This window comes from Tinamus guttatus, unplaced genomic scaffold (genome assembly GCF_059628265.1).
Source record: "Tinamus guttatus ecotype Peru unplaced genomic scaffold, ASM5962826v1 Tinamus_guttatus_pri_ptg000509l, whole genome shotgun sequence".
NCBI classification, from domain to species: Eukaryota; Metazoa; Chordata; class Aves; order Tinamiformes; family Tinamidae; genus Tinamus; species Tinamus guttatus.
In genome coordinates, this window is record NW_028289043.1 from 552317 (window position 1) to 840674 (window position 288358).

A 288358-nucleotide genomic window follows, 5' to 3' on the forward strand; every position below is an offset into this window, starting at 1 on the left:
CGCGGAATTTCTGTAGAAGACAAGACTTTACTACCAGCCCTCTATGGCTTGTTAGCTGCTGCAAAAGAATACAAGTGCCCTTTAACCGTTTTTGAGGCTCTTACCTGCCAAGCTATCCGATAAAAGCTGACTTCTGTGCCTCAGGATACTCGGTGTGGTTCACAGATGGGTCCAGTTTTTACAGAAAAGATGGGCAGTCCTGGAATAAGCGTGCGTCAATCAGCATGAGCTATAAAAGGAGCAGCGCGCTCCGCTTACGCGTTAAGAGGAACCCAAAGGAAGTGATGTGGATTTGTAGTCATTTCAGACCGCATAGGCCAGCTTTTAACTATTTGGCTGCCAGTTTGGAATAAAGGTGACCTGCAAGGATTGGATGGAAGTCCAATCACAGTAGGAGGAAATCCTAAACACAGATAAAAATGTTGGGGCAGGTAGGGGGGAAGCGGAAGGAAGAAAAAAAAGTGTAAAAACACTGTCATGTAAAAACACACCAGAAGAAAATACTGAAGCAACAGCCTACTGGAACAGCAAAGCAGATGCCCTGCCAAGGCTGTGGTAGATTGAGCAGACTTAAAATTTGAAATAAAGCTCCCATTTTGAAAACAAAATGAGCAAAATAGTACAAAACAATGCATCAAAGACCTAGTTACTTTATAACATTGAAATGAGAAAAATAGAGAGGTGATTATTAAAGAAGATAAGTGGTTGAAGCCTAGGGAAGGGCCCTGAAAGAGTAGCATGGCCAGATAACAAAGACACTCGCACATTTGCAGATGGATGGCACTGTACCCACTCCATGCAATTTCATTTCAGTATGTGCATCAACAAAACATCTACGAGTTGCTTGAATACAAAAGGCAGTATTAGAAAGTGGCTAGCTGGCCTAACATGAAGATAGATAAGTGCATAACCGCTTAATTTGGGCTACAGTAAGTGTCCCCATTATGCAAAAAAGTACCATTAAAACATTAGAGAACTCAAGGAATAGTCTAGCACGTAGACTACACAAGACCATTACAACCATACAAAGGGGGATTAAGTATTGTTTGCTAGTACAAAATCCATTTACAAAACAGATTAATGAAGCTTCATTAAAGAAAGCTACAGCAAAAATCTACCATAGAATGGGTGTTTAACATGGAAGTTTTCAAATGCAATTAAATATATATATATATTTGAATCAAGGGACACATTTTGTAGAACAAATCATGATAGAGTTATGCAGAGGTCAACAAATTAAGCAACAGCTCTGCATCGCTGTGAATACTCAAAATTCAAGGCAGGTTGAATGGACCAATTGGAATATAAAGAGAACAAAAGATTTCTTCACCCATTTATTGTAGGAAAAATATTTGCAATATCTTAATGTATAGCATGTACACAGCATATATCTTGTACCACATGCTCTAGGTGACCCTGCGTGTGCAGGAGGGTTGGACTAGATGATCTCCAAAGGTTCCTTCCAACCTTAATGATTCTATGATTACATAAAATAGTGAAAAACTACAAAAAAAGTTTGGGATATCACATTAAAATGACAGGTAAAGAGTCACAAGGCTGCTCAGCAGCTCAAAGGGTGGGGGGCGGAGGGGGCAGGGAGGGAGACACCACAGCCTGATGCCTCCTCTCCGGAATGGATACAGATCCTAAGGAAACACTTGGAAGGGATTAGCGTTGCTATAGCAACTCACCTGGGAAGGGCTGTTCCGTGCATGGGTAAACACGCAGGGACAAACAGCTCCTCTGCAGAATGGCAAGCAGGGCATATTTTCCATGCAGGGATTACAGCCTAGGCTGTAAATGGGATGGACCTGCTCTTAACTATAAACAAAGCAGGACCACAGGCATATCAAGTAAAACTCTAAAATGGAAAATGCCTACGTAGTTCCAATTTCCATGAAAATTATGGAAAAGTAAATAAGGTAATGAAAGGGTAAGACGAATGTTATAGATGCTATTCTATTAAAAAATAGCAAGTAAAATGAGAAGTGAGATGTCATCAGAATCATCCTCAGAAAGGCTATTAAAAGATGCAGCATTAACTGATTGCTAGGCTTTGAGCGTAGCTTTTAGGCTTTTATTAACATGATTACACTAGGTTCAACATTGTTAATATCTGCATATGTTACAAGGAGTCAGCGCTTTTGCTGACAACAGCCCCTGTATCTAGCAGCAGTGAAAGCCTCTTTTGCATGCAATAGCATGAAAGTATAAGATAGAAGCCTCCACTCCAAAACCATGGGAGACAGCCATAAAGGATCCATGGTGGCTGTGTTCCATGAGACCAAGTACAATTTTAAGACATTACAGGTGTCATTGATTTTAAGGGAGGTTATGAGTAGATTCAGCAGGATATGAAATTAACTTGGATACTGTCAACTTACTACATGTGCACATCGGAACATATTGTAGCCAGCAGTAAAAAAAAAAGATAGAACTTTATTCACCCAAGCTTTAAAAATGTCATACGGGAATTAAAATATGCATAGAAGACCCCAAAACACCTTGTTTTGTAGAGAAAATTGGCTCTGGGTATTAACATTAACATTGTTTGGTGAGTTAACTTTTCATCATGTAAACTGCTACTAGCACTCTGAGCAGTAGTGACCAGCACACAGGTGCATCAGCAATACAGCTGAGTGTGTGTGTGTGCCCTGCAGCTGCTGGAAGGAGCCCTCCCAGCAGCCGCAGAAACAGGAGCCGCCTTCGTGGGGAGCAGTTGCTGGTTCTAGGACCTCTGATACCAGGATCTGAGACATGGTGTTTCTCTACACCTACTGTGGCAGCGATTGCCAGAAAAACTGAGCTCCCTGTTTAAACAGTTTCATGTGCAATTAAGTCAGTGTAAACACAATGTTCACACATCATGCAAACTACAGTTCAACCAGAATTCTAATTCCTAGAAAAGCATCGATCTGGAACTAATTTAGGATTATTATATTAAGGAATGACAGTAAATATAATAAGCAGCTAAAGGATTAATAAATAGGTACCAAGCAGGGAAATGTCATATTACCTTAGAGAATCAATAGCTTCTAAGGTCAGGAAAGGATGCAGAAATTCTGATTGTGCCTCACAGTGCCATAATATTTTTTCTACCTGTGCTTTTCAATCATCTAAAATCACATGTAATGTTACAAACATTAATCTTATCTGTGTATTTGCCTTTTAGTTACAGCTTGTGACATGTACTGACACAGGTGACAAAAGATTTGGGAGCTGTTCAACTGCAAGAGACCTACATGCACTTTGCAAGGAAACACAAAGCAAGTCTGGAGAATGATTCCCACTTCCAAGGGGAATCACCGCCAAGTCAAAAGCCTTCTGCAAGCAGGTTATATTTAATATTTTCTTGTTTTGAATCCTAACATAAGTATACTAAAACAGCAAAACTAGAAATAGTATCAAAGCATTCATAGGTACATAAACAATATGGAACTTCAAGCAGACCAAGACTTGTAGATGTCATCCTATATCCCATTTGTTCAGCTGTAGCACATGTAGTAAAGTGTAGAAAATAAGGACAACAAATGCAGACTAAGCAGCAAAGATACCTGGCAAAACTGGAACAAGTTCTAATATTTAAATAAGTTATGTTGGTAGCAGGTAAGATCCTCCTCTATTTTGATGGGAGAGGGGTGAAGAGCATGAAAACCAACACAGATGAGCAAGCAGGTGTGAGAAAAATAAATAAATAGAAACAAAACACACACAACTCATCATTCACTTCAGTTCCATCCTTCTTGAAGAGGTCTCAAGTCTGATCCTATCAGCCATGCTTACTAAGACCTTCAAGGACCACAGCTATTAACACAACCTTCACATATTTTGTGACAAGAGATATACTGCTCCTAGATGAATAAGACTAGGTATTGAGGTTTGAATTGGACACCTGTAAAGAAAAAATATTTTATGTTATTATTTACTACTTGACCATGTGGCAATTTAAATATTTAAGAATAATACACTAACTAGATAAATTCAGTTATGCAAAAAGAATAAGCAAAAGAATCAAACACACTGACTTATTTCCGAGTGGACAAAAATAAGTTTTTATGTGTAGCATAGGTCTTCCAGTCATGACCCTTAAATGTTTAAATATTACTTTCCTACTCATTTTAGGAAAGCAACCTGAAACTTTAAAGATTTTAAAGCTTGCAAATTGAACATTGTGTAACCCTACCCTAAATCACATTTGCTCTGTATTTCAATGGCCAAAAGAAAGACTATTTTTTCCTTAGCCAACTCCACTGTGCAGACATCATTCTGCAGAGTGCAGCTCTTATTCTTTCTGTTCATGACTGTCACCAAAATAAGACCTTAAAGGAGTATGGTACTCACAGGATGGAAAGAAATCACCCAGATGCTTTTTTGAAGGACTGCCCATAGCTGGTCAGCACCCAGCCTGTTCCAGTGCAGGGTGTTACTCCATGCCTGGTCCAAGTCCCCTATGGTCAGTGATCATGAGGCTTCACTTAACATGATTTTGTCTCAGTCTGGCAGTTTGTAGGAGAACCCACATCACTCTTAACATCACTCTTGTTTGGACCTTCTCTGGTCCTTATTTATAAGCTTTCAAACCACTTTTCCCCTGCCCCAGGGGAAAGCTTCATGCAATCAAATTGTTTGCAGAGATCTCCTCACCCTTAGCCCTTTCCCCCCTCATAGGCTCATACCCATCCATCACAACACTCTTGTCATACAAGCTGTTCCACCTTCTTTCTGTGCTCTCCATGAGCATCCATCTCCATCTCACAGTTCTACAGCTTGGGCAGAGACTTTGGAGTGTCCCTGTTTCTTCCTGTGTGCAATCATGGTGGATACTTAGGATTCCAGTGTTTTCTAGGGAGCATCTGGGAACTTTCTCCATCTGTCAGCTTCCACTAAACTAACCAGGTTCTTTGGCAAAACAATACCCTCACAACATGGTACATGATAAAAAACAAAACAAACCTCTTCATTTGATTATGCTTGTAATTTGATTGATTATACAAGTACACTAATTTAAGATATTTTGATGTTACCAGTCTCTGTACACTCCAGGCCCTCAGCTGCCAGGAAGAGATATGTGGATTAAGGCCAGCTCAGATTGGTCACATTCTTCAAACTGAGGTATTTTTTTAATTATTATGTTTGAACATGCAAAGGCTAGACTGAGCCAAGCCTACACATCCAAGTTCATCTGTTAGCTGCAGCATTAGTGCCTGTGCACTCCCAGAAACTTGTTATGACAAAGTACCCACTCGAGGGTGCAGATATGTCGACATGAGTGATTTATCCAACTGCACAGAAAGGGCTCTCCAGATCTCTAGTGCTCCCGTGCATTCTGATATTCAGGAGAACAGCGCATCTCCTTTCCTCACCACCTTTCACACAGCGATCGGCTGTGGAGCGGTCACACTATCACGCCACAGGACATTTCCTCTCGGCCTCATTTTTCACTTCTCCTTGGGCTTTGACTAGCACTGAATCCAGCTGCATCCACACTTCTCTGGCAAGGAGCTTGGGGTCTGTTAGGAACATCATGACTCAACAGGAGGGTCTCCCTGGTGCTTTCTGCTGTCTCTGCCTGCCATACAGTAAACGCCCAGGGGAGCCTGGCCAGGGAACCTTGTTAAATCACTGTCCATTTACAACTGAGCTTGCTGAGTCACTGCATGACCTCAATAAAACATACTGCTGCTGCTGCTTTCTCACTCCTCGCTCACCCACTCTCCTTAAAACCTCAGTACCAAAATCATCAATGTTAATTTTATCAAGCTGATAGTCAAAGTTGACAGACAGGGAGCAACTTAACATGAGACTTACCACAGTAAGTTTTCTGATGAATTTACTGAGCTTTCTTTCTCTAAGGAAGCTGATTATAGTCAAGGTTTTTTTTTGTTTGTTTGTTCTTTTGAATTTGTTTGAAGTTTTCTGAGACCTCTTTGCAGTTCCTACTTTGATAAGGAGGAAGCATGGCATTTGAAAGCAAGCAGTGACCTTTGAGCAACCTCATTTGCTTGAGAAACAGAACTTAGCAGTGTTGAAGTCTAACCTCTCAAAGATTTTGGATGAAAACAGGCTTATGTATTTAAAGTGTGAAAGACTTCTGAAAATGGAGTAAAGGGGAAGTGGTTTTGATATATATAGAAATTTTTTTTTGTAGTCTGTTGGTAGATATCCGGTAAGTCAGCTTTCTTGTAAGTTCAGTAACATCAAACCTTGCAATTCCTTCCTCTGCAGAGAGAAGGAGTCTTAGGTTTCAGCCTCAGCCTAAGTTCCAAAAGATTTAAGACAAGAGACTTGTCTAATAGAATCTACACAGACAATAACTTCAGCAAAGACTCTGGGAAGCAGAGAGAAACCTGAGGGCCAGCTCTTCATTTCCAGAGAGAAAAAACAAATCAAAGCAACAAATCTAGTATTTATCATTTCCTTCAATTGTAGAAAAGTGAATGAGTAAAGACCAGTAACAATCCTACTCCTGCTTTCAAAGCAAGAGAAAGCATCTCCTCCTCCAGTTTCCCACCTTGCCCCTACTCCCTATATGCTATTTCTGAAGCAGGGAGGGAAGACAGGCAAGAAACTGCTATGAACTACCTCAGTTAATTTAAATTATAGGGTGTTTGTGGAGAAAACCTACCCAAGGAAAATAGTATTGCCTTAGGGAAAAGAAGAATAGCCTACCTACCATTTTAAGTAGACCTGAACAAAAGTTAGCCCAAACTAATCAGAGTACGTATTGAGTGGGGTGAGAAGACAGGAAGTCAGATCAAGTTTATGAAGATCCTTTTGTGATTAAACTGGAAACTTTCAAATCTCAGAACAAGAACCCATGCTGTGACCTTTCATTCTTACTTCATGCAAATAAAGTTATTTTCTTAAGCAGAAAGGGAGTTCAGCAGAGAAGCATATTAATTCGTACAGCTTCACATCTCTAGGCAACCACCCTCCAGGAGCCCTCCTTTGCACCCCAGATGAGGTGTCTTGCTTGGACACCTTTCCTTGGAAGGATTGGGTCATCCAGATTTCCCTGCACCAGCTGCAGCCCATCTTGTTCATCCCACACAACTGAGCACATAAACAAAGCTGCTTCCAGAGCTCTTCTGGGCAGACTCAGACATTTTTGTTTACTGCAGTGACAAATGCCCATGCTTTGAACCCAAGGTCCATTCTTATTTCATTTACATGCAAAAATTTACACAGATGTAAGTGGCAGCCTTTAATGGTTCCCCAAAGCCACAGGCACCTCAGCACCACAGCGCCATACCCAGCAGCTTAAGAATCATAGAATCATTATGGTTGGAATGACCTTAAAGGCCACCAAGTCCAACCATAAGCCCTTCAACACCAAGCCTGCTAACCCTAAGCACCTCATCTACACATTTCTTGAACAGTGTCAGGGACAGTGACTCCACCACTTCCCTGGGCAGCCTGTTCCAGCACTTCACCACTCTCCATGTAGAAGTTTCAAGCCACAGGCTGGCAGGACCACAGCGGGGAGCCGCGGAAGCCCCGCACGCTAGGAAAGGCAGACCACAAGGCGGAGAAGCAGAGACAGCAGCGAGGCCCCCCTTAGCGAGCTCCCTGGGGGACGCTGCCCCCACAGAGAGGCGAGGGAAGGAGGGTCTCCGCGGAGGCGCAGGGACCCCCGCGCCGCTCGCACCTCACCTCCCGCGGCGCTGCCCCTTCCTCGGCGCCCGGCTCGGTCCAGCCCTCCCTCCACCGCAGCCGCCGGCACCGCACCCAGCGCCTCCCGTCACCGTTAGCGGCGCGCGCCGCTTTGAAGCGGCCCCGCTCGCCGGCGCCGCGCCCGCCCGCGCGCCCATTGGCTGCCCCGCGCGCTGCGGCGCCGCGAGCGGCGAGGAGCGGAGCCGCCGCCGCCGCCAGGCCCGCCCGCCGCGGGGACCCCGGCGCTGCTCCGCGCCCGCGGGGCGCTCGTGCGCGCGAGGGAGGCGGCGAACAAAGGGCCGGCGCCAGCGCTGCGGCTCCAGCTGCGCCCGCCCGACATGGCGTCCCTCGGCCTGGGGGGGCTCGGCGCCGCGGCCCGCAGGAGGAGCGTCCCGGCGCGCAACGCCGCCGTGGAGCGGCGGAACTTGATCACGGTCTGCAGGTGAACGGCGGCCCCCGCGGCCCAAGCGCGCAGCCCCCGGCCTGGTGCGGCCCCCGCGGCCGCGGCGGGGCCCGGGCGGCGAGCGGAGCGGAGCGGCGGGGCCGGCGGCTCCCGGTGTGGCGCCCAGCGGGGTCGGGGGCGAGCGGCGGGGCGGGCTGCGAGCTCCCGCACCCATGCGATGGCCTGAGATGTGTATATATACATTTATATGTCATCTTCATGCGACTCATCAGCGTGTGTGTCTTTTTTTTTTCATTATTATTTTCGTTTTTGTTGCCGTTGTTAAATTACCGCACGCCCGTTTTTACATGTTGCCCTTTTAGCATCAGCTCTCCTGGACTTAGAGTGAAACTGAAAGCGGCCGAGGAAGTGGCCGGTCCCTCCCCAAACGCCGCGGCGGGCGCGGGAGCAGCGCGGGGGCGGAGGGTCCGTCCGCTGGGGGTGTTTTTGTCTCCAAAACCTGGATCAGGAGATCTGCGGTGCAGACCACGTCCAGGAAATTGTTATTTTTGTGTGTGTGTGTGCGTGTGACAGTGATGCTGAGCTTATATAAGCTCATTTCTGTGCTTCTGCATGTAACCCTCTCCACTGCTGTCACTGTCACATCCCATGCGGCGTTCGCACAGATGCAGGACTGACCTATGACGTCATACCAAACTTTTAATGCGAGAGCGGCGGTTCCGCGGCTTCCCCGCAGCGCCGGGGGCTGCGGAATGAACGAACCCGAATGTTATCTGGGCAGTCCCCTATCAACTCTGATGTCGTTGTAATTTGTACCCGTTTTTATAACGGACCAAGGCCATTAGGTTATAGTTACATAGGTTAGGTAATAGTGTATCGCACTGTTTTTAAAAACAGTTCAGGAACCCATCTTCTTCTCTTGCTTTTATTGTGCGCTCTTTAATGGGTTTTACAAACTGAGTATCTCATCTCATGCTGGAAGGAATCTGTTTCAGTAGCCCTTGAAGTGCTAGTGTCCAGGTTCTCCCTTCCCGGGGTAGTTACTATGTTTATGTCTGTTGCTGCCTGGGGAAGGGCGATGCAACAGCAACAAAGAAAAAGAGAGAAATATGTATTTTTTCAAAATTAGTGAAGCAGAATAAATAGAAGAAAAAAGTGTTCCCTTTCATCAGTTCTGCTTTGCTGTTGCCACACTGAGATGCTGGTATTGCCAATCTGCAGTCTTAGGAAAACAAGGGTTTTATCAAGTAAATCCACAATTGCACCTGACTAAAACCAGCTCTTTTTAAGCGATTGTCCTGCATTCAGCAGTGCTTGCTGGTTCATTCTGCATCATTTACCAGGAAATATTTTGGACACTATGCTGTTAAATTTTATTTTACAGTCTGCATATTTCATATGCTTTTCCTAGCAGTTAAAATGCTGTTGTAAAATAGGTGAAGTTGCTTAGGAATTTGAATAAATTCAGTCAAAAGTATGTGAGAAAGACTACTACAGGAACAACTCAAGTAGATCGTGCTATAATTATTTTCAATAAAATAGAGTTTTCAGTAAAAACAAAATGGTTTACATACATTTATTTATGTTGCTTATTCTCATAAAAATGTTTAGAATGCCTTTCTGTAGTTATTGCATATTTTCTGTTATTGAAAAATTGTCGTTAGGAAATATCCAGGTAAGTATGAAAACTACTAAAGTAATAGTCTGTTTTGATCAAATTCTGTGACAATAAGAAATAAACCTTTAAAACAACAAAACAAAAACCTCCACTGAACTGACTCAGTTAAATTTGGCTGATTCCATTTGCTACCTAGTGGAGGTGAGAGATTACAAGGAAGACATTCTTCTGAATTACCATCTGGTAACAGTCTCTGATAATTTAATGAACTAATTTTCCAAAAGCTTCAATTTAGCAGCTTTATTCCATAGTTAAACTAGGATTTCGATTTTCAGTCACTTCCTTCAGTAGTGCTTTCTAACTTCTTGTGCCGATGTGGATACTTCCTTATACACGGAAGGAACAGTTTGTTTTATTAAAAATATTGGGTGGAAAAGTCGGTATGGAAGGTAATGAGTGATAACTTCCATTAACTAATTGTGTGTGGAAACAGCTGCTTGTGTTTGTGGAACTGCACAGCAGTGATTTAAATAGCAATAATTTTTAAGCGGATTTTTTGAATAATATTAACTAAAATACATTTTCTAAGCTATTCTCCTCTCCCCTTCCTTTAATTTTAAGCTTTGATGCCTTTCATTTGCCAATAGTGCTGGAATTTTGAGGGTTTTTTTCCTTTAATATGCATAGATAAGGATCCAAAGGGAGGATCTTAGATTAAGATTGAACTGAAATTTTCTTCTTCTCAAATTGCAAACTAATCTTTTCAAATTTATTTGGAAAGATGCTTCCAGTTATTTGAAAACTGAGAGGAGCCAAATATAATAGCACTGGAAAGTAACAAATGCAGATAGCAGTTGTATTTTCTGCCCAGTCCCTGCTTCATTAGAAGCTTGTTGCTGTTTAATAGGTCTTAAAGAAAGCAGTATGTGTTTGGAATGAAGCCTCTAGCTTGCAGGTCCACCTTGAGTTTGTCTTCGAGTTAAGAACCCACCCTAAAAACCTTGCTGTAAATCCTTCTAATTCAAGAATATTTTCCTCCCACTTGAGTAAGAGTTCAGAAACTCTTACTAAAGCCAGAGAATTGCTGCTGTTTCTACAGCTGTTTTTTTGGCATGAACAAGACCATGTTCGTGACAGGGAAGAAGATGTAAGGAGCCAAAAACATCAAAGGTCCCAGAGGCTTTTCAGAAGCACCATCGTTTGGATCTCTTTTTGCTCTAGCTGCAGTTACTTTTTACTGCTGCAGTGAGACACAGGAACTGGTTGGATAAAAGTTGGTTGGATAAAAAATTCGAGGTGTCTGAGCTGGGGCTTAATTATTCCAGTACTGCTACAGTCTACTGAAAAGTTCCTTCTAGAAGACCCGAAGTTTGTTTAAAGCCTCTTTTGTGCCTCAAGCAATGCTGCAGTAAGTAGCCTGGGGCAGAGGAATATGAAGTGGGAACAACAAATGGGGGAAAAAAATTAAAGCAATCTGTCCTGAACCTCTAATGCAGCATCACAGCTACCTGGGCTTTGCTTCTTATTCCCCTTGTGTGGAGGGTCTTTAGGCTCCATGGTTCCTTTTTGCCTTTTACTCTGTATTTTTTAAGTCTCCCAGAAAACATTTCCAGCCAGTCATATTTTGACTGATAGAGTTGTTATCATCCTGTTGTATGGAAATAAAGTGTATTTGCCCTGTTTGTCATTTGTTCTCCTAGAGGCCAATTTTAGTCAAACTTGACAGAAGTGAAAGCTCATAACTATAAAGGTTTAGACATGTAGAGCACATGGGGGGAGTATAAAAAGAGCATCATTAAAGATAACAGGATGTTAGGCTGTCCTTTCCAATCGGTATTTAAAAGTTGTAGAAACTCAGCTCTTCAAAAACTGTATGCACTATTTTTTTTTCTAATGAGTTGCTGAATGTTTTAAAAAAAAAATGTTACTTACCTATTATTTTAGATGAGTATGTGAATTGCCCACAAGTTCCTTTTCTGAATATATCTCCATTTGTGAACGTGCATACCATACAGTCTTAACGAGTGAGCTTATAAATAGGACACCGAATAAAGGAAAAAACAGACATAGCTACATATTAGGCAGTGATTTGTTTTGCAATTTATAATAGTGTGACGATCGGGTCTCTGGAGTGTTAAGGTGTTGTTACTATATATATATAGTGCAGTCACGCTACGTTGCTGCTCGCTGTGTTACTTGTGTCTGTGCCCATAACCGCACAGTGCTGCACCTCCTGCTTTGCCTTCCTGTGTGGTAGGGCAGAAGCCGTCTTGCTACAGCAAATACTGACCTGGTTGTTTTTTTAGGTCATCTCGCAGATGTGGTGTAGCTTGGAGGAAGCCACTTGTTATTGCCGTTAGGGCGGTTGTGGCGGTGCTGGGGGCAGGTTAGGGTTAAGTGCAGGGCACGCTCGTCTCGCGCTTGGAGATGGTAAAAATTGTGGAGGAGTCACGACGTGACAAGCAGCTTTCCCCCCATTTCTTCCCAATCCCTGCCCTTCCAGGAACTAGCAATAAGAGCAGCTGGCAGGAAAGGCAGGATGGAGAATCTTTTTCAGAAGTTTACTTGATACAACATAATTGAAAAAGAAAAATATATACCAGTTCAGTGAGAGCATAGTTTAGGATGGTTTCATTCAGTAAATGAGCACGAGGAGGCTGAGCTGACTCCACTAGAGATGCAGTAGTGTTCCTGAAAGCTACTTCTACAGTGCAGAGCAGACTGCAGGTTTGAAGAGTCTTATTCCTGCCTGTGTCTGTCGAGGACGTCGCTGCTTCAGCTGTGCCGCAGCACTGTCATGCTGGGAACTGTCTTTATTATGGGTATATCTGCACTTAAGAGTCACTGCATGCCTGCTCCTCTCAAGTGCTATCAATCTAGACCAACTCACAGTGGGTCTCTTAAGCAGTGGTAGTGGCACATGTGGTGCTGGCGACAGACTGGGATGAGCAGGCAGGGCAGAAGGAGCCGATTGATCCTGTTGAAGCTCCCATGTTGTGAAATTATGATCTCGGGCTCCCATTCGACTGCATTGATACAAACAAGGGTTGTTGCACAAAGCTCAATGAATACCTCAAAAAGGGTTGCTTTAGAATTTGAGAGCATGTGAAACTTGCCTTCAAACTGGAAAGGCAGAAAGGATAATTAAAATTGATTGTGCTAAAATGGAAAAGGGAAGAGAAAAATCTGCATTTGTCATGTTTCTTGGGATTTAAATTACATTTTCTCAGGATAAAGATGGAAAAGTGCAAATGTAACTAGACATAGCTAAGTCTGAGTAATTGGTAACAGATTATCTGCTTTTGAGACAGTGGTTTGATTCAGCCTTTCCAATTTCAAAAGTTAAGTCACTCAAATTAATAACTTTTTTTTTTCCTGGCTTAACAGTGAAGTAATATGATGCTGGAAAGGGATTAAACCCATTTACAGGAAAATCAGCCTGTGCAAGTTGATGTGCAGAGTTAATAGTGGATAAAAAATTACAATTTTATAGTGTGCTGGGGTTATTCTTGCATTAGGATATAATTACAGTGTTCCTGTGATAGGTTAAATTTCATCTTTCTGATTCTTGGGCATGGATTTTGGGCATAGAAGGAATTTTGAGGAAAAGGTCAGGATTATGAAAAGAAATGGCCATGTAGTACCTTTGAGTGTTTTTTTTTTCCAACTTTATCAAGCCAGTTTAGAGGAGGGGAGAAGAAGAAATGGCTCTGTTACTCAGAAAGCAGGAGGACTTCGAGTTTTTGTTCTTAAAATGCCTAAAACTAGTGGTATTGATTGTATTTGCAGACTGTTTCTTAATGTGGTATGAGTTACCTTGTTCAGAATGACTGGGCAGTCATAAAGGCAGTTTTGTAGGTTTTTTGTTTGTTTTGCACCAAATACTGTCTTGATAGATAGCTATGTTCAATGACTATATAGGGCGATAAGTTAATGATGGTCTTGCTCTTTTGTTCTAGGTTTTCAGTGAAGACTCTGATCGACCGTTCCTGCTTTGAGACTATCGATGATTCCTCCCCTGAATTTAATAATTTTGCAGCCATTCTGGAACAGATTCTGAGCCATCGACTGAAAGGTATATTAAAAGAGCTTGTGACGAGTGATGTTTTTACCATGAGAATTTACATTTATGGAACTAGTATACGGCTGCGGAAACTGTGAAAGGAAGTGTTGGTTTTCTCTGCTTCATTTTATCCCTTTGCTGTCACATTCATGGTTGTTGTCTCAGTTGCTGTGGAGAAGTCAAGGAAAGTGTTTTCATCGGACATGTTTTGGCTGTTCCTGCTGGTGCCGTTCTAGGCTGCTCATGTAGCTGGTGGGTGTTGCTGTGGTCCTGGCCTCCCCCTGTCCTCCTGCCTTAGGCAGGTCTGTGCTAACAGTCTGGGTCTGCAAAGCTGCCGTAGTGGTTTTCACATTAGCACAAGATAGAGCTAGCGCATCCCTGGCGTTGCTCTCATTTCTTCCCTCACTTCCCTGCTTTTGTTGCCTTCTTTCCCAGCGGTTTGTGCTCCGGCCCTCATGGCAGAGCTGGGTTTTGCTGTTGGAATGTACTGGGTCTGGATTAAATTGCTTTTAAGAAAGGTCAGTTGATTCTTCTCTTGTACCAGAGTCAGATGTTGTTCTAATTCAAGGAAATGTCTGTTTGATTTCATGATGGTTCTGAAGGAAGCTGCTCTGCTGAAGGAACAGCGAGTGCCTTAGCAGGAACAGGCACTAGCCAGCTTCTTCTTGTTCCTCCATTCCCTATACTGTTTCTGAAATTATTTGGGGCTTATGAAGGACATCATACTCATCTAAATATAGATACATAATATGACAATCCACTCCTTTTTGTACTTTTGCTTTTCAGTTTTCGGAACTGAGCGTGTGAAGAACGTTGTGTGTAGGCTGACATTTGAGTAGCACAATTACTACCTGCTGCCATGCTGTCACAGGAGGAAAAAAATGCACACAGTGGGTAGGAACATGGTGTTTGTCACATTGTGACAAAGATTATTGGAGTGATTATGGGTACTTAGCAACTTTACACTGCTGAGAAGTTGATCTCTTCCCCTCTCTTCTTCCCCAGCTTTAGTGATGCTTGAGCAAAAGTCATTATGAACTTTGTTTATTTTTTTTGCCCAATGCGCTTTTGTTTCACAGCTTGTTAGAGAGGATGTCAACTTTGACCTTCACCTTCCTTTTGGTTATGAAAGGACTTTGTAGGGTATGTTTTTCCTCATTTTTTCCCCTTTTATCTTTAGATGTTTAAACAAAATGCTCTATTTATCTTGGGCCAGGATTTTTATTTTTAGTATTTTTTTCATTTTAGTCTGGTCTGTGAAGTTAATCATTTTAGGAGGCAAGTGCTCCTTAATTTTCATGCAGACGCCTGTACTGGTAGTCTAGCAAATTGATATGAGACAAATAGAATTTGCAAATAAAAATTATTTAAAATAAGATATTGTTGTCTCAGTCTCCCCTTTGTAATTACCAGTATGATTTTCTAACTTTGTGGAGTTAAATAAAAAAGATGAAAAAGTCAGAAACTTGTGCATTGTGTCGCAAATGGGAAATTTTTGGTAATAAGCTAGATTTCTGCAAGTGATTATTTTATTCTTTAAAAACCTTGAAATAGAAATGGAGATAATAACTGTCCTGTGACAATTCAAATTTTAAGAGGATATGTATTATGCAGCACAGGAGTTGAAAGAAATTGCATCTTATTGATGGAAATGACTAATACGCTTCAAATGCCTCCTTTTTGTGTGGGAGAGAGTGCGCTAAAAGCAGATTAGTGATTGCAATGGATGATGTGAAATATTTTAATGCAGGCAGAACACGCATGATATTTTTGTCTGTGATAACAACTTTGATACAGTGGAAACTTTTATGCTATCATAGTCCTGCGGCAGTAAAATGTTACACAGATTGTCCAGGCTTGAGAGTTGGAGCATGTAGACTTTAACCTTAAGGTGATGGCAAATAACAGTTCTTAAAATCTCTAACTTCCACCAAAAGTATAGGGAAAGAGGAAGGAGGATTAAATATGTGATTCAATTCACATTCTAAAGGATTAAGATTACTTCTATCTGAAAACTCTTACAGGCAATTATTTCATACTAAAGATTTTTTTTTGAGGAAGGAAAAACAGCCTTGATGGAACATTAATGACTGTAGCTGCTTGCTGCTTTTGTGCTCTAGCATCTAGACAAAACACAAAATGGGAAGAATAGTCATTTTATAGGGAAAAAGATGGTTAACTGTGGGGATTCATTTTTTTTGTGCATTTATGAAACAGTTACATTTAAAAGTTGTGAAATCATAGTGCCACGAGCCTCATCCTCTTGGCTATTCTGTTAAAAATGCCAGCTTTAGCAGCTGTATTCAGACTGAGTTTTAGTAGACAGCTGACCTGATGTTGTCCACTCTCAGTAGCATATGTGTCATGAAACACCTTTCTTAGGGTTTGTTTTTTTTAAAAAAATATTTAAGAATCGTTGAAGAATAGAAATACTGGGAAGTACTTTTGAAAGTCACCTAGTCTATTCTGAAATGAAGGGTCTTTCAAATTGCTCAAGGGCTTTCCAGTTGTGTGTTGAAAATCTCCATTATTTTTCTTAACCTCACTGCTGTGTTCAGGAAATGTCTAGGTGAGGCACTTTGGGACATGGTTTAGCGGGCTTGGTGTTCAAGGGTTTTTGGTTAGACTCGATGACTCGAAGGTCTTTCCCATAATGATTCTATGATTCTATTTACTCGTGGCTAAAAGGGCAGTCAGGAATAGGCCACAGGAATAGGCTCAGAGCCTGTTTTGAAGAGGGTTTGGGGGTTGGTTTGAGGGTTTTGCGGGGTTTGCAAGCCCTTGGCTGTCACTGTAGGAAGTGGAGAGAATTGTCCCTGTGCTGTGCAAGGTATGTGCAGCAAACCTGCTGCTGCCCAGAAGCTCTGGCTCTTTCGGGGAATACAGAACAGATGAAGTATCCTGTGGAAGATACTTCATGATGAGGGTGGGTGGCCCTTCCTGCCCTTAAAATAAGCTGTTTGGCAGGCCTACTGACAAAACCTGACACTGCTGGACTAGGCAATTAAGGAATTTTGAAGAGGTAGGAGAAAAGAAGAGGAATACTCATTTATTTCTGCTTGGCAATAAAAGTTTGCATGGCTTTATAATGAAGGGATCAAATGGTAGCATTTTTTTGCTATTGTTGTTGGTTTTTTTAGGAGATTGGTAGATATTTTAGATAATTTTAGGAGAATCACTTATCGCAGGTAGTTTTTGGAATTTGTTCCTGTCTTACCGTTTGTGTACTGTGGGGATTAAGCCCTATCTTGTAGCTGTCTTGCTATCTGCTTGTTTGGCTGTTGGCTACAGATTTTCGGGTACATTACCCATAAGAGTGTGCATGTTTGTTTATTTTAATCTTTTGACCAGCTGAGTAAATTTAGCTGGGGCATCAAAAAAAATGTTCAGCGACATGATTTGGGATTTGATCACAGATGTATCTTAGCTGATTTAAAATCTGAAGCCACATCAAATTGATGCATGTGTTGTCTTTACTGCATTGTAACCTCGTATGATTTTCTACCCAGAAATTTAATTTATGTATTGTGGTCTTTCACTTTAAGTCAGTTCCAATTAACTAGCAATGAGTGACATTAATAACTACTGTAGATTATTATGGCCACCATCTCAAAACTTTTTTTAAACTATTGTCATGTGTATGTATTAGACTATTTTTTTAAAAAATATATAATTATATCTTTATTTATTATTATAATATACAATATATCTTATTATTTTATTTTATAATAATATTTTATAATTTATAATATTTTTATTATTATCTTATTATATAACTTTTCACGTCATGCTTACTGAGTGTGTTCTTGTCATTTGTACATTTAATTGCATTTGCCACCATAATGACATTTAAAGACTATGCTCTACTGTGCTGTTTTGATGCTTAAATGACTTTGTGTGCCTTTTTTTCCTGTAACTGTATTTTAGAGGTACTGTATATGTGTCAAAAGCTTCTCCTAGAGTTGTCTGTGCCCATCTCTGTCCATCTGTTATTCCTAATTTGCTAGTGACTCACACATTTTTTTTTCCTTTTGAGTTTCGAAAATTCACTGTTAGTAATAAACTTATAGAGCGGTCAGTGCCGCTTGAATTGGAAGATAAATGTAATGTCCTTATTGGACAAATGGATAAATGTAATGTGCCTATTGGAAGACAAATGTCCTCTTATGCTCGTTCTTCAAAATGTTCTCATTTTGTGGGTCAATAATGCAATGGCACTAATGGTAGCGGCCATACTAGGGACATCACTGGTAAATAAGTTCTGTTCAGTCCTTGCAGTATCATCTCCATAGTAAGATGAATTACCAAGTTAGACAGTGTCTGCAGTGCACATCTTATCCCTGCTTGTGCATTTCCATTTTATTTATTTATTTAAGAAAAAAAATCATATTGTTGCCTACTCTTTCACAGACTATTAATAACACTTAACATTAATGAAAAACCCTTGAGCACTAGTGATGTTTTAAAAAGGATAAGCAGTGGTTACAGAATAAAAATGGATATGAATTATATCTGCAGAAGAGAGACTGCATTTGTAGATACAGGTCATAGGAGGGGAAAAAGTGTTGCATTAAGGAAACACGATGCAGCCTGTAATGCTGCTCATCCCGAGGCAAATCTGCTGGATAACAGAGTGGAGATGATGGAGGTGGTGTGGGGATGGGAGAGGGCAAGATGTGAGAGCTGAAGACACAGCCCTCATGGAAGAGGCCAGGCTGAAGCATATCCTTGGAGCCCTTTTTGGTTTTGATTGTCATAGTGCTATGACAAATGTCCTTCTAAGCAGAATAGCTTTTGTTAACTAGATTTAGTATTTCTAGATCTGTATTGACTCTATTATATTTTTTTTTCTGAAAAGAAGTATTAGGGCTCTTGTGTAATTTGTGGTTAGGTTCTTTCTCCTGTATGAGGAAAAATCTTAAACCAATTTAAAACTGCCTTGGAAGACTGGGTTTATGAGCTATTGTATTTTTTAATGACTCATTCTACAGACCCAAAATAAAGAGTAGATACTATAGGAAATTCTCAAAGACTTATCATCCTATTATGTTATTAACAAATTATATTAAAACTTATTTTTTGCAGAATGGACTATGTTTGCTGTGCACAAAATTATGGTACTGGAAAGTTTGCAAGACACCTGCCTGTACCCTAGAGCAGCCTGGCAGTTACTGCTTTGCAGCTACAGAGCTTTGCTTCCTAGATAGGAGACTGGCCTGTGGAAGAGCAGGGATCAGGCTGTTCTAGTGTCTTATTTGAGCAGAATTTCTTGGTAGTGAAAAAAGATCTGAAAAATAGTGTTGCAGGTGTCAATATCTAGCTGCCAGTTCAGAGCAGAATTTGGCTGATAAGAATAGGTACAACAGTATTGAAAAATGGAGTGAAATGCAAAATTTGCTAATATTGTTTCTATTTACTTTTTGTGCTACAAAGTTGCATTCATTAGAACAGTATTTGATAGTAAATTTGCAGCTTCCATATTTACCTAAGAATTTTGATGGACTGAAAAAAGCAATTATGCCATTTCTCTTGGAACAACTGTAAGCTTTTGTATCTTCTGGTGATATGTAAAAACTTGATTGCAAAGACCATGTGCTCCTTGTTGCTTGCATCTTCCAGGAAACTCTCTCTTTCCTTCAGATCACTGGCCGTGTAAGTCATATACTGAAAGTTAAGTTTTAAATTAATTGAGACCCCCTTAAAATCTAGCTATAATTTTAGCTTTTTCATTTCTTGCGACATCCTGTGGGCTACGTACATTGAGCTCATTAATTAAAGGCCAAGCAGATTTTCAAACACTGAAGGTGCTTCAAGTTGTAGGAAATATATAGCTTAATGTCTTATGTAACCATTTTTAAAGTACACGCTCCTCTATTCTCTAATGGTCTTTTTCATATATTGGATAGTTAAGGAAGTTTTTGTTTCAGATAGGGTTGGCTGCTCGAGTGTGGGCAAGGTTTAAAGCTGTAAGGAGGAAACAGTGGGATGTAGAGGTCCCTGGTGCGTGGCAGGAGCCTGCTGTGAGCTCCGAGTGAAGCCAACTCGTGCTGAGGTCTGGAGGCACCGTGCCCTGCTGGGGAGCTCCTGCGGGATTGAAGCCTGAAGTTATATCCAAGCATGTTGTAATCAGGGCCCATGGCTTCTTTGACCGACGTAAGCCAGCCAAGTTCTCTGCAGTGTTATATATTTCTGATACAAAGGTATTCGTATTTTTAAATTAAACGCGATGCTTTTCAGATGCTTGTTGGTAAACGGAATTACTTTGCCACTTACTACTGGCTTCAGAAAACTACGGAGTGAGGCTACATTTAATTTTGCGGGTGTAATCTGGGGTAGAAATATTTCTGATATAATTAAGAATATGAAAACATCGGTAGCTTTTTTGTATCGTTAAAATACTGGTGAATACTTGTTGCTGGCCGTGATCTTTCATGTTTCAAAAAAACTGGGATTTGTAAGAGCAGTTACTTTATGGAAATAGACTTCTTTCTCTTTTTGGTCCTCAAAGCTAAAAAAGTATCTACAGTAATGCTGGAAGTCTGTTTCTTTGGGATATTGCGTATCATATATTAATGTCTTCATGTTTTCGTACAAGTCTTCCATGAAACTTTGAATATGCTGAGTAAATTTGTGTGGGAAAGCAAATGTGGGTCAGGAAGTGAAGTAACAAGTACCCTGGGCTACCCTGAATTTCCTAGGTCCATAGGGGTAGATCTTCAGCTGTGACACTGTGCTGGCTATCCTGGGAGCTAAGGTACATCATATGAGACAAAGATATTCTTGATACCTTATTCTGGTGTTTTACACTCGGCATCAGTCTAATATATTCCTCCTAGAAATCTGAGCTTTCTAGTGGCAAGAGAATATAAGTCTTTCTGATAAGCTAGTACAACTTGAGAAGCAAAAGTCAAGGCTTCAGATAATTTATAAGTAAGATGTCATTTTCCAGAGAAAAGAGTTTTTGCCTGTACATTATAATGGCAATAACCAGAGAGCAAAATTCCTTGTTTTCGAGGAGTGTGGGGTCACTGTGATGTGCTGGGCAGTCTGGAAAACACTGCTGAGGCGCTGCCTTTGCAGGAGCTACTTCCACCTTTAGGGAGGCAAAACTGCAGCGCTTCCAGGCTGGAAAAATCCCCAAGGTCTTTGGTTAGAAGTCCAGGAAATATGTTGAAATTACTTGATGTGATTTGGTCAACTTCTCAATGTGTATTTTAGATCGAGTAAATTGTGGCTGAAAAAGATGTTAGATCAAACATCAATTTCTCCTTTAGGAAAAGGCCATTGTGTAAAGTTTCAAATCTGCTCTTAACATAAAGATGCCACTACCCCCTGCATAATAAATTGGCCTTTAGAGAAATTATAAAGGACAAAATTATCTGTACATGGGATACATGATGCTACCTAAAGCAAATAATAGTAATGAGTCTTCATCATTGTTTTGAATCACAGCAATGTGTATAGCAGTGTGACTTAAAAGCCCCATGAAGAACTCTGAGCACTTATAGCATATTAATGAGGGGAAAAAAAAAAACATTTCCACAAAAACCCAAACTTCTGTTTTTGTATTGGTTTCAAATCAAGATGAGCTGAGCAATGCAAATCTCTTCTACCTAAACAGGCAGATTCAGTAGGAATTTGTAGGCCTGCTATCGAGAGCCCTATCTCTGCAGACAGCATGAAGGAGGCATGGGGCAGCGTTTTGTTTATACTTATTTCTAACAAGCAGGGAGGGGGGTTCATGAATCTTCACGTATCTTGTGTTTTGATTTAAGGTCAGATCACCTGGTTCGGCTATGAAAGTCCTCGTAGCTTCTGGGACTACATTCGAGTAGCTTGCCGAAAAGTCTCTCACAATTGCATCTGCAGTATTGAGAACATGGAGAATGTCAGCTCTTCTAGAGCTAAGGTAGGGAAGAAAAAGGTCAAACTGATTTTGCAGTGCTCTTTCGTCTGCGTAAAATGTAGCTGACATTTCTGTTCCCAGGGGAAAAAAAAAAAAAAAGTGTATTTCTAATCTTACCCCACAAAATTTTTCATAGTTTTGAAATAATTATTTTCTCATCTGCAGCCGTAATGTCTGTGAAAACTTTGAGACAGTAGAGAGCTCCATGGACAAAAGCTATTGACTATTTTTTCCTATTCATGATATTATGTGCTATTCCTAACGCTCTGTTTACTGGAGTATTGGACTGATATTTAAGTCATACAGCTTTCCATCTTGGTTGTGTTCAGATAATTTGGAGAACTTCTTCATTGAATAGTCTCTGCAGAGATTCATGTCTGAGAATCTGATAAATGTATTGTTTATCTTTAAAATAAATCCAATATATTTAAGAGTTCTCAGGTTTTCCCAGCTATGAGTATTTAAATTTAGTAAATAGTAAGATGTAAAATTATTTTGTATGTTATTCGTATAAATAATTTAAAGTTTCCTTTTCCTCTGTGGAAGTTTCCATATGAAATAATAAAGAAATATGCTAGTTCTTGCAATGAGTATGGAGAGCGATGTCCAGTTTTCTTAAAAGGGGGTGTGTGTGCATATTTGGGCTGTCATGCCCGGGAGGGCTGAAGGCAGGTTCACATAAATGCAGTTCTGCCTGAGGTGCTCACAGGATCTATGCAGGCTTTAGGGACAAGCACAAGCTTCAGGGCTTCACTGTTTCACTTACATTCTCAACAACTGCAGTCTAAAGGCAGCTGTGTAGGTAAACATGCTTTTAACATCCATGCAGTTTATACAGAAGGTTTTGCTGTGTCACCACAGCAAGCAAAGTGATATTTGCTGTTTTTGTTTTAGCTATGATTTTCTTATTATAAATTTAATATGATCAAAATCTATATAAACTAGAATTATGACTACAGTGTTAATACAGATGCTTTTGGTGATATGTTTATATTGACACTCAGCTAGATGTCAATAAGCACCAAAAATATTAAATGGAAGATGACTTGTTGCCTCAGTAGTTTTATACAAGTTATAAGAAATGTTTCTGGCGTTCTCAAAATGAGTCATGATTATGGCAGACATTTGAAACATCTCATACGTTTAAATTATGGAGTGCACAGGAGTGCACTAGACCTGTCAGGTATATATTCTTAAAGGTTATTTTTAAAATATATCTTATTATTATTTTTATTATATTATTTTTAAATATTTAAATATATCTCTGTTTTTAAAAGTTATTAATGTTATTTGTAGGGCTTGTTTGAATAAAATTTTGGTTTTGGACTATAAGTGTTAAGCCTCTTGGATTTGCTTCCCTTTCTGTATATGATGCATACCTTCTATCATGACACCCCCACTGAGAAAAATTTAAGGCTGTGGCATATTTAGGCAAAATGCATGGCTGAGTTATAAATAGTCTTTTAATTATTTTTATTGATAAATGAATGGATGCAGTGAATTAATTTTTAACCTAAATCACCTTTAGGTGGGTTGCAGGTGCTTTTACAGGATTTGCCAATTCTAATACCATTGTCTTTGGAATGAAAAGTTTTCTGTCCTGATAAGCAAGCACTTGTGTACTTGAGATTCTTAAAAGGCTGGAGAGTATAATTAAAACAAAAACCTTGCTTTGTGTTTCTCCAAGTTTTGGAATGTAATTTAATAATAAAATGTATTTTTAAGAAAACCATAATCTATTTATATAATGAAGTACATCTCAGTAGTAATTTCTGCTTAGTAGTTATTTGGTAAATGATTTATCTCATCCAGATAGATCAATTTTATTCAATGTCAGATACAAAGTTAAGAGTGTCACATTCTATAATTTTTTAAAATATTTCATGTCTGCTTTTTCTTTCAGGGTAGAGCCTGGATCAGAGTAGCACTTATGGAAAAGCATTTATCTGAATACATTTCTACAGCTCTGAGAGACTTCAAAACAACCAGGTCTCTATGACTTGTATTTATGCAAAATTTTAGCAAATGCTGCTTGAGTAGGGTACTTAGGTTTGAGATTTTCACATTAATTTTTCACTTGAATTATGCAAGACTAGTATAACTTGTAAGAGATGTAAACTAGTAAAAGATATCTGGGGTTAATATTAATCCATCAGATGTTAACACAGGTAAGTGTAATCCTTTTTGATTTTTCAAAAAATATGGATTTTTATCTGGAATTCGTAAAAGGTTAAAAGAGAGCATAATTTTTCTAAAGAAGGAACTAATTTTGAACGTGTAGCCTTATATGGATAGAAGATATAATGTGCGTTTCAAAATGAAGTATTGTTGGTAAAAAGCCCTAGACACTCAGTAAAAAATAATTTTTAGAGTTATAGGAACTTTTCCTGAAGCAGAAAGTAAGAGAATTCCATGAAGCCTGAGACATGCAGAACAGAATTTGTGATCAGGCATGGCTAAGTTTCTGAATCATAATCTGTAAGATGTACAGCATGTTTTTTGTTGTTCCCTCTGATGTTTGCAACTGTTATGAACATGAATATTCATTGTGATAGAAAATATCCTTGCAGTTTTGAACTGATTCTAGAGAATATGTTTGTTTATTATATGATGCTTTAACATAGAACAAAGGTATCTTATAGATCTGTGATGAAGTCATCTAAAACAAGATTGAGGCTGTACTTGTTATGTACCTTACATTGAACTGCAAAAGATTTGCATGTCCTAAGTGGAATAGTTAAACAATAAGTATTTTCTCTGTAATGACTTCCGTTCATTTGAGGTATTATTTCTATTTGTAATACTATTTGTCCACAGATCTCAATGTATTTTGCCAATATTAAGATGGCTTTGAGACAGAACTAGGTAAACTTCCCATTTTATTTAAGTTACCAGGCTTGTCTTTTAATTTTATCCAGATTTGCTTGTACTTAAAATAAACAAGAAGCTTGTAAAGCAAAGAAGCTATTTCTGGTAAAGGTTTTTTCAAGTTGCTTCAAACAGAAGAGTTACTTGGGTTTTTGAGGGGGAGATGAGGAGAAAGAGGAGGGTCACAAGCAATTTAGTTCTTCTACCTGTTTGGTAGTTTAGATTGTTTGCTAGTGGATAACAGTGGTGTTTTCTATTAGCAGTTTCAAATTCATTTATTTGAACATGTTAATATTTCAAATATTTGAATGTTCTTTCAGTGCTACAGCTTTAAACTTTCTTGTATTCCAAACATAATAGGTGCAATCTTGGTAGTGTGGATTATGAATCTACTAGCAGCAATAGACACACTGTTTTTTCCACAAGGGGTTTCAAATACCTAATAACTGATCTGATTTTTCATGATGCTTTGCTCTATCACTTTAAATTATATGTTGTGCTGCATGTATATTTAATAATTATGTATATATATATAACAAATGTGTGTATATATGTGATATTTACGATCCATTTACTGTAGTGTCAGCATTTTTAGACCTGGCTTTTTTGGCTTAAGTGCCTGATCTTAAGTCCAGTCCTTTAATGAAGCAGTACTATTATTGATGCTGGATTTGCATATTACCAGAACACTTAGTGGGGGGTTGAATTAAAGGTAAGCTTATAATTATTTTTCTGTCAAACTGATCAGCACAAGCTTTAATGTGTTAATGCAGCCCTGTGATGCCAGCTGCATAGCGCTCGGAGAAGGTCTGTGAGTTTTCCAAGGGAGCTGCTAGTTTGGCTGCATTGCTGTAGGTCAGCTAACTAACTAGAACACTTGGACCAGCACTTACATTTCAGCATTTTGAGTATATTTTACCTTTATTGTTTGTGATCATTTCCATTTACAAGCTACGCTGAACATAGTGCAGACTGGTACCTGGCGGGGATTTTATAACTGTCAGTGGAAAGTTATGTAATCTGCTTGTTCAGGGTGCGTCGTTTCCAGGTCACAAACCTTAAAGTCCATCTCGCTCACTCCTTGGTCTCTGATACTGGCGAGTGTAGCTTCCCAGTACCTGAAGTCAAGGGTAGAAAGCTGAGTCAGTATTTCCTAGTTTCAGTGCCAGGGCTCTTTAATCTCTCTCTTCCCAGATCAGGCCCTGAGGAAGTCTGCTCGGTCTCTTGTTTTTACTGTGAATGCCCAAGGGCTTGGACATCTTCCTTCCATGCAGGAAATGGATGTCTGTTATGCAACTGCAAAAGTAGGGCTTCTGACAGCGCGCCTCATAGTGGAGTCCAAACAGTCTCTGGAGCTGTGCCCCTGCATGTGTCTGCTCTGGATGCCTGCCCAGCTGCCAGCTCAGCCGCTCACTGAGGCACCTCAGGGCCTTTCAGTAGTTTGATGTAGTTCTTCAAATGGATGGGCTTTTGGTGGGAGAGCCTTTCTGCCATTGTTTGGCAGAAACAATTGCTTGTCACCAGGAAGGTGGCAACTGCTTGAACTAATGCAGCAACTGTATAGGTGGCCTTTACATCTCACTTTCTGTAAGTGACTTCTGCCTGGCTGTGGTGCTGACTGGGCCCCTACTTCCCTCTTCTCTGCTGTGATACACGGACCTGCTGAGGTGTCTTTCTGCTTCTGCCTTTCTTACCCTTGTTTATAAATTCATATCCCCACCAGGCATAGGATCCTGTGGTGGAAATATGCTTCCTTATGTGAGGCTTTGGGAACCTGTTCTGGTTCTAGATTTTCATTATTTTCTTGGGACACCCATGATCCAAGTGCCAACTTCTCTGCATTTGCCCACCTCCATTCTCACTTTTTCTCAAAACAAGCAAACTGCACCCAAAAAAAGGAGAGCTTTGGATCTCTCACAGATAATCCTTGTTTTATTAACAATGTCCTGATTTAATCCATGACCTGGCTCCTGTAGCAGGGAGAGTAAAGTCTTCAGGAATGCCAGTCTTTCAATATTTTTGACGTCCTGTAGTTTTGTCTGTGAGCATAAATTTACTTTTACTGAAGTCTATTAATTGATGCATTTTAGTGACAGTGATGTGGCTGCTGCAATTCGTCTGATTCTTGGGTGAGCTCTAAGCTGTTCCAATACCTCTACATAGGGCCTGCAGCAAGGTCTGGGTACAGCTGGTGTCCAAATGACACAGTTAGAAAAGAGGGCTAAGCCATCTGCATCAATCATCTCTGAATGGGATGCACAAGAAAGGACTTAAGAAAGGCCTGTAGAGAGAGGGAATTCCAAGCTGCGTGGTGTAATACATGATACACAGGCACACATGCAAAGTTACTCCTCTTTTTTCAGGGGTTATTTCTTTTATTCTGAATGAATTTGTTCTGTATAATGAATTTGTATCAGTTCACTTACATTATGGTGTCCTAAACAATTTTTTTTCCTTTAACTCTGATTATATCTGCACTTAATGTTGTTCCTATCAATAGTTTGATTAGAATCAATTAAACAGAAAAAGAAAATGGCAGTATTGATCATTACATTCCTACATAAGGATTTTGAGATCAGTGTGCTAAGTTTTAAAGTGTTGACCAATGGATCTTTTATAAATAAAAGAATGTGTTAAAAGATACTCATTTAGTTTAATTTAAAATCCTGAGATAACTAGAGGTAAGGAAATACTAGCATTTTAGGCTGCTTTTCAGCCTGCAGTATGCTACAAGTACAAGCTGGAAAACAGCTAATTTGTAATAAGACAAATTTGTGAAAGATACTTTGAAAAAAGTAATCAGTGAAAATCAGAGTGAAAGTTGAATCTGAAAAGAGTCTCCAGTAAAACTGAGATTTTTTTTATTATCATCGTATAACTATTCTTTGAATTTACACAGTGCAAATTCATCCTTTCAGCAGTGAATATAAGATATCTTCATTTTTTTGTTTGCATTTTTTCATCTTTTTCTACTATTTCTCAGAGCTAATATTATGATTTGTTTTTGCTTTTTCTGATGGTTTATTCTGTGTTTTGTGGTATGTAGTTTATACATTTGCTGCATCTGAAATGAAACAAATTCCCTCAGGGTACAACATGGGCCATTTTTATGTGACTTGGATTTCGCAGTTTTCTGTTAACTATGGAAAAAAACCTTACTGCTTAGCTTGCTTAACAACATTTTGTCCTAAGTTTGCATTTTTTTTGTTTGTTTGCTTGAAGGAGATTTTATGAAGACGGAGCAATTGTTCTTGGTGAAGAAGCAAATATGCTTGCTGGTATGCTGTTGGGACTCAACGCAATTGATTTCAGGTATTGAATTTGCCTGCTTCCTAACAAAATGCTCAAGCAGAGGCATTATGGAAACCGCTACTAGCTTGTCTTGATAGTTTGAGAGACAAAACTGATGTATCTTGGGAGGGGAGTCACTAATCTTGAGTAGCTCTTAGAAGTTGCATGGTAATTTACATATCTGAATGATTATATTGTTTTCAAGGCTTTGATACACGGGAGAAAGACTATCAAAAGCTTTATCACAGAAAATATTTACTGAAACTTACAGACATTTGAATCTTTTAAAATTATTTTCAAATTTTAAGGAAAACTGTGTTGTGCACTGGTACTCAACAGCAGCATTATAATTTAATATGTAGAAGGTGTAGGTATCTTTTAACTTCAACAGTCCTAGATTTTTAAAAGAATTAACTAAAATATGTTTAATTCATGTTATAATAACTGCAATTGCAAAGCATTGTCAGATTAATTCACCTTTGAAATCTCCAGCTAGACTTCTGTGTGTTTTGCTACACAATTAATGCTTACCTCTTTAAGGTAATGAAAATGCAGGTGTATTTGAGATAATAATAAATCTGGGTTATGAGTCTGAAAAGCAAGTTGTAAAGATTAGAGTGCAGATTAAGAGGTCTAACCTGCCTGGTTCACAGCTGTGTTAATATGCTTGGATTGGTCCACTGAGCCTGATGGTGTTAAAAAAAAAAAAAAAAAAAAAAAAAAAACTGGATAGCTTCTTTTTGAGAGCATTTAGCTATTAGATTGACTTATCTGCATCCTTAATATATGTCCTGGAGGAGCAGAAGTGATGAGAGCTAAGCTTGATTGCAAAAACTTCAAATCTTGTCAGATTTTATTAATCGAAGCTTTACACCATGTGAAATTAAACTGCTTGCAGATTAGCACTATACCTAGAAGAAGTATAACTATACATGAAGAAGCAGCCTAACGAGACTGGGTATGCAGTCTGGAAATCCTACCATACACACCAACTGTGTGAGTCTCCTCTGAGCCTCAGTCATGCATTCTTTCTGTAAAAGAGCTTAGTTAGTGGTTCTAATCCTCCTGTTGTGCTCGTGCTTGCTCTTTCTTTATCCTATGATTTCTATTATAAGCGTATTTATAGGCATCTCTTAACTCTTAATAGTATTCAGAGTAATAGCTGGTCCTTCTTGGAAATGTTTTAAGTTTTTCTCAGTGGAACCCTTAAGAGCCTAGAAAATTTCTTGGTAAAATAGCAGCATAACCCTACAGGAGCATTTTAATTATGCCACATGTAATTTATTGCATTGTGGTTTGAATGCTGGAGAAGATGTAGTCTTTCATTGCACTCTGTGTTTGCGATGCTATCTTCAGTTCTAACATTTTTTCCTAAATGCTGATTGGTTTATCTGTGTGGAACCGTAAATGCGATTTCTAGGGGAAATCTCCTGCCCTAAAAGCAGGAGATGAAAGAATAAAAGCAAAATAAAAGCAAAGAATAAAATCTCTCTTTTTATTATTTCTCCCTTCACAGTAATGTTAAATATTTATCTACTGAAAGATCTACTGAAAGTAATTGTGTGTTTTTTTTCTTGAAAAATAGCCTTAAGCTGTTTTTCTCAGATACCACTTAAGTAACTGCAAAAATGACACCTCTCAGTTAAGTTTGTGAGCTATGTCTTATCAGATTTTTTTTTTCAGGTGCTAGATAGAGAAAGAGCGAGAAATTTGAGCTATGTAGAAGCCTAATTAATTTTGTCACTTCTGTGATAGTTAGGCATGATTAATCTTTTATATTCCATGCAAAAAGAACACAGTCTAGATGACAGCTGTATAAAGCTACAGCCATTTAAGAGCGTTCTGTAAATGTTATTTCCTAAAATGTTTAGCATCTTCCTGCAGCCCAACACCAGAAAGTATCTGAAAAGAGAAAGAGTCTGAAGTACTTTTGAGACCTGGGGAAATGGTTACATAAGCACTCTGCAAGCACTTTATTCTAAGTCATCTTAGTACTCCCTAAGATTTCCCAGCTCATCCACTGTTCTACTCTTTCCTTGTTTCTCTTGCTTGAGCTAACTTTCTTCTCTTACTCTCTTGCAGTCCATCTGTGCTTTCAGAGTAAAAGCAAATACTTAAAAATCAGGTTTTATATCAATTATCCCAGTTTAACCCCTGATTATGTGGGATTTCTGTTTGTTGGGATTTTTTCATCCTCAAATGTGAGCAGTGACTTTCATTTAATATTAAACAGTCTAGCTCAGCTGGGTAGGATTTGATTGTTAAATATTGAAGTCATTTCTTAATTTTTATTAATAAGAAAAATCAAATTCATATTGGTAAAATTGCCTTCATTTTCTTGATATAATCTTAGTATTGTTTCTCTGTTTTATCAGTTTTTGTTTGAAGGGTGAAGGATTGGATGGCAACTTTCCAGCTGTCATAGATTATACACCCTATCTGAAATTCACCCAGAGGTACTTTATATCTTTAAACTGTTTCTTTTATTTCAGTTTCCAGATTGGCTTTATACTGAGTCTCTAACTATTCACTTGACATCCAAAATGATATTATCTATTTTGAAATACAAATCAATATATTTAGCTACCTTTTGCTGTTTCACAATAACAGAGTTATCGCATAACTCATCAAAGTGTAAACTTAATGCTAACTTTTGTTAGAATCTGCAGTTCAACAGCAGATAAATTTTTGGTTTCCTGTGAATTTTGTGCATGCCCTTGTACGTGACAGATGAGCACAATGAGCAGTTAGCACGTAATAGATAATCATAGCAATTCTCTATGTAATCTAACCTTTCAGCTGCATTTTACTTCTGGGGTTGGCCACGTGACTGATAATAGAAAGGATGACCATCCTCTAGATTTAGCAGTTCAGTTTCTTCAAAAACCATGGATGTTAATGGGATACATTCTGTTGCCAGGCTTGTGACATCAGGGAAAGCATTTGGTGTTAGGAGAAGTCTTGAAGATGTACAGCTGAACATGAAACATGCTCTTAGCAGGGATTAGCTTATGAAAAATTGCCCGATTCAGTAAAGTAGCACCGCATCACTTCAGAACTCTTTACATTATGTCAGTAATGGAATTTGCAGAAGAAAGAAGTGGAACCCAAAATTGCAATGAAAATTTCTCTCTCCGTTGCACTGCGATATTGAACACAAATTTCAGAGGATCAGCATCTTAGTCCTTAGCTACTAATGGTAGCTACTAAAAAGTAGCTAAAAAATAGAATCATTGGCTCGTTCTTTAAAATGAATTGGATTTCTTAGGCTTAAATCATTGAGCTGCTCTCAGACCTTGTAAATGAAGGCTGATGTGTTGAGTGCATGGAAGAAAAAAAAACCCCACTTCCAACATATACATCTGGAATAGAAAATTTCTATGGTTCTTCTCTAATGAATTATTTGGTAAAGTGTAAATACTTCTAGGAGAATCATGCAGTAGCAGGCATCTAACTATTTAAAAACTAGTGAATGATGTTAAGCACAGGTGTAAAGGCAGATTTTGAATGGGTCTTTCAGAGTGTGTGAACTTTGTGGAATTGGTTCGGAAAGTTATGGAGATACTTTAATAGTAAATCCGCATGCTATCCAGGGACATATCTGTGAAACACTAGGTACATGGTCTTTGCTAGAACCATGCCACAATTTCTCATGAAAATTCCTTCATGATTTAATATAACATCCGCTTCTTATTGTTCTGCCTTTTTAGAAACAAATACAATTTATTTTCAGGCATTAATGTTTGTCTTGAATTTGCAAAGGAAAGATTTAGTCACCACTTCCTTAGGTAGCTAACTGTAGTGCATTGACCCTTCATAGTCCACAAAGTTATCCCCAGAATAGAGTTGTCTGTTCGTCTACCCTTTAGACCACAGATAAAAACACATCTTTTTTCACTGTTAGGTGGCTATACAATTAAATGCTGGAAATATAAGTTGTATTAGGCAGTTTATTCTAAACAACATTCCAGTTCTTACTGTTTTACAGAGTTTTTGATATCTTGTATGTTAATTTCAAGGGTAATTTTACATCTTTGAACTCTACAGTTTTCCGTTTGGCTTATAAACATGATCTTTCAGTTCCGACAGCATCAGCAGTGATGAAGAAGAGCTAAGGACGCTGGGCAGTAGTGGCAGTGAAGGCAGCACGCCAGAGAACATTGGTCCTCCTTTCATCATGGATGAAAACAGTTGGTTCAACAAATGCAAAAGGGTAGAACAGAAGTATCGGCTTGCGTTGGAACAGAAGGTAAAAGACCAGTTTTGTGTGGCAGTGATAGAGCCAAACTAAGCCTTGTGCTTCAGATACAACTGTGACTGACTGAGGCATTAGGATTTTATAGGTGAACTATAATAAATATAGGATTTTCTTCATGTCCTTTTAAAGATGATATAAAGATTTGCTAGAAACTTAGCCAAATGGTGATGTATCCATTTAAGTAGAGGTTGAAAAGTAATAATACAAATGTCAAATTCCATAGTGTCGTGTAGTTCTCGTTCCTTCCCATCTCAAGGGATGGATCTCTGAAGGTGTTTAGTGTGAAGCGCACAGAGATTTCTTCTTTGTTAGAGGCTCCCTATAGAAGCTGCATGTAGGTGACTCCCAATGAAAAGCTTGAATGAAAAAGAATTTTTAGACAAAAATAATCAGAGAAAATCTGCCTAGGAAACCAAAGCAAAACTATCTTCTTAGTTTAATAATGAGATGAGTCTTCTGAATCATAGTTCTGACAGTACTTGCTACCTTCTTAGTTTTCTTCCTTTAGAATTCCCACTCCAGAATTGCAAACAGCAAAATGGCATTTTCTTCTATCAGATGGAAGATATTCTATTGTCTAATTTTCATTTAGAACCTGCCTGTCATGTTTTTCTTTAATTCACTTCAGCTATGACTGTTCTATCATAACTTAAATAAAAGACTGTTAAAGGCTAAAAATGGACTAAGAGGTAGAGCTCCTTTCCTGACTTTCCTTTGCTTTTCAGGCCCCTTTTCATAGCAATAAATGATGTACAATTGTTATGAAATTGTAAACAGTTGAGTTGCATTCAGTGCAGTAGGTACCAATTCATCAGAGGGAGAACATTTTATTTCAAACACAAGAGACTTTCTGACATTGTGTGTTGGAAAATGAGATTTTTGTGCCCGCCTCCCCCCCAAAAAAGAATACTTTTAGAGACCAATAGTCTGATATATCCTTCTTTTCCCCAATTGTCATTCACTTTGCGCACACACAAACAAATTTCTTTTATGCCTCCAAAATAAGCCATTAATACTACAGGTGAATGATGTTTGCCAGGGTTATGATATGTCAAGTGACTGGATTTCAGGTGAGATCCAATGTATCCGTGTCTTCTGCCAGTTGTTTGAATGGTGGAATAGAATCTGGTGTTATTGTAGTAAGTATTAAGTCTGGCACTGCTCCTATTGGATCAATAGTGCTATACAGGTTCAGACATGGATCCATCAAGAATCCATCTATCCTAGAGCCCACTGATCTTGTATCTTTGCCAAAAACAGTTTTCCAGGTAAGAATAAAAATAGAGCAAATGTTCATGTAATATTTTTCCTCCAATACTCTCCTGGCCACCCCATATCAGCTCAGGAACTTCCTGAGGCTGATAGGGCTTGTCAGTTTAGTAAACTGCAATGAATTTCTCTTCCAAAAACTTGTTAAGTATCCCTTGAGCCCATGTAAATTTTTAGCATCCAAATGATTTTTTTTGGCCAAGTGTGTTTTGCATATTTACCATCTGTTGTGTGAAGAACCACCTCTTTTTTTTCTTTCTTCTGAAGCTGCCTTCTGTTGGCTTCCTTTCATTCGCCTACTTCTTGTATTAAAAAAAAAAAAAAAAAAAGATGAACAGTCAGTTCCTTCCTGCACCCTCCATGTCACCCAGGAAACATGAGCAGATTCTTTTCTAAGTTGCCATTTCCACGTTGTGTCTTGGCCAGATTAATGAATCATAGTTTACTCGCTGGTTATGTGGAAGTTATTTCCTTATTTTCTTATTTTGGAATGGTATAAGCTGTTCCTTTTTGATGTGGTAAACTCCTAAACTATATGATCCTGTGATTTTTTTTATTAGTGTTTATAGTGGAACTTCATCTACTTTCTCTAGTGGCATACATCTCCCATGTCACTATAGACGGGTGTTTTTGTAATATTCTGTTACTGATGTTACACATCTATTTTTTTGGTAATGTGTTTATTTGACAGTTCTGAGAAACAGGAAATTTACATCTGCTGTAACGTGTCACTTAGTTCTTTCAAAGCACTCCTTGGAGCTCTAAGCAGTGTGTTAACAGTCAAGATCTTAGTAATGCTTGCCTGGACTAAACTAGGTATACCGAGAAGCTCTCAAAACCCTTGCAACTTTTACTGAGGCCAAAATCAGTTCTTATCAGACATAAATATATCCAGTGGGAACAGAACTATATGTTAGCATAAAAACAAAGAATTATTGTGGGATTCATCTAGTGCAACCCCCTTGCTCAAACCAAGTTAAACTAGAAGAGGTTGCTCTGGACCGTGTCCAGCTGAGTTCTGAGTATCTCCAGGGATGGGACCCCACACCCCCGCTGGCTGCTTGTTCTGGTGCTTGACCACCCTCACAGTAAAGAGGTTTCTCTTAGAACAGAACTTCCAGTATCCCAATTTTCCCTATTTTTGCTCATTGTCTCTTGTCTTTTTACTGGATACCACTGAGAAGGGTCTGTCTCCTTCTTTGCGCACTTCTGATAGGTATTTATGCAGTTTCATAAGGTCTCCCTGAGCCTTCTCTTCTCTAGGCTGAATAGTCATAGCTCACAGCCCTTCCTCATATGACAGATGCACTGGTCAGTTAGTCATCTTTGTGGCAAGGAGTTATGTTACTAGCCTTTCCCTGACCAACAACTGTGCAATTTGGCTGCTTATTCAGCAGGATTGTGTCTGCTTTGTGGCTCTATGTAAGCTACTTGTTTGTTTATTTATTAATATCATGATTAACAAATGTTGGCACCTTTATATACTTTAAAAAGTGTTAAACATTTTTGAGAGCTTCAATGACTGTTCAAAATTATGCAGAATATACACTTTTGTATCTATCTAAGAAAGGATACAAATAGGAAGATCCTAGCATCTGACATGCTGGGACTCTGCTGAAAGAAAACAAAGAAATAGCTTCTCCATACTGGAACTAGATGTTTAATCTGAGAAATACACCACATACCGTCACAGCTGCTATTAAATGCTCACGTTGTGCACTTTTGTAAATGACAAAAGACTTTGCCGTGTGATAAGGGCTGCCCCGTATCTTTTATTACATCATCTGGAGAAAAAGATTGCACAAGTGCACATGCACATTCCAGTTGTACGTGTCAGATAAAGAAGGAAACCTTCAGCAGTTCTCCTACTTGATGCTTGACTGCATGTGAACCTTCATTTCAATAAATTCTTTATCATTTTAATTTGGTACTGCAGCTCCCTTTTCAGAGGAGTTTTCAAGAAACTGTTTTTAGGTCATAATACTAGATTTCTTTCACTAACAGCATAGATTCATTCGTCTCTTACCCTTCTTAAGCAATATCTAATATCCAGGATGTGATACAAAAGTAAAAGAGTTCTTTTTCTTGTGCTAGTGACTGTTTTTTGTTGTTTGTTTTTGAAGACTGAGCCTTTCTGACTTAGAAAGCCTTTAACAATGGATTTCATGCTGGTGCCCCTCCTATCTCAATGTTTCACTCATTAATCCGTTTCTCCTCTGGAATATGGATGACCAAGTAATAAGAACATGATGTTCTCAGTGCTTGTTACAAAACACAGTACTCTTCTTAAACCAATTTACAAGTTCATTTAGAAAAAAATAAACTGCATGCATTTTAAACTAGAAAACATGAACATATTTAATGAAACCTTTTTTCTGGCAGTGCTTCTTAAAGCTTTTTGACATTTTTATTTCTAGGGTTACCTTGAAGAATTGGTACGACTTCGAGAAAATCAGCTATCTGAATCCGTCTCACAGAATAAACTGTTATTACAAAGAATTGAAGATATGGATCTAGCTCATAAAATGGAGAAGGAACAACTGGAATATATCATTGTGGAACTGCAGGACCAGTTGTAAGTTAGTGTAATGGAGAAATTTTGTTAGAACGGTATTATTTAACTTATTTAACTATATAATATGAAGAACTTCTAGTTCTGTGGATATGGGTCAAACTTGTTTAAGAAGTTCATTATTTCTGCCTTTTTTTTTCTGTTCTGACAAGTTTTATATTCAAAAAAGCTGTCCTGAAAGCTGCACTATTGTAAGTCAGAATAACTGTAAGAATTTTTTTTGCAGATCCGAAATAACTTACAGGAAACTTACTTAAATTTTTAAGTTATTTTGGATCTGCAAAAAAAAATCTTACAGTTATTCTGTAACAGTTATTCTGTAAGATTTTTTCTAAATAAATATCTGTAAATTTTTTTTTTCAAATATTCTTCAAATATTATTACTTCCAACTTTAAGGCTACCCTTTAAAAGGAGAAAAAAACACATTTCTGGAAGCAACTTGATTTTTGAACACTCTTCAAAATGTTAGGGAAGCAAAGAACTAGGAGGGGACAAAGAAAATACTTATTCCTTTGTAAAACTTCTGTTTTATTTGTATGGGGTTCAGACGCTTCATCTGGCAGTCCTAAAAATATTGATGCTGATGAAACGGTTTACTGTTTGCCTTTTCTTCAGTGTAAGCAAGGGCCTAAACCACAGGAAGAGGTTTAATTCTTTCAACAGTGTATGTGGCTTCTAAGATGATAAATATTTGAGTATTTTTCCATCTAGAAGTGGTTCATCCCCTCTGACCTCCTGGAGGGTTTGGGAGATGCTGCTCTTTTGCAGATGGACTCCCTGGTTTTGTTTAGAAACCCAGATAGTGAACGGTTTACTGTGCAGTGATTAATTGCCATGGGTCTGCTATAATGTATCTGCAGGAACTGTGTGTTTCATTCAGTTCACAGCAAACACAAGGTAGATTATTTTACCTTAGACCTGGGGTGATGTGTCTGAGCCCAGAAGTAAAACTGAAGTCATCTGTGACCTTTGAAATAATCCAGAATGAGAAGAATATGAGGATGGCTTAAGGATACTTAGGTTCTCAGTGCCTAGTGAGTGTTTCAGAGAGACACCTCCCAGAAGAGTTTATTTCTGTGCAGTAAAAAGTAACTTTGGCTGGTAAACAAAGTGTTTTCTCCCTCTCTGTCTTCTGTTAGAGCCTTTTATTGCTAGTGCTTGGAAGGAAATGTTTTATCCTTGTATGAAAATGCCCAGAAATGCAGCATTTGTGTTTTATTTATGCCAATTGCAGGGTCAAATGAAAAACAAAACAAACAAACAAACAAACCCATACTTTTTTCCCGAGTCTTAGTGGATTTATTTGTTTGTTTTTCTGGTACGTTTTTGGCAGGGGAGAGGATTGCTTGTAAACTCTTGAGAGATACCTTTTCTAGAGGACTCATCTGAACTAACTGATAACTGAGCTACTAACTTGTATGGCTTTAGCCAGCCTGGTTATTTTGGAAGGAGTTATGACCTTACTTATACCTACTTTGGAAAAGTTGGAAAATTTGAACATTTGGGCTCTATATTAATTTTCAGTCAAGCTATATGCTCGATCAGCCTGTTTTTAAGATCTCAATCTCTGTCTGTCAGTTTTGTTTGCTGCCTCATTTATGTAATGGCTTAAATTTTGGAGCAATTTCTGTGGCCTTGAAAGTGTGTTGTTGTATAGCTGCTTGTGAGAAGTCTTACGTGACCACAGTCAGGAATGGGACTACAGTTCAGATTTGGAGATAGAAATATAATTTTGCAGTAGTGCTTTGAACATAGCGTGCATGTTAATGAACTCTTCCTAAATGGAGTCGGAGCCTCTGCTTTCTTTTCTGCCAAGAGATGGGAAGGAAAATTCCTAGCAGATTTCTGACCATGAACCCAGTCGCAATTAACATCTTTTAATCATTCTTTCAGACCTATTCTTTTTCTGTTTTTTGTGGTTGTTGTTGCTCGTTTGTGATTTTTCTGACAAAGGGTGAAGCGCTGGTTTGGCAGACTATGATGTACCACTAATGAGTCTGGAATGAGTCATAAGTTTTGGCCAACTGCTTTTTATGATCCAGGCATTTTAGAGCAGTGTTTATGGCATTGTGTGTCTCAGTGTTACGCTCCCTTACCATCAGTGCTGTATTAAAGTCATGAATGTATGCTGCAATCCTTTTTTTGATTTTTTTTTTGCTAACAGCTAAGAACAAGTTTGGGATTGTAATTCTGCTGATTGTAGTATCAGTGTCGAGGCATGTTTGTAAAACACTTTGAGATCTGATTTGGGGTCATTTACTGTGTAATGGAAAATACTATAAATAAACATTCTCTATTTTCTTTTTAATGATATTATTCTATTCTATTCCACTTGTCACTGCTAAGATAGCAGGTCTCTTGCTTCAAATTTCTATTGGTATGTACTTGATGTTTCCAAAATGGTCTTTCTCACGCACCCCAGACAAAAATGTTTTACATATACTCACAGTGGATATGGGCAGAAGCTGGATCTATTTTTAAGCCGGCCTCCAGAGAAACCCCAGAGAAATAGAGATCTGGCTTTCTTGGCAGTATAGGTTGTTATTGTTGCTGAGCTTGTAATCAAAAAACACCTGTGGAATCAACGAGGCCTTCAATTTATATATCAGATTATTAACAGAGCAACTTTTCAGTATTCACATTTAAAAAGATGGCCTGATGTAAGGTGTGGGATAAATATGGATATGGGAGACAGAAACAGCTTAGTCAGAAATCATTTTTATCTTCCAGCTGCAGTGAAAAACTTAAGGCACAACGATGCTCAGTAATAATAACTTTTGCCTCATAAACCTGAACCTGTGTTCAAGCCTGAACACAAGTTTAAATGTAGTTAGAAGCCATATTATAGATCTCTCATATTCCAGTACCTGGAATAGAGTGAAACTGAAAATTTCTCAAATTAGTTATTTGCAAAAAGTGAAGTTTTTTTGTGTGTGTCTTAACTGAATTGGATTTCTTAATAATATGCCCAGCCATCTGGGGCCTGGATGTCTCACTTTGCTGGCAGACGGCTGGTGGCAAATCGGGTTAGCAAAGTGCAGCCGCACTTGGCCGCTTGATTATCAGCCTGATAGGTCTGAACAAAACGCAGCCCATCGAGGCCAGCCTGCCCTGCTGCCACATCTGCAGCATCTGCAGATGGAGCGGTGGCCGAGGGCTGAGTGTGTCGGTACGCGGAGAGGGCGAGGAGGCCTCTCCTGGCCCTCATGTGCTTTCTTCAGAAATGTCTGCTGTCACGCTTGCATGGAGGGGACTTAATAATTTTGTGCTCCGCTTCCTTCCCAAGTTTTTAAAGCAAAGGACAAAAGTGGTTTGGAAGATATTTGCAGTGTTACACATAAACAGTTATGGGAATGTTTATAGCCGTGGTTTGGGAGCCAGGAGGTCTTATGGAAGTGCCTGTGACCCATTTTGCCTCTTAAAGGCTGAGTTAATCCTGGAGTCTGTACTGCTACTTAATGGCCCAGTAAACAGCATGTTGTTAGCCTGAGGTGATTGATTACACTAATTTAAAAAAGAAAAAAAAAGAAAAACACCACCAAGTCTGGTTGTGCATGGGACTTTCTGCAGTTGAGCACTAGAGAACAGTGCTTTTGGCTCTGCTATTCTTGCTCCATTTCTTCCCCTGCTAAGCTCCTATACAGAGATACTGGCTGTCCCTTGATGACGAGGTAGCTCAGTCAGTGCAATGACCACGCAGTGTCTCAAGCAGCTTGCCCACAAGAGCCTTACATTACAGCTCTTTATCATGGTTTAAACAGGCTTATTAGGTAGAGTGATTCTGGATCTGTCTTTTACCTTACACCCTGTGATCTATCGCAAACTTTATCTGTTCATCTGCCACCTTAAAGTTTCAAGTAGAGCTTCTGTAGCTGGAAGTGATATTTGCATGTTAAAAATCAATGTGTGATTACAAGAGAGATTCCATCAAACTCCTGGGTAATGACTCATCACCTGGAGAGTGACTCATTGATGTTATAAAAGCATAATCCTTTAGCAAAAAAGATTTTTTAATAAAATGCTGATGAAGAGCAAAGCATCGTATGCACAGGTGAAAACCTCAAGGTAAAATGCTTAAAATTTTTGTTTTATTCTGCTTCTACTATGTTTTTTTTTGATGAAATGATGAGAATGAATTGCATAATATTTGCCAGTGTGTATTTTCCTAAAGGTATTTTTCTAGTTGTCAGTGCCAGGTATATGTCTCCTTGTCCAAACTGGCATGTTTTTATTTATTTATTTATTTATTTATAGTTTAGCAAATGCATCAAAATGTATTTCTCAGTTTCTTCTTCTTATGGTACTTTTTTATAGCTCTCGGGTGTTTATCTGCCCCTACCATTTCCTCCTATGTCACTGGCTTGTTTGGGTGTTTGTGTATGGGCCTGTGGAAAGGAGGAAGCCTAAGAAAACGCTTCTGCTTTTGGGATTCTGCCTCTGCTTATGGCACAAATAAGATTCAAATTAAACTGTAGGGGCGCTCATGTTTTATATGGAATTAAACTTGTATGTATAATTCAGAATTTGTTTTAGGTTTTAGCAAATCTTAAGGTTAGCTTTATTTAACTTGCCTGATTGTTACTGCAAAAACGGCCTGTCCTTTCAAGGCCCAAATAGTCTTAATCTTCTGCTCTACCTGGCAGTGAGACGCTCTGCAGTTCCTCTCTGGCTAATATAAATGTCCTTGTAAACACGGTAACGGACAGATTAGTCACAACCCTGAGAGGCCGTTTGCATCTGCCAGACTCCTTGTTTCTGCGAATGGTCAAGCTCATTTCCACAGCCTCCCACCTCTGCTTCCCTTTTTCCCAGGCGTTGCTTCTCGGAGTAGCGTTCTCATACCGATTTTGCTTTGTTTGCACTGCATCAGGCTCAAGCTGATGAATCCTGCCTTCTGGAAAAGCACGTCAGCTCCCTCGGCAGCACCTTCACTCAGGCAGGCCACACGCTGGGGTGCCTTTGCACGCGTTTTAGCCTGGGCAAAATGAGCTCCTTTTTGGTAGAAATACACAATGTCCTATCCAATCTATTTTGGAGTACTTAGAGAAAGATTTTCTATGCTGTTCCCTGCAAAGATGATTCCTTTCCAAGGACGGATCGTGCCCCATTGGGTTGAGAACTTGCTTATCTGGGTGCTCTGTGTGCAAGTCGTAGTGCCCGTGGAGTGCGGGGCCAAAGGCTCTGCCTGAGGGCGCATGGGGCAGGCACCAGCCTGTGGAGGGCACAGAGGATAGAGGCGGCAGCTCTGCCGTCACACCGAGAGCAGGGGATGTCCTCGGGGATGGCAGCAGAGGGATCTGAGCACCGGATTTGAGATTAAATCTGTGAATCCGCTTGTGAATAAAACTTGAAGTGCGAGTTGCTTGGTTCTGTAATCCTCCCTCAAGAACTAAATCTGGAGATATAAGGAAGTCGAATCACTTCTTTAGCTCCGTTACCTTCTTTTCAGATAGTCCTCTACTTAGACACTTCTAAGAAATTGAGTCCCTCAACTGCTTAAGTAAATCCAATTTGTCGTAACTGCTTTATTTTCTCACTGAAAAGAACTGGGAGATTAGAATTTAGCATTTGATCTTCTGGGTGAATTTCCTAGAGTGTCAGAACTCAGCATGCTAATCCTCCTTCCTCCCCGAGCCGCACGGGTCCTTGCTGCGGAATGGGAATGCGCATTAGCCACGCGTTCCTCTGCGGTGCCCTCTGCCTCTCCCAAGCCAGCGGCCTCCGTGTTGAATCCGCAGCACTGCGCTGCCGTCTGTTTGCTGCTCCCCTTTCTCAATGCATATATATACTTTTTTTATTTTTTTTTTTAAGCTTATTATGGTTGAGAGTGTAACTGTTTTGTTTGTGTGGAAGGTTGGTTTTCTTTGTGGGGAATTTTTGTTTGCTTTTTAAGGTTCTTGCCTTATTGAATGTCTGTTCTGTTTACAAAGGTGCGGTCAGGCGGCAGAAGGAAATTTCTGCTTTTAGCTGGGTGGAGACCTGTGAAAACATGCTGGTTTCCTTTTTGCTTGAGAATATAACTAGGAAAAGTTCATTTGGGGGGATAGTACATGGGCAAATGGACTCGTGGAGGTCAGAGTGAAGCGTCCAGGGAGAGACACACCAAAGTAATGTGCAGAATAAAACAAAATCCTAGCAAATCCTCAGACAAGGCAGAGAAAAGCCTATTCCTAGGACACAGAGGGATCAGGCGGAGTTACTGCCATGCAGGACACCAAAACTTTCTGGTTTTGACTGCAGGATGACTAAAGAAAAGGACTTACTCTGCAAGATACAATATTTTTAAGCTAACATACTTTATATTTCACTTGCCACTTTTTAAAAGTGCTTTTAAAATAATTTACGTTACAGAATTTAAGGTTTATTATAATGTTAAAGTCTTTTGAAATTATTGGTTTCTCACTTCACGGACAAAATATGTAGGTATATCTGCATCAAAATGCAGGCTGACTCCAAAGTGTTACCTAGCAAAACCACTCTTTTGTAAGGAATCATCTTCACAAAAAGTTGGAAAAGGTCTGTCTTATCTGTGTAGTGAATTGGAGAATCAGAGGGACTCTCCTTTGAATGTTTTTCATATTTATTACCATGGTAATGTTACTGTGCCCCCTCCCCTGAGTCTCCGGCGTGGAATACTGTGTGTAGAGTGACATGCTTTCCCTTTCCTCTCCTAGTTGTATTTTTATGGAAAAGTATTGTATAACAGTAGCACAGCAAGAAAGCTTTAAGTTACTTGGGTATTAGCACTAATCTACAGAATTTTATTCATCCTAGCATTGCAGGTTTGGGAGTGGAGCTGCAGTAAAGCCTTTTCAAAATGGTTATGAAAAGTATTGAACCTTTGTAGGCCTCAAGGCAGTTCAGTTGCTAATGATAAAGGCAATCACACACACACAAATAAGCTCTTGTTTTCTTAATTATGGAAGGTATTTGTAAATTAACATACAACATGGTTTTCATTCTTTGAGACTCAATGCTAAGATTGTACTTTGTTTCTTGCCTTTCAATGTTTTGTTAAAATAAAGCACGATTTAAATAGTTTCCTAAAAAAGGCTTTCAAAAGGTACAAAAAAAGAAAGTTTGAAGTTATACTTTAAAAAAAAAGTGTAGTTCTTAGGATGATTTCTTGAGTAAGAGCCTTTTATTAGCTGCTTTCCTATGTGGCTAGTAAGAGGTTGGCTGAGGTATTGAATCTGGTGCTTTTCCTGTTGTTGAGATTTTATTCTGCAGTCACTTCATTAAATTTTGGTTATTCTATTATCCAAATGTTAATCCAAAAGTCACTCAGCACAGCTCAAAAACTTTTATCTGTTACCTTTTTTTCCTCTTTGCTTCCTTTCTCCCCTGCCTCCCTACATACTTTTGACTGGTTCTAGGTAGGAGAGAGTGGAAGAAATTATGCCAGAAGTCTGAATTTCTCATTTCTATGCTTCTTTTCTCTTTCTCTTCCTTTTGCCCTTTCCTCTCAGATCAGATTTTCTTTCGTCCTGTATTTCCCTTGGACTCTAGAGGCATCATGACAGAGCTTCAGAGTTCAGTAGTTGACTGAATTCTCGTTCAGATATTCAGATACCAGCCAGAACTTACATTACTACTTATGGGTTGCAAAGTTCTTACTGCACTTACTAAAAAATATATATATATACACCCATCTTCTATCTCCCTTTTTTTTTTTTTTTTTTCCCCCATCTCCTCACTTTTTTTCTTGTCCCAGTGCTTGCGTACTGCTTTTGACAGTCATCTTATGTGGAAGATCTATCTCTAAGTTTTTAATGTTGGGTAAAACTGCCGAAACTGTTGCTGTCTTAACATTGATTGGAAATTTAGAGAAGCAGTTGTTCTGCCAACCCAAAGTTTACCCAACTTCTGGCTCTGATGGATCTAAAAGATGTATGTTTAAATAGCATTTTTTTTTCAACAAGACTATTATTTTTGGTGAATTTTTCCTGATCTCTTCCAGCAGAAGATCTTGATGCCTCCCCATCCCCCCCATAAGTGTCCTTCTAGAAGGAATTCAGCTGTGACTAGAAAGTTCTTCTTGACACGAATCTTATTTTTCACTGAATGACAAGCTTTGTTGAACAAGATGTTTGTTAAAGGCAAGCTTGCTAATCGGTCAAAAAAACTGCTAGAAGTACTGTTTTCCAACTAGAAAGGAAATGATGGTTGAAGAATAGAATTAAAAGCTCTCCTTTATGATTTTTAATAATTAGTGGTTGCTAGTTTAATTTAGGTATCTTTCTTGCTTTCATTTAAGACTTAATTCTGGGAAGATTAGCTGTGTTGTACCTGTAATCTCTTCTAGACGAATTTCACTTGATCATTTGGTTGAAAACATGAAGAGCTATCCACCATGCACTGCTCTAACATGTTCATAAGCACGCTCAAAGTTCATGTACTAATGTAGTGTGTCTTGATCTATTCTGGATGTCTATATTAAATCAAATTTTCCATTGTAATTGGACTAGAAACCGAGAGTCAAGCTGCAGGTATCTCTGCCAAAATAAGATACTGTAAGATACTCCAAAGATCAACGAGGGTCCAAGACTGTATCAAAGTGATGATAGGAATTTTGTGACTGGAGGATTGTATTTTGGGATATCTAGGAGATGAGAAAGGAAGACTAAAAAGATTGCTGAAGAAGCATCAAAGGGATCTGTTCTGGGGCCCAGCTAGCGTGGTTGCTGTTGCACATGAAGATCTTCTGGCCAGTCAGACACAGTAAGAAAATGTGCTGTGCTAGCACATGCCTGCCTTTTCTCACTGCAGCAGTTGCCGTTAGAAAGTCTGCTGGAAAATAACTACTCTGGCAACAAATTTGGGGAATACATGTCTGTGCACAGGGCACCTGAAAAGTCATATTTTGCAACATCAAAATCCTCTGGTAAGTAACTCATTTTCATACCTGCTGATCTAATTTCTCAAAGTCCAACAATGTACCAGTCCAGACGTTACACTGTGTCGCCACAGTACCAACAGGTTGAGAGTTCCCTTTTATTTTAGAGTTGCTCTTACAGATTTTAGTTATATTCATGTATGCTATCAATATGAGTTTGCGTTCCATATTTCCTGTCCTAGATAAAGGTTTTAAAGCTTGTTCTTTCTTATTCAAATGTTTTTATTTTTTTTTAAGCTTTTATTTTCGCTTTTACTTTTCACTACTCAGGTAGTTCTTGAACTGGAGCACTCATCTGATATAATTCCCTTTCTTAGGGAATTAATGTTTGGTTTATTTCCTGTCTTCATCTGCTGGTAGGAGGGCAAATTGCCAACTGGACTGGCATTTTCTGGATTTGGAGAAATTAAACCTGCAGGTAAGAAATTATTGGTTTTTTATAGGTAATGGGAAGTAATACTTGGAAAGAGAGCTTTTGTTAAGTAGACAAAAAAATCTGGCTAAATGAGTCTTTGAGAGAAAGCTTACAGTGTCATGAATCTGTGTTTGATCCAGGGAAAGTCAGAATTGTTATCTAGCCGAAAGAAGACCTGGACATCCTAGGTGGTTACTGAGATGAGGCTTTTCTGTTTTAACTTGGTCCAAACTTGAGATTAGTATTTCTTTGGGCCCTCAGAGGTAGTGAAGTTGCAGTATATTAAATGCCCAAAGATTTTATATCATTTTCACTCTGCATGCAGGAACAACGTGTGCAAGTTATTTCTTGTCCTGGTCCCCTATTATAAGTGAGTCAGTTGAGTCACACCACAATTTTATGATTCAGAGGTTTGAGAAGCAGCTGACATGGAATTCCTCATCCTTTGCAGAGGCTGCTGAGCTGCCCATAGAAGTGCCAGCCGAAGCAGAACTGTATGTGGCGTCACATTATCGATTATTATATATGTATTTTTAAGTAAGCATTAAACTTTGGCCATTCGGCTGTGAGTTACTCTCACATGCTTGCACAAAAGTGATAGAAAGGACAGGGTGACGGTGGAGGCAGCGTGGAAATGAGCAGTGATTTGTTGGTTGCATTTTATTGCTGCGTGTTTACCATATACAGTGATACTCTGCGTGTGCTTCATACAGATCCATAAAATCATAAAACAAAAATCTCCAATAAGAAAGGCAAACAACAGTATTAAGAAAGAGCCAGTGAACACTAGTGGAGAAGAGTATTTATCAGAATATTTTACAAATCTCACTTTTCCCTACCTAAGTACACAGTTTAAGGCCTGAAAGTCAGAAGTTGGCAGTGACATCTCTGTGGTTAGTTGTATAAAACTGATGTTAATACTGTGCTGTTCCTTTGACTCCTTGGATCCATTTAAAGACCTGCAGGGAGCATATATATATCTCTGCTTGAAGCAAGTACTTATAAGTAAGTTGGGAGTAAGTTAGTGATTAACTAATGAATCATCAGTGTTCCTTGCAACAGGCAAGAATTCATTAGCAGCACTTTTTAAACGAATCCTTTCTTTGTTTTCTACAAGGAACTTGTTTTAATTTTGTTTCTTGTTAAGAACATGAATATAACTGTATAGTTATATGAGGCCAAACATTTGTTTGTATTTAATGATATATTCTAGTATTAAGAATATTGTTCTCATCTCTCTCTCTTATTTTTTACCCCTAGCAAGCTACTAGTTGCAGTAGTATTTTGAATTTGTATGTAGGTAGCCTTTCTTTTGGTAGATTTTTATTATTTATTTATTTATTTATTTTTTGGAAGGGGCTAAAAAATGTGATAAAACTTAAACCTCATAACGTCAAGAAAATGAGAGCAAAATCTCACACTGTGTGCTTCATACCTTTAAAACACTAAAAAGTCTGAAATCTTAGCTCTTGTGTATGTTGGACTCTTCTTGCAAGTGTGTTCTTTGGGATATCCATGCCCTGCAAAAGTAGAAAGGATATTTGATTACTTGAAAAATAATTTGTTAGATCCTGTCTCCAGTGTCGCTGATTCCTCTCTTTAAACAAGCCCCAGCGAATGTTCTGCTAGGTTTCCCACACACCCTGTTCTCAAGGTTGTAAGTAGGTCAGCAGTTACTTCCAAAAGAACTAAAAATTGTCTTTCTCTCTGCCATCTTTTTCAGTATTTATTGATACGTACTTTTAATAATATTTTTCAGAACTTTTAATGTGAAATTCTTTAGAAAAGGATCAGAAGTTACTTTAGAAAAATATTCATTGGTAATGAAGATTGCTCAGGGCAAAAATGTTGAGAGCAAGGAAAAAGTAATTATTTTCTTCCTGCAGGTCAAAACAGAACTTCTAAAGAGTTCTAAAGCAGTGATGAGGCAAAGATTTAAGCAATCCTCAGTACAAAAGGGGGATTCAGTCTACTGAAGTCTTATTCAAGTATGGCTTTGTAGGGAGAAGAACATTCTCCACTTAAATCATTTGAAATCATTCATTCTTCTCCTAAAAATGCTTTTTCTGTCTCTAGAAACACCTCTTTTGGAGAAGGTGTGTTTGATCTGTTTCCTACATGAACATAGTTAACTGAATGCTACTTTTGCTGATCAGTCTAATGGCTGGGAGTTGATAATCTTTTGATCAATATCAAAAGATTTACACAGGGTAAATTAGATATCTGTAGGCTTTGCCTTTAAATTTGTGGGTCTTTAAAAAAACTTCCAGAGGAGGTAGGGGTGTTGTACAGCAAGTTCAGAACTTGCTTTATTGTCTTGTTTTTGTGGTTACTTTTGACACCTGTTCTGCAAGTGGTCCATAGAGTGCCAGGGCCTTCTGAGCACTAGTTGATGTGTCTCTTCTAGACAGTCTTCTAGGCAGGTGATAGTATTTGTGAGGTTATTTTATATTCTGTGATATTTGAATTAGTTTTTGTCAGTATGGGATGCTGAACTACGGTCCTAAGTGAACTCCATTTGTTGCAAAACTGAGCTTTTCTATTTTTTGCCAACATGACTGTAAAAGCGTTGGAAAGGACTTTAGGTAGAAATGATACCAGCTAGTGTAGATGGGGAAGAAAAGTTTGCAGCTTTCAGACAACCTAGAATTCTTCAAGCCTAGAATGGGTGAGTATAGTATACCAAACATAGTTTATTCCTTCTGCTCTCTTAATAAATTGTTACGCATTTATACGTATTCTAACTGCTCTCCACAAAGCTGTCTGTGCTCCTCAGTCTCACCAGGTTGGCCCAGGATGCCCTATTCGGTCATACCGTGTCCAGGGCCTTTTGTTCCAAAAAACCTTTTGTGACCCTCATGAATATTCACTGTCCTCTCGATATACCAGCCACCTTTCTGTGATAATTACATATTAATGGCATTGTTCTCATTTTTAATTTCCCTTTCAAGATTGTTATTTCCAGCCTGAAGTAAAGGGATTAGCAGCCAGCCCCTGCTTTTACTCCTATGTTGTATATTGTCTACAAACCTTGTCTTGCATCTCGCTAAAATCGTTGTTGCTACAAAACCACTATCAATAGGAAGCTATTTTATTGAAATCTATTTAAAAATGGAGCTGCTTGCTTGCGATTTTCAGTATTATTCATGCGATGTTTATAGATTTTGTTCCATGTAAGTTATGCTTTAAGAATCCCTTTGCATAATATTCTTTATAAAATCTTGGCTTATGAGTCGTGTTTACTGGACCTGCAGTCATTCAGGTCATTCTGGTTCTCATGGCTCTTGCCAAAGTCTGCTTATACATAGGCAGATGCTTGTACATCTCTCTTGATACTGTAGAAAACTGCAGGAGAATAAACAGATGAATATTTATAGGACTGAAAGAATAGGTAGGATGACCAGCAACCTGCTGGGAATATCTTGTCTACCTTCTTAATGCATACAATGCTATTTTGTACATGCTGAATACTGTGTTTATACTTATTTTAAATATTCAGTTATTTTTACATATTTTTAATAATCCAAAGGAAAAGCATACCAGAGAAAAGTTGATGGTTTACCTGCATAAAATTTGGGAAAATTTATCATCTTGAGATGAGTTTTGAAAATAGTTTTTTCACAGAGGTGCTTCACTACCATTTCTTGCGAAATTGTTGTGTATCTGTGTTCTTTCTCTTTCTGTGTATCTGTCTCTTTCTAACCCACTGAGAGTTACTTGCTGAACTTGCTGTTGTCCTCCCGTGTCCTGTGGGAGATTTTGACTCTCTGGGAGATATTGTGTGCCCCCACTTGAGCTTCTTGTCTGAACTGGGTGAATGTCACTAGAAACAAAATTGCATGGTAAAAAACAGATAGGCTGGCAGTGTTATTTGTGAGTTCATGGGAGGGTATGTGTACCATCATTAGTTTTTAAATTTTCTGTGCATTTTGGCGTATCAGATAACCGTGTGGCATTTGGCTTGACGGTAACAGCTATTGCCTCACACCACATGTTCTAACGTGGTATAAAGCAGCGTTTCAGTATCACCCCAAGCTTTCTTGGCGTTGAGGATTTACAGATGTTGTTGTTGTTTCTGAAGTTATGCTGTAGTGGTGTACCTTGCACGTTGCCTGTATTGCTGGAAAAAGTCTTTGGGCCAAGGAAAATCTTACCTTGGAACCTGAAGACCCAGGAACCTCCCCTACTTCTGCATGACTTTTTTGCAGTTAATTTCCGATACTGGTAACTGCCTCATTTCCAGAACTTTAACATTCATGCAGAAATCATTTGGCTTTGGGGGAATGATGAAGACTTACTTAAGCATCTAAGCTACTCAGTTAATACATTTGCAGTAACTTAGGAGATTAAATTGCTAGAAACTGTAAAGCTATAAGAAAATGGAAGAGCTACAAGTCATATTTTAGTAGGAAGCCTATCATGGAGTTAACAGATGTGTTAGTCGCTTCCTCGAAAACTCAAAAATCTTATGGAATGGATTAAATTGTAAAAAATCGGAAGGGAAAAAGCATCTGTTCCCATGCAAGGTATTTTCTTGTTAATAAGTATCGTGCAGGCAGAAAGCGTCTTTAAAATGCTTTTAAATTGGTTCTGTGGAAAGGATGTTATTTCAACTCTCTGTTGCTAAATATGCTTTTCTTTTATAAGCTGCTTCCCACAGAAAAAGTTCGAGTTTTGTGAAACTGTAAGAATTGCTTTATGAAATTGCAATTGGTCAGTCACTCAAAGTAGAAGAGGAACTTGGGCAGAACTGTTTGCTGTTCTTAATGTAACGTGTATTTAATGGAGTGATATTTAGTGTTTTTCATTTTCGCAGGACTGTGCTGAAGAATAATGATTTGAGATCAAGACAAGAACTAACTACTCACCTCACCAATCAGTGGCCTTCCCCAGGAGCTCTGGATGTCAATGCTGTTGCCTTGGACACTCTACTCTACAGAAAGCACAATCAGCAATGGGATGAGTAAGTTGAATGTTTGCTTTGCTCTTTTAAAGGAACAGAAAAACTCAAAGTTTTATGTTTCCCTTAGCAAACTCCTAAATGTATCCTATTCGAATTACTCATTAACATGGACAAGATCAATTAGCAGAAGATTTCAGTTTTTCTTACTGTGAGATTTTCCTTTTTTTGGGATTAATCAAAAATTTGTTCACTGGAAAAAAAAACAGTGCTTTAGGAAACACAGAAGAAGTAGAAAAGTGTATAAGAGAGTAAAGATTTACTGTGGAATTGAAAATAAACTTGTAAAGTTTCTTTTTTTCTTTTTTCCTAGTTGAATTTTTAAATGCATTATTGTTAAAAATTATAACTTGTTTTACAGGAAAAGTTTTCAAAGCTTGGACCAACTCTCAGCAGATGTTAGTCTTTCTCAAACGTCCCTGGATCCAGGTCACTCGCAAGACGGAAGGCAGGATGGGCTAAACTTGTTAAATGAAGGTACAGTGCCTGTCTGGTGGCTTCAGTTTATTTCATTCTTCATAGCTCTGATGTCCAGTCTCTGTGTGATGAATCTTCAGCATGAACAAGGAGGAGAACTGAGTACTTTTGCCATTGTTATGCAAATGGTTTCTTCAAGGAGTCGGTTTAAAGAAGGTTGCATATATTAAGAGTCCCAGAAAGGAAAATAATTACAGGACTTTGCACTGTTTTTAAGGCTGTTATTTAAATATGTTGCATATCTTCCTTCTCCATTGCAGAACCAGAGGCAATTTCAAGTAGGGTCTTCCATCCCCTCTCTGCTATAACTAGCATGAATATTAGAGCCCTTTAATTTCCTACTTGTTTGGGTTATTCCAGAAGTGATCTCAGTTCTGTTTCCTTCAGGAAAGCCTTCAGGAAAGGCACGGGATCGGCAGCTGCTCGTCACATTCTTATATTATGCATTCCTATATCTACAGAGATGCAGGTTAATGCTGCTGCCATTAAAACCAGGAGAGGAAGCTGATACAGACCATGCCAGTACATAATTACAATACACTACTGCCTTCAGAGTCTGCTTGTGTATCAGAGTTTTACAGCTCCACCTTGTGGACTATGATGAAAAGCAGAGAAATGCTGCAAGACTTGCTGCATTTTTGACTATGGAAACAAAATAAATATATATATATTTTTAATCTCATCATACATTAACTTTGAATATTTTCTGCAGTATGGAGCCTTACTAGTTCATGACTCTAAAATTTCATGCTTTTAAAATGTGAAGGATGGGAAATTTAAAACATCTTTTTAGTGAAAAAGGTTAAAATCTATTTCAGTTTAGCTTAGAAAAAGTGAAATAGAAATGGCATGCTTATTATAAAGAGAATTCTGCAGCAGATCTACTTTCAACTGTTTTTTGCAGTTCTGATGTTTTATCTTCTGTGAACTAAGATGTGGCAAAAATTCTGATAGTATTTTAGGTTTTGATTTCAGGACTCTAAAAGCAGCAGGATATGATCTCACTCCTCATTTAGTGAGGTCCATCACCTAAGCTTTAATGTGTAAGTCACAGTATTGTAACACAAGTTCCTCTTTTTCACTTCCTGATATGGCAGTTTTAATTAAAAGATTAAAAATAGTGCTGAGGGAGGGACCTGATCTAATTCATGAGTGAGATTTTAGTTGGACCGTTGCTGAATTTAGAGCCTGTGCCTGAGGTGCCTGAGGTACTACTCTTAGTGTCTTCCACGGCTTCTGAAAGATAATTTTTTTATGTGAATAAAGATTTTTCTGACAGTTAAGAGTTGAAAAGGGCTCGTATAGTTTATGTTTTAGGAAAACTGTTCAGTCATTGAGACAAATAATGGCAGAGGTGAGACCCAAAATGTACTGAAAACTGCTAGTAAGGACTATAAATGATGCAAGAGAACTACATGTCACTTAGATTTTCCTAGAGGGTTGTTGTTTTCCTTAAATCCTTCTCAAAGAGTAAAGTTTTTCTGTCAGGAACATGAGATGCAGTTTTAAGAAACACCATTTCATAGTTTTGGGGTTTTTTTTTTTTTTTTTTTTAACTCTGGTAGACGGGCTTCCCAGCCCTGTCATCCTTAAGTCACTTTTAAAATCCAGTTCTAGTTGACTGTGGGTGGTTCTCTCACCATTTCTGTCCTGCAGGGGATCCTGGAGCTGCGGTGACACGGGGACGGTTTTGTAGGCCGCCTTGTGCAACACGTCGGGTACTGGCTGGGCTGGCACCAGGGGAGCGAGCGGGCAGTACAAGAAGGGAGGCCACGCGCTAAGGGAGAAATTGCCTGGGTAGTTTTATACCTAGAGGTGTATTTCGTGTTAAATTTCAGGTGTTTTTGAAGGACGGGTTAGGTATTTGCACTGCTACTCTTGCCCTGCGAGTCTCTTTCAGTAGTGGAATTTTAACACACTTCAGATTAAGAAAGAAGGACAGGGGAGAAAAAATAGGCAGGTACCTTGTTAAGGAAGTAAATCTGCATTCCTGTTAATTTGACTTCTTTCTCAGGGAGTGAAAATGGGGGACCTCTGAGGGTGTGATGCCTCTCGCATTTACAGTGCGTTGAGCTAAAAGAAGCCCTTGATTTGGTAGGTCTTGTTGGCCGCGTGGTCGGTAGAGCCTCTGCAGGACAGGGCCCACCACCCAGGCGGGAGCCGGGCCCGCAGGCTCTGTCCCATCCAGGCAGGAACGGTGAGGAATTAATGATCCCTCTTCTGCAGCTGTGTGTGTGAAGTTTGTGCGTGCTACAGTGGAAACATGTATTTCGTAACAGGGGACATGACCCTGTATTCTCCCTTGCTTCAATTTTCTGCGGTCACGTAAGCTCGTGTTGAGTAGCAATGATTAGCTTAACCCGTGTTTTCTCACCAGGGAAGGAAGACACTCCGTCACTGCTTGGGCTCTGTGGTTCCCTCACTTCCGTAGCGAGCTACAAATCTCTCACAAGTCTGAAATCAAGTGAATATCTTGCAAGTCCCACAACAGAGATGACAAGTCCGGGCCTAACACCATCTTGAGCAGATACACACAACACCGGGGAGCTTTTGTGTTGTATGCGTTTGGTTTACGTCCTGTAATATGACCTGCAACGAGGACTGCTCATTCTAAGTCAAAAAAAAATATGCTGCTTTTTTTTGGGGTTTTTTTGCACTTACCTGTTTAATTCACAGAAATGCCAGTTTTCATTCAAACTTCCCTTTCCAGAGGACTTTTTCAAAATTTCTATCTAGTCTTAAATTATTTAAAACTCAGTCATCTACCAGACATACTTATAATTTGATGCTACAACTGTTTTTTTTTTTTTTTTAATGAAACAGTTGGAAGTCAGTCCCCTACTTAACTGCCATGAGCTTTCTTCTTCCTTTTAATAGCTAACAGGCTGGCCTTGTGCCAGCCACGGTGCTTCTTTGCAGTGCTTTAAATATCTGTCAGCTCTTGCAGAACAGACAGGGACTCCTTAACTTCAGTCTTTGTAAGCAAATAAATATTTTACTTGGAAATACAGCTTTTTGTCTGCGTATGTTACATAGGACCTCATATTGCGTATTTAATCTATCAGTCGATCTCCTGAAGTTGACTGAACATTAAATTTGCATTCCAATTATCACCACCATCGTAGCAATTAAGAGCTGTATGAGTGGCAGTGAAAGATCACCCTGCAGCATGTCTTGATAATTAATTCTTGCAGTTGCATGAGAATAACACATGCAAGTTGATCATCTCAATCAGGCAAACTTAGCAATTGGTAAGTGTGGAAGCAGCTCACTAAATGCTTTTGAGTGACCTGAGTTAGCAATAGTATAAAATTATATGAGAAATGTCCTGATTTATTGGCACTGTGTTGCCTTGCTGGAAACATGGAGACTGAGTTTACTGGGAATATCCCAAGGAGCATGACAGAAGAGGAAGCAATGAAAATGCAAAGATGATATTCTCATGTGAAAGAGTTTTCTCATTCCTGCAGTAGTGCAATAGGTGTTTTTCTTAATTAGGTAATATGCTACAACTTATTTAAATCAGTTTTCTCAAATGGTTTGTCATTGGTTTAAATTACTGATACGAATTACCTGAGACATTTTTTTAAATAAAACAAACTTTGCAGATTACCCAACAGTTTCAAAGTTTGCAAATTAATTTTTTAATTGCAAACTATATTCTTAATTCTTTGTAAGATATAATGAAGCCTTTATCTATGAATTTTGCTAATCTAGGTAATGCATATCAGTACGATTGGTAACTTTTTAAGCAAAACTTAAGTGCATGTATGTTGTATTTATAAGTGCTAGGGAAAATGCTTTTTTGTGCCAAAGAAGTTTCATAAATTGTTTACATGAGTAGCTGCAATACTATGAGATTTTTAATTCTTGCTTACTTTTAGATGTTTACAACATGTCACTACACTGTGTACAGTTTTAGTTGATTTGCCTCTTGTTATGGTACCCTTGGCGCTACTACTATAGTCTCGTCACTTGCAGGAGGTCAAAAGAAAGAGAATCCTGTCTCACCTTGGCTAAAAGCCACGGGAATGGGCAACCTCCGGGAGCACGGGGCTCCGTGTCTCTTGAAGGAGGGCCCTGCTGGATGTAGGAGGCTCGAGAGGCTTCTCCTCGACTCTGCAGTCCAGAGTGCCAGAAGTTACTGCACCCAGGGCAGCGTAAACAACTGTTGCAGCCTTTTGATGCGGTATTTTAAAGCAGCACAGCAAAATCCAGACCAGACCAGACCTCGTCGTTCAAGCCCTCATGGACCCACCTAAACGAATTAGTTTGTGCAATAAATTCTGACCATGAAATCGTCTCATACACCGTCAGAATGTCTATTACTTCCTGTAGCGGCCTTTTTTAGGTTATTGCATCAAGTAGGTGTTCTCTCATGGCAGTTCAGTAGTGTTGTTACATCCTCATTTGTAAACTAGAGAGGCGTTTTTACTACAGAACCAGGGAGGGAGTGAGGATGCCACAGTTATCATTCCACATGAAGGGGCAGTGATTTAGTCCCTCTTGTTTGCCGTTCACCTCTTCTCCCACTGCATCCATGTCTGGGAGGGGGGTATAATCATGATTTTCAGTCATGTTAGCTGATGGCTCTTTTCTTGGAGCTACTGCTGTGAAATTTATGTGTCATTTAACTTAAGTCTTTTACGTAGTCTGATACCACAATGAGTTTGTGTCATTTGTGCATGAGAAATCGGTTGTGTGTCTTTCTCAGTTCTAAACATTATTAATTAAAAAAAAGGGAAAAAATGTCAAAATTGTATGTTTTGCTGCCTTGATGTCCCATAAATGTTGCATGTAAATTAAACATTTTGTATCATCAGTATTTACTGGTTTCTGTTTTAGTCAGACAGTATAAAGTTCAGACCACTTGACAAATTACACTGTTGGTGAGATGACTCTATTTCATTCAGCATGGTCCCACATTTCTTTCTGTTATACTAGGGATTCATAAAATAAGGCCTAAAATTATTCTGTAAATCATAATAGAAGATCAATTTCAATCCTCCAAGAGTGCATCTTTTGCCCATAAATACGCTGTAAACATCATTCTTCCTGCCTTCACAAATGGAGTTTTCAGAACACGCTAGGTTTTCAGGAAGGCAAACGCACACTGGGGTTCCTTGGTCATAGCAGAACAGGATGGGGTCCAGTTCTTGGGTATGACACAGCAAAAATCTGTGTCTTAATGCCCTGGTTATTGAGTTGTCGTGTGAGTCTTTTGGTTGCTTTAGTACCAACTAACCCCCTCATTAAAATAAGTGAAAAAATTCAATCACTTCATTGAACATGCGTGAAAGAAAGGCTGCAGTGACAGTAGTTCAGGCTTTCATTAAGAGCAGGCTTTCATTCACTCAAAAACCAAAGGCCAAGAGAGGTGCTGAACAGTTTGTGCCATGTGTGTGCAACGCACAGGCTCCAAAGCCAAGCGCAGGGTTGAGTCCAGCCCCCTGCTCCAGCAGGGACACCCAGAGCATGGGACACAGGGTGGCGTCCAGGCAGGTTTGAAGATCTCCAGAGGAGACTCCATGACCTCTCTGGGCAGCCTGTTCCAGGGCTCTGTCAGCCTCACAGTAAAGAGGTTTTTCCTCAAACTCAGGCTGATCTTCACGTGCTTCAGTTTGTGGCTGTTGCCTCTTGTCCTATTGCTGGCTACCACTGAAAAACTGCCATGGAAACACGTGTGTCTGTTTACACCAGCAGAAGTGGCCTTCGGAACCAAGGGCTTTCATCCATCCTGCAGATAGGGACCCCCGCCCCAGCCAGCTCCACAGGCTGCTCCTGCTGTGGGGACATGGAGGTCCCTGCGGGAGCAGGAACCTTTGTTGGGGCTGGGAATGATTCCAGAGGCGCTTCTCTTGGCACGTGTGCAGCTTGCGAGTGCTCCCAGAGGCTCCAATCCCCCAGGGACTGTCCCTGCAGCTTCCCAGGGCTCTCATGGGCACTAAATACTCTTTTTCCCCAGTTTTGGTTAAAACTGTTTTCTTTCTCTTGCAAAGAAACCTAAAAAGAATCTAAAGACTAGTTTAGAACACACATTTGCCCAAAATACAGAGCTGCAAATAAACATATGGAGAACAAAGCATTTATTAAGCAAGAATACAGAAGAATTTATTGAATTCATTTTGTATCATTCTCCTTGTAAAAGAAAGAAAATTAATTCACACAGTGGAAGCCTAAAATATTTCCTAAACATTGTTTTAAATATCCAACAAAAATCTTCAGTCAGACTGAAAACACATTATTGCCATTTTGATAAGTTCTGCAAGGAAGAAAAACACTCCCATTCCTAAATGGGAGAGAATATTCTTTCTTTATGGATTTCCCAATGAAAATTCCAATTACTCCCATTCATACATACGTCTTATTTTTTGCTTCAGAAATGCTAGTCATTCTTAAGTACTGCAGAACTTATCCTCACTTTGACAGAAGGTAACTTAAGGACACAAAATTCTTTCCCTGCAGCACACAAAACCCCAAACTTCCGTAGAATTTTTTTTTTTTTTTTGGCTGTATGTATGATAAGTCTCGGTGGAGTCTGGAAGGAAGACAGATAAAACTTTATATATTCACAGTTTTTGTGAACACCTGCAAAGGCAACAGCTGAACGCTTTCAGCAGAAGGGTGAGAACAGATACATGGAGAGACGCAAACCCAGAACTACCCTTCTACTTCCAGCTGTACAACACTCCCCCACCACTTCATCCATTTTGAATTGACAACCTCAGTTGTGAGGAAAATTTTTCAAAGTTAACTGTGAAAGCTTTTTATGTGCCTCAGGGTCTTGGATTTAATGTGTATACAAGACTGGAAATTAGTTAAAAATATAACCGCAACACTTGGAAGACTGAGCTGTCTGCAACTGCACGTGTAGCAGATGCATTTCTAAAGCTTTCTCTGGCAAGTTTCCTAGAAATATCCAGAGTTAATCTCTGTTCCAAGTGATAAAACTGGAAATTCGTTTCTTGCTAAATGTCACCTTCCTTTTTAAACTGCTGGTGTTCCAGTTCAAACAGAATTAGCATTATATGACACACAAACCGAGAGACCAAAGTTAGTTACCTCAAGTTTATTCCAAGTTAATTCAGTATTACTGTATTGGTGAGTTACAGTGTATTTCTATTTTAATTCATCAAAATATAAATCATGTTAGGGTACTTGATGGCTATTTAGTAGTGTGCTATTTCCTTCTACCCTCAGTGTCCATGGATACAGTGTATTATGTTTATGCAAGGACAAACACTGTTTAATAGGACACATGTTTCTAGGTGCATGATTAAGCATTCATGGAAGACTTGTTCTTATCTGTGCTTACAGCTTTTGAACAGAAGTTCACAAAAAAAACCCCAAACCTTATTTACCTATATCTGAAACAAGTTGCTCAGTGTAAGCATTACAACACAGAAACACTCCTACTCTGTACAAAGCTCCTTTCTAGCTAACGGGCACACGTGCTCTCCCCGGAACAGCGGCAGGGGTTACTCTGCTCTGCTTCTGTCCATTTTTTGCCTTCCAACCAGCACTGAAGAACGATCAGAGCATTGGTTTTCCCTCTCTCTGCTCACAGATGAAGTCACAACATTCTGAACGATGGTTTCAGGGTTATGTGCATTTTCTTAAACTTAACCCAAAAGCCTTTAATTTATATTCTGTGAAAGAGTTGTGAAATGAAATCATAGTTAGTTACCAAATGTAGTGGCTGCAGTTCCCTGGGCATTTAACCCAGCTTGCATCGTCCACTTTGAGTGCACACAACCAGAGGGAGGCGAATTAAGGGTGCTGGTTCTTTTTCTCATTTAAGTGACCAAAGAAAGTCTTTCCATATTCATAGGTGCTGATCATTATGGCACAAGCAAGAGCAACTTTAATGAGTCGTGGAACAATACCTGTCCAAAGAGGCAAAGAAGAGCCACGCGCACCATCATGTTTCCAGAGTGCAGCACCACCGTGTCGCTTGGGGTGGGAGGCTGATTCACCACAGGGAATCACCGGAGCACCGGGATCGTAGCTGTTGTTGGCGGTCTTGAAATGAGCACCGTCACCGCAGGCAGCTGCTCCGAGCCTGAGGCCGCGGCGCCCCCGCGCGCCCCACGCTGCGTCTCTGCGGCACCCAGCAGTGTTCGAGGCCACGGCGCCCCCGCGCGCCCCACGCTGCGTCTCTGCGGCACCCGGCAGCGTCCCAGGCCACGGCGCCCCCGCGTGCCCCACGTTGCGTCTCTGCAGCACCCGGCAGCGTCCCAGGCCGCGGCGCCACCGCGCGCCCCACGTTGCGTCTCTGCGGCACCCGGCAGCATCCCAGGCCGCGGCGCCCCCGCGCGCCCCACGCTGCGTCTCTGCGGCACCCGGCAGCGTCGGAGGCCGCGGCGCCCCCGCCCGCCTCATGCGGCGTCCCTGAGGCACCCGGCAGCGCCCCGCGCGTGGCCGCGCTGAGGCGGCGCTAGGGTGGCCACCGCAGCCCCCTCTAAGAGGCTGCTCAAACCAGCTGTCCTGGCAACGCAGAGACTTGTGACCTTCCAGCTTGGAAGGGCCTGAGGTGCAAGAAACCCCAGAACCTGACATGGGGGAAGGCAGCAAGGCAGGGGCCCGAGTACCACGTGGGGCTGGACCCTCCAGTGCAGGCAGAGACACAGCCCTCCAAGCAGAAGGTTAATAGACTAAGGGGACCGATTCCCCCGCGGTTGTCTCCCAAGACCTGCTGGCCCTTCATTAAACCTTAACGCAGGTGTTGAGGGTGTCCCATCACCACCAGCAGACCCTGTAAGCTGAGTGCAGGTATTGCAGCTCACTCTCAGGAGGCAACGGGGGGCAGGTCCACTTCTGTAGCCATGGGCATCTAGCTCCATATGAAATGCAGAGAATCTCTGTGGAGCTAGCACAAATGCCATGAGCTATGGAAAACTTGTGTCCTTATGCAAGAGTAGCAGGAGGCCAGGCTGAACTGCCCGGGCCATCTCAAATGGCAACTCCCACCCATCTGTGGGCACCTGAGCTGAGCTAGTGAGCAATCATGAGAAGGTCTCTACACTTCACTAGTCACTTGTCCAGACCTAGTGGTCGGCATCATAATCGGAGAACTACCTTCCACCCAAAACATTTAATACTTTGTAATACTTTGTGTGTGTGGTCTTGCGTTCTTCTGACATCAGCGTTCTGAAGCCCTGTTCCAACCCCATTCCCCGCTATGATAGCGCTGCAGGAGCAATTTGATCTCTTCCTTCAGAGAACACAAACAAAAGTCTTGCACATCTTTGGCCAGCTGTGCAGCCATTCACAGCGATCCTACGCAGTGCTGTCAGTGCTCCTACGTATTGGTTTTGCTTTTGGGATGACTCTCACAGTTGTTTGTAGAAATGCCAGTTCTGCTAGGCTTATTTTTATTGGATCACATTGTAACTTTCTCTTTACACTGCTAGAGTCCCACATGGCAACACACATGCATTGGAAAGGACTTCTGTGCATGGCAGCAACACAGTATCACTCTAGCTACCACACAGAGCAGGGAAATGGCAGCCTGGGCCATCAGGGACAGTTCCTAAAGAGAGGATGGCAGGGAACCTCCTTCCTGACAGCCTGGCAGAAGGGCCCTGGCACCTCTGAACAGTGGGAGGTAAAAGGCCTAGGGGATTTAAGACAGTTTAGGGTGGCTGAGATGAGTATCCTGAGGTGGCACAGAGGAAATGAGGAACATCCCATTCATCTTACACAGCTGTAACCTAGTAACTTGTAAAAGATTATCCAAATTCTCTCCATATGCATGCATGGCTGTTGCTGTATGTATATACTGACTGGACTGTAACTGAGTGTTCACATGTGGAAATACAATTATTTAATTTGTGTGTATTAATTTCTACAATCTCTTGATGATGGTTAAGCATATTCTGAGTTAAAAAAGATACATTGAAAGATTTACCAGCAAATAATCCAGCAACTCCATTTTCAGCAACAGTTCTCCTCAGAACTGCCCACACTGACGTACTATTCCTCTGTGGAACTCAACACAGCACAACACAACATTGAATTAAGCAAAACACACAATGATGTCACTGACAAATGTGTTATCATTAAGTTTAATTCATCATACATTAATTTTACCCATACTATTTATACAGGATGTTAAATTCATTCAGCATACAAATCACAATCTTCAACTCAAAACAGCATGGCATGGAAAAATAAAAACAAAACATAGTAACACTTGGAGTAGGATAAATGGAGAGAGATGATATCCTTTACTAGCCCTAACTGATGTAGTTGAAAAAGAAAAAAAACAGACTAGCAGGTGAGCAGAGCAGATCCCTCTCCATTTCACATTACAGCTGCGGACCCAGCCCCACGTGGAGGTAATTCATTAGCAAACTCCCTGCTGCAGCACCAAGCAGCAGCCTGCATTGCAGACACAAACACCCTTTTAAACAGGGCACCTTTTTTGTGCTGTCTCACTCAGCACATGGATCGATCTGTAACACTCGAGTAACTCCAAAACTTTTTTTTCTAGATGAAAATTAAATCAGTTTCATAGAATATATTCAGCTGGAACATCCTATAGCATCTGGAGGCTGCTAAAGATATATTGCAGCCACAAAAAGACAGTAGCCATAGTCAGTGTCCAACTGAAACATCAACCAAATTAGTAAAGGATTAAGCTAACACAAATTGTAAATAATCACACTTAACTTTTTTAAAAAATAACTTTTAAAAGTAATTAAATATTTTTAAAGATATTAAATAATAACTTTTAAAATAATTATTAACATAACTAATATTATATATCAGTAAATATATGAGGTACCTGTGACTCAAAGTAGTATGCAATAAAATTCTTAAATTTATTAGCATAAGGAAAAAAATACACTAATAATTAAAAATAAAAAGCTTTTTTGACTTTTGACTTTTTGGCAAGAGTAACGTAAATGTCTTTCAACAATTACTCGAGAAAGAAATAATCTGCTTCAGCAAATGAAACCTCTGTCAAAATATGAGCTGCAAGTTTTCAAAAAAATCTTTCTGAACTAGGCCTTGAAAGTAGTTTCTAGGCACATGGATTCTTGTTTAGATACTTAATCTTTTTACTATGCTATAACCTTAAAGCCATGATCAAACATTTATTGAAGTTAATATAAGTCTCTTACTGCTCCAGGTCCTAAGTAATATAAAAACTCTTTTTTACATGCAACTTGCATGTGCTTTGCTGAACACAAAATTAAAAAAAAAAAAAAAACTTACTTTCTTTTTCATGCTTTTAAGCTGTTGAGGTAGTCACAACTTCTTAGTCTATCTTACTTACATGACCTCAAAAGCCATTTATTTGAAATCACTCAAAAAGGATGTAAAAAAAAAAAAAAAAGACACAACCTGAGCACAGTGCTTTTCCTCTCCAACCTAAAATTTAGCAGACATAAAATATCATTACGAAATAAAATGCTTGTAAGAGCTGAACTGCAGGTATGTTTGTTTTCTAGAAGTACACAAGAGTGGAGGTACAAATATTTTATCACGTTATTTTCACCAAATCTGAAGTATTTTCCAATAAAATACTGTCCACATGAATATTTTCACATAGAAGAGAGCTTAAGACAACTGCTTAACAATCTAATTCCTGACAACTTACTTTTTAAGGTCTCTCTCTCCCAAAGTTCAGTCTGCCTATGTGTTTTCACTACATCAAATGGTAGAGTTATGACAGCTGCAATCTATTAGGAGAAAAATATGTATTTAATGTTACAGCCATTGAATTTGAATTTAAAAATTTAAAGTGTATGCAAGTTAAAACTAGATTTGATATTTCAAACACCTGATATTATTAAAACCTTGCATTTCAGAATATTGTAGATTGCTCAGGTACGTCTAGTTGGCTTGAACACCAGGACATCAGTGTTTAAAATAGATGCATCCAAAACCACACACGATTTGTGAGAGAATCATGTAAAACCGTACTAACTTCAAATAGCTTAGCATTGATATTATTGAGAGTAGTATGAGAAACAAAATACATACTTACAGAGCCAGATGCTGCTCCTGAAGTAAAAGCAACAAAGAATTTTGATTCATGTGCACCAACTTTCTTGCACATCATCTTCTTGAAACGTTCATAATTATACCAATATATTGCTGGGGTTATTTAAAAACAAACAAACAAAAAACCCCAACTTGCATCAAGCCTCACAATTTTATGTTAATATAGAAATTCCCATAATTGCTAAAAGGCAGTGGGCACGTGCTAATCTCTACCTTCTCTTCTCACCTCTCCACCTCTCTACCTCTGATGAGCAGGGCACAGACAAGTACCAGAGGAGTTTGGAGAATGAATTAAAGTCAGTGGGGAGGTTCCGGGCTGAGGGAGGGCAGGAGCCATGGACACTGGAATCTTAAGATGTGCAGAGAAAAGCACAAAGAAAAAACACACGTATCACCTTAGTGCTCCTTAGTGCTCTTTGTGCACTCCTTTGCAGTGCTCTGATCTTCTGCTGCAAAAAGCTGAGGGGAAGGAAGATCGTGAGCTCCTGCCATATTGCTACAGACTAAATCAGCAAGACAACAAGAGTTTCTTCATGAAATCGGACAACAAGAATTAGAAAGAGAATTTTAGCTTTCCCTTCATTCCCACTAAAATTCTCTTTCTAATCCTTAGTGCTTTCAAGGGAAGCAGAACAGCCTAAGAAAAAATTTGGGGCAACGCAAATTTGTGGGATAGGCAGGAGAGCACAAGTGACACCACTTGCTGCCGTGAAGTTCAAGCTTTATTTTATTAATAAAAAATGCAGTTTTTTATTATTAAAAAGTTATTTTTATTAATAAAATAAGTTAAAGCAATGTTAAGTTAAAGTTAAAGCAATTACTTCTATCTACAGCATGGAAGAAGATCCTAGCAGATAAGAACACTTTTCTTTTTGTCTTGAATTGTTCGCAAAAGACTTTATTATACCTTAGGCACTGAGTGGAGTAGCAGCTTCCCAGTGTGTAGGTGGAATACATTCCTAACCTCAAAACAGATTTTTTCAATCTGATCTGGGCTGCTTTGGGAGGCCTAAGAGAACCTTTAGAAGTTTCTGATTATCTTCATGGTTACCAATCAGGCCAATCCCCATTTGCAAGTTTTATATCTACTCTTTCAGACACGATTCCTCCTGGATATAATTCCAGTTCTGCAAGATAAAACTAAGTGGGTGCAGAACCGCAGGATTCCCAAGCAAAGATGTTTTGGATGCAGAAGACTGTGGTAAGAGAACAGAAGAGTGAAAAGGTCCTGTGCATGGGAACCAGACTCCACTGCCATTAGTGAAATGCTCTTTGGAAAGGAACCAGGGTCTTAAGACAACTGAGTGAAATACTTCAAATACTTCAAAGATTCTCTGACTCCAAAAATGGGTCTGAAGCATTCTTCTGGGCAATAGTGTTACTGTTTCCACGTAAAGGCGAGAAAGCGCTTTGGGTTCACCAGTCCTTGGAAGATTCCCAAGTGCTCTGGGAACACGTGCCACACTGTGTCTCAGATACTATTAAAAAGCTTTTCACAGCCGCTGGCTCCCACCAGTGGCAGCAAGTGGCAACACTGTCCCTGAGCAATCTCTTCCAGTTACCTCTGTAGCTCAAGGGAGAGCAGAGGTTACATAAAAGGGCACAGTGCCATCTCCTCTGTCCCCGTTATCTCCTCTCTCCTTGGCTGCTCTGGACCAGGCTACTTTTCTTCTTCTGGACTTCCAGCTTTGGAGTTGCTGTAGCAAGTGGTGCACTAGACTCTTCTTCTTTGAGGTACTTCCATGACCTGATTGATCTCGCTAACAAAATTGCTGAACACGCCACTGCGTCCCCCTTGTACTCTATGTTTTGAAGCTAAAGCATTAGAACACTTAGATGCCTGTCCTCCCTCTGTAAGGAAAGAACTGCTCTGCCTTTTAGGCTGAAACATTTCCACTGGAAAAGTAGTCTGTGAAAACAGTTACTGCTAAGGATCGGAAGAAGTAGTGTAAACAAAGGGAATGTAACAGTGACCCACAGCTGGTGAACACAAACAAAACTAAAATAACTTCACATTCTTAAAGACTTACAAATACTAAAAGGGGAACAGCGGGTAAATCTCAATCTTTCTTAAAGCCAACCATTAAAGTTGCATAAAAATACACCTACAAGAGTTTATGAATAAACAAATGTTCATGCCTAACACAAGCCTGCATGTGCAACAAACCCCACCTGAGAAGGGCACATCTCTGAGAACAGTAGAGCTCCCGCCTCTCCACAGCGACAGCAGCCGTCCGTGGCCACCTCGCTGCGCACGCGCAGGTAGAGCTGCTCGTAGGACAACTGGCGGGACTGCACTCGTGTCCTGAGGAGCTCCAGGGGGCTCACGAGAGTCACGGAGCCAACTGAAAACCAGACAAATGCCTGTTTCTAGCTTTGTCTTTTTAAAAAATCAGTATTTACTAGTAACATTTCCTGAACATTTAAATGAGACACATGTCTCACCTTGCTTTATATATGTGGCTCCTTTCAAGTCTGCCATAATATTTTCTTAAAAGAATCATCAATAAAAGCTTCTTTTCCAGATAAGAATACCTTACATATTCACAGCACCTACACTTTCTGGGCACTTTACTTATTTACCTATTTCGGTATTAGCTTGATATATCCCCAGCACTGTTAAGAATCCTCATTTTCAGATATATAATAAGCTGAAAACTTCAAATATTCCTTTAAGATTAACTTTCGATAATGATTATTTTTAAGTGTAAGTTGAAGAAAATGTGCTAAGTTGTTTGACAGATAAAATCACAGGTAGAGATTAAGCTTTTATTGCTTTCTAAACATCTTGGCCAATTCTTTTTTTAAAATACTAGCAATATCCAGCAGGTATTCTGCATCTAATAAAAGAATTCTCTTGCATCTTGGTGGTAAGATCAATGAGTCACAGCATTCACTAACAAGCTCACATCATGTAATATTTAACAGATTTTAATGACTTCAGCAGACCTACAAAGTTTTCTCCTGTTGCTGGCATAAGGTTTATTTTAAATGTAAACTGAAGATCTGGAGCAGCCTAATGATTAATTAGACACATGACCAGAGAATAACAGTTCTTTTTCTAGTAGTTTTCCAAACTCTCTCATAGCAGCCATAGGTAAAACACAGACCTAGATTCCCACAGTCTTCTAAGAAAGCCCCAAGACCTGATTTCTTTTACAGAAATCATTAGGGAAAAAGATTTTTAAATGAAAAAAAAAAAGGACAAATTCAGTCCCATTGATATCATAGAGGAGCAAAGCAAGTCAATTTTCATCTTCCTCATAACTGCTTGCATAGCTTCCATTATAGAAAATTATATTTATAATTTTCCTTCACCCCAGAACAGACATTAGTAGAATTCTCTCCTTAGCAGAGCTTCTAGAACTATAAAGTTTTGGACAGATTGCAGACACTTCAAAACTGACTATGTTCTCCATGTCTGCTTTAAAATGTGCATCATTATATTCTCATATAGATGCACAGTATCTGAAAACAAATTTTGGACCAAATTCTCACAAGTGTCACCTCAAATTCATCTGTAATGAAAGTGCAACAGCAAAAATGCATCATGTCATTTCAGGTTAAAGAGTTATGTTACCCAAGAAATGTCAGGTAACTACAGCATTGCTCCCAGTGCTGTATAATATTGTCACACATTTAAAGTCACAGCAAATTTAATTTAAAAAAGGCAATAAAACAGAATAAAAGTATTTCTTTAGTTTTTCCTCTTTAAAGAGATAACAACTTACATCTACTTATGGAGCCTGCAAGAACTGGAACGCGGTCATCATCTTCTCCTAGGCCAGATTTCAGAGCTTCACTCAGTTGGTCATAGCATGTAAAATAAATTACTGTGGTAGGAAGTGCCATTATTCTACAATATAAAAGAGGGAATCTTTATACAAGGAGAACAGGATCCTAATTGAAATATATCATCTTGTATTGATATTTTGCTTAATTGAAAAAGTTACGCCTTCAGTTATGTATTGGTGGATGAAGAAAATCATTTACCCAATGACTTTGATTCACTGACTTTAGTTCTCAGTTTCAAATTCACAAGCGTCCTCCTTTTTTTTTGTTTTTTTTTTTTCATTTCATTACAAGAAAATTTAAGTAAAATGATGTCAGGGTGATCTAAGCCAAAACGTATTTAATGTCAGCTTTAGAATTTCTGTAAAGCAATGGAATTAAAATAACTGAATATGAAGCAGGCGAACACAAAACTTAACTAGTATTCTTTCTCATGTTCAAAACATATTCTTACACTATGTCTTATTCAATATGATTCCCACTTTTAAAAGACTGCGGGGTGTACGAATCTAAGCTTTTTCCATTCTTCAGAATAGTATTGGCCACAATAGCAACAGTTGGAGTAATGCAGCACATCTTACTACAAGACGACAATTATATTTGTTTTATGTAGGCATTCTGTGCCAGTGTAACATGCAATATTATCACCAAAAAACCTCGAAGACTCTAAGGCATGGAACACCAACAAGCCATAGTTTAGATCTTTCAAAAACTGTGCCTCTCCAGTCAAGAAGCTGGTTCTTTTCCAAAGGAATACCGTGTTGAAACAAAACGAAACAAAACGACCAACCAAACCAAGAAACAGAAACACCTCTCTATATTGGCTGAAATACAGACCTCTTACTTCATCTAGATCCTAAAGCTTTATATTTTGAAATACCCACATGCTGCAGGATAGCAAGTTTGAGCTTTACCATGCCTTGCTTCTCTGTGTCTGTATGAGCACTGTAGGCAAATCAAAAGTGTACCAGTACTTGTCCACTTGTACCTCGAACAGGAGGGCTCCAACCCAACATTTAGTGACTTACACAATCTGGATGTTGCTTTGATAATCTACATGTTAGATCTGACCACTTTCTTGGACGGTTCCACAGAATAGAATTTAATTATTGAGGTTTTAATTACTATCCTTACTAGCTGCTATGAATATCAAGATAAAACAGATGGGGTTGGCCTGAAGAAGAAAAGACTGAGAAGAGATATGATAACAGTGCTATATTATGTAAAAAGCTCTTGTAAAGACAAAAGGAATGATCCATTTTCCACAAGCAAATTGGATAGGATAAAACAATTCCTTGAAATTCCTTAAAATAAATGAGATTCTAGTTAGATACTATTTTTTTTTTTAAGTAGGGATAATGAGGTTCAAGACAGGAGCATCTGTGCAGATAGCTGGGTTGCTCATTGCAAAACATGAAGAACAAGCTAGGATTGCAAGTGTCTATCAACAAATGTTTAACAATCGTATCAGGCCTTATGATACAACGATGCTACCAAGTGGATGACTCTAACTTTGAAGGTTAGAATGGAAAGTCTCACGTCCCTGCTTAAAAATTGTGGACATGCCAAAGAGCTTATAAGGAGAAAACTGAAGATCTGGCTGAAATTACATTGTCTCTAGAGGTTTGTAATCAAGCCAAATACATCATTTGTAACTTGAGCATATACCGGTTTTTAAAAATCACTTCAAAATAAGCATGCACATTGGTCTTAATAGTGAAGTATCCTTCATAACCATCATCTGTAAGCAGTTAAAACAAAACCAAAAAAAAAAAATCAACTTACAGTGTTGGGGCAAGTCCACTCCACAGTGATTTAATTCCTTCTATTTGAATGATTTTCACAAAAGCATCCTACAAATATAACCAAGGAAAGAACAGTAATCAGCTACAAAACTTTCCTAGTCAGTAGTAATATTTCAGCACACGGAAAACAAAATTAATGTATTAAAAAGTATGTTTTAAAAATATATCACTCTGAGATTTCAATGCTGTATTGCTTATACTAGCATAAGCAGTTTAATCATACAAATAATTCCACTGAGATAAACAGAAATATTCATGTGTTTGAAATCAAGAATTTTCTTCCATTTTTAGAGGACAAAGCCAATAAGTTTTCATCCGCAACTGATGGCATTGTGAATAAGCTGTTTTCAGAACCAGCACAGCACAGTAGCAATTTGTGGAAGCTTTCCCAAAGCAATTCACTAAAATATATTTTAATAACTACTACAAGCTCTAGGTACAAAACAGCAATTCACTCTCCATCACTCTAAAACCTGCTTTCAGTGACAATTTGAGTACAATATAACAACATGTGTGCAGTGTATATGGTTTGGCTGGTTTTATTTTGTGCACCTGTACGTTTGGAGTTTTATAACTATTATCATAACCGTCTCATATATTTCCCAGACCATTGGCAGCAGAGAAGCAGTGATCCTTGAAGGTCATTCAGTAACATCTTACAGAATTAGTGAGCTGGTACCTTGTGTGGAAGGCAGTGCAGCTGCTCTCTACATTGTCCTAAGAAAAGAATTGGTATTTTCATATGGGGAGAGTATCATTAGTCACCTAACTCACACCGTATAACAATATGAATACTCTCTCAATGACAACGGTTTCTACCAGAAGTTAAAATAAAATAAATGTATAGTATGCCATTCTAATGTGTTTTCAATGCACATTTTTAAATAAATGTAAAATGTTCTTACCAATGTCCCTTTGAAATGCCCAGGTTTTTTATACCAGGCTTTGCTGTCCCCATTCTCACAAATACATATATGATCCATAAGGCCATTGGAATATACAAAACACTTTCCTAATAAGACGACATATAAGAATATGGTTAATGCTTGTAAGATTTCTTATTCAGCAGCATTTCAGGACTGCACATAGTAGACATGCATTTATCTTTGGCTGGATAAACAAGGACTGAACGATCTTGGAAAGTGACTAACAAAAACTAGGTAAAAAGAAGGAGGAGACAAATACACTCCTTAAGAGTGCCAGACTAAATGCAACTGCATTCACATACCACTGTCTGCTGAAGACTGAAAAACAACACAGAACCTTGGTATCACTTGAAAACTTTACTTTTACTTTTAAATCTTTTATTAAGTATTTTCAGCATCTGCATCTTTACAGCTTTACATCTTAGGCTGGACTATATTTCTAGTGGATTACCCATTCTACTTGTTTTTGATTTTCTCTACACTATATATTTTGAATATATTTTGACAAAATATATTGCTGCCACTATAAATATATGCTTTGAGCCTCATGTTATGTTTTCAGACTTCTGAAGGTTTAGAGTTTACTAAAGAACCAAGGTAGACAGCAAAGTGTTTTTCCAGGTTTATGGCAAGGGTGACTCCAAATAACCATCTCCATGTAAAACACGGAATTTCTACACTATCTTTATTCTTTCTACATCCATCTTTCCTTATAAACTTTTATATATTAATTACAACTGATTAGTGGCAATTATTGTTGTATTTTTGAGGGCACAGTATGTTCATTTTTTTTAGAACTCAAGCCATAAGTGACAGGTAAGACTTACTACTCTTTTCAGAGTTCTTTGGATTGCAGAGGAGATGGAGTGGTAGAGTATGCCAGCCATGAGTCCTCTGATATATCATTTAGCTATTTAACAATACCTTTTTAAAATTTGTTTACTCAACTGAGCATTAATTGTACATTCTCATAATTAAAATACTAGGGAAGATAGATAGAAAATTGCCTGTGTAGAATGGCACATATTTATGAGATTTCTTTCCTTTGTCTCTTCAATAGTACCTTCTTTCTTTTTTCTTTTTTTTTTTTTTTTTAGCAATTTGAATGTGTTTTGCTGGTTTACTTCTCCTACTCCTTCACTTGCCATGCAGAAACAAACACAACTATAGGCAAATAAACTAAATACAGCTCAGCATCAGCTATATGTAACAGGAAAGAGCAAAAGGGGTCCTCAATTACCCTACACATTTATTTACCTTTGGAGAATGGATTGCTTTGGGCTTGCAATCAAATTTTGATGACATCAAGAGGAGCAACTAAAACAAAATGAAGAAGTGACTTAGAAATACACTGTACGCCCTTAAAACATAGAAGTGTACAGATGCCTTAACATGAACTTGTACAAATGAAGTTTAGCCACTTAGCTCACATTTGTTTGTCTAAATGTAGGAATCTAAATATGGCTCTTGCAGCTCAACTTAGTTGCTTAAACTTGGGCATCTAGTAGAATTTTAGATACTTGTATATTCTGCTTGGTCTCCCACCTCTCACTTCAAAAAGGAACTGCTCTTTCATAGCTGTGTCGTATTTGCCAGACTCTGATAAGGTCTTTGATATGTAGGGCACCAAATCTGCAATAGAATCTTATGTAAGAGTAGTTGAATTCCATCTGGGGAACTGCAAAAGCTGTTCTAGCTTTTCTAGATCACCAGTGCCTCAAAAATTGCACAGTGTTAAAAGTCAGAACCAATAGTTGGCTTAATCCAGAAAAGCTCCCAAAATACGAAGTATAAGCTAATGAGCTCAAAGACCCCGAGGGATGTGAAGTGTTGAAGTGCTGTTCTTAGCTACACAGGGGGAAGCAAGTTTTGAGCTACATGACTGAATAAGAGGTAGGAGCTGAATTCCATTAAACTGCCTAGAAGTTAGAAAACTATATTCATATATATATATAGACAGACAACTTGCTAGTTCAAACTGAAGAGCAATCACCTTTCAAAGATTTACTCTATGTCTCTAAGCTTAATAGTTCGCCTTACCAAAAAAAGATGCAATTATAGCTCCAAAACAAGATGCTATTGCTTGCTGAATGGCAGTTATTTTATCTACATTTCTATCACCCATTTCAGCCATAACTTTATCCTCAGAGAAGGAAAACCTGTTAAGGAACAAAAAAATATATTACAAAACTATTTTCAAAACTTACAGGCATGGAACATTTTTTTTGATTAATATATATAAATAGTCATTTTCTAGTTGCCTTCCTAGTATTTTTTTTTTCAAATTACAGTATTTCCTTTTAAAATAATCTAAATTTTATAAATAGAATAAATCTCTTCCATTATTCTTAATGGATTATGATGTTTAGATTTTTGTAAATTTAATACGTATCACTTCTTGCTGCAACAAAGCATTTAGGAGCATGCAAATTTGCTGTACAGCAATAAATGTGGAGTTTGTGGGCCATAAACTGCAGCATGGCAGAATAATTTATCTAGCTCTCCTCTACTTCTATCATTCCTGTGAGAAAAGCAAGAAAAATTAAGTTTTTTTTTTCCCTATGCAGATCACTGAACAGCACAGATTAGTTTCTTTTCTGTAGTTTCCCTTGGAGATCATTACTGAACTAGGGCAACAGCTTAAATCTCTGATGCTAACACTGTTTTCTGCAGCCTTTTGAGCTGTGAACTAGCCCAGACAGGCTGCATGCTGTAACCAGAACGTGAAGAAAGCACAACATTTTCCTTGAAATCGGCACTTTGCCCTCTCCCATTATGACTTTATGTTCCAAAAGGACAGAAAACACTTCAAGGTTGGGGGTAAGGCCTCAAAGGTTACCTGAGAAAGAAAAGGTTGACTGGGATAAGGTTAAAAACAAAACAATTGGGATATATATATAGATCAATAGATATACACATACGTATGTATTAGCTGAAAGACCATCATGCAAGTGGATTTGGCCTTTTATGCTATCACTGTCACCGGCACTTGGTAGGAGGATTACAACACGAAGCCCTAGAGGTTGTATAAACACAGCTGAGTCAGTAACCTCTGACCCCGTTAAGGTATGTTACTTCAAACCAAACCCTGACGAAGCGGCAATCGCCGCTCAGGCTCCGGCGGGCTCAGACGACGTTTCGCTTTCGCACACGCCCCACAGCAGTTCTCGCTGGCCGCCGCTCGGAGGGCTCTTTTTACAGCCGGCGGCAGATGCCCCCCGGCGCCGCCCTGCCCAGGCCGCGACCTCCCCGCGGCGCCCCGGGCTGCCCCTCCTGCCGGGGCTCGCACGCTGCTCCCGCCCGCCGGCCGGCGGAGCCCGCGGTAAGGGCGCCCCGACACTGCCGCGGGGGCGATGGCGCCCGCCGGCCCCTGAGGCGACTCGCGGCGCGCTGAGCGGGCGGTGGCGCAGCCCGGCCCCGCCTCGCGCGCTAACGGCCGCCGGCCTCCAGCGGCGCCGCCCGGCCCGCCTTCCCTTCCCTTCCCGGCCCGGCCCGTGCTCGTCTGGCCCGCCGCGCCGCCTCGCAGGGCCGCGCCGCCCGGGAAGCCGCGCGCGGGGCCGCGCTGACGCCCGGCGCCCACCCTCGCTGGGGCTCGGCCCGCGGCGGCGCCGCTCCCCGGCCCGGCGAGGTGAGGCGGCCCGCGGCCGCGCTGGTGGAGCGGGGGGGCGCGGGAGGACGCGACCCGCGGGAAGGTGAAAGGTGGCGGCGGCGGGAAGCAGCGCGCCTGGGCGGGGGACGCGGGGCGGCCGCGGGGCCCCGGGTGGGTCACGTCTCGCGGGGCGGCCGCGGGGCCCGGGCCTCGCAGCCCGCGTTGCGCTGCCTTTGTCCGTGCCGGGGAGCACCGCGAGCAGGGCTGGCTCCCGCCTCGGCGCCTGGCGGCTTGCTTTTTGCTGTTTCCTTTTTGAAATTTTTCTTTTCTCTTAACGCCTGCGTGGTTCTGAGGATTCAGCATGGGCGCCTGTAGGGGAAAGGGCAGCGCTGAGCCAGGCCCCTGGCCGCCTCCTGGGAGCTCTTGACGTAGGCGCCGAGCGGCAGCGCTGCTGAAATCCCCCAGGCCGCGGGCTGCTCGGTCGGGGCCAGCCGCGCGCTGGGCCGGGGCATCGCATGGCTTCAGTACCAAGCAGTTGGCTTCGCGAGCCACTGCTGCCTTGTTGCAGGGCCGCCAACTGGCGCCAAGCTTCTGATCGTGCCTGAGATGCTTGATAAGCCTTTTCCAGGGTTAAGTGCAGTATCTGGAGTGTTAATCTTTGAGCTGTGCTGGCTGTGGTGTGTGCCTGTTGGGTGTAAGAGCACCCTGGGTTCTTGCCTTGCTACGGCACTTCACGTTCACACGTCTGTTTACCTCCTGCCCAGCACTGCATCCTTCTTCAGCTTTCAATGCGTTGTGCTATCCCAGGCCGCTGCATTTTCCTGTTTCCATGGTTATTTTTTTTGGTATCCCAGATTCTGCTAAACCTACGTCAATTCCTGCTTTGTTTCTGTCTATTCTTAACTATTGCTAACAGAACCCTGCAGTATCAGTGGTGGTTCTCCCTCCTTCAGCTCAGAGAGTTTCAGTTAGGGAGGGAATGCATAACAAAAGCCTTTTTTTAATCTCTAGAAGAACCGTTTCGTGCAGCAGCTGTGGTTGTCTGAGGAAGCAGCTCAAAACAGAGTAGCAACTAGTAGTAGGTTGTCAGTCAGCAGAAGAAAAGACAACATAAAACCGACATCCTGTCAGTCTTGGATGGTCCTGGCTACCTCAGTCGTTTCCATGTGGATTCCTACACTTCCTGTGAAAGTGTAATTCCAGGGGAAGTATAATTACTCTAATAATACTATTTAGTTCCCAGCTCTAGTCAGCTGCAGCGCTTTCATGAATTGCACATCATGCCTGTGCATTTGGAACCCCGCAACATGTCCTTCTTCCATGCACTTGTCCAGTTTCCCTTTGTGACTGCAGCATTCTTTGGCAATGTGCTGCAGGGTTGCCTGCTGCACAAGAACCAATTCCTCTTGTTCATTTTGTACTCGTCGTGTATTGGAAAAAGTTGTTTAGGCACTCTGTTTTCTTCTTGATTTTATATGTTTTTATTGTATTTCCTCTAAACTGTTAGACTGTCAAGTCTGAATCTTCAAAGTAGTTCCTCACATAATTCGTTTTAAACATTTGATTGTAACTATTATTGTTACTCTTTTGACTCCTTTTTGCCTTTACATTTTTTTTTCTGTTTTGATTCCTAATCAATATTGAGCTGATGTTCTCACAGAACTGTGTACTATGCTCCTGAGACTTTCCTGGGGAAATGAGGCTTACTTTTCATCTGGACCAAAATTTTTCTTTAATTAGTCTGATCTAGCTCTGTGTGAGGAAAGGTCACCAGCACAGCTGCATTCCTAGATGTTGTTTCTTAGTGCTAGAGCAAAATTCTCTAGAGGAAAAAGAGCTGTTGTAACTAGATTGATGTTCAGCTTCCTGAAATTAAGCATAGTCTTACTGCCTCTCAGGTGGGGTGCTCAGATAACAAAAGGGAGAATCTTGGTTTTACAGGTTTGTTTTGTTTTCTTTTTTTTTTCTGTTTTTCTTTTGTAGTTTCAGTTACTTTTCAGCTGCTTTTGTTTCGGTGTATCTATGTAAATCCTTTCTCTTTCAGATGAGTAGTAGAGTGTGATGAGTTGTGTTTCTCTAAAAGGGTGCTCTGGTGGTCATCAGTGACTAGAAGCTGGTATCTACATAGTGGTTCAAAGATAGCAGAGATTTGCGAAGCTGGCTGAGAAGAGTGAGGACACTATATATCAGGGATATATATGCTGTTTTAAGATGGAATATGCAAGCACTGGCAGTGTTTTTATTTTCTTAATTATTTTTTTTTTAGGAAAGCAATTTTTTTAAATACCTAGAGTTCAAGTGGGCAATTAGTTACACACATGTCTGTTTTCAAGAATTTTGATAGCCTATTTGAATTCCATGGCAATGGATATGGAAAAATAGTGTGGAAAGAATGTTTGCTGCGTAGGGGCTCAAGCCATTTGTGTAGCCCTTGGTCTTAAATATTTTAAATGGTTGTCTTCTAAAAATTAAGAGATAAGCAAAGCTATGATGACGTTAACAGTTTATTTTAAAAGTTGTATACTATGTAGAAGCTTGCTTTTTCCTTTCCAGTATTTTAAACTTTTTGTTTGTTTTCAGAAGAAAAATTAAACACAGGAATACCTACTGTACAAGCATTTAAATTTCCCTTTCTTTGGCAGCAAGTGGAATGCAAGCAAAAGCGGAAAAGTTAAAATCTTCTCTGAAGACAGTGAAAAAGGATATAATAAAACCAGAGAAACTTAAATATAAGCCACTTACTGGGAAGGTGTTTTACCTTGATATTCCGTCAAATGTGATCTCTGAAAAATTAGAGAAGGACCTTAAAGATCTAGGAGGGGTAAGTTAATAAACAGACATTTACGAAACTAGAGGAAAATTTGTCCATGTGGGATGACTTTCCCTTGTTTTTCTTACTGCATTTTGAAGTTATGTATACTATATATGTGCTAAATTTTTTGGTAGTGATAAATCCATGTGAATGATGGATTTATCAATAAATTATTTCATTTATTATATTGATAAAAGACACTACGCTATTTGTAATAAAGGGGGTTGAAGCTTGGTTTTAGTTGATTATTAATTTGTTTGTTAGAATTTTATCTAGGTTTAATAAGTTTAGTTGTTTGAGTTGAAATTTTCTGCAACTTCTGACTATTTTGACAGTTTTCTTTGCATGTTAGAAAATGTTACAACTACGGTTTTTCGGCTGAGCCTAAAAATGGTGTTCGAGTAATGTTTTGCATATGTTTCTAGAAAGTCTTAAAATAGATATAAAATTTCTCAATGAGCCCTAATGCTTATAAGCTTGGTACAGGTTATTCAATAAGATTATTTCTTGAGTTAAGCGCTTTTATGGTGTTTTGCTTTATTTTGCCTGAATGCCTGAAGCACGTGGTGTGGTGGCAGGTTTATAAAGGCTGAGCTGGGGTAGCTATCACTTGGTGAAAGAGGGAGGATGTATCTGTCCATCTTTGTGTTCAGAGCAGACAGTGGAGAAGGAATTGGAGAAAGAGCTTGTGGGATTGCTGGGCCCAAATGATTTTCGAGAGAAACATTTTGTAGGGTAGGTGGAAAACTGATGTCTGAAACATGAACTACAGTATGGGGGACAGGGTATCAGCTAAAGAAGGGCAGAGTTGGGGAATAGTTAAGAACAGGAGTAAAAGCGTGGGTGCTGAGGTGTGGAATAGGAACAATGGCTTAAAGAAAGGACAGTGATGTGTGCCTGTAAACAGTATAAAGAGCAGGGTCAGCCTGGGACTTTAAACTGAGGGGTTTGTATAGCAAACTCCACTGAGAATCTGCCCTTTAACCTTAGGACTTTCGGGCATTTGCTGTAAGCAAACTGCTGAAAGCCACATTCTTAAGATACTTTTTTCTATTTCTCTCATCCTTTATATATGGAAAAGTCACTTTCATCCAAGCCCAGCACAGGGTATCATATTAACAGAAAAGATGGGCAATTGTTTTGTCTGCTTCAACACTGAATTGTTTGAATTTATATGAAGGAATCTCAACTGTACAGTTGTCAAAAAATGCCTTTAATCAGAGCAGCTAAAGGGAGCTGCTTAACCTGCTAACCCCTCTGAAATTATTTTGGCAGAGTGTTTTTTTGTTTTTTGATCCTGGAGGAGCAGGTATGAAACTAACACTTGTGAAGCAAGGTACTATATGAATTTTCAGTAGAGACAAAATATTACTAAACGATTCAAATTAGATACAGCTCTTTAAACTTAGCATTAGTCTTACACATTATCTAGTCTGACATAATATAATATTAAGAAATAGAAAATAGAAATTTTGACAGGTAAAATGTAATTGTTACTTAATTCTAATTGTCATCTTAGATTAGAGAAATATCTTGATTATTCAACATTTTTATACTTATTTCCTGCAAATCATTTTTTTCTGTTTAGTATATGCAAAGCAGAGAGTTAACTGATTTATTGACCAGAAATAAAGCTTTTTTTTTTCTCCTTTTTATTTAGAAAGTGGAAGGCTTTCTTAGCAAAGACATTAGCTATCTCGTTTCTACTAAAAAGGAGGCAAAATTTGCACCAACCCTTGGTCAGATTTCTCCAGCCCCTAGCCCAGAATCTGCCCAAAATGGAGGTAACAGTTCACCTCATCCCAGCAGCCGAAGAGATCGACATGATGGCAATTCATTTAAGACAGCAGATGCAGTAAGTTGCTTATGAATCGAGTACAACCTGTGAGATAATCTCTTCTAGTTTTTCTCGTAAATTTTTTTTCTTAAAGATGTCTGTTGTGTTAATACATTTTTGTATCTCTTAAATCTTTTAAATTTTAAACTCAAACTAATTAAGCAGAGCAAAAATAATTAAAAACATTTGCTGCAAATAAAGCAACCATACTAAAATCTGGTGTGTGTGTGTGTATATATATATATCTGATGATATGATATTCTATAATTTAATAATCTATATAATTCTATGATATATATATAGAATTATAGAATGCTTAAGGTTGGAAGGGGTCTAGAGGTCATCTAGTCCAACCCCCCTGCACACGCAGGGTCACCTAGAGCACGTGGCACAGGACTGCGTCCAGGCGGGTTTTGAAGATCTCCAGAGAAGGAGACTCCACAACCTCTCTGGGCAGCCTGTTCCAGCGCTCTGTCATATATGTAATGTTAGAATTATGATTGAACATTGATCCTATTATGTTTGACAACTGGATCAGTATGGGCAGTCTTGTGAGGGCGCCTGATGCCCCCAGTCTCCTTAGGAATACAGCCTATACAGAAACTATAGATGCCTAAATTTGCATAGGCTTGCTTGAAATTTGTTGCATGGACAAGTCATACGAGTATTGAGAATACAGGTAGAAACTAAAGCTGTACAGTACATGGCACTTACTTAAGACTATGGCCGTGAGCCAGCTGGAGTGCTGGTCTTTTGTACTGTAAAACAGATGGGAATCACCTTGTCTTGCAAACAACAAAAATAGTACCAAATAGGCATGTGTATAGTCATTATAGGTGTGTGTATGGTCATTATTAACAAATAGTGTTCAGAACAAGCTGCACTTTAGAAGACAGTGGCTAAGAGTGAGGTTATGGTCACCTTCATGACTGTTGGCCTAATTTGGCATAGATTCCAGTTGCTGGAAGCTCAGTTTTTGGCCAAAGCGAATGCCAAAAAATAAGTACTTTTGTGGTCAGACTCAATCAACTGCAACCTTTTAGGGAAGATACAAACTAGTGAAAAACAACAGTACAATCAGGAAAAAAAGGAGACTACTATAGTTAAAATAGGTATGTCAGCTGAAATTTAACCTGCCTTAGCTTTTGCCTTCTGAAATGGATTTTAACTTAACTGCAAATGTGATAGTGTTTCTGTTTTAATGTAGGTACGAATGAGCAGAGGAAAATCTTTAGTTGAAAAAGCAATCAAAGAGCAGGTAAGATGACTAACCTGCAGATTTGTGCTGAAAAAAAACAATGAGTTTGTGTTGCTCTTCTCAAAAACAAGCAGTGAGAAGAAGAATCAGGGTCCAACACAGTTCTCATGGAACGTGCAAGCAGAAGTTGGGATTCTTCTCAGCAGTCAGGTCACGTTTGTGGGGTACTGCCTGAAGAACTGGAAGTGTCTGTAGAGTCTTACGACCAGAATTATATAACTTAGCCAGGTTTTTACTATGTTTAGCATTTATAAGAGGTCCTAGTGAAATTAAAGTAAATGGATCAATTCAATATCTTCAAATTCTTAGTTACTATAGGTTTAGACAATAGGTTTTTTACAGTTTTGGCTATGTGAAAGGTAAGTATAATCTCCTTTTGATCATGAAATGCTGTGAAATAGAGATGGAAAAAACAGCTGAGGAAAGTGACAATTTTTTTTTTTTTTTGGGGGGGGGAGTCTGTTCTTTGATTTCGGGTGTCCTATTATTTGATTTTATATTACACTTTGTCATGTATTATTTAAAAGTATTAATGAAGTTTACTGTTTGCAGGAATTAATTCCCTCTGGTAGCATATTATCCAATGCTTTGAGTTGGGGAGTGAAGATACTTCATATTGATGGTAAATATTTTTGTTGATAAATTCTAATTTGAACTTTTAGCATTGATTTAACTATTATTTTGTTGCATGCACGTTAAAAAAAAAAAAAAAAAAACCAACCAACCAAAAAAAACAAATCGCTTATACTTAGCTGAGTTAATTTTTGTATTTAATTCTCCCATTTTTTGCAAGATATTAAGAATTACATTGAACAAAAGAAAAAGGAGCTCTACCTAGTCAAAAAAGCGAGCAGTTCTAAGGATGTGGTAAGTGAATCTTTGTAAGATTTTCTTCATTAAAAGACAAATGGCAAACAGACAAATGGTGATTGATATGAATTTAGTAAACTCTTGCTTGCTTTGTTTTTCATTGATTAAGAGATTTTTATGGATTGATTTTAAAATATCACTGAAAAATAGAAGCGAAGTATTAAGTAAAATGCAAAATATTATTCACAGTGGTTTTATTCTTTCCCTTTTTTAACAGGGAAAACGATGTGCTGTGCAAAAGTCAAGAAGTGAGTATTTCGGTGTGTGCAGAGGTTTCATATTGAATATTTAAAAATAAAGTATGGTTCTCATCTGGTGAAGCGTGTTGATATATTCCAGTTTGTAGGCTTTAGAAAAGCTTTTGGGAAAACTTCCTCGGAATCAGGAGTCTGTTAAAACAAGCATGATGCGTTTTAAAATAATGTCAGCTCATCTATTCAGGTATTGAAGTAACTTCCTAAATGAAGAAAAGTATTTTTCTTTTAATTTACTTTTTTCCTCCCTGAATCAGGTAAACTGAAAAACCCATTTGTGAAGGTGGAAGATAGAAGTCGGTAAGTGTTCTTTATACATTTGTAATGCAGTTTGTAAAGTGAATCACTGAGAAACACCTTGTATACCTTGAGGAAGTAGCCTTCAGATGTCTTTTTGGTTTTGCTGACTTTAGATGTTATGCATAGCAGGATTCCTCTAGTAAGATGCAAAATTGTGTCACATGCTCTGTGGTAGGTATCTGTGTTTAGCCACTGAATGAGATCAAAGAGGTAGTAGTTTAGTTGGGAATATTTATTACAGCAGTAGAGAATAAATTATAGCTTCTGGTTGTAAGGTCGGGCAGACTTGTGTCCTGCCAAGAGCCAGGTGAATTTAAAGGAAACTTGAAATAATTGAGCCTTGATATTTCACCTATTTTTTTTTTCTTGGATTCCAATCCTGCAGCCTAAAAGGTTAATAAAACTCTGTGTATTAACATAAAATCTTGTCCTCCAGTTCAGTAGCATTCATCTCCTTGATAAAGTGTTTAGGTAGGTGTAAGGAAAATGGGTTTGCTGTACTTAAAATCAATTTCAAGAAATGACTTTATTTTCTTGATCAATTTTTTTCTTAAAAATAAAAAGCCATTAATCTAACTTTATTTTTTCGCAGTGCTGCTCTAGTTACTTCTCTGGAATGTGGATTGTATTGTTTGTTACTCAGTTCTGCACAGGCATGAAAGCCATACACTTGCAGACTGTGTAAGACAGCTGTTGAAACTCAAGGCAAATTTTCTGCTTTGAGGAAAGTCTCAGGTTGAGAAGGAAGGAATGATTTAAAATGCTAAGCAGATAAATATCCCAGAAGATTATGTATATTATGTGTAAAAGACAAACACTTTTTGAGCTACTTTTTTTTTTTTTAATTTTCCAGTGGTTCTAACACAACTCTTTTGTCTAATACAGCCACTACCGACCATTTTACCTGCAGTTACCCAATTTCCCAATTCTGAACTACTGTGTTCCAAAACCATATAGTCCATTTGAAGCAGATAAGAAGCATCCCTGTGGTCAAAAACAAGCTCAGGCTAAGCAAAGGTATCTTGAAAATTCATTATTGAGTTGTGGATAGAGGAGAAAGAGGTGAAGAGTCCGTTTTCCAAAATAATTGCTTCTCCTCTTATCTTTTATGATACCTAACACCATATGCATGTCTTGGTTGTTGTATTCTCTATAGCTGTTGGTGTTTGTCTGTCTTTCTGTACCTTCTTTATTCTGTCTTTAGTCTCTCTTTTGGGCAAAGAGATACATACAGATATTTGGTCTTCTTCTATTATCCTCGGTCAGCATAAGATATCTTACTCCTTTGTGCCACTGATTTCTTCTTTGTCCTCATCTTGGATGCCATCCAGTAAGTATTTTACAAGTAAATCTGATGGATCTTCATTTAACACTTTTATAGTCAGCATAAACTAGACAGTTAATATTTTTAAATATTAAAGTTGTGATGCAACTTCAGTTGTGATACAGAATCATTGCTGCTAAGGGGGGCACCTGCTTTACGTGGGAGAATTATGTGTATAAAAATCAGGTTCAGTAATATAGCTTGAATTCTTGAGACATGGAAAGTAGATACTACCTATAGCAATGGAACTGTGGTTGGCCTTGTAACAAAGGTTCAGATGGCATGTTTTGGCTTTCAGGCTGTGTTTGAGCACTGTAGATGCAGTTACAATTTTTGGTGAATTAGTTTATGATTTGACCCTACTTAAAAGTTTCTATTCTCTGGTGATTTGAATAATGCTTTCCTGAACTCCTTCCACATAAGATACGTGAAGCATTGATGACTATTTCATTAACTTCAAAATTGATATTACAGTGTTCATGTGAAAGACTAAACTTATTTAGTGAGAAGAAAATTAGCTTTTCACAGCACTTTCTGTATCTGATAAGTTTATCTGCTCTTCTGTCCTCTGTAGTTTCTGATACAAAGTACTTCATTTTCTAATGCAAGTGTTTTTGTCTAACACAGCCACACTGACCATTTTATCTGCAGTTACTTGGTCTTCCAGTGTGATGTGTGTTCTCTTTAGGAAAATAAATGTATGATATAGATGCAATACTTGCTGTCTTCATAAAATAATTGCTGGATTCTTCATGGTCCGTACAGCCTTCAGTGTTGTTCTGTTGTTGGAAGTGTCAGTTGGTGTTGCCGTGATTCCCTCTCCATTTGGCAGTGAATGTAGCAAGCAGAACAAGTGTAGCACAGTGGTAACCTGGGCAGCAGTGAAGGGATTTGTGGTGGTGCCTTTTTCACTGTGAAGAAAGGGGTTAGAAAGGGCCCCTTATTGTGTTGAGTATCTTAAAGAGACAATGTTCTACTCTGTATGAACTAAGGAATATGATATGCAAGTTAAACTTCAGAAACTAAGTTGCTGTGAATATTTCTTACTTAGTTTTTCAATTTGGCACCTTCCACAGAGGGCTTCAGTGGGATATTATTTCATGTATGAAATAGGTGAGCGTGAGCAGAGGGCCATCAGTTGTGGGAGGGATTACTGGGAATGCTCATTTGTTTTGTCTTCTCTGGGAAAGAGAAGCTTGTTTAAGTTGTCAAATTTATTTGCTTCTGCATAAAACAAGGCCTACCAACATTATGTATTCTTCTGATAGTAAATTCTGACCCTTCTATTGTGTCATCACAAACTTTCCTAATTCTTTGTAATCTTTTATAGTTTTAAAGAGAGAAAATGAAAAAGCCCTTGTTAATAGAGGTAAAAACACAGTCAGAGCCTCTTCTGTGAAATAAACAAAATGTTGGAATGGCTGTTGTTGAATTAGACTCGTTTGTTGAAAGCTGGTTTAGAAGGTAGCCCAAATGTATCACGCCAGGCAGTACCTTACGCTGCTTTGTGCAAGGTGGTGGTTTGTCAGGACAGGGTTTGATATCCAGACCCTGCAGTTGCATCTGTGCTGGAACAGGGCAGGTCGGGAGGATGGTGCTGATTTGTGACTAGGCAGGGAGGTGGCACTGTTCCTCCTGGCTAAAAGGAATGGAGGGATGGATGCTTGTGGTTTACTACTAGCATATCCTCCTGTGGAAGTATAATAGCAAATTACAGCAAACAGTAGCAAACAAAAAAAATTGAAGGCAATGGAAGTGATACTGAAATCATTGTGTGCTTTTATGTGAGAGAAGAGCTTGTTTCCCCATGTTTCCACTTAAACCTGTAGCAAGAAAAATGGGCAGAAAAGGTATTTAGTTGGAGTGTTGAAGTTACATTCAGCCAACAAATATGGCTGTTCTATTTAGGAATGAGAAGTCCAAATTAGACCAAATTGGTCCAATTAGACCAAAGGCTTTTGCTGCATGTTGTCTGGAGATGAAGACTGATGGCAGATGAGATGTTAGGATTCTCTTTCTCTTCTCTTCCTTTTACCAGTTTTCTTCTCTTATCTGCTGTTCATTGAGATTTCAATACTGTCTTTGATTTGTCAATTTCGCCTAGACAAGTTTTACTCTTTCATATAGTTTCACAGGGTCTTCCTATCTTGTTTTGGTAAATCTGTTTGTTTTATTTTCAGTTTAATCATTATGTTGTATTTTCTTTCCTGTGTTTTCCTAAGCATTGATTAATGTAATATAAATATTTTGAGCAGTTTTTTTTTTCTTTGGAATTTACTGAATCAGAATGAACAAATAACATGAGAAGCAAGTTCAGGGTAGAGCTCCACATTTAAGACTAATATATATCTTGTCTGTTAACAGAAACAAAACAAATAGTGAAAAGGACTGTGGAACTCCTGTTCAGCTCCCTCAGAAGGATAAAAAAAAGAGAGGATATTGTGAATGTTGTGGGAAGAAATATGAAGATCTGCAAAGTGTATGTAAAATATCAAGTATATGTTTTCAAACAGTCTTAAATTTTTGAGTATATAAGTCTTAAATTTATAAGGTATTTTTTATTGTAAAAGATATTTCAAGTATAGCTTCTAAAAAGTTACAAGCTTTTTGTTTTGTTTTTTCTCTTTCCTGAAGTAATTACCAATTGCTGACTTTAGATAGTGCAGCTCAAAGTGCATTTTGTGTGTTGGAGACCTGTCAATAATAAATAACCAACACTTCGCTCACTGCCCCGTATCATTGCGTTGATTTGTGTGCTCACATGTGTAGTACCAGCTCTGCTCCACGGCTCTTTTGTCTTTCCAGCATCTTGAAAGTGAGCAGCATCGCAGCTTCGCGCAGAGCACACAGTATCACGTGGTAGATGAGATCATCTCCAAGTTTGCTTATGAGTTTGTTCAATACAAAGATGATGCAAAAGTAATTGAAAGGTAAGTTACATCCTCTAACTTTTAAAGCAGAATGAATTAAGACGTGGAACACTTAGATCCTGTAGTTCAACTCTGAATCTGGTGCAGAACAAGTTCATATTTTTAAATATATTTCTGAAATTTCCACTGCAACAGTTACTTGAGGAATCTGTTCTCTAAAACAGAAATTTTGGTGGAAAAAAGTCATTATGCATCATAGGAAAATAAGGCTGGAACGAGTAGTTGTCTGTTCTTCAGCTTTATAAAAGAAAATCAACTAAATAGGTTAAATCATAGCCTCCCTCATCAATCCGATCTCCTTATTAGTGGGAAAACTTTTCCTAGTGTAATTCGCATCTTCCTCTCAAAAGCTGCTGGTTTCTCTTCTGCCTGTGCTGGTTAAGGAAAGCAGTTTCTTTCCGTGAAGCTTATTATTATTATTATTATTTTTTTCTCCCTCCCCCGTAGTTGCATTCTTGAAAATGACATTTTCCGCTTCCTTTGCGGTCTGTGAAAATGATGTGTATTTATTTCTATAATAATATATGGAATATTTAATCTATAAAAAAATGGGAAAAATGTATAATAATTTCTATAATGATTTGTTTTTGTTGTGTTTATTATTAATTTACTATGTAACCGAAAATGCAAAGTTTTATAAAGGCATCTGCACAGCTCTGTTCTCACTGATTTTTTTTTTTCTTTTTTAAAGAGGCAAATAGATAAAATATAGTAAGCTCTCAAATCAGTTGTTCTCTTCCCTCTCCAGTTTCTTTGTGCATACACATATGCACGTGTTTATTCTGTCTTCATCCTCTAAAGTTTGAATGGGAGAAGGAGAGGACTTGTATCCTGAAATATTTAGGTGAAAATGAATAAATTCTAAAGGATAGTGCTGCTTAAAGGTGTCTTAAAGGTGTCTTTAATTAAGCCCAGCTTTCTTGGTTAGTTGCAACAGTGACTAAATTCAAGATTGCTTGGCTTTACTGATAAATGATTCAGGAGATAAATGAAGGCCAGCAATGCCTAATGCAGGCAAGCATTTCTTCCTTTGTGTGATATGAAAGGGCTCAGAGTGGTTAGGCTTGAAATACTATTTCAGGAAAATATAATGCTTATTTTTTTTCAATGTATTGGATTATTTGTAAGAATATATAGTCATTTTATAATACCATTATAGTCCTTAAATTTGTTCTTAATACTGTTGTGAACTGAAGTTTATTTAGCTGCTGGACTGCTTGCTTGGGGCATTTTTAAAAGTAATTCCATGAGAATTTAAAATTATTTCCATGAGCAATCAATCGGGAAACATCAAATTCAAAAACAAGGCACACGCTTCCTAGAGAAACAGATGGGGAGGGGAGTGTGCATGTGCTTTGTTGCTTTTTTTAGTTTTTTGTGTGTGTGCACTGCGTGGTTAAAGTGATGTTGTTACCCTAGTTTAATTCAACAATTAGCCTGTTAATCATTGTAATTTTTTTTTTTTAAGGACAAAATGTAGTTCAGGATATTTTTCTCCTATTATTGGAAAAGTAGCTAAACCAGATGAGCTGAAAGAACGACTCAAAAGACAGTGCTTTTCATTGAAAAGTAACTCATGGAAGGATAGTACGATGCAGGTGCTCAAGGTGGATCATTGGCCTACTGAAGTACACTCAAATTCCATGCCAGTGCCTCCCCCTCCTTCTGGATATGCCTCTTCAGTTCTTCACTGTCATCTATCCCAACTTTCAGAAGCAAAAGGTAAATTCAGGAATAATGTTGAAAACAGTAAAACTGATTCAAACGTAAAAGAAACTATTCTGTCATCAAGCTTCATACAGCTACTGCCTCAGAAGGATGACAAAGCAAACATCAAGAACTTGTCTCAAGCTTCTGAGCCATTCAGTAAAGAAATCTTTGAACCAGAGGTACCTAGAAAGGATTTGCAGAGCTTACAGGAAGGTGTGTGTTCATTACATTCTCATACTCAAGGTACAGATTTTACTAAAAAAGACAAAACCTTACCACAGCCCAAACGAAAATTAAATAATGCAGTACTTCAGCCAGCAAAGTGTCTGAAGAAAATGGATGCAAATCCTGTTTTGATCAAAAAACATCATGATTTGTATGACGATCATCAACAGCTAGAGCACAATGTTGTTCTGGATATGAATGCCTCTGGTACCGCTGCAAGCAAGGAGCTGAATGGATGGGCTGCCAGCACAGCACCCAGTTCACCATCTGGGAAGCTGCACAGAAAAGTAAAGCTTTGCTTAGGAAAACATAAAAGAGAAAAATGGAAACAGAACGTAGAGTTGTCTGCTAAGAACGCTGATGGATTATCTGTGTCCGAAGAAAAGAAAAGTGCTTGTAGCTCACCGGTGCAGGCTTTACTGGAATTATTTCAAACAAGTGAGGTAAACTCAGATTTTGGAGGGTTTTCAAGTTTCACTGAGAACAGAGATTTGACGAGCATAAAGGATATCTGGGAAGGGCCGAGCACAAATGTTGCGTGGTCGCTATTTTCCTCTTCATCCTCTTCCCCATTTATTGGGTTTTAATGGTGCCTTATTTAATACAATGACTTTCAAATAAATTTGTAGATTGAAGACTTTATTCATGGAAGCTTTAATTCCTGTGTTTTATGTACAGATGGTTTTGGTTTTTTTTATCTTTATACATTTGCAAATACATCTATATGTGTAAAATATGAAAAATAAAATAATCAAGATTTTTTTCTTTAAAAGTATTACTTCATCAGAGGAAGAAAAAGACTCTTACCTCAGGTAGGGGGTTAAATACGTTCCTAGGCAAGATCAGTAAGTGATATGTAGCTGCTTTCTAGTATAATAGTTTTCTAAAGTCACTGAATGTGCACACTTGTCTACTCCATTATAAATGAATGTACCTGGTATGATGAATAAGGTGCTACTTTCTAAAGGGCCCCTCACTGGTGGCTTGTGGAAGTTTGGTTGTTGCCATTCCTCTTCCTTCTGCTGCTGTCTTGTTAGAGGATGCAAAGCAGAACGCTTTGCTTTGCTAATACTTCATCTGGTGAAGCTGTCTCAGGGATTCTACATTATTACAGAAAACTAGGATTAGGAAAGCACACTGTGTGTGTGGTTTTTTTTTTTTTTTTTTTTTTTTTTTGCTGTTCACAAAAAGCCAAGAACAAAAACACAACAGGTTTCTGATTTGATTAAGTTCTTGATTTGATTTTTCTTTCAGAATTGTCAGCCTTCCTCCCTAGTTTACGTGGCGGCAGAGTGAAAGTACGTACGGGAGAATTGGGAAGACGCTTTCTGTTCTCTGAGTCTCTGCTAGAGTTGATCCCCACTGGGCTTTCAGTATCTGCACATCAGTGCAGAGCATGAATACTGAAATACAGTTACCTACAAAGCTTTATTAGTAACAGAAGTGCCTTAACATCGTGTGTGGGGTCTAAACCAGCAGAAATTACTCTTGTTACATTTTGCATAAATTGTTGATATTTTCATTCCTACTCACATTAATAACAAATGTTCTGTCACTGTCCTTATGTACTGCTGTTTGTCTTCAGGTAGAGCATATCTGCTGACAGAGAGGTAGGTGAAGCTTCTTGGCATGCAGAGAGGAGGGAGCAAGATGATGCGGTTGCTTTCTTCAGACAGCATATGAACTGGAATCTTCCTGATTCGCCTGTATGCGAGTTGAGGGCACTGCCATCACCTGAAAGGAGGTGGTTGTCCTCATTCCCCTGTTAATGTAGTCACCTGTAGGGACTGGTAAGAACTAGTTTTGATCACTTGAACTTATGGTCAGTTCTGGCTGCGTTTGTAGTTGCTTCTCAACTGCGATTCACAAGAAAATTAAAATGTTGAGCAAAGTCAACACATTAAAAATGATTGATCTGGAGTGTGTGTGTGTCTCCATACTTATTTTGCTTGTAGTATTATAGGGGTGGCTTTTTAAAGTAGAACTCTGAATTGTTGAAAATAATTACTTTGTTCTTCAATTCCATTTTTTTTTCCACAGTAGTCGTAAAATGTGGGTCTTTCTCTAACACACACTGCAACGCTCTGATCATAAACTCTCCCGTCCCACTCTTACTAGTCTAATTTGATGGCCTCCACCTGGCCGGGATATATATTCCTAGTTTTATATATATAATTACATTAATATAGAATGCTCAGGTGAAAACAAGTCACTGTTAGTAAATCTACTTGTCACATCTCCAATCATTTTTACTGTGTTTTGCATGTTATATGATTAGATACAACACCGTATGGGCACTATATACAAAGGCAACTTAAACATCAATTAGAATCTGGCTTTGGAATCTTATGGGGGAAAAATTCAGAGGTTTATATTATAGTGATGTGAAGAATAGTCATCGTAACCCAGAACAAGATACAAACGTCAGTTTTACTGGTTGCCAAAAGCCCTGCTAGTTGTGATGCCAGTTTTAGGTGATCATACTCATATTAAACCTCCTATTAACTACATGCCATGTAAAGGAGGCTTTTATCAGATAGCCCTACAATTATGTTAACTTTATCTCTAAGGCAGTTCTGTTCATTGTGTTGTGCTTAATTTTCATGCATTTATGCAGGTTTGATTTTTTTTTTTCAAAAAAGTTTTAAATGAATTACTCTGTTATTTGGAAAAAAAATAACTAAATATGGACAAGTAGTTACTAGAATAATTGTCTGTCTCTGGTTTCATCTAAAGGCTGCAGAGAAATGAATGTTACAAAATGGGTCAGGAATCCTGAGACAAGTCAAACATTCACAAAGCTCATAGTTCACTGGACTAAAGTTTTAGCACTAGAGTTCACTTATTACATCTGTGTGATAATTAATACATAACAGCTTGAACTGTCTTTGTAGGTCTGCAGCTTCCAGCAGAAAAAAATGATTCTATGAATTTGAGGATCTTGTTTAGATAATTGGAACACTATGTTTAGAAACAGTTGTTATTAATTGTGACTTCCTTTTTGTGGTGACAGGTGAAATTTAGAGCTATATTCCTACGTGTAGAGTGTGAAAAACAATTTTAATGAAGCATCTAAATCTTACTGTTAAAAAAATGTAACTTTACTGTTTGTGTCAGCCATTACTTCACTTTAAAGTCTAGTTTAAAAAACAAACAAACAAAACCACCTCCCTCTACTTCTACATTTTAAAACTGCTCTTAATTATGTGATTATCCTGCGGTCCAAACACTGTTGCTATTTATTTTTATATATAGGTGAGGAAAGCATATTTGTGGGGGTATGAATTTTTATTTATTTATTAGCATAACCTTATGGTATTGAAACCAGGCGTATGTTTGAACACAGAGGTACCATTGCTGAAAACCTGGCCAGAGAGTAGACTGGTTTGGTAATTTAATGTAAGGATGAGTTTTTACTGGCTGTTCACACCTACTTTGTGCTTCAGGTACTACTACAGGAGAGAGCAAAATCATTCAGTAAAGTCTTTTAAAATGGAGACTGAAGCTACATAATACAAAAATAGGAATGATAACCACATTTAAAAGAAATACAAGTGCTGAAAGCTGATGTTAGTGTACCATGGGAAGTAATGTCTTTGGTGCATCTTCTCTAGTATTCTAGTTTCTCATTTTGCTGTTGATGTCCAACCACCACAGACTGTTTCCTTGTTTTGACCCACCGTGTGTGTTTATCTGAGGTAGAAGCATTGTTTCTCTTGAGTTAAGTCTGCAGTGTGGGTGAGAGGACAGAGTTCCCCAGGCTCTGTGTTTGTATTTATACAGAGAGTGTGTATACACACATGGATATCCATATGGATGCTCCTATGGATATAGGATAATAGTGGAGATTCATGACTCAAGCCACACAACCATAAGGAAGATCTGAAATAACTTCCCAATGCTTCATACGCACAGGTCAGCCTGAAGATAACCGTATGTTTGAAAATAATTTAGCAACATCCTGCAAGGATCCAAGATTCCTAGGTTTTACAGGTTGTGTGTGTATACATTTACACCAGATGTGGAGTGTCCTGGCTGCCAACTCTTTTGGCAAAGGATCTTACTGCTCTTGGCTGTGGCAGGAATCCCAAACTGTCCTACTTCATCTTCAGGAAGGCAAAGAGCATTTAAAATCAGCTGAGCTTTAGATAAAGAAGTGATTTTCAAGCACCGTGTGCCAGAGTGTGCCAGAACATGTCCACACCTTTATAACTGGAATAAAATACTTGTCAGGAAGATGTATGGTGCCATTTGTAGCCTACAACACTGGGTTTACAGCTAAATGGAAATGAAAGGCAGGACTGGCAGGCTCTGCTCTGGAAGTGAGACAGCAGCTTGGCTGAGAGCCCTTCACCAGGTAAGCAGAGGTAAGATCCTCTTCCTTCTGTTCTTAGGCCATGCTCCGAGACCTTTGGCTAGAGCAGTAGAACTTGCAAAACTTCTTGGCCATGCTTGGAGGACTTTTTTTTTTTTTTTTTTTTTAACAAGTAAGGGACTATCCGGCCACGCCAGCTTTGTTACTCTGCTGCTGCAGACAAAGGAAGCAAGAGCTGGGCAGCTGCAGAGCAGGCGCTGGGCTCCAAGCTAGGCCTGGCAAAGGTGGTGAGGGCAGGTGCTTGTTCTCCCTGCCGGGGCCCAGGGTGGTTGGCGGACGGTGCATCAGGCTGGTGGTACAAGAAACAGCACAGCCCTGCTGAGAACAAATTGAGCAGCGTAGTTTCTCTGCAACAAACTGCATCATCTGAGTAGCACTGAGCATGGTAATACTTGTTCTGGCCTTCAGAGGTCACCAACGGGCAGGAGGTGACGAAATTTATGTTCTACTTCAACCCTGTAAGAAAGTAGTCTTCAATTACCCATTCTTGCTAGCACTTGTGTTGCTACCTGGACTACATAACTTGAAGGCAATATGGTTCCTTAGGTATATTTGTGGGTGAATAAAGTTCCTTCCTTAATCTGAAGAGCCTCTGCTCTGAAGGACTGTTGATATTCACAAATCTCCAGTGGTTGTCCAGAACAGGAAAAATGGGGGAAAAAAATTGGTAGTTCTCCTCTGATATAGGAGGAACATGGATACTGGATTAAAATAATAACCTCTATGCTCCCCAGTTGGAGAATCTCCATGAGTCCACGGGTCCTCTGGGCTGTTGATGTGCACCCAAGGCTGATAAAGGAGGCCTAAGGGGCTTTTTGATCACCTTGCCAGCACAGTGGCACCAGGATCATAATATCTTGGCCTTAAATGGGGTTCTATCTCAAAGTAATCTTGATCTACAGATGCTTTGAATCTGAGAATTTTAAGACATATGGTTGGATCACATTAAGAAATATGTAGAATTTTTGAAATCATAAAATATAAAACTAGAAACAAAATTTACCAAGCTTTTATGTGATTCTTGGGTGAGCAAATAGTTTTGATATTTACTTGCAGCTAGAGTCCCCTTTAAATACAATAGAAAAATAAGAAAGGTAAGAAAATAAGAAAGGTAAGAAAGGTAAGAAAATCTGACAAATTATTTGTTTTCAAATACCGTTGCCTAAATTTAGCTCTGACTTTTATATTCTTCTAATATAGTCTAATATTCTTCTAATTGCAACTCTTCAAGACAAATGAGAAGAAATTCTAGCAGCCAGTTTATCCAGAGCAGTTGTATGGTTTGTATCTGTAGAATATATATTTGAGCAGACTACAAATTTAATGGCAAAATGTATTTCTTTATATAACTAGTTCCCTGGACCATATAAGGAGATTGTTTTGCTATCAAATATATGTAAATACCACAGGTAACACCAACTAATGGCAATATCACCACTGATACCTGTAGCAAAGTGAAGTCAAGTCTGAACAGGTTTTACTAACCAGTTTAACATCTCCAAAGATGCCACAGGATAGATACCCTTTTTTTTTTTTAATTGTTTGTTCCATAAATGTTATGGTTGGGTACTGATACTCGCAATGTATTTGCATGAGAGAACACAGTTACACAAAATGAGCATTCCAGATGCAGGACCATAAAAAGATATGGGAGGCAAAGCAGTTAGGTGGGTGGATTCTAATGTCACTTCAGATAAGGCAGCCTTAGATTCTCATGGCTTTCAAATTTGTGCCAATCTTTTAAATGTTGGAGTCAGGGGAGTCCCCGTTCAAGACTGAGTGTCTCTGGTGTCCAGTGAGTACAAGTGGACAGCTGGGTTACAAAGAGCAGTCTGTCTCTGACCCTCAGAGCAGTTCTGCAACGCGGAACTCCAGCAGTAAGAGCCTGAAGGTTAGTCCAGGGAAGGCAGTTGCCAAATGATGGTCATCGTTGCCGAGGCTCGAGCCACCAAGCCGACTAGACTTTGAACAAGGGTCTCCCCCGTGCTGGGTCCAGGCGCTGCCCCAGCGCGTGCCGTGGGAGCTCATCCCGCAGGGACAAGCTCTGCGGGCGGGAGCTGGGAGCTCAGCAGGGGCACGGCCTGCTGCTCAGAGAGATTCCTCAATCTTACCTGCACTCCTGTTCCTTGAGCCAAGGAGCTATTTAGCTGCTCTCTGAGGATTACTTTAACTACTACCTTTCTTGACCTGACTCTAGGCGGTACCTCAGAAGATCTAAGCAGAAAAATCCTAAGTGAATGTATGTTTGGTGTGTTGTAATACATACACAAGAGTGTTTTTTTTTTTTAAAAAAAAACATTTTTTTACTGGCAGCTTGCCTTCCAGCCACTTGAATAAATGCTCTTTTGGGAAAAATATGTAAATGGAGGCTTTTTTATTTTTTGTGCGTGTGCGATAAAGAAAATTTATACCACTAGAATTTTAGAGAAATTACCAGTGCTAAATCATATTTGCAGTTCACCTAGCCTAATCTCCTGCTTCCAGCAGTGGCCAGCAGCAGTTCTGCACTAATCGTGTCACAAGAAGTGCAGAGAGTCCTCTGCAAATAACTAGATATGGGATATTTCTCCCCTCCCCTACTTTGTAACCTTAGAATGAAAAACTGGGTTTAAAGCGCATGACTTCTATCTAAAATGGGCCGTTCTTTTAGTCTATAAGAATGTCTTATCCATCTTACAATCTTTCAAAATTTTGGCATCACGAACAAAGTCCAAGTAAACGCTTCAGGATCTATCACTTGCTATATGAAAGCGTGTTTGTTACCTGCTTTGAATTTGCTGCTTTTTAGTTTAATTGACTGTCCTCTTATTCATGCTGCAAGAAGAGAAGGCACCAGCTTACTATCTTTCCATAATACCTATCTTTCCATAATACCTCTATAAACTCGTATTTTTCCCTGTTGGTCATCTTTCTGAACAATCCTGGTCTTTCTGGTTTCTATCACTTTTCTTCACCCAACCTTGCCATATTCCCTTTGAGAATGGCCAATGTAGTCTTCCCAATCGGGCTGTGCCATCAATTTAACTTCAAAATTGAGTCGTTTTGTTCTATAGTTACATATAGAACAAATTGCATTCACTTCCTCTTTTGAGGTAATATCCATTTTCTGAATGAATAACCACTGAACAAAAAGGTTTTATTGTGTTATTCAACAACAAGAGCTGCCACATTTCCCTGTTGCAGATGACCAGTTACACTCAGTAATGCATTTGAGTGTAGAGTTGTACATGTCCCTGCTAATGGCACCAAATTTTAAATATCAAATACTAGATAGCGTGTAACTCTACCGTGTACTGTACTGCATATTTATATGTCTACTGCATTGCTGCTGTAATATGACCCTTGAAAAAAAGATTGAAACTTGATTTTATTTCTCTCCACTACTCCACTTTCTTTGCATACCCTGCCCTTGGTCCTTTTGGTACCTTGCTGCAGTCTGTAACCTAATTAGGGGCTGTGCTCGAGCATTTCCTGGCTAATTTTGGTAGTATTAAGTCCTGCCTGTAGTGTATGACTGGAGCTGTGGAAGCAGGATCTGGCAAAACTTGCTAGCTGCTTTCTCCTCAAAGATGATCTATTGTGTCCCTATGTATTAGTGTGCCTTCAAAACACCCATTTTTCTGCACTGTCTTTATGATGAAGATCTGCAGCTTGTCATACCATGATTTTTGCCTGCTGCCTCTGAGGTGTGTTATTTATATTATGAAAATAAACTTTCCTTCATTTATGTTCTAATTGCTTCCCTAATGCAGGGCAAGGAGAGCTAAAACTCAGTTCAGGAGAGCAGCCATGACCTTGGCTGCTGGGTGCTCGCCCGGTCCAGGCAAGAAGCCCCTCTCCAAGGAAGGAAACCCGTGGGCTGAAACGCTCGTAAGAGCAGAAACGGAGGGGGCAGGTGTCTCAAAGACGGTGAGCCCTTAGTGTTGGTTTGCATAATGGTTTTAGGTAGAGATGAAGGTTTTTTTGTTGTTCTTTTTCTGTTTCCTAGCGTACAAGGAGCAGCAGTTCTCGCTACACTGCTCTTTGTGATTCCCCTTCTTTCTTTAAGCACTTCTGGCTCCCATAAAACCTCCCCGTGCCCAGGTTGACGACACCCTCTCCCGCAGCGGCCGGGCAGGGAATGCCGGTGCCCCGGTGCTGCTCTGGCATCGCTCCTCCTCCCCTGCCTCACCGTAGCAACCGCGCGGCGCTTCACCAGCTCCCGGCTCTGGAAGCACCATGGAGCAGCAGCCCGAGCCCGCGTTCAGTGTCGGTCCCTTTCCCGTGCGGCGCCCCGCTGCGGGATGGCCGAGGGACGCAGGGGCCGGAGGAGCAGGGACGGCGGGGAGACAAGGGAGGCTCCCGCGGACGCGGCTCCATCCCGGGCAGAGCCGCGGCGCGGGCGCCGGCGCTGAGCGGAGGGCGAGCGCGGGGCTCCTCGCACGGCAGCAGGGCCGGGGGCAGCCCGGGCTGCCCCATCCCCGCTCCGCACTACATTTCCCAGCGCAGCGCCGGGGCTGGGGGCGCTGCGGGGGCCTGGCCGCCCCTGCGGGCGCGGGGCGGAGCCTCCCGCCGCCGCCGCACCGCGGCACCCCCTTCCCTTCCCTTCTCATCCCTTCCCTTCCCTTCCTTTCCCTTCCCGCCCCGCGCAGCCCCGGCGGCGCCGGGCCGGCCCCATGCGGCACTGAGGCGGCGGCGGGAGGCAGCGCTGCGCGGCTCGGCTCGGCTGCGCGGGGCAGCGCCATGCGGGCTGCCGCCTGCCCGCGCTGCCCGCGCTGCCTGCGCTGCCTCCTCTGCGTGCTCTGCCTGCTCGGCGCCCTGGCGGCGCCCCCAGGTGAGGCGGCGGCGGCGGGGCCGGGGCCGCCGGGGCGCAGCCGCTCACGGTGCCTCTTCCCCCGCGCAGGGCCGGCGGCGGCGGCGGCTGCGGCGCGGCGGAGCGAGAGCCGCTTCGCGGAGCGACAGAGCATCAGGCCCGTGCGGCTCGTGTCCGGCGAGGGCGGCGGCGCGCGGCGGGGCCCGCCGCTGAGCACGCGCGTGCGGAGCGCCGCGCCGCGCACACAGGTAGGCGGCGGCGCCGGCTCCCCCGGGCACCCGCGGGCCCGTGCGCCCTCCGCCCGCGGCCGGGCGGGGGTCCCTCCCCGCGCGTCGCCGGCGCTGCAGAGCGCGGTGCCCGTGAGGCGCCGCCCGGCGCAGCCTGTGCGCGGCCGCGGAGCGCGGGTCCCCGCGCGGCGCCGGGCAGGAGCGGCCCCGGCCGCCCTGTCCCCGGACGGGCTTTCGCAAATGGAAACGGGAAGGGAGGTGTTTGAAATACAGCGTCAGCTTCAACGCTGCGATTTTATATAATTTTTAATTCCCAAACTAGCGCAGGCTTTCAGGTGTCTGTTATATTCTGTCATCTCTATACTTATTAACACATAACTGTCTGAGTTGATATTGAAGCACACTAATTGTAGCCTCGGTCACTAATCATCACGTTTAACACGACGTGTAAAGGGACAGCAAATGTTACATCTAGAGGGGAAAAAATGTCGAGTGTGTATAGTTAAAAACACAGAGCCAGGAGAACGGCGCACTTGAGATAGCAGCTGAAATCCAAGATGAGTTGCAGGCCTCCTCCTCAAAAAAATTGACTGCTGCAGTCAATTTAGGAAACCAAATAAATGAAGAATTGTCTCCAGCTTCTTTTATGTAATCCTTAGAACATAAGCACTGACAGTATGTGTTCTTTTTGTAATACAGACTGTCTTCATAGCACATTAATTATCTATAGATAGAACTTATTCTTCTCCCATGCAAAAAAAATATGTGAAGACTATATTTATGGTAAAATAAAATGGAGTGTTTTTTCACTCTAGTGAAAAATGTCTGCTGTGTTATGAAAACAGAGCAACTCGACAACCCAATAAACCTCTTAGCATTCCAGGATCATGTGAACACCCAGAGAGATTCACCAATTTATATGTTACATGAGATGTCTGCGGCAAAGCAGCCGTGGTTGCTTTTGGACCTAGTATCAGGGTGCAGAGCCTGGTTTTACAGGTTAAGTCCTGAATTAAAGGGCTTTGTTTTTCTGAATATCTCAAACTTTTTCTTGACCAAATCTGATGCTCTTAATTTCTCAATTCAACCATGTTTATTTGAGTCATTCAGTATTAACATTAACCCAACCAGTTGGTTAAAAAGTGTTAAGTGCATTTATTTCACAATAGTTTCTACACTAAACTGAGCTAAAATACCTAAAGTTGTAGTTGCAGGCAGAGCTTTTCTTCTTGATGAGGAAGTTTCCCTCGGCTACTTAAATATTCACAGCTTCTTCTGTGGTATGTGATGGGTATTACCGCACTGAAGGATGCAGTAATTGGCAGTGATTTGAAGGGAGAAAATTGCCGAGCAAAAGCAGGCCAAAATGCGTGGAGCAGCACAGGTTTCCTGTGTTCCTTGCAGAGGGCATGGACATATTCTAATTGCGGGATGCTGCATTTCTCACCCAGAGTCAGCTTGGCAGCTGTGGGCAGCAGCATGGCTGTGTTTGCTTAAACAAGCCTTTGGGAAGGTGCATTTGGGAAGGTGTTTTTATTTGCTGTAATAATGTTAATTACTGCAGTTGAGTAATTTCATACTCTGAGGGTTAAAGCCTAGTCATTTAAAAACCCTTATCTCTGCCCAAATACCAGTCAAGGCTACCGACTTCAGTTTTATGTTGCTTTTGGGTGGTTGGTAAAAGCTGCATTAAGTTACAGTGTGTTGGATACTGCTTGCATGCGAAGAGTTAACAGCTTGACAGCAGTGACATGTACAGGGTAGAAGAATAAAAGCACACTTGCAATCCATTCAGCCTTCCTGTGTATAACAGTGTCTTATGATTAAATATACATTGACTGTCTCCATGCCTTCCTTTATTCATTGCTAGTGTCAAAGTTGCATGTCAAAGTTAAAAAAAATATTCCTAAACAGAGATTTTAAACCAGAAGGTATTGACCTTGTGCATTAGTTTAGGAAGGATGCTTTCTGGAGGGGGTTAAAACATCAGAGCATGATGACTGAAGGACAAGCAGCCACATCTAGAAAAGGAAAGATGCACAAATGTGATGATACAGTTGGAGGACTTCACACTGAGGAGGTAGCTATTGAATTAATGCAAAACGATGTAACTGTGTTTTGAATTGGATAAAAATAAAAAGGAGATGGAGGGAGATAAGGTGAAATGGAGAGAAGGAAGTTGCAGTAAATCAGATCAGTTCCCTTAAGCTCCCAAGGGAAGGCTTTAGAAAAAAGACAGAAGTTGTACAAGAGGGGATGCCAACCTGAGCCTGGAATTGCATGAGGGAAAACTGGATGGTAGTTCAGAGGAAAGTTCAGGCAGCGTTTGCAGATTGGGAGCTTCAGAACAGGCTTGTGGTGGAACTGAGCCTGGGAAATGTAGTAAGAGAAAAGTGGGAGGAAGAGAGGGGGAAATGATGGCAAAAGTGACTGGTAAGCGATGGCATTTGGCAGATTTCTAAACACTTGTTTTTTTCCCTCAGCATTTTTTATTTTTTTCTTCTGCTGCAATCTCATTTTTGTTTTTGTTTTGTTTTTGTAACAAAAACCTCATTGGCCTCATTGTAATTAATGAGTAATGAGGGGTTTCTAGAACATGCATGCTTTACTGCTAAATGGTCTTGTGTCCTCATCCTAGAAACCTAGAATGCAATTGCTTAAGTAACAAAATTGACATGGTCACAGTCACCACTGTCTAACATTGCTGGATTTCAGAGCCCCGCACAAGGCAAACGTTGTAGGCTGTGTCATTAATGTTCTGATGTACAGAAGACTTCAAAACCTTCATGTAGTTTTGGATTCTGCTTTTAATTCTGCCAAAGACCGTAGTCACTACTAAAATCTATGACATTCCTGTATTTCAAATTCTCATTTCCTCAAAGTGGGTCTGTTAGCAACTGCAGTCTTTAATCAAGATTAGGTATATCTGAGGATGCTAATACTAATATTAGCATTAATGTACCCCTGCATCATAATAATGAACATTCGATTAGTTGTTGCATAAATCTATTAAAAGATGAATATCCTCTACAGGTGGTAGGGGACAGGTTCACTGGAGGTAGCCCTAGGTTTTTGTGTTTAAAATGCAGTTCTCTCTGTGGATAGTGCAAGGAACCTCTTTACTACATCCCTTGAGCCTTCTTTTCATGTTTTAAGAAGTGCAAGGCAAAACACGATACTTTCCATAGGTCAGTACTGTGCAGGCAGGTTTCCACTAAAGTATGTGGCCAGCAGGTCAAGGGAGGGGATCCTGCCCCTCTACTCAGCTCTGGTGCAGCCGTACCTGGAGTACTGGGTGCAGTTCTGGGCTTCCCAGCACAAGAGGGATGTGGAGCTTCTAGAGAGGGTCCAGTGTAGAGCAACAAAGGTGATTAAGGGACTGGAGCATCTATCTTATGAGGAAAGACTAAGTGAGCTGGGCCTGTTTAGCCTGGAGAGGAGAAGAGAAGATTGAGAGGGGATCTGATTAACATGTACAAATACTTGAGGGGAGAATGTAAAGAAGATGGGGCCAAGCTCTTCTTGGTGTTGACCAATGACAGGACAAGGGGTAGTAAATTAAAACACAGGAAGTTCCATCTCCATATGAGGAAGAACTTCTTTACTGTGATGGTTACAGAGCCCTGGAACAGGCTGCCCAGAGAGGTTGTGGAGTCTCCTTCTCTGGAGATCTTCAAAACCCGCTTGGATGCCACCCTGTGCCCTGTGCTCTAGGTGTCCCTGCTGGAGCAGGAGGGTTGGACTAGATGATTTCTAGAGGTCCCTCTGTGATTCTGTAATATTCCTCCCATTGCTTGTGTTTGCTCTCCTACTTGTCAAGGAGACCAGGGTGAGGCACTGAGTCTGTCTGTACTTTGACTGTATCTTGAATTGGAGGACTCTTTTTCTTAACAATCTCCTGTGGATCAGATGTTGTGGTTGCCAAGATGAGATTCATTTTGCAGCTGGAGATTAGAGTGCCAGGCCTCTGCCTGCCTCCTCCCAACCCTAACGTTATCTTGCTAGCAATCTGGCTCCTGGCTAGGGACCACAGCTGCAGGATTTTGACAGTGCCAACATGCCGGGTCCTGCAAGATCTCTGTAAGTGCCTTGCGACTTGCCTTGCATGGATAAAGTCTGCTTGTGCTTAAATGGTTAACTGTATTTGTGGCTGGTTTCTGTGCTCTTTGCCTGGCCTTTCTTTCACAGGTGGGATGTAGTCTTGGCCCCCAGTGAAGAAGAATCACAGAATGCTTGAAGTTGGAAGGGACCTCTAGAGGTCATCTAGTCCAACCCCCCTGCACACGCAGGGTCACCTAGAGCATGTGGCACAGGACTGCGTCCAAGCGGGTTTTGAAGAAAGAATGAAAAAGATTTTTTTAAATGTTACTTAGACCAGGACATTCCAAGTTTATTTCCACACTCCTGGCTGGGTGAGAGATGAGCCAAAGGAGAAAGTGTCTGCTCTGCACCAGCTGAGAAAAGTTCTAGTTGATTCTGTTTGTGGCCAACGCTTTGTGGCTATAATAACAGATGGGCATGTAAAATCTGAGTAAGCTTGTTGCAAGTCTTGTGGCTTTCATTGCAGTTACTTTTTTTTTTTCCCATGAATTTAGGTCTTGATAAGGAAATTCAAGTGACTTGCCATTGTTTTCAGTGGGAACAGAGACCTGATGTAGTGATGTACTGTAGATATAGATCAACTGATCTCTGCTGGCTGTACAAAGCATTCCTACTTGATCTGTTTTTCACTTACTGCCAGTTGTCCAAGAGGTGCACCGGGATCCTTAGGAGTGGGTAAAAGGGCTGCTGCTGTTGCAGAGAGCAGGCTCTTTACACGGCATGAAGGGTCTTCACTGCTCAGCTGCATCCTGAGGTAGAGTTGCATGTTGTTAGTAGTCCAGAGTGGCTGAATACGTTGCACCAAAGTGTTTGCCTCCTCCAGTCTGCATTTCTAAGTTGTTTGTGAGCAAATTACATAATTCCATGTCATGATTTGCAAGTATGATTTCATACTTCTTAAGTCACTTCTTACTGCTAATTAATCGAAGAAAAGCTCTGCTGGGTCACGCATTGCTCCCAGGGCTTTGCCTTCATTGGAGGTGAAATCTTCATCCTTTTTTTCACCTACTATCTGGTCTTTGCTATTGGATTCTCCAGCTTCTTGGCCTTAGTCTTTGAACAAAATAGTCCTGTTCTTTGCTGTTTTTTCTAAACTGCTACCTTTGTATAAAACACACTTTGCTTTCTGGTGTTGTCAGCTTCTGTTGGTATTATAATTTACTGTGTTTGGTAGCTCAAAGAGCTAGTAAGCTGGGATTAAAAATCAACTGTTGAATGGTCTCAGCAGATTAATTAAATAACTTCTGACTTCTGGAGAGACTTAGACATGATTTCAGTCAACCCCTCATGAAACCAGTTGCGACTGGAGTGAGCGACAGAACATGCCTTTGGTTCGCTGCTGAGTTTGACTTCCTGCCTCTTTCCACTCTTCTCCTGCTTTCCTTAAGGTTTATAAGATGTTTGGCAAAATGTGTTTAGTACTTTACTGTTTGCTCAATATATGGAGTTCTTTAATGTTAATGTAAGGACCACATACTTTGCTGATCAATGTTCTGTTTTCATGAATATGCGAGTGGCATTTAGTTAAATATCAATACTCTTGGTGCAAGTTCTGCAGTTCTGAAGAGGAAAAATATGCTGATAGACAAACTTTGCTATAGATTGCAGCATGCTGCAAGGACATTGAAATTGTCCTTTGGTTTCTGAGGTAGGAAAGACTTTTAAATTTGCCTCTTTCAGATGTGTGTGTTTGCTATTTTATAGGCTAAGGATATTTTAAATTCCTAATTTATGCTTCTATGCAAACTCATTTTGGGAAAGGTCTTTCCCTACGCAATAATGAGATTTACAATTACATTAAGTGAATATGCTAAGAAACTTTCTAATGACTGTTATTCCAGAATTTATGTTGTAGAAATTAGTAGATTACCATTCAGATTTTGAAAGATGATTAGAAGACTTGCATATCTTTGGAAAATAGAGTTTGTGTGAAAAGGCTGCATGAGAAATCTCATTTTGTGATATTTTCTTGAATTTGTGCCATAACAGAGCTGAAAAAGGTAGATTCCAAAAGCTATTGCTTGATCTCGTAAAACAGGCTTATATATAGCCGTGAAGAATTTTAAAGGAGCAGTTATAATAATCCTTATAGAAAGCACTTTTTAAAATACCCGATTTGTTATTTTGGGGTTGTTGTGCCTAACGTTCTGCCGTAGCACAGTCGTGCTGCGGAAGGGTGTTACGTGGCTAATGGTGTCCTGCTAAATGTTGTTAAGCTATACCCCAGTTTTGGAGGAGCTACATACAGCAGCAAACAGTCTGAAATTGTCCACCACGCTACCAGCAATGGCATGCAGGTGACACTGGTAGATGTGATTCTAGACTCTTCTGCTCCCTTTGTTTCCCTGTGTAGTCTTTGATATAATTTTACCAGACGTTAAGTGACTCAAGACTAACTTTTCCCGGGGCTCTGCTTATTAAAACAGTATTGCAATTGTCCTGTCAAACACTGCTCAAAGTGAAGTTAAACTCCATAAAGTCTTTAAAAGCCCGTTAAAGTTTGTCTTTCCAAAATCTGGATCTTTCTAGGCAGAAATGGTGTTCCCTCTTGGCTCGGTTCTGTTAAGCTCTATGTCCCGTCCACTCACTGCAGCAGCTGGCTCCTACCATGTCTTTCTCTCTTGAGAGTGTAAGCATCCTCATCTTGGGCACTGATGAATTTGAGCCAAAACTGTTTATCCTGTGGTAGACTGGCCTCCTTTTTTTTGGAGAAGACTGACTGCCAGCCCAGGCCTATGTTCATTCCCTGAGATTGCACAGCTAGAGATGTGGAGGGCAAGACCGCACCGCTTGGACGCAGTCCTGGGGGATTTCCTATTTAGTGTAGGCTTCTGATTCTGCTGCTGATATGGCTCAGTCACCTTTTTCAGTATTGCGTTTCCTGAAATCAGTGCAGTTTTTGGCTTGTTGAGTGTTAACTAGACCAGCTCTGTTTTACATCTACACAAATCAGTGAGAGCTGCATCCTGAGCCTCTTTTCCCTAGGTTTGACTTTACCTTTAATTAATTACCTTGTAAGGTGATTTAAATTTGCTGTGATTGCCTGAGATTTCTGTGGGAAACTTCCAGATAACAAAGTATTCTTAGCTTTTCTGTTCTCCTTTTTCCCTTTGGTTTGCCAGTGTCTTTGGGGCAGTGTCCATATACGCTGCTATTCAGAGGAGCTATTTCCTGAGTTGTGTAAAGGATCACAGAGGCCTGTAGGCTGAAGTTTGCCTTTTATAGCCACAGGTGCTCCCTGGTGGTACTCAAGCTCTTGCAGTGTTTGCATTTGTTCTGAGGAGACACCGTCACTGCAGGGATGAACAGAGCGGTGGCAGCGGCGTGGAGAAGCTGCTGAGTGACAGCAGCGCGGTGACTCCAACCAGCTCCCTTTCCTGAGACATATTCCATGAGGAGGAGAGCTTCATGCACCGAAGGTTACATCTTTGCCAGCTTTTCTTGTGCCATAGTGGGGTGACTGTATGAGGGAAAGTTGATGTTTTGTTTTATTTTTCCCAGAAACCTATTGTGCAACAGTTGACCAGAAAAGGTTGCTGAATAAGCTTATGAGCTTGCTAAGCACATTGTAATGAAACTCTTCCAATCTGTGATGTGCACCAAATTGGTTTGCTTATTTAGGTAAGTTGTAATTGTAAGTTTTAAGTGTTAAAATCCCTTGAAATTAGGGATATGACAAAGAGTATGCAGAAACCCAGGAAAATGGAAGATGATATAGAGCTATTTTAACTGTTTAGTCAGTAACTGTCCAACCTGAAAATGGAGTTCGAAGGAAGTTAAAGTGGGGTATTGCTGCTGGGCAGTTGCCAACAGACAACAAAATTTGGTGATTTCTACAATAATTTGACTAATAATTTGAGAAATTCCATCATGTGTTTCAGGAAGAATGTACAGAGAAAATGTATTTTTTTTATCTGGACCTACTAGGCTGTGTCAAGAGGAGAATGAGTTCTGAATTGTGCTTTTCAGCACTATTCAACTTTAAACAGGGCTTTGGTACTTGTAGTAGAGGATGAATCATATTCCCTAAGTATTATCTGTGAAGTTGATTGAGCAATATATTGGCATGACTAAGAGTCTGGAAGTTTAATAGGCTGTTCTTAGTCTGTAGTGCTGACAAAATGTTGGTAACCTTTTCACTGCTGTCTGGGAACTGTGTTAGCCCTCTTAGTAGGCACTAAGTGTCAAACAGGGCCTATTACTTATACGATGGGAAGAGCGAAACTTTTGATGTTCTTTCTCCGCAAGATTGTGCAAACTAAATGCAAGACCAATGAAAAATGTTCAGAATAGATGACAGTGGTGCTGAAAAAATGTTTTAATAAGCAGTGCTTATTCTACAAAGGAGCAAAATTAGTGAATGCTCTTTTTAATTACTTTGGAATGCTTTGTATGTGATCCACAGGCAGCGTAATGGGAGCGTGTTTGCATTTTACTACCAGATTCCCAAAATGTGAACATAGTTTCCTAATTTTTGCAGTGTACAAGAGCTGCTTTAAAAAAAAAAATAGAAAAAGGAGCATTTTTTCTGAACGTGATTGGGTTCTTTTAGAACTTAGAAAATGTGAAGCTAAATATGACCCTAAAGTGCTGCCTGCGCCAGTGAGAAAAAAGTCCAAATGCCTTAAGTTCTCTTGCCTGCTAGCTTCATTGGAGTTTCCTTCTGCCCTAAACAGTGTCCTTGAGACAATACCGGCCTTTCTGCAGCAGCATGACACAGAGGTCCAGATGGGTCCCCACTCGAGCAATGCCTCCAGCAAGTGCATTGCTCCCCTTGTTTCGTATTCCGTCCCTCTGCGGCCTCATTGTAATTTATTTGTTTGTCTCCTCTGCTGCAGCTGTGTGCTAGAAGCTGCTCGCTCGAGGTCTGGCAGCTCAACACTGCCAAACATCCTTGAGAGAGGGTCCTGTAGCAATATTTCACTTAAAAGATGTTTTCCTTGTTTGAGCCCTTTTCCTCAGGCCTCACGGCGCATGGCAAGGAAGCAGGTTCAGCGCGTGGGTATTTGAGCAGTGAAATGTGTCGCTCTGCCCCTTGCACCCGAGCCGGGAAGCTGGTGGTCACGGTGGGACCTGCAGTGTCCGTGTGTCCCAGGATCTGTCTCTGCTCGGTTTGTGTTCTAGAAGCCTTATCTTCAACAGCCATCGAAAGTTGTGCACTAATTGCAACAGGAGATCATTGTGAACATGAAGAGTTTTCATTCATGACTATTCTTTGCTTCCTGCTTGTAATCCAGTGTTTTATCAATCTCCCTTATCAATCGCCTTTCTATTGTACTTTTCCTAGTCATCAATGTGTGATAGAGAACCATGTCACATGCATTTAAAAGCCAATCACTATGTTCTGGTTTTGTCCCAACAGTGATGTAATTAAAGACTCCTGTAGATTAATTAAACATGACCTTTTGTACATGACTCTCTGCTGCTTTCCTTTTAAGGGGAGAAAAGAAGTATTTTTTTCCCCAAAAGTTTTTCCATCCTTCCCTTTACAGGAATCAAGACTTTCACAACAACAGTTACAGTAATTAGTCTCATAGGAAGTCAAAAGTCATAACTACAGTGATGTAAAAAGAAATTAAATTATTTTTCTAGACATAAAAGCTGCGTGAATAGAACCACCATGGGATTTTTCTAGGGGTAGAAATAAGTGTGGTTTGCCTCTTGGGAAGCAGCATCTTGCCCATACAGTTGCTTAAATCTGACCTTTTGGTTGTGGGAGATCAAATGATAGTTCATTCTGAATTGCCTTGCAGTGGCAGCCTCAGAGTTTTCCTGTCTTCATTTTGCAGTATTTTACCTTGTGGGAAATACAAAGTGGGGCAGGGAGGAAAGGGAAAAAAAGAGAAAATTGGGCAGGGCAATAAGAATTATTTTTTAGTTTGTCTGTTTTAAGGTTATGTTTATGGGTTTGTCAAACATCCAGCTCATGCAAACTGGCAAAACTCCACTGAAGTGAATGGAGCGATGGCACCGAGATCTGGCTGATGTTAACCCTTTGCCCTGCCAGCATTTGGCACCAAGAACAAATATGTAATCTGGGATTCAAAAATGAACACAGACCTCTAAAATCCTTTCTTGTTTGTAGCCTTTCCTGAAAATAAATGACTTGCTAAATATACCCCGGAGTGGCAGCTATAAAAGCCTTTTCATCAAACCATGATGCTTTCCTGCATTTTTTCATTATTTTTTTTTTAAATTATTTTTGAGGAAAGCCACATAGCTATTTAGATTTAGTCTTATGAGATAGCTACAAGCAGAGAGCTTGCATAAAGAATGACAGCTAATGGTAATGAATATAGTAAATGGGTGCCTATAAATATTTCGAGAAAACGAAAGTAAAATGGAGATTTTAGTTCTATAATATGCTCTGATGGATCCAGTTTAGTCACAGTGAAATTTTGATTAAAATTACGTACTCGAGGGGGGTTGAGGAAACCCGTTGGTCTTCCATTTATATTTTTGTTGTGATATATATTTGTCTATTAGCAATGTTTTCTTTTTCCTCAGTGAAAGTAGAAGAGTAAGATGAACAAGTAATTTAGTAAGTTAGATACTCTAACAATATGCTGCATAACTTTAGGATTATTCTGACACAACTGAGTCTGGAAGTTGTCTATGTATATTGTGTATGTGGGGTAGGTGGCATTATATTACTCTGTACATTAGCATAAATTTCAGTTGGGTAATTTTTTTCAAAACTACAGTTAAATCTTTTTTGTTGGGTAAATCTGCATTAAACAAGTTAGTACTACATTTTTTAAATAGATAGATTTGTTAGTATTTTTATTTTTATTGCATATGGGCTTATGTCTGCCCTTGCTGAATATAAGGGGAAGTCATTATATGCACACTTAAAAGATTACTAACAAGCTGAGGGCTTTTCCTCCTATTTTATTAGATGAAAGGGGACAAAAAAATAAGTGGTATGAAAAAAATCCTTTATTTTTTAAATGTGTAAAATTTTGTAAATTTTACAAAAAATCGTAAAATTTCCCCCTTGGAGATAGATGCTCTTTCTGCAGGGGCGGTTGCTGCAGAAAGATGATCCCCAACAGGGGTGCTGAAGAGACTGTGTCAGAAATTATTATTTTATTGTCTTTCTTCTCAATAATAAACACAGTAAACAGTGGTTGCTCCTATCCTCTTCTACTGCTGTGATCCCTAAAGCGTAGATCATGGCATTTTAAAATAGTCGGTGTGGCATCCTTCTTGGATTGACAGCACTGTTCGTCCTACCATACTTGTTTTTCTAGGAATCAAGCTTTTAATATTTGTTTTGGATAAAGAATATTTGTGCCTAGTGATTTGATATAGGCTTTTCAATACTCTGGCTTCCCTTTGATTCAGGTTTTCCCCAAGATGCTTAAGCTTTACAATCTTTAATGAAATTAACTCTTACCTAATCATGCTGCAAGAATTGCCTGTGAAGGAGCTTATTGTCATGTTGCTTGATTCTTTTCTCCAGGCTCCTGTTCATGCTGTGCATTGAGTGCTTCTCTCTTGTTCTCCTCAAACTCCACTTGTATTATTCAGTTGTCAAATGTTAATGTGTCACATCTATGGTTTTAAAAAGCCTTGAATTTTCTGAGAGGTTCCTTGGTTTGAGAAGTGAGTGACATAATTGATTGTCTTGCTTCAGTGGTTCAGAGGAGCCTTTGCAGGTGTCTGTCTTGTTACTTTTGCTTGAATTAGGTGGCATAAAAGTACACTTTTTTCTTTGAGTTCTTTATTGACATATATCTGTGAATCCAAGTTTTCTTTTCATCTGGCCATTTTAGCTATACCCTTAGCAGGTGTGTGATGATACAAATGTTCTTAAAAATAGTGTAGATCCAGGACTTTTAAAAATCCATTACTTCATTTTGTGGCTCTTAACTAGATAGGCAGAAGTACTGTTATCCAAAAAAAAAATGTACTGCCTGTCACTCTGAAGGTGAAGTCTTTGCTATGCTCTAATGTAACTGGGACCTAACTGTTTGCTGTCATTGAAAGGGGAAATCGGCCTTGTCACTCCCATGCTCCTGCTTCTTTCCATGTCTCCTGTGTCACTGTTCACTTTAACTGGATCAGCTGATTTATCCAATGTAAAATTGAGCCAGTCCAAGTAATCATTAGTTGACCTTCTGGGCAGTCACACAAGCCAGCAGGAGAGAAGAGATCGGATCGTATAGCCAGAAAGGTAGGAGGAAGGAGTGGAGTGGAAAAGTCTATTTTTGCTAGTACTCCACAGCTAGTATATGTACTCAAAAATAGCATGTATGTGATATTCCAATGTGTTATGGCCCTGTACTGAGATCCAGAGATTCTTTGAATCTGGCAGGACTGGATTTCCTGGTAGGGATGGGGCTTGTCCGTATGTCCCAACTGTGCATCCTTGTATAGGTTTACCTTGCACTTGAGTTTAAGACAAACCAGTGAGCTTTCTGGGTTTGTACCACCTGGCTTGAGGGTAGTTGCAACACCTGTGTAGTGTTCTTCATTTTTATTTATTAATAGGCATTTTTCCTTTTAAATCCACTTCAATTGCTTTTGTCAGCAAATAACTGACAGACCTCAGAAATATATTGGGAATGTACTTGGGAGGAAATTCCCAAACAGATCAATGTTATATTCTTACTACTGTGAAATTCACATATATTTCTATGATAAATGCTGCATTCACTCTCATGTACCTTTAGAATTTTAAGTTATATTTTATATCTTCCTTACTGACACATTCTCTTTAGGTGCAAACATAGATGACTTGGTTCTGCTGCGCACACAGATCTAGGTGGTGGCATGTATCACTATGTTGTTAACGAATATAAATAGTGAAGTTCTGTAGAATGTTCTTTGCATTAATAATGCAGTGATGAAAAGGGAGCAGCTGTGCTGGCGTTACTGCTTTGATCAGAAAGTGGTTGCTGGTGTGCAGATAGGTAAGTGAAGGTTAGCTGAGGTTAGCAAACGTGTGGCAGCTGAAGCAGTGAGTGACTAAGTCAGTGCTGGCTCCTCACATGCTCTGCTGTCCTTGGCCTGTTGTGTCCTGTTTATGAGCAGCTGCCTGGAAGACTTGCCTAGCTAAAGCAGGATTTAAAAACCCATATCCCAAGCAAAGCCTGCTGGCTGAGTGTTGGAAAAGAAACACCAGTGGTAATGTGATAATTTGTTGACAGTGATTTTTTTGCTGTGTTCTTGGTTGCATTAGCTGCCACAGGCTCCTCTTGTGGGCGTCCATCCGTGCTACGGGTGTCCATTTGGGAACGTGTGGATACCACTGAGCTATCACGTGCAGTGGGTTATTTCACATTGGCTTTGAATTTCTTAATTTCAACTAAGATATTAAAAAATGTTGATGGGGGAACTGTATAAAATATTTAGTTGCTTAGTGAAAGATTATACATTTGTTCAAGAGAAGTGCTGTAAATCATCCAGAAATTACAGGAATCGCTTAGTGGAATTCTGTAGCCTGCATTACACGGAAGGTTAATCATCATGGGGATGATTTAGCTTTAAAAATACCTGACTCTGTAAAGAATGTCTACTAAAAGACATTGCAAGAAGCTTTCCAGTTAATGCTGCATCCTTCTAAAATACAGCTTAAATATCTGGAATTTCTCATAGCTTAATTTTGCGTGCGAGTTCATTGCAGTGCTGAGGCTAGGCCTTTTCACAGACAGTGTGTGGCCTGAGCAGCCTCTAGTAAAGCAAGTTTTCCTGAGGTGTTTGTGTGGTGGTGGTGGGAGGTGTGTGTGTGTATATATATATATATATATATATATATGTGTGTGTGTGTGTGTATATCTATCTATATAGATAGATATATACATGGATGTTTGGCAGAGGGGTTGTCTTCAAAAGCTCTGTAAAAGATTTTGCTCTTCTTAATTGTGCCGTGTTTCCATATGAGCTTTAAGAAATTCACCTTGTCTTCTCCCCTCAGAGCTGTTGTTGTCCTGGGAGCTTTTGTCCATGCGTGTTTGCTTTACGTTGCCCGTGACAGTTTCTCTTCAAACCAGATGCAGTGCAGCAGTTCAGGCCGGTTTCAGTGCAGGCTGGATGTGTCCCCTCTTCAGTGCATGAAGTGGTGCTGGGACTGGGTCCTGCATCCCCGGCTGTGCTCCCGCTTCCCAGCGCTTCCGAGCAGCCCTACGGGGACGGGAAAGTGGTGGCCCTGACGAGGAACGGGCGACATGAAGCAGGAGGGAAAAGAGATGTTCTCAGCTCTCCTGAATTTAATGCCCATTGAGACTCTGCCAGAAGGCTTAGAATGAATCTGATGATTCACATTGTCCCATCCTGTCTGGTGGTTTCCAGAGCTTCCAATAAATCCTTGTTACATTTGCACTCTCCCATATTGTGTTTATTTAGAGAGGTGCAGTATAGAGTTGTAAATGGCTCTTCAGGGCTTCTTTTTAGATCCCTCTACATGTTTCAAATCTTAATGTGCAGGTTTCAATGGCAGGAAAACAAAAGCAAACTTGATACTGCTCCAAAATGCCTGAAAGTAGCTTTTAAAATTAATTAATTAACATCTCTGCTTACTTTCTGGGGAATTTTCAGGTCTAGAAACAAGTGTTTTGTGTTTCCACTGGCTATCCAAGTGTTTTCTTCTACTAACATAAATTATTGCATTTCTGGCTGTTTGCGAGTTGCAGAATACTTGTGTGTGTGTTTGTTGTGTGACTGAAAGAAAGCCAGTGATTCAGGAAAAAATATACGGCAAAGAGAGATGTTTAGTACCCGGTTGGTTTCTCTGGCTTTGATGGCTGCTAAGGAAGCTGGAGTTTTGGAAGCCTTTTGGCGGAGGTGGATCACAGGGTAGTGAGTTAATGTTTTCAGTGCAGCTAATCAGAATTTATCCCACTGCTTCGCTGACAGAATATTTAAAATATCAATTTCATTCATGTTATGTCAGCAGAATTCCAGAGTACATCCTGGTCCAGCCAAATTGGTAGCGTTCAAGCTGTTCATCAGAGGCCGGTACCTGGAGTTAACATGAAGGCAGTATGTTACTTGGAGAAAGTTTTCCTGTTGCGTTTGCTCAGGGTTTTGCCTAGGAAGCAAGTTTAAAAGAAATGAAATGCATCCGGCAGTGCTGATGGAGTAACACGGAGGTGGTAACTAATTCCAAGGCTTATTCAGGAATTCCCAACAATGCAACCAAACAGATTAAGAAAACAAGCAAATCTTTTATTCAGTACAACAGAATATACCTTTGTCCATTTCAGTATAATTTAATTTGACTAACAGCATATTGTTACTTAGTAGTTACTTTTTGCATTCACAAATCTATGCAGTATGTTTTGTAGTTGAATACTAATTCGAGTCTCTTTAATATTGCAGTCCACTCACATTGCTCGAGCCAGCTTCCAAGTTGATGCTTTTGGATCATCCTTCATCCTAGATGTGATGCTAAACCAGTAAGTAATGACGGTATCTTATTCTGTGTGTTCAGGATGTGATGCAATGAAATGTCAGCTTTTGGTAGTGGTTTTAGAGGTTCTTTTATGGCATAAATACTATTTTTAGGATCTTTAAAAAATACTATGTATTTACTAGATGCTATAAATAAATGCTAGTTCTAGGATTTCATTTGAATAGTGTATTTTAGATATCTTGTTTCCAAGTAGACTTTGCTATCCCCCTTGTTACTATCAGTTAATAGCTATTGTGCTGTAACTAATGTTGTTGTTTTATAATTTCATTTGCAATCTTTTTAGTTTACCATAAGGGCAAATAACTGTTTTGAGGCAGAACCTTGCTGGATATGAAAATACACAGTTGCTGAAAACTGGTAGCTGTTAGTGTTTTAATAGCTTAGTGCAAAGAGAATTGTTACTCTACAGATGAAGTGAATAGTTGTGAATGAAGCTTCTCCAGATGAGTTTAGTCTTTTGGGAACATTTTGGGAACAGAGAAGCATTTGAGAAAGGAAGAGGCAGGAGCACATTGTGAACTTCAGTCTAAGAAGAAAGACTGAACAGTAGTAAAATCCGATGTGAGATTTCAGCAAGTTTTCAAAGTTGCTTTTTGGCATGGCTGTCTTTTTAAAAACAAACAAACAAAAAACAACAAAAAAATGAGGAGCTAGTTTGCTTTTCTGCTGTAAAGTGAAAAGAGTTGATACTTTAATGAGTCCTCTTTATTGTATTTATGTTTAATTATTAGGAGCTGAAACTGTGATGATGGTTTAGTGTAAAAGGTGAACTGTTGAACTCCTACAAGTTTTTCTCCTTTAAAGACGAACAATGCAGCTTGCAAAAGAAGTCCGCTTAGGTGGAGTTCTTTTACTTCTAGGCACATTTGTAGACAGTGTCTAGTTATGTATATATGTTGAGTTAAAAAACGCATATGAATTGTTGCTGATTACAGAGGGAGGAAACACTGCCCTGCTAGAGAGGGAGGGAGAGTGACTGATTTAAATGCATCAATTTTTAAGTCTAAAGCAATTAAAACTAAAACACTTTAAAATAATGCTGAAGGAATGATATCCTGTTGGAAAACGCTAATTCCAAGAACTGAAGTGTTTGAAAAACTTATTTTTATATGTATATGAAGCATTACTGAGAAGAGTTTGCATAAACTTGTTTTTATTTTGGGTGGCAGATTGAGAGTGTGCTCATACTTTCTAAGGTCAGAGTTCCTGGCATGAATTTCAGATCATCTTAATAAAAGCAAATAAATCCACTCATAGGATATGAAAAGACAAACTAAGGATGTGATTTTTTTTTTAATGTGTTGTAACAGCTCTCTGGAGGTATTTTTTTTGTTTGCTTTTGCATAAAATATGTTTATACATTATATATATATATGTATATAAAAATATATGTGATTTGTTTTGAGCTGGATTCCATTTTTATGTTATTCTTCTTTTACTTTAATGACATTAGACCAATATTTGTATGAGTAAGGCTGCCAAAATCTGACCTTATTATGCTCAAGAGTGCCAGAACCCAAATGAAAGATGAATGTTTTCTAAGGAACTGTTATTTTTGTTATGTAGTATGAACAAAATCACAAATTGTGCAAGATGAAAAACAAGTAGGCTGTAAGGAAATTAAGGATGATATTTAAATCAAGATGTAAATTGCTTCTGAAATTGCATTTGCTTATGGACAGATCATCATTTAAAAAAAGGGACAAGAATACCAGAGCAGCATTTCAAATGCTTTCTTAATTACTATTCTTCTTCTTTGCAAAGGCTGTATATGCTTTTAACCTTACTAATATTGTTTTCTCTTGTTTTATTTTCTTATCCTCTATATTATATTATCTGTAGCTTTTTTTTTTTCTTAAATGTCCTGAGAGAAAAACACAATGTTTTCAAGGCAGTGGTTGCCAAATTTGGCCCACAATAAACTTATAGTTGAAAAACAGTTGACTGCTTGAAAGGAACAAGATTTTAGTTTTCCTCTGCAAATAAAAAGCACTGCTTTATTATTTATAGTTTAACTCATAATAATATTTTTTTAAAAAAGATGTGAGGCCAGCCTCTGTGTTAAAATTAGTTTTTAATACACACTTGAAGAGTGTTAGAGGAGGCGATGGGGAACAGAGAGGGAAAGAAGTCACTTAAAACACTTAAAAACAAGTCACTTGTAGGAGAGACTCCTCTTGCCTTTGCCAGTCTCCTTTGTTGCAGAATCAGAGGCTTAAATGTTTTGCAACTGGCAGCAATACTTGTACCTAGAAAGGCAGATCTGTGCACCACAGCCATCATTGGGAAAGTGGTTTGAAGACAATTATCAAATAAGCTTCTAGGTATTGAGGCAATGCACCCTGTTGTTCACAGGCTAGCGTATAGGACTAATGTGTCTGAACATATCTGAGCATCATCTCTAGTTGCAGTGTAAACAGTCAACAGTCACCATGAAAGTGTACGTTCTTCCATATGGAGTGAAATTCTTCCAAGTTATGAAGAAGAAAATATAAAAATTGTAGTAGTAAACAAAGAAGTCTAAATTAATAAACTAAAATACTTTTCCATTCCCTAATGTCTGCAGATGGATTATTTTCTTAGTTTTGGCTGCTGCTTTCTCTCTTTATAATATTATTACTCTGTTCTCTTCAATTCTCTCTTTTTATCTGACAATCAGTTGCTCTGTTTTCTCTGTTACATTTGTCTATACTTGGTTCATAACAGGGGGTTGTGCAACACTTTTGCATTTCATGTTCTGTTGTGTGCACATTTTCCAATCTTTCTTACTCAGTTCTCTGAAGATTCACACATTCCTTTCTCTTCTTTCTCCATCAGGAATAATTGTCCCTTCTGCTGTTGTTTATATATATGTATTTTTAGCTATTTTCTTCCTCTTCGTGTTTTTGTAATGTTTTGTTAAGGTTTGAGGCTAGCAGAAATTTTTATGGTCTCTTACCTGCCTCTTCTCCAGCTTGACATCCTCTGTTTTGTCTCTTTAGTGCTAGTGATTTGGGAGTTGGCTGAAACAGCTTTCTCTCTCTGGTCCTTTCCTTTGCCGTATCTCCAATCACTGTCCCATGATTAAAAGTCGATCTCTGCAGTGAACTGAAAAGAAAGAAAGGAGAGGAAAAAAATGTGAGGAGAGAGGGAGTGCTGGAAAGAAAACCAGGGGGCAGAGTTCACACTGATTCTAGATATTACAGAAAACCAAAAGACCAGATTGTGGCTATTCTACCAGTTATGTGGGGGGAATATTTGCATATTTGTTCACATTAAATCCAGATGTGAAGTACACTCAAATGTTAAGTAAAATAATATTTGGGAAATTAAAAGGCCTAGAAAGATGATAATTACGATGTTTCCTTTTGCTGCAATGGTAACATTTTCTTCAGGTATCTCATCTTTCTGTCCTGTGAAAGTGTCTCTAGAGTAAGCATTTTTAAGGTAGTGTTAAGATAGTGTTTCTTTTTCAACTTTTTGTTTTTTCTGTTCAACTGACTAAAGTATTTACAAAGGAGCTTTTAGATCAAATTAGCTGTATATCCGAGAGGCTCAATCCCTCAGGCAGAGCTTTGGAAAAGCGTTAGCTGCAGCAGTGTCTGTAGGAGGCCGCTGCCTCGGCCTCCCTGCGCAGAGAGACCTGCCCATCGTGGAGCTGTGCGCGGCGGTCACTGCCGCTGCGGCAGCCTCGGCCTCCCTGCGCGCGGAGCCCTGCCCGTCGTGGAGCTGTGCGTGACGGTCACCGCCGCCACGGCAGCCTTGGCCTCCCTGTGTGTGGAGCCCTGCCCGTCGTGGAGCTGTGCGTGACGGTCACCGCCGCCATGGCAGCCTTGGCCTCCCTGTGCACGGAGCCCAGCCCGTCGTGGAGCTGTGCATGACGGTCACCGCCGCCATGGCAGCCTTGGCCTCCCTGTGTGTGGAGCCCTGCCCGTCGTGGAGCTGTGCATGACGGTCACCGCCGCCATGGCAGCCTTGGCCTCCCTGTGTGTGGAGCCCTGCCCGTCGTGGAGCTGTGCATGACGGTCACCGCCGCCATGGCAGCCTTGGCCTCCCTGTGTGTGGAGCCCGGCCCATCGTGGAGCTGTGCGCGGAGGTCACCGCCGCTGCGGCAGCCTCGGCCTCCCTGTGTGTGGAGCCCTGCCCGTCGTGGAGCTGTGCGCGGCGGTCACCGCCGCCATGGCAGCCTTGGCCTCCCTGTGTGTGGAGCCCTGCCTGTCGTGGAGCTGTGCGCGGCGGTCACCGCCGCCGCGGCAGCCTTGGCCTCCCTGTGCGCGGAGCCCGGCCTGTCGTGGAGCTGTGCGCGGCGGTCACCGCCGCTGCGGCAGCCTCGGCCTCCCTGTGTGTGGAGCCCTGCCCGTCGTGGAGCTGTGCGCGGCGGTCACCGCCGCTGCCATGGCAGCCTTGGCGCGAGGCCTGCCCGGCCCTAGGCCTGTGCGTGCTGCCGCCGCCTGCGGCCTTTCCTCCTGCCGAGCACAGCCAGCGCTGGCCATCCACCCAGAGCTCTGCGTGAGCTGCATGGCAATTAGGGGTGCTTATTTATTTATTTTTATTCTTTCTCCATGAAGTTTCTTTCGCTGTGGTAGAGTTTGTGGCTCAGTAAATGGAATTGTTTTTCTTCATGCAGGGTTTTTTCCTTAAAAGTTGCCATGTGATCATGTACGCTTTCATCTTGGTTTGGAATTGGTTAAACAGCAGAGCTCGTCAGGAAACTCGGCATGTTTCCGAAGCTGCTTTTGCGACTGTGAAACCCTTGCGTCTGTCTAAGGGGGCATGGGCCACAGTGCTTCCATTTACTGTAAAGCAGCAGAGACCCCATTGCAGATGGACCAAAGAGAGCTGTAACTTTGCTGGATTGGGGAAGTGCATGCTGTAATACAGGTTGTTTATCAGTTTGTTCCCTAATCATGTTTTTTTTTCTTTTTTGGGGTGGTAATGAGCACATCGGTAGTGAGAGATCCTCAGGTGTGTTCTGGTGATGGGTACATGCTCTGAAGGCTCACAAACAAACATAAATAAGAGTTTCAAGCTGATGTTCAGCACTTCAGGGCTGCTCCATCCCTCCTACTGACATCTGGTGACGAGGATGGCAGTGCAGTCGCCACCTGCACTCCCTGCTTGCAGCACAGAAACCTGATTCTTCCTATCCGGGTGTTTTAGTGGGAAACAATCGATAAGAAGTAGGTGAGGCCAGAAATGTTCCCAACCACTGCCCTCTTTGGAAAGCACAACAGCACTTCACTTCCCAGGAATGCCTCATCATGTTCCCGATGTGCACCAGCAATGTATAGAATTCCACAGTCAGAATAATCAAAGACATTCAGGAGGCTCAAAATTTTCAAATGAGGCAACTTTTCAAAAAAACTGAAAATATTGGGAGATGATTGCCTTTTTCAGTTAGTTTCTAAAATGTAGACAAAAAAACCAGCGCCTCTTCAGATAATACTGATAGGTATCTTGTATACTTTGATCATATTTTAAAATATTTCTGGGTAATGATTCTTGAAGATTCCTAGCAATCTAAAAATTATTTATTCTGCTGTGCCATGGAATAGTGTTTAGAGTAGTTCTGGTGAGAAGGATACAGACTTTCCTCATTCTTTCAGGGTAATATTTATTAGGAATGTGCTCCATCTAGGGTTTTGAAAATCTTACAGCATCAGATCATAAACTTCATCAAAAAAATGCTGAAAACAGACACAAAATAAAAGGCAGCTTGACAGACAAGTGCCAGCTTTTTCTCTGAGACAGACTGCTAGAGCCTTGTTTGTCATTTCTCTTGGCAAATGGTCTCTAACACCGATATCAATGTGTCTTGTAAGCTGTAAATAAAAAACATATTTCTAAATTTGCTCTGAATTGTAAACGTTTGACCGTGTTGAATTCAAAAGGGGTAGCTTCTTGACATGATTTGGAAAATGCAGTTACTCTGTTTTTGACTGTTTCATCTTACTTCTGTGCTGCCCTTGCTAGGTCTCGTCGTCTTTGTGATCTCCTGAAAAACGCCGCTGCACAGATACCTGGTTTCACACGATGGTAGTTACAGCTCTAGGTGGGAGCTGACAAGTCAGTCATTCCTGCTAAAAATGTGTTGTGGTCTTTGTGCTCGCTGCCGTTGCTCATGTCACGAGTCTAGGTAGCCACTTGGATGCCTGGCGTGTGGGTGATGGTCAGATCAACTGGAGGAGGAAAACATTCAAAATGTTTTTGGAGCCTCCCTAAAGCCTAGCCCAGCCCCTCACTAGTTACTCGAGTGCCTTTGGTACCTCCTCCTTGGTAGCACAATACAGAGGTCAGGTCTTCCAGGTGAGGTGCTGGTTGATGCTCTGCTGTTGTGTTTCCAGCTTATTGTTTGACTTGGGATTCATGTGACTTTTAGCACGTGCTCTGTGATCAGAGCCTTCCCTGGCCAAACCAGGTTTTTCTCTCACAGTGCTGCTGTGCAAAGTCCTTTCAGTTTTCCTGCAAACTTCGCTGAAAATTCTCCTTTATATTATAGCTTAACTCTGAAAGTTGATTTTGTTCTCTGGGAGGCTGTTATTTTGCATCTTCAATTATGACACCACATTTTCAATAGCAAATTGTGCACTTTTGGAACAAAAATCTTTCTGAGTGGCTTATGACTTTAATCCTTTGGAAAACGTCAGCTCTACAGAGACTTTTCTAACTACTTCTATGTATGTGGTCTAAAAGAAAAGAAAGGAGGAAGAGGAGGAGAAAAAAAGAAAAAAAAGAGAAAACTCAGGGTTGTGCTAGTGTATTGCTACCAAGCAGGTTATGAGGATGGAATGACTGGGACTGTGTAGTTAGACCAGTGTAGCAGTATAACTAAGAGTTCTTATTTTTTATTATTTTTTTCCAATTTTGTTTTGAGCAAGTATGGTGATGAAGAATTTGTCAAAATAGACATTGTTGCAACAGATAACTACTCTGTGTTAGAAGTTTGGAGCAGAAACCGCTCTGTCATATTGAGTTGTCCTCCCATGTCAGTCCCTTTGGCCTATCTGCCTTTGTTACCTTTCAGCATATCGATTGAGCTCCTGGATCTTTGATAACACGGCATCTTTTAAGTCCTTTAATCATTCCTGTGCCTTGCTTCTGACCTCTCCAGTTTATCAACATCCTTGCTGGAATTTAGGGTCAGGATTGTATTTCAGCACATGCAGGGGAAGCACAACCTTTCTGTTACCATTTGGTGTAATAATCATACAAGCACTAGTTTTACTTCTGTGTCAGAGTGGGAAGTCTCATTCCAGTGATTATCCATCCTGATTTCCCAGATTTACTTTTAAGTCCATATTTCTGAGATTCAGAGATTAGAATTCACTATTCTCTAAATACGGATTGCATTCTTTGATCTTATTATATCAACACTATCACCCTTATTGAATTTGAATGCTGCATAAGGAAAATACTTGATTAGTTTGACAAGGTGATTTTTCCATAAACCTATGTTAATGGAATGTTATACAGAACAATTTAAATGAAGGTAATATAATTACTGATAATTACATTTAAGATAAATTTTGAAAAGGTAATTTTGGTAACTCTGTTACATTTTATTTTTGAATACTACTGTTTACTTTTAGATTAACATTTCTGCTGTGATTGCTCTTCTATTATTTTCAAAGTACGATTTTCCTTTTTTCCCCTCCCTTTTTTTTTTTTTTTCCCTATTACCTCTCTACCTGGATGCTTGGAGATTATATATATATATATATATGTGTGTGTGTATATGTATGTATATATATATGGCATGCAAGCCCACTACTAGGTTGCTTTTTCAGAATCACCACAAAATAAAATTGTGGTTTGGGTTACAAGGCTTTTTCCTTGAGTGAATGCAGAATACGGTTGCACAGATTTATCAAGGCGTCTTCAATGATATAAGATATGAATGTAAAGTACTCGTAACTTTTAGAACGTTGTGATGCTACTGTGTTGGAGGAACCATTCAGTATCGTAGCTCTCTAAATAGAGTCAGATGGCAAATGTCATTTCCTCTGAAGTTAATGGAAGACTCCAGGGCAAGCCTCAGGGTGCAAGGAAGGAGGGGAGGGAAGGGTGTGCATAGCAAGATGTATAAATATGGTGTTTGTGCATTTGTGCTTTGTGAGATGCTCACCCTCATGTTTACTGATGTGAATTTATTCTGCCGATGTAATGTTATTGTCAATACTCCTCTAAAATTCCTCTCTAAAATAGTATGCATGTTTCCATTGGCCTGGCAGATACAGAGGCTGTCCTTTGTTTTTCTGTAAATAACAAACACTAGTCTTAAAAACTTAGCTTTGCTAAAGTGAAAATAGTTTTTGCCAGTGAATTTAAGGGAAAAGGGATTCAGATAGTGGATTACATTGAGCATTTGTTCATTTAGTGTCAACTACTGATAAGAGCCATTGAAATGGGCAGTTTTGCTACTGACTTCAGGACTGTTGTACCAGGACTTGGAAAGCTTATGGGATGGAAATGCTTGCATAGAACCTTCTTGATATTCTGGTTAAAATGAAAAAAAAAAAGGTAATTTCTTTCATTCATCTATCTCAAAGTGCATCACTAGAAGATAGTTCCAAGTATTGGTATGAGAATTCCTCAGATGTCTCTGAAATACCACTTAAACCGCAAAGGTTTCTTGACTTCTCAGAAAAATAACATTTGAAAACATGACAGCATTAGTACCAAGTAGATTGCACTTTCCAGATGCCTTTTTATTTTATTTTTTTTAAACAAAAGAAATTATAGAGAATGTAAGAGCATGTATTACAGAGCATTTGTTTGTGTGGAAATGCAGCCATTAATTGTTCTGGGGAAATACAGAGAGATTTTTCACGTTTCAGATATGTTTTTACAATAAAATTGCTTCAGGTGGAGGTGCAATCAGATTGCCTAACATGTTTCAGTGCTGCATGTCCCCAAGTGGCAGTGCCTGTAGTTTGTGGATTAACTGTTAAAGGTGGAATTATGTCCTCACATGCTAATATTAATCTGGTCATTAGAGTTTTTATTTTAACTTTTGGATTATATGTACTTTACTATAACTTCTGTTACGACGTAGGAAATAATGATCTTTTGTGTGTGTGCTTTAAAAATAGAAATTGTATGTTGTGGACCTTTTAGCATGGGGCTCAAATAATATCCTTAGCTAAGCAATGAAATGAGTTGAAATCCTCTTTCCTAGAGAAGGATTTGGGTGAAGCATGTAGAGGAATAAAGATACAGAGAATAAAAATAGTAGAAGTTATTAGGCTTTTTAGGGGGAACTGAAGGACCTATAAAAAGGCTGAAAGAGCTATCAGCAGACAAACTAATAATGTTTAATTCTTCAAGATCCTTATATGAGGAGTAAATAATTCAAGCCAGTTGCTCTCGGGATAGTGCTTCTACTTAAGGAAAGTCAGCCCAGAGCATGAATGAACAGGCACTATTAAAGCAACGTTTTATTTGTCAGCATATGGGACATCTTACCTAAGCAGGGGAATGCCAGGGCTCGATGTGTGCACAAAAATCTACTCAATTCTTCTCAAAATACCTGGGTTTTGTTGCTTTATTTGCAATGGCTCTGACAGAGACAAGGGCTAGGCGTGAAGTTACTGCTGCTTGTTTCTGCGCTTGTGAGAAATTTAGGTAGGGTTTGTAATGATTTTTCTGGTAAGACCAGTGCGTTATCATTGACTTACAAGTGGGCAAGAGTAGTCTCTCTTTAAGCAGATTTCTATACAGTGTATGGTCATTAGTGTAACCATTTCTGTTTGGTTGGGGCCTGTTTGTGAGTAAAACCTCAGTTAGGGACAACTGTATCATCTTCGTTAATGAAGAAAGCCATGAACAGAACAAATTCTGTACTTTCATTCCAAAGATTTAGAGGTTATTTTTGATAAATGAATATCTGACTGGTAAAATCTTTCACTTTTTACAGTTTCAATACAACGGTACTCTGTCGAGACATCATAGATCAGGAATGACTTGGGTATAAACTGCTCCTGTCTAGATGCAAATACCTGAACTCTTTTGACACTTTCCAGGCCTGCAGGCTTTGCAGTGATGCTTCTCTAATGTCTCATCTAAATCCTTCTCTTTTTTCTCCAATTACATGATAATCAAATTTTCATTCCAAATAATCTTCTGATTTGAACAGAACTCAGTGTGTCTCTAAGATTCTTCTAGTACTTGATTGCTTCCTATTGAGTTTCACTTCTTTATTGTCTGTGTTCCATTATTAAATAGTATCAAATGAATCAAAAACTCAAATAATGAAATATGCCTTGTTTACCGTGCTCATCAAATAATACATTAGAATGTTTGATTGAAATACAGAACAATTTGCATTACATGAATATATTAAGTTGTTTAGTGAAATTGACAGCAGATAATCCTAATAGAAAGAATGAACCATTTGGCTGTGTTATGGTACATTATTGGGGGGAAAAAACCCAACAACAACTTATATATTTTTTTCTTTATAAGTGTTTTAGCTATATGGAATCCATGCCCATTACCCTATGATACAGATACCTGCAAGATACCTACATGTGGGCTACAGGAGATCCATTTATCTTTTATTGACTTAAAGACTGGTCACATGATGACAGTTCTATTTAAAAAAAAAAAAAAAGCCAAGACAATGTTAGGAAGTATTTATTGTGTGTCCTCATTCTGTTCCATTTACTTTATTTCTTCTGTCCCAAAGGAAATAAAATGCTGTCATTTGGCGTGATACACAGCAAGATGAAGGGGGGGAATCATTCTGTACTTTAATAAAAGATAACCTACAAAGAGATATTTCTTCTAAATTGGGCTTCTGCCCTTCTTTGAGATGTAAAAGGTGAATCTGAAAAAAGGACCTTTTTACTGTGGTGGTTCTTTTCTCCTTTCTCCAAGCAAATAAAAGCACTTAAAATCCTGCTTTTTAATACTCAGGGTGATATTGGTTTTTTTCCACTGTTGTTTACCTTGATCTCCTTTCCCAAGAGGCTATTTAGAGGGCATTAGTAGACATTTTGGGATAAGTGGGAGAACTGGACAGAGGTGCTGTGAGCTGGAGGCCCTCCTGGGGTTCCTCTGTCAGTCCAAAGCCTTTTTTTTTTTTTTTTTTTCCTTCCTTTTTCTCCTTATGTCCCACCAGCTGCAGTAGAAGTTGCTTGTAGAACTTGCCACAAGAAGCACTTGGTCGATCATAGGCCTAGTTTCTGGCTTATACATATGTGTGTGTCATGCAGGGGCTGGTCATATTTAAGAGAAGGTAAATTCCTCAGATAAATTTAAAATCTCTGTTAGGTACCTGCTAAGCTATTTGGGATAAGAAATGAAAGGGATTTGTTGTGAATTTAAACAATCTACAACAAACTGCTTGCAATAACTTTCTCATCTCATGATGTAACTTTATGTGCCTATATGAGACTTCTTTTGTTTAGTAGCATCCTTGATGCTTCTTAGGTCATTTTTGCAACTCGGATCATTCTTCCCCTGAAGTCAAAGCCCTCCTGAGGATGTGCTTAAGATTGGCCTAAATATTAAAGACATGAGATTTGCTCCAGAAGGACAAAATGAAAGTATTCATGTCCAAAGGGCATGACAGATTTTAAGTCCCTGGCTACATGTCATCAAATATTCCAGTGTCAATTCCGAAACTCCAACTTGTTGTTAAGATACATCATTTTAAGAGGACACTTCACGCTGTTGCAGACTGGTATTTTGAGCTCTAGTATTGTGCCTAAACAAGCCAGCCAAAAAAAAAAAAAAAAGAGAGAGAGAGAGAAAAAAAAGTATTAAATAAAGGCTGTCCCCTCTACAAAGCAGTTTAGTTAGAACAAAACTGTGCCGTTTCTGAACCTCTAATTTGAAGACAGCCTCAGCTCTGTGTGTTATTGCTCTTATCATAGCTTTCTTTTGCTTTGTCAAATTTTGAAATTATACTGAGGGAAAAGGAGAAAAAGGGTTTGACTTAATGTTTTTTATTGGAGCGACTCATTTTCAAAGCAAAAAGTAAGTAAATTCGGCAACACTTTTGCTTCCTTTCATTTCTAAATATCACTGAAAGGCTTCTGTTGTGTTACCACATATATAGTATCACCTCTGCTTTTGCTTAATGGTAAGAAACAAAGGATTTCAATTGACTTTATTAGAGACAGGAATTTATCAAAAGGCTTCAGAATTATCAGTTTGTTCCTACCTGTCTAAAATGGCCAAGTTGTTGGCTGAGGAAAATTCCTAGAAAATAGTAAGGAATAAATTTAGATTATTTTGCTTCTCTCATGTAAATTGCTGAACAGCAAGTGATCAGAAACTGGGAAGCTGCAGAGAAAGTGCAAAATCGAGCTGAACATGATACTGCAGAGGAGCTGCCAAGTCTAGCTAAAGAGATTAATATAAATAGATTTCCAGTGTTAATGAGAAATGGTAGTTTGATTTTTTTTTTTCATTTATATTTTCACAGCCTTTGCTTTGGTACAAAGTTAGAGCATTTCTTTTGTCTTTCTCTTTTTACAAGAATTGTTAAACCTTATATTACAATGTATTTTCTGGGAGAGCTTGCTGATCTTTAGCCTGTGCTTATCCGTAATCATTCTTTGATCTTCTTTTTTTTTTGGTATAAGAGGATGTATTTTGCTTTGGTGGTTTGCCAGAAAATCACTGCTAATGGATTTCTGGTGTGCTAGAAATGTTGCAGCAGGAAGAGATATAATAATGTTCTGATGGTCTGCAAATATATGGATGTGTTACCACTTAAATTAGGCAGCTATGCTTTATTCATTTTTTTGCTCTTCCCTTTGCCTGACCTCTTAGATGGAGAGGGACCTTGAAAAACGTAATCACTTGTTATTCAATGTGTTTATTTTCTTTTTTTTGGGCAGTATGACCAAAATAGTACCAAAATAGTTTTGCAGCTGGGAATCTGAAATGAGAGGCTGGTCCTAATGAAATTCTACCAGTCCTCTGATGACCAAGTTCTTATGTGTATTTCTCTGTTTTTTTGAACTATGAGGGTTATTTCAATTCACCTTCATTTCAGTCTTGCTGCATCTGGGCAGAAGAAATGAAACACTTAAATTCAAACCTACAGGTTCACTGGCAAATGCTGTTTAAATTAAAGCCTGTTTCAGGTTAGGGCTTAGCAAGATTTGAGTGGAGACCTTCAGGCTCTGAGCGTTGAACTTCAAATAGTGAGATGCTTCCCAATAATAATCTGACACATTTATAGTTGGTTGTTTTACCATTTTTTTTGTTTTAAAGAAAAGAATGGAATGTGACTTGTGGGCTTACCCAAAAGACAAAATATGGACCTTTCTTTAAGATTATCTCAGTACTATCTATTTCTTTTGCACTCTGTCCTTTAAATCTGATACCAGTAGCTTTAACCTCCAAGCTTTCTACAGAAAAAAAATAAAATAAAATCACCCAGGGCCTCTGCCTGAAATGCTAAATCATTTATTACAAGTATAAAGAGGGGTGATCTGGTTTAATCTTTTGCACTAATGATGCCCCCTCCCCCCCCACCAAATGCTGCGAGATAATGATCTATTACTTTATTAGTAGTACATCTTCTTTGGGCGTTGTAGTACCATATTGGGCTTTGCAGGAAAGTTGGACACTAACTTTGATCCTTCCATTGATCTGATTTTCCTGAGGGGCTGAAGTGTTTCTCTAGCCCTAGGTGGTGAGACCTCTTTGTCTTCTCCCCTGCATGTGGGGTACTGAACCACCTACATCAATCGTTTCTCTTGCCCAGTGATCTATAAACACTTGAACTAGGTCTTTGCTGGGGTGAGTAGGGGTGAGAAGGGAGCCCTCCTGCTCAGGAGAAAGAAGAAAGCATGGCCTTTATTCATGCCTCTCTTGTAGACATGAAGCAGGTAGAGTTGTCCTGCCTGGGTTATCTAGGATAAGTCTTTCCTTCTACTTGGTGCTGGTGAGCCTGCAGGTCAAGTGCTGTGTCCAGTTATGGGCTGCCCAGTACAAGAGAGACATGGAAATACCGGAAGGAGTCCAGCATATGAGGAGAGGCTGAGACAGCTGGGCCTCTTCACCTCCCAGTCCTCTCTTCTCCAGGCTGATCTTATCACTGTGTATAAGGATCTGAAGGGAGGTTGTAGAGGGGATGGGGCTAGACTCTCTTCAGTGGTGCACAGCCATAGGATGAGGCAACAGGCACAAAGTAAAACACAGGAAATTCTGTCTGAACATGAGGACAGGAGAGCACTGGAACAGGCGGAGCTGTCGTCTTTGGAGATACTCAAAAGTTGTCTGGACAGAATCCTTTACAACGTGGGTTGTGGCAGGAGGTTGGACTAGATGATCTCCAGAGGTGCCTTCCAACCTCAGCTGTTCTGTGATTTGTACTGGCACCCAGACACTTTAGGGTGCCGCTTTTAGGGCACTTACATGGACATTTATAATTGTGATTCTGCCTATAACAATACTGGGAACAAGGGGGAGGACATTCCCATAACTTTATTCACACTTTAGGGTGGTTTAATCTCTCTGGGATTTATGCTTTCAGAAGTTGTTTCAAGAAATCATAGTTCTCTTAGGTGGATGTACGGTCAAACAGCATAAAAAAACTCTAATAATAAAGTTTCCATAAAATTAATGTGCAAAATTTTCATGCCTGTGCAGGTGTGAATGCTGTGGAATCAGTCATATATCTGGATATGTTTTTCATATTCATCTTCATAATTTCTAGTTAAGCATTAATACAGAAAAACCTCTTTTAAAAGATTGCACATTTAAATGCCATTAATGTTTCTGCCTATTGATTTTATTTTTTTCTGACTTTATTGATCTTGCTATTTTCTGTTAACTGGTAAAAGTACTTTAAAAACAGATTTCACAGATGCAGGGTGTTTTTTTTTTTTTTTTTCTCCCCCTCCCTCTCCCTCTGGTGAGCTTGTTCTGTCTCTTAAACCCATAAGAAAGATTGAGAATAGTAGAATAGTTTTGGTGAAGCTTGTTGAATAGACTCGTCATTAAAATAGAGTACTGAGAGTTTGTCATTAACTGTCTGAGAAGTTTTCTTTCATCTTTCTCCTCCCTTAAAAATTCATACCAACATCCTCTGAAACAACAGGGTTTTCATGTAAGTGCAACAAAGGGGAATTCACTGGATGATGTCTTGAGCTGCAGTAGAAATTGCTTTTGAGAGATACTAAATAGTTGCTGCTGCTTTTGACTTTCTGAACTTTGTAGAGGGAAAAAATAGAGCAAACTTTAGGTTGTCTGTTGGTTAATATTCATTTTTACTCTGATTCACTGAGATAGGCTTCCTGTTGTCCCGTTCTAAAAGCTGACTTAGAGCAGTAGAACTCCATAGTTGGTTAATTGTGGAAATAAGTGAAGACTGTCCAGAGAACCCAAACAAGTCGCGTGTTATCTGATGCTCTCGAGCAGCCTCTTGTCCTGGGGATTCCAAGGTCATGAGACCCATCTTGATAAGAGTTGTATCAGTAGCTTCCTCTGTGATTTCCTTTTTTAAACAAGCACATGAGTGTACACACGCACTTGTAAAATATATATGTACATATACATACACATTCCCTCCCTCCCTCCTTCTGTCTTTGTAGATTCATCTACATTTAAATATAGAGTATTTTTGGGTGACTCCACTTCCTAAGAGCTCCATGGAAAGGCTGCTGCCTGTAACAGAGTTGTCTAGACATTGTCTGGGTGTGCAGACAGCAGAGTGATGTAGGTAATGGGTATTCTGGACTAGGAGATTTATTTGAACACTTTCTGGCAGATTTTTTGACATTTTGATTCAATTTCTCATTAAAATGGATGAGGGAGAAAAACAAGGCAATTACTGTTTGGTCCTTGCAAAGTCTATTTTTTTTTTAAAAGGAATGAATTTGGTTTAAACTACTTCAGCTTAAGAAAATCTTAAGAAAATATGAATGAGTGTTCTTTTTTTTCTTTTTCTTTTTAAAACCTCCCTGCACCTCCTCTGGTTATGGAGAAACATGCAGATGACAGTGATGCTAACCTGTGTCAGCAGCAGTAAGAAAGGTCGTTAAGATCACCTCCAAAGGGTAAAAATTGTTTACATTTCCAATGTTTTGGTAATTGAACACAGCTGTAAAAGGTGTTTGAAAATCATTTGCAGGTCACTAAGTCAGTGAGTGGACAGAATCTTTTCAGCCCATGTTGCCAATAACACGAGTTCCTTCCTACCTGCAGTGGAGGAAGGAAGACCACTGAGGTGCGAAGTAATTGACTTGGGAGAATGGCTGGGGAGTGGGTGAGAAAGGAGATGGTCTCCACACCATTGACCTTGAATGCTTCTGCACAGAAATCCACTTGTGAATTCAAAGATATATTAATATCTATGTGGAATATCACTGTGTCACCCCAGCAGAAAAAAAAAGGAGAAAGATGGTAAAGGGATTGCATATGGGCTGTCGCATAGTGAATCATGCTCTAGAACTTGTAATTTGGTTCTGCTTTATCAGAACCTCATAGTTAGATTTCAGCTATGCATTTCATATTTTCTCTATTTAAACTTGTTTATAGCATAAACTAAATATTGTATGTCAAATTTTGCACTTGGATGAGCATGTGTGGTTCTGGTTGACTTCAGCGGGAGCTGCAGGCAAGCATCCTAAAAAAGAACTTGGCCTTGGATCTAAAATCCCTTTTGCCGTATCCTATATTCCAGGAGTGTATTTATCCCTGTTTTCCAAGTACAGTAATTACCCGCATCGTTTACAAGTCTCTTTCAGTTGTCCTTGGAAAGCCAAACAGAAAGAGCTAAATATTTATGGGACCAAGAGGCCAATGTTTGTGCGCTATTGAAATCTCAGACCCTGCTTTCTCAGCTGCCACCTAACAAAAGCATTAAAGACTTTGTCAATGTGCATGGAAAGTTAACGAGCTAACCAGCAGAAACCAGCAGTAGAAGGATCTGAAACACCAGCAGTCTATAGAAACTGCTACATATATGCTTACTTACTGGGATTGCAGAGGGGTGTGGTATAATCTTAATGAAGCATTTGAATGCAATTTTAATGAATTGTAACTACATAGTTAATTTTTCCCTAATTCTTCCAAGCCTAGCTAGCAACCTTTGCTATGAACTACTGTTCTTCTCTATGGGAAGAGACAGAGTTACAAGAGAAGATGGGGGAGGCACCTCTCAGCTGGCAGCTGCAGAGCAGAAATCTTCCTTCCTCCTTCTTAGGCTATGTGGCAAAGAAAACCACGTAATTCACTATACAGGAGGCAGGACACAGGAATTTAAATTAGCCAGCCAAAGAGGAGGCTGAAAGAGATAATAATGAATATACAGAAAAACCACCTGGTGTTTTTCAGCAGGTAGTGGTGGTTATTTTGTGTTGTTGTAAATGGGGAAAGCAGAATTCCTTGCACTAGTCCATTACTAGTGCATTGCTTGCACTAGTAAATGGAGAGCCAGATCACTGCAGTAGAGAAGTCTGAGTAAGAAAAGTTTCAGTGTTTCTATGTGTCACATTTCCCTATTTAACTGATAAATCTCAGTACCTGGTATAGGACTTGGATCAAATTCACCGCCCAAGGTGGGCGCCCTAAGGAGCTGGCTGCAGAATTTGGTTTTTAAGCACAGTGATGGTTTAGTATGGCAAATGAAAAACTTCCCAAAACACTGGGGTTTGGAGCATTGTCCTGGGATGTGAGAGACCTGATTTGAGGGTGCTTCTGCAAATCAATCAAGAGATCTGCTAGCTGCCTTATTTCCTTAGGCATCCATTAGTGGTTTTGGATTTTGCTGTGGGAGTTGATACCAGATGGATGCTAAACTGAGATAGAAAAAGCTTTAGTAATCTGTGGTAGTTTGCCAGGGATTAGGCTGCTGTTGACTTCCGCTTGAAAAACAATGAGGATTCACCAGTATGGTGACTAAGAAAAGGTGCAAAGCTGGAGGATGTGAGCAGTTATGAACTGCTATTTTTTTTTTCTTTCTGCCTTTTTCCTCATGTGCACCTCAGCAAATCATTCCATATCCACATTAAAATAATTGTCATTATTCAAACTCTCTGACGTAGTTCAGTAATCTGCAAATAAGTGGTTATGTTCTCAGTTGGTATAATCGGAGGATAATAATGAAATCACTTTAATATGATGCCATGATCCCATTCTAGTGTTTTCAGTGGTGTGTGAATGTCATAGTTTGTACTTTCAGAGACTGCAGATATAACCATCAATGAGATGTTAAGGATTCTCTCATGAAAATGTATCTGAAAAGTTTTGTTAAAATGTTAGAATAGAGTCTGTTTTTCAGAAAAACAATCTGTAGCAGCAATATCTATTTGCTACAGAGTTGAGTGGTACGTAAAATCCTGCCCAGTCCTTTGTATAGCGTCAATTTTCTCCCTTAATACTAGTTTAATGCTTTCTGGTTAGAAGCTATTTATTTATTTTTAAACAGAAAATTTAAGTATAAAAAACCCAATATTAAGACAGTGCCACACACCTGAAAAATCTCAAGCTGAACATCTAGTAAGAAACCAGAGAGGTTGAACCACTTTTGGAAAATCTCCTCTTCCTTTTTCAGCCAGTGCCTAGTTCAGGGCTTCCAAGTGACTCTCCTTTGGCCTCTAAGAAAGCAGCATTGGGAAATAACATGAAGCGCTAACTCCTCCAGCATCCGTGTGCCTGTGCGATGGGGCTGCCGCTCATGGCTGCTGCGTTGTACCTTGGCATCTTCCTTCTTGTGCTGGTGTGGCCACATCTCACAGAGCTTAGGAAATGGTTGCTTCCCTTTTCTATCCTTATCGTTCTTTTTTTTTAGTGCTTCTTCTATCCCATTCTTTCTATTCCTTTAATGTTTACGTTGATTGAATTTCTAGTATTTCATCTGAAAATTATCTAGAATGGGGGGAGAGAGACTACATCCATGTTGCTGTCCTGCACCTACTCTACGCCTGGCTGTTCGCTCAGGCGCTGTGTTCTGCTTGTCCACAGTCACATGCAGGGATCTGAACATTATTCCTGCAGGCACTGCTGGACTCGGTGTTTTTCAGATACGTGGTCTTTGTGAAGGATCCGATATTCGTTCCTCAAAATGGTGATGCTGGGTGGGATGGGCCTCTGGGTTACTCTTCTATTTTCTGTGTTAGGTGCAAGCTCGCCCCAGGAGAGCAGGCCTTATGTTCATCTGCCCCTCTCAACTTCTCCAGTGTTGGACTTTTCCTTTGCAGTTACTTAGACTGACACAGAGAGCAGCACGACATTGCTCCAGCAGTCTCCCAAGCACATACATATATATATATATGTAATATATCTATATTTCAATGATGCTCCTTCCCCTTGTTGTCTTGGACTTTGCCTGACTATTTTTAGCTCCTATGTGACAGTATCTCTTCTCACATCTAATAGCTTTGGAAAGACCTCCAGCCCAGGAGATTTGCCATTCCTCAAGTTCTTTATGGCTTTTAATTTCAAATTACATTTGCTTTTGGAAAGAACAAATCATCTCTGTGCTGGAGACATAGGGAACTCAATAACCAAGATCTTTCTTTCCATCTTGCCCTGATCCTTTGCCAGACGTTTCCGACCTGTTAATATGGTTCACTTAATTTTTGTGAATTCGTCTCTCCTCCTTTTATTTTTAATGCACTATTCCTTCTCCTGGCCTCATAAACTCACAGACTAGGTATGTTCCTTCTCTCTCAGTGACCTTCCCTTATGCTTTTCCTTTCCAGTTAGTCTTTTCATACAATTATTAAATGTGATTCATGAATTTGCTTTTAATTACTATTTTGGACTCTTTCTGCACATATATTGCAGTGTTGTCTTCGGGTGTTTTATAGGGATTCTGTGTCTCTGTCGTCTCTTAGTAGAGGACTGCTTCTCAACTGTTATAACTACGCAACTTTTAATCCTATTTTTTGTTGCCTCTGCTGCAGAGATCATTATTTTTGGTGCTCTTTATTGCACCTTCTGCAAGCAATAATCATTTTGCAAATGCCGTGTAGTGAGTATCCGCTTCACTAAAGGGTTCTAGCACTCAGCTAGATATCAGTCATGTGTCATTTGCCAAAATACTGCAGATCATCTTTCTGCTTTAAAAAATTGAGATTTCAAGGTGACCTGGCAGGTATATTCAGAATATATCTGGCAGAAATTTATTTTTTTCTGTTCTCCTGTGCTGTTATTACTGTTAAGTTCAGAAGCCCCTCCACTTTTTTCAGTGTGCACTCTCTTGCACTAGCTTTTGTTACATCCACAGCTTAGGGGGTACTTCTGTAACTGAAAGGTACTTCCAGAACAAGAGGATGACATATAGCAAGTCATCTATCACCTCATCCACTCCTGCCAGCGCATGAACGTCCACAGTGCTATTTTAGCAGCAGCCCCGGAGCATGGGCCTCACTGTATTCCTTGGACTGTTACTTGATGTTGGGGTTCTCATTTTTGTCGCTGGTGTTTCAGGGTAATTCAGTCTTACGCCTTGTCCCCAGAGGCCTCGTGCGCTCCGTGGCTGAGCCGCGTGCCCGTGGTTTCCAGCGGACAGACGCCCTCGTTCCTCGCTGGGCGCTCGCTCGGGCGCCGGCGCCCCTAGCAGGGCCTTGTGCGGCCTATCCTGCTCTGTGAGGCTGCGCTCGGAGCTCTGCGCTCGGCGTGTTTTACTTATGGAAAGGGATTTAAAATCACAGTTTCTTTTTGTTCGCTCCGTCTCTTGTTTTCACCTCCAAAAGCCAGTTTTTGGCATAACCCGTATTCCAAGTTATACTTCTGCTCCTGGTAGTAGGTATCAAACTCTGAACAATCCTGGTCATTTTTTTTCTTAGGTATGTTTTTCCTGCTTGCAAGTCTGCTATAATGAAAATAAATAAATAAATAAAGCACAGCAATAATAATTAAATAAACAATATCCACATCCTTTTGGTTGTTCAGTGCCCTATCAGTTAATGAATTCCTGAGGCACAGATTTCCACCTCCTGGGAGAACCACTTTAGCACCTCTGTAAGTCTTTCGGTGGTGATATGAATATTAGGATATTGAAACACGGGGTGTGCTGAGGAGGTTTTAGGCTTTCAGAGTTTCAGCAGGATCCCTGTATCCTGGGGAGACTCCCAAACCCTTGATTTGTGTCGGGAAAGGTACCAGCTCAGACACGTGCAGACTTTTCACCTTCCTGCTTCAGTTCAAGGAAGCCAGGGACACCAAATCATGTAAAACTCAATTTCCTCTTCCTGGTCCTTTTTATAGTGTCAAGTCATTACTGTCATCTGTTTTAACTTGCAAAATCCACTCCAGGCTTCAGTGAGCGGTACTTGCACTGTGTCCTGGATGCTTCCATGGGAGCTAAAGCAGCAAACAAAGAGCGGAGCTGGGAACCTGTTAAGAGTTTTAACGATGTAATCAAAGTTATACAAAACATTACTGCTATCCAAGCTAAAATAATCCTACACTTACTGTCCAAATTAACCTGTTCCAGCTCATTCTGAACAACAGTACAGCAGAAACTACTCATACAAACTGTATCAGATCCCCCTTGTGCCCAAGTTAAGTTCACCCATTAGGTGGGTTATGCTGGTGAGTCCTTTGTCAGGAGTTTGATGTTGATCTTTTTGGGGGATCTCTTCTTTCATGGGCTAGTTAGTTATTGATACACAGGTTTAGTTATACAGTGTTTTCTTAGTTTTGTTATGTCTTTACTATATAACAGAGTAATTTCTTTAGCACTAAACAAAGTCTGTGGCCTCTTACTAGCAATGGCAATACAGAATTGACCCGCATAAATTCTAGATATATAGTAGTATACCTAAGGGAAGAGCTACCTATGCCATGTTGAAGTATACGGACAAAGCCTGCTATATTTAAAATTTGGTAACTCCCTCCCCTGCTTCTTTTATTCTCCTTCCTTCCTTTTGATCAAACATTCACGGGCACCACTGATATAGAGAATAAAACTGGATAAACTCTACACCAAACCTCTTAGGCTAAAATTAAAATGCTTGTGCCAGAGGTGGTTTCTTCTGTAGTATGAAAGAGAGTCTTCTAGTTCTGGTATGTATGATCTTTAGAGTAGGGATTTCTTTTTACTTGTGACTGAATGCCACTACTTTTACAAACATGAGGTGTCAACTACTTTTAGGCCCATGTTTTCTGGACTTCCGTTACAAGTGAAATAGAGAGTCAGGATCTTGGCTGGTTTTAGATTAGCCTCAAATGTTTCTGATCTTTCCCTGATGCCTTAGGATGTTCATGTTCCAGTCACATACAGTATTATTTTTTGTCTCAAATTTCTGGGGAAGGCATGGTGCTCACTATACATAACTGTTTATGTATGAGACTAATTACATGCAAGAGCTTCTTCCATACTTCAGTGCCTTGGTAGCCCTACCAGCTTGAATATCTAGTGGTTGGTTTGTAGATGAAAGAAAAGGTGATTTGGTACCTAGAAGTGTGTCTTGCGCTGGACAACTCCCAGCTCTGCCACATGCCTCACTTGTATTGGGCAGATCACTAAATCTCACTGTAACTCCCTTCCTATCTGTCAAGCAGGATAATAGACCTTCTATAATGTCTAATGGGGCTATGGGCACATTAACTAGTGTTAAGGTGCTTGCTTAATAGTTAGCCAAATCCAGATCATTAAGGTTGAACAGAAAATCTCAAACTTAAGGCTTAAACCTTATGTGTCCTGGACCTGTAGTATAATATTTTGCCGTCTTTGCATTACACAGAGACTCGGAATAAGCCCTTTCAGGAGTGAGTTGCCTTCGTATAAGTCGCTGGTGCAGATGGGGTGGGCGTGTGTTGCGGGCAGCTCCCAAACTGGAACGGGAGCGGGAGGAGGCTGGGGAGCCCTGCATGCTGAGACGATCTGCGAGAGCGCGGCGGCTTCCAGCTCGCTGCTTTTCCCATTTTCCCGTGGCGGGTTAGAGCTATTTTTAAACTCAGTATCTTTTAAATAATGTATAAGTTCACAATAGAGACTTATAGTACTGGAAGAAAAAACATGAAGGAGCTATTTGAGGAAGAAAAAAAAAAAAGGAAACGGAGAAAATCCTATCAGGATTGCTTGCAGGAGGGTCCTGGGATGAATACAGCATCTGTCTGTTCAGTTTCCAGACTTCATTTGCAGAATTCCTGTTTTAGAGCAAATCTTCTCTCTTTGAGCAGAGATTTTTCATTTACCAAATGCCTTCCCAATCAAAACAACTGCATAAATACACTGCTGTGAGAGAAGCACGTCACTTCAATGGCCCTTACGTTTCGACACGGTAGTGCCCAATCTTTCTGGCTGTCTAAGTATTTTAGTGTCTCTGAAAGTCAGGAAAGCCCTTTTCCTTTGAGACTGGCGTACATGAATGTTTCAGTTAAGCTGTATACATGCAGCTAATCCAACTCTTCAAAGCAGCACTAGATGCACTATGTATCTGCTGAGTGCGTAGGCAACTGAGGCACCACAGCACGTGTACATGTGTGAATGTGTAAGACCCTAAGCCAAAGGGCTGTCCCGGGAAAGATGGTATCCCAGGCAGTTCCTGCAGAGAGCTCGTGCAGTTTGCTTCCACTTTCCACACATTCCTTGCAGCTGGCACCTGTTCATGGAGAGGGGATCAAGGGAAATGGGTGGCTGGGAACATTGTCGGCACCAGACCGACGTATCCGGCCCCCAGCTCGCTCTGCACGTGCTGCCCAATTGCTCTCAGAAAAGGAGGTTGCAAGGACCTGGCTGCCGGGCACGTTAATAGTTCTGGCAGCTTATGGATTTGTGACCTCTGTGGGCATAAGGACGATGTCCGCAGCAGAAGCCTGGCCTTGTGCGAAGTGTGCCAGGAGAAGAGAAATGCACCCTGGATTTTTGTCTTTTTGCACGTTCATCTTAAAGTTGTCCTGGGGCTGAGCTAGGGGGTGCAGCCCAGTCTGCTCTTCAGTGATGCAAACAGTTAATGCAGAGGTGGAGCAAGACTGAAAAATTGGGAACGTACCAAGGGTTTTGGGTTTGCTCCATTTTTCATATCCTCTAGATCTAGTGTTGCTAACGAGACGGGTAGCCAAGGGAAAGGGAGATTTTCTGTTTTTGGGGATCTCTGTTTATTAAAAAGTGAGCTCTGATGCTCTTAAGGCGAGAGCAGGGAGAGGCACAGAGTATTAAGGGGTACAGCATCAATCATATAATTTTATTCCTTTTCCCTTGTGTCATATGCTTTTATACCATAATGGAGACAGTAATCATAAATATTCATGTGGGTGTAAAGATAGCACACTTTTTTTCAAGTACATTTGGAAATAATTTGTACTCTGGCTGTCTGAAAAATTACAGTTCTGTACTGGTTTTTAGACCTCATTTTAATACTTAGTGAGGTATTTGGGGTGAAATGGCTAGCAAATTGAACCTGTTTTATTGTTTTAGTATGGACTCTCTTTTTTCCCCTCTCTAAATTTCTTAGAATCCTCAATATGGAAGATGTTTCCTATTGGTTGTATTTAGAAGAGAAAAATTATTAATGAATGTCCGACATTGAGACATACAAATGACTTACAGGGATTAAAGAAATAAAAGGTCTACCAGTACATTTGTTGTAGTCCAGTAACTGATGCTAGCAAGAAAAATAATCATCAACCTGGTACCAATGCAGGAAATGCTTTTAAGAATAATTGCAATATCTTTTTGTGTCACTGCATTGAATTTTTAATTGATTTTTGTATTGTTGATAGAGGCATTAAAAACCTGTGGTACCTGGTTATTTATAAAAATTACCCATAAAGTGATATGCATAGTTCATGGACTTTTTTCAGGATTATTGATCATGGTTGGCTGTTAGGGGGAGAACTCTGAGAGTTTTAGCTGTGTCTGGGCAAACAGTTGGAGAATGTTGTCTTTGACTGACACAGGAGCCCTGGTGAATGAGGAGCTTAGGTGAAGAGCCACGCGTGGGTTACAGTGCTCTTCACAGAGGCTCCTTGCAGAGAAGAGGTTGATGTGTCTTCCTCTTGCAACCTGTGGGTTTTTGTGGTATTGCGTGTGAGTATCTCCCTCGAGTGTCTGTTCATATACAGAGCACTGCATGGGCCTGTGCACTTCAGACACTCAGGGTAGATGTTTTTTTGCGTTCTATAGTCTCTCAGGGTGCACATGTGTGTTGTCATCCCTCGTGATCCAAGCCTAAGGACATGAGAGGTGGTGCATGCTCCCTTTGCCTCTCTCAGGCATCTTTGGCTGCAGACCGTGTTTTCTCATGCCCGTATGGTCTGCAGCTGCTCCCACAGCGCTGTTCTTTCCTCCCCTGCCTCTTTTTTTCCCCCATGTTAGAGTGTTTCGGAGGGTTACATGGTCCTTTTCTCCATCCTCAAGCTCATTGCTGCTGATGAGGTGACGCTGGACAGGCTGTTGGTCTCCACCACATGGCTTGTTCACAGAGCTGAGGCTCCACTTTGGCTCCGGGGTGCCTGGCTTCCACTGAAGCACTAAAGATAGAGGCGTTAAACAGCCCATAGGTTGTTTAGGTGAACCACATCTCCAGCATGTATTATTTCTAGGATTTTATTTATTTTCTGACCCAGAAAAATGCTTCAGGTCAAACCTAGTTTATTCCTAGGGTAAATACTTGTCCTCGGTTTCTAACATCCAAGTGCAGGATGGTGCAGCTAAGCTTTAGGAGTAAGAAGCCCTCCGTGCTGAGGAGTCTTTGGAATGAAGACCAAAGCATACTTCCCAAGAAAGAAAATTGTTCCCAGGGCCTTCAAGAGTGTTTGCTGCGTTCTCTTCTTGCTCAAACAAGGAGCCTGGGAACAAATCCTGGTGAAGGTCATCAACCTCCTGGCAGCAATGTCATTTCAGAGAGCTTCTGTTCCAGGGTATGGTCTGGAATTGGTAGGGATCAAAACTGTGTAACTGAGCAGGTAACGCTATGGGTAATCCCAAGGCCATGCTTGGGCCTGCGCCCCAGCGTCGCTTAATACGTGTGGCATCTTGTGTCTTCTGACTTATTTAGTAGTGCTGTAAGTTAAGGGAGATTTGCTTTATACACCCCTGCTCCCACCAAACACTCTGTCTTGCCTAGGCATTTTCTTTCTTTCTTTCTCTCTTTTTTTTTCTTTTTTTGTATGTTAGTTTTCTTTGGTTTAGGAAGTTAATCCCAGGGGATCTCAGAGGTGCAAATCCACCTGAAAGTTCAAGCCAGCTCTCACTGGGATATGGTGAAAATCTTGCAAGTGTGCACAACTGTTCCAAAGTCTCAGCAATTCCCACTGGAATGCTCTCCGACAAGTTTTGCAGTTACCTCAACTCTGAACTTCTAAGGTAGGTTTACCAGAGATAACCTGTTCTTAACAAAGCTAAAAGAAATAATTGCTCTAGAGATAACATTATTTTCTATTAGGAAAAAATATATTTTCTTTTTTTAAAAAAAAAAAAAAACTAGTGTTCCATATATCAGCTTTTCCAACAAAAGCAACAATGTAAAAGGAATTTTCTCATTCAGGCCCTACAAGCATGATACTTTTCTGGCTATTTTTCATTTCTTTTTGGATGGATGAGGAATAATAACAGTGGGGAAAAAGGAAAACAAAAAAAAGATTTTAAAAAATATAAAAGCTTTTGAAGTTTTGACTTACAAAACCAACATATTTTAGAAAGTTTTAAACATTTTCTCAAATTTTATTTTAACAAACAAATATACATGTGTATTCAATATTCTTCTTGTTGGATTCTTTTTCGACAAATTTTATGTGTTTTTTTCCTCTGAAAATAAAGTTCTGTTCTTCATTCATTATCTGTAGTGTTGTTATTACCCAGTCATTGACTTTTTCTGAGTGATAGTGTGGAGTTCTTCACTGCACAGCTCTGAAAAACTTGGATATGAGACAAGAGTGTTATTATGTTCTTTTTGAAATGATATTTTGCAAGTCTGGGATAGTAACTCAAGATTTTTTTTTTCCATGTCCTCTTATTACCCATATCAATAGTACTACTAAAATACGTATTTGTATCCCAAATAAAATGCTGGGGCTCAATTGGCCAAGTAGCAAAGAATAATTGCTTATTTTGAATTGTTTTCCAGTGCTTTAAAACAAGTTACTCATTCAGGGCATGATGAATAAGATTCTATTTTGGTGTGTTTCTCTTAAGTATCTTTGAAGATTAAAAAAGGAATTGCTTGGGGGAGAGAACCCATTTGGAAAAAATGTCAGTACACTCTTTAGTTTAGTAAGGGGTCTGGTATTTGTGTGTTGAATCCCTACTGGGGAGCTGAAAGTGTTGTGGTGGAAGTGCAGAGCATGTGCGCTCTTCGTGGTCCATTTGTGGCCTGACAAGGGTGGCTGGGAAATGGAGCTTCCCCTGCACAGGTTTGTGCTTGTTTTAGATAATGCTGGGGAACGGAATTAAAGGACTTCAGTGATACAAAATTGTGATACTTAGAAATACAGTCAGGACAGAGCTGTGCCTGCACAGTATGGGCAAAATCCTTTGCGTTCCCTCCGTGCATTGGAGGAGAGGCAGAAGGGTGCTGGGCTGTGCGTCACGCTCGCGCCTCCAGACGGGTGTAGGTCTGGGTGACTGTGTCACTGGGAGCAGGGTGTTCCCTGGGGAAACCGGCTGTGCTTGTCCTCTGCTCCTGTCTCATGATCGCGCTGTGGTCCTGCCCCTGCTGTCCTCTGCCCGAGAGGACAGTGTAACGGGGCAAATTGCAGTTATTCTTGCTGCCCTCGGTGCTGCCGCACGCAGGGCTGCATTTCCTGGCGTCTCTCATCCTGCTTGCTGTGAATGAGAGTGAAGCGTGTGCATGGATTCAGGCACAAATACCCATTCATGGCTAGGGACTCATTCTTGCCATCGCAAACCAGGCGGGTACGAGTGGGGCCTCGTTCTCGGGGGGGCTTCCTTATCCCCTCCACTCCAACTCGTTTAAGTGAGAACTGGGCCCCTTCATCCTGTGTAAAGGAAAAATTTCTTTAGTTACCTCATTCTAAGCTGAAAACATTTCCTCTCTTCACCTTGTTCTTAATCTCTTGCTTTCTGCTGATATTATATATTAATTCTGCAAATGCGTTATTTAATTCTAAGGAACGTTATAGGCTGTGAGCTGTTAAAGTGCAATAGTGTATTGAAGGATGCTCGAGCTAGAAGGGAACACGTTTAATCTTGGTTTTATTTAAATCTTAATTTTATGCTATTTGGATATCTGGATAAGACTTTGCAGAAAATACATCATTGTATTTCAGGACTTTAGAAATGTTTCTGATGTTGAGTTCTGTTTAAGGAGATTTTTAACTCCCTTTTTTGATACAAAAATGAAAAAAAATATATGTTTGGGCTACTTCTGTGGTATTTTTCATGGCTTCCACACTGGAAAGCTGCAGGATGTGTTGTACCAAAATGAAGCGAGCTTTCACAAATGTTGGAATCCTCTATGAGGATTTTGCCTATAGCTCAGAAACAGTGTATCTAGATGAGGAGAAAAACAGTTGTGTTCATAAAAGGACTCTGCTCTGTTACATTTTCTTATTAAATATTTTAAAGAGAAAAAAAAGGTAGTTCATAATGGTGACAGTTCAATGTAAAAGTGGTAGCAGATTTTTGTTCTACTCATATAATCTGAAATACTTAGCTGTTGAGAGAAGTATCTGCTCTGTTTAAGGTACAAATACAGATGTTGAAAGAACTGGACTGCATCCATTCTGCAGTGTGTGTCCCATCTGTTATTTGTGTTTAACCATGTATTCCCACGAATTAGGTTTCCATGAAACCTTCCATAAATTCCTTCTGTGGTTTAGAATGTTTCAAAACTTAAACATTTTTGTCCAAAAATATCAGGCTGAAATGTTTTTGATCCATTCATATGCTTAAATAGTAATGGACTGATTTTCAAAGGTGCTACATATTAATATTCTGTGTTTTGTTAGCAGACGTAACAAATGCTCCACAACTCAAAATATCACTGAGTTTCTTAAGAGGAAAAGTCACTCTGGGAGTGCAGAGAGAAGGTAACTCACAGTAGGCCCAAGACACTTAGTGAAGCCTGTTGTGTCTCTGATACAGACATTTTCCAGTTAGTTTCTTCTTGCTCCCTTTGGTCCTGTGAATCTCTTCTATGGCACGAAGTGGAATTGTTGGTGCCAGCCCATGAAAAGCCTAAAGAATGGGGATTAACATACACATTTTATTACAGATAATCCAGGTTATGTTCCTTCATGTGAATCAGACAAATAAGGGCCTTGAATCTGAATGTACCTGGCTGACTGTTTAGGTCTTTTGCCTACATGGAATTGTGTGATGGTGGGGGGGAGAGAGGGGGTTGAACTGTTGTGCTTCTGGTTAAAGCTCTATTGCTGGAAAAATTGGATGCATTTTTTAGGAAAGAGCCACTTATTAGAAAGTTCTCGACCAGCAGTAATTAAAAACATCTTTTTTTCAGGTCAGATGAGCTGTCTCAGATGTCCATATCTCCTCTCTCACAATATAATTAATTATATGCAGAATCAATTAGATTGCAAGGAAATACAGGTCTTTATGTTCAAGAAATAGCTATATATTTTTTTCTCTGACTTTCATAGTAATACTAATCTCTAAAATATTGAGGTAAAGGCTGCAGATTATGGCCGTGTCAGGAGTCCTTAGCAGATGGAGTGGAATGATTCACAAGAAGAAACGTTGCAGAATTGATTCAGTGGTCGTATCTTGGTAAACATCTCGGACTCTATTTTTGTGAAAGGAAAGAAAAATGTAGTCAGGGTTAAATGTACATAACCTTGTACCTCTTGTATTTTCAGAAGCATTAGCATCCTTGGAAATTGGTTTGCTTTAATTTATAGTTTAATTCAGCCTTAAATTCTGCTATGATGGACGTAGCTTTTTGAAGTCGGTTTCTTGTTCTCTAAGCCACATTAGCCTCCCTGGTGCTTGCTTGTCAAATGCATTGCACAGTAGAACTTCAGTCCTAAATTCAACTTTTATTGCAAGCACCAGATGACATGTGAAGAGAGTCATTTTTAGAAACTTAAATAATTTAAAATATGGGGGAAGATTCTAGAAACATATACTAGTGAGGATAATAATGATATCCTTATAGATTTATGTAGTAAAGAAGAGAATAAAGTTTTGAACATGTGCTTAGCTGTGTGAGAAATAGGTACAAACAGTGGTGCCGTTTACTTACCTAAATTAATGTTTGCAAAACTAAATGTGCTATTTCTTGTGGAATGATTAGTGCTGCTGTAACTCGGAGGCTCTTGAGCACTGCACCAAGAGCCTGGTTAATATTCCTGGGCTGCCTCATGTTAGGGGCCGTGAACACAGATGCCTAAATCAGGAGGCTTTTGACCCAGGAGCCTCCTGAGCCAGCAGTGAGGGAGTGTTGACCCTTCCAGGGGTGATCCAGTGCAGGGGAGTGACAGGAGTGTGACAAACTGCCCTTGGGAAGAACATCTCTGCTTCCCTCTGATTATGCATAGAGGGCTCCTAGCCTCACAGTTAGGCATGGCATTTCCCCATGGCCTGGCAAAATAAAGGAGGGTAATTTCCTTGTCTCGTTAAAATTTTCATCTGTATCTCTGCTCAGCAGCAGAGGTTCCTCTAGGATACAAGGTTAGCTCGGGATAAGGGTAAGTGAGGAACTGGAGTGATTCCCTTGTTAAAACGTTGTTGGCACGTCACTGAAATTTCAAGCAAAGATGTCATGGTGGATTTGAAATTAGGTTTCTTGTAGAAATGCTTGGTCAAATTCAAACTCATCATTCACTGAACCAGTTTTTAATTGCAGGCAACTTCATGCTCACATGCAAATCACAACTAGGACCATCTGCTCCTAACCATACCCCTGGTCAATGTGGTTGCTTTACAGATGCTATTTTTTCCCCCAACTTAAGCCCCTGTCAGACAACCGTGTTCCTGATCTGCTCTGGATGTGTGAGTGGACATTTGCGTGGGCAGGAGGCGTTAGGGCTAGACAAAAAGAAGGAAGTCCAGGAGGAATGGTGGCACTCGGAAGTGATGCTGTGTTCAGTATTCCCTGTCGCTCTGCCTAGTAACAGGAGGCCAAGCTGGTCCAAGAGTTGGAGCTATTGGAGTCCAAGATGGTGAGAAGGGATGTGCTATACTGTGTGCTCTTTAGGGCAGGGCTTTCCTGGTCTTTGAAGGCTTTCTGCTGCAGTGCTATACAGTATTTGAAAGGGACTGCAGCTGTTCTGCACCTTTAGATGTTCTCTCTCTCTCTCTTTTTTTTTTGTTTTTTTTTTTAGGAGCAAAGGTCTAATTTTATGATTGCTTTGTAAAAATTAAATCAAAACAGAATTACCTTTTCATCTTGGTTATCATCAGTTGTTTGGAGAGAGAGAGATTTGGAATTCTTTGGAGAAAGACAAGGCACATGGCTGTGCTGCGGAGCGTGGTCCTCCTCCCTTCCACGTAGGTTACAGCTGCTCTCACTGCTGAGTATTTAACTCTTACTGCAAGGCACGTTCTGCACTGTCACTGTAGTGCTGGCTGCAGCATGTTCAAAACATAACGAGTAGATGCCAGGTTAGTCACCAAATTGCAAAGAATATCATTTTTAGAGCATGGCAGGAGCTGAACCTGACCTACAGAAAATGTGACAATCCCGGGAAAGAACTGGAACAGGTAAGTAACCTCTCAAAGCAATGAAATATAGTCCTTTGAAAACTGGAGTTGGTGGGCTCAGGTGTGAAGAACCATTATCTTAACACCTCTGTCTTAGAAATCTGTTCTGATTTTATGTATGGATGTGAAATCTATCTACCTGTAGGTATAACATGGCTGAAGCAGGAGAGGCTGCAGGAAAAGACAAAGCACTGATAAGGATTTGCGTTATGACAAAAAGAATTTCAAGCCTTTGCTGGCACCATTAAGTCCGCTTAATGGCCATAAAAACAAAAAGCAGAAAGGCAGGTGTCTAGAGGCACAAGGAGGTGGTAGAAGAGGGTTACTGGGGCCAAAGAACGTTTTGCTTTGACCCTGCTGGTTTTTCCATGTTAGGTATATGTATATTCTGAAATTTGAATCATTGCTCAGGTGGCAACAGGAGAAGTTGCAGGTGGTTTATTTTTGAGCGTGGCTGAATAAAATATGTCAAATTATGAAAATGTCATTTGGTGTGTTAGACACTTCAGTGAGCATTCAGGAGAAAGCAATTTGGTGTGTGCTTCAAGTCCACAGAGGTGTAATGTGCAGTCTGCTATGTTTTAATCTTGAGAATTTTAAGCTGGAGTCCTTCAAGCAGACAATTCTACAAACAAGGCAATGGATTGGTCCTGATTTAGGAGATGATGGAGATGAAAAATGAGACTAAAGGAATACTTGGGCATGTGGTGAAGGAGGAAGAGAACATAAATAAGCCAGTTAGTTACATGATGCATAATATATCCCTGGCAGATAAGTGGAGACAGTGGCTTATGTTATATATCTATATATTTATAAAAGGATATGTAGTGTAGGGAGAATCTATCTGTCTAGGATGTGTGTGTATATATATTTATTTATTATTCTCATATTATTTATTCTTATGTATTATATTTATTTCTTTTACACACATGTGTGTGTGCATATGTATATATGTACACACACACATGTGCGTGTGTAAAAGAAATAAATGGTAGTAGCAGAGGGTCAGATGAGAAGTTCTGCCAGTGCTGTTTGAGTGATCCAGCTACAATACTTAAGATTCTGTTTGCAAGCCTTTCACTGTTAGGCAGATACATGAAAGCAATTTGTAATACTGGAAATTGCACATGGTGCTTAAAAAGCAGCTGTCAGGTACTAGTGTAACCAGCCTTAGTGCAGGTTTTGGAAGCCCTTGGAAGGAGTGCGCAGGGGGGTTGTTTGGGGAACAGTGGGGTTAAGCTGAAGCTGGGCTAGGAGGGATGTCATGCTTGCTGCAGGAGGAGGAGGAGGTGTTTGAAACCTCCGGGTGTTTTGCCGTAGCGCTGTCAGTACGAGTCGAGCCCTGGTCTAACCCGTGCGGCAGCAGACGAAAAGCCGTCATCGCTGCCGAGAGGGTGTTGCTGATTCGGAGCAGCCCTTCGAGTAGATGGTGCTTGCAGCGTCGCCCTACAGAATTATTGCAGGGTACATGATGTAAATGGGAGCTATGTAGTTAAAAGCAATCCTGGTTATGTGGAAAATAGTCTGCATCATATAAACACAAACATATTTTTTTCTCTGAATTTTAAGAACTGACTTTGGATAGAAAGGTGATTTTAAATATCAAATTATTGCATTCCTTTTGCCCTAAGGGAGCGGTGGGAGCAATTAAGAACATAAAAACTGAGCCTGCGTCATTCCAACGATCCATCTGTCCCACTATTGGCAATAGGAACCGCGGTTGGCCGCTCTCTGGGTCCGTTCCTGTGCTCGCACACCCGCGGTGTCCATGGCTTGGGTAAGGACGTCAGAAGGCTCATCCCTGCACGTCCCTTCTAGGGCCTGTTTACGAACCCACTATCCCTGACCTTCTCTAATCCCCTTCAGACACAGTTTGCCTCAGATGTGCGGCCTGCTCAAGACATGGTCCTTTCTTCCATCTGCTTTAAATAGACCTTCCAGTTCCTCCTTATTCTAGTAATGTGGAGTTAAGTGAATAACAGTTTTGCAGTCGCTTGGTCTGTGCCCCATGTGATACTATAAACCTGTATTGTAATGTTTAAACCTGTATTGTACTGTATATAAACCTCCCCACTGTCACCCCAGCCTCGCTTGCCCAGGTCGAAGCGTGGGGCTTGGAGAGGACGGCTTGCCCGTAGTTGGCGCGTGAGGAGGCCAACTGGCCTGCCGGCCTCTTCATCTGGACTGTCAGCACTGCCTGGCAAGCCAGACAGATCCCCGTGGAACAGCTTGAAGAGAGGAATTCTTGTCTCTGAAGCTAGCTGTTCTCCTGGACGTGTAAGTGCTGAATGAAGGCCGAGCACTGGAAGTCTGGGGAGCGGTGACAGGACCTGGGCGCGGGGCTAAGTACCTGGTGGTGTCTCAGGATCTGGTTTTGTACTCCCCTCCTCCCACTCTCCACTCACTTTTAAGATGAGCTGTGAATCTTATTTCCCAACTCTGTGTCGTTTGTCATTTATGGATGTTTTGCGAGGTCTGTGGAATAATGCAGACTGCTGCTTCTCTTAATGGTGCCTTTGGACCTGTTTGCATCATTTCAATCTAAACCTCTGGCCCACCCACAGGTCCAGTGTGACATCTTTGACTTCTAATCCAGGGGATGTTCTGTGCAATTAAAATGAAAATTCTTTATAAAAAGCAAGAAATTATAATGCTATAGCAGATACATGTAATTGCAGCTGCTGCTTTTCTGATTTGTCAATGCTTATAGATATTTTTCACATCATGACTCATTTTTCCTTAGTTCTTCTATCAATAACAGATTTTTCTCCAGGTCTGTGCAGTTTCAGGTCTTTTTACACATTTTCCACCTTTCTCTCCAGAATTAAAACTATTTTTAGGAGAGTCCCCTTTCTCATGGTCACCTTTTTGTGAACCACAATAAAAGTGTCAGTAACCATTTTTCTGCTCTCATTTCTGAAATATCAGATACTTGCACAGATGATGCATTCACTAGGTCAATAGTAAAAACAAACATCCTTTTTTTTTTTATTAATGTATTCTAGAATTCTCTAATTGTGTAAAAATACATTCTGTTTAGGAGTTTTTGTTCCCCCTTGTGATTACTATATAAAAATTTCTTGGAGCATTTGGGGCATATTTTACATTAAATTGCAAGTTGTAGCAGCAGGCAACCACTAGCGTAAGGAGGTGAGCACCAGAATCATGTACAGGAGGAATGACAGCCCAGCAGGCGCACGCTTCACTGTCACTAAGATTGCAGGTTATAGGATGGATGTGCTCAGTGTTAGTGCCAAGCCATAAACGTAACATTGAGAAACACTGACTCCTTTGCTAGTCTTTCTTGGCATCATGCAGAAGAGGTAAACAACAACATGGAAATTGTGGTGAGGAAGAAACAGAGATGGGCTGGCAAATGGCAGAGCAATCACAGGGTTGCCAAGGAGAGGGAACCTGAGGACAGGGGGACGTGGATCCTGTGATGGGCTTTGGGGGTGGATGGAGTAGATGATGAGATGGGCAGGAGCTGAAGCAGAGCAGACCCTCTGAAGCTTTGTTTGCCTTTGTGTTCTTATCATACAGCTTTATTTATTTAATCAGATGCTTTTTTTGTCACAGTATAAGCATCCGGGGAATGAAGCAGGGACGTGCTGGACAATCCCAGCTTGGCTGTTGCTCTTGGCAGAGATTCCTTGCGGCGCGCTAGAGAGGCCCCCCAAAACAGTGAGGCTGCCGTGAGCTCCAGCAAACACTGCCTCTCTTCGGGCGCCCCTTGTGAGCAGGACACTCGGGAGCAGCTTCCCAAAACTCCTCTGGAGTTGTCAGAGCTGCAGTGAAAACTGGGCAGGCAACATCTGAAATGGGTTACAATGATGAATATATTTATACAATTTATGGTTCTAATATGTGTTCCAGAGTGGGCACACATGGGCCAAAGAGATGCTTTGACAGTTTCTCAGTATTGAGGAGAATGTTAACACCTGACCTCCGAAGGGGCAGGATTTAGATGATTTGGTACTTGCCAAATTTGCAAACACTTTTTTCAGAGTATCATAGAAATGGCAATGAGTACATGAAAAATTGGTATGTTTGCTGCAGGGTAGTATGATATATTTAGTAAGTAAAAACAGAGGGCAAATCCTGAAGGAATCTTCCAAATAAAATTAGTAGCTTCCATTCTCTGAGTTGAATGATAGAGGTATTCTGGGCAAAATGTACTATGTGCTTATATTCCACAGCATAAAATCCTGATTGGGCACCATTAGAATGATTTTCATAATATTCGAGCATTTAATATTGCATTTTTTTTCTCTTTTAGTATAGTGCTTATGGACAGGACACCAAAAGGAATGAAATCTTAGGTTGAAATAGGCTTGAAATCGCAATTCACTTAGGAAGTGATTTTCCATATCATAAAAACAGTTCAATTGAGCAAAGTAGGATTAGACCGCACTGGCAAAATTGCCCAGGAAAATGTGTTGTTGATACATCTTATGTGCTTGCTTCCTGCCCTTACTATTAATTTGCATTCTTTGCAACTACTAAAATTAGCTATACTAATCCTGATTTTGAAGTAGCAAATGCATGGACAGAATGGCGTTGAGGAAGCTCTTTGCTTTGCTGTAATGGTATGAATATGATCTAAAAATAGCTTCTTATTGTTATAAATGCCTTCTGGAAATTTGTGTAGGAATTTTGTGTAGGAAATTTGTACACAATTTCTTTGTGTAGAAGAAAAAAAAAGTAATTGCTTGAAGAAATACAGGTGTAAGTTATTCATTGGTAAAGCCAGAATGGAGCTTTATTGGCGCTTTCATTGCCATCACTACTGAAGTGAGGAGCACAGGGAGTGAACCTCACCCACTTCCAGTGCTGGCTCCGAAAGTGAAAATTTAGAGCTAGAAAATTCCCATGTAATCTTTCTGCCTGACAAGTATCTTGCTGTTTACCTCTTTAGCTGTCTACTTCTCTCTGTTCCTATTACAATCTCCAGTTTATTGTCACAGCGCCTTGAATAGCAGTCTGCTATTCTCTCCTGCTCTAACTCTCCTGCTGCCTGTGGAGGAGAAGCTGTGCAAGAAGGAATGCAACCTGCTGGTGAAGGTAGTGGATGAGGTCTCCCAAAGAGAAGACCATCGTCACCTTCCCTGTGTCATGAGCAGGAGGAATTAGTTACTATATGGAATTTGTGCTTCTTGCAGCATTTGTGCTACAAAATACTTTAAAATACTTAATTTAAGTAGTTAGCTATATGTCTTATCAGATATCAAATATTTTGTAGTCTATTTCAAAATTAATAAGTGGTAATATCAATAAAATACTTTGAAATATTTTTATTATTTTAAGGTTATAATTTAAAGATAGAATCTGAAATGATTGATCAGTGATTTCAGAGCTGCTTTAGGTGTTTGTTATTATTGCTTTTATAGTGTTGGGAGGCATATTAAAACACAGTGTAAAGAAATTACTGGGTATCAAATGATTAGTTTGTATGCATCTCTTATCCTAGCTGCAGAACCTAAAATATAAACTCTTCTCTGTGTTTTTTTTCATGGAAAATATAATTATATAATAATTATAATTATTATAATGATCGGCCAAATCTTACAGTAAGTAATTTCTCATAAAATTCCCCATACAGTTGCCTAGGTAGAGGATATCAGACTTGGCAGTACAGAGTTTGTTTGAAAAGAATGGGCCAAAAAGCCCACGGGGTCGGCGCCGTGGCCAACACCTCTAGCAGCGGCACCACATAAATGCAGAAGTGCAGCTGGCAAAGAGTTTTGGGTGCATCTCTAGCTCCCACGTGTAGGACATGTGCAGCACATGGGCACAGCGGCACACGCCTGCGCATTGGACTGTTACTTACGAGTTTTCCTTGCAACTTTTGCTGGGCTCTCCCTTCTTTTTCAGGTTCACTTGGAACCATGTGCATAAGAGAGATTTAATGAAGTTAAGCAAGAATGTCTCCAGTCTGCTTAACCTTGTTCTCAAGAAGAAATGAAACCAGTCTAGAAAGTCAAACCTAGGCTGTTCAGAAGCTGGAGTTGGTATCCACCTGTGAAGTACAGCCCCTGCTTGGGGCTCTGCAGTTAAATGTCTACAATAAGGTAGAGTTCAGTCCCTATGGTGCCATGCAGCCTGGTTGGCTGTGAAGGGATGAAGACACAGAGTGTGTTCTTAGTCAGATGGAATCAGGGATCTAAGAAAGACATCCTTTGAGCAAATGTTAGGATTTGGAAGAAACTTCGGCAGAGGGTCTCATGCTTTAGCATTGGTTGTTACTGAAATGTGAAATCAAGCTGAATGCAGCTTTTCTGTATAATTACTTGAGGACTCAACACATTTTAAGCCCCTAATTTCTTGTTGAAGAGGGTCTTTAGTAGTCAGTAGGCATAGAATTAAAAAAATCTGGTGTTTCTCCCCTTCTTGTTAACTGTAACACCAGCAGAAAAGCACAGTGAGAATTTTTGAAAAGGCAGAGAAAGTTCAGGTTGTGCAAGCAAGAACTGGCACAGTCTTTAGCCTTCTTCTTGTTTTTCTTTCTTCTAAGTAGGCACTGTGAAAACAGTTGCTGTTTCCAAGAAAAATGATAAGAGAGTTTTGGTGTTCATATGGCTAACTTAAAAGGTACTTTCAAGTCTTTAACAATCCATATGAAAAGAAATTCAGGAACTTTTTTGAGGGGAGGGCTAACGTTTTAGAGTTAACGTTACTTACTCAGATATATGCACTGGAGAGCAGAGATTATCGGGGGCTATTTCCCCCTAAAGTGCAGTGTAAGATCGTGAACGAGCAGAGAGAAGGTGTTTGGGCAGGCATGAGGATAAAAGAGAACGTCCTAGCTGGTTAGATACAGGCATCTGCCTGCTAAATGGCTTTCTAGAATTTATCTGGCTTTTTTATTTAGGCTGTGATTAGTATTGAATCTATACCAGGACCACGATTTTATGCAATTTAGGAGAATTGTCCCTTGCAGTCTTCCTGATGGGCAGATACAAACATCGGTTCTGTTCTCTCTTGTTTAATGTTCCCTTGTCTTGGTCCTTGGGTCATGATAATAATCAACCTGCTGTGTCTTTCTGATGTACAAAATAGGCTGTTCTGAAAAATAACCTCCCCAGCTCACTCCTTCCATATCTATTAGTCTTGTTAATAAAACGAGTCTTTTATTGCTTTTCTCAAAGCAACATGCTTGTAGTTTCTCATCTTTTGCCATCATAACTAGATTCCCTCCCCTTCCCCTTATTGGTGAGAAAAGAATAGCCTCTGCATAGATAACTGGATTATAAGTTTAGACCTTTCCAGGTTACACTTGCTACCACACCATTCTCCCATTAGTGTCTCCTCCATTTTCCTGAATGTGTTTGTATGTCCACTTCTAGTTTGTGACTGGAGCTTTGACACGTGTAGGACTCCGCTGATTTCACCTAGAACTCTATTCCCCTTTCCAGTAATGCAGCTCAGCTCAGATCATGTATTTGATACCAGATGTCCTGAAGCCAGGCATTTCAGTGAAAGCACTGATAATGCAACAAAAGTATTTTTAGTACTATGATCTTGAACTCTCTTAGTTTCTACATTTCTTAAGTGTAGAATTCTGCTTGGGGTCTCGAAAGAGCCTGCTGTCAAGTCTCCTTTTCTTTCATAATCTCCAGGAATCCCATCTTTATGATCCAGCAAATCAGGAGAGTTATTTTATTTTCCCCAAATCTTTTTGAATGGCTTTTCCACCTTCCTCAAAAATAAAAGTTTCTGTTTCTTCACCAGTGATATTTCCCATATAAACCTGCTCCCTTTTCTTAAGGTCTTCTGTGTGCTTCTGTCTTCTTCTTTCGAGTCCAAGTGTTACATTTCCTATTTTTTTTTTCTCTCCTGTATCTTTAGACATCTGATTTAGTCTGTCCCCTCTTCTCTTGCTACCTCAGATTCTTCCCTCTTTTTGTTTATTGGAAAAGCACCTTTCAGCTGGATAACCGATTCATTTCCAAAGCTTGTTTCCTCTCCTGGCTTCCCAATCTTGGCTTAGGTTTGGTAAACCTCTTAGGCGAATGTTATATTTAATTCCTATTTAAGGTAGAATGTAAACACATGTAGAAGTGTGATCTTGAAAGCATCTGGGAATGCTTTCCATAACTGAGGCTTTTATTATATAACAAGCAAGTTTAATTCCCCAAATCTCCTCCGTCTCTGTACTACTGCAGTGACCATCTGGGAGAGTTGCCCCTGCTGCTGAAAAAGCAGGGAGGAGCTTGTGGGTTTTTTGTTTGTTTGTTTTGTTTTTATTTTATCCTGACCCTCATGCTGTTGGAATTGCATGGGATGGCTACGATTGTGTCCAAAGCTGCTCAGTGATGCAGCTGCTGCTGTAAACAAAACAAGCTCCACTACTTTAGTTGTGTACATTTGTAGAATAACAGAACTCCAAATGCAGAATTGCTGTTATTAATGGTTTTGTTAGCTGTTTTTTTTTCCTTAAAAGGCATAGGTCACATGTGCTTCTGGTGAAGTGTTTTATTTTTAGGTCGTAACATATGTGAATTTTTCCTATGTGGTTAGGTCTTAACATATGTGGATTCCTTTTCAAAGAATTCATCTCAATGTCTCAGCACATCTTTTTGAAAATCTCAGACTACTGTATTTTGTCAAATAGTGGGAATGTTTTTTCACCATAATTTTCTGCGTCTCTAGTATTTCTAGATTTTTTTTCATGAGCTGTTGCCGTTTCACATGCAGATTTTCTTTATAATTGTTGTTAAAACTAAACCCAACAGATGGCTTTTAGTATAGATTGGCAGACAAACTAAACTATTCTTATTTCATCTCTATCATAGGGAAGGATTGTGTAATTTATGATGAGTGCATGTTATTTTATTGCTGAATGCTCAGTGTCTTTTCTTGCTTAAATAATTTCATTGTGTTTCACAAGTCTTTCACTGCAGTTCTTTCTGTTTGTTTTTAAAAAAATGGCTTTTATTTTGCAGTTATTTGCCTTCCGGTTATTGAAAACAAAACATTACTCCGCATATGAGGCAGTTTCGTAAGAGAAACTTATCTTTTGGCATAAAGTCGTGTGTCATTTTTAGATTATAGCTCAGTTTGTGAGAGAACTGATCACATTATTGGATCTGCAAGTGTTGTGGGTTTTTTTGCGATATTTCTGTGCAGTGAGTCATAATAATTACACCATTATTTTGGTGGGGTTTCTACTAATAAAATGCTCCTGGATGTATTCTGCCTACCCTGTTATTTAGATTAGACTTTAAAACTGCTTTAAATAAAACTTGTCACCTGTTTGTAAACTGCAAGCTGAATCCCCAGCAGTTGTGCATTGGCTCCCTTGTCATTCTCAGCCCTTTTGCCTCTCTTTCCTTATTTTCAGAAACAGCTGAGAGTTGAAGTAGAACCTTTAGTAAACCAGTGAGAGGAAGTGTAGATTTTTGCTGGAAAGAAGGTTTAGTGAATGCCAAGAAACTATGTGTCTTAGCGGGCGAGTCTGTGGGAAGGAGTGAGGGCTCACGTGCTTTTTCTTCCTTCCCTGTTTACAGCTGCCCGGGTACTTTCCATCCCTTGCATCAGCTCTGCAGTTCGTCACACCTCTTCACAAGGGACTTTAGTTAATTAATGTTTTAACTTAATGCAGCAAAAACATGGTTTTAAGAAACCCTCCATGTGCGTTTTGATGAGTGCTGGTGCTGACACCAAGAGTACTTTGATGAGTGTTAATCCTGACACCAAGAGTATTTTGATGAGCGCTAGTGGTGACACAAGGGAGGTGGCAATGCTCGCTGCTGAGGGAGCACTGGTAGTGCCCAGGGGAGCCTGACCCTTGTAAGCAGTTGTGCCATAGACAGTCCTATTCAGTTCTGTTGCCTGCAATAAAATATAACTAAAAAAAAAAAAAATCCAGTCTCCATTTATTCCTGGACAGCCTATGTCCATTTGTGTGTGTCAATATTTTCTATATCTTAATAAGGAATCTTGGCACCTTGGCACATAACCTGGTGTGTTCAGACCCTCTCCCAGCTTTAGTTCTGCCAGACTTTGGGGGCTTTCCATTGCCAGGCTGCCCAGGAAGCCTCTCCTTGCCTATGGCCAGCTGGGCTTGGAGCAGAGCTGTCCAGCACCTGCACACGCTATGCGGAAAGAGCTCTCCCTTGGACAGTGCTATTAGTCTTACCATAGTTTGACTAAACGTAAATCTTGTTTGATAGATTCTGGGATGACAGTTATATTTTTCAGGAAGATGCATTATTGATCTGAAAAAAACATTTTGTCAGAGATGAGTAGAATCAGGTTTCTTTTCTTTACATAATAGTCACTCCAAAAACATAAGAGAAATTCCCCTTAGCCTTTAAGTGCATAAATAAGCTGTTTGTACAATTCAATTTTATCCTGTTTCTAACATCCAGTATGAAGATCATCCAGCTTTTTCCTATGGGAGTTCTTTCAATCCTCTTCTGTATTTCCAGCTTAGCCTTATCAGTGTATTTCATTAGACTGCTGTTATGTTTTTGTGTTTGGATTATTAATGTAAATACCAAATTAGGCAGTTTGTAAGGCTGATGGGACTGGCTCTACACTATCAGTGCTGCTGTACCCTGGATTCACTCTAGGCAATCACCAATGAGAATACTGTCAAAAAAGAGAGTCTATTTTGCTGATGCCAAAGTTCAGGAGGCAAAGAGCGAGCTGTATCCCACACTGAGGAGTTAGCTGCCACCAACACGGCTCCCTCTCCTGCTGATCCGGGCAGCAAGGACACCATGGCAAAGCCCCAGGCACTGTGGTCTTCCTGCACGTTCAATCTCTGGTTAATAACACTTGCTTGTCTGGCTTGGGAGGTTATGGTAGGGCTCTGGTTTGCTGTGAGGTATCTTGGTAAGTGTGGAGTCCATTTTATCTGTTTATATTTGTCTCAGGTCTAATTATTTTCTTTAGCATTTGCTCCAAATTCCTGGGTGCTTTTGAGGCATGGCTTTGTTGCCCAGATCGTTTCCTTCTGATATTGTAAAAGCCGCAGGGTTCTTGGGAAGAGCGAGGGTGAGTTTAGTTACCACAGTCGGTGCCATCCCTACCAGGAGAGCCCATGGCCAGCGGGTCACCCTGAGCGCGGAGCGCCGCCCGCTGCACAGCCTCGGGCCTGTGGTGCTGTGCAACTCCCACGGACGGCGCCTCTGTCTCCCCGCCGGCGTGGTCCTGAACTCATTTTTAGGCCATATGTGGTTATTCTAATGTCACCTCATTATTGTAGCCTTATGCTCTTCCCAGCCTGCTGGAGGGCCTTTCCATTGAGACGCAGCAGCGGCTCTTAACTGCTTTCTCACCTTACCAGTTAAAAAAAAAAAAAAACGCTTACTTGATTTCCTTACTGTTCTCTTCTAACACAAATGAGAAATTTCTTGAATTAAAGCCATTATCAATGTCTCTCTTTGAGCCTTCTGTAAGGAAAATACCAGTTTTCCCTGTCTCGCCTTTTGGTACCTAAAAATCCAGTTTATCCCATGTGCAGTGTAAACTCCACTGGAACTAGGTGTTTCACTCATTTTTATGAACATTTTAGGAAAAGTATCCTGTGGTTTTTGCCCTTTTCAAATGTTAATGTTTAATCAGTGCTTGCTGAGAGTGCAAGAACACACGCACTAAGCTTATCATTCTTTTTTCTTGCAGTGATCTGCTGTCTTCTGAGTATCTTGAGAGGCATATCGAGCAAGGTGGAAAGACAGTGGAAGTTAAAGTAAGAATTTTCTTTTTCTGCTTTGCCTTACATTTTTCTCTGTTTTGCTTTTGATGTTAATGCAAACGCCTTTATTTTCTTAAAAAGAGAGAAATCTGATTTTTCAGGTGATTTGTTTTCCTCTTTCGAGGAAAGCATGTTTGCAGCTTTTTAAATACCATGGCACAGACATTACTGACAAATTAAGTGCGTTAGTTTTTATGTCAGAATGGTATTCCTGAAAATTTGTGGCAGTCCTTTTAACAGATAAATAAAATTTACTTTTGATACCTATTGAAGAAAATCTTTCTATTTTTGTTGCTAGCTTTTTTCCATCTTACAAAAAAGCAAGTCATAAGTGATAATGGCAAGACTTCCATATTTTATAGGTCGCCATTTGTAATTGTGGGTTTCTTTCTCTGAAGATTTGTTGATGTGATGGCCACAATATGCTTTCTACAATATATCTGTTAAGAAATGTCGTATGGCCTTTATATGAGTGCTTTTGGTATAGAGCATGGAAGAATTTCCCTGGGGACCTTGTGTTTGCTATGATAATATTGTGCGGAAGTCAGATTTAAAATTAATGTAGATTATACGAAGCATGTAAGAGTATAATATATGCTGTGCATAACTGAAGCTCCTTAAAGGGGAAAAGCAGGTGAAATTTTGTTCAAGATTTACATTTTATTTTAAAAAAGTATTTTATTAAATCTGATATTGCCTAAATATCCTGAAACAAATGCATTAACCTCTACAGGAACATGAAAGCAAAAGTGGAAATGGAGAAAGCAATTTTGCATCCACTGAGTACCTGAAGATGTTTCCTAGAGTATGCAAGCTTGAAATCTGCATTTTTGCTCTGTGATAGCAATCCGAATACATTATCAGATTGAAACGCCTATATGTTCCATTAAATTGTGAAGAATAATTTCCCAATCAGTTATGTTCTGCAGTGAAGAAACCTTGACTCAAATTCAGAACATGAGTCAAAGCAGAAATAAAGATAATGGCTGATAATAAGAAGAACAAAACAAACCATTTCTCTGTGTCAAGGAGTATATGCATGTTAATGAAGTTAAACATCCTGAGCCTCATTACTGAATTAGGACAAATATGGTTCTGATGAATAAGCTTTTTTTCTTGTAAGTAGATGTTTGAAATCAGTGACACTTCTAAGTAATGTCTAGTTGCGTGGGGAAGCGATGGCCTAATCAGACTTTTAAGAGAAAGGATCTGAAAATGTTTTTTGGGCAAAGCGCCCCCCAGTTGTTCGGATCACAGAGCTCATCTCCCATTCATGCAGCAGCCGTGCAGAATCTTAGGGTAACCTCTGTGGTTGCTTTCAGCAGCTTTAAGTAAAGCGGTGGCATTCCTTAGTGATCTTGGCTCACGAGAGGGACTGAACTGTGACAAAAGGGTCACTCTTGCTTCATCCTGTTCAGCAAAAAACAGGTATTTTCTTTCCCTTTAATGATGTGCTTGCTGCTGCTTCAGGCTCCTGCGCTCCTGGGAGAGCTTGGCGCGGAGCAGTCCTGCATAAGTGGATGAGCGAGGGGAATAATCTGTTTTTCGCTTGCTTTGCAGCAGCTGAGCATCTGAAACTGGAGGAAATTAAATGTCAAAATGTCCAAAAGAATTTAATGGCCACACTTACTGCCCAGTTTTCAGAAAAGCTCAGGTATCAAAAGATTTTTTTGAAGAGTTCAGGCTGTGGAGTACCTTGGCAAGCATCAAGTGAGGCTAATTTCAATACCCAATAGCTTGATAGCTATTAAGGCTTCTGTGATTCTATGATAGAAAATCCAGCTCCGTGTGGCTGGCCAGTTTGCAGAGCACCGGTAAGTGCTCTGAAGAGCCCTACTGGTCTGTGAAGCTGTTTTTGAAAAGTATCTGATGCTGAGCAGTATCTGTTTTGCATTTGAGAAACTGAACTCTGGTTTTAGTTCAAATGATTTTGAAAATCTTCTTGCAAAAAAAAAAAAATCACACAATCACAGAAAGGTTGAGGTTGGAAGGATCTCTGGAGATCATCTAGTGCAACTCCAGCACTCCCTGCTCCAGCAGGGACACCTAGAGCACGTGGCACACGATGGCATCCAGGTGGGTTTGGAAGATCTCCAGAGAAGGAGACTCCACAACCTCTCCGGGCAGCCTGTTCCAGGGCTCTGTCATGATGATGATTTAGTACCTTCAATTTTTATGCTGTTTTATAGTAACCAGTAAAACCACTCTTAAATTGGTGCTTATTATGCACTCCAGGCAAAACAGGAATGATGATAATAAATCCTAGAAATTGTGTAGATTGCTTATGTACATGCTTATTTAAAAATAGTGAAAGGGTGAAATTTTTAAGTAGATCTCAAAAAAAGACCCTCTGATATGCAGTCTGTTCCTCAGTAGGTGCAGGATGAGCAGGATTTCAGTAGGAGTCAGTCTTGTATCACTTGCTTCAACAAGCTGCTCTCTGCCCTTATCCGTGGGGTTTTTGTTTCGCTATAGGCAGGGATGGAGGAGGCCGACCATCCCTCTTTCTTCTTTGGTGAGAGAAAGGATGACAGAAAAACCACAAAGGATGACAGAAAAGCTTGTCTGCCACCCACTCCCGACTGCGGGCTTTGAACGAGGCTTTTGGACTGCAAAGATGGCAAAAGGGCCTTTTGTTGTCTTTGGCCTCCCTAGCGAGGAGGGGTGTGCTATAAAATACATCTCTTTTTTCCTCATTGCCTCTCTCAGTGCTGCCGTAGTGCACAAATGCTCCAGAAGCCAGTGCTGCTGTTGTGCCACCAGCGTTATGGGAGAAGGCAGGAGCTTGAGCCGCGTGGGGAATGCAGCTGTACGTCCACTGGGTGCGTTGGGAATGCTGCTAGTGCGGATGTGTCCGGGGAGCAGATGCCTCCCTGGCTCATATGCACTGCAGAGTTGATAAGAGCTACTTTTAATGTCCTGCTCCCTCGCAGGCCCCCCTAGTAAAACTTCCTGTTCTGCACAATATACAGAGCCTCTGCCATTAGCCAGGATGTTATGGAGTGGAGAAGGCGGGGGCAGGGAGAGGAAGAAGGGTATATTTTAAAATCCTACATTTCAGAAGCAAAGGAATTTTTGTAGAGAAGTTCTCTGTTTATCATGTCTTTTTATTAGAAGAGAAAATTGAATTTAATTGCTTCATGATTCATTAATACTTCAGATTGCTGTGAAGGCAGAACATGTTTATGGCCCATTTTTGCAGAGTGAGTATTTAGCTGTTGCAGAAGAGGGGCCAGGGTGTCTTTCTGGGAGGTGTTTTTGGTGCTTGACGCGTTTAGGCAGTACCTAAGACACACTGATTAAATCAGCCACAATATGCAATACTGAAGAAAAAGGAATTAACTGTTTGAATTATTTCTGTGTTTTACTCTTCCACCTTTTGCTTTAAATCATGTCTCCAGCTGCTTAGGGAAAGCAGCAATTGTCCCAAATTCCCTTGGGAAGCAAAGAGAATAATCAATTAACAAGAAAGAGAAAAGCCCTTCATGCACTGCCTTTTCCTGATTGTGTCAGTTGAGATCATCCTATGCTCACAGCACAGAAATACTCAACTTGTGTACACTTTATGTTGATGCAGTATATCTCTGTGTCCTTTTATCTCTCTTTTTTATTATTTTTTAAAGGTTTTCAGTCTGTCACTGATGCTGTCAGTGAGATGAAAGGCAGAAAAACAGTCATAGTGCTGAATAGTTCACATTGCTGGATTTTTTTCCTCCTAAAAAAGAACAACTGATACCTGTTCAGTGGTATCTTCCCTCACAAAGTGTTTCATTTTTTCTTCTTTTGAGAGTAGAGGAATTTTATTCTTTTTTTAAATTTTTTTTCTTTTTTTTCATTCCCCAAGAACATTGGGCAATTCTATAAGAGCTTCTAGAAAATTGTGTTCTGAAACAATTAAGCAATTCAATAGCCAGTCAGAGGGCTTACACAGGTAGGGTTATGGGAGGTAACTGTACCCCCACCTTCCCATTTTGGGGATGATGGAGGAGTTGGGGGACATGCATTTTAATCTGTCACATCCATGAGAGTGCTCAGCTTCTGGAAGCAGTCACCCTTTCCTTTCATTCCATGTATCGTTTGGCTGGTAGCAAGCAGGTGGTGCCTGCTATTGTAACTATTTTAATGCCTATGCACAAGAAGGGAAAATTACTGCCGTTCAGTGCTGTGCTCTGATCAAAATCTCAGCTTCACTGTTGTCAGTGACTTATTTTTGAAGGGGTCTTTAAATGTCCCTCTTAAGGAGAATAATACAGCAGGGAGCAAAATATTAAGAATTAAAGATAAAGGTGGCTGGGGGCACTCGAGAGCCCAGTGCATGATAATCCCATGTTTTGCCTATTCTGTCAACCCCCTTGCCAGAAGCCTGGCCTGCTTTAGGACTCATACAGTCTATTAGCTGAGATCTGCTGCTGTACCTGTTTCAGGAGACCTTTTTGCATTCATGATATGCGTGGAGCATTCAGGCAGTTTTCACTGCCTCCTCCCAGACACTGACCTGGCTTAATGACACAGGAATTTGGGATGCAGCAAAGATAGACTCCTGCTCAATGAGCTTCTCATTTTATTGTCAAGTGCTGTATTGCAAGTTTGATGAAGTTACTCCCTGAGCTGTATCTTTTCTATTCAGAAATTATTCTGATCGTTTCTCTTTGGCCTTTGATAACTCACAGTTTCACAAGCAAAGGGGAAGGAGTTTCAACTTGTCAGAAAAGCTTGTGTGCTATGTGTGCTTTCCTGATAGGAATGATATATTTTTCCTGAGACTTGTATGATGTGGAGTGGTGTGCAGAGGTGTGGGATAGGAGGTGTGAGTGTATGTTGGTAAAGAAGCTGTTTGTGATGATACCCCTGAGGTTGCACAACCTAGTGCACAAGCTGGAGGAAAAATGAAAGTAAAAAGTAACTAATTATAATGTAAGTTATATGTGCCGTTTCTGGCAGGGCTTTGTCTGCTGTGTCTAGAGAAGTTGTTAGTAGCAAAAAAAAAAAAAAAAAAAACACTCTTGCTTATTCAATAAAAGAATTTAAACAAGGGAATCCCTTAACATCATCAGAGCCCCTCTCCCCTACTCCCTGTATTGTGCTCTACTTGCCTCATAGCAAATCATTAATAAATCTAGGCCATAATTTGCATTGTGAACTAGTCAAAGAAGAACTGCATTAGACACACTGACAGGGAGCCTGCGAGTCTGACGCAGATTGGTAGGGAATTTCCACAGGGCTGGTCTTCAGGCTGCTCTTATCAAATATTGTCATTAATGACCTAGATAGAAAAATATATTAGTGAAATTTGCTAGTGATCCGAAATTGGGAGGATTTCAGTACACAAAAGGATCAGATGGAGAACTGGCTATCTTTGAATGCAGTAAATGAAAGTGGGTGAAATTCAATGGTACAAATTGCAATTTCTTTCACTTAAGGGCTAATATTAGGAGTTTCTTCTGTAAGTTGGGAGTTCATAAATTGAAAATTCTGCAAAAAGGAAAAGGATAGACTGTAGTAGAGGAACAGAGAATGACTCTAAGGTGTCATCAGGATGCCCTCATGTTGATTGGAATTGATCCCAGTATATTGGTTAAATTAATTCCAGTAGGATTTGGATAGCATTAATGCTACTGCACTGATGAAGAGTTGACAAAATGTGAAAATTTCTGTGCCTTTTCAGTTTCTCTGAATGTCTTTGTTTACCATTGTCATGCTGTCAACTTGAATCAATAGGAGTTGAGGAATGCTTTTTTTTCCCTGTTTTAGCATTGTTTGAATTACGTAGTAAATTGTAGTATCCTGCAGGGGACACCATTGCGATATAATCAGTCATCACACATGCATTTCTCTGACCTAAAGGTCCTGCAAGCTGGTATTTTCCATGTAGTTTTGAATTAAATATTTGTATCTATCTGTGTATATCTCATCTATTACCATCTTATTTGCTTGTACATCCTGCTGTTGAGAAGAAAGGATTTAGAAGTGGCATCTTTTAGTACTAGGAGTCATTCCTGGGCCACACTTTTGAATACATTATACTAGGATGAATCTTGGATCATGACTCATGTAGATTTTTGCAGATTTAATTATATTGTTTAACTATATTTAAGCAAGTCATGGAAGGAAAAAAAAATTGTCTGCAAGCCAAATCTGTCAAGTCCTTAAAATCCCTGGTGATGGATTCCTGGATCATTTTTTGAGTGCTTCCCCACCTCAGTTTCCTTCCACCCCAGCAGGAATGAAGCTGTCCAAGACTGAATTCATCGAAACATCCTATTGGACTGTGGCACTTGTGAGTGTTCTCCCATGGGATACAACGTGCACAGGAGTAGGCAGATAGTGGCCCAGTCCAAATGTTCTGTAAAACTAGGCCATGTTTACATGCAAACTTAGTATAGCTAAGCCAAAAACTTAGTATAGCTAAGCCAAATTAACTACTGATATAGTGTTAAAGTACATTAAATCCCTATGTAGATGCTCTTATTAAAAATAAAAGTATCCTTTTTGGGTTTAACTTAATCTCCTTGAAGGAGAATTAAGCTAAAGTATACTGAAGCTGCTGTATGTCTGAGAGAGCACATGCACCCAACACTTCAATGTGCTTTGGCTTTCCTTCATCTTGGCTACTGTAAACAGCCCTGTCTAGACACATCTCTCGTTTCCTATAGAAACGAAACCGTCACTGCATTATATATGATGGGTTAATGTATCTAGAGCTTGGCACTCTCACTTCAAGAGAAATTTTAGAAGTAACAAAGCTCTATTAAGGAATTTTGCTCAGTGTTTTCCCCCGCTCTGTGCAGAGCTGTAGACAGGTGTGGGTGTAGGCACATGCCAGCGGCTCTCTGCCCTCTCCTGGGTTGTATTCGTGGTAATCTGGCACTTTGCGTGATTGCAGCTTGGCTCCTCAAGACTCAGAATTGGCTTGTGACCCAATGTGAAAGATCAGAATGGGCAGGATATAAAGATCTCTATGTAGCCTCTGTAAAGGTTTCCTTGTTTTCCTGTAATACAGACACACAGGATCAGCACGAAGTAGCTGTCCTTCAGTTCCGTGTGTGGTATGTCTCAGAGACACTAGGCCCGTTACAACAGATGAGCTGAAGACGGCAGAGTAGGAAAGAAGAGGCGACCAGCCCTGCTCCCTTCTGCCTCCCCTGCATTCAGCAGGTGGTCATTAAAGCCATTTTCTTGAAGGCTGAGGCCAGGCAAGTCAAGGGGCTGTTTCCCAAGCAGATGCTAAGGCAGCTTCCCGAGCAGATGGCACTGCACTGACGTGAGTCTCCATCCACGCCCTGCAGCTCTGTTCATCTTCCCTCGTAGCGTGGGCAGTAAGCACAGCCCTCGCTCGGCCTCGGCCATGGAAGCTGGGCCAAGCGTCCGCCCTCTGCCTCAGCCGGGCCCTGAGGCGCTGCCAGGGCTGCAGGGCCCAGCAGAGCAGCGAGCGGCCATTTTGAGGCTGCTGCCCACAGTCTGTCAGCGTGGGTATTCTGTGGTGAATTTTAGAAGCAGGGATGCTTTATTTGTAATTATAGAAATAATATTTCTAATTCTCTGATTGCACAATCTGAAATAATGTTATCACCTAATGTCATTCCTCTGCCTCTGAATTACATGAGCATATGTAATAACTGTCCTGCAAAGAGAGGGCACCATTTAAATTTCAAAACCCTTGGATTTTAGGAGTCTGCAGTAGCAAAATCCAGAAAGCTGCTCCACAAAAAACAGTGCCGTGTTTGCTGGAGCTGCTGCTCGGTTGTGCAAGGGCCTGCTGCGCGGCAACACAGCCGTGCCAGCAGGACCCCTTTTAAGTTGTGTATGGCAAATAAAAGAAATTTTCTCTTGTTGCAGTGGAAATACCCTTTTAAACGAGACAGTCCAAAGAGTTGTTAGAAATGGAAACCCATCTGTAGCAAGTCATTTACTTGAAGGGGAGATAAGCTGGAGCTGGGCTTTCTTCTGTTGATATTTATGTTGCACTGGGTGTAGTTATCACTGGGTTAAAACTTGTGCGAGCATCAATAATTTGTAAATAGACCTAAGTGATGATTAAGCAAGCAGTTGAAAAGCATGTGATCCTGCAATGGGTAATACTTTAAGAGCAGATCATTACCTGGCACTAAACAATACAGTAGCTTGCTCGTTAGCTTGTCTTCTGGGAGCTCTCTGCTGCAAAGAAAGAGGGGCTGTATTAGCAGGATCTGAACCAGACTGGCAGACCTCTTTCCTTTGGACTAATGAATGTTAAAATAGGGATATGTAGCTGCTCAGAAGAGGAAGTTATTAATTTTAGGTCCAGTGCCTGAATGTAGTGTGAGTCTTAATGGCAAGTACCTTTCCTAATTGCAGAAGAAAATGCTTACTGGAAGATCCGATGGGGTGATTGGAAAGAAGATGTATGAACAGCCTTAACTTGCCTCCCCTGGGAAGGTCAGAGTATCTCTGAGGTGAATAACAAACCCTTCCAGTATATTGTCAGCAAATACTTTCTTCCCTGAGACTGCAGAGAGAAGTGAACTCCAGCCATCACTGACTGTAATGGCTGCTCTTTACTTATTTTCGTCCTTATTTTTGAGTATTGGTTAATGTGCTTTTCATGTCCCTTTTGTGTTTACTTCAACAGCTAGTGTCTTTCTGACAGGGGATAAGACGTCTTAAGGGATAGGAATGGAGACGATTTACTGGCATTGCCAACTTTTCTGCCTTCCCATTTTTCTTTCAGATGTTTGCTGCTCTAACTACCCAGACAGACTGTAGGGAAACCTGAACTGATACGGGCCAATAAAAGTAGCAAATTGACTGGCAAAGAGCTAGAGCAGTTCAGAGAGCAAGAGAGGTCTAATTCAGGATTCATGCTTAAATTATGCGATTTAAGCATGAAGATCAAGATTACGTCATAGGCTGACCCCATCATGATGGTCCGTTTGCTTTAACTGATCCTATCATGGAGTCGTTCTGTTTTTTGTTTGTTTGCTTGCTTTTGTGGAATATTATATTTTTAGCCCCCCAAACAAACAAACTTTTATTAATACCCGCGTTTTCCATATTGCTTTTGGAATTCAGCAATAAGGATGAGAGATGTTGTGAAGGAAGGAAAACTTAGTGAACTGGGGAAAAGGACACTGGGTCCTAGAGTCACTGGGCCTGGCAGAAAATGTCTTGCACTGTACCAACTACAGCCTGAAGAAGGGATGTGTGCACATTGTGAAGGCAAAGATACTTCCTCTCTACAGGGGGATTAGGCTGTTGTTGGATACTATGGGAGGGCTTACGTGCACGTGTTTAAGGAGGACTATAACAAGCATTGCTATGGAGGTGAATCTCAAGAAAATATTTAGTATTGTCTTCTGCTGGATTCTGACCAGACAAGTTCATTATTAAAGCAGGAAGGGATAAATGTACGTCTCTCACTTGTGGCTGACGTGTATATTTGAAGAGCTGCATCATTTCAACATCATCTGATTACAAAAGTGTTATCCAGCGTAGAAGTTCGTTTCTCTAGAATAAGCAATTTTTTTTTCTAAGAAAATAGAAGTTATAATACGGCCGCTGGGAAACTGATAGCCCTTTCACTAGAAGAAAATCTTAGCAATAAGGATTGGACTGTTGTGGACTATGTTTCTAACTTCATCCATGGGGGATGTCTAATTCTTGTGGGGTACTGCAATATTTTCAGGAAAACTGAAATTGCTAGATTATTTTTTCAATTCCCATCATACTACTACAGATAGAGAAGAGAGACAACTCCAGTCCTTCAGTAAGTGTTTCCAAGAGCAGGGCAAAAACAGATACTGTTATGTTTGTATTTAATCTTTTGGGAATCTTAGACCTCATGTATCGTGAGATTCTTCCTCAAGTACAGTGTGCTACGTGCCTGCTCTAAAGGAGCTTTAGCGCACGTCAAAAGCAACGAGCATTTCAGCCACCTTCAGTACACCCTGCCAGGAGACAACGGAGGAGACTTCCTATCCCAATTGCTTGAACTCCAAAGAAAAGGTTACCTGCAGCATCCAGCCCATTGTCCCAATTTCTCCATCCAGAACCACTCCAAAACTTTATAGTTTTAGTATTTCTGTCTTCACAGGTTTTCTGAAGGGAGCTGTTGGAATTGAGTCTCACAGACTCCCCAGAGTAGAGTGTATAGCTTTACCCATCGCAAGCGTGACCTATCAGAGCATCCGCTTGCGGTGCTCTGGCAGGGGATGGTAAGCAATCCAAAGGCGGTGTTTCATTCCAAAGGGAATGTTTCATTCCAAAGCTGCCCAGTGTTACTACCATGAGGTTTCACCATATCGCTTCTGTTGAATTTGCTCGGAGGATGACAGTTAGGTGACAATCTGACACAGCTCCGTAACTTTACTTAAGAGTATCCTGCTGGTAGAATTACTTGTACTGAAGAGTTCTCTTAAAAACAAAGTCCCCCAAAACCCTTCAGTGCATCAAATATTTGAAAAATAGTCATTTTCATTTAAACCTGTTAAATTTTAATATTTGCTTTTGAGGTGACTTATAATAGGATAGGAACATGCAAGCCCACTTTTAAAAATATCACATGTATGTTAATGTGTAGAAATGATAAGAATGGGTCACTGAGGCTGAGATTGGACTTATGTTTATGTCTGCCAGAGATAGTGGGAACTTGAGTAAATCAACGAACTGAATTAATTTCATTTGATTAAATAGAACAGAATTTCTGTGTCTGAGTGGTGTTTTTCCCAAGCCACTAGGATTTAAAGCTGTTTTTCTTTTCTAGAAAAATATGTTGGAAATTTTGTTCATAGATTTATTATGTAATAAATTAATTAAGAGGTACTATCAAGGGATTTTTACTTGATTCTCATTAAGAAGATCAAAACACTTTTTCAGACGCTGACTTGGGTTCTAAGTGTAAAAAATGTTCCTTCTGGTTACAGAGACATGATTTTGCAAACTAATGGAACCAGGATTTTATTTCTTATACATATTCACTGCATTTGATGAGGACAAATCAATTTGATTTAAATAGTCCAAACTCCTTCTGCAGTTAGGAGTACAACTCTACCGATAGTTTTTTTTTTCAATATTATTTTCATATTTATGTAGCTATTTCTTTTTCAGAAATGTCATTGAAAGTTCATTTCAGAGAGCATTTTATTTCTTATGAAATAAAGTTTTTAGTTCATCTGTGTCATTTGATTGTTTGTTTATTTATTAACTTACTGGGTTCTCTATTTACTCTTTGTTTATGTTCTCTGGAAACTCCCACAGACCGACATAGTTCTGTGGCCCTGTTGGGGACATTTGAAGCCTAAGAAAAAGAAAATTGCAAATCAACAGAACTTCAAGTAATTAAAATACAGGATGTAAAGTGGGTGTTAAAAAGGAGAATAAAATAGAGAAAATGAGTGGTAGGCAATATGATAGTCCCTTTGCAGGCTAGTTTGGTGAAGATGTTCTGTATCTAAGAAACATAGAGAAGAAAGCACAGAGGTGGGATAGGTGATGGAGTCTGTTGCCACTACAGCAAGCGCAAGGAATAGTTGGTATGTGAAATAAGAGGGAATGGTGAAGAAGGGCAAAATACTTTTGGGAGCTGTGCCATGGGCATCACAGCGTAAAGCTGCGAGCCTGCCGGGTACACGGAGCTCTTGGGCCCCTTGAAGCGGGTGCTGCCCTTCTCTGCCCGTGCTGATCCCCTGCAGAGCGTTGCCTGCTGTGAGCAGGGCCGGCAGCCTTTGGCCTCGTGTGCCTAGAGTCTCTGGAGAAGCCCTTGAGATGGGGCTGAGGATTTTCGGTGGCCACCCTGAGAGCAGCTCTGTGTCGGTGCGCGCTGCTCTGGGTGAATAACCGGCTCCGGTACCGGGCCTTTAGGAGAGCACCTGAAAATGGAGGCACCGAAAACCACAAGAGGTTTTCAGATGCAGTTTTGCATGTAAGAAAACAGAAGCAGAATTTCCCAATCAAAACAAAGATAATACTTGATGCCCTTTTTTTTTTATTTTTTATTTTTTTGGCTTGATTTTGATGTTGATTAAAAATATTTTCCATATTTGAAAAAAAAAATCCAAGCGAGTGTGACAAGAGCATGTCACATATTTAAATGGGCAGCTATGGTGACCATCAGCTGTGCATTCCTGAGTCACGCAGGTGATACTGGCTTCTGAAAAACACACATCTTCACATGGCTTGGTACATTCGGCCAGGTAGATTTTTTCATACTTGTAGGCTGGTATTTAGTGGTAGGTAATGGAAATGTTAAATTGTTACTATTGAGAGGGGAAAAAAAATAAAAGGAAAACACTGAAAGTTTTCTGTCTTTAAATAGTCCTATAACCAACAACAGCATGACAATAACATGGCGTGACTGAGTGGCAAAACACTATTAACTAAGTTTTTCTGTGGGAAAAGGTGGAAGAAAAATTCTAAGGACTTTTGAATTATTTTTCTACTTGTGTATGCAAATATTTACATTATGGGAAACTGACTACAGTCAATGCTTGTGCACTAGGGTTCTACTTCTCTGACTTCTCTAAAACTAAATCTGGAGAATTGGTATGTAAGGGCTTCTGGATTTGGTTTGAAGATTATTTTATTTGCAGGCAAGAAGAGGCAAATACTGTTTTTCTTTGTATTCCTACACCATTTGGTTTTAGTTAGATTCCATTAGCTTTAAAGCACAAAGAAGCACTTAGAATTCTTTCTTTGAATCCGGTATTATTATTATTATCTTTTTACCCCAAAGAAGGAAATTGCTCTAGCTGCAAGCTAGAGTTCATCTTATCCAAAATAGACACGTGCAAACCAGGTGTCTGGTCTGAGCCACCCATTTCAAGCTGTCTTCATAGGGAGCAAAAAAAGAAGGGCAGTTCTGGAGCCTCCTAGCTCAGAAGCCTGTGTTGGGATGCAAGGAATCACAGACTGCAAATACGTATCTCCCTCCAGCGTAGAGAGGATCAGAACAGCTATGTTAGACTACATAACAAACTCATTAATGGCCAAAGATTTGGGGTGCCATTTCCATGGATTGGCAATATAATTAAAAAGAAAAGAGTGTTTGAGAGGACATGTTGTGATAGTAGAGAGCATTTACATTTTTTAATTTTCTATTTCAGGGTGGAGAACATTGCTATTATCAGGGACAAATTCGAGGAAATCCTGTATCATTTGTTGCCTTGTCAACATGCCATGGACTTCAGTAAGTCTGCTATTTAGTTTTTATGGTGCTTTTCTTAGTCTTTTAAACAAAATGAAACTGTTTATAGTAAAATAAGTACTATTTGCTTTCTTATTAGGTTGCAACCACTATTAAATATCTCAACAGTCTTTTCAAAGCGTGGCTTTAATTTGAACCTTGTAAAATCCTTGCTATAAAAACAACCAAGCACATAAGACAGTGACTGCAAGGCAGACGTCATTTAAAAAAAAAAAAAAGATATAGAGTAGCAAGGGTAAAAGTATTCCAAAACATCCTGTTCTACAAAAGTAAAAAGATACTGCGATAAAAAATATGACATATGAAATTTGAACCATTCGAAAGTTCTCCATATCCTCTTTTTTTTGTCACTACAATGACAAACTTTTTCTTTTCTATTCTACTGTATTTACAAAGCAGATTTTGTCTGTTTAGAGTTTCTCTAGTCCTGTCCATTTTCTTCACAGAATTGCTCATCTTAACCTGTGTGTATGGGATAATACTTTTGATATATTAAAGTCTTGGAAATATGGAAGAAAGCATCATAATTTGGGAAGAAAGCATAGTAAAGTATACTATTTTAGTGATAAAATAGTTAAAACTGCTGTCATCTGAAGGTTGCTGGGAGCTGTATGTGGACAGTATGGCTTCTGGCACTCTCTGCTTTTGGCATCATTAAGAGAAGGCTATTCAGGTTTTCAGAGCAGCCAGCTAACTTCAGTTGGCTGTGGGAATTAGAAGATCTCAGCACTTTTGATGCTGAGGCCATCCTTCACTTGAAGGTCATGTGGAATGGCAGCAAGTGAGCCTGAGTTTGGAGATTTCCAGGGCTTTGCTTTTTTTTCTGGTGAAACAGGGCTTAGCCAATGGCACCTTCTTTAGCTTGTTACTTTCTGTCTCCAGATATTCTACAGGTTTGGTATCAGCCGTATAAACACACGTATTTAAGCAATTTCTATCATATATCTGTATTGATATCTGTATATTCTTTGTTGGGAAGAGGGAGAGTGTGTGCAGAAGACCTGTCGTTCTTGCGCTCATCGTCCGCCCTGGAGATGCGTTTCTCGCTTTTGTATGCAAGGTTGAGCAGCTCCAGAAACCTGAGCTCAGGTTCTGTATGGCCAGGCAGCCTAAAAATAGTAGCATCCTAATGCATCCAAGGGGGGTTAACTGCATGATTCCATTAGCAGCCATCCATTAGGTCTTGGCTTGCAATCTCTTAGGCCCTGCTCAAACTCCTAGGAGAAAATGCAGGAAGGGAAGAAGGGGCTGCCTATGTCCTTTCCTGGCCTCCTTTTGGTGCTTCTTGTCACTGAAGCTTATGTTGCTTTGTGTCCTTAAGTTGACTTCTGTTCAAATTTGTCCCCTCCAACATAGTTATATGATGAGAAATGCAGATGTGTATCCTGTATAATTAGGCTCCTCTTTGACTCTGAGAGGTATCTTCTTTTTTTTTGAGGCAATAAAATTCCATCAGAATTGTCCTTCATATAAGAAAATACAGACCAGTTATTTTTAACAGAATAAAAAGCTTCATGTTCTCAAAGCTAGTCTCCTCTCTTACTTATTAGAACTAGAACTTGGCCAGATGTAAGAGATGAATTTTTGCTAAAGGTCTCCTCAAGATAATACTGTATTTGTTTAGCTAATTGTAAGTTGAGAGTGGTTATATCTGTGTTGTGGTCTTCCTTTTATAAGTTAATAAGGTGCCCAGGTGACACTAGTCTTACAATTACAAATTTCTTCTCATCTTAATAACTTCTCTAATGAAAAATGTATCATTGCAGCTCAATCTTTATGCTATCCAGCGTTATTTTCTGTGGTATATGCACTACCCCCAGTTTCCCATGGATTAATGCAAAAAACGTTAAAAGCAAAACACGCCAGTTGTTGGGATATACATATGTTTTAGTCAGGTGGGACTGAAAATTCTGAGTTTCGAAGCCTGTCATGCAGACACCAGGTAAATATTCATGTATGATTTGGCTGCCCACTGGTGGTGAATATTAAAACTGCTGTTCCAGCTACAAATTAGAATTTCATTACTGCAAAGTCTTGAAGACTGTATAGTCAAAATTGAGGTTTTTAAATGGCTTATATTTTACTATTGCTTTCTCTCATCTCACTGCCATGAAGATGCGGTTCATTCACAGCAGACCGAAGTCGCTTGGCAGGTGGGCAAGCCAGATGCATAGGGGGTTGTGACTATTATATTTATTCCCACGGAGTGACTTGACGCGAGGTCAGCGCTGCCGGGCGAAGCGCTGGTGCAGGAGGCCCCTCGCTGACAGCGCTCTGTCCCTCAGGCTGCGCTTGGGCGGGAGCCAAGGAGGCCTTGCTGGATGAAGAGCTGCAGGATGCCCCCAAATCTCGTTTTATTCCTCATCAGAGAAGCACAGCAGGTGCTAGAGTATTTATTTTGAGCAGTGTGGACTTCGTTTCTAGAGAATAGGCGTGGGTGGTTTGGAAGGTAAAACAGCTCTAATTTCTAGATGTACGTTAATGACATATAGTGACATTATTTGATATATATCAAATGTGCTCAGTACCCAAATCTGCTTCTGTGAAACCTGTGTGATTGACCCTGTGAATGCAGAGTATTAAGAGAAATATTCCTATGAGAATCTGTAATGTTTTGCAAACTTAGTAATTTTAGTAGTTAAGAATAGGAATTAATATTTTATTTTATAAAATATATTCTGTATTCTGGGAAGGAACATGCTATTTTTAACTACTAATTTTGGACAGAATGACAGTATTTTACTTATTGAACCTAGTTCTGTGCATAACCAAAACTGCTTTTGATGATTTAAAGAAAAAAAATGCAAAAAACTTGTTTATTGTTGAAAATTCTGGCAGTTTTTTAATGCTGTAAAGTTTTTAAAACAGTAAATAAATAATATTGCCTTTTTGCTGCTATTGTAAATATGTGCCAAGATTGAACGTATGGCTTATATTTATGGCCAAGCTTAAAACCCTTAGTAGTGACAGTTTACAAGGGACGTGCTACTACAAGCTAATCTCAACCATGCATGTCACTGTAGTAAAAAAAAACCTGCTGATTTGGTTGTCTATCTAAAGGATGGTGATATAAGACATGCCCTTTTGTTTTATGCTCTTGAAAAACAATATCTGCATGAACTTTTTTTCTTTTTAAGTATAAGACCCATACTCATGAGTCCTGCATTACACTAAGGACCAAACCTCACTAAAATTCCATTAAGGTTTCCTGGAACAGAAAACATCACTGCAGGAGAGGACCTCATCTTTGCTGTGTGTTTAAATGGTAATATATACCCTCTCTCAGGTTTCCCTCCTCCATTTAGCATATCTTAGCGCTTCACTTAGTTCAATTCTAAATGAAGAACAATATGTTGGATTTTGACATGGACAATTGGTGGTTGCATAGGTGCTGCCAGAGTGGCAGATTTTGCAGTATACATAGCAGTGTCTATAGCATGGATGCTTCCATGGCTTCAGCTTTCTGTGGTTGGGAAGTTTTTATGCCGTTAATAACCACGGAGTTCTGCACCGTGGCAGAAACATCCTCAGTATCAACATTTGCACCAAATTCCACTGGAAGCCAAACACCACTGATAGGGGGCTTCATCTCCTTACCATGAGTTGTCCTGCAATGTCCTTGTTGATATAATACTGCATATAGCCATTAAAAGCAAAGATCATCTAACTGTCATTATTGGCCAATTATTCTGGTCTGTGTTTGTTGTAGGAGTGTTTTGGAGAAGAAAGGAGTGTTTATCTGCAGTGGAGAGTCTGTCTTTCCAAAAACAAAAAAGAATCATAGTCACTTCCTGAAACAATTTTAACTTTCCAAAATACTTGAGTTTTTAAATATGTGTACTTAACTAAACATCCTTTGGTGTTCTATTAATGTTTGTTTGTTAAACCAGTATTTGCATTTCCTGCTCTTAACAGTGGGATGTTCTATGATGGAAATCATACTTACCTTATTGAGCCAGACGAAAACTACACTTCAGATGTAAGTAGAATTGCTAACAGTCCTGCTTGTTGTTTTTTGAATACAGACATTTATAGGTATAGACTAGGCATAAGGAACTGTGACCAAAGAGTTATCCCCTCATTTCCAAGTCAGTTTCTTAGTATTTCAGTGCCCATCCTCACATGTGTATTCCAGGAAAGCAGGGACAGAATCACAGTAGTAGTCCTCCAGAAGTTAAGTGATAGCGTGTGTATCTGTGTATACTTCATAACAATTTGATGCAGAACAGCACTAAGGACAGTAGGGTCTCCTCAGGCCTGCAGAAAAAAACTGTGATTGCCTTGAATCCTTTTCTCCCACTTTGCCAGACCAGTTTTGTTCCACACCACTCCTACTGCTTCAGTGCCCTCAGGTGCTCCCTTAAGTTCATCCTCTGAGCTCTAGGGATGCTGAATTGACTCCATTTGGTGTACTCACATGTGTCAAGTAAGATATTATTACTGTCATTAGTGATTTCATCAAAACTGAGAAAAGGAGAAAAATCTACAAAAATGATGCCTTGCAGCTTGCAATTTCCCTAATGTAGTTGTCTGATGTCAGGGGACCCTTTTGGAACTGCCTGCCTAATTCTCATGGGATGGATTCATTTAATACATGCAACTGTTTACTATTTCAGGATGACTTCCATTTCCACTCTGTTTACAAATCCAAGTTGTTTGAATTTCCTTTGGATGACCTGCCATCTGGTATGATTTTTTAAATATTCCTGACTATTGTATTAATCTAAGGCTAGGTTTGTTGATCATATTTGATTGTTAATCTTCTTGACAATGTATTGCGTATTCGTGTAGTGCTTTTTTCTTAATAAAAAGTGCAAAAAAAAAGTCAATCTGAAACCCTGAAAGCACTGGGAGGGGGGGGGAGCGGGAAGGAAGCGTTGAATCAGACCTCACCTGTATGTTGTGACATATATTTGTTTGAACAAGTCTTGTGGTCTGTGATGTATAATTAGATATAGAAAAGCAAGGCAGAGAAAGCCTGAAGATGATGTTGCAAAAACCCCATGTTGCCAATAGTTGATAACTCTTCATGAGTTCTTCTCATTTTGAGGTCCAAGGTGAGTATGGTGGTGTGAGTTTGAGTCTAGGGGATGGAAACTTGCCAAATAGTGTTTTGTGCCTCTCTTCTCCAGCCTGCTTGTCACGTGTGGGCTGTAGCACAGATCATGCATTTGGAAGTGGTGTTAAGCACAGAGTGATGAATGCCCACAAACATACTGCTTTACATACCTTGTGTCTGGATGGATAAGAGGTTTTTAAAATCATGAGTTTCATCTATGAGAAGCTGGCTTACTAACTGAAGCTAAAATTATGCTATTTGTGGCATACTCCCATTCTGTCAAGGATTTGTCAGTTTTACAGATGCAGTTTCCAACTCTACACAGTATATTCTAGATAAATGAAGCTGTCCTTCATGGCAGCTGTTATTTGGGAAGAAACTTCTATAGACTGAAGGAGAATTGCAGACATTGAGTGTTTGCATTACAAAATATTTGTCCTGTGATAGCACTTACTGTGCTGGGCACTGCATGTAGATTGGTCCTGCCCAGGAGAACAGTGCATGGGATTGTTAGCTTTTAAGCAGAGCAGAGTAGTTTGGAAAGCTAATGTGGGAAAACACAGGAAATAGCTACATTTGGGCCACCTTGATTTTAGTTCTGGAGAAGCAGTATTTCTGCGTCTAAACAGAGCAATATCCAAGTTTGGTGTCTCACATCTACTCACGATTACCCAGGCAAGGCTGAAGAGGCAGGACCAAAGGCCTGTGTGGTGGGTGATGATCTCGTTAGGAACCTCTCCAGGTTTGTAGAGCTGTAGCTCCAGGGTTGAGAGAATTAAGCACTGCATTTTCTTTACCACGATTTTTTTTTTTTTTTGCCTCTGTGCTCACATGAGCAATGTTGTTTCCTCTCTGCTGCTACCACATCTTCCCTCTGTAGCACCTGGGACTGCTGGTGAGGCTCCTCTTCACCTTGCTGAGTTAGGGCTTTGCTTTTTGTTTGCATAGGAAAATGCAGCATCCTCAGAGGACTACAGTCTTTACTTCAACTTTTCTGAACTTGAACTTTTCCATATTTACAACTCATATTATCATTGTGTTTGATTTTTTGTTAAATACAGCCAAAGGATCTTTATTGTTATTAGCAAGCACTGTGCTAGGCTATGTCATCAGTATTGACAATATTCTTTATTACTCTCCTAATTTAACAATTAGGCTCCAGCCTAAGGGGCTCCACCTTGATGTCAGAATTGCTTTCTCATCTTTAAAAGAGGCTGTGCATAGGCTGAGATCTCCACTAAGCACTTCATTATGGGCTAGATGAGCTTCAGTGGAGCTTCATGCTGATGCTAGAAAGGCCAAAATCAAGTAATAGGGATTACTTGACATCAGTAAGATTGAAGGCAGACATTGTTATATCAACAGTTATATCAACTTTTATATTGCTGTTGTAGAAGAGAATAAATTGTTCTGTACTTTGCAATTGCCTATGGAGGTAATGAGGAGTTTAAATAAGGAGCGCTCGGATGGATAACCTGGCGCATACCTAGAGACTTTCACCTCATAATTTAGTAGATTATATTTTTTCCTCACAATCTGTATGGAGCTATATAGTTCCCTGTCATGGCTTTGACAACAGTGTATTATCAACTATCAACAGTATATTATCAGCTATGACAACAGTATATGTACAGAATGTGTTTTTTTTCAAATAATGCATAATAGATGTCCTTTTCTTTTAGGGTCACTTGAATCCTCATTACACTTTTTTAGAGGTCATATATTCCTGTCAAAATTGCAGCTAGGTTTTCTCAGCTATCTGTATTTCCTTTGTGATTTTGCTGGTCTTGTTCTTTTGCCTGAGGGTCCCTGGCTGGAAATGCACTCTGAGTGAATTCATTCAGCTTTGGAATTATAGTGCAGTGTTAACGTGTGATATCATGTTAATGTCAATTTTCATTCCCCTCCAGAGGTGCCTGATTTGTGAGAGTAGGGAGAACGTTTGCATTTTTTTGTAAAGTTATTTCAGATCCTATACACAGAATCACAGCATGGTGAGGTTGGAAGGGGCCTCTAGAGATCATCTAGATCCAGCAGGGACACCCAGAGCACGGGGCATAGGGTGGCATCCAGGCGGGTTTGGAAGATCTCCAGAGAAGGAGACTCCACAGCCTCTCTGGGCAGCCTGTTCCAGGGCTCTGCCACCCTCACGGTAAAGAAGTTCTTCCTCACGTGGAGATGGAACTTCCTGTGTTTTAATTTGTACCCATTGCCCCTTGTCCTGTCAATGGCCACCACCAAGAAGAGTTTGCCCCATTCTCTTTACATTCTCCTCTCAGATATTTGTACATATTGGTAAGATCCCCTCTCAATCTTCTCAGGACAAAACAGGCCCAGCTTGCTTAGTCTTTCCTCATAAGATAGATGCTCCAGTCCCTTAATAGTCTTTGTTGCTCCATGCTGGACCTATATAAATGTAAAATACTATTTTATTGATTAAAAGCTGTATTCTTACCACTTTTTAAAAATATATAGGTATAAAGATATAAAACTAAATCAAAAGTTTGAGAGTCAGATGTGTAGCACTAGCACACGGTCTAAATTAGTCAATGTGCATAAAGCATAAATAAGAACAAACATTTGAGAAAAAATTGAAGTAGTTTTCCTTCATTGTGAGCTCTAGAGAATGAACTTTTGCAGACCTTTATGCAATAAATAGGGGCCCTGGTTTTGATTTAGTTTATTTTATGTATTTTTTTTTTTAATAAAGAAAATCCTCAAATGCGCTGGTATAACTGGTCTCAGATGGCTCTTCATGGGTGTGAAGCACCATGAAAATACTTTTAAGCTGCTTTTAAGCAGTCTCTATAGGAAGATGTTTGTGAACTTTACATATCAAATTGGCAGTAAGGTTTAGCCAGTAGAATACCAATTACCCATGCTTTGCTTTCATGGTTTGTTTTATAAATAACTACCCACTCTTGGTTAAGAATACAGTTTCATTTTGTGTCAGATAGGCAGTTCAACGTAATGGTTTGGTCTTTTCTGGTAGGGCAGGCCTGTCAAGATCATAGTGTTGGTTTTAATCTCGCTTTTTGAACCTCATGCAGAAACTCATGGTGAGAGGTGTAGCTCTAAGAAACCTTCTGTAGTCACCAGTAAACTGAACTATTTAGCATTTTATAATACAACCCAAATTTATGAGTCAAGATATGTGAATTGGAAGTTCCTCACTTTACACAGCTCCTGTAGTACTGTTTACTTCTCCCCAGGATTGATGAAATCGCTCTGCAATCTGGAAAGCAGCTTTTAACCCACCGAAACTGAAAGGATATCCAAAGTTGGAGCTAGTACAAAAGAGGGAAACTAAACAAGGAAAAGACGTGCTATAAAATAAGCAAACATTTAATTTTTGCTTCTCAAGAAAAAAAAATCTTCGTTGATTTTCATAATAAAAATGTTTATGCAGGATAAGGACAGAGATTTCTCTTGTGTAGAGAAAATCAAGGTAAAGAATAGGCATCTAAAATACATCATGGAAAAGTACACATGGACGCTTAAAAGAGTGAGAACAAGTGTTGTCTTCTGCTTTGCTTTTGTGTGCCCTTCTATGAGTGGCTAGTAATACATTTGGCAGGAGAGATTTGGCAAAAGAATAAACTACTTGGTGCTTGTGCTTAGAGGTTTAACAAGTTAAAGACACAGAGGGATTATCAGGGAAGAATATTGTATTGACTGTGAGCATTGCCAAAATCCCATAAGGTTTCTCCCAACTCTAACATGTTTTACTTTGTGAATATAATCGTCTTAAAGCATTAATTCTGCCTTCTGTTGCTCTTATTAATTTAGGTAGCTATTGCAAGAGCTCTGTGAATGTCTGCTGAATTCCAGAAAATGTGATTCATTGCGCGGGAACACTGTGCTAATAATATTTCACTCACAGGATTGGTGAAGTTTTGGCTTAGAACTTCTCCTGTGCTTTTTGAAGCGTGACACCCCCAGGTCATCTGATTTAGCAGACCTAGGTGACCTAGCAGACCTAGTAGTAGTGTTTTCAATTAGAGCAGTGTCCCTGAGAAGCAGCTGTAGCATTGCCTCCTGTCTAGTGGGAAACTTGTAAAGAGGAGTTCTTACCATATCTGATTCATGGAAGGATGTGCTACATCGGGGTCAGTAATTGTTGAGCTGTAATTTTGCAAACAGTCAATGTGTTTGCCTGTGTTTTCTGCTTAGAATTCTGGGAAATGAATACTACGTCAGAGAACTTTGTTGTAAAGCCAAGACACAAAAGAAGTAAAAGGCAGGTAGGTGTCAAGATGCTGACTTATGAATAACATGCCATTATGTGTGTTTGTTTTGTGTCCCCTGAATTAATTCTTGACTGATGGGAATCCTGCTGATGCTTCTGGTTGGGCATGAGTTCTCTCTATACCAATACAGCGATTACAAAAATGGGGATTGAATGTTGGAGAGATACACTTATGTATTCATAGAATCACAGAATGCTTAAGGTTGGAAGGGACCTCTAGAGGTCATCTAGTCCAACCCCCCTGCACACGCAGGGTCACCTAGAGCACGTGGCACAGGAGTGCGTCCAAGCGGGTTTTGAAGATCTCCAGAGAAGGAGACTCCACAACCTCTCTGGGCAGCCTGTTCCAGTGCTCTGTCACCCTCACTGTTAAGAAAATTTTCCTTAAGTTCCTGTGGAACTTCTGGTGTTTCAGTTTGTGGCCATTACCTCTAGTCCTATTGGTGGCCACCAGTGAAAAGAGGCCAGCACCATCCTCCTCCCTGTCTCCCTTGAGGTACTTATAGACACTGATTAGATCCCCTCTCAGCCTTCTCTTCTCCAGGCTGAACAGGCCCAGCTCCCTCAGCCTCTCCTCACAGGGCAGATGTTCCAGGCCCCTGATCATCCTTGTGGCCCTGCGCTGGACTCTCTCCAGCAGCTCCACATCCCTCTTGTGCTGTGGAGCCCAGAACTGGACACAATACTCCAGATGTGGCCTCACCAGAGCTGAGTAGAGGGGCAGGATCACCTCCCTCGACCTGCTGGAGACGCTCTTCTTAACGCACCCCAGGATCCCATTGGCTTTCTTGGCCACGAGGGCACCCTGCTGCCTCATGGTCACCTTGTCGTCCACCATGACACCCAGGTCCCTCTCTGCAGAGCTGATATATTCAGAGATACATGGTGTGTGAATATTTATAATGTTGGATTCTCCTACATATTACTTACCTTGTGAATTAAGCTCCCCATAAGTGATGAGGCCTAGTAAAAATATCAGTTATCAGTTTCAAGAGAATTACTGGCTACCCCAAGAGGACATCTTCCCAAGATCAGCCCCCTCGTCTTTGTTTTTATAAAACCACATTTCAGTTCCTTTCCTAAGCTCCATAGCAGTAGTCTTCTGCTACTAAATCTCTAAATTAGTGTTTTTATCAATCTGATAAAATTATCTACATTGCTAAACTGCATGTGAAAAAAGAGCAAAAATGTTTTCTGTCTGCTTTAGTATAGAGTTGTATCACATAATCCCAATTAGAGAAACATCTACATTTTTATGTTGCAGTGCTGATTAGTAGCATCACTTGTCTTTGATTTAAATAAATATTATAAACTGAGAGTTCAGCTTCCATTGAAGAAGGCATTAACTGCAGGCTTTTCTCTTTACACTGGAAACAAGAGCAAAAGTTCTCTATGTTTTAGGACTAGAGCTCAGATGATGTTACAGGTCAAAACAAGGCCAGTTCAAGGGTGCTGAACAGTGTAGGAGAGCAGGAAATACTGAGAGCGTTTGGAGACGGAGGTGCCTTTTACATCTGTAACTAACGTTGGAAGCATCTTGGAGGCAAAAGAGGAGTGAAAATTACATTAGAGAAATTCCAGAAATCATTTTTGAGGCTCTGCTGGGTGGTTTATAAACCAGCCATTACTCTGGATTGTCAAAATATAACGATGTTGTAACCGTCCTGGAAAAGCCAGGAAAACAGAGTTCTCATGGAGAAGCACAGTCGTAAACTAGAAGTAAATGCAGCGCTGAGTACTAGGTGCAGTGAATTATGTGGATTATGCAGAATGTGAATAAATAATACAATTGTTGAAAGATCTTTTAGTTAAAAAAAAAAAGTCAGTGTGATCCCCCTTTCCCTGTAAATGGATGCCCATTTTTTTCTGCCTTCTTGTCCAGATGAATTTTGACATCCTGTTGCCTTTTTAAGGTATATTTAAGATTTTTTTTAAATGATGTAACTAAGCACCAAAAGTAGTATCAAAGAACAGAAGTAAGAATAAAAAGAGATTTTTTTTTCTGAAGATATCACTTTACTTGTAGGTTCGTCAGATTCCACGTAAAGTTGAAGAGGAAACAAAATATATTGAATTAATGATTGTAAATGACCATCTAATGGTAAGACTGGCTAACTTTGATACCTTACATCTGCCAGTAACATAGTACTGTCTTAGTTTGCCTGTAAAGCATGGACAATAAAGAACAGCATCTGGGTAGAATAAATGCAGAAAGTTGCTAAAACAACGGATTTTGGGGGTCTCATTGAAGTTGCAGTAAGATAATTCTACTGAGAATGAATCCAGGCCTGAATATCAGAGCGTAGGCTTGTAAACTAGGACTCAGTGTCATACAGGGAAAAATTATGAGTGTGACTTTTAAGCTGATGGTTTTTCTTTCTTTCCAGAGCACTTTTCTTAGTTCTAGTAGCTCAGCAAACAAGAATGTAATTGTACTGCTTTGATGATAATGCAGAGATAACAGTGACACTGCATAATTATTATTTTTTTTCTAAATGCCCAAGTAAATATAGATAAAATTATTTTTTAGGCTTATATTTTTTCAGGGAGAAAACACACAAGCTATGTAATGCGGTGGAAAGGACACGCAGGCAGCAGAGTGCCCCGTTGAGGGGGCCCCAGAGTCTCTGCCCTGGCTGCCCCGGCAGTCCCCAGCCGTGGGCCGTGGTTCCGGCGGGTCGTGCGGGCCGGGCTGAGTGTCACGGCGCCGGTCTGTGGCTCGTGTGCGCGTGGGTGTCCCTCCCTGTGAGTGCCCGTGGCGGCGCCGTTAGCGTCGCCGTTGCGCTGCTCTCCGCGGCGCGGCCCAGCAGGCCGCCTTCCCGAGGCCTCGGCAGCTGCGCCCGGAGGGGAGCCGCGTTTTGGCCCCCGCCGCCCGCCCGGCCGTGACCCGTTATCACGGAGAAGGCTTCCCAAGTCAAAATGTTAAAACACTTCTGAAAATCTGTGCCTTTATGTCTTAAGTGCTTCTGAGATACTTGCTGCTTTTATACCAGTGGTGTTCTTTGTAAGTGTTTATCAGCAGATAGGAGTACCTGGAAAGCTATCTTAAGTGTAAAATGTCATCTTTATAGAAATATAATATAGATTTCAGTAAAGATACAATTGCTGTCGGAGTACTAAAGTGGTTTGAACCAGTTTCTGTGCTGTGGAATTTTGCATTGTGATACTTTAAATGGGGAAACCCAAAAGAAGCCTTGAGAGAGAGCTGGAAAAAAAAAAAAAGAAAAAAAAGAAAGTCTGATAAATGAAAACGTTGATGCAGGCAAAGTTGTATTGCTAAGTACTATATTGGCATTTGGAAATTAACTTTTAAAATGCTAATAATAAAGGTAGTAAAGCGAGAACAATAATGTATTCCTGCCCCTATAGCATTTTTCAGTAAAGATCTTACTGTACTTTCCAAATGTTTATTAATAGATTCTTGCAATAGCAGTGTGCATTTGTGAGTGATTTTCTGCTGTCACTTACTAGCATTTCATTCAGAGCAGAAGACCCAGCCTTGCACAGCGGTTCTTCTGTTGATGCAGTTGCTTTTATTCCATGTTTGTTTGGAAACTGAGTTTGTTCCTTTTCGAGTCTGTGTTTATAACTTGTCTGTGTTTGTTTCACAGTACAAAAAGCACCGCTTATCAGTTGGCCATACAAATAGCTATGCTAAATCAGTTGTCAACATGGCAGATTTAGTAAGTATCACTGAAATATATGTTTTTCCACCTGTGAGATAAGTCATATGATTCTTCTACTGATAATTGCAGGAATTGTCTGTTTTGGGATACCTAATAATAACATATGTGAAGGTCACAAGTTCCAAATGAATTTAGAACCAAAGTCAGCCAAATATAAGCCTTTTCTAACATGAAGGGTAAGAAACCTTTTGTATCTTCAAAGGTTTAAATACCCTGCTGGGGTAGCAGGATAGTATGGATTCCTTGTATTTGGGTTGTGAAGGGTGCCTTAGCTATGACAGTGTTGTAATGCAGGATCATATGTTGGCTATGGCTGAAACTAAAAGGCAATCTAAAATTAGAATGCACTAAGTTTTATCAGAAAAAAATAAGCATTTGAGTAAATGAATTAGAATAGGAGCAATCCACAGAGATGGATTATATGGATTATAGCTGTGATGCTAAATCAAATGAACCAAATAGGAATCAACGGGGGCTTTTATGCCTCACTCCAGAAAATTTTGTTACTTGAAAATGAGAAATGCTGATCCCACTCTTGGCTCCCTTTGATGGGTGCTCTTAACTGCCAGCAGCCAATGGATGGCCCTGTTTTGCACGAGGCAGCCAGCATGAAGTAAAATACTACTGAAGAAAAGTAAAAGCAGCATTTCTGTAGATTGCTATTGAATGTAAGACATTTCTCTTATGTCGCTGAGATGCACTGGATATTATAAAAGACAGGTAAATGCCAAACGTTTGAGCTATTTGAAAAGTTTCTGTTGCAATCTGACAAAAATTACACTACATTTATGTGATGCTTCTTAGCACTTGCAAGGAATCTTCTTTCTTTGGCGTGACAGAACTTTTTGCGAATCTAGATTTTACTTGATTTTTTGTTTGTTGGTTGTTTTTCACTGAGATAAAACTGCATAGAAGAACCAAAAATGTATTAATACACAGTAAGTATTTAGTTATGGAAGGTATTGCAGAAGAAGAGTGAAAACCGCCTTTCTTCTATTTGACATAATGTATTTGTTCATTCTGTTAATATACTAGATATATAAAGAACAACTTAACACCAGGATAGTACTGGTTGCCATGGAAACCTGGGCTACTGATAACAAGTTCACCATATCTGAAAACCCCTTGGTGACCCTACGTGAGTTTATGAAATATAGGAGGGATTTTATCAGAGAGAAAAGTGACGCAGTTCACCTTTTTTCGTACGTAACCTTGTGTGATGTTTTATTACTGTGTGTTTTTTTTCTGTACCTTGGGGGTTGCTTATTGCAAGTGGCCAGTGTGTCTCCTTTCTGGTGTGTGTGTAAATGCACAGAAATTTTAGAAAATAATGTCCCCGAGGGGGAGGGAGGGAGCCAGAATAGTGCGTAAAGTGCTTGGCTGCGCAGCTGGAGGTTGATTCTCCTTCATGGTGATGGGTTAAGCTCCAGCTGCATGTCCTTGAGCTGCAGCCCGCAAGCACAGACGCAGCTGCATGCAGGTAATGCATGGGGCTACATGCTGCAGGGGCCCTTCTGCTGCCCTACAGCATTGACCCCCTTGCTACCGTGGTGAAAAGCAGAGTATCTGCTTTGAAACCAATGAGGATTTCTGCTTAAAAGCCCCCCCCCCAAAAAAAAAAGCCCACCCCAAAATGCAGTATGGCCTGCTTTACTTTGTCAAGCGACCTCTATGCTGCGGGTTGCAGTTCCTTAAAAGTGTTTTTTTGCATAAACATGTGCTAGAAGAGAAGTGAGAGGAATGCTGTTTTCCCTAAATCTCTCAATTATTTTGCTGATGAGGTTGATGTAACAGTCAATATGTGTACAAAAGGTTCATGATTTTTGACTTGCAAGTGATAGGCCGTTGCTCTGTGAGAGTCCTTATCTCTCTGTGATGATGTTTTAGGAGCCTACAGGAATAAACTTAGCTTAAAAACTCACTTTAACACAAATTAAATGAGGAAAAACGATACCCAACTGCAGTATCCAGCCCTCAAACTTTTTTGCATGTGTTTAATTCCTGTCATCGACCTGCTGAGATCTGCAGCTGATGCCTGCAGGTTTTAATTCCTCTGTATCTCAGTTTTCATCTGTAAAATGGGAACCAGTTTTTCTTACAAGTGGTTGTGGATTGACTGTGATGAAGAGGGCCCTATTTGAATTGGTAATGGGGACTTTAGGTCCTACTGTAATACTAATTCCAGTACAGACCAAAACAGAAACAAAAATGATGGTGTGTGATTTTTCACAGATTATTTAGAAATATAAATTCTCAGTTTGCATCCTTTAGGAAGACACTGTTGAGTTGGGAGGTGAGCCTGGCTCGCATGATGGAGCACACAGCCTACAAGTGAACTTGTGCCCTCAGCACCAGTTACTTGTATTCTTTTTTTTGGTGTTTTTCTGTTTTTCTGTGAAAAATCAGCTTGCCCCAGCTGGCGTGGGTCAGTGCTCTGATGTGGTGCAGAGTATCTGCTGCCTCCCATGCCTGGCTGTCACTCATGCTGATGTGGGCAGCATCAAAGCGATGGCCAGACCTGGACACTGGAGTACCTGCCTCCTGGCAGGACTGCCTGCAGCTCTGGGGAGCTTCCACCAGCCTCGGGCAGTGCAGACTGCTTGGTTTTCACCTGAATCTTTGTCACATCTACACGGCCGGCCTAGACATGCAGCTTTTAACCCATTGTCCATAATGGCAGAACCTCCTTTGCACCAAAGTGGTGTATCTTGCTCTGTAGCTCAAGTTAAGGTCCTCATGCTGATGAAGGTGTGAACAGACAGAAGGCTGGGGAGGTGCGGGAGATTTGGCAAAATAGTCCCCTCCTTATTCCAACCTTTCCCATGCAATGTAATCAGAGAAGGAGATGGGAAGATGCTATCGCTTTTATTGAGACAGTTTTGAAAAGTTTTCACGTGAGGTTTGTGAATAGCTTTATGTTTTTGCATAGTTTGCAGCATGTGGTAGCAACTGGCAATTGCAAATGCTGGTGCCTCCTCTGGAGGTGAGGAAGGTAAATACTGGGATGGTTAAGAGAAGAGCTCAAAGGCTGAGCGAAGTAATCTTCTTTTCCTCCCCTTTTTGTTAAAGGGGGAGTCGATTTCAGAGCAGTCGGAGCGGCATAGCCCACACCGGTGGAATCTGCTCCTTGCTGAAGGGTGGAGGTGTCAATGAGGTAGGTGGTGATAAGAGCAAAACGAGGTGGAAATTGCAGAACTAATCTGCATGGACGTGTTCCTCAAAACACCTTGCTGTTTCATTGCTGATACAGTGTTTTAGTCCAGCTGTTTAGTCCTCCGAAGGGATGTTTTAATAAAAAATGGTGTTTAAATAAAGGCAGATAAACACACTTTTGTGTCTGATCTTGTCATTCATACTTGCAGCCAAAAAGGCAAGAAAAAAGTTTCTCTTGTTTGCTCTTTAGACAGCTTTTGGTCTTCCTCACTTGCCCCCTTTGTAGCTGTAGTAAGGAGCTATAACACTTTGCATCTGATTTTGCCTCAGAATATTGCCTTTAAATGAGAAAACCAAAACTTGTTGTATCTGAGCTACTTTTATCTCATTGATTACTGTTCCTGCCTTGCTTCTTTCTTTCAGTTTGGAAAACCAGACTTAATGGCAGTTACGCTGGCACAGACTTTAGCCCAAAATATTGGCATTTTCTCAGATAGAAGAAAAGTATTAAGTGGTAAGTTCGTTTGCTTTTTCACCTTCTCTTGAGAGCATCTAAATAGATGGAGGAACTTACCAGTGTCTGATATGACTTTTTTACTCATGGCTCTCACAATATTGGATTTTTTTTTTTTTTACTTTTCTTGTAATAACATGAGGAGAGACTGGCAAAACGTGAATTTTTCTCTATAAAAATGTTGTCATTTCCCCTGCCTATAATTGCTAGTAGCACTAATGTCTCTGTTTGACTAAAAACAGATCACAGAGGTGTCTGCCACCTGCATGCCTTTCAGTGAGACTGATGTCAGTGCCCAGACTGAGTGGGCTGCCACCATAGTGTGCGGAGGCAGAGGGACATTAATGATCTGAGGATGGGGAGCCACCTAACTCCTGTGATGCAGGGTAGTTCTTACCACATGGCTTTGCCTCTCTCTGCTTTGAGTCCATTCCTCTTGTTATTTATTACCCCAATCTGCTCTGTTTACCTTTGTGCTGCTTACCAAACGCCTTGCTATAAGTTGGTATTCAACTTCTTACTAAACCTTATTTACCTGCAGCTCCTTGATTCAGATCTTCCCCTACAAGCATGTTGCCCTCGCTGGTTGCACTTTATACAAAGTCCCAGCACGCTAAGGACAGTGGATGATTAAAATATTCATATAGTTTTAAAAGTATTTGGATGATGGAGTACTTAATTATTAGGTCATGGATACTTACGTAGCTGATGAGAAAAACAAGATTGCTACTGTTTTTTGAAAGTGAGCATATGAAAAAAATAATATAATTATTATACTGAATGATGGAAATCTCTTTTAGATTAATTTTGTTTTCAGCCATTGTAAAAAATAGTAGATAATGGAGAGATATATCTGCATATAAAGATTTCTGCAATTCACATAATTGTATTTTGAAAATTATTCAGAAATGTAGGAAAGAGATTCTGTGCTGCCGACAGCTTCAGTACTCATTTTCCGGATGCACATTATTAACTTGATGTGGGGGCAGAAGGAAAGTGAAAATAAGAGTGGTGACTTCCGCTGTCTTGTGGCTGAGCAGAACAGAAGCACCAGCTTTTTTGGGGGGGCATAGGGAGGAGGGAAACCAAAACTAATGGGCAGAGCCTCATTTCCTCTTCAGTTTTACTTATACGAAGCAATAAACTGATATTCATGTGTTACAGTAATACACACTGCAGAAAAAGTCATCCATGCAGAGCCCACGTGTAGAAATGTGCACAAAATACTATTTTGGAACCTGAGAGTGAGAGCAGAGCAATCCCAGCCGGCTCTGCGGAGCAGGTGGGAGGCCTGGGCTCTGCCGCCGAGTCCATGGGGAAAGGAGGCAGGAAGGGAAGGTGCCAGGGAGGCACCTGGAGGAATCAGCTGCTCTGTGCCCCTGGGCTTTGCTAGGTTTGCAAAATGTGCTGTGTGTGCATTTTTGTGTAAATTTCTTTTTTCAAGTAGAGAGTAGAGATTTCTCCAGTCACACTGATGTTACCAGTAGAAAAGAACTAAGCAGTTGTAAGGTTTGTTGGTTTTTTTTTTTTTATCTTTCTTTCTTTTTTTTTTTTTTTCCTCTGAAAATTTGAAAATCCAGTACCTTGACTTGGGAGGAAGAAGGAGAGCTGGCCTGTGATTTGCAGGTGCCTGAGTCTGACCTTGTAGTTTTATCTGACTTCATTTAAGAGAAGGAAGGACAAACAAGACCGGTTTTCAAAGCTCAGAATTGCATAGAAGCAGGTATAGGCTTTGAAATAAGGTTTGTCCATGTGCACACACATGCTTAAGTTAAGGTATACAATGAAATAGCAAAAGATTCTTTTCAGATTATATTTAAATGTAAAATGAGGTGACCACGATGTAATTTTTTGATAAGAAATATATTAATTTGGACTCTTACAAGCCTCAATGTGTAAATATGTTCTACTTTTTTATTGTCAGGTGAATGTAAGTGTGAAGACACGTGGTCTGGCTGCATAATGGGAGACACGGGGTAAGCAGTTCCCTGGAGGACACTCATGTCATTCATACAGTGCCATTAAGGAAAAGCCTGCAAATAGATACCTTTTGTGTTGTGGCAGAGTATTTTCTGTGAATCGTTTTTCAGAAAGTAAATTATTTGTACAACATACTTAGAAAGAAGCACCTTTGAAGAAATACAAGATCGTGTGAGATAATCAGAGAATAAGAGAGGGTTTTAGTGACTGCTAGTTGAACACACAAAGACCAGCAGCTCAACAGCCAGCCCAGTTCTTTGCGAAAGAAACAGAATCATTTTCACATTGTCCTGTGCATTTGCTGTTGAGTGGGGGAAAAATAGTAACACTTCCAAAATCTTGAAATACTATGGTCAAATTTCTTATGTATACCTCATTTTCTGTCATTTTTCATAAACTTTTCATATGTTTTTTTAAGTTTTTTTTACCCCAATTTGTGTAATACATGAAGAAGCCAGTGGACCTGCTTTAAAGGCCTAGTACACATCTACCCACAAAGTTCCTAGAGAGATTTTATGTAAAGAATGGCTCTTAGTGTACTGGGATTTTTTTAATTTTAGATTAAATTTGATCAGAATTCCTAGAGTGTTTATTTGGGCCTTAATTCTTTGTATCACAGAACTGTCTTCTGTCATGCATATGAACTAAGCTATAGTCTGGTTTTAAGTACAGACAGCACTTTACATTTTTAAAGGTATTTCACTCTGACATAAGAATTTTTCTAACAGCTTTGTGGTCAGTACAATTTGTGAACAACAATTTTTTTTAAAAAAAAGCATGCTTTGTTCAAAGCTCTTTGAATGTGCAGATGCAGGCCTTTTTTTAAGCCTTCCTTACCTAAACGCTTATGTAATATGTTTCTTCTGGTGGCTTTTAAAAGCAAAATTTGGAAGCATCCCAACTTTCTTGTAAAAAGTGACTTCTTCTTTAATGGTCTTTAAATTCTTTGTCTAAATTCCAAACTTTTCAAACAATTATATGCAAAATAGTATTGTATATTTAGAAAGCTGCTTTCAGGGTGATGAATCCTTCATTCTGTGTAATCTTTAGATGGATGTAATCTTTAGGGATGGCAGAGACCAGCTATGCTTTGCAAGCCACCATTCCTGGCAGTGCAGGATTACTCTGTATAGTACTTTCACTAATATCTTTTATCCAGTGATGAGCATGGTAGAGGAAGAACCTTAAGACTCCAGACTTTGATGGATTCATAAATACTCTTGTGACTAAGGACCTAAATATAAAGATAACTCAAGTTACTAAGAGGAAAATTATTTCCCTGTAAATAGGATCTGACTGAGTTACAAGCAGATACCTTGGTTCAGAACTGTGACACTACACTAGCACTTTTTCTAGAGTTTAGCTGTATGTTTCTCATCTCCCTGTTTTGAAGAAAGAAGAAGATATACTGCAAAAAGCACTCTGGAAAATACTCCTACTATCTTGCGTCTTTGCAGGTATTATCTGCCAAGCAAGTTCTCCAAGTGTGATATTGAAGAGTATCATGAATTTTTGAATAGTGGTGGTGGAGCCTGCCTTTTCAATAAACCCACCAAGGTAAATATTACCTTATTTTTGAGTATTATTTCTATTATTTTTCTGGTTTATAAGAATCTAAGAAGAGTAAGAGCAATATTATGAGAAGAAAAACTCTGTAATTCTGACATTTCTGTTTCTCTAAGTTCCAGATTTCCTGGTGACAATTTGGTGAAAGCAGCTGATCTTAGTTAACAGTAGTTTGGCAATCATATTTAACTGAACTTAAATAATTTTTAACAGTTGGTTTCATGCCCAACAGAGTTCTCCCAGGCTTAGATTTAGAACCATCCCTCATGCAGTTCTCTTGTATATTGTAATTACAGTATGTTGTTGAATTTACTTGCTGGGGTTTCTAGTGTCTGGTAAACTTTGCATAATTCTGATTCTAATTTGCTTTGCATTGGTGCAATTCTCTGGAAGCTGAAGCCAGGTTGCTTTTGTTTCACATCTATCCCGGATGTGATAGAGCTCCTAGAAACTCTCCAGTCAGTTCACTGGCTGCCCAGTTCATCACCCCACTCTGTTGTGACTCTTTCTTACATATACTTAATGTTAATCTCGACTTAATGGTTGTCTGTCAATGAGCAAAGGAAACAGGTTAGGACAGAGAGACAATAAGTTCCTTCTGGAGTGACTGAGGAAAAAATACAGTTTCTGACAGATTCACAGAATTTCAGTAAATATTGGAGAGCAGAAGAGAAGGCATCAAATCTGGATAGCTTAAGAATGGCAAGTTTGAATATTTCTTATTCATTCATTCATTTATTGATGTTATTAATAAATAAACAAGAATGAGTTTATTTCTTTTCCTGGTGCTTGGCACCTACTGAAAGCACCGCTAGAGGCCCATACAGAAAACACCATCTTCTGTTTTGCTGACTGGTAGCAAAAGTTTGTGTCTACTTATCTCTTCAAAATGCTTCATGGAAGTGCTTATTATTAAAAGTGCGAGAGAGCAGTGTAATTCATTGCTAAGATATATGGCCTTTCGTTTTTTAAAACATGCCTGCATTTTAGAAATGTGCTTTTTCCATCTCATTATAGGCAGAGAGAAATGCTGATTGTTTTATTTTTTTGTTAAGTGGATTCTTTCCATGACATAATGCTGCCTTCCTTGGGTTTGTTTGGCAATTATGTTCACTGCACATCTGTCACTTGGACAAAAAGAAAAACAATTTACTTTCATCTCAATTTAGATTAGCAGCATTTGCATTTTTTCTCATGGGATTTGAAAATGTGGAAGTCAGATGTGATTGATCTTTCATGTATTGTTTGAATTGTTTTAAAGTTATTAAGAATGTGTCTGCCCAATTTATGAAGCTATAAAAGAGGCACCTTTCCCAGAAAGAGTGGTAAAATATAAATGTGCTTTTAAAGAAATATGAGATAAAGGCAATGCGATCTGTGAAGGTGAAGTATTCTCCAGTGTTCCACAGCCTTGATCCTCAAAATTACTTTAATGACTGGTGAAGCATATTGAATACAATGCTTTTTTAATGGATAACTGAATTATATAAAGACTTATAGTGCAAATAGATCTAATTTGCTTTCATGTTTTTTCTTTAATTTAATATTTAGTTGGCCCTGTTCTGCTGGATATTGGCCCTACATTTTATGGCAGGACCCCCTGACTTTCAGTCTCCTTGTGCAGCACGCTTAGAGATGGCGAAGAAATTAAGATGCCTGGGAAAATATCTAGAAAGCAAGCAGTTTTAGTAACTATTTAATAATTCTGAAAGAAAATGACTTGCTTATATTTAATGTAATATTCTACCCATGCATTTCAAGCTGCAGTCGTTTCAGAGAGGTATCTGATCACAGCCCGTCACGCCGTGCCGTGGCCCCCGCGCTGGTTTGTGGCACCGTGTGCATGGAGCGCCCCAGCCCGGGCTCCCGGCAGCCGAGGCGGCAGCAGCAGCGAGAAGGAGCTGTGCACGTTTCCCCCTGCAGATGCCTGGCCAGCACAGTGGTTCCTGGCATGATCCTAGTTTAACTGGAGAGCTGGATCGCGGGATCTGCCTTGGTGCTTATGTACCCTATATACCTTCTGATTTAGATAATAAAAGTTGCTGTTATGTTTTCTTATGCCCCAAGAAAAACTTTTTTTATTTTTTTTCCCTTGTCGAAGAATCATCTTTAGAAATTTTACAATAAAGGAAACAATGCAAAAATAAAGAACAAAGTATAAGGGTTCATTAAAAGAGAGAAAAATGTGGATTCTTATTAAAAATGGTGAATAAATCCAGCCTGTGGGAAAGGGAGTTATTGCTACTACAGATACACAGATTTAGACTTTTAAAAGTTGCAGCCTTAGGAGGGAGGGACAAGTGGAGGAGAGCAGCAGCGTTACCAGCTGTCCTTATTGAAAACTGTTGCAAATTCAAAAATGTGGTGTAGGAAAAGAGAAGGGAATAGCATCTAGCTGTAGCAAAGACTGAATCAGAATCTTAGCTTTTTCCTTTACTTCTGTGCTGTTTGCTTCCAAAGCACAATGTTATGGCTTTTCCTTCTCACGGTTAATACGGAAGTCAACCTGGGACTTGGTTGTCATCACTAGGGTTCAACAACAATCGCAGCCCCTCTAATTATAATGAAAGTGTTGTATTATTTACATTTGTCTTCATTTGCTCTCATACTTATTCTTGACTGTGGCTTCTGCAAAGATTGAATCTGCCATAAAAATGGCACTCTTAACCTAGATGATGCCATATTGCTCTGCAGACTTGCTGAATTAAGTCATTGGGTAGGTTATTCTGTGCATGTTTTATTTGTGTTATTTCTAACTTGATTCCCCCTAAAGTGTGGGTGCTCTGTTTTTGATAATACATTTGGAGTGCCAGCTAAAAAAGCACATTGTACAGAATGAATATGTCTAGGAAAGTCAAGTTCTTTGATTTCTAATTTTGCTTTGCAGCTTCTGGATCCTCCAGAATGTGGCAATGGTTTTGTGGAAGAGGGGGAAGAATGTGACTGTGGGACTATTGCGGTAAGTGCAGTTTACTGTCAAATAGTAACTGGATTCTCCAGGACATTTTGCTGCCCATAACGTTAAGTCTGGGAAGACAGGCAGAGCTAAGGACCTGGGATGCTTCATGTTTTACCTGTTTCCATCATGTTTAACACACTGTGGTCCCCACAATGTGGGCCAGCTTCTAAATTTTATTGTCATGTAAATCTTGAAGCTACTACAGCAAAATCAGGCAGAATGGTATTTGAGAAAGTATTTAATGACACTGAAATTAATGCAATTATTTCCTATATAGCATAGCAAAAAGCTTTAGTCCTCGCAGTGCTTGTTGTTGGGCCTGTTTGTTTTGGGGTTTTGTTTTGTTTTGGTATGTCTCCAGGTGCTTTCGAGGCCCAGGTAAAATGTTTTCGAGAAGTGCTCTGGAGCAATGAGGAGTGAAGGAGTTTCGGTGACGTGCTGTGTCCGTGTTTCCCGCAGGAGTGTGCCAGCGAAGGAGGGGAGTGCTGCAGCCTGTGCACGCTGACGGCCGGCGCGCAGTGCAGCAACGGGCTCTGCTGCAGGAAGTGCCGGGTGAGCGCCGCGAGCCCTGCTCCTGTGCCGGCGTGGGACTCGCGTGGCTGCTCTCACACCTGCTGTTCCTTTGCTCAAAGTCTCTTTTCTGAAAGATTTGGGTGAAAACTTGTCCTTTTAGGCTATTCTATGTCTTTTAGATTTGATTTCTTAGGACAAGGGTTATGATCAAACACAGAGGTCAGTCAAAGTCTTCCTGTTTCTGTTTGAATCGACCGAAAAGTCCCATGCGATTCCATTAGACGTATTTGCTCAGATGTGCACATGTTTTTGCCAAGAGGTCATTTCCAGAATGTCTTCCTTTCAGTTGCTGGATTATTCTGAGCACCAAGTATTTTAAAATGTGTATGTAAAAGACATTTGACTTTAGTTTCAGTCAAATCTTTCTGTGTGTTTCTATGCTTGGACAGCTAAAAGCCCATTGAGTAAAGGGAGTTAAGCCCTGTATTAATTACAAGTTTTTCTTCCTGGTATATCAGTAAGTAGTAAAATGTGATCTAGGCAGATCTGCAAGGGGGCCCAGCTAAATATGACTTCAAACATCAATATGACTCAATAATAATTACTATTATTAATGTTAGTAATACTGCAGTGTACTGTGTGAGATGCTTTTATTTTCACCTGTGGACATTTGAGGGTTTTTTTTCCTTTGGATGAACATTAGTAATAGCTGTGGACCACATTCTTGACTTTGTGCTCATCCTAATCCTAAAAAAAGTACAGATTATGCCAGAATAGATCATATTTTCCCGAGCACGTTCCTTTCTTTTTTTCCTTTTTAAGATTTTTTTTTTAAAACGTAATATATAAAAAAGCAGACTGCCAGAGTGGGTGAATTTTGTTCAAAAATCCAAGTGATAGTGGCACCATATGAAAGCTCCTGTGTACAAACAAAACACGGTGAGAATAGTGTACATACTTGTGTCTCAGGATATCTCCAACGTTGGTGTCTATCAGAATCTAGGTCCTCTATAGATGTGTGTTAGTTCATGGCAGCTTCTAAATGTGCATCCAGATCCAGAAAACAAAAAAGACAAAGAGCTGCAAAAATGAACTGAGTAGCTAAAGTAAAGAAATCTTCCAAGGAAAACAAGAGTTCTGTAATATGTCTATGTGGAGTGACATGACCGGACAGAGAAGAGTGATTCTAACAAAGCTAAGTGCAGATAGTCACTCCTACTGGGATGTCTACCTCCTCTTACAGTTGTTGGGGCTTTACAGAAGTCTTTAATCAGATTGCAAATGTGTACGCTAGGTCACTGGTACATTTTTCATTGTTAAATATCTGGTTGGTTTAGAAATTGGTGTCAAATCATACGGAATTCAATCCATTTATGAGTAGTTTCTGCTCAACAACAGCAGTGGAGCTTTTTTGCAAGCAGAGAGATTGCAGCTAGAGGTCTGTAGCCCTCTCTATCCACAGATCTTGAAGCAGTTCTCAAAGAAACCCGGGCTTGTGTCCCGTGTTCTACAAAGACTGATAAAGGAGTCACAAACATGTGAAATGATCTGGCCCGGATAGTGCCACAAACCCACTGCAGTGCTGGTTTGATAGACCCCAGGAGTCCTGGGTCCTGGCATGGTGCTTTCCTGGCAAGTCCCATGCTCGGTGCCTCTGAGAATGGAGGCTCTGGAGTAAATGCCTGTGGATGGACTGTTGGAAGGGCCGCACTGAGCAAAGGAAAACCTCGCCATTTCAGTCAGCACTGGAGAATTTCCTTCCTTTTAAAAAAATTTTAATTCAAGCTCTAGTAAGTATTGCATTCAAAACAAGATACGGAGAAACTAAGGTGCTGATTTGCTGTCCCTTTTTTTCAGTTTGAACCTAAAGGAGTTTTGTGCCGAGAAGCGGTGAATGACTGTGATATTGCAGAGAACTGCACAGGAAATTCCAGTCAGGTGACTTTTAACTCTTCTATCTAAGGAATGCAAAAAGTACCTGTAGACAATATGAATGACACTGCTTTGTATAGTAAATTGCATAAAACTTGTATTAAACCATTTATGTGCCCAGAAGGAGGGCATGATAGTTAAATAATTTTCTATATGCCAAAGATCCAAAGATGATCTTTGTTGTAGACTTTGTTTTCATTATTGTCTGAATTATCTATCAGTTCTTTTCTTTTCCTGTAGTGTTCTCCAAATATTCATAAAATGGATGGATATTCATGTGATAACAAACAGGTAATCAACACTTGAGGGTTTTTTTTTTTTTAAACATGATTGCTTTTAGATGACTCTTATAGATGAGTTTTATTTTAGAAATTGGCTTAGGATTTTGGAAGTCATCTGGAATATTAATGTTTCCATTAACGTTACTGAATTTGGGGTTTTATTAGTTTGGTACTAAACATTTAAATGAACAACCTAGAAAGCAGAACCACATATTAGGTGTTTACCTCATTAGAACTTATGTGATAAGTCTGTATGTTAAGGCTGTTTTTGTATCTTTTCTTTAGGGTATTTGTTTTGGAGGAAGATGTAAAACCAGGGACCGGCAATGTAAATATATCTGGGGTGAAAGTGAGTAAATAGTATTTCTAGGTGGTTATCATTCATATGGCTTGAAATATTACTCTATCTGAGAACAGTTATGGAAAGAGATTTATTTGTAATCATTGGAAAAGAGACAAAATCAACTGGGACTGTTTGCTGTGAAAAATATTCATTGAGATGCTGAACTCTGCTCTCCTTTGAACTTTGCTCTTCAGTTTTTTAGGATTTTTTCCCCTCTCCTTTGAGGCAAATGCTGAAGCCCTCAAACTTTAAGTACAATTCTTTAAATCTATATTTTTCATCCTTTTGTCAGATACATAATTCTTTTGTGGGTTTTGTAGTACTGGAGTTCTGCAGTTCAATGTTTTACCTTTTTCATAAGACGGTGGTTCCCTTGCTTTTACTGGCAGGAACTGTGCCTTAGTCAAACATGCAACCTTAGCTGAATGGAAGAAAGGGAAAAGAAATTGCAATGGATAGTCATTAAGGAGAGCTCTGCAGATCAGCATTTAGACTACATACCTTGTTTAAAGGACAGGAGGTTCTAGAAAAATGTCTGCTGCTGAGAGCAATACTGTTTTTTTTGGAAAACAAAATATATATTTAGCTAACATGCCGTTTAACCTGCATGGATTTCAGTGAACTCAGATATGTTGCATGACAACCACATACCGGTAGAAAGAAATTGGTGGTGATTCCTCTGGTCTGCATGATAAAATAAATACTTCCCTTTATCTTTCCAAATGCAAGATTTCTCTAATTGTTTTCTCACTTAGTGTGAAAAGTTTCTTGCTTGTGTTTGATTAGCAATGTACCAAGTTTTATAGGGTACAATTGAAAAACAAGGGCATACGTTGCATTATAGTTCAAAAGATACCAATTACATCTTATCTTTTCCCATTTTGAAGGCTTACAGTAATGTCTGTTCGGTTAAATGAACTACCACTGCTGAATGTGGGATGTGTTACACAATTACATGAGCATTGTGCAGCCTGGACTTGCAGTGATCTGTTTATACAGGACCTTTTGCAGATAAATAACACCTTGAGTAGTGTAATTCATGTTGGGAAACCGAGGGAGTGCAGCAAATACTGAGTTCCTTACACAAGCTGCAGAAAGTTAGGAGTCTAAATTTGATTTGGAGTCTGGCTCAGAAAGCTCTGATGCTTTTTGTAAGCTTATTCAGTTTAGCACAATTGCCTAAATAGGGCTAATTAATTTGGAAGGCTCGTTACAGCAGCTCTGTCAGCTCACCTGGTTGCTCCTGTGAGATCATTAGGCCCTTGTGGGCTTGTTTAAAAATGGCGTACTTCCAGAGCATCCTTTGCTGAATAGCTTTGATGGGCAGGCAATTAAAAAGGAGAGACAATTACCACTTGCTTTTTCTCTTTCTCTCACCTTTTATTTCTCTCTTTTCAAGCTCTTTCTCTAGTGTTGATTAACCTACTGATGATTGTTCTGAAGCCTCAGGTTTAACTTCTCATCAATAGCCACCTAAGGACCCTGCACTCATATGTGATTTAATCCAGTGGCCTCCAGATATTTTGGAACAATAAACCATGGCCAGTCTGTACCAAATCTTAAGAGTCATGTGGTGCCAGCATAGCACTTTTCTCTGGAAACACTGTGCAGCTGGCAGAGCTTCACAGAGCAGTTGCAGACCATGATACTGCAGGTCACAGTTTGGGAAGCCCTGCTTGCTTTGATTATGCATCCCTATTTCCCAAAGACCTTGCTTTTAAAAGTCTTCATCATCTTAGAAGAGATTTATTTCTGTTTTTAGAAGTGACAGCTGCTGACAGGTACTGCTACGAGAAACTGAATATTGAAGGGACTGAGAAAGGAAACTGCGGAAGAGACAAGGACTCTTGGATACAGTGCAATAAACAGTAAGTTGATCCATCCAGAAAAGCTGCTGTGAGATTTTTAGCTCTGCTCCTGTTCTTTAGCTGGCATAAAGGTGCTCTAAAGGCCTCCGCACATACAGAGTGTGTTCTCCAGGAGTCAGGTCATCATCTGCAAACGCTAGTTGAAGTGTTGAGGGAGGGGGGCAGCTAAGGGATATGGCCTCCAACATGAAAGCACTGTCTGAGCTTTGGGATTGGTTGGAACTGAGTCATGAATCTTCCCTCCTGCGAACAGAGTTTTCAATTGAAAGTGCCCTATCCTGGGTGCTGTCACGTGTTTTCAGGTGCTTTCAGCTCTCATGAATATTTTAAGTCTGAATGTTTGGCCTTAAATTCGAAGAAAGTCCAGGGCCCCTGTAGGATATATTTGATGCATGTTTGGTCATATTCTGGTTTACCAAGTCCAACATTATTCTGTATAAAAAACTATATTTTTAAAGGCATTATGCCTGTCTACTTAAGTGCAAGTATCTCCTGAAGAAGCAGTTGCATAAATGTAGAAAACATGGTTGGAATGGACCTTGGGAAGTCTTCTAATGCGTCCCTCCACACCAAGGCAAAATTAGCTGTACCTGTGGCATTACAGATATGACATGTTTGGTCTTCAAGAATCTTCAGCAATTTGTCATTAGGATGTTTTCCCTAATGTTTAATTTGTTTCTTTGCAATTTAAAGCTGTTTCTTGTGCTGTTGGTACAGAAATAGAAGGCATATTTTCCTCCTTTTACAGTTTTTTAGATATCTGAAGACTGCTCTCAGGTCCCTCCTCAAATCTTCTTTAAGCTGAAAAAAAAGCAGAGCTCCCTACTTTTATTCTCACAGATCATGCTTTCATGTTTTCTGTTCCGATTCCTGTCCTGTCTTCAGCGTGAGCCGTCCTTGTGGCTCTCTTCTGGCCTATCTCCTGGTGGCCCTTATTCTTCCTAAAGGCTGAGACCAAAGTGGTTGCAGGACCCTTGATGAAACTCTCCCTTAATTGACAGTGCCCAGTCTCTGCACAGTTTGCAAAAGCGCCCTGCAAGGCTTCAGTTAAACTTTGTTTCTCTGGTTCCCTTAGAGATGTGTCATCTGAGATTTTGTGTAAAGCTGCTTTCTACTGCTGCTCCGCTATCTGGCCTGTTACTGTGTCCTAATAGGTTATTAAATCAGTTTGATGTGCTCTGTTCTTGATAGCTGCCTTTTTGTTATTACTCAGAGCATTTTTGATAATATTTCATAAAAAAGCTTCTGTCCCTAGTCAAAGCTCAGAGGAGGATCGTTTTCTTGGGAAACATTATGGGAATTTCTGTCAGTGAGAGACGGCAGGAAGTAACAGATGTGTAGTAAAGCAGGTGAAGAAAAACACATCTATTTTAAATGTCTATTTTCATTGAATTTTCTTTTCCATGAATGTCTGTTTAACCTCTCAACACAGGGATGTCCTTTGTGGTTACCTTCTGTGCTCCAATATATCTAGTGTGCCCAGACTTGGAGAGCTTGATGGTGAAATCACATCATCTGTCTTGCAGTTTGGAAAAGTATACAATTGCAGGTAATTTTTTATAAGCATTATTTCAACTCGACCTTCAGGAATGTGATTGTGCATCAGGATCATAGGCTGTTTTGTTGGCCCTTCTGTAGTAGTTAAATTTGCCTCTGCAGACTTAATGCTCTTCTCTTGATACTACATTTCTTAAAGTTTGTAAAGTACTTCATGTACCTAAAATACCTAGACATGTACCTGAATAGCCAGAGCTAACTGACTGCTTAGTAAGTTGCTATATGTTAGCTGAATCCCAGTTGTAAGATGAAATATAGTCCTATACAAGTAAAATCAGTGTTTTTTCCAACAGCAGCTCTTATACAAGAAAAATGGTCTTTATTTTTACTATTACATTGTTTGATGTAGATACACTGCATTTTGGGTTGTTTTACAGTAGACCAGGTAGATAAGTAAGCCAGTACTTACAGCTGTTTCCTGATTCTGCATATCAAATAATGCAGACAGAAATGAAGGTATCAGCCAAGATATCAGCCACTTTCTCGAGCAGTTCCATCTGGTGGCAACACACAGTCTCCAGGGTCTTCTTGATTGTCTTGCAGTGGTGGCCACGTGAAGCTTGATGAGGACACGGACCTGGGCTATGTGGAGAACGGGACGCCGTGCGGGCCCAACATGGTGTGCCTGGAGCATCGGTGCCTCCCCACCGAGTCCTTCAACTTCAGCACCTGCCCAGGCACCACAGAAACCCAAATTTGTTCAGGGCATGGTGTATGTTCTCATATTGTATAATCCTTTTTGCTGTTCTCCCTGAATATGTCTGGTGTTGCGCAGAGTGCTTGTCAGATCCTTCAGGAAGCCATAACTGTAGCAAAAGAAGTCCTATACTGGAGAAGCTTCTGAAAGCAAAAGATGAAGGGAGCACATAAGTATGTGTAATACATTATAGTTAGGGCATCCAAAGTAATAGATCACAGTAAGACAGTAAGAGAAGTTCTTTTTACAAAAATAACAAAAAAATCAATTGTTTCTCTTACCATGGGTCTCTGTTCTTCCAGATGCTCTTTTTAATTCCCTATGTAATGTATCACAATCTGAATATGGTCATAAAGTCATTGGATTTTATTGGCTGAGAGATGCTAGAGAAGAGAGCAGGGAGCTGACTTCTGTGCTTGGTGCCCAGCTCATGGGTTTGGTGTGGCATGGTGCACTCTGGTCACCTCAGAGTCCCTTTGTCTCTCATAGGGTTTGAAACAGTTGCCGGGTCCCTAGAGCTGACCTGAACTCAAAAGAATCATTCTCTTGTGGCATCTTACCTCTTTGGCACTGCATTAAAACTTACTGTATTGTTTTAAATTCACCACTTCATCCAATTTCAAAAAAATCTACATTTTTGGATGCAGGTTTGTAGCAATGAAATAAAGTGCGTCTGCGACCGATTTTGGGGAGGAGATGACTGCAGTACCCACATCAAAGATGATATGTATTTTGATAGAGAGGCCCTCAGAAAAGGTATGTAGTTGCAATTTTTGTCAATAATTTGAAAAGCTTGGGTTTGAGGAGTGTCCATTAAGCAAAACTAGACCTCCTACTTTCTCACCTTGCATGCAACATGGTGTGTTTTCTGAGAGCCTCATTCTCTCCTCAGCGTGAGCACTTGGTGTCTGTGCTTGTGCTCTCAGTCTTGCAGTGGTCCCACGAGCATTCGATCCAACACCCGGGACTTGCACAAGTGCATCTACTTGTACCTTGCTTGCTCCACCTTGTGGAGAGTGGTCTTGCTAAGTATATTAACTGTTTAGGACAAGCAAAAAAATACTAGGGCTCTTCATATCTAGGTGGAAAGGTAAAATGACCTATATGTTTGGCTTCTGGTTGTGGAGTTAAATTTTTATAATGCAGTCACTATGCCAAATGTTTGCACACAGATTTTATGCTTCTGTGGTTTCTGAGCAAAAGTTTTTATTCATCTCTTGACCCGCTTGTAAGCAGGAGAATATGTTGAGCTAGTTTATTCAGCTATAATGATATTTAAACAAAAAAGTCACTTTTATTCCAACACAAATTTGTATCTGGTGGGCAGCTTATATTGCTGTAATTGCATCAGCTTAACTATGTCTATAACATATTGATGTAACTGACATGACTTTCACCTATACCAAGTGTTCATTTAAAGGAAACATACAAATTATATTTCTGTATCCTGGCTATACTTCAGGTTTCCATCACTAGTTACCATTAATCAGCCTAGTATAAGTTGTCTGAAAAAGGTTTTTAAAAGACAGTGCATTTACTATTTTTTAAATATACTTCTAAAACCCTGCATATTTTCTCTTTTCTTGTGTTTCCAGGTGTTGTTAGCACAAACATAATAATAGGGGCAATTGCTGGCACCATTTTAGTGCTGGCTCTCGTTTTAGGAATAACTGCTTGGGGTTACAAGTAAGTAAATTGTTGTTGTTCTTAATACAGTTTTTAAAAATGGTCTTTTAATCTGTTAGCTAACTCCATTATGAAGGGAACATTCAAAACAATATAAAACTCCATATTGAATTGTGTTTACTTAGTGAAATTTTGATAACAATAGCATTTTTCAGTCAATTTGTACGTGTTTGTGTGTGTGTGTTTTTGTTTTTAGAGAGCTTGATCCAGACTTGAAATATATTTCTTGCATTCCTTTTCTTTTCTGAAGATGATCAGATTGTGATATTAATATATCTGGCAAAGAAAATACAAGAGTAGGATTTGACTCGATTACAAATCTTTTCTTAATGGCAAAGTAAGCTTAGGAAGATAGGCCCTCAGTCAGCAAAGCATTTAACCATAGGCCTCTTTCAACAGATATTTGTATTCAGTCAGCTTAACCCTAAGTTAGTTCAAGCAGGTGTTTTGTTGAGAGAGAGAAATCTGTAATTTGCAAATACGATTCAAGTTCTCATCTGGCCTAGAGTTGCCTGTGTGCTGCTAACTGAAAGGAAAAGTGGATTATTTGAATATGACTGTCCTTCAGTTTCTCTTCCTTTGTGAATTTCTCCTAAAACGGGAAAATTTTAGTTCTTTGCTTGTGTTATATAAAGAATTAAGTCACATCCCCCACAGAAAAGTCCCCCACGTTTGGATGAGGATGAAGAAGTCCATCCTCTTATGGTGTGTGTTTTTTCTGAGTTAGTTTTTCAGATCAGATATAGCTAGTGACCTGCATAATTTTACTATCAATATTTAAGCAATAACTTCAGTTCCCAGATTTTATAAAAGCATATTTAGATGGCAGTGCTCCATTCAGTGAACCCCAGCTGAGGTTGGGCACCACAAGTCCTGCTCTTGTCTCCCTCCTGTGCTGTCCGTCCGCACTTCTGCTGGCACTGAGGTCTTTGGGGTGAGCTTCCTGACTGGACAGAAGATGAACCTGGGGATGGAAAAGATCAGTGTTTAGTGAGCTGAGCTGACTCGACTGCACAATCCCATGTTTGCTTGTATCATCTCTGTCATGCTAGTGCATTAAAGGAGACAGTAAAATAATCCAGGGGGCAACAACCACTGGGCTTTAGTTAGTTGATTTTATTCAGCAGTGCAGGATCTTTGTGATAACAACATCCACCATTAACTGGTGTGACTGCTATATAGGGATTGACTTACCAAGCAGTAGATAGCAACTAGCAATTAACACGATGAAACAGAGTGTATCCTGGTACTCTCAGGGAAGGAGTATGTTACTGCTCTGTGGCCTTCCTTATAAGGTGATCGCTCGTGAATCCTGAGGCGAGTTACATAAGATTATCTGCCCTTTGCATCGTCAGCGAGATGGGTTTCGGTCCCTTATCGAGTGTTTTGCATCAGTTCTTCAGTGAGTTGGGTATTCCCCAGTTTTAGTGAAGTGAGACCGCGCTGCCCTCACAAGACTTCCCACTTCCCTATCTTATTCTTGGGGTCAGTACCCAAGGTTTTTCGATCACTTTTTTGCTGCATTGGCAGAGTCCATGTAGTTTGGAGGTTTCGGTTAACTCTTCATGCACCCATCGAACTCAAGGGACACTAAGGAGGGCAGGATCAAGAAAGCACCTTTCAGAAGATGCCCCCTGTACATCATGAACTGCACCTCAAACTCAGTGTTGAGTGTAGTCATCAACTAGTAAGGCTAAGCTAACACATTTATGAATATGCGTATTTCAGAAGTGGTTTCTGTAGAATAATTTTGAGCAAAAATCTTGTTGTGTATACATTACTTTCCTATTTGCCTTTTTTTTTTCCTCTTACTGACCATGTGTACTTGAAGGCTGATAACTCATTCATATTTTTTCCTCTTCTTCTTTTTTTTTTTTTTTCTTTGTGTGGAAAGAAATTACAGAAGACAGAGGTAGGTGTTTAAAGTAATAGAACGCATCACTAGAAAGGTCTGAAAATAGTTTTTTTTCCTCATTTGCCCATTTACATGCCATAAGGAAAGAGATACTCATGATATATTATTGTAGGTTATAGAATGTTTGCTTTAATATATAAAATCTGTGTTTATTCTACAAATAACTCATTTAAAATCCTAATTTCATTGAACTCACTAGCAAAAATGATGTTTCCTTCAATAAATGCACTATTTTATTTGGGAAAACAGGAGAATATTTCCTGTAAAAGAGACTCCAAATATGCTATTAGATTAAAATGCTCTCTAGAGGCTGAGAATTAAGTAATTAATATTGACACGATGTTATGTTGTTCTCATATTACCACCTTCTGGTCCAAGTTACCACTTTGTTGCTGCCACCTGTTAAGCTTGTTCTCCACTTCCTCTGCCTGGAAAGCAGTGCTATCCCTTGGAGGTTGGAAGTAGTAGCCTGGAGCAGAAAAGCCCTGCCACGTGCGGATTGATTTGTGTGTAGCAAAGTCAGTTAGCTGGCAGGAGCTCACATAGGTATTGAATCAAGCATTACAGTAGACAGGAGATATCACCTGGCTGCAAGGCAGACCGAATTCGGTGGTCTGAGGTTTGGTGATTCTTAGTGAATTCCCTGGATGTGCAAACATAGAGCAAAACTGCCTTTGAGTCACTTCACTGTTGGCAGAGGACAGGGCAGCTACAACCTTGAAATACAGAAAGAGAAACGCATCACATTGCATCTTAAATCTTTCAAACTTCCTCGTCTTCCCAGATTAGAGATATTAGAGAAAGACAAGTATGCAGCTGGTTTGTAGCTGTGTCTGAGCATGGGTGGAATGGAAACTAGCAGAATCAGAGGCTTTTGAGGACGGAGGAAGACTGGAGGTGTTTAGTAAGTTCCAAGAAGTTCCATAGACTGATTTCCAAATGCACAATTTATGGATGCATAAAAGGAGAATATCATAAACTGAAAAATATAAATCCATCATAGTGTCCCTTTTTTGAACTGTTTACAGTTAGTCCTTAAATAAAGATGAAAACAAGAGATTAACATGTCTGCAAGCAGTACGTACAGAATGATATTTGACAGTACTCAGTGGCTGAAATAAGTCAACTGGAAGTTATAAAAAAGATAAATTATCAAGGATTCTGTCAACTGAGATAATGTAGCGTAAAGGACACAAATACATAGGAGAAGTCTGTTCTGACTGACCAGAGTGGGAAGATGATTTGTTAAAGAGAAAACTGGGAACAGCAGAACTGCAGAGACAGTTCTGGAAATATTGATGTACTTACTGCCTGAGGAATGAGGCAAGAACTGGGACTCGTGGAAGACGGAAGAAGTAGTTGGGAAGTACTATATTATATTAGTAACTTGTGTGCTGCATAATTACATATTTTAAATACCTCAGGAGCATTAGAAATTCAAACATAGAGTGGCTACAGCCTAGTCCAGGTGTGTGGTTGGACCTGGACGGAATGTGAATTGACCTTCTGGTAAATGAGCGTCTTAATAGTGGCAAATAGAAATAAAAATGCCTTGGAAAGTGCAGGGCTGTATGGATAATCATCCTTGTCCTGTTATGATATAGCAGACTTCCAAGTTAGCTGTCTGTATTAGAGATTTTTCAGCTTGGTGGAGGTGCACGTGGGCTGGCTGTGAGGCAGGTACTGGCTGGCAGTGCATTCACTGCACAGAAGTGGTGTAGCTTGGATCAGGAATCTGTAGTGCTTGGAGGGTTTCATGTACACACACCAAGCTTTTACTGCTAGGAAAGGATGCACTAGTGTTATATGTTGGTTGTGTTATTTCTGAGTGTCTTGGCAGATAGAGTTTACTGTAGTAGTCAGAAGTAACCAAGAATCTCTGGCACAAGATCCACTGCAAAAGGGAAAATTTTCTCCTACAAGCGTTTAAACAGCTCAACAAGCTGCTGTTCTTGAATTCATCAATGATCATAAAAATTAAACAGAAGCCACCTGTCTCATCTAGAAGGGAAAATTCGTTCTCTTTTGCTTAAGTCCTTTTTGCTCTGCTCACGAATCTGGTTCAGATACTTGTACAAGCCGACTTGCTGAGCCCTTGGAAATGTCTAATCTTGATTATCTACCAACTAATCACTTTGAAACCAATGATCTGAGTTTATTAATGAAATATTCCTTGTTTTCCCCCACCCAAACCTACATACCACTTTCCCGAACTGTCAAAGATACCCTGGAATATTGTCACTGAAGGTTGAAATATTTATTAATATGTTTATTGTGTATGTTTAGCAGGTTTCCCAAGGATCATTTTGCTTGCCTCTTTCTTTTAGACTAATACTTGTGTGTTTGTGTGTTTGTGTGCTCATACCTGTCTTGTTTTCTGACTCAATAATGTTTATTATACTTTAGACAAATACCCCAGGGAGATTATGTAAAAAAGCCTGGAGAGGCCGACTCTTTTTATAGCGACATGCCTCCTGGAGTCAGCACAAACTCTGCATCTAGTTCTAAGAAGAGGTCTGCTTTTCTGTCGCATTTTCAGATTTCTACCTGTTCCATCACCCATTATTCCATTAGTCAGAACATTTCATTGTTTTGCAGCAGGTTTGATTCCTTCTTCTTTCTTTGGAATGTTAAAAATGGCACAATCCCTTGTTCTTTGATTACTGTTTTTCTCACATGTCTTGGGCTACCAATTATTACAATTAGGCCAGGATAGACATGTTTTCCATTGGAAAACAATTTTAGGTTATTCTTATTTTCATCATCTCCATGCTTGAGAATTAATTTCAAGTAGACTGCAATAAGAATTGTTGACTCAACCCAAAATGCTCAATTAAAAAAACGCACTTTTTTTTTGTCATGGTCCTGTAATCAAAGAAAAGGAACATTGTCTTGCTTCAATAATAGCTATGAACATAAATTGTTTAATATAAATGTTGTTTTTATAACTTTATGTGTGAACGCCATCAATAACTAGCTGTGCTGACCTAGATTCCTGGATAATAATTTCACTGTCTCCCAGTAAAGCTGGAGGTGCATGCCATTTGTTCCACTTCCACTTACTGGACAAATACACTAAATGATCAGCAGGTGTTATCCTAGGAAATAATTTTACAGAGACCTTCTGTACTTTTGTGTTTGTTGCTTTGAGTAACCAAGCAGGGCATTAGATGTTCCCTCTGCTCGGAATTTGCTAATCTTACTCTTCTCCAGTTACTTTAATAGAAGGAAAACCAAAACAAAAAACACATCAACAGCATTTGAAAGTGAAAACTGATTGAAAAGCATTAACAGTCATTAGTGGTTGCTAAGGTCATGAGGTCGTTAAGCTCACCAACCCTCTGAAGCTAGAGATCCTTTAATTAAGAAAATCTTCTTTGGCCAGCTTTTCCAAGCAATTTACAAGAAGCGGGATGTCATGGGAGGAACAGATACTCTTGAAGCACTTCATAACATAACTGGAAGTCTCAGTTTATCTTGCTGAGTAATTTGTAATTGTGCACTAAACAAAGCCGTATTTATTCTGTTATTTCAAGGAAAGTGCAATTAATACATGTGTCTGCAGTGCCCTGGTGTGTACCAGATAGATCCTCTGTGTGGCTTCTTCGGTCTGTGCCCGTTAATAAGAAAACTGTAATGTTAATCTTAATATATTAATAAGGAAACTGTAATAGTGAAGTAGTGAATGGTTTTTCTGCAGTAGTGAAGTAATTAATGGTTTCTAACTTTCTCAATACAACTTTTAGATTTGTAAGTGGATAAATTACTTATTTTCAAGGAGGTTATGGTAAATGATGCAGTGCTTATGTAGGAGAATCCTTTCTCATTTGGAAAAAATGTTTGAAAAAAAAACTTGGGAAATAAGTTTTCGTAGGTTTTGTTTAAGGAGGTGTGCATTCCAATTAAGAAAAAAAAATGTTTTGAATTGAATGTCACTTAATGTGTTTCGTTCTCTACCTTGCTTTTTTCTCATACTTCCATTTATTTCATGTGTCTCTGTTTTATTTTTTGTTCCACAAAACTGGTGGATTTGAGGGTCTGTCTCCACTAGAGCATTTTGTTGTTCAGGTACGTTGCACTGTCAGGTCAGCCTGCCCGGCCTTCCCTGGGCTCCGGGGGCGACTGATGCGGCTCACCTAATCCAAGGCCAGGAGGCTGCTCCCCGTCCTTGGAAGTGCTCTTGTTCTGCTCTGCCTGCAGACACCTAGGGCCTCTCCTGGCAGGCTTTGGAATGCCTGGGCCATTAGTTATCTCCACTCAGGAAAATGCTGGGAAGTGTTAGAAGTCTCAGAGGATACTACAGAATTAAGACATAATTACCTAATAACTCCTCTTGTTATGAGTGAAAAACAAACAAAAAAGAAACCCCATCAAAAACAGTTAAAAGCAAGACATTACTGAGCCTAGAAAGAAACCATTAGGAAGAGAAAATGATTAAAAAATCTGCCAGTTCTCAGGCATTTCATGCTTTAAATAAGATTGAATAAATAAAACCCAGGGCTCAGTTCAGGGATTCAGTGGCTACGACTAGCCTGGTGTTTTGGAGGCTATCTGAAGCACTTCTGTCAGATCTCTGCCCTCTAAAGCAAGCAGAGATCGGAAAACACGAGAGTATTCAGACTGCTTGAATATACAAAAACTCATCCTTTGAGCAAAACATCTTTATAATAATTATAAATTTATAACAGTTTATAGTAATTGGGGCCATCCATTCTGGCTGTTTTCTCCTTCTGTGGCGGTGGGAGGAGGAGCAGAGGGGTGCATGTCCCTGCTTCCCAGCGCAGCACGAGCGTGTGGCCGCAGCCCCGGGCGGCCCGTGCTCAACTGAGAGGAAAAAGCCACGGAGACAAGCGGGGCAGAAAAACCCCTTGCACCTCAGTGCTAGGGCAGAGATGGAAACAGCGAAAAATCTAGTGAGCGCTGGTGTTCCTCCAGCAGCAGCCACGTTAGGAAGCATTAGTGATGCCTGGATGTGGACACGCCGACCTGCTTCAGGGCAGCCAGCAAAACATAAGTGCCCAATTTATCCAGAAATGCGGAATATGCTGCTAGTGCAGACAGACCTTAGGCTTTGTTCTGTGACTGACCTCAGCAATGCGATGAGCTCTGAAGCACTGAGCTAATATATTCGTATGAGCAAATGCCCTTAACAGTAACGGCATCTGAGCCCTCCAATTCCAGGTCAAATGGATTATCTCATTCCTGGAGTGAAAGGATCCCAGACACGAAACATATTTCAGACATCTGTGAAAATGGGAGACCTAGGAGTAATTCTTGGCAAGGTAAGTGTGAACCTGAGTGCGCTCGGCAGTGGAAACCAACCCGTGTCATCTCTGCTCTGCTGAAAGTTGGGTTGGTCTTTGGACAGCAGCCTGACTTCTTAAGTTTGTATTATTATTAACCTGGAGTGGGAATTTAGTAGTGTCTTACACAAGTACAGTTTTTGCATAGTGTGTTATTGTGTAGAAATTGCATTTCCAAATTTTTACCATTCCTATAGTGTGAGCTAATCTGAAAAAGAGGAAGATTTTCATTCACTCTTCCAGCTTTTATGATTTTATTGTGCATTTTTCTTTAAGTGGTTTCTCAGATAGTACCTGAAATTATGTCTTTGGTTTGCACAGTTGCAGCAAAAGGTAACAAAAGGTCACCTAAGTGTCAAAAATTTCTGTGGCTGGGATAAATCCAGAGGGAATGATGATTTTTAAATGGCTAAAGCTAATAATATGACCCTGTTACTATGAATGTAAAGAATACTTAGAGTTTGGAATGTAATGCAGGTGACTTTCAGGATGTTATACAGTGTGTCTTTACCCTTTGGTCTCTTTCAGGTAATATAGGAGGAAACAGAAAGAAAGTCAAAGGCAAAAGATTTAGGCCACGGTCTAATTCAACTGAGTAAGTCTGAATTTCTAACAGCAAAGACAAAAAAGTATAGCTTACATGCTCATGTTTTGTAGATTGAGATTAAAAGTATCGAAAAAGTATGGAAAAGTGGGTGACTACATATTTGCCTTGTGGCCAATTCTGATTGCTGACTGAGAAGCTGGTAAATGGCATAGCTAATGTATTTCGATTTCTTCTTTTTTTCCTGTATTCTTTAAAAATTAATTATCAATTTTCTTTTTTATGTAGGTGTCTTCACAGCCATTCCTATAGTAATTCCCAATGATGGTGACAACCTGCACCATCACTGCAGGCTTTTGTCTACAGTAAACTGCCATTGCTGAGTGTTTCCTGGTTCAATAGTGAATTTGTGATAACTTTTTGTTATTTGTGATAACTTTATACCTTTATACCTTGGGCTGGGTCATTGTTGAGGTCAGAGGTTTCTATCTCTGAGTACCTGTGCGGAGGTTTTAGGAGAGGGATCTGTCTGTTTTGAGATGCCACCAGGCCCGGGACAGCCAGTCTTGAGTAAGCCCTGGATGCTGTGAGAGTCCTTACAAGGTGGCTGACTTCAGCACAAGCACATCCTGAGTGTTGAAGCAGGTGGGCTGCATATGTGGTCCCAAAGGAAGAAAACAAAAAGTTAAACATGTCCCGTTAAACAGGAGCATATTTGAAAAAGTGCCTTGTATACGCACAACTTTACATATACATTGTGTGATTCAGAGTTGCTTTCCATGTTGATTTGGTGGTTACATTTGCTGAAGAGCTCGTGTGTATGGTGCTCCCCATGGAGAAACAGCCTTTACTGTGTTCTTACACCTCCTAATGTGGGTGAGTGGTGAATGGCTGGAAACAGGATCTCAAGGGCTCTTGAGCCCTGGCCTGCTCTTAAAGCACTTAGGCCGCTACAGAATGACCCTCCTTTGACAGTAACAGCAATGGCTGTGCCCTTTCCTTGTATCATTTATACCAATTTGGCCCCACTACTGCAAGTGAGTTGAGTACCAGCTGGAAGCTAATGATACTAACACCTCTCTGGACCATGTTTTCTTCAGTCTGGGAATTGTGAGTTCATTCTGGAACTTTTCTGCAAACCTGCAATGCACAGTCTTTAGGCAAGTAGGCTTAGAAAGATTTTTGGAGAAGACCATGCAAATAATAGCTTGATCCACAGTAATCATAATGTTGCATGGTCAAAACGACAACACAGAACTAGAAAAACTAGCTCCAAATTGTTTGGAGGAGTTTATCTGTCAAGTGCCACCATGTGTTGGTTTTAGCAGTGATAAGCTCTTACTGGAATGTTACTCTGTTGGTTTTGTTTTCCCCTTGCACGAGACAATTTGATAAAAGCAAAATTAGTCTGTTTGGCCAAACCACTAAAAATACAAATGATATTTCAAGTTCTTTAGAAATTTGGTCTGTACTTTAATTTTGTAGTTGTATTTCTGGAAAAAAAAAAAGAAGGGGGGGGAATTAAAAATAATCAGGGTGAGTTAATGTTACCGTTATTCTCATTATTCTGTCCTTCAGCAGAGTTGAAGACTGGAGCTGAATTAGAGAGTGAAACCAAATCCACTGTTTTTTTTTTTTTTTTTTAACCTTAGAGTGAACATAACTGCCTAGGGAAGAGAATCATCTTCTCAGTAAGGCAGAAAAGCATTAGGCATCTTTTTCTCCTTCTGTGCTGCTCTGCTGATGTGCATTAGCCCTGAGAGCTTCAGGATGCTAAATAGAACTGAGTAGGCAGAAAGGGTATGAGTTAGGTAGCTTTTTACCTACATATTTTTTTTGTCTTTTAGAAGTGTCCCAGCAATTTCCACCCAGTAATTCTCTTCTTTCTTGCTGCTTTTTACTGTGTCCCAGCCCCGCAGCAGCTGCTGCTCCCTCCTGAGGGCCGTGCAGAGACTGTGTGAGGAATGAAACACAGTGTGTGCATTCCCAGCAGATAGGGGCTGGGCAGGGAAGTGCCCCTTCTCCTGAAGGGGTTGCACTTCGAGGCCTCTGAGGTGACTGAGGTTGGGCCGTGTGGCCGGTCAGAGTCTCCTCTGCGCGGCCGGCACCCGTCGGTAGGAGACGTCGCTGGCTGAACCACCCACCGTGCCCGTGTGGTGAGGAGCAGAGAGAATGGCTGAGGGCACGCGCTGAGTCTGCTTGGAAAGATGACTTTTGAGAAGGGAGAATGGATGGTGAATGATGTAAGCGTGACCAGCGTTTCTTATTTATTGAGGAAAACAAAAAGCAGTGCTGGCAGTGCTGAGGTTGTGTGTGTCTGAGGATACCTCTGGATATGGGCAGCTTCAGTGCAGCTGGCATTGCTTCCACGGTATCCTCAGAGTGTGAGGCCTTTTCCCAGACAGATTTGCCTTCTTCACTTCTCTGAGGAATACAGAAGAACCTTAAGTTCTTTTCTGAGATGGTGGCTGACATTTGGAAAGCTCTCCTATGTGACCCAGGAAGTCCAGTGATGCATGCTGCTAGATGGATGAAAAGAATCACTGTCACTAGCAGAGACAGTGTAAATTAACCACTAGAAGATTGGACCCATTTGTTCAATTTCTTGATATATATATTTTTTCTTTTTTACAAGCAGATATACAGCAGTACGTTTGCCTTTAATTATGTCTGATGTAGCTGATGTAGCAAGGGTCAGCAGTAACTATACCATGCACAAGGTGTTATGTATGTAGCCATGCGCCAGACAGAGGATTGTGCCATTTGCAGCTTAAGCAAAATATCTTTAGCACTGAGTGGGATTCCAGCTCTGCAGCCCTCATTAACAGCACTAACCAAAGGGCTGCGAGTGCACTGGGCAGTTCCTAAAATATGCACTGGTCGCTGCTCTTTGCAACCCTTCGTACTTAGCGGATTCATGATATAAAGCTTCTGCTAAAAGTCACAGCTCCATGGAGACCGTTAAAGCTCTTTTGGGAGGTTTTTACATCGATTCTAGATGTTTTAAAACAACATTCTCATTCTTTACTAACTCAGACTGTTTAGTTCTCACAGGAGGAATGCCAACAGGCCAAGTGTCTATGCAGTGTTTTCACAAACATGGTTGATGAAATGGCCTGATAAGACAATTGTTTTCTATTAAAATCAATTAGAATTATCCAGGAAAGATAATGAGGGTTTTCTGAATAGGCTGACAGTTTAAATGGGAGCTTGTATTAAAACAGGTCCCAGGGAACATGTGTTTTGCCAAACAGCAATTCTGGTCTTTGTTAATTTGCATTGCTTTTCCTCTAAGCATTTATCTTCCTCATTATTATAACTGATACAAACATCATTGGCTTAGACTTTCTGTTATATATTGTGTTTTTGCAGCAGGGTAACCCATGCATCTGAGCCTGGGCTTTCCCTCGCCCACCAAATCCCGACCCAAGGCATAAGCCCAGGGGGTTCTGAGCACCCCCAAGCAGGGAGTCGGGATCACAGGTCAGTCTCACCTGCCCCTGCGTGCTGGGCTGCCGTTTTATCCCATGGAAAGTCCCTTCCTCCCCTCAGTGTCCGATAGTTTCACTGTGGCAAACACCTTGGCTGCTTGGAGGGGCTCCTGCTGACGCAGCGCTAGCTAACTCCTCGGGGCAGCCTGAGGAGCACGGCTACTCTCGAACCCAGGTCTTCTGCATCTTTGCATGTTGCGCTACAAGCCAAATCAAGCCGGAGGGCTAGTGGCTTACGTGTCAGGACAGCTTTATTATAAAGCAGAATTTCTCACTCAAAAGAAAAGTGGATTCTGGCCATCACTAGTGAAGGTGGTGGCCGTGAAGATCAGCCTAAGAGCTTTCTTATGGTATTGGTGGCCTGCCGCAGCTCAAGCTTAACCCTTCTGCAGCAGGTGGATTTAGGTGGTACATGACGGTCAGCAACACAACCAGGCCCTGGATAATCTCAAGCAGGGTTGTGCAACAACTGCATGCTTTGATACCACGTTAAACTTTGTTTTCCAATAAAGGATGCTAGACTGGGAGTGTTTCATGGTTACCAAAAGACCTCTTTAAAAAAAAAAAAAAAGTCAAAATTTCTACAGCAACTTATAATTTTCAAGAAAGTCCTGGCTACAGTTAAAGCCAAACCATGTATCTGTTATTTCCTGGTATATTGGCGTCAGCCTGTTGCTTTATTCACAATTCAGCTGTTTCTATGCTACAACTTTTGCCATTTTCTAAGAACCCAAGATGGAAAGCATAAAGCACTCCTGATTCCTGATAAATAAGCAAGCTGAGGAAGCTACTTGGAAGCAATTGTGGCTGAGGGCAAATACTCTGAGAGCTGTGGCTGTGCTTGCGCGGGGCAGGGAGAAGAAGTTCCAGAGCAAAAAAGGAGGCCTAAGAGGTTGAAAAACTGGTGCAGCTCTTGTCTAACATGGTTTGAAATATGATCGGGGTGTAAATAACATAATCTGGCCTATACTTATCTGAGCAATGCCTTGCAAGGCCTGTTCCCATGTGTGAGGTCATCGGAGCTGCTTTCATAAGTAAGAGTGGTGAGAACTCATTCAGAAATACTAAAAAATAACTCTTAAAGGAATATTCTTTGCAAATAATTGTTAAACTGTTGCCATTCTTCTACAATCAAAAGGGGACTTAAATTGGACCGGGCAGACTGCTGCTTTTGCATTGCCCTTTTATCTAAACATTATAAAGGGGAAGGAGGAAATATTGTAATATTGTTCACTATACTTGTTTGTGACTAAAAGAACCAGTTATATTTTTTCCCCTTTTCCATGGTAATATTATTGTCAGGTAATTAAACACCATTTTTATTTCGTAGCTTTCATGTAATTGATATGAGTATGTAATGAGCAGGTTTTTCTAAAAGGTCTGATGTTGGTATCAAGATTGCTTCTGCAAACTCTGAGATGAACTCTGCAGCCCATGTCCTTGAAAGCTCCTTGTGAAATGATCATTTAAAAATTTAAATTTAAAAATTTATTTGCATATAAGTGTAAAAATTGCCAGTGCAGTAGCAGATGATTAAAGCTTTTAAAGATACTAAGGCTGAAATTCATTCCTGTAGAAAGGGTCAAGCCCAAGTCTCCACTCATTAAGCTAGTACTTTGCAATTTATTCCAGATGGGTGCAAACCTGTGTCTTCAACAAGCAAACCGCAGGACTGGAGCTAAAGTGCCCCTTTATCCTGATTTTGACATCGTGAGAGAACTCCAGACCATGAGCTTAATGCTGGCCCTCTGCATAGGAGTGACTTTTACCCTTAAGATACTAAATTAATTTCCAGAGTAACCAAACATGCGAGTCTTGTAGATCAGATTTTCTTATGCAGTTGTACACGTTGCCTAGTCCTCACCCAACATCCATACTGATTTATTTGCCATATTCACTTGCATTTTGGGGATGAAGACATCCTTGCTAAGCTTGTGCTGTGTGTTCTCAGATTTTCTATTCTTGTTCTTCTGCTTTCTCTGTTCCTTCCATTGCTTTCTGCAGGTATTTAAACCCATGGTTCAAAAGAGAATATAATGTAGCTAAGTGGGTAGAAGATGTGAATAAAAACACTGAAGGACCATACTTTAGGTATTTTGTAAATTAATTCTATATCCTTTTTAAGAGCTGTTCCAGCATATACAAATATCTTGGGATTCCTATCTTGTATAAATCAATACAAGTTACTCTAGGTGTAGAGGGCCCCTCTTCTTTTGCTGCATTTTGATGTCTGTTTCTGGCCTCACGTGCAACTTACAGTTCTTTTCCTGAATGTTTTAATGAAGTCATTAAAAAGGGTGTTTGTAGTGCATGCATTCCCACCATCATCTATAGCTTGTAGTAGCTTTCTCATCATTTTATGCCAAGTAGTGTTTTATGGGCATGACACATATTTATCACTAATAAATAGTAGTAACTTAACCAGAATGTAATTTGCTGCAGCAAGCAGTTTCATAATACATTTACTCTACCCACTATCTTATAGTGCATACTAAAACTTAAATTAAAAAAGAATAAACAGTAGTGGTATGTTGCCTTCAGATTTAATTAATGTAATCGGAAAATTAAATATATGAGAATATACTCTATGTTCCTTAAATCTAACCAGTAATGAATCTGTTGCAAGTGAGTGCAGGGTTCTGCCAAAAATGTCACATGAAAATATTTGTGAAGGGAAAAAAATGTCTATTTGATACATTTTAAGGTAAAGAGGAGAAACCTACATGAGGCTGGCTGCCCTGTTCTGTGTGACTGAATCACAGTCACCGAGAGTGTTTTAGTTGATCCCCAAAAGACAAACCCACAGCTGAGAAAAAGGTTTGCATCGGTTGAAAAAAAAAAACAGCCTAGCATAGGAGGGAAGGAGGATGGCTTGTAATGTGCAACATAAAATCAGAGAACTTGTAAATTGACTTAACATATATGCAATCAAAATATTCACTGTGGAAACAACAAACAGATGAATACAAAGAGAAATCATTAGCCAGTAGAGTTAAGGATAGTGAAAAGGAATAAACAAAATCTGAACAAGAATTTTGATATGCCAGGAGACACAGTAATAGTCCAAAAGGACAGAAGTATGTATTGGACTATTGACTATAAAGGACAGAACTATATAGCATTCAGTATACGTCCGATGTGTTCATCAGAAAAAAAAAGCGATGGGGTTTTATCACGGGATGCTGATGAAACACTTTCTATTCCAATAGTAACAGTGGAAGATCTTAAACAGCAGCTTGCAAATTTAGTCATTTTTAGAACTGTGAGCCCTTGCCCCAAAACATTTGAGGAGCTATCAAAGAAGTTGTTTTTTTTTTTTTTAATAGCATTTGTATTTGCTTCCAAGAATTCATAGATCACTGATGCAGAAAAGCTTTCAAAACTGTGGATAGGGCAAATAAGGTAAATGTAAATCTGCCAGTTCTGATTTCAGTCTTGAGCAAGGAACCAAAAAAGCCTCGATGCAGCAATTCAGGGTTTAAAGGAGAACCTTGTAAGTCTTACCAGTCAGCATGAGCCAAGTCTCAGTATGGTGTTTGGGCATTTGGGCACAGTGCTTGTGACTTCTGTAGTTTTACCAGTGCTAGCCTTTGCACCAGGACACTGTGTCCTGTCTGCTAGCCACAGCTTAAGGAGCACATTGAGGAATGAAGAGGTTTAAGTGTATAGCCCTGAAATATGGTAGAAGAGACTTCAAGCTGCTTAGTTTAATGGAGCAGTTAAAGGATTACTTGGATCATAAAAACCCTGTGGAGTAAAGCCTTTATGAGGTCTTTCAGAGTAGGAGATTAAGACTGATAAGGACCAAGATTCACTGAAAGGTGAAACTAAGCAAGTTTGCACTAGAAAGGAAGTACATTTTTATTAGCAAGAGAAACTAAGCCTTTTCCTAAAAATACATGTTGGGCCTTTGTTGTTCAGGCAGTGCAATCATAGTCCTCCACTGTAACTTAGCCTCGGAGCTGTCTTGCAGAATGTTCATATCAGAAGCCCTCTGACTGTGATAAGTCATTGATGAAATATGAAGATAGCACTAGTTTAAAATATGTTTCTTTAATGGGATTAGGTAAAGGGATCCAAATTCCTTTGTGGCTACTCTTAATTTGGTTTTCATCTTTTAATATTAGTATGTCTTGAATTAGCAAGTGGATTAAATTCATGGGGGTGTACTCACCCAACGGTTTTCCCTGTGGAACCAGCCGAGTCACGTTCCTAGCTGTATTTGGGATGAACTGAGCTTTTCCCCTTTTTTAATTAGTAGAGGAGCCTACACTGATCCAGGTCAGTTTTAAGGACTTACAGGAGCAAAGATGAAACCTAACTTGAAAATATTACTGTGTAGAGGGTTGCTAATGACTGCTTACAGCAGTAACTTCAGCTTTAGAATTGAGAAAGGAACTAAAATGATTTTAGAAAGCGAGGTAACCATGGGGAAGTATTCTGCATATTAGGGAAGGGAAAGGATGGAGCTTTCTCCTGGGATGAGTCATTGTGGGTTTATGAGAGGTTACCCCGGCTGCTGCAGCCTCTCCACAGCACTCGGTGCAGGTTTGGGTAGATCTGGCCTTGGCAGGGAAGCACTATTCCTTGGCACTGTCTTTGTGGAAGTAATGTGGTGGCTCTGGAGCCTTTGGACAAGAACAAGACAGCTCAGCAGTGCCTCAGGAACGTGACTGAGGGGTGACTAGAGAAAACAAATCACACTTTGTATAATCAGCCTGAAAAAAAAATGCACGGCTTGATGCTAAACAATTCCTTGGAAAGATGCAGCTTTTCAAAAAATACAGGCATTAGGTATCCCCATCTTCTTAGGAAAAATCTATGTAAACCAAAATTTGCCTCCCTGGCACAGGGAGTTACTATTTTTTCTCATCTTCAAGCCTAGTGGGTACCTCTGTATAATTACTTTTTATTAATAATAATCATCAAAGCTGATGTCTCTAGTGCCAAAAAGCTTCTGCCTGTGGGATTCCTTTATGTAAGAAACTAAGATCTGTAAAAAAAAATCTCATTTTCGAGCTTAAAGTGTAGGTGAGATTTTAATTTTACAGTCTGAATAGATACCAGGATGTAGCTGCATAACTCTAATAATAAACCCAAGTGGGAGACCTTCCCCTGATTTAGGTTTTTATTACAAGGGGAAAGTAATCTGTTAGGGATTTGCAGCAGAAGCAGGCTAGTTTGCCCACAGTGCATGGCAAAGGCAAATTGTAGTTTTGCCCTAAATTTTTATTACTATGTGGAAGGTCAGGGGAGGCATAAAAACCCTCCAGTCCAGAGCATGGCCACATTCCCAGTAGTGAATATCTTCTGGAGTCTCACCATTAGCTAGAAGTTCACAGTTGTGCTAGTGTGATTCTACTGTGTATTTTTGTTACTGCCTATTACAGTGGCTAGTGCACAGACTAACCTTACAAAATATAGCTATGGATTACTTGAGATCCTCACTGAATTTTGAAAGACTTGGGAACTGTGATGGTGTAAGGAAGTCAACTGTCAGAATCCCCAAATGTGGCATTTCTAGAATGGCATTTCTAAGTGTGGCATAAATATAGAAAAGAAAAAAAAAAGCCTGGAAGGTCTACAGGGTGCCCAGAGCTGCCTAAGCTTGCTAATGCGAAAATGTAGAGTAACCTAGATTCTGTGGTAATGTGTAAAAGTCAAAATAGTTTACAAATACAATTTTTTTTAGAGGAAGATCTAGAGCAGCCGTCCAGACAGAGAATAGCTGTCCAAGGTGTTGGCAAGGGGCATGATGGGCAGGAGATGATTGACTATCAGTTTCTCATATATTTTATGAGCTTTGGTACTCTTGCTTTCTTCTTCTTTGATTTCTTCCCTGCCTCCTCAGTTGGTCCTTAGACCAGATTTAGTTCTGCCGCACAACCAAATGGCCTCTCTACCTCATCTGTTGCCTTTCTGTGTGAGCATCCAGCAGACTGGCCATAGTCATCACAGACCATGATGTCCCTGTTTCTCTGAGGCGGTGTTGGACACCGCTTTGGAAAAGAAAAAAAAATCCTCACCCACTGTTCCTTTTTCTCAATATTATTTTTCGGTCTTCTTAAAATTGTAATGGTCTCCTTTGACTTTCCAGTTGCCATAATGAACTTCATTTACTGGAAAGTTCTATCAGTTTGCAACAGGCAATTCAGTCACCCTAATCTTATCCAGAATAACAAGACGTGACACCCAGACTCAAGGGGAAAGGCAGCTTCGTTGCCATTTCTCAGAAACTGTGGTTGCAGGATCCAAGGCATGGAGCCTTGTGGTTGAAGGAAGCTGCTGCCAAGGCAAGTCCCTTCTCTTGGGAAGCTCTGCTAAAGCTGTATTAAGTGAGTTTCATTAAATTAGTTCAGTTCACAAAACAGAATGGAACATAGTTCATGAACAGGTAAAATCTGTCAGGGCCACCTGCCTTCAGTTTTACTGTAGTGGCATTTGAGAGGGTCACAGGACTCTCAGCCTTATGCCTGAGTGTCATTTCAACACTGTCCCTTTTGGGCCAGCATTCTCTCTGTTTCAGTCAAGAGAAGGCAGAGTAAGCAGACATCCGCCTGCAAAGGAGCCCAGAGAAATATCCTACAGCTTCTGCAGCATTTGGTTCTGAAGCCCTATGATACCCTGCTAGTTCCAGCTTCAGGAAGGGAAGGGTAGCCTCAGTGTAGCCACTAGATCTTGCCTCCTGGTCAGAAATGAAAATTGTTAAACACACAGAGGTGCGTGGCTTCACCTGGGATGGAGAGCGAAATCTCCAAAGTTGTCACAGAGTGCGCAGGAACAAATGCAGTTTACAAATCAGTGTGTAGTTCTGTTTCCTCATTTAGGTTCATATGGAAGCAACATCTGACAGGGAAGCTAATGGATATGATACCAGGAGAACTAACTCCCCGGTGAAAGCTAAATGGAAGCCACCCCTAACCCAGACTGCAGAGTTTTGCCTACCTTTATCCCTGGCATTACCCGCAAGTGTCCCTGAATGCTGTCCTTTTGCCATCCTGTAAATGAGAAAGGTCATTTCTGGCTCTCTCTCATTTAAAGTAGATGTAAATCTGGGATACACAGCACATACACAATTGCAGGGCAGAACCTAAAAGGTGATTAAAAATTAACCAACCGCACTTGTCATTTAAGATGCATTATAAGCTCTGTGAGCATGCACATGAGTAGTGATATGAGCTGGCACTAGAGATGACAAAAACAGTACATTAATGTGTAGCAGATATAAGTGTCTAGGGCCTTTAAGGGGAGGCCATGGTCATTTCTTTAAGTGTGCAACTGCATTCATGCTTCCTGCTGGTGCTCATTTGTAGGCTCTTTCACTCAGATGTCTGTGCTCTAGATGCCTAAGTTAGATGAGAAGTAGATATCTATGGCTAACTAATGACAGATCTCCTGTGAGATGTCTGCCTCCAACTTTCTTCTGTGCAACTTAAACTTTTAAGTGCGATGTCTGCACAGACTTCCTTGGAGCGCTGAAGCCAATTCTGATTTCCTCCTCTTTTGTGAGATATCCTGGCCAGATTGTGCTGGGTAGGTTTGGGGTTCTGATGCAAAGCTCCCTGCTTGCAGGCTCAGTGGAGATCCTGCCCCGCTACCTGCTGTGCAGGGAAAGTGCTCAAGACGCCCCATCCTCAGGGGATGCAACTCCTGGAGCCTCCAGAGCTGGTGGACAGGCAGAGGGCCCATCCATGCCTTTCCCTCTCCCTGGGGCTTGTCTGGGGATGGTCAGAGTAACTGGTGGGAGCGCAGGGGAGGTGACGTGGCATGAGGGATGGCCAGTGCCATCATCCTGCGCGCTGCCCCCAGCTGGTGAGCAAACCACGCCAGGTCTCACACCCTCCAATTTAATTTTCAAGTGCCTCATTATACATTTAAACATGAAGATCTTAAATCCTGCTAGAGCTGTTAGGCAAAATTAATAAATGATTAGATTATTGATAATCTGTAAATTCTGCCCTCTGTATCGGCACTCTTTCTTCCTATCCTCCGATGTTTGTAATTCTGGATCTAGTAATAGTCTGAGTGTTAGCAATCCTTATCTGTACAAATCTGGCCACAGATGAAAAGACTCCTATATGTAGCAAACAGCAGAACGCTGAGCACTGCAGGGAACTTTTCTGTGCATTAAAAAAGAAAAAAAAATGTAGCCTGCGACCAAATTTGTGGTGCTGGACATGTGAAGGCCCTCTTTTGTGCTGCATTAGCTGTTTAAAATTTTCTTCCTGAAAACTTTTACATGTGTCCAGTTTGTCTTACTGGGTGCTCAAAATGCACAGGCTGAAGACAGATAGAGTCTTCAGTATTTGGAAAACGCTTCCAAGATCATTCTTTTTTTGAGTGCTGCTGAACTTTGAGGGGACAACGTGAGGCATTAGAGCATTGCGGGGAACTCTCACCATGCAATTTCTATTGACACCCTGTTGTTCGTGATGCCATCAACCCTTCTTTGCATGGAGGACAAATTCCCTGCTGCCCCAGGGAATTACAGTAAAATGATGCACTAGTCTAAAACAAAAAAGCTATTATTAAATGGGAAAAGAAATTCACTTAATTAATAGACATAGAAAACAATTCCAGGCACAAAGGAGCCCCTTACCTCTCAGTCCCTATGCTGAAGCATGGGATCCTACAGCTGCTACTGTGGGGTGGGCACTGCTCCCAGGAGGCCCCTCTTGGCCCTTGGTACCCGTGATGCTGGTAATGGTGCTCCTTGCCAGAGTCCACACCTGTGCCCCTTGCTGTGTTTTGAAGTATTTGAAGATGTGCCTCAGAACCTGAGTGTAAACTGCTTCCCTGGGGACGTTTTGAAATCCCAAGATTTTAGGTGCTCAGAAGGTGCCTGGGTGTGGGGTGCCCATGCCAGGGGGAAGCCTCTCTTGAAAATGTCCTCGCTCTGCAAAACAGAACAAAACTTCCCATGTAGCCTCTGTCCTCTATTTTGAAGCCTTTTTTCCTTTTATACTTCCCAGATTTAGAGCCTGATAGAAACCTCTCAAGTGGGAAAGGTGCAGATTCTCAAAACAGAAGCATAAGTGTTTTTCTTGGGTATAAAATTTTAGTCAATAATGTGCTGATGCCTTATTGACATGAAAATAGTACCTTTCATGTGATACAAACATTTACTTGCTACTGCTTACTCTACTCACCTTGTACAGAAATGCTGATTGCTGCTGACTAATCAGTCCATTTTTGTATATTCTCATCAGACTCTTTCTTTGGCTGGAACAATATGCACTGTATGATGCTTGCATGTCTAGTAGTTTGTTATTAGCACTTTGTATATGCCTTTGTTACTTCACAACTAACAGTTTGGCCTCTAAGTGCATGCATTTGTGTAAGTTAGTATGTTGTTATAGAGTAATAGATTTATTTGCTATGTTTGTATCAATATATGAGATGTGTAAGATATATACAAAGACACTGATGACTCATTTATTCATCCACTGGCAGAAGACATTGTTCAGCTTGTGTTTATACAATTACTATTTCTATTTAGCCTTCATGATGCTATGTCTATCTTTCATTTGTCTATTTATTCTATTGCAGATTTGATTTGTTAATTTTATTGTGATTAGTTATAGTACTTTGTAAAGCAGCTTAAGAAATCATTCATTTTGCAATACAGTTCTAATAAGAGGTAGGAAATTTTATTTTTTTTCCTAGAGCTCCTGAAAGCTATAAATACCTTTATTTATAGTCATGGAATTTTAGACTACTGATCTATAAAGTTTTGCTCTCTCCTAATATTGAGCTAATGATAAACTTTAGTAAACACTTATTTCTGAACCAAGCCTCAGAGTAATGGCAGTTGCTGTTGCAGTGCGAGATCCCAAAGACATCACATTTATTTTATGTGTTTCAACATCTCAGGACACTTTCTCCTGCAAAGTCTCCTTCTTCATCCACTGGATCTATTGCTTCTAGCAGAAAATACCCTTACCCAATGCCACCACTTCCTGACGAGGAGAAGAAAGCCAACAGGCAAAGTGCCAGGGTAAGTGTGTGCTTGGTTGTTGACTTGGTTTGCTGGTGGTTTGTCAAGAGGAAAGCATGACAGGTGAGTGTCTTTGAGTACCATAAGCTTTTCCTTCATACCTCTAGCTCTGGAGGTTGCTGCAGCCTGAGCCTCTGGCACAGAGCCTTGCTGCGAGTGGCCGTATTTGCACTTGTCTGCTATGCTTGCTCTCAAAACTGGTTACTCTCCAGCATTACCTAGAGTTAGATCACTCGCAGTTAAGTAAAACATGGTGGAGCTGCATGGCGATGTTAGCCTTTGATTTCCTTGCGTCAAGTCAGTGTGGCCCTACCAGATACTTGAGTAACCACAAAAATCACTGAAATTCACTTCTGGAGTCCCAACAAGCCTCATTCCCAATTAACCTGCTGACTCGGGTCTCTGAAGAGATACCCATGTGAGGCTAGGGTGAGAGCAGCCTGCCTGTCATTTGTGACCTGGGCAAAGTAGACGCAATCCCCTAAACAGGCTCGTAATGCTGTGAGGTGACAGCCTGTTTTTTCTTTTGGTGATGTGTGTTTGTGTTGCCTTTTTTCCTCTCCAGCTCTGGGAAACTTCCATTTAGCTCCACCAGTTCCCCGGGGTGACGCCAGAACTGTTTACTACAGGTTTTGTAGGAACTTGGCCTCACAGAGTCGTTGCACATTCACCTGCTCTTCAGACAACTCGAAAGGTCCACACAGACGCCGGTGGTCGCGGTGACAACCTCCTCTCGTTTGGAAGGGAAAAGGCAGTCCTTTTTTGTTGACTAGAATTTTTTGAATTCGATGTAAGGAACAACCAAAATTATAAGGGGATAATTAGACTGGATGTGACATGGCTCTTCCGCATGATGACAAATACACTTACATAGAATTACAGCTGCAGTCAATTTGCAAGTCCCAAGTAACAGAGGTTTTTCTTTGGTTTAATGCAGTTCCACGTTAGAGCAAACCAGAATTGGGAATGAGTGCTCTGAAGAACGCAGCCGATGTAAACATGTTCTCTGTATGCATGAACCTTGTGTTCTTTACTTTCCACATGTAAGGGAAAAACAACATACCGTAGTAGCAATTAGCATGCAGGAGTAAGAAATATAGGATTTTTGTGACAGGATCTCAAACTTTGAAAGGCAAATATTTTACATAAACTTCAAAATAACAAGGGTTATATCTTTTTTTTTTACCTTACGTGTTTATAATCTCAATATACAGATTGTATATATGTAAACATTTGATAATGTCAAAAATAACTGTTACACTTAAGTATATTTTGCCAAATGCCTAAACAGTCATGACTAACATCATCACACTTCAAATTTTTTAATGTTATGAGCAGACAACTTTGGAAATACAGAAGATACAATATTGTAAAAATGTGTCTCTCAGAAACTGGTGTTTGACCAAAATCTGTGCTATCTTTTAAGTAACTGACAATCTCAATTGTATCATAGAAAGCAGAAATCGGAGTGCAGTGACACTGTGTCTTAGATCATCATCAAAGGAACCAGCCAAAATACGTTACTCGCTATGATGACCAGTGTATCCTCGTGCAGCTGTAACTGAGACTAATTCTGCAGAACACAGAGAATGAGTCTTTTAACTAATGTTGAGTACAAACTGGAAGGTTGGGAATGCTTCTGTGCAGTCACTTCAGTCTGTGGTGATGTCAAGTCCTTCTGGTGAGATTTGCTGTATATATTTGGTAAAGCATTTGAAACACTGCTTTAGATGGCAAGGTATAGCTTATGAGAGGCAAAATGATTTCACTACACTAGATAATAAAAATGTTGGGCAAGTTTCGTTAATGTTTTTAATTTGTATTTGTTACTAGAATCTCCTTTACCATGTATTAGAATACTATGCTTCCTGTCCCTGCAATCCCTTTTACAGTTTGGGCCTTAAACTGAGTACAAGTGAGCTTAGCCCTCTCCACCCCCACAAAAAATCATGGAAACAAAATGGCCTTTACCATGGAAATGTTGGTTTTGTGCTTCGACAGGCGGTGATCGTCTGGCTGCCAGTGGTCCATGTGTTAAGGGCCAAATGAGATCTTGTTCTTAGATTCCTGATACCTGAGACTTCTAAAAGATATCATAAAATAAATGTGGTCTTTTGATAGAAAATTTTCGTTCAGCAAGAAAAACGGGCCATATTAAATCAGTTTGTAATTCTCCATCTCTCCAAAAGCAACAATTTCATAGCCTCAGGTAGTAACATTACAGAATAAAACTTCTGTGTCTGTAAAGTGCAGTAGAATATCTTGTCCAATAGCCGTATGAACAATTAGATATTATTATAACAGGAGCATCCAAGGTGTTTCTGGAGTCTTCTACCTCTTTCATGTATTTTCTTTAGTAAGTGCACCCAACACTGGCAGCCTTTTAATTGTTTTTTTTTTTTTTATCTTCTATGTCTCTCAATAAAGTTGAATATATATAAGGTTAAATTAAGAAATTTTTAAAGATGTCAGCAGCTGTAAAGTATGTATGATTTTTAGAAGCACTATATTTTATGATTAGACTGTGCTAGATTAGAACGAAATATTGGCCTTGAAGTTGAAATTATTTCCTTCACAGTCACAAGGTTCTGGTAAGTATTGAGGGAGAAACAAATGAGTGAGGACAGTGTATGCAGACAGGCCATCTGGAGGGAGCCTGTCACTTCTTACTGCTTTAGGAGAAGATTCTGCACTTTTGTGAGGAGTAAATATCTTGTCAGCACTGAAGAATATTTTTTCAAAGATTTAATTTGAATGTAGGTAGCTGGATTAAAGATAGTGTGTAGTTCATGAAATTAGGGCCTGAGCCATAATCATTTGAAGTCAATATATATCTTTTATTGATTTCAGTGGACTTTGAACTGGACCCTCAAGCAGTTCACCCGAATTAGGAAATTTAACCTGATAACCCGCCTGGAACCCATTTTTTCCTTCCGTATTAATGTCTTGTCCTTAGTAACCAGACTGTTTATCATGTGCCTTTTATGATACTTTGTTTGAACACAAATTAGTATGTAATTATGAATAATCATGTTAAATTTTTGTGGATATTTCCTGTTCACCATCTTTTATTCCTCCCCTTCCCTTTTCCTTTGTCAAGAAGCAGCAAGATTTGGCAGCAAGAGCTGAGTGTAGCATACTGGCCGTTTGTGTCATGTTCATAGCTCCTTGATTTGAAAACACGTTCCTGATGGTATTTTCAATGTACTATGTACTTACAGCTTCTCTCTTGCTTTGGTAGCATTCATCCCTAGCATTTGTTGATACAGTTACATGCATATGTTAATTTTAACAGGCACTTCCACATTGACGAGATGCAGTGACTAGTGAGCGCTAACTTCCAGTTAAGTAAATACTGTCTTGGATGAGGTCAAGAGAGTGGGAACATCAAGAAACTTTGTCTTTTGCAGAACTGTTCTGCAGGGGATTTTGCATTGCGTTGGTAACTTGGAGACATTAAGTTGTTGCATAAAGCCTGTACTTGTAAAGCTCTATGAGCCTCTAGAGTCGGTGGAGGTCAGAGAGAAGAGTTGTTTGGTGGTTATATTCTGTGGTTTTCTACTTTTAAAATATAGTGTGTTTGACACCTGCAAGATTAGTAACCCCAGAGATTGCAAATATTTTTTTGTTTAACCACAGTAGTTACAGTTACACTGGCAATAGCAATATTTTAATATTGCCGCATAATACCTCATCCAGGCTAAAATGATGTGCTTGTGTCACCAGGGAGGTAGTTCAGTCATGCTGACTCACTCCCATTCAGACTTTCATTTGCTGGCATTGATTTTTTTTTTTTTCCCCACAGTAATAAATGAGCTAGTCCATGCCAGCTGTGTTGTAGATACCTCTTAAATGGGGACATCACCAGTAACTGCATTACAGTAGTTGTCCTTATTAGCGTAGGGCTTACAGGGTGATCTATACTTAACTTGCGTTAGTGTTATGTATTTCAGCATGTGGGAGGAGAATCTTGTATAATTTAAAATAAAATTAATAAGATTAACTGGTGGAGACAAAAAATAGAGATAATATTCAAATAATAATGCTGCAATGTGATACCATCATTTTACAATGTAAAGTTTACCTGCTTAGTCTGGATTTGTTAAGAACTTCAGTAATCCATGATGTAAACTTTTGATGAATATATTTAGGCAGTATACCAGAAATGGTTGTGATCGATAATTTACATGTAAATTTGTTATACTATTGTTATAGTATAAATAGTTTAGTTTTTAAAGAGGTCGTTCATTACTATATAGCATATCTTTATATAAGTTATGAACTTCTAAGTCACTACTTGCCAATTATGTGATTTGAGATGTGGCATATGTCTTTAAAGATAGCTGCGTCTAAATGATTTCAGAGTTTTGTTCCTGATTTATGAAATCTCGAACCTGCTAAGCTGATGCACTCGTTGAATACTTTTAATTGTGCTAACGATCAAATGACGGTTGATATAGCCAGAATTAAAACAAGGAAAAAAACTGTGTCAACAGCTAATATGCATCCATGTGAATCACCATTGCTGATCTAAAATGAACTGGATTGTCCTGTCAACATAAATGTAATGAGTGTTTCCAAAACCAGGGCCAAGGATAGCTGTGTGTGCTTTGACAAGTATGCAAATTCTTCTCACCAAATTTGCAATCATTTCACTGCTTAGTCTCATGGATGTACACAGTGTGGTTAATGATCCGCCAGATTATGAGAATACATGATGTTTGCCCTTGCCAATAGGATGTGAAGTGAAACAACTGAGCGACTGCAGTCAGGTAGGGTGACAGGTTTGCTCTTAGGGCTTGCACTGAGCCCCCTGTTGTTTTAAAGTTTATGTTTGTTTTAAACAAACTTATCAAACCCTAGCTTAAAACCAGGCAAGCTTCTCTTCTTTTTCTTTCCATCTCCGTGTCCACTCCTCCTCTCTGGGAATCGCTTCCATGAAGGATAGTTACATCCACTAGGAGCTGTGTGGGTTTGTTGGACAAGCAACTGAGAAGATGCTGCAAAGGTGGAAACCTTTCCTCATGACATCCTGGATAAGGTTTTTCCAGTGCTGTTTATGGCACTGTAAATGTATTTCTTGCGCTTGCTAGGGTGATAGGCTAGAGCCCCATGGCTCATTTGCAGTTTGGAGTGGTTCAGCATTTGGTGCCTCATTCATTCTGTGTCTTTCTCATCCTCTGCCTTTTTCAAAGGATGAATCTCTTTAATCACCAAGTCTCTTAACCTAAGAGCAGTACCATGTCCTCCTTTTTCTCCTATTCCAAGTCTCAAGATCACCCATTTTTCCCACTGAGCTATTTCAGTGCTCATGTCACTAGCAATCTCTTTGAAGCCACTCTTGGCAACCACGGTGTGAGGTTGGTCACTCCTCTTCCAAGAGCTTGAGCACTCTGCTCTCCGAAGCCATCTTTTCCGCCTGGAATAGGGTGTCCACCTGACTGCTGATGCCCATCTATTTGCATGGCTTCCAGAGCCTGTGACATCTCTTGGGCAGAATGGGACTTGGCTTCTCTTCTGGCTTTTTCCTGAAGACAAGTGTGAGTGAATGGCACAGGTATGTGCGGGTTATTGTCCCGGGATTGCATGATGGAGAAGCGTTCCTAACGGTTAGGCTACTAGATCAGGAAAGAAGAAAACAGTGAACTGATTGTGAAGACATAGTTGCAGTATAAAAAGGACTCTCACAGTATGCCAAGAAATCAGGTAATACCTGCTGGCCCATCTACACTGAAGAACTCCTTTGAGCTGAATATTTTCCAAATTAGTTAATGAAGAATGTTTTTGGCAACTCAAGTATGGCTGAGATAAAGTAAAGGTTTGGAAAGAAGTCGCTCTCACAGCCAGCAGGTCATATCTTCTCATTCCACAACTATTTTCTTCAGCTATTTAGGAAACAAACAAACGAAAACCACTATACTGGTCAATATCAATATGGTATCTGAGACAAGTAACCAAACCAAGCAGTGAAATAAGCACAGAGCATGGGAAGGTGTTTGGTTGCTCACACTGAGGAACTTTGCACCTGCCTTTAGAAGGGGCTCAGCTAGCCAGGTCTGGTGGTTGTAAACCTCTCGAATCAAATCATCTCCACCAGCTGCAGAATCACTTTAGCTGATCCAACTTTACACTGTTCAGAAAATCTCTGCTATATCTGCAGGCCATAATTACAATATTAGTCAGAATGAGATAAGGAAGATTGAGGAAAATGAGAAAAACACTTGGAAACACATTCTCTAAAGGAAGATGTCTTAAACTATTTTTAATTATTGAAGCATAAAATTTCAAAGCAACAAGCTATTTTTTTCTGTTTGTTTCTGTATTCCTCTGATTAAAAAATAAATAAAGTTTTGGTTAAAAAAAAAAGAATAACTTGAGGCCTTAAGACCTTATATATTCTAACTTTAGCATGGAGAGTCTATTTTTACAACCAAATTAGAAATTCCTGTATATAGGCCTGACTGACCTTTTAAGTAGAGTGGTGCTAGCAGCTAATCATGCAATATTGTAAGGCTCTGTATAACAGTAAATGCTGATTTATTTTGATTATTGGTACAAGAACTCCTGCTCACTGCCTGTGTAGAGAATCTGCATATTTTATGCTTGGAAATACAGTCCAGAACATACTCAAACTGTGAATATATAACCTGATTTCTTTTCTTAAGGGTAAAGATATATTACAATATGTAGTGTTTTATATAGAATACAATACTTATTTTTATTGCTGCATAAATGCAAAATATTTTTTTCAGAATAGCAAAGCAGTACTGAATTTTTAATCTGCTGGAAAAAAACCACTATTTACAGTATGAGCAGTTCTTTCAGCAAAGCTTTTGGAGTGGTAAATACCAATTGGCTCTGCCAGCTTCATTTTGTGCTAATGTTGATCTTGGGCGTTGCTGTAAGAAAAGGCTATCAATTTTTTCACTGATGCTAATATTGATCTTGGGCGTTGCTGTAAGAAAAGGCTACCAATTTTTTCACTGATGCTAGCCCTTGTTGGTAAAATGTTGAAGGAAATTACGGAGAATCTTGTTTCACCACTGCGACTGGGCTAATGTTAGCAAAAACAACCCATCTGCAGCATATTGTTGTCTTTGCTAGTTAAAACCCTTCAAAAGCTCCTACGTGACATAACAGAAATAAAAGATTTTGACAAACACCAAAATGAAGCATTGCAATTTACAACTTTGTAGCTTTGAGTGTGATATTTTTGTCATAAACATTACAGGCATTGGGCTGTTGAAGTGAATGAATCTGGCTTTCATGTAGCTAAACAAAACGTTGCTTTTTATAAAATCATTGTAATTTGGGGTTCCAAATTCCTGCTCACTTTTAATAACAGCATCACAGTATCCACTTCTATGAGAGTATTTAATACAAATGCCTGTGGTTTTCAATGTTACTAACATATTGTAACATGAGTAAAGTGACTTTCAATGACAAAGACTCGTGTGTATTTTGTTCTTGCAACTCTGTCTTTACATTTAGCAGTTCTACACCCTATTTTAAAGTTCTCTTTAAAAAGTGACACCAAATGTGTGGGAAAAAATGATAATGGCTAGTAAAAGAATTCAGAAAATGGTCCTATGAGCTCCTTAAACTGTGGCTTAAGTTCCCACTGTTATCAACATGAAATGATTGTTCTTTAGGTGTGTACATCTGAGGGCAACCTGGAAAAGTGAGTTCTTTTTCTTACTAATAGGAACCAAAACATGTATTCCTGTAGACTATAGTCTAGCATCACATAGGATCAAGTCTGCAGCAGCAAATCTATTCCCAAAGTGCATGGAAATCAAGACCAGTCACCCGTATACCTTTGGAAAAGGGCTACTCTTCAGTTTGCAGTTAGAGATGACTGTGTCATCTTGTATCAACTTGCTTGCTGAATGCACTCTTAATAAGTAAGTGGATTTTGCACAGTTTTCAAGTTTTCTTTTTAAGTAAGTAATATGATAACATAAGCCTGAAGTCGATCAGTGGTGATCATATTCAATACCTCAGTTTATATAGAAAAGAAAGATGATCTCATCCCTCAGTCCCTAGGAAGCCCATGGTTTTTGAAATACCTATGGACAACAAAAGGCAACTCTTCCTTTGATTAACTAAAATTCATTCCTGGTTTTGGAGCCCTTTATTTTAAAGGCTTCTTTGTTTAGTGTTTCCAAGAGGATTCATGGAAGGTGGGGGTAGGATGTTGAGCCATACAGTAGTTGTTCTTGCAGCCTTTTGCGGCCCACTAGTTAGTCCTCACTAAAATAATAATTGTGCTTGGGGACGAGTATTTGTCACTGGTCCTCAGCACTATTCTACTCTTCTTTCAGTGCTGTAGACACTAGTTACATCCCCTCACTTTAAAAGCAAATATAAAAAAAAGGACAAATTGTGATTGTCCTACAAAATCCTCAGCTACTTTGTGTTCTGGGAAACAATGTGTTGTACTTGTCTGCTTCCACAATAACTAACTCTGAATTAATAAACCAGATAACTGAATTTTAATAAACTGAATAAATTTAAATTCCAATCCAGATAAGCTAAACACAGTTTTCAGGCCAAGCTTTTACTTAGAGGCACAATTTTACTCCCTCATATTGTTTTATCAGTATGCCTCATGCTGCAGAGCATAACTTTGTACCTCTCCACTGTGGAATTTCCACGGCCCTCAGACTATTGGCTGTTACCCTCACAGAAATGTTATGTTATGTTTTGCTATCATGTTATGTTTTCCTTTGCAGAGTCATCAGTAGTTTAGAAACATAACATGGTATGAGATAAAAGTTGTGTGGGTAATTAGTTATGGTAAAGAGTCTCATGTTTAAGGTGTGAGGATACCGAATACTGCATTTGTGTAAGACTGTCTAATCAAAATCCTACAGAAAGAATGGCCTTTTCCTGCACTACTTAGTTTTTCAGCTATAAGTTTTGAGCTACAGCAGAACTGCTGTCTACTTCAGTTAAATCTCTGCATCTAGATTGCAGTTATGTTTGTTAGAAACACTCTTCTGAACCTTGAATGACCATTTTCCAACTTTGCATGCAACAAAACAGTATACAGGAGGCAGAATGTGGAGTACCACCTCGTCCACACCTTGAAAAGTCATTTTTTGTAATTGAAGGAAGGAGCTTCTGAAATGAAACTAAAAGCATTAACAAAGGAGTTTGGTTCTCCGAAGTAAGCACCATATACTTCTTTATACCAGCTCAGTTTGTATTTATAGCCTAGAAACTACAGGCCACGATTCTGAACTATTCTGAGGTGACAAGGGCTTAAAAAACCATCTCTTCCTGCAAGCTTTCCACTCTGAGGTTAATTTCCAGTGTTGGTCTAGTGACCCAGTTACTTCTTGCTTTCACAAACACTCTATTTTTGCTGAGGCTCCTACTCAACAGTGGGCCCCTGCCAGAAGTGCCCTAAAGCACTATGTTAAACATATAATTCTTCTAACAGCACAAAGGTGGCAGTTTTTGCATGAGAAAAAGCTAGCCAAAAATCATGTATCATTCCTCTGTGGCAGGCAGAAGTGGTAAGAATTAACCAAAAGTCAAGTAATTTATTTCATTGGAAAAAAAGTTTCAACTAACTCTCTGTATTTATGTTGTTCCCTCTGTCATTCTTCCCTTGCAAAGAAAATATTAATTTATAATAGGAATAAAAGCAGGCAAGTATTTTTATTTTTCCCACCCCCCGCCTTGGAAAATCTGAGATCAAAGAGTTGCTACTCTGTAGTTCTCCTTATGGGAGGTGCTGAGGAGGTTAATTACACGCTGTGATGTGAAATAGAGGGACAAAAGTTTAACCAAAGGGGATTTTAGTCTTTGTAGAAAGTCAGAAAAAACACTTGTTAAACAGATAAGAAAATACTAATTTACATGTAACTGCACTTTCACAAGATCAATGTTCCTAGTTAAAAGGGACTTATATATTAAACTGAGTGAATAGTTTTTTAAAAGCATTTAAAAGTGTTTTATGTACAGACACAAGGAAAATGATGATTTTTGTGGATTAAAAGCACTGTAAACAAGATGTTTGCTCTGTGCTATGTTTCTATACATCCCTGCTCTAAAGGCAGTTAAAAGAAGGTTTAATAAGGCCTATTTACACAAATGCTTGGTGCCACTGACTTCATCCCCAAAATGACTACCTGTCAAAACGAGCAATTTTAATCTAATTATGTGATCTACTAGATCACAGTAAAATGATTGCAAAACGTAACTCCTTTTTGTACATCTGCCTTATACTGTCAAAGGCAAAAGAATATGTATCATCTTATGTATCATCATCCACATGACACTGCTTAAGTCAGAAACAAGCTAAATTACACTCCAGGAACTAGTTTTTGTGAATCATATCAAGTTAGAAGTAAATACAATACAGAAAAAGTTTACTGTCTACATAAATTGAGTTATAGATAGAGACTTTGTGTAAAATAAAAATATCTTTAATAATCAGAGGTTGAAAGTTAAAGCTGACAGTACATTATTAGTTCATATTCATTACTGAAGTTAATAGGCAAGCACATCATTCAGTTGATTTATAAAATAAGCAAGTTACAGTATTAAGATACACAATTGTGGTAACTTTTGGCAAGGCATAAGACAAACTGGAATGGTAATCATGATCATCCACGGCTCCTTGTGAAGCTTCTTTTGACTTAGATGCTCATTACACACCGTATGAACTGAAACAAACAAACAAAACAAACTATTAGATGTATAGTACAAAGCAAGTTTTTTCTTTTTCTCCTAAAATATTTGTTGTCACTACTCTTCTTGCAATGATGTTCAGTCCATAAGCAACAATGCACTAAAGCTAAACAGGAAAATTAGCAAATAGTTAACATAAAACAAAGCACTTCCTTAATAAGGACAAATAAACCCAGGAATGACTTGATCTTACTGTTCTCCTTTTCTCATTCAGGTGCAGTCAGGAAGCCAGGCCCTGCACACCTGATGGATTGGGATTCCCCTCTCCCTCCACAAAGGGCCACTTAGGAGAGGTGCCTGTCTGTGAGCACACGGGCACGTGTGTGGCTGAGGGTGCAGGAGAAGCTGAGTCTGAAGAGCAGTGTAGCTCCCTAGACATTCTTAAAGGCTGGGCAAAATGCATGGTGAAATTTAAATAAACCTCTGCAAAGCATGTAAAAATTTTCCAAGAGAAGATTTGACTCCAATTCTTCTACCCAGTTCAACTCCAGAAGAAAAGATGATTGAAATCAAAACCAGGATCTTCAGGCTCTTGGGTAGGACAACAACAGTAGGGAATACAAACATAAAGTGAAATCATTACTGCTTTTCTTCAGTTTTAGTTTTCAGTTTTCCCTCAGTTTTGCCCTGAAAGTTTAATTTAGATTTCTTAAAAGTTTACTTACATCATCATACTGGAAGTTCACAAAACCTTGCTGAGATACATCCCTTGTTTTAAAACAGTCTGCAAAAATATATTTAAAAACAAATACAGAAATCAGTAAGAATTACACTTAATCTTTTCTTTTTTTTAAAGAGTGTATTGTACTTCCATTTAAGACACACCTCTACTGCAAGTTGTCTTTTGTAAAATCAGAAGACTAGCCCATAGTTTCTGTTACTCCTCACAATTACAAACCATTTCATGCTAATTTCCCAACCTACTTGAATTTCATCCCAAAGTAAAACAAAAGGTAGAATTAGGGCAGAGCAAAACGGATGCAAGGAACTAACAGAATTACTTGAATGATACCTCATGAAGAACATTACAATTCATTCCCAGACTTAATTTCCAGGTCTTAATTTTCATATTTATCAAACGCATCTTCCTATTTAACCCTTAACATCCCTCTCATCCTTTATGTTCTGTAAATAAACTGTTTGTAAATAAACTGTTTCCCAATTTTGAAAACATTTTCTAGTCTCTGAAATAAATCCTATGTTAATTTCAAGTCTCCCTTTCCATGGGGACTTAAATAATGAGGTTCTATTACTGTAGCAGTTCTGCCTGTGGACTTCATTGAAGACACCTATTTTGTGTTACATAAGAGTTAAAGCTGAACCTGGAAGCTGAGTAATCCTCAGTAATCAGATTTTGTTACACAAAAATCTATTATGGAAATACCACTAAAAAGGCCATAATCAACACACCTGTGAGGGCCCTGAGCCTGACGCAGCAGGCGATGTAATCGTCGAACGCGATCTTTCCGTGGGTGCTGTATCGCCTTGTGATCGCGGTCACTGCCACCGGGCTCAGTCGAAATCCTATTTGAAAAGGGAGAAAAAAAAAAGCCCATATTGAAGTGGCAGCATACAATTTTTACTGGACATATGGAACAGTTACAGCAGGACTTGGGTGATGGGAGAGGCTGAGAGTCAGCATCAGTGTTAAAAGGAAGAAAATCTCACAACTTACCCATACTTTTCAAGGCTTGCTCTAGTTCTTGACGATCCACTGTGCCACTTCTGTCTCTGTCAAAAGTCATGAAGTGCTGCATCCAGCCATTGATCGCAGCCCAGAGTTCTTTAAACTCATTAAATCCCATCGAGCCAGACATATCTCTCTGATTTCAAAGCTAAGAAAAAGTTGCCTAGCGTCCAAAATTAAAGACACTTCTGTTTGATGGAAATTAGTGTTTTTATCATGTATGGTTCAGAACTCTTAAAGTCTGGGAAACAAGATACCCTGGGGCTATTATCTATATTATATTGTTATTATTTCTTCTCACATAAGACAGCATCCCACAGCACAGACAGACAATATTTCTGACCAAAGGCCACAGAAATCACTCTCTCTCCACTTCTTCCTCAGTGGAGCACTATAAAGCTATTTGCTCCTTATGAATGTAACTTAGCTAGCTATGCTCTCTTCACTCCCTGTAGTGCAGTTTACTTGATATACATGTATGTTACTGATAACAGAAGAGGTGCCTAATAACTGATACTATTCTAACTTAATATTTTTCTGTTATTCTATGCAGGTTGCTCACAGCCCTTGCAGCTTCGTTTATTTTAAAACAGAAAACCATTTGAACATTACAATGTAAATTTTAACTAGAAGTCTTCCAAGCTTCCAAGCTCACACTAGGTCCCTAGACCCTCCACAGGCACCACTGCCAACCACCTCCTGAGGCCCCTGTGCCTGATTCAGGCAAGGAACAGAGTTTAGGAGGCCTTGGGTTACATACAGCCCTCGCACAGATGCTTAAATTCATTAGGACGTCTACAGTGGTGGCCTATTTTAAAAGCACAATGAGCAATTCACACAAACCTCAGTTCTGAGCTGCCAGAGCTGAATCTTTACACGTTCAATGGAGAAACAGTCCCCACGACTCAGAAACTCACCACGTGTTATAAAAGGTCATTATTATCACTATTTCATCCTCTGAGCAGAGCAAGAAAGGAATTTGTTGCTCACATTCACACCTGATTATATTCTTTGTAATTCCCATTCAGACTGTTAGTCATATATACTAACAGTCTGAATGGGAATTACAAAGAATTTTCCTACTTTCAAACAGAATACCCTTATCTTTGTTCGTGTAATGTAAAAATGTTTACATTTTGTAGTAAAGGATACATCCAGCATTGAGATCATGAGTCTGCAAGTGTCCAAGTTGAAAGCTATTTGAATTAGAAAAATGACAGCAGTATTAAAAAATGACTCATTTTCAATTTTAATTGTATAAAAACTTAAAACATTTTATATAATATACTAAACACTTGCTTCAACTGTATATAGCCATACCATGTTTTGATCCAAGTAAAAGCTTCTAATCATGACTTGTCAAAAGTACTGACAACATACAATCTGAAATTTTAAATAAAATTAATGTGCTCTTAACTTAATCCATGAAGGTTTGGGGGTTTCGATTGGAACTGGTTATTTTTGTTTCACCATAGAGATCACTTGAACAAACCAGCTTTACTTGCAGAAACACTTTAAAGAACTGCCTGTCTATTACAAAACAAACCACTTCTCCAGCTCCCCAGATCAGCAATGGCAACCTGACCCGGGTAGAGAAGGGAAGCTCTAAATGCACATTTTACGTTTGAGTAGTCCACATATCAAGAAAACCATTCTATTAAAAAAACAAAGCTACACACACTTTACAAAAAACATTTTTCAAAAAAAAAACGTTTGCAGAAAGCACAACTACAGACTTTTTTAGTAGACGGTAGTAATTACAGTAACAAGAATAAGCATTCCTGAGGGTTGTTTTTTTGACTTACGTTTATATGTTCCTACAAGCCCTGACTCAGTCAGGCATCTCTGCAGCTCCTCAGCATCTATTTGTCCATCCTTTTGAAAACAAAGGCATATTAGCTAGAGTTTAGTCCCCTCTTCCAGTTAGCTTATTGCCAGTACCCATTCCCTCTTCAGTGGCATTAAACCTGTTATCCTTTTAAAACAGAACTGATTGCCTGTCTCTGATGTACAGCTGAAATTGCCTCTTTATAACCTCTAATAGTGTTTCTTTAGCCAATAGGTTGCAACATGCATTAGCTTTCACATCTAGCAACTTTATGCAATTCTATGCACTCAAAAACAAACATGATTGGCAGCACGTCTACTCTAAACTTTTTTAATCACATAAAAAAGGTAGAATCTATTGGAAAATGAAGTGCACAGAAACCAGGGCATAAAAATCTACCACAGAAACTCGACTCTGCTCAAAGTACCTATTTCAAGTTAATAGGTATTACTTTCACTTTAGATTAAAGGTTTAGGATCTCATGCTACAGCAGGAAACCTACAACACAGATCACACAACTCTGCCTTGGGAAGCAGGTATATGATCAACAAATTTTAGAAAGGGTTGTTTGGATAGCAACTTACTATTCCCAAAGATATGTAAGCAGAAAATAAAGAATTTTGAATGGAAGAAAGAGAAAATATATGTAGATAGAGATAGATGCAATTTTGCAATGATTCCCTCGCAAAGCGCCTCTCTGTGTCAGGGAGAACAATTGCCAAGTCACAGAAGGAATGAGCTGCCAAAGGCGGAGTTCAAACCCTAGGTCACTCCTCACACCCACAACATGAGCTTCAGTTCACAGAGAGTTCAAGTATAATTTAACCTTATTCAAATTAATTCAAAAGAGTAATGGATAGAACATAAATGCAGTCTTTCTAAACTGTTAATTTAAATCTCGGCTACGTCCATTGGATTTAAACCTTTATGTTGTGGTTACATGTACATGCAGATACCAGGTCCAGAAGCACAGTTTTAGATTTGGGTATTTCCTAGAAGTGTGCAATAAATAATGTATGCTGCTGGCAGAGACAGAAGCTCTAGCTCAATAAATCCAATCTATTTATTCATAAGCTTTGCAAGACACTTCAAGAAATACTTATTCCTAGAACATGCATAATCACACTGAAAAAATACCTGGCACAAAATTACAAGATAGAAACTTAAAATACAGTGAAGAACAGGAAAAAAAGAAAGAAGGATAAAACGGAAGCTGCGCATGCCCTCTCCTCTGAAACAATAACCACCCTACCTAACAAGCAAGCACAGATATTGGCATCATTGAAGACTGCTTTTCCATCTGTGAGTTTATTGTGCCCCTATAGGGGCACATAAGGGTGCCTTTCTTACTTGTCTTCCCTGTTCACAGCAAGGCCATCTCCACACCTGATGGTTCCAGAAGGCTTCTGGCTTCTTTTTCCTAAAGCTGACAGCATTCCCTAACCAAGGACTGAGCCAAAATGCAGCTATACAGTTCCCCTATAGTAAGTACTTAGTTTGCTAGTAACGTTCTACCTCTTCTACAGAGAAGCGCGCACTTTAGTAGAAAGACTAAGTAAAACAAACCCACTTGAAAAATAGATTTCTCCCTAACTACTGCCATTGGACACTCCTCTCCCCACAAGCTAAGGTGGAAACCATTCCCCAGGACAAGTGAAGAACCTTTACAAAGCTTACCAGCCCGGCTACTGCACTAAAGCAAGCATACATGGGATCCTGGGCTTGTCCTGGGAATGCTGGTCCTCCTGGAGCTGCTCCATACTGCAGAAATCAAGCAGAAAGGAATTAAATATAAACAAATGATTCAGTTAATTGCCATATAAATAAATAATGTAATGTTTCTACTTAAGAATCAATTTGTGGTTTTATACATGCATTTAAGAGTCATATTAACCAAAAAAAAAAATTTGAAAAAAAAAAAGAACGCACTCTTGGTATAGCCACCTTTTATAATTCAGGCACATCGGTGTAAAACATTGCAGCGGGTCGACCTGCACCTCCGCAACCCTCAACTTTGCAGCCTCCTAGGGCACGGGCCCCAGCACAGCCTCCTTCTAAGGCCCTGCAGCAGCGTCTGTGCAGGTCAAGAAAGCGAAAGCAAAACAGCTCTCCGGGGAAGATCGTTTTTCGCAGTATTGATTCTTAACAGAAAGCAGCGCAATGACACGAGCCCATCTCGCTCGAGCCGGGCCGCGCTCACAGCCACCTCGCGCCCGAGCGCGCCTCGCCGCTTGTTTTAGTTCACGTCTGTTTTCGGGCAAGGCTGCGGTGCCCGGCAGGCGCCGGGAGAGCCGCCCCGCTCCGCTCCGCTCCTGGGCCCGGCGGGCGGGACGGCGGCAGCCTGGCCCCGGCTCCCCGCTCCCTGCTGCCCCTGAGGCCGCGGCGGGCTCGGGAGGCGGCCCCGCCGCCGCCGCGCTCCGGCCCCGCTCGCTCACGCCGCCCTGCAGTCAGCGACACCTGCCTGGCCCGGGTACGCCATGACGCTCCGCTCCGCCACCTGCACGTCGCCGCCCGCAGTGCTGCGCGGCCCCCGCCCGCGGCCCACAACTAGGCCTGCCGGGGGGCGGGCGGAGGGCGGAGCGGGGCGGCCGGCAGCGAAAGCGCCGCCTTTCCGCGCCCCGGGCCTCGCCGCGGGCCGGTACCGCCCCCGGCTGCGCAGAGCGGCGGCCCTCCCCGCCGGTACCGCCCGCCGGGCCGGGCCGGGCGTTGGGCCCGTCGCCTGCGGCCGCGGAGGTCGCGTGGTTCAGCTGAGCGGGGTGAATCTACGCGCCGTGTACCCTATATGTACATACACATACACTGTGCTGCACCTCGGTATGCCGTATAGAGTAATATCCGCGCAAGAGACTCCCCCAGTTAAAATAAAATACGGGTACAGGGCTGAAATGCTTGAAGGGTGGAAGAACTGAAAATAAATGTCAGTGAATGCAAATGCTAAGATTTGGGGCCAAACTCTTGGTGGTGGCCAGTGACAGGGCAAGGGGTAATGGGTATACATCGAAACACTGGAAGTTCCACCTCCATATGAGGAAGAACTTCTTTACTGTGAGGGTGACAGAGCCTGGAACAGGCTGCCCAGAGAGGCTGTGGAGTCTCCTTCTCTGGAGATCTCCCAAACCCGCCTGGATGCCACCCTGTGCCACGTGCTCTAGGTGTCCCTGCTGGAGCAGGGGGTTGGGCTAGGTGATCTCTAGAGGTCCCTTCCAACCTCAACCATTCTGTGATTGTGTGATTTGAAGAGCTGTAGAGGTGTAAATGAAAATGTGAAATATGATATACACGTATGGCAAATAGCTCAAAGATGTCAGGAAGGCATTTTTAGCTACATTAGTTGGAATAAACATATTGGATACAGACCAGTTGCTACATGAAGGTAGTAAAACTGTATAAGCTGCGTAGAAAAACAGCGATGTTTCACAGTTACTTATTTTCTGTACTTAAACACAACAGAAACACCCAGTCACCATCCCTTTGCAGTGTTTCGAGTTAGACTATCAGTAATTGGCATTGCACTTGGGAGTTAATATTTGCAAGATCGTCTAAATTTGACAACACATGAAGAAAGGATGTAGGAGGCAGATATAATGAAGTAATGCACTTTACATGGGTTGCTGACTGGGTGTTTTGTTTGCATTGGTGCATTTGTATTTTACTGTGTTTTTCTTGGCTTGTCCTGCAAGGGGCTGTTCAAGATCAACCAATAGATCTGTCCTCTGTAGGGCTCCTGACCCGCACTGACTTTTATGTTGTGGGTAAGGAACTGTTAGATCTAAGCTAGGCGGGTACTGGCTCGCAGTGCTGGAGGAATAATCCCTCTAGTGGAAGACTGAGCTCAAGCAGCGCGACACGTTAGCACTGCTGCCCGGTGATAAAGCAGGACATTTTCCTAAGAACACACCTAAGCAAAATAGTTTTGTCTAGAAAATTCAAATCATGTATGCAATTTACATTCCAAAACTTTTGCTGGATTATTCTTAATACAGTGTCAAGAAGGAATTCCAAACCGAGTTACAGTAATGGCATTATTATCTTAAAGCTCAATCACAAGTCACACATTTTATTTCCTCAGGGTGAACAAACACTAGCATAACTAACTGCAGTGTACGTCACATACCTTTTGCTTCCCTTGCTGTGCCTCAGCAGTGAGTCAAGTAACCAGTAAGTGTGATATGTGTAAATCTGACACGAGCTTAGCCATGACATGTAAATTCAGCCACCTTGAGCCAAAACCTTAACCTGGCAATATTGCTACTTCCCATCCGGTTTAGCTGCATGTCAAGCTTCAGACTTTCCTGGCAAAACGGATATGGAATTTATCCTTCCCAGAAGTGCAATAAAAGAAGCTAGGGAGGTACAAGGAAATTAAAAACTGAAGTTCAAATTTCCTGACGTTAGACATTCCTTTACTTAGCATATATGAGATGATAAAAACTTGAAAATAAGTACATTTCTTGAGAAAAAAAAATCTCATTAAGTTGCCACAACTTGAGATGCAAATTCAAACAGTGATGTAATGGTTAATTAGAAAGGTAAATATGGTACAGAGCAAAAGGTATTAAAATAAAGTAAAAGTGCCAGGAAAGTGAAAGTGCCTGCTAAACTTTCAGACAGAGCAAAGACAGAATATACAACCTTTAGAATATACAACCCTCAATTTATCTCTTAGAATAGGCACTTGAAAATAGCGTTTTTCCCCCATGGAACTCATGCCTCAGTGCCTGAATGAAGGCTGTCCCACTTACGCTGCTGTTTTTACTCCTCCTTGACACCAGTCCTCCTTGTTACATTTATGGCATATTATTTATTCTGCAGATACTTATTTTTTTACAAGGATTTTCTGTGACACTCATCACTGTCATAGGGACTTTTTTTTTTTTCTCCTGAATTCTCATCACATAATGTACCTGTAAAGGTGAGGGGCTGGGCATTTCTGTCCCTTTATTGGTAAAGAGAGTTATAGAGACTAAAAGTTTTGATAAATTTTGATGGTTCACTTTGAGCCGCTGTGAATTTTCATAATGCCTCGTGACTTCCAGTTTGAGTTTTCCTTCCCAAATCCCAATTCCAGTCCCTCTGCAGATGGTTTTGTGGTGAAGACTCCCTCTCTCCATATGCCCTCCCTTTCCTGGCTCTGTTTTGTGTGCACTACTGTAGGACTCTCTGGGCATCAGCAAGAGTATCCCTGAAAGACTAAGACACACCTGAATAACCTTAATTGTGGATGGTGCTGTTATTGAGGTTTTGATATTGCCATTATTTATAAGGCTAAAAATCAGTTTTAATAGTGCCATAAAATAACACAACACATTGATTTCATTTTAAATAGTTTGTGCATTCCCCATGCAGGAGTTCTTTATAGAATTAAAACTTAAAAGTAGTTTTTCAGTAACAATATTGTTTTTCTGAGATACATTCACTTGCAGTTTGATGGCTTCAAAGATTGTCTTTAACTATAGGTTTAATCAATGTATTAAAGGATCTAAAAATAATTCTAATACATGCCTATAATTGTTAAAAAAAACATTTAAAGTTCTACTTACTTGGAATATCACTTACACATGATCTGTACTCCTTTATTACTCACCCTATTTCAAAACCTTCAATTTTTGAAAAATTGGATAATTTAAGCAGAGCTTAATGAGCTGTGCAAGCTCCCTAAATCCTTTGGTTGAATAACATGCAGTCAGGATCCACATCTGCTCTGCTTTTACCAAACAGAAGCCAGTGACTGTAAAGCAGCTGTGTATAAATGATTGCAACACGGAGCAAGTTCAGCAGTAAGTAGCCTGGTTCCTTCTTGCACAGCCCTTGTTGCAGTTGTATGTATCAGCATGTATGCTCTGATATTGGAATATCTGTTCTGATACGGTAGAACTCAGATTGGATTTTTTTTTTCTTAAGTGGGAATTGGAATTCTTAAATTGGATTTTTTGTTTGTTTGTTTTCTTAAGCATGACTGCAGCGCGCTGCTGCCACAGATGCTGCCGAGGGGCGCCTGGCATGCGGGGAAATCCCGGGCTGGAGAACCCGGGTTGAGCGGAGCAGACGTGCTGGGCCCTGGCGACAGATCACCCTCCTGACCAGGAGCTCTCCTCCAAGCGGATGTTTTGTTACCATTTCTGTTGCTGTGCAAGGTGTGTGTCGAAAGTTCCCCAAATGTTACAAAATACATCCCCAAGCAGCCAACACACCATGCATTTACAGTTCCTGCCACAGAAAGTTATCATATTTGAGCACATTTTAAAGGAGAACACATCTTCCCTCTGGTGTGGCTTTTGTAGCTATTTTTCTCTCACACGTGAATAGTCCCATGCAGTTTTCCATGTTGCTCGTGTTAGACTTCCTGCTCCTCCTGTGTTGTGACCAGCTCTCCGGAGCTGCCGCGTATTTCGGGAAGGCGCCTGGCGCTTTCCGAGGAGCGCCCGCCAGGGGTCACACTAGGACTTTCCACAGAGACCCTCCAACCCACCCGGCGTGGCTGTTAACCTGTGCGGGCCTTTCCACTCTGCTAATGTAGTGTCAGCCAGAGGCAGACCCACAACTCGCCAGAGGAGGTAACTTCTGTGGGAAGGTGAAACCCTGCTCTTCGGAGGTCTGTTCAGATCTAAAATGTGACCTCTCATTTTCTGGAGATGTTCTTTGTGCCAAACTTTTTATGTAGTTACCTAAAAGTGGTTTAGAAGTTTATGTGTAGATTCTCTTATTGGATTTTTTTTTTCTTTTTAAAGCAAAGGTTAATAGCAAAGCAGTCAGTTGGTGGCAGCTGATACTTAATAAAAGGCACTCTTAAGCTGGGAGCTGCTCTCACATGTCAGTCTTGGCAATGTCCCTCTCTGGAAGCACCCCTCTGACCAGCTTGATAGAGCCTTGGGAAGCCAGCAGGGCTGTGGATAACCAGCGTGTCTCCATGCTCTTCTGCTTTGGCATGTGTGTCTTATCTCTGTAAGGAGTTAGTGATGTTCCCCTCCTCTTTGCTTTCTGCTTTCATCTAGTATCTTTGTTAATTTTGGCATTTTTGGTTACCTTTAATATTAGCTAATATCCAGTCTGACTTTCTGAGGATTTAGTCTAAGCATAATCTCTCGAAAATGAAGAGCAAAACTTTTAAAGGCATTAATGAGAAAATCAAAGAGCAAGAAAAACCCTAAAAGCCACAATCTAATAAAATCCTGAACATAATCAGGGCAGAGCCAGCTCCTTAGCAGTTCTGACATGCAGGACAGATAAAACATGGCCCAGCCCTGGGTCGCTGTCTGAGGGCAGTTCATCCCTGCTAGGGGCCCTGTGAGCTCTCCCCGCCACCCCGTTGTGCTCAGCGGCCTGCGGCGGTGCAGAGACTGGAGCCCTGAACAGTCTTGTGAAGCTCCTTGCCAAAAACCTGCTTGGGGGGGAGATCTGTCTTCATGCTTGTTAAAAAAGGCCAGGCTTTCTCTATCTGAGAAGTTAATAAATCTGTTTCTTCTGGAAGTTTGCCTTCCTAAGGAGGAGGGCAGGGAGGGTGAGGAGGATGAGTGTTGATCGAGTGTTTTGTTTCCTTTTTCTCATGAACTCTATTAATAAACTCAGTCAGGAGACAACTCTCTAATTTGCTGACCTCTTCCTGTCTGGAATAAAGCATGGAGTTGTACTGGGGGGTGTCTTTGTCCTGGCTGAAAGATCTGGTCTTAAAACTGTTATGTTTCACGCAAAGAGAAGGAGCTGATTTTCTTCTGGAGCAGGAATTAGAGCTCAGGGTGTCAGTGCTGGTCCGATGCCTCTCTAGCTTTGGACACTTAATCTCTCTTTACCTGTTTGTAAACTGAAATAACAAGACTTTTCTCTATGGCTCAGTCTGTTTATATGCCTTGTGTAATCTTGGTGTAGAACTTCTGTAATTCAAGTAATCAGAGAAAGAATATTCAGCAGCAATAATCTTATTTTAAGCGTTTCTTACATCCAAGGTTAGGATTTGATGTGGGTTAACAGAATGCTCTAGCACTCCACCTAGTTTTTGCAATATGATCGCTTTAGCTTGTTCTTCTGCCGCAGTAAGAGACTGAATCAGTGTATTTTATTATGATGTATTTCTTAAAAAATAAAAAACCCTCCTTAGGAAATAGCGGTTAATGTATTTTCCAGTAAATTTATTTCTACTGTTTTTCCTGGCACATCTCTGACAAAAATGGTGTTTGGACTGATCACTGAAACTTCCCTCCAGATAGCCAAGGGGAAAATCCATGACACTCTGTTTACACATACTCTATGCTTGTGCCAGGGGGAACCGTTTAAGAAACCTTTTATTTATTTATTTTATTTATTTGTAACTATGTGTGGGGAAAGAAATAGATGATGAAGCTGCATGCTTTTTTTCCCCATATGTTTCTTTTAAAGGAAATTTCAGGAGCATTCATACATTTACTCCCCCTTTTGAAAGCAAGAAATAGCATTAAATGGTGTAACGTCACCTTCTGCATTACGCAGGCACTACATTTCATATGATTCCCCCTGTCCCAAACTCGTTGACTTGCACACGACTAAAAGAGATCTTCCACATCAACATCCACTCTTGGCCTAATGTCTACAAGAGATATCTCATCCTCCCATGCTAAAGAATACTCGCCTGAACACATATTAGCAGTAGTTTTAAATCTAAATTTGTATGGCTCTGACTCCAAGCAGTTTTCTTATGTTGGGATATTGGCATTTGATACTGTTGCTTTGTCTGTCCAATGGTTATAATACTTATCCTATACTAAACAGTATCAAATGCCAAACACCTAACTGTGTGAAGAACTGAACATCAGACAAGTGCCTTTCCTCTCAGCCGCTGAGTTAGAGCACTTTAAATTCTGTCACAGCTTTAAACCAACTTGGAACTGCCTAAATACACTGGTGATTTTATCTGATGCTTATGTGACACTTTCTGTGTGTTTCTCTCACATCTGTGCCTCTAGTAAACAGTCCCAGAGCTGCATGTGTTTGTTTTGCTTGTATTTTTCTGGTTTTCCTAGAAGAGATGACCTCCTTTTTCAGACTTACTTCAAATCTATTATGAAATTTTAATTTTAACATCATGACCTTGGTACATTGTATTGCATTCACCTGTAATGCTTCTTCTTGATAAAGTGAATGGATATATATGGATATACAATTCAGGATATATATATGTATATACATATGTATGTACACTGTGTATTAAAGTGAGGGCAAGAAGGTGTCAAAATGATTTGCCAAGACTTGTGACCTTTCCGATATTTAAATTTCAACAATTCTTTTAGAATATGTCTAAATCAGGAGTTTTCAGCCTGTTGTAAAGGATCATCTGCCAGGAGTAACACATTGTAACTAGGTTAAAAATGCCTGTTTTCAGGAAGCTTAAACTTGGCAGCAATCTTCATTGCTTTTAGAAAATGCATAGGGGCCATAAATGTGACAACTCCTGATAATTCAGGAAGGAGTTAATTGAGTTAGTATCTGCCTGTGTTCTGCAGGAAGAGAGAATAGTTGATCACAAGGTTGCCTTCCAACTCCCTAGTTTATCAAGGTTGTGGTTAGAGAACTATTCTTATCTTTACAAAACCCATATCCAATTCCTTTCTTTGCCTCAGACTTCCTATGTGATATTTTATGGGTCACCAAGACAAGGATCATTAAAGAAACTTGGGATGTGTCCGTGATGGAGGTAAGTGTGGGTCAAAGTGCCAACTTCTCTGTAAAACACAATGAAGTGTAGGAGCTTGCTGAGAAACACAGAACTTTTGTCCATGCTTGTCCCTTGAAGAAGAGCAGCTTGAAGGTGTTCACCAGGAAGGATCTTGTCATAAAATTCAGCATAGCTGCACACTCTTTAGCCTCTCTAAAACTGGAAATATTTGTCAGGCCCTGACAAGCTTGGGAATCTTAATGTGTTGGATTTATTTACTCTGCAACACTAAGCGGCTTTGGTAGTAAAACAGGACTGGAGTTTCTGCAGTGTGGCATGAGGGCTGACCTTTAGACAATCCAATTAAACATAGGATTTAGTTTCCATTCTTTACTTTTGGGATTGGAAAACAGAAGCTACAAACCAAACAAACAAACTCTAATCCTGTATGTATTTAACATAATTCCCTATAATTATTTCTGCACCCATCACCCATGCTGATTCCCTCGGTCTACTCCAAGGGATGGATGTGGGGTTTGCCCTGTTCCTGCCAGCTCCTGCACCATTACTAGTCAAACAAGGAGGGCAAAGAGCGGGATTAAGGGGCCACCTTCTTCTTCCCAAGGGCTGCTCCTCTGGGCCACTTCCTCAGGTAACTGCTCACCTTGTCCATCACTTGTTTGTCTTCTTGATCTAGAAGAAGGTAGGCTTTCCTTTAGGTTTTCTAAAATCTCATTCTCATGACATGGGTGAATCAGATTCACCAAAGAGCCAGACATCTTGTGCTTGGCTTTGTTTCAATCCTTCAGCTATAAATGAGAATACACAGTAGTAACAGTCTCTGTCCTGCATCTGGCCAGTAGGACCTGGCATCTGGCCTGGACTCTTTCCCCTGGGGAGGCATTTTTGCCAGCTATATTCACTACTGACAATATAAGTCCAGTGCCTGATGCAGAGAGCTGGGTTCTTTACTGCCTGTTGGGGTGTGGAGTGACAGCTATTTTGGGAAGGATTCTGGTAAATGTTTGTTAAGGAGGACAGCGTAAACTGACTTGTACTAATTTGGGTTGGGGAAAGAGGGAGGTGGTGAGAGCTCAAAACCTGAGTCAGATTCCATGGCTGGCCAAGATCAAACTTTTCATGTGATATGTACCGAATACTAAGGCAACCAGGTACTGAAATACTGGTGCCATGCAACAAAAGGTAGTAAAAAAAGTGTAACATTTTCTGTCATAGAGTCAGTAGGAATGAAGAAAACCAGATGCTTCTTTCTTTTTCTCAATATTCTAACCATTGTTTTACTTTTTTTTTTTCCATATATTCTTTTCTCCACAAGGAGTCTTTGAAAATACCCATTTTCTTCTCTTACCTGCCTCCCTCAGTGCCAGCACTCTGCGGTAGATAATCTGTCCCAAGCATACTAATTTTATTTAAATTATAATGACTAAACATACTGTTTCAGAAATGAAACTATCTAAAGACATTATTCAGATAGCTCCATTCCTTCTTCCTATGTTTATCCAGACAGGTATGTTCCTTTGATGTTCTTTGACCTAACAGTATTCAGCTGTTATTTTTTCCTTCATTTTTTATGTTTTTTTTTTTGAACTCTCAAAGAGAGGTTTATAGAGAATATACCTTTCTATCATCCATAAAACTAGAAAAAAAATAATGAGTTATAAACTAAAAAAGGTTCCTTTGCACTAATGTTAGTTTGACTGTATTGGCTGTAGTTAAGATAGGTTAAATCTAAACAAGTGAGAAGAAAAGCAAGCACAACAAAGGAATTGTGTTTAAAAGAATCCTAAATTATGGGCATATTTGGATGTGGAGATGAGTGAGAGAGGAAGAAAAGATGTACATAGAGACATAACCCCCCAGATTACTTCACAGGATCACAGAACAGCTGGAGTTGGAAGGGTTGTTTGGAAACCATCTGATCCAACCTCCTGCTCAAGCAGGATCCACTAGAGCAGGTTTCCCCGGGCCATATACAATTCGGCTTTGAATTTCTCCAAGGATGGAGGCTCCACAACCTTCTAGGCAACCTGTTCCAGCCTTCAAACCACCCTTTCAGCAAAGAAGTGTTTCTTAGTGTTCAAGATAAAATTTCTGTGTTTCAGTTTGTGCTAGTTGCCTCTTGTCCTGTCACTGGGTACCACTGAGAAGAGTCTGGCCCCATCACTTTAGGTGTTGACTCTGATTTCAAAGTACAGTAATGCTAATGCATTATTCCTGTAGAGATTCTTAAAATATATATACATGTGCAAATATAGGCCTTTTTTTCTGCTTTTGGGAATCATATGTAGCACATCCTTTCCAAAATTAATTTCACAATCCCTCTTATGTACATTTTCCAAAAATATCAATACATAAAAATATTTAAATTATGAAGAACTCAGCCTTGAAAAATGTATACAACTTATGAACACTTTCCATAACTGGTTGTTTCAAAAATATTGCCATTTAACTATGTTAGTTTAGCTATGTTGGTCTAGCTATTATGCAAACTGCTTTCTCTGCAATGTTCATGAAATAAATGCATAAATTTGTGAAGCAAATACTCCCCAGCTGCCCGAGAATAATAGGATATAAAATCCTTCACTCAGGCTGGAAAAACAAGTGCTGCTGGAGATCTGATCTCTTATTATCTGCTGAAGTCAACAAACAGCCTGCTGCTGACTTCAAATGAGGGGCCTTTGGAGCAGCTCCTGAGCGCTGGCTCGCTCCGACCTGCCCCCTGCAAGCAAACGCCGTCGCTTGTTTGGTTTGTACACAACAGATACTGGCACTTTATTCCTGCACTAAACCACAAATTGCAAATTGTCCTGCCTGCTTGGCGTTTTCAGTAGATCTCGGTTTATGTTTCAGCCTTACAAAGGTAACCTAGTACAGGTCCTAAAATAAGTTATTTTATCTTTTCTGCATGATCTACAGTCCCGTGCCTATCTGAGAATACGATATAGTACTGCCCTCAGCAGGATATAGATGGTATTCAGGCAGACTGTAATCCATAAAGGAAGGTACTTCCCTGTGAGGTTAATGAAGATGTGGTTTGGCCTAGCATCCACCGAAGAGGGCACTCTGATATGCAGAATCCAGTGCTCTGGGGAACGAAGACACAGAGCACTTGTTATATTTGTATCTGATGAAGCATTGCTGTTAGATGAGCATTTCTTGCCACAGATTTTGCAGTTCAAATGCCAACCAATACGTTCAGCCGAGAGACAAAAACGGGCAATTTTGGCTCTGTATCTACAGAGGCCGAGACCCCTGTAAATCCATTAAAAGTAACTGTAAAAAACAAACAATATAATATTTTTGATAGTTACTATTCTTAGTCATGTAAATCTGGGGAAAATTTGGCACAGGGAGCAGAATTTGTGGCCAAGATGGCAAACATGGGGTATATCCATTCAGTTGGCTGCTGCTTGTTTTCTTCACTGTCTTTCTCTTCAGCCAAAACAGACATACATAGACACACACATATGGTCCCTCTGTTGTTCTCCATTATGTTGTTGTTCTCAATATTAACTCTCTTACCGTCTTTCTTACTCTCTGCTTGTGTCTAGAGGGAAGTCTTTCAGTGAGTCCGAAAGAGTTATTATGGACATCACCACAACAGCATGACTTCTTTGGCTCCTTGATCCCTTTACAGTAAGTGCTTCCATTAGGTTAACATGGAAAATCTCTAAGCAAACCCTGAAATGAGGTACTTCTCCATCCTTCATAGGTCTGTAATGCTGCAGACATCAGTCAGCACATACATACATGGCATGCTGAGTATGAAGTGTGCACCTATGCTGGTTAGTAGGATCACTTGGTGCTAGGATTATTTACAGTAAATCTGACTGCATCAGTTGCTGATACACTAGTCTCCCTTATCATTATCTTGGTATTAAGAAATGTCTTTGACTGTGTTTGACAGTGTTTGTTTGAAATAAGTTAGCTGTTGCATGTTCATACTTTCATATTTGTGAGTGCGCTCTTGATGAGATAGGGAAAAGACAGAGGGAGAGAAGATAGTGAACAGTTCTTTTCCTATAAAAACAAGCACCTTTGCCTTTTTTTTTTTTCCCTCCAGAGTAAGGAGGCTGTGAAGTGAAGATCCAAGAGCAGAGATGGTGAAAGGCCACTACCAGCTGATGGTTGGTGAAGACAGGATCCCATTTTATTCTCCAACCCAAGGCTAAGCACCTGAGTACAGCAGCAGCCACATCCTATCAAAATAAGTTCACAAAATGATATGGAGTTGAACACTTTAAGAATTTTTTATTATTATGGTTAAAATATATGTATTTTCCACAGAATATCTTTAATATTGCACCTAAGGATCTCTTTCTGACAAAATTAGCAATACTATTTTCATGACATTTAATCTTGATATATATACAAATCCCTGATTTAATAGGATTGTTCTTCAGTTTCTTTCTTTGCCCACTGCATCCAGAGTTACTGGCTACTTTTCACATGTACCTGTAGAGAAGCTTAGGTGTGTGACCACCACACCTGAGGTCTTCCTGGCATTTTTTTTCTCCTTCAATCCCTTCCTAGCTACAGTTGCAGTACTACAGTAAAGCAAAGATTCAGTAATCCTTCACCCATATGCTTTGAACATGGCAATTCCTATCCACAAGCCAAATGAGCAAATCTTGCTCAAGTACCTCTAAAGTATCTTTTACTTTAGAGTAAAGTATCTTTTGGATCAGGTAATCATGGAGGATAAAGCAATACTCTGAAGAACTGAGCTCTTCTTAGGCCAGAGGAAGGCCCAATTCTAGAGAGGCTGCTGGCTTCAGTGATGGGATCAGACCGTGTGTGTGTGTGAGGGTGAGGGTCTCCTTGATGGGAGCTTGTAGGCCTGAGCTAGCATGGGCAAGACAGGGAAGAGCAGGAGTCACCACGTAACAGCAGAGGTTTCCCTGGTTCTGCCCAGCCTGGGGTGAGATTCAGAATGACAGAGGAGGGATGCTGGGCATCATTTTCCTCTCTCCTATTCCTGCTAGGAATAGAGGGCAAAGAAACAAGGGGGAAATATACTCAGCAAAAATGAAGGCCTAGGCCTGTATCCAAGGTTACATGGAGAGCAGGAGCTCAGCTGGCCCCTTGTTTGACTTACATTTTAATCTTCTGACTGTGAAGTGTTTTTATTTTATTCAAGGCCTTTCCATATTTCTCACTTTTTTTCCTCACCTTCCAGATGAAGTTGGATATGGGTTTCATTTTGATACTACCTCCATAATCTTTTCATTTTTGAAAATGCAGACTGGTTTAATTATACAGCAGACTTGTTGATAATATAGTGTGACTGTTCAGAGTATCGAGGATTTCTCTCCCAGCCCTGCCGGATTCGTGTGAGTGGTTTATCAAGACAGGGAAGTACAAGCACAAATTTCACCACTAGTACAATGCATGGAACTATGAGAGAGAGCATGTAGGCATTTGGAAGGTACCATCTGTACGATGACGCATACAGGAACCTCTTCCCACCATAAACCAGGGTGTGTGCAGTACACAAAATCAGGGTCAGATATCCCAGCTTGGACTAGGGGGAAAAGAGAAAGAAGAAAAGAAATGGAGGTTAAAATAGTATGCGATACATCAGAATAAATGCAATTTACGGTTTATAGTAAATTTTAGGGAATGTGCTAATTTGGGGGCCAATCTGGGGCTACTGGGAAATACTTATGAATATAAAGGCTGCTACTCTTTTTAATAAAGCGTCATTCAGATGGTCCTAGGTGAAACATCATTTTGGGTCTTTTTTTCTTGTGAACTACCCTGCTACTTTTTGCCAGCAAACACATACTGCCTGGTGGTTGTCATGTATATGAAACTGCAGAGAAAATGGTCAAAACCAGATCAGAGATCCAAGCTGTTTTACACTGTAGTGATAATGCAGCCTGAACAGCGCAGGTCTGTATAAAACATTCAGTGACTTTTCTTCCCTTTCACCTTCACTCTTGCAGAGCCCTGCACCCTGCATCAAGCTTCCTCTGAACCAAGGGCTGACACTGCAGTGAGACCAAGGCCAGCTTTAGAGCCTGTGGAACCTGCAGATTTCCTTCCTCGTTGTTGAGAGGATCTGTGTGATAAAGTCGATTTTCAGACTCATATTTACTGGCTTATCAATTAACTGAGTTTTCATCCGAAGCAAAGAAATCAGCCCAGTAAGTGACTGAAATATTTTGTGTTTTAGTATAATTTAGCAGTTGGTAATTCTACAATGTCAGCTTTCCGTTTGTCATTTAGCAACTCAGGTCTTCTTGTTTTCTGTGACTAATGTAATGATCCCAGTTCTCCCATCAGTTCAGAGTGTTTGGGGGTCTTTTTGTTTTACTTATTTTTTGTTTTCTTTTTTCTATTTTTTTTTTAATAGGAGAGGTATGTGCTGTATAGCTATGCAGTTTTTTTTTTTTTACCTTGTTATGGTAAAAACTGCACACCACATTTGGAGATACCAATGGAGAAGAGCACTAAATCGCTAGAAAACCTCTCTGAGGTCACAGTTTACAAGGGAATAGGACATTCCTTGGAAGAGGCAGAGGGAAGAAGATTTATTAAAGAAAGTCTTTTTTGTACCTGCACAAATCGAAATTCTCGCCAGTTGACGCTGTTGCTGACTGAAGGCAAGGAAGTTATTCCCAGCAGCACAAATAAAAAAAATCCTAAAATCCCCAAAGCCAAGTAAGAGTCACTAAGCCAGGCATTACTGTTATTAAATTGATCTGTTCTGTTGTTCAGTGCCTAAAGAGAAGAAAACTAGATATACATTAAAGTGTTAACAGTTTTAGGATTAATATGCAAAAAATATTTTAAGATATCTGGAAGAAAATTCTTACAACATTATCTAAACATTATATACAACACTGTAACATTATATAAAATGTTATACGTGAACTATCCTAAAATGAATAAAAAGTCACTGTCTCTTTTTAGAGACTCTCTTGGAACGGTTATTTGAAAAGCAGAAAGGACGTTAAAATAAATACAAATTCTGTGTCCCATTATCTATAATTCTGTGGTGCTGCATGTTTCATACTGCTGTAGATCTACCACTGAGGACACATATGTGATCCTTTTTTGTTAAATAAGGTCAGAAAGTCAGGATACGTGCCATTAAAGGTATACGCAGAAAAATATTTCCTTAAATGATTCTTAATTTTTATAGTTTCCCTGTTTATTTTGTTGACATATAAACTATGTAGAAAGGAGGGAGAAGAGCAAAACTTACCTGGGAAATGACTCCGCTATTTGTTCTCCATCTTACATAGTAGCGAATTGGGATAACAAGAGTGTACAAAACATGTAGAAAAGCAAATGCCAAGGCTACTAGTCCAAGCTGTTTTCTACACAGCATCCATTTGTCCAGCCAGTCTGGGAAACGACTGTATTTGGTACCTCTGTATAACTGAATAATTGCAGCAAGTACCCCCGGAAGATAGACCAAGGCAAGAAGGATGAGTGCCAGTATCGGGCAGATCCGATTTGCAATGGAAATTGCAATAAAGAAAGAAAAATCTTTCTTTTCATTAACATAAGGATAAATTACATCACGAATCAAACAGTAGAAGAAGAAGAATGCAATTAGGCCAAGAGACAAGAAGATGGGGAATTTCCACATTGGAAAGAGCTGCAGAGGGTAATTCTCTATTTCCTGAGCAGCCAAGAGGGATCCCTGATCTAATGGTGTGAGACCCAATGCACGGACAATATCCATCACCATTTGTTTGGCTTTCTTGTCATCTCCACAGACAAACACCTGCAGCCAAAAACAAACAGAAACTCTATTTTGACAAACTTTTGTGATAATCTTTCCTGCTATTCTACGTGAGCACAAATTTCCTATACTCATTGGCTTCCTTGCTAGCCCTGGTCTATGAGTTATTTCTTGACCAACAGACCCAAGAACTAAGTGTCGTATCCCTTCCTTTGGAGGAGGAGATTGTTTCAAGTGACAAAATTGTATCTGCGAAAATAACAAACTCTGACACACCTAACACAAGATTTTTCCTAGAATACGTTGATTTTAAGATAACTTTTGAAGATTCTGCAAGCCACTTGTAAGCACACGTGGTGACATGAGATTCTGTAAGACTCCATAGACAGGAGCAAACTTTTCCACTGCCACTAGCTGTCGTTGGTGTAGGTTTGTAAGAACTCCATGGAACTGGGCACAGAGATCTCTAAAACATAGCTTATTAGAACCCTAGATTACATTTTAGTTCACATTTAATTATTATCTCGACTGTCTCAACCTTGCCTGATTCGTATATCCCATGTGTTTTGTCTAATAGGTAACAGACTGCAGACTGTTAACACCCTGTGTGCTGCCACTGCTCCGTCTTACCTGTCGGCTTGCGTCCAGCGTGCCGGATTGCAAGGCCCAGGCTGACACGGTGTTGAAGGCTTTCACAACCTTAGCACCTGGGATCAGCTGAGCAAGGTATTCTGCGTTGGATTGGGAATACTGGTTTAATTTTAAGTTGTTGCTTACATCCACCAGCACTTTTCCGTTGAGAACTTCTGCTAATGGTAGAAGGAAGTTGTAATGTTGCCTCGGGATTGCTATAAAGATGATGGAAGCTTTCTGTGCAGCCTCTGTGTGGCTCAGCACCTCAGCACCCTTGGGAATCAGGCTGGATATCTGCACCTGTCGGCTTCCAAACACAACGGAGTAGCCGGACTGAATCATTTTATATGCCAGAGCTCTTCCAAAATCTCCTGTTCCAAATATGCACATTGTCTCTTTTTTGTTCGAAGTGGTAGAAGTCAAAGCCATGGCATTGGAAGGATTTGAATTCATCTGTTAAAAAAGAAAATGTAGCAGGGAAAAATAAGCAAAACATCAATCATGAAAATGAAAAGTTAGTGTGGGTTCTGCCTACACAAAATAAATGTATGAGAGCTTTCTTGCTTCTTAATGCTTTTTCTGGACATTCTTCTGAATACAAGACTTTTGGAAGATTTTTGTACAGTTCTTAAAAGCAAGCTCATGTGTTCAGTTCTTCATCACTTACAGTACTCTCCATTCTTCTTACATTTTTTAATAATTCAGCTGAATTTTGCTGTTTTCTTCTCAGAGAGGAGTGCACTAATCAGACTAGTACCTGCAAGGTCATCTCATAAAATACTTGAAGAAGAGGCATTAGAAAAGTCAACTACAGTCTCATGTGATGTCCTCAGTATTTCTATAATATGAGTAGCCAGTGTCTGTTTTATTATTGGGCTCTAAATTCCTAAAGAAAGTCCTGTGAAGTATTTGGCCAGAGGAATTGAAATATTGCATGTTGAACATTTATTTTTGATAGTTCTATATTACTCATTGCTCAAAATTCTCTTTGTGATTTTTAACTCCCCTCCTTCATCACTGTATCTGGGAGCTCCAGAGTCTTTAATGTATTATCCATGTTGTACATGCACGTGTGTTCTGTACCTTGAGTGAGAGCCCTGGGACACATTCAAAATGAAGAGTGTCGGCTCCAAAGATCTTTTAGTAGACCCACATACTGTTACGCTTACTTTACTGTTACCCTGTTACTGTTAACACTTGACAAAAGGTGAACTGAGGACAGAAAAGCTAAGGCCCAAAGGCAGATCTCCTAGAGGGGCTGGTGAGAAACCCCTCTCCTAGAATGGCCAATAATCCAGTACTTAGAGCAGCCATTTAATTTGCATGGGGCCTGATTCAAGTCATTCTCTACATCTCAGGTGAGAGTATTAATTAAAGATGTGAAAATAACTGATTTTCCAATTTGCAGGAAGGAATTGCATGAAATGGTTAGCTAGACTTGACGCAAATTGCTCTGCTACTCTTGTTTATTAACCCTTCACTTACTTACACTCTTCTGTGAAGCACTGTGCAGAATGCAACTATGCCAGGTAGGAATGTTGAGATAATGTCTTTTTTTGTATGTTATATTAATAGATGATTGCAACTTATTACGTAATAAGACTCAACTTTACTTTTTCTATTGTTTTTTTAACAAAGTAGTCTCCTATCTAAATTGGAGAATAAACCTTGTTTGTAATGCACTATTGTCCAGATGAAAACTTCTCTATCTGCCCTAAGGAAATCATTAAGCTGATGCTGAATGAATATGCAAATTCTCCTCTCCAAAATAAGATTGAAAAAAAAAAATAAAATGGATGTTATCGGATTTTATATTAGGTAGATAGTTGAAGTTACATACAATTTTTTGAGGAGGAATAACCCCAGACACCAGTACAGGCTGGGGACTGACCTTCTGGAGAGCAGCTCTGCAGAGAGGGACCTGGGTGTCATGGTGAACGACAAGCTGACCATGAGGCAGCAGTGTGGCCTCGTGGCCAAGAAGGCCAATGGGATCCTGGGGTGCATTAAGAAGAGCGTCTCCAGCAGGTCGAGGGAGGTGATCCTGCCCCTCTACTCAGCCCTGGTGAGGCCGCATCTGGAGTATTGTGTCCAGTTCTGGGCTCCACAGCACAAGAGGGATGTGGAGCTGCTGGAGAGAGTCCAGCGCAGGGCCACAAGGATGATCAGGGGCCTGGAACATCTGCCCTACGAGGAGAGGCTGAGGGAGCTGGGCCTGTTCAGCCTGGAGAAGAGAAGGCTGAGAGGGGGCCTGATCCGTGTCTATAAGTACCTCAAGGGAGGCAGTGAGGAGGATGGTGCTGGCCTCTTTTCACTGGTGGCCACCGACAGGACTAGAGGAAATGGCCACAAACTGAAGCACCAAAAGTTCCACAGGAACTTAAGGAAAAATTTCTTAACAGTGAGGGTGACAGAGCACTGGAACAGGCTGCCCAGAGAGGTTGTGGAGTCTCCTTCTCTGGAGATCTTCAAAACCTGCTTGGATGCAGTCCTGTGCCACGTGCTCTAGGTGACCCTGCGTGTGCAGGGGGGTTGGACTAGATGACCCCTACAGGTCCCTTCCAACCTTAATGATTCTATGATTCTATGATTTTTGACCTTAAAAAAATACATATATATAATATTCACCAGGAAGAAATAAATATTTAAAGTGTTGCATGTGTTCATTAATACAGAACAGCTAATTTGACAGTGAACATGGAACTCATCAGAAAAGAGAACAAGAGTGACATGAAAAGCAAAGTTAATGCAGGGAATACTCTTTTTTAAAAAAAAAATCTTAGAGCATTGTCCAATATATGAAAGGCCTTTACATGAAAGTGAATATTATTCCATAGAAAGCTGAAGAGAATTAAAGCTGCTTGTAATAATAATGGACTAATCTAAAATAATCCAAAAATGGAAAAAGTAAGCAACAATTAGCTTTTCTTATTAAAAATTATTTAATGGGAGTGCATACAGCTGTTACTGAATCTCTGTTATGCTGGTACACATATTGCATTATCAAGAACAATTATCTGGTCTTTAATTCACACTCATATAACCTGTTCTGCCTTGTGCTGAAGCATCCCGCGCGCGGACCCCCGGCTGCCTTGGGCTCTGCGAGCCAGTCCCAGCGCCCACAGGCCGGGCGCAGGCGGCAGCAGATGGCAGCAACGCTCTGCTCCGGGCGGCCGCGTGCGCCGGGGAAACCCGAAATACCAGCAAAGAAGTGTATAAAAATCATTCCATAGGTACCCGTATGTTACCTGAGAAAATGCCGTAGAGATTTGTATCTATACGTAATGTTTGTGCTTGTGTCTGTCACCCTTACACTACAGAACTAATGATGCTTTTCGTTATTAAAAAGATATTCCATGCAAGCTTCTGCAATGATTAAATATCCCTTTTTTGTGTTGTTACAGTTTTCTAATATAGTTCTTATTTTTCTTAAAACTGGTGGTAATCTCTCATCTGATCATGACTTGGTCAGGAATAAAATAAGACTCTGAAAGAACAAAATAAACTAACTGCAAAACTGCCATTAGCTGCTCGGGACATAAGCACACCCTGAATTCAATGAAGATACAATTTTGGGTCGGCAATTTTATCAAAATACTTCATTTATGCAGAAATTTGAATGGAGATAACATGTTGCTTTGTGGATGAGAAAAGGAGGGATTACCTAGCAGAAGCAGTGCCACAAATGAAGCTTAGTGTCAACGTGTAAAGGGTGGGATGGGACAGGAACAGATTGGGATGGAAAACCAAAAGATCATATGTGAAAACCAAAAGATGTGACTTGACAAATCAGTGGAACGATTCAAAAGGTAGAATGACAAGATGAAAGGAGTAGGAAAGAGAATTTTTTACTATTTACATTTAAAAAGGAAACAAAACAAATAGCTCTCTAAATGATCTAAAAAGATTGTGTCTGCCTCCCACCCCAGGGCAGGATGAACTGCATTTAAATCAAGTCTGACAGATGCTTGTCTAACCTGTTTGCAAAATCTTCCTGTGATGGGGATTCTGCAGTCTCCCTCACCTACTGTTGTTTCACTGGATGTCTAATCTAAACAGCCTCCTTCACAGTGGACATGGATGTCCAGTCATCCCACTTCTCTTTGTGGCCGCCTTCGTTGGACATGGAAACTATTATTTCACACTTTTCTCTTGATGGAATGACTGCTGATCTGCTGCTGAGTGTTGATCATTCTCATTGCCTAATCATTTCTTTGACTAAGAGGCAGGCCCAAATGTTTTCTAAGAGGAAGCTGCTAAAACCGAATGCAGCTCTCTAGCCGAGACTATGCCCCCTCATCTGCCTCACAGCAAACACACTGTCCCACTGTCACATTTGCCTTATTCACAACATACTTCTGATTCATAGTCAGCATGTCATGCATCATGGCAGTGGGCTTTTAAGCACTGTGGTGCAACAGGAACAAAGTTGAGCAAAACAGTGCTAAGCACTCAGTGTTCATGCTGTCCATGTGCCAGAGGTTTTTAGCTTGAACTGCTTTTATTCTAGTGCCACAGTCTGAGCGCCCATTAGCAGCTGGAATGCATTAGGTGTGCATCTGAAGCACATCTGGCTCTGTTTTCTCTGGAAAGGAATCTAGATTCCTATGTCCCAAGAGCTCTCACTTATGTAACCACAGCTTGATAAGCGATGGTTTACTTGAACAGTGCTTTTCTGGTCAGAACTAACATACTAATGTCAGTGCATCCTATAACACCTGCATTCTTTAAACTGCTCCCTAGCCAACTGCTCCATCTTCTATTTCTGTAAGTATTTCAGTTTCAGTGCACTTGTCCCTATATAGAACAATAACATATTATTTTTTCAAACTGTAGCTTTGATCTTTCAAGAAAATTTTCATTTCTAAGCCTGTCCTCTTAGGTGCTTGCAGCCCTTTTCACCTTTGTCAGCTTGTCAACTTTCATAAGTACACTGTCTATTCCAACATCTAAGCATTTAATGAAATTCCTGAATAGGATTTTAGCCATGAAAGACACCTGCCTCCCTCAGATATCTGCAATAAGTGTAGTCTTCCAGAGATTAAATGATAAGACTAAGAATGGTTTTTTCAGCTAGTTCTGCAGAAACCTACTTTATGTTAGTTTAATCTAGGCTGTGTTTTCCTACTTTGCTTATGGAAATGTTCTGTAATCTTTGTCATACCAAAAACTTCACTTATGTCATGTTGGATAGCCTGCACGATTCACCTGACCTGTTATTCTGTTATAAGAGATTAGGCTGGTTCGGTGTGATTTCTTCTTGATTAATTCATGTGTCTATAACTCATCTTTTTCTTATCTTGCATTTGCTCCCTGTATTTTTTTTAAGAACGGTATTTGAATGGATTGGGCCATAATTCTCCCCTTCCTCTTTCTTCTCCCTTTTAAAGACAGCAGTTATTCTTGCTTTCCCAGTCTTTCTGAGCTTTATGTGTCCTGCGTAGTTCTTAAAGACAGCTATTAATGGCTGTGAAAATTCTTTAGTTACTTCCTTGTACTACTTGGCGTGAGTTTCATCAGCCTAGTTTGGTTTGAAGTCATTTAACTTACCTGAGTGCAGTCTAATCTGTTCCTTGAGATATGTAGCCTGAATTCCCAGCTCTTTGTTACTGCTGTAAGCTCTTTTATCACAGTTGACCTGTACAAAAGGGAAGAGGAAAGTAGGCACGGCAAGGTTATCTTTCCCAGAGCCATTAGTCTACAGCTTTCTCTAAGCTGAGTGGTGGGTCAATCTTTTCTTTGATACTGACTTTATCCTCCATATTATTGTTTGGATTATAGTTTTTTCGGTTGGTAATTTTTAGAGCCTTTCTTTCCCATACTCTCAAGTTTTCCAGAATCAAACATTTTTTTTTCTCAGAAATAGAGTTAATTGTCATTATTTTACTAGTTGAGTATGGTGTATACCGACAAGTAGAAGTAATCCCCAGCTGTTTTTTTCTGTAACTGAGAATCCTTCTTTGCCATGGGAATCTGAGACCTGAGTCATTGTTGATCAAAATATGTGTACTAGACAAACCTGCCCAAATATACAAAAATTAAATATAGTAGCCTACTAAGGTAGAAAAAGAGAACAAGTAATGTCTCATTTCTTTCATACTTAATATCCCGACTTCAGATGTATCTTTACAAAGCACATCACAGCATGTATTTTGTTCAGCAGTCCTGGTGTAATGTGGAAAACAAGTGAAGTGTAATTTACACAGACACCTCAGAAGTATTTGCGCACTACTCTGAGGCAATCTCATTTACTTAAAATTCCAGGTTACTGTTTCCACAGAGAGAGAAAGAGAATGCTCTCTATATACAAATACCATTTCTTATAACCTGACAAATGTAGAACCAAATCTGCCCTAAATTATATATCACAGTTCTGTTATTTAATACATCTAAAACTGAAAGAAACATAGAAAAACTACTGTCCTATGATTAATCTAGTACTTAAACACATAAGGAAGTAAGCAGAATAGCTCCCCCAAAAAACATATCACAATGTTTTGTCCATGAATTTTTCTTTCAAATAAATAAATGTTTGCTGTTCTTCTCAGCAAAAAGTCCTGAGCATCAAGTTTTGACAAAACCGATAAAAATGGATTGTCTGAGACAATAAATCCTGCTACAGAGGACATCAAGCTTCCCACGTCTTTACTTCTTATCAGAGGAACACTAAAGCTGCCTGGAGGCTCTTTGAAGAGATGAAGTGTAGGTCTACCTAGATGTGCTTAATGTTGTCTAAATCACAACAAAGTACCAAGAGAGCCGGAAACAGCTCCTAAGACCCAGGTATAACTGGAGTAATTTTCTCAGTCTTTTAGGGCTGTTGTACTGTTCTGAGTTGTATAGGTATTAAGCTTTAATTTGACCTACTCTACTGCAAGGAGAAGGAAATGATTTCATAAAATTCCTGAAGCTGAGAGAAGGAGAGTGACAAGCCTGCCCAGGCCAGGGCAGTAGATTTATCCCAGTGAAGTCAGGGCATGTTCTGGGCCTTGGCTGAGCCTCTGAAACGTGTGTTTTCAGATCCACCATGCATGGTAAACACCTTGTGGATTCTTGTGTCCTCTGTGGCTCTCTTCCCTCACTGTAAAGCTATTCTTCTGAGCATCTTTTTATCTATGGTTTAGAGATATTAAGAAGAAGCTCTGTGAGGACTAGAAATAATGAGGCTAAGCCTCCTAGGGATTTGTGTTTCTTGATCGATAATGAGCACTGATTGAAGCTGTTCCAGTCACAGGAGATCATTCCTACAAGTATTATTCTCCTGTGGATTTTCAGGTGTTTAAATGTGGATAGTCACAGTATGGTCATTCATTTTGTCAGGACTCTTCAGCCTCTGTATAGTTATCTATTTGTTTTTAAATATATGGAATGTCTTATTTCATCCTAGTATATTTATATGAAAACAGCCCAAAAATTTATTAGGAAGGACACACATAAACATACAGTCACTTATGAATACCTCAGAATGATCAGAGAAATGTGATTTCCTAAATCACAGGATGAAGAAATCGGGCTAAAATAATGGACATCCTGAAATGGATGATATATTCAGGATATATCATGAATATGATATACACACACACATATATATACACATATATATGTACACACATGCACACACACACGTCTGTACCAACAAGTGAGAAACTTCTTTTGAATTGTAGTCTTACGTTATTCTGGTCCACCAAAAGACATGAAGAACTAAGGAGGGGTAGGTTATTTGAAATGCTTTTGCTGACAGTCCATCAGTAGGAAATGTCTGGACTGTTATTAGCTGTATATGCACCAGCAACCAATGAAAACCAGACATTCACAATGATACAAATTTAAAAGTTCAAGACATGTATGCATCATGTCCTCTGGGAACCTCCGATGGGCCCAATTCTCACCCCATTTCCACTAATGAAATTGTTGATTATCAATTAACTTCCTTTCGGGTTAAGCTGGTGTAAACAGGAAGAAAATGAAGCCCATTTGTTGCTTAACACCTATGACAAAATCCAAGGTCATCTGCCTGTTGCAGTACAGGGGCCTCCACAAGGTTGTTTTCGGCTTTCTTAGTCTTTCAGAAACTTCAGGAGTGGGAGGCAGAGTACGCTGAAAGATTTAAGAAGAAATGGCACAAATAGGAAGTTTTCCTGCCAAAACAAATATATAGGGATTTGCAACATGTCTGAATGTGGGCCAAACAGATTTGATGGAAAGCTCCTTAATCTGCATTCTGGCCTGTGTGAGCGTATACATTAAAACACTGTCATAAAAAAGTCTTTAAAGATTCATGTTTTAATAGTGAATAATTTTGTCAGCACCCTTACTCACCTGAAATAAACTAAAACCTATTTATTTGCTCCTTTTTGTTTATTTTCTATGTCTTTTACACGTTGAATTTTTTAATGTACCACTTGACAACAGACAACTGACACCTGCAGAGTCATGCCTGGATCCAGAACAAAATAAGCACAGATATATTCAGAAACAAAGAAATAATAATCCTCACTAAAAATAACAGTTTTCAATGAGAGTTCATTTTTCAGTACGGGAAAATTATTAACAGGAACTTTTTTTAAAAATGAGTTCTTTTGGCTCTAGAAGAAATTTCTTTTCTTACTGGGGCAATGATCTTAGAAGTGTTTAAACAACAGTCTTAAACTACAGACTTGGAAAATTAATTGCCAAGAAGCCTGATTTTGAAAACATGTTCTTAAAGTAAAAATAGGGCTGAGATTAGTCAAAAATCTGCAGAACTGCTGAGGGCAGCATCCTATCTTGACAAATGGAAAGTCTCATTTATCACTTTTATGCAAAATTCCCTTTGAGTTCAGCTCAGGTTTTGCACATGCCCAAGCTGATGACACTAATTCCTGTGTGCAGCAAATGCAGAGGGCATGTGCCCAGAACTAGGGCCTTACTATGGCTGTGACCCAGAGATCTGGGTTATCCCACGGCATTACCCCATGCTATGGTCGAAAGCACACGGGCAAGGGAAACATTACACGGGACCTTCCATAAATCCCTGCTAAGGAAAAGAAGAGTCTGGCTGGAGGAAGTAACTAACTCATTTTTATGTCAAAAGGAAATTGAAGTTCCCCAATCTTAAATTCTACAATAGCGTATCTGAAAACATAATTCATAATTCCTTAAGTAAACGCAGTTCCAAATTAACCAAAATCACCTTAGTAGTTTTTTTTTTTCTCCTAAAAAAATTACATCTTTTGGTAGTGCTACAGGTTGGTGTTCAAGATGCTTGTACTAAATTTCCAATCCAGCTATTTAAGAAAAAAAATCACCTTTAAATCTGTACGAGTAAAACATTGAATGATCTGCTCTGTCTCTATAGATGTTCCATTATTTTTAGCAGTCAACGAATTTAGATCTGCTGGGCGTTTTTCCGAATGGATTTTTGCCCTAAGTATCTGTGCAGTCATATCTGGGATCAACAGAAAACTGACTCTAACACTGCCAGACACTACAATCCCTACAGACACAGACAATCCCTAACATTATCTATTATATTACCATTTAAAGCTATTAGGATTATTGCATAATTACCTCTTGCTGTTAGTACTCACGTCTTATTTTATATATTTTACGTATTTTACATGGGAGCCTTCCAGAGGAATCCTTAGTCCTAATACTATGATGAGGCCAAAAAGTGCTTTGCTCCCTGGCAATCAAATTGCTAATTTTCTTAGCACTTAGGGCTTGTTTACCTGGTGGTCTACAGACACTTGCTTGCATAGTTGCTATCGCTAATACATTGGTGTTAGACAGCGGTAAAATACTTTGATGCCAGCCCTCAGGTGCTGCAAGTTGCCAGAGGTGGATGGCTGAGCTGTTTGCACCACTGGTCAAGCAGTTTATGGCAGATTATTATAATTAAGCACTTCTGAAGTGCCAAGTTATAGAAAGCTCTGGCAAGGTTCAGGTTGTAGAACACAAATGATGCTGATTAATAGTCTCATTTTTATGTTGTTGTTTATGGAAATAGTCTTTCTGCACATCCATTTTTTTTTTTTTTTTTTTTTGCTGGTGAGTCTACTCCACTTTGGGAAACAGGGAAATCATGACAAGTTAAGAAAGATTTCTCCTTCCTGACCTAATGTTAACGTGCCACATTCTAAAGCAAAGCATGGGATCTACACTTCCCAAGAGAGTTTTCTATTTAGCCTTATCGCTGAACCAGGGGCGTGTGTATCATTTTGGCAGTAGAAATAAGGAAGGGCTTGGCCAAACACTGCAAGAGCAACCCTGGGCGAAGCAGCACTGCCAGAGGCTGGGGGAGCAGGTTGGATGCCCCTAACACTAATTGCATTTTTGGTGCCTCCAACCCACAGACAAAACTTAAATAAAATAAAAATAGCTTGAAGCCACCTTTGCAGTTGTCTCTCTGGGGGTTACCATACAGTGACTCTGAAGTCCTGAGGCTCTCTCTTGTCAATCCTTTAATTAATTCCATGTCCCTGGCAACCCTCTCTTCTCCTCCTCCATTTCCAAGAAGCACCAGTATAACTAGTGCTTACCCAGGCTACCGCCCACTGCCCAGCGCTGCCCGTCTGGAGCAGCATGCCCAAAACTGCAACAGCAATTAGGAGAGAGCTGAAATCATCAGCCCAGGGAAGAGAAAAATAAAAAAGGTCCAGGAAAGAGCAAATCTTAAACCTAAAAATAAGAAGAGGAAAACAGGAGATCTAGGCAATGTTACGTGAACTGGCCTGTCAGATAGTCTTCCAGCTAAGACAGGAAAGTTGTTGTTGGAAGCAGGTAGGCTTCCCAGAATGACAGAAAACATTGGACACCCAACTTTATCTGTTTCTAATTTGGACAATTTAAGCTATATCCATTTCTCACGGCACACCTAGGAACATGAAGTAACTGGATTTACCTACTGATTTATTACCCACGCTTTCAGTGAGAAGAATTTTGTGAGCCTAAAATTGTGACATTTAAAAGAGGACCCATTCCCCTCAACTTTTTTTTTTGGTTTTACAGCATGCAGTGAAAAAAAGGAAGAATTAGAACTGCAGTAAGCATGCATGAGGGTGACATTCAGATATTTTCCCCCACCTTTCTTCTCTAAGAAAAACTTTGTCAAAATTCCGAATCAATGTGTATAAAAAATGGTTAGAATAAAAATAAAAGTGAACTGTTAACATGTTTAAGATGTTCTACAGAAAATAAAATGTAAACAAATAATACTTTTTTTTTCCATTTACTGATAGCCCTGTTTCTCAGGACAAAATGTGAGAAATCAGCTCAAATCTTGAAATTACCAGACAAACAGGTTTTAATAAAAATAGCCTGAGAAGCAGTCAGAGAAGCCTTAAAATACGCAGATTTGAGCTATGGCCCCTGAATGTCTCATTTGCTGTCTCTGTATTTGTGAGGCCCAATAGAAATGGATTTGTAGAGAGAAAAAGGTGATTCTGAGAGCCTAGTGTCCTCACTAAACATATTGAAGGGGGGTTGACTTTGAACTATCTCTAGTCTGTCTAGTCTAGTGAGCTGAATGCGTGATACTGGTTGAATTTCTTTGTTTCATCCAAAAGCAACTTAGACCATATGTCCAAGACTGTGCTGTGATGTGAAACTAAGCATGGTACCTGGAGCAGAGCAGGTGAGTCATTTCTAAAACGCGGTCCCAGTTTAAGATAAAACACTAATGTAGGCAATGCATCATGCAACAACTTAATAACATGCCTATGCGAGGCAAGCACATCACTTATCCGCCTTCTCTGCATGTAACTAAGAGGAATGATTTAAAGACATGCCACCTGCCTAAAATTGTAGAAACATGAAAAGCACTTAACATGCATGTATAAGCAATTTTCAATAGGAATGGAAAAAGTACAGGCATGCTTGATTCCTGTAGGCTGTTGAAATATTTTTGAATATTGTTGCAGTGCTATCTCATTTATTACAACTTCATGGTAATCTAACTCATTGGTACCAACAAATCTAGGACCTTCAGGAAGGCTACATCTAAAAAGGAATGTAAAGCTTCAAAAAAGTGCATAATTTTATAAAATTACAACAATCTGGAAAAAAATGGCTATAGTGTAAGTGACACTTTATGTTTGCAGGTTTAGAGGGATATGAAATTTTCTTGTATCAAAGCAGAAGAACAGTTCTGACAGCTGCAAATGATCTCTGAATTAATAACATGGTGCTGGTAGAAGACAATGTTTAAGAAAAATCCATTTCTTTCTGCAATATTGAAGCCTCTTGCTTATAAAATATTAAATAGGCCTAAAATTGGTATGCTGCTTGAAATGGAAGAGAAAACACAAAGTCTGCTTACAATTCCAGAAACGAAAAGAATCTTTAATTTCAAGAATTATTACCTATAACTTGTGGCTTGAGGTAAATAAAATGCCCTTGGATTGGCTCCACTTGTCTACTAAATTTCAAACCAGAATTTTGGCACTTTTCCAGAAAAGAAAATCTGCTTTCCTGCTTCATCATTTACCCCACTCCCCTGACCAGCTCGTATTTACAGAAGCTTTCTCCACTTCTTCAATTAAAACAAACACCTCTGAAAGATAAAATAAACTTCTCACCAGCTATTATAAGCTCTCTGAATACCCTGAATTCCAATTGACTAACCCAAAATTCTAGTTGTCATAGCTTTACAGATACAAAACCTTTCTTATGTTTCTGTGGTTTCATATATCAACAGGTTGTGTAATGTCAATACAAAGCCAAGAGATGTGACCTGACTTTGCATTTTTTTAAGTAGCAGGGAGAAACACTGGAGTAAAATTATTTGAGAAGATTGAAAATGTTGAGTTCAAGTCCACCTGAACTTCATAAGTTGACAGTTTAACCATTCTACTCAGTACTCCCACCTACAGAAGTGGAAGAAACCTGGGAATCATCTTTGTAACACTTACCTGTGCACTGGACCTCCTGAGCTCTCCTTAGGCAAGCACCTTTCCACGGCTTGTGCTGAGCTGGTGTGAGGAGCTGCAGAGAGGTCCTATTGCTTGAAGCTGATTGCAGAAACCCTGACAGCGTCTCGGGCATTTATCTAGTGGAAGAAGGGGAGGGCAAGACCAGAGGATTTTGCAAGCCTTGTCTGTCTGTGAAGGGTGAAAGCACTTCCCGTCAAAGTCTCAGGGAAAGTCCCAGCCCCTGTATTTACAGCTGAGGTGAAGAAGTGGTTGCTTTTGTCATACCAGCTCTGACTTGCCCCTTGGCTGTCAGCCAGCACTGAGGTTTGGCAGCGTTCCTCCGCTTTTTGAGGGCTGGCCTGGGAATTGTGAAAAGCAAGAATGTTGAAGAGGTATAACAGCAGCTATTTGCCTGGAAGGAGAGCTCCTCTTTTGTGTCACAGCTCTCTGTGCCATTCCAGCTGTACGTAGGGACACTAAGAACGTCACATTGAGAGGAAAGGAATTCAGCACGGAGAAGGGGGAAATTACCTGATCTCTGAGATTGTTTGGATATTCTTGGCAGCCACAGAAATCCTGTGAAGCCAGAAGCTACAATGAGGATGTATTGAGAAATGTGCCTTTAAGGAATGAGCCTTGGGGAGGATGCAAAGCTTTTGATGTGACACATCTGCCTGGAATGGGACATAATTCAAAACAGATATGTCAAGCACCAAGAGATCACTGGGGTGATCATAGATAGAAAAAAAGGGCTAAGAGAGTTCCACCAGCATTGAGATTTCTCAGATGTTTGAGAAACAAATTGAAGGGGATTTAAATAATAGTGCACTCAAGATCTGCACACAGGGTTTGCCAGTAAAGAGGAAGAAAGATTAAAAAAAAAAAGTTGGCTTCTTTTTGGAACATTACATGAACCCAGCAGTTTTCAGCTACCTCAGAGTGTGCACACTAACTACAAAATACTCTAAGCATAAAACATAGAGAACTTAAAACTTAGAGAACATAAATCATGTGAGTAATTTCTGTATAAAAAGAAAGAGAAAGGATAGGAAGAAATTGAAATCAAAACAACCTGTGGCTACTCTAGGGCTGTGGAAGTGCATCTGAGAGCTGGAGAAGACAACAGATCATGAGTAAGGTCCAAGACAAGAACCCTCCACATCACTTATACACTGTGACAAAGATGCAAGCCAGTGATGCCTGGACCACTGGAGAGGATCCAGGAACTGAAGGGGATGAAATAATTTTACAAGAGCTTGCAAGAGTCAGCAAGATGTGCTCGGTATGGGCAAAGTGAATGAAGGTAGCAAAGCTCACTCGAGAGTCCTTACAGAAGTAGTGGGCACTGAGGCAGTGGGGAAGTTTGGAATTAAATATAGTAGTATTTGTTTCCATCTGTACCTTGATCCATCAACTAAGATGCTGCCAGAAGTAGTGCTCTTACCTTTAAAAGAAAAACTAGAGGGAATGGAAAGAAAGACTGCTTATTTGTGGAACTTAAAATCATGAGACTAACCCAGTGAAAGATATGTATGAAATAAATGTATGGATACAAAACAAATGAAAAAAAAGTAGTCGTATGCTCTTGACATCATCAAGGCAATCTAAACATTTAGTTTCTATACGAGCATATTAACTTAAAAAGTGGAGAAAGAACTTGATGTCATATCCCAGTGGAGCAAGATCTTATGAATATTAACAGTAACAGAGCTGAGCTGTCCAACATTTCTTACACCTAGGTAAGTCTTTCACATTGCAAAGCACCTGCTAAAGGACTGGATACACTCATTGCTCTGACTAGAAGAACTGACAACTTAGTACTTTTAGTTTCAGTAAAGAAGGATGAAATCCCATGTTTGTTCATAAATAGACCCAAAGGAAAAAAACAAGTCTACTACGATAGCAAGGGGAGATATGGCTGAATACCTCTCTGTCTTCAGTACATCGCTGGGCTCCCGGTAGATAATCATATTAGAAAAAAAGAGAAGAGCCTGATTTGAACTTCCAGGAAACCATAGCACTGTTTTCTCAGGCTTCTATATAGATTGTGGTTGGCACCTGAGGTAAAACATGATAAATTTTGGCTGTACAGGTTAGTAAGATTTACTCTGATGACAATTAAATCTGATGAAAAACAGATGCTGAAAGCAGCTATGGAAAAAAAGTGCTTCTGGGCTGGAGCTGAACAAACAATACTGTAAATACCATGTAACACAAATAATAATACACTTGGAAAAAAATAATGCACAAAAACCCCCATAAATCCCAGGAAGACATTCAGCAGCTTTCCTGCTCCACCATTACTTGGGTTGTGGTCTATATTGGGTAATAGGTACCTAATGTGGCAAAGATTCTCATTGATCTAGCATGTAATTATTGAAAAAAAAAGGACAAATAGAAGAAATTAATTAGAGTTTTCAGACCTGAGAGTAATCATCCATGGAGGATTTCAGGGAAGATGCCGATATAAGCCTTTCAAACAGTTCAAACAATTGATCAGAGTAACTTATGAGTTAAGAAAACCTATATATGAATGCACTGAGAGGAGAAAAAAAGAGATTTGATTGTTCATGGAAATAAACAAAAACATGACTTTATTAACTGAAGGACAGTGCTATTTGAAATTGATTATAAATCATAAGAAATTACCTGGCTAATAGTTAATTTTGTTATATTTCAATTATGAAGTGTGACTTGCAACTAGAATATAACCTTGAAATTAAAAACAAGGGATTTCCAGAGCATTTGATGAAAATGCAACTGAAACCAAAGAGACATTTGTATTTGTCACCATTATTGCAATAATTACCAAGGATAAGATGGTTCAGAAAACAATTCTTATCATCAATACAATATTAAATATAGCCTGGTGGCTTGAGGATGTTGAACTTGAGAGGACTATTGAGAAGGATCTTCTAAGCACAGTGTAGGTAAACAGAAATAGAAAAACAAGGGAAAAGAGCCCTGAGTCTGGAAAGGATGTGTTTATTTGCACTTACTGTGTGTTCTTCTCCCAATCCCTTATTCTCCTTTCTCTGAGACAGTGTTGACATCTCTCAGTTTGGCACACCATCCAAACAAATGCCCCTGACAAAAATACTCCAGAAAACTGTAACATGTCAAACTTATTTTGTTAATATAGTATATGTGACAACAGGCCACAGTTCATCAAGCATGAGTTTAAGGAGGGAATTATACTTTTAGAGAGGTTTTGTCCTCTTATTCATTCCAATAAATTAATGGGAAAAAAGCATCAAAATTCCAACAAAAATTATTGGAAAGCCAATTCTGACTCAGAACTGGATCTGTCACTTGTCAATGGCAGGATGGCAATGCTTGGATTGTCACCAGTCAGCAGACAACTGGAAACATAAGTTTGTATGTTGATGTCAGCCATAATGCAAAGATACATGAATATGGACAAATGGACACACCAGGAGACATCAGTGAGTCCTGGGAGCTGTTGTTGCTTCATTAGTCATGCAACTTTCAGGCAGGAAAAGTAGCCTTGAATTGGAATGAACTCCAGGCCAGGGTGTCAGAATGGTGCAAAGGTGGGCAGGGAGGTGGTCCTTTCCCTTCAGGAAAGAGTTTTCAACCTGTTAGTCTGGTCCACTCCATGGTACTGCTTCAACAACCTGCGTGACCACCTTTTCCCACCCCAGCCCTGGTTAGCCGCCAGAGGGAGGTGCTGGGCCTCCATCACCTCTAAGAGCTTTGCTATGACTGCAGCTCTCTACCATCCACCACAGAAATTTACTTTTGGGAGTTCTTTTTGGAATCCTGATCTCCTAGTAGGACCTCTGCGTGACCTGGGAGCTATCGGGAGCAATGTGGATGCTTGCAGCCACCAAGAGGGGGGACGTCTTTGTCTCACTTCCTGTACAAGCTCTACCTTCATATGAAGGTCGCCAGTCCAGCATGCCAGAGGATGCTCCTGGCAGGCTTCACCAAGCTTTGAGACCTCCAAGACTAGTGACTCAAGGCCAAGCCTGGTGCATGGTGTATCGCATGCAACCGCCCCATCTTCATAGCCCTGGAGGTGGATAGGTTTTGAGCCTCCATGTCTCCTCTCTTCTCTTGGGAGCCCTGTGGAAGGACAGGCCTCCCCCACACCCCTTCCTCAGCCCTACAGAATTACTGTTGATCCCCAGTTCCTCTGGTTGCCCCGCTCTGACTACTAGAGTCAGTTACAGGCCTGAGAGCTGCTCCAGCTCTGAGTTGCACCGTGCTTGGCAAGCCTGTGCTTTACTCAGATTCCGTCTTCTCACCCTTGTATCTCACCCAGACACCAGCTGATGGGAGATCTTTCCACTGCAAGGCACTCTAGGGCAAAGCCTCTATTGGATCTTGACTATATAAATGAAGCAGAGGGTACAGGTATGTTCATGTTGCTTCATGTGCCCCATGTGCAGCAGGCAGAGACCCTGGCACACGGGGAGGAGGGCTGTGGGCCATCCTCTGGCTCCCCCAGTACCTCTGACAGCTTCTGGCTCCAGTTCTGCTCTCACGTCTATATTTTTGCCTACCCACTCCAAGGCCCCACTAAGCTACAGAACTTTCTCGTTGCCATCCTGTGTCCTTGTTGAACATGCGTGTAACCAGGAGGAAGGAGCTGAAGAGGGGAGATCTGGCAAGGATTGGTGGAGCTTGTCTGTGCCCCATTATCCTCTTAGGTGCCACAGCAAGTCACCACTGGGCCATGTCCCCCAGCTCCCCGGCAGCAGGCTGGAAGGAGTTTATGCTGCCAGGAGCGCTCTGCTCTGTGCCCCCTTCTGGTGTCCTTGGGATAAATTGAGATCCTCATATCCCTTCCTTTCGGTTTGTTTGTGTGTTTGTTGTCTCCTGTCATAAGTAGCCTGTGCTCCTTTTTTTAGGGAAAAAAAAGAGCAGCAGCGTTACAAAGCTGCATGTTGTTTGTAGGAGGTTGTTTCCCCAGGCTCAGAAATACTGTGGAAGAAGAGATGACAACCTTCTAAAAAAAAAAAAAAACCTCACAAGATAAAGACAAGAAAAGAGGCACAGAGCTTGTCATTTTGCACTACAAAAACTCAGTCAGACAGCAAATACACATTGAGACAGTAGAGTCTCAGGACACAGAACAAGGATTGCTGCCACTTGGGAGAAGCAGAACTGACACCCCAGGGCAGCTAGCACAGCCCCAGAGACATCAAGGCACCTCAGAGACTGGCTGAAATTTCCTGATAAATGTAATCTCAAAGCTAGTGATAAACATTTGTAACTCTATGTTATATCACTCTTTGAAGTATGCTTGTTTTTATGTTTTTCTTGGCAGGAAAGTTATAGTCTTGGGAATGTGCCTTAAAGTTTTAGCAGCTGAAACAAAAGTTCAGCTTTTGGGTATTGTAAAGCCTTTCTTTGTTATATACAGCATTCATGGAGTGCAGGACATAATACAAAGCAGATCTCTTGCTAGGATCTTATTTAGAGGTCCAAAAATTGGAAAGATATTCAGACTTCTTCATCTTCCCTGGAAATGAACTTGTTAAGGGCATGCACACCTTCCTGGGTTTAGACGTTGGAGATCACAGCTCACCATCAGCCACACTAATTACCCTGAATCTCAATGATGCCAGAACAGATTTCTACTTGAAGATAGAGCATGCAGTAACATGATTTAAAAATAAGTTTTGTCTTGTCTTCACTGCTCCATATCATGCTATTTCCACACAAGCTTTTTGTGACTTTTGGGGAATAATGAATAGGGATCTTAGTGTTTAGGAGTAGCTAGCTTAATGTCAGCTTTCCACCAAAGAATAAACCTTAAGTTCTTTTGTCCCTCACAGATTACAGATGCAAGTCTGTCCGTGAATGCAGTTTCTGTACAGTGGTATCAGGGTTGACTAGAAATTGGAGTTGAAACTACTCCATAGAACCGAATTTCCCAAAGGAAAAGGAAAAATCGTTTAGGATCCAAATTAGATAACAATTCTTTTTCTAATATAATCAAGAAATGTGCTTATACTTTGCTCAACACTATTTACTGTGCTGGTTTGCTCTCTTCATGTGCTCAGTTGGAAGCTCTCAGCTGCAAACTTTTGCTAACAATTATTAGAGGGTGGGAATTTCCATGTAGTTACAGAAGATTAGCTCTAGCGCATTTGACAGCTTTAGTTTTCTTTCTTGCACAAGAAAGATTTATCAGTGATTTATCTATAAGATTGTGAGAAAAGCACTGGGCCAGAGCAGGTGAGAAGGTCTCTTGCAGTTGCAGAGCAAGATAAACAGCATTTTGTAAGATGCTCAGCCAAATATGCACACAGCGTGTATGTATATGAACATACAAGTCAAAAATATACATACAGTGAAGAGCTGTGGTGTGACCAGGTGTTCAAAACTAGAAAAAAAGGTGAATCTTTGGTGAAATCAGACTTTTTTAGCTTTTTTTTTTCCTTCTGGAGGAAACTCTATCTCACCCAGCCCCTCCAAATAACTAAAACATGCCTCATTTTGATCACTCCTGGATAAAGTGTTTAAGTGAGGAGGAGAAGAAAAAGAATATTTTTTCTTGTTGTCAGAAGTTAGATTAACATAGAAGGGTAGGAAGTCAGTAGTGACGGTGAATTTTTCCATTTGCTGTACGCTGCTTAGCCAAAGCTCCCTTGGATACCTGGTTCTAAAATAAATCCCTTGTGTGTGAAGATTCACTTTTTAATCTTTATGCACAAAAGATTAACTTTAGAAGTAGGCATATGTGTTTTATGTCACTCTGTGAATAAATGAAAAACATCCCTTTAGGAGCCAAGACATTAAATATTACCTGTATCTGTTGCTAATGCCTTTAATCTCGATGAAAAAATATTGACTAGCCCAAAAGCATACAATTGCAGTGAAGATTCAGTTCACACATAAATTCTAATGTTTGTCCATGTTTGTCTCAGGTTGCCCTTGTATCTCATTGGTCCTCAATATATATATGAGAAGGCCAGTAGGGTTGATCAAAATGGGGCCTCTGACTTACAACAGTGGCAATAGGTAAATGGGAAAATGCAATTGTATAAGCTTTTCCCTTTTTACTATTTTTTTTCTCTTCTCTGGTATACCTGTCATTTTGGCTAGTCAATACTTATCAATTGGGGTTAAAGGCATTAGCGACTCATACAGGTAATATATATTGTCTTGGCTTCTGAAGTGATGTTTGTCATTTATTCACAGAGTGATACTTCTAGCTGTGACATGATGATACAATTTAGTATCATCTTTCACTGCTGTTCCAGCAAATAAATCTACCCTGTGACCAGAGATAGCTCTTTTGTATGCCTTTGTTCAAGCTCAGATGGGTTCCTGTCACGTTAAAGCTAGTAACTCTGCTTCTAATTAGTCTTTCCTTAAATTACAGCAAATATGTGATGCTATTGTTCACTTAATTTCTGGGAACATTCTCTGCTGACTGCACTGCCTACCAGGAGGCCCAAATATCCTGACATCTTAGATAAAGTCATTGTCTGTATGGGGTGAAATGTAGGATTTTAACTTCCCAGCAGTTCAGAGATAAAGTTTACTGTGATTTTATGCAATGGAAAGCAAAAAAACCCTGCAGTGTCCTGGGAATAACATCCTTTTCTCCTGGAGGACACAGAAAATGACATTCAAAATATATTGAAAGTTTTCATTCAAATGACCAAAACAAAGCTTAGATTCGGGAGGTTTGATTGTTCCTCTTGGGGTTAGACAGATATATTTTTAAGCTCTATGAAGGGAGGAATGGAGATTGTGCAAATATGATGGTTTCATAATGGGATTTTTTTGTGTGTGTGTAGAGGATCCTCACCAACTAGAGATGTGATACATTGAACTTGACAGGAATGAGGGTAGTATTTTGGGTTGTGTATCTGGGCTAGGAAAAAAAAGACTTATTTAAAAAACATCTATTAACAGATGGTAAAGCCTTTAAGCTGAAATCTTCCTATGTTACTTAGAATAGATCCACAGAGTTGACAAGTTGTATGTCCTATAATTCATTTCAGTACATGTAGTGCTTTCTTTTAAAGTTTATTTACAAAGGTCCATGAAGTAGGAATTATGTTTTTTCATTTGCTTAATAATTATAGTTGGATTTATATCTATTCCATGAAAGAAAACTGTCATATTCACAGGAGGTTAGGAGGAGGTGTTTGGTATATTTTGGAGAGCTGAGTGTCTCCAGAAAATTTCATTTTTTGCCTGTATTTAGCATAAAACCATATTCTGAAATTTAAAATTGCCTGTGAGAGAGCAAATAAACTTTTCATTTCTTGTGCCCCTGTGCTCATAACAAGACCAATGTATTGCATGCTATTTATGTAGTGGCTTTGCAGTTACAGTCTACTTAATGCAAAAAATGAGCAGAAAGGAAAAATGTTAACTCCACTAATAACAGCATAGAAAATGTGAAGAGATCAACAAATTAATTTGCTGGACTCTAAAAAAAAAAGCCCCAAAAGCCCCAAAAGTATTTTGAACAATCTCTTTCCAGTAGTTAGGTAATGATATCACTGGCACAGGTATTTTTTCAGATTTCAGCTGGTGACAAAAGAACCCCCACTGCCAAAGTGCTCAATATATGATCAAATCAAAGCAGCTGACTGAATCAGCACATATCGTTTTAGTTGTGTGCTCTCTTCATGCCCATGCTCTTCACTTATCCCAATGAACTCTACCACATTAGTTTAAATCACTTCCTCTGAGCTCTGCAGTGCCTAACTCCCCCACTAAGCTACCTCTGAATACATGCACACAGTATTTGTATCTGTTTTAATCCTTCCTGACAACTTGTAAAAAATTAATTTTGTAGACACATACTTCTTAATAGATATTTCTGGTACTGTGCAGTGTCACCCAACACAGGAAAAGTTTTAAGAAAACATCATTTTTCTTCTAGACTAGTTGAACGTACAGAATGTATATTTTTTCTTTCTTTTATGTTTTTCTTTTGAAAGCAGGAACTTTATTATCAAGTGAGCAATAACCGGCAGACACAGGCAAACATAAAAGTTAACTTTTAGCCTAGGAGAAATTCTATAGGTATCTTTCAACCACACTGACTTAGGAAGGGCGGAACTTGACATACAGTGATATGTTTATGATATTACCATTAATTAGGGAAAAATGATTTGCACGGCATGATGATAGAGAACAATACTGAGGGTACGTGATGATGAACACGCTACTTAGGTGAGTAATCATTTCTGCTGACAGCCCTGCAATGACAGAAGAGCTGGAATGGCTGTAGTGTTGTCAGAGCTTTGAGATTCCTGAAGGGTTTTTGCAGCCCCTTTGAGCGCTTGTTATATCAGGTGACACTTTTAATGCCTCATCCTCATTGATATGCTTGGCCACTGAGCAGAATTAAAGAGTAACATTTGAACAACGCAAGCCAGTATCTGACTGGGGGAGATCATTGCTTAGATGACTCTTTTCTAACTCACTGAGCATGGCTTGAATGGTGTGGCTCGAATTAACTGGAAGGATGGTCAGTAACCAGTTCTCTGAGGAAATCGAGTTGCACTTGCCAGTGTATTTGGAGGACTGTGTGCACAGCAATTCTAGGGAGTGCTAATACTGTCACCTGGAGAACAGGTGTGATGTTAGGATCTATGCAAGGGTGAGTTGAGCTGCCCCCTTGGTTGCCTGCAAGGCTGGTGCTCAGCTCTCTTCATCTGGATTGAGAACATGAAACAATGATCTGAGTCTCCATGTTTTCATAAAGCAAGATCTAACACTTAACCCACTGGAAAGAATGAGTCATTCAAATCATTGAATGATCAACTGCCATTAAATGCCATACTTCTTCCAAAAGATTTTGCTTTTGATCTTAACAGAAGAATGAACATTCTGTCTTTAAAGTCTCTTCTCTTCACAATCTCCTCTTCCTGATGCCTCATTTTTGACTGCATTCTGCTCTGATCTTCCTTCTTCAGGCTTCTGTTTGTTTTTTTTCCACCATTTTAAGGTGCTCATTACTAGCGGTTATCTTTTTTAGATTCTCTCTCTCAGACATTATACCAGCCGCACTGAGGTTATTTTGTTTCTGGAGATAATGTTTACAGCTACCTTAATGAAGATTTAGAAGTGTCCCAAGAAAAATATAAAAATAGATACGGAATTTCAGGTTTCACAAGTAGTATTTTAGGGGGGAATCTGTTGTGGAAATAAGCACACAGCAGCCCTAAGAGAATGTATATGAAAAAGAGGGAAATTTCTACCCAGTTCTGTTGGCCCTACTGTCCTTTAGCCTCTGAAAAATAGATTTTACTTTTTTGTTATTTAGATAAGACAATAAGTAAAAAGGCAGAAAATTCAAACACAGAATGCATGAGATGCTAGCAATGGAATTGGAAACACTAGAATGTGTTGCAGTAAAGTTCTTTCTACCTTCATCATTCTCACTTACATCTTGTTATTTTTGTGAGAAGTATTTAAATGTGTGCATATACCTCAGAGGAGTCCTCTCTGTTTTGCAATTTTGTAGAATGTCAGGAATTTACAATAAATATCTCCATGAAATTTGCTTAATAAGAATTTTCAGAAGCATTTGTCATATTTATGCTAGCAAAGTCAACCAAAAGACTAATTTTAGCAATGTGAAAAGCTGCTTCTTTTGTGACAAAAATTATGGCCTAAGGGACAGAGCCACCCCCTCTAGAAATTAATACTTACAAAACCACATTTCTGTCAACAATCTGATGGCAATGCCATAGGAAGTTACTAATGGGAAAACAGAGCTGTCAGAATAAAAAGCACTCATCTTCTGTAAACTGAGGAGACTTTATCTGTTCTTCCAAGAAATAGGCACATTTGAACTCTCTCTCTGAAATCTCTGTCTCCTGTAGATAATTTGCTTGCTTTAGTACTAACTCATACTTCATCTTCTGTCTCACACACTTGGTATTTCTTGTCATCCTGTAGTCCATATGCTCCTAGGAATAACATCTTTTCGAATGTGGTTCTGTATTGCATTCACAGTTATAACTAAGCCTCATGGTTAGGATACCAAACTAAACACTGCAATTTATGTGGGCTAGAGAAATGCGTCTTGCATATCAGTCTGAGGATTCATTTAAGTAGTAGCAGTCTAATCAAAGAGTTATTATTAAAGTAATATAAAACAAACACTCCAGTTTTTTCCATTTATTATAGCTAATTCCCAATGATGATGCGATTGAAATGGATACACACCAACTTACCTGTATCTACTTCTTCACAGGTATTATGCTCAGCTCTCCAGTGGTCCTTAAGAAGAAGGGGAAAGGATTATGGTGAGTTGTTGGTGTCCCGAGTTCTTCACTGCAACAAGTCTGATGCTGTTGCTGAGGATTCCTTCCTTGAGTACAAGGATCTACTTGCTCATCTTTTTATACCTTGTCTAACACGCACTGCACGTTGCTCTTTCTTCATAGGTCCATAATTCCACGTAATATCTAAATTTACTCTATCTAGTATGTTTTACGGATGTTAGACAACTGTTCTTTGCTCCCAATGTTATCTCTAAAGCCAGTTTTACCAGTCTCCCAAAGGCTTAATGACCAGTAATTGATCATCGGTGATATGTTTATAGCCCAAGAACCTCTGGTCCCATCCTGTCCAAACTTTCAAAACTTCAGCTATTATCCTTAACTTTTACTCCTCTACACTGATTTTATTATAAGGTCATAGTAACCTCAGAACAAAATAACTACTGCTCTACTATCCATTATTTACAGAAATCTCAAAGTTGTTGTAACAATAGGCATTACACTACAGAATCATACAAAGTTAAGCTAAAACTTAAACAAATCAGGTAATATTCACCTGTCATTTAAACGATTGCTGTTACAGCTCAACTAGCTAAAAGAAAGTATGAGGCAGACCAAGACAAGTTTGAACAAAGCCAGCCCGACATGACCTAGTTCTGAGGCATAATAAAAAGGCTGTAGCCTCTTACTAGAAGTGTCAGTGTCATACTTACTGGGCTAAAGGGCTCTGCTCAGTGGAGGCTCATTCCTTAGCTACTGCTTCTAGGGAGCAAATGTCTCAGCCAAGGGTCTCATCAACTTTATATGGTGAGACCCAAAGGAATGATTCCTTGGGCGATATCTTTGCAATAGTTCTCTGTCCCTCAGAGATAGCTCACCTAATGTCTTGTATCCTTTCCTGCAGAAAAAGTGGTAGAAGGCCCATCTTGGATAACTATATTTCACAAAATCTGTCACAAGTGTACTGTTTGGCTTCTTATCATCTAAGTGAAAAATCATTTGTTTAAAGTAGATGATAGAGTTTTTTATGAGCATTATAAGTCAGCCTTGAAGAATGTTGAATTGAAGCATACTCTGAATTTTATTAGGAGATAGTGAGATTTGTTCCTTTAATTTCTGTGTGTTCCACATTTGTTGTCCTGAAGCTCTCTTTTTCAAGCATGCTTCTACCCTATGAGTAAATGTTTCATGTTATCTAATAAAGTCAGTGATCAGTCCCTTTTCATCCTGACACTCTGGCAGCCTGTTAGCTGAGCTTGGCTCAGGTCATCATGCGTTTTCAAGCTGGCCATGTCTGTGAGATTGCCTTAGGGAGCAGATGCAGTTCTGCAGTACTCCAGATCTGGGGATCTGTATTCCTGCTCTGGTTCCTATATTCTCTGTTAGTCTGTATTATCTAAGAACCTGTTACTGCAGTTCTTCAGTTGTATGCTATATGGCAGTCAGTCGGGCTGTATTCTGACAGGATGGAAAATAAATCTCATAGCTAAAAAGGAAATGACTTGCACAAAGGTTTCTTCATCTTCACATCTAAGTCCTATTGAGACCCACGGCTTTTCTCTTCTGAGGAAGATCGGTGTGTAAGAATGGTGGAAATAAATTTCGTGGAAATGAGGGCACATTTTTGACAGCCTGCTTTAAGAAAAGCATTCTCTCCAGGTGGTAGTTGTATGTCCTGTTTTGGCCTCTTGTCTAGATGAACACCTGCCCTGGAAGAGAGGAGGGCAGGTTTTATGAAGAGAGGAAGCATTTTGTGGTGGACCACAAACCATACTGTGCAGTTATCATGGACTTTTCATTGACTTCTGGCCATAAGTATTGTTTGAATCAGACCCAAAAGAAAGGAAGAAAGTAAAGTATGATGCTAAGATTTTAATCATTTCCATCAGTCAATGTTCCCTTCTAGGATTTGTGGTCAGGAAGTATCCACCATTGCTGTCTTAAACACAGCTTCATTTTTAGGACTTTGTAGAGGGTAGGAGCACCCCTACAGACCCATAGACAGCAGTGTGTTGTCTAGACACAAGCTACATTTGTATGTCCTTGGATGTGCGTCCCCAACTTTTGCTGACAGGAAGCAAACTGCCAAACATTTCTTATGGAGGTGATAACCCTTGCTCTTGCCCTTGCTGTAACCTAAGAACACTGCCAGGGAATCCTCGAACAAATGTCGTCCCTCCAGATGCATATTATAGCATTTACTGCAGTAAGGACATGTTCTGAATGGGTGACGAGTACTACACACTAAAACTCTGGTATAATGAATAACACAAGCCAAAAACATCTGCAAATAAGAAAAGTAGCTGTCTCAAGTAGATGTTGTATGCAGAGTGGAAACTCAGACTGGCTTACTATAGCCAGCCTATAGGATTTGTTTATATTTCCCCTGACACTAGGAAAAATGAGATTCTCAAAACATCACTAAACCAGAAGAAAACTATTAAGTGTTAAACTGTCTCTACAGTGATGCTTGATGAAAGCTTCTTGCATCAGTTTACCAAATGCCATCTCATATAATCCGAACTGCATGTACTGAATATTTCTTTCGCTAAATAAAACGATATGCAGTTTCCATGTGGTGCTACATGAGATCCAGAATGTAAAATCTCAGCTTTGTTTACAAAATATGAGATGATAAAATTCTCAGGGAAAAGAGAATGAAATGATTAGGACAATACACAGGCTTCTTTAAAAAAGGGAAAGGACTTAACTCCTCACTCCTTTGCATCTCGTGTAGTCATTTACCTCATATAACTTCCTGATAACCACAAAAATGCTGTTTTGGGGATCTTGTAGATGGTGATTTCCGTGTTGTATTGACATGCTTGACATTATTAATGTTTCATGGTCCATGCACAGCTGAGTCCAATTTGAAAATAGGTTCCGCTTGTGCCTGAAAATAAATACCATAGCTGCTATTGAAATGAAACTTGAAGCAGTATCTCTGAATGTAATATAATGTTAATTCTTAAAAAATACAAAAATTGAGATAATGTGTAGATGTTTGTGTGCATTTTCTCATATTTGAAGGGTTAGGTAATTATTATCAAATTTGTGATAGTTTCATAGTAGTCTCTGGAAAAAATGAATTTATTATTTCAGTTTATTCATCTACTCAGGCACAGAGCTAACTGGTGACCATTTGTGATATGGAATTGCAGACTTGCTTTACGAATGCCATTAGGAAATATTGTTGAAAGATCCTTTTCCCTGAAAGAGTTGTTTTCTCTCCATTTTAGAAATAATTGTGAAAAACAAGAGTGAAAAGTTAAATATGAGAGGGAAGTATCCAGCTACCATACCAAAGTCTCGGTAGGGAGGTGTCTGTTGAATGCATGGAGATCTTCCCGCAAAATATTATTTATCTCAAGTACAGTGTGCTCAGAAATAGGGTATAGAGAAGACATTTGTTTTTTAAGTGACAGTGAATGAGACAAAAATAAGCACTGTATTAACTAATTATTTTTTTCAATGATTAGTTATAATAAACTCAAAGTTTATATGTGAGTAATAGCAGATGTGTGCAGAAAGGGGAAATTAATAATATATTGTTCATTTTGGTAACTTTGGCATCTTGTGCCTATTTTATGATGTATGTTTGGATTATTATTTCTAAAGATATCATTTTCTCATAGCAACCCCAATGAAAATCTGAATTATATGCTTAAAAATACTGCAAATTTGTCACAGAATGTATTAATTGGAGTGGGACTTTGCAACATTGCAAACTGTGAGAGAAAACATGCTGAGCTGAGTGATGTTCTTGCCTTTCCAGAATTATTCAGGTCTTTTAAGCAGTAGAAAACATATATAGAAGTATAGCTTAGCCAGTGGAGTTGCAGGTGTGCCACTGAAATAAACGCAATATTTTCTTCAAAAGAAAGCAAATGGTGAAAATAAATGCAAATATAAATACAAAGCAGAGAGCTTAAAGGAGACAACATGCATAGTCTGTGAAATTGGTGCATGTTCCCACAGATCCACTGAAAAATATAAAAAAGCAAATGTCTTGAGAAGGGTGGCATAGGTGGAAATAACACACTGTTAAATTTATAGTAGGAAACACGAAAAATGTCAGATGCAATATTTTCTCCAACAATAGAAAAAAAAAAAAGCTCTGTACAGCAGAATTTCCTCTGCCTAAGGAGGTTTCGTGCTGCTAATATTTCATTGTTGTAGACAACTGTACTGTCAAATACTTTGTGGAAAACTCTTTGAAAGACAGTCAGCAGTGCTGGATCACTTGGGAAAATGAGATGATGTATTTTGAAAAACATGCAAATAAACTGGAAAAAAAAAAAGTTGAAAGATCACCTTGCTCTTTAGCTGAAAAACAATATGGAAGGCTATTGTGGTCTCAGGAGTGTAGCACACTTGTACCAGGTTGTTCTTACTCAAACTTCAAAAAGTGAACCAGTTCTGGGCTCAATTCAGAAATCTCTTTAAACCTTAAGAACCTTTTCCCCCATTGAAAAAAAAAATTCCCCCATTGCTGACCTTTTTCATAACAGCTGTGACCAGGCGGAGAAGGAGAATATCTCGAAGTTATGTTTCAGTTTATGTTAATTGGGAGAGATTAACATGTAGCAATACAACAAATGTAAACCAACGCTGTCATGCTATTAAAACTAAACTTGTATTGGGCTATTTTTAGGAGTGATAATTACTTGACTCCAATCACATTTTGACATGATATCAAAACACATTTTTGATACCTGTTTCATAGTTAAAACTGGGTGTTGATAACACCCACATTTATTGGCCTCATCTGTTACAGAAAATGATTAAACTTTGGGATTTTGAAATGTGTTAGCAGAACACTTACAGTCTGTCCTGTTCTTGCTTTGGGAGTTTAATGGTGTTCACTAGCATGGCCCACTGGGAGGCATTGAGACATCATTTGCTTCTTAGAAAGGTCTTGTCAGAGGTCAGATGTGGAATCAAAGATAATACTGTCAGGTGGAATGCATTTCAGGATCAAGGGAAATTCTGACTGAAAAGGAAAAGATCCAATTTTTCATTCCAAATAGAGAACTAAACTTTTAGGTTTTTTAGAGTTTTAATTATACCTGCTGGTTCTGATGACTTAGTGATGGTCTCATTAATACTTAGAACCTTCAGTATATAGTGAAAATGACCTGCCAGTGAAAATTGCTTCTTCCCATCATCTGTGCCACGTAACATTCTAAAAATTACAATGTCAAATTGTCTTTAACTTTGATTGTATGGATATGAGACATTAGCATAACTGGTGGAGTAGTCATCTTTTAATTTTGGCCAAGAATGCAGACTGAACAGAGAGGTAGTTATGCTAGCATGAAACCTCCTATTGACTTCAGCTGTGTAAATTCAATAAGACTAATTTATGTAACCCACATGGCAGTGGTTATACTTTTTCTTGTAAGTTGCTCAGTGCTTCTTGAGCTTTTCATGTGTTCATAGTTGTAAGCAGTACTGCAAAATCTAGTTCCAGATAATTGTATTACCTTAGCTTTAAACTGGCAGGTTAATACTACTCAAGAGGCAGTCCCACACAAACAGATAAAATCTTACAGGATTTTATTGGGTGTCTGTTAGCGATCTAAATAAGCATAAGGGATATATTTTTAAGTCATACAGCTGTGTGAACAATTGAAATCGATTGGAGCTGTTGTCGAGCTCTTTTGGAGCTCATACAGCTATTTTTGGAAAGGATTATACAGCTAAAGCAGCAAAGAAAGCATTAAGAAGGATTATCTTGATTTTCCAGTTTCCCTGTCTAGGGGGTGAAACCATATCTCACATCTACTTAAGAGCAATAAAAAACTGATCTTTTAGAAAAAAAAATGTGATCGATATAGAAAATATTTCATTATACAATACATTTAGGTGTAACCAATCATACAAAAAAAAAAGAGAAGAAATCAACAGTTTGCCTCATAACTAATTAATTAGATAAAAGATTATAGGTACTTATTTTGATGGTTTTAAAATGCAGATTACTTTTTATTTATTGTGCTATTCTATTACTGCTTCCAAAACTCTGTGCTCAAAGACTAGTGTTCATTTTTCTGTTTGCCCTGTTTCACAGTGTGCTGTACTTTATGCTGTTGTTAAATCTTCGGTTTATTAATGACTTTGGTAGAGCTGTTTGTGCTGATAACCAAAGCCAACGGCAATTGTGCAAGGAGTGCAAAGATTTGAAAACCCCCTGTCGGAAGGTAAAGCCCAGATCAATTAAAGTCTATTTTGGGTTGCAGTCATCTGCTTAAATGCCTCTTGGATGACTTAAATGACTCCTGTTACCTATGTCTTAATTGACCTAATATGAAAGCAGTTTATTTCTGTTTATGGCATCAAGATAGCTGAATATTACTTCAACACTTGGTGTTAGCTATCAGCACTGACATTGCAATTAATGCTGCCAAGGCAGAACCTCCAGCTGCACTGAAGGGAGGATGGTGGCAAGTGGAGCTGCCCTAGGGAACCCTGGGCAGATGAGTCCTGAGCTTGGCAGTCACGTTGCAGCCAGGAGCAGGGATGCAGGACGGATGGCAGGGCTAGAGGAGCAGAGACTGCATCACACAGCACCCGTTGCCTTTCCATAAAGGAGAAGCAGGCAGCTGTACACAACCCAGCACGTCCACTCCTCTCTTCAAGGTAGAACACTTTACAGGGGGACAAAATCTAGAGGGTAAAGGCAGCAGCAAGATGGTATTATGGCAGGGAATTCATCAGTATGTAGAATAATTACAGGAACATAGCACCTGTAGGAGGAGGTCTCCTGCGTTACAGCATTCCAATGGTTGGGACTGCAGCCGGCAGTGCTCTAGGGATGGCCTCCGTGAACTCTTCAAGCTCCACATGCTCCTCACTTTAGATTTCTGCCTGCACCTCTCCATTTAGGAAGCTGCTCTAGTGCCTCACTGGCTGCTCTTGGGAAACTTTGCTCTAATTTCTGGCCTATTCAGGCTAGAGTGGTTGCCAGTACTAAATACCAACAGTTGCTTGTAGCTAAAAGTTACTGTATGTAAGAAGAGGCATCAAAAGCAAAGAGAATAATAAAAGAATTATTTGTGTATTCTTTCTTTTGAAAAGAAAAATGATAATACCTCTGCTGTGATAGAAAGCAATGCACAACACATAAATACATATGGTTCCAAAAGCTGTTGCTAGCCATGACAGCCTTGCCTGGACTGATAAATGTTCCATTACTGTAGAGATAATACAATAGCGTATTCGGAACATCCTTTAAAATAATAACGACTGATTTCATTTTAATGATCTGAAAATCTTAAAGAAGGAAGTGCGTATTGCAAACATTACAATGCTTCTATGCTAGACAGATACAAATATTTTTTAAAAATCTCAAATAGTTGCTTGGCTGATAATTGAATTATTTGACTTTGTGCTGGAGAACATCATAACAAAATTTGTCTCTGTAGTGACACAGTAGTAAATTCCAAGTAAAATGTCAGTGGTATGAACAAAGAATGTACTTATTAGCTTTATTTATGTGGTATCAAAGCAAAAAACAGCCATCTCACATGGTCCTGTGGTATAACTCATTCAGCAATGTAGCACATTAAAATGTAGGAATTTTATCCTTCCATGTTAAATGCTCCTTGTTTTCTGACTGCACAGCAATGCTTTCCTTTAGCATTTGTACTGAATAAACTTCTATGGGAAATTAGCCCTTAAAAATTAGGAGCACCAAGAAGCACCCACCCGTTGATCCTGTTAAAGACAAGCTGATGGTTCTGGTGCCACATGGAGCTGAGCAGATACCAGCCAGGCCAGCCCAGGATGGTGTGGCTGCGATAGCCTGGAGCTGCTCCTCAGGGTAGGCTAATGTCTGTCTGGACTTTGCTGGGCAGGCATATGCATTTTTAATTCCTGTTTGGATGTCGAGGGGTGCAAGTGGTGCACTTCATGTGCATAAAGCAGACCCAGGGCTTCTGGGTGTCCTAAGCCAGTGAATCACTGGTGGACCTGCTCTTTTTTTTTTTTTTGGCCTGCAAGAAACAGCTTCTTCAAGGGAAGAACTGTTCGGTATGTCCTGGTGGTTGGGACACTTTCCTATTTTGACTTTTGAAGACCTGGAGGTTAAGTGGGAAGAAATATGTGTGTGCAGCTTCTGGGAGGAGTGCTCTATGGAAGAGAAAGGGGAGGAGGACACCATTCCCTGATGGGGGTGAACAATAATGGCAACTGTGGCACCTGGCACCTGGCATATTTCATATTGAAACCATGACACAACCTTGGAATGCCTTTTTGGTGGGGGAGCTGCAGAGTGGATTTATTTTTCTATCAATTTCAGTAGACAGCAGTGTCCATGTTCTGCCCTGTAGCTTGAACTTCTTTGTTTTAGTAACGCTACTGCTTTTGTAGTTATAAGATGGTGGCACATAGCCATGGATTCATAGACTCAAAAGAGCTTGGTTGAATCACAATTAAAACTTACTTGGAATTAGAAAAAGTAAAATATTCTAGAAGATGTCAGAATGAGAGATAATTTATATGACATTTCTTCTATCCTTATGACCCTATGCATATTTCCAGAAGATCTGAGTCTGTATTATGTGAATACTAAATAAAGTTAGAAAAAATGGGAATAATAATAGCTCTTTACTTGGGGAAGAACCTTTAGAACTATTGTTGGGAAGATTATGTCATCTGTGCAGATAGATAGATTATTTTAATTAGCACAATTTACACAACTATTTCAAGACGGAGCTTATACATCAGAATTCATTAGGTCCAATCAAGAATATGTTTTAAACCCTTTGTGTTTTATTTGTGTTTTGGCAGTTTTGTCAAGATAGTCATTTAAACAATTCTTGCAAGATTTGACTTGGTGAAGAGAGAAATTCATTTTGCATTTCCAGAACAGCACTGCAGATACTTATGTGAATACTTTTTAAAAGTAAACCTCTAGATACCTATAACAAATTAGATGATTTTAATTTTAAAATAGAGCTAAGTGACATAGTACTGAAAGAAAAGCAAAAGGACATGGAATTAATGCTACGCAACTGTGTTTATCAGCATGGGGCTAGTTCAGTTCGCTCTTACACAGCAAGCACATTAGACAGTTTATAATCTGACATTAAAATGCAATATAGGGAGTTCATCTGTACCGCAGGCTTGCTCTTTTTTTCTTACCCAGATTCCTGGTCATCTTTACCTGTAACATGTAGCTTCAAACCGCTCCTTCTGACTTGCATAGCAATACAGTTAAAGCTCAGACTTCTCTTCAAAGCAAGGTCTGACCAGTTTACCCTGAGGATGTTACTGCTGGAGGAGCAGAGGTGGCCCCACCGTGATGAATGACTTGGGGCTGTGCAGCCCAGGGTGTGGGCTGTGTCATGCCAGGGTATGATTGAAGGTGACAATTCTCCTATCTATACTTACCTGGTAAATCCAAGGGCTTCAAGGCATGTGCGTCTGAACTGGTGTCTAGAGAGGCCTGTATGTCATGGTTCAACTCCCAGGTTCTCTACAGTCTAGTCTTTCTACCAGTTCACTCCCCACTGTTGCACATGCATGAGAAATGACACAGACTCAAATATGCGGTGTTAAAGGGTCTTTGGAAAATTCAGCCAAATATATAGATAAAGAGGATCCTTCTAGACTTCTATTTTTTGACTAGATATGCAAATACTCAGACCTCACATTTAAAACACCTAACACAAGAATTTACTCTCTATTTCTGAGTCAACGTTGCAGAAAGTGGGAGACTCGACACATTACAGGGGTCAGAATTCATGAAGTTTTTGGAATTGACATGAAAAACAGGACAACATTCTTGAGCTCTTGTGTTACCTCACATATTATTGTTTCACTCTTGTGTCTCTCTCTGTTAAGAGGTTTTATTATAATTTATTATTTTTCAGGGCATAAGTTCCAGAAAGCATTATACTGTCGAAGGTTAAAAGGTTACAATGTAAATAAGACAGGAGAAAGCAGTAATACGTGTGTTTCCAGAAAAATGCAATAGTTCAGGTAAATGCAACATGTTTTGAGGGGCTACTGTACTTTTACTGACAATTTATGTTTCTTGTATGCATAGCAAGACATAATACAAATCTCTGCTTAGAATACTGCTCTCTATGAATAAAGTTGGACTTTAATATTCTACCATATCAGCAATAAAATCAGCCAAACACTGTGTTTATATTGATTCCTTTCTGTGAGGTGGTGCGAGGGTTACAGGCAGTTAATTTTACACATAGTATTGACTCTCCCATTGCTAACAGGGCTCAATATGAAGCTTTGTGATAGCGGCTCAGGAGTAGTCCAGTATGCAGAAAACCAGGAATGAGTCAAAGAAAATGCTCACGTCTCAACAGATGATGTTTTAACAGGCACGTAGGTCTGGGCTCACCTTTGTAAACCTGTGTGAACTTTGCCAGCTTGGTAAGCTGAGGTCAGCCAGAGGAGGACTGAGCTTCACGTCATGCTGTCACTCTTGCTCTGAGCTGTTCCCTGCAGATGCTGAGAATAAGCAGGGCTTCATTATGTTAATTCCCCAGCACTGCCCTACTGCATTCCTGCTGATGGGGACTTCGGAACAGTTTGGGAGGAGCTCCCTGTTTCTGAGCTGGTTCTCCTGAGATTCCTTCCCCAGGATAAGGCATAAGAAGCCTGAACTCAAGTATGAACAAGGCCTGTGGAAGCCCACTATGGGCCCACCTCGACAGTCTGTAGCAAAGTGACTCCTGACTCCAGTAAGTGGCCAAGTCCAGCTCGAGGTTTTTGAGATATATTAAAGTAGAGGATATAGATTCAGGATATTCACTTCAGAAAAAGTTCAGAAAAGTCCATAAATATCAAGAGTCTTGTTACTGCAATTTTTGGAGCTTTGTGAGAAAAAGATTCTGCTTTAATCAGTATTGTACAATAGTGCCCTCCTGTGCTGGGCAACAGGTCAGGTCCAGACAAGCAGCAGGGAATAGGGGTCGTGGACCTGGAAGTCTCTGGACTTTTTTTTAGCAGAGTCTTTGCTTACAAGTCTTCTTTGACTGACAGGTAATGGGAATAACACACACAGGGAGATGAATCATGAAGAATAAAAGATTCGCACATTAGCTGGAAAAAGAGTTTGGTAATGCAAGCATTTGGTTTTCTCACTAGCTTTCAAACTCTAGAAAC

At 40.0% G+C, this 288358-nt stretch overlaps 6 protein-coding genes across 9 annotated transcripts; 3 read left to right on the forward strand and 3 right to left on the reverse strand.

Annotated features, from left to right (window-relative positions):
* The first annotated feature begins 7944 nt into the window (after positions 1–7944).
* On the forward strand, positions 7945–53383 carry RUNDC3B (RUN domain containing 3B). Its single transcript, XM_088533575.1, has 11 exons — positions 7945–8095; positions 13634–13749; positions 21513–21646; positions 23547–23632; positions 27734–27823; positions 30178–30258; positions 31883–32051; positions 35747–35904; positions 50030–50176; positions 50535–50650; positions 53028–53383. Exons 1-11 carry the CDS (start codon positions 7992–7994, stop codon positions 53171–53173), a joined length of 1347 nt encoding a protein of 448 aa, XP_088389701.1. The 5' UTR covers positions 7945–7991; the 3' UTR covers positions 53174–53383.
* A 4970-nt stretch (positions 53384–58353) lies between these two features.
* On the reverse strand, positions 58354–71337 carry SLC25A40 (solute carrier family 25 member 40). Its single transcript, XM_088533536.1, is given in 11 exon segments — positions 58354–58536; positions 60561–60641; positions 62259–62340; positions 62649–62758; positions 64838–64894; positions 64897–65010; positions 66397–66521; positions 68243–68310; positions 69168–69274; positions 70446–70505; positions 71229–71337. Coding segments are annotated over 11 exon segments (1014 nt in total). The 5' UTR covers positions 71323–71337; the 3' UTR covers positions 58354–58420.
* Positions 71338–75391: 4054 nt separating this feature from the next.
* On the forward strand, positions 75392–86939 carry DBF4 (DBF4-CDC7 kinase regulatory subunit). The gene is made up of 11 exons (XM_088533561.1): positions 75392–75598; positions 77250–77444; positions 78634–78684; positions 79237–79306; positions 79478–79551; positions 79772–79802; positions 80066–80108; positions 80994–81125; positions 83797–83911; positions 84238–84362; positions 85831–86939. Exons 1-11 carry the CDS (start codon positions 75428–75430, stop codon positions 86882–86884), a joined length of 2061 nt encoding a protein of 686 aa, XP_088389687.1. The 5' UTR covers positions 75392–75427; the 3' UTR covers positions 86885–86939.
* An 8673-nt stretch (positions 86940–95612) lies between these two features.
* On the forward strand, positions 95613–221814 carry ADAM22 (ADAM metallopeptidase domain 22). Of its 4 annotated transcripts, XM_088533546.1 has the most exons (32): positions 95613–95712; positions 111118–111194; positions 154365–154431; positions 167514–167596; positions 171530–171593; positions 172231–172300; positions 176847–176917; positions 178949–179023; positions 180534–180605; positions 181644–181810; positions 183678–183762; positions 184185–184275; positions 186200–186251; positions 187713–187812; positions 190709–190780; positions 191240–191332; positions 193151–193231; positions 193466–193516; positions 193792–193855; positions 195612–195717; positions 197150–197266; positions 197818–197986; positions 198619–198727; positions 199567–199657; positions 201552–201569; positions 203979–204173; positions 206754–206854; positions 207404–207470; positions 210792–210902; positions 212915–213001; positions 220784–220907; positions 221473–221657. In XM_088533546.1, exons 2-32 carry the CDS (start codon positions 111184–111186, stop codon positions 221491–221493), a joined length of 2685 nt encoding a protein of 894 aa, XP_088389672.1. In that variant the 5' UTR covers positions 95613–95712; positions 111118–111183; the 3' UTR covers positions 221494–221657. The 4 variants fall into 4 exon arrangements, with proteins under 4 accessions (XP_088389672.1, XP_088389669.1, XP_088389671.1 ...); XM_088533543.1 differs by lacking the exon at positions 210792–210902 and having other exon boundaries at positions 95614–95712; positions 221473–221814; XM_088533545.1 differs by lacking the exons at positions 210792–210902; positions 212915–213001 and having other exon boundaries at positions 95614–95712; positions 221473–221814.
* Positions 221815–231471: 9657 nt separating this feature from the next.
* On the reverse strand, positions 231472–237615 carry SRI (sorcin). Its single transcript, XM_088533576.1, has 8 exons — positions 237588–237615; positions 236804–236887; positions 235104–235173; positions 234451–234494; positions 233287–233434; positions 233022–233135; positions 232277–232335; positions 231472–231586 (listed from the first exon to the last, which is right to left on the reverse strand). Exons 1-8 carry the CDS (start codon positions 237603–237605, stop codon positions 231560–231562), a joined length of 564 nt encoding a protein of 187 aa, XP_088389702.1. The 5' UTR covers positions 237606–237615; the 3' UTR covers positions 231472–231559.
* Positions 237616–249976: 12361 nt separating this feature from the next.
* STEAP4 (STEAP4 metalloreductase) lies at positions 249977–253564 on the reverse strand. The gene is made up of 4 exons (XM_010225804.2): positions 253099–253564; positions 251983–252510; positions 251331–251495; positions 249977–250293 (listed from the first exon to the last, which is right to left on the reverse strand). Exons 1-4 carry the CDS (start codon positions 253552–253554, stop codon positions 250024–250026), a joined length of 1419 nt encoding a protein of 472 aa, XP_010224106.2. The 5' UTR covers positions 253555–253564; the 3' UTR covers positions 249977–250023.
* Between the last annotated feature and the right edge of the window lie 34794 nt (positions 253565–288358).

Coding starts and splice junctions, on each gene's coding strand:
- STEAP4 (XM_010225804.2), bottom strand. CDS start 253,554: ATGAATTCAAATCCTTCCAATGCCATGGCTTTGACTTCTACCACTTCG. Junction 252,511..253,098: donor CGCTGGACGCAAGCCGACAG/GTAAGACGGAGC, acceptor TTTTGGCTGCAG/GTGTTTGTCTGTGGAGATGA. Junction 250,294..251,330: donor GAGAATTTCGATTTGTGCAG/GTACAAAAAAGA, acceptor TTTTCCCCCTAG/TCCAAGCTGGGATATCTGAC.
- SRI (XM_088533576.1), bottom strand. Junction 234,495..235,103: donor GCTTGTAGGAACATATAAAC/GTAAGTCAAAAA, acceptor TAATTCAAATAG/CTTTCAACTTGGACACTTGC. Junction 233,136..233,286: donor GCAAGCCTTGAAAAGTATGG/GTAAGTTGTGAG, acceptor CTTTTCAAATAG/GATTTCGACTGAGCCCGGTG.
- RUNDC3B (XM_088533575.1), top strand. CDS start 7,992: ATGGCGTCCCTCGGCCTGGGGGGGCTCGGCGCCGCGGCCCGCAGGAGG. Junction 13,750..21,512: donor TCTGAGCCATCGACTGAAAG/GTATATTAAAAG, acceptor TTTTGATTTAAG/GTCAGATCACCTGGTTCGGC. Junction 32,052..35,746: donor GGCTTGCGTTGGAACAGAAG/GTAAAAGACCAG, acceptor TTTTATTTCTAG/GGTTACCTTGAAGAATTGGT.
- DBF4 (XM_088533561.1), top strand. CDS start 75,428: ATGCAAGCAAAAGCGGAAAAGTTAAAATCTTCTCTGAAGACAGTGAAA. Junction 77,445..78,633: donor CATTTAAGACAGCAGATGCA/GTAAGTTGCTTA, acceptor GTTTTAATGTAG/GTACGAATGAGCAGAGGAAA. Junction 78,685..79,236: donor AAAAAGCAATCAAAGAGCAG/GTAAGATGACTA, acceptor TACTGTTTGCAG/GAATTAATTCCCTCTGGTAG.
- ADAM22 (XM_088533546.1), top strand. Junction 176,918..178,948: donor ACAAAAGAAGTAAAAGGCAG/GTAGGTGTCAAG, acceptor CTTTACTTGTAG/GTTCGTCAGATTCCACGTAA. Junction 193,517..193,791: donor ATTCATGTGATAACAAACAG/GTAATCAACACT, acceptor TCTTTTCTTTAG/GGTATTTGTTTTGGAGGAAG.